Here is a 288,358-nt window from a genome sequence, read left to right as displayed (position 1 = left end):
AAAAAGAGAAGGGGACAGCACAAGATGAGATGGTTAGATGGTGTATTGCCACAGTGAGCATGAGTTTGGACAGACTTGGGGAGACAGTGGAGGACAGGGGGTCCTGCCATACTATAGTCCAGGGGTGTCAAACTCAATTTCATTGAGGGCCGCATCAGCATTGCGGTTGCCCTCAAGGGCCGGGTGGGTGTGGCCTGGGTGGGTGTGGCTAGAGTGCGTATGGCCTACTGGGTGGGCATGGCCAGCTCTAGATCGTTCACATCAAGGGTGCCTATGGGGGCCTGGGCAGGAGTGGGACAGATCTGAGGGTCTCTGGCAGAAGGAGGGTCTCTGGGCCAGGGCCAAGGCAGTGGTGGCTGTTCCCTCACTGTTTCCAGGATGGCTTCGCGGGCCACATGAAACCACTTCGCGGGCCGCATCCGGCCCCCGGGCCTTGTGTTTGACATGTCTGCTATAGTCCATGGGTCGTGAAGAGTCAAACACGACTTAGCAACTGAACATCAACAAATGATTGAGAAGGCTAGGAGACTAGCAGTCTTCCTTTTAGAGTTGGTTGGTTGCTGTGACAACAGGCTGCTGGACTAGATGGGCTAGGGTCTGAACCAGCAGAGTGTTGCTTATGTTCTCATGTTTTTTTAAAATAATCTTTTGATTTTGTAGTCTTTCTTTACAAACCAGTAGTGGTTTCTTACTGTGGCTGATACTTAAGCTGTGTTTTTCTTCTTCACTGTTTGCTTTATAATCTCCTTCTTCCTGTCAACATCACTTCTCAGCTAGAAAGCATTTTTCATGCTCGTGAATTGTCCTGTTTTTTTTTTTTTTTGGTATACAATAAATCTAATTCGGCTTCTGTCCAATCAATTGTATCTTTAGTATATTGAATGAGCCAAGTATTTATGGCTTTAATTATGTTTTATGCATTTAATTTTGTTTTTTAAAAAACAGGTTTGTTTTATATAATTAGAACCAATATTCTTTTTAAGTTGCTCACGTTAAAGAAGCTTTCATTAATTCTATGGACTCCTTCTTCTGGTGCCAATTGCTGTTCATGTGTAATCCATATTCTTCACAATTTTGTCTGCTTTAATCACCAAAGTTGCACATTTGTCTAGAAATAATTACATTCCTATATTCTCACTGAATGTGATCAAGTAGAAGTTCAGGTTCTGCTTTCAGTTTTGTAAGCTATTTTAGATCATCCACAAATAGCAAACTGTTTATGTGAATCTGGTTTATGTCAATGTTTACTTGTAAATGTATAGTAAATATACACATAATTCCTTTTCTAAATGTTTTTCTGGAGAAAAAGCTGTTCCAAGATATAGCTCTGAAGTGACCAAGCTTCTACAAAGATCCATGCACTTTCATATTTAAGACATCACTTTTTTTTTCTAGAACTAATTTCAGCAACAAATTTGTTTTTTTTTATTCCCACAAATTGCTTTGGAAACCAGAATAAGGTAGGAGGGTTGCCTAGACTGCTAGTAGTGGAAAAGTAGATGTTTTGAATATTTCATCCTTTCCCCATATGTTCAGAAAGCAGATGGATGCTGAATTAATTCCTAAGCAATACTTCCCCTAGTGTTCATCGTAAAAAGAATCTAGCAGATTGTTTGTGTTGGAGGTCTTGACAAACGAAAACTTTGCTGGAGATGGAAAAATGAAAGAGTAGTCCAAGTTTCCTCTTCTATGTAGAATGAAAGGTCCATGCTGAAGGAAGCTTATAGCTGATGGTTCTCTTAACTTGTGGAAGAAGCAATCCACAATCTTTGGGTTGCAAAAATATACATTGGTTCTGCATAAGATAATGATAAGATCATTATCCAGAAACTGTTTGGTTTGAAAAACATTTGTTGTTGCTGTCAACCATATGTATTATTTTGACATGATGCAGATACCACTGCTAGGAACCCTTCAGTATCTCATATGAACTTCATAAAGCAAGGGCTATCTTTTTGCCTCACTGAATTGTCAATTATAGACATATTGTATTTCAGTACAAAAATAAAGACCTGTCTTAGGAACAGTTTAATGGCTAGTATGGCATAGAAAGTAACTCTAAATAAAAGGTTAGGGCAAACTCTCACAACAAATTGGACTTTGAATGTGGCTAGCAATGGCTATGTGGCTGATGCAGAGATTTATCAGAACAACCTTACTGACATGCCAAATAGTCTTGGCAAGAAGTTGCAAATGAGGATTTGAGTGACATCCAGGATAAAGATGGATTTTCAAAAATAAAATTGCTTGCATACTTCTTGGTATATTCTAGGAAAAAACATAAACATGTGTAATTAGGTGAAAAGTCCACAAAAATAAATACACATTCATGCAAACATTCTTTTCCAAATTTATAAACAGTGGGACAATAAGGGGCAAAATAATAGAAAAAGAATAAATGTGAGTTTGATTGATAGTCCAAGTAGGAAATATGCAAAATTTATGATTAAATTTTTTCTTCGAAATTTACTGGTATAGTTAGATTCTGCTCTTCAGTCTCTTCTACTTAATGGTTGGTGTACACTGCACACATGACTATACTGATACAAGTCTGCTGAACATAGCTGAAGATTCTTAGGTTTTCTGCAAGCTAAACCCAAATGGAACAATGTAAATCTAGACTAGTGTTTCTCAACCTTAGTGATTTTAAGATGTGTGGACTTCAACTCCCAGAATTCTCCAGCCAGCATGCTGGCTGATGAATTCTGGGAGTTGAAGTTCACACATCTTAAAATCACTAAGGTTGAGAAACATTGAAATGGACTTTCAAACCTAGAAACTATTCATGCCCTTTCCCCTATATTGAAGCCTAGGAATTGAATGATTTGAGTTCTTTTGAAGCATAAAAACTACAACAGAATGAACATCCTGCATTTCAAGTAAATCTCATTCCTGAATTCTCCCAGAAAAGTTGTCCAATTATGGTAGCAGTTTGTTTTATGTAGTTACACTTTCTTTGGAGGAAATTGTTGTTAGATTATTAAATGACAAGAACAAAACATCTTATACTACATTATGAATTAAGCTGGATTTTTGTCCTTTGCACTGTCTATGCCAGACATGTCAAACACAAAGCCCGGGGCCCAGATCCGGCCTGTGAAGTGGTTTCATGTGGCCCACGAAGCCATCCTGGAAACAGTGAGGGAACGGCCCCCACTGCCTTGGCCCTGGCCCAGAGACCTTCCTTCTGCCAGAGACCCTCAGATCTGTCCCACTCCTGCCCAGGCCCCCATAGGCACCCTTGATGTGAACGATGTAGAGCTGGCCACGCCCACCCAGTAGGCCATGCACACTCTAGCCATGCCCACCCAGTAGGCCACGCCCACCCTGGCCATACCCACCTGGCCCCCTGAGGGCAACTGCAATGCTGATGCGGCCCTCAATGAAATTGAGTTTGACACCCCTGGTCTATGCCTAGCTATGCTTAATTTGTTGTTCTTTGTTCAGATCATTGGATCCTGTTAGAAGTCAGTGATCTTCCAAAAATATTGGTTCCAGAGTTTGCATGGAAACAGAATTGACTTTATATTTATATTCTATAGGAGCAGGATAGGGACAGATGTGATTTTTGAATCCATGTATATTCGACAACACCTGGTTAAGGTTCTGTTAATCTTAAAGTTTATTCTTTCTTTTCTTTTTTTTTCTTTTAATCCCATTTATATCCTGCCCTTCTCCGAAGACTCAGGGCGGCTTACAATCTAAGCACAAGTCAATGTGCTTAGCAATAGTCTTCATTCTATGTATATGCCTGCTTATTATTAGGGCTTTCGCCCCCCCCCCAGCGGCATTATTACAAAGTCAGCTTATTGCCCCCAACAATCTGGGTCCTCATTTTACCTACCTCGGAAGGATGGAAGGCTGAGTCAACCTTGAGCCTGGTGGGATGCGAACCTGCACTAATTGCAGGCAGCTGGTGTTACTTAAGGAGGCATTAGCCCACTGCTCTACCAAGGCTCTATTCAAGGTACACATCTCCAAATTATGAAAACATTGATGAATTATTGGTCTAGATCCTTTCTTCCTTCCATTCTTCCCTTCTTCCCTCCCTCCCTCCCTCCCTCCCTCCCTTCTTTCCTTCCTTCTTTCCTTCCTTCCTTCCTTCCTTCCTTCCTTCCTTCCTTCCTTCCTTCCTTCCTTCCTTCCTTCTTCCTTTCCAGCTGATCACAATATGAACTGTCATCATCTATCCTGACTCCTCTGAATCAAAGGCAGAAAGCCCTCATCAGATGTACAGTCAACTTCAGGAATTGCCAGGAATCAGTCAGCTAGAATAGGTCAAGGAGACAATGAGCTGGATCAAGTGAGATTAGACTCAAATAATGAGGTGCCAAATCCTGGCAGGGTGCCTAGTCCTAGAACGTGCCAACAGTTTTGAAGGACAGAGCAAAAACTATCAGCATGAGTTCTTAAGAGGCCAGGGTGACATTGCTCCTAACTGAGCTGTGTTCACAGCTGGGACTACTTAGGAGTAGGTTCCACTATTGGAAGCAGTGGTGGAACACTGGATCTCTATTACTATTTTTCTGACTGTGCTCTTGAACTCACAGCTTGATGATTCAGACTAGCTGTGGAATTTACTGGTATTCTCTTCGCTTACCTGAACCAGTCTTGTTACTACTGCATTGTCTCATTTTCCCCAGAATTACATGCTGTTGATTTCCCACCCTCTAGCTCACTCTTATTATCTATCTTTTATATCCATGGCTCTGTGGACCTCTAGCACTGCTTCAAACTGAATTGGCACTGGCGATGCTGTGCTTAACTACAAAGCTGGATGCCATCTTCCTTGTTTTATTCTTGGAACTTGCATGTGACTGCTTGGATGAACATTCTGCTTTCTTAATTACAACTCCAGTATTAAATCAATTAGAAAGTTGCTACTCTTGATGGCTCAGCCTGGAACAGGATATGAACAGATCTTTGGTATATAAGTCTAAGTGCTGTCTTTTTTCTCTAGCGTTTCCATGATATTGCTGTCGCTGCTTTCTTGTCTCTAATCCATGAGGTGAATAAAGCTTACATAGTCCTTTGTTTTACTGCTGCTATAGTAGAAGACAGCAGCATTTTGTAGGACTATGGGTGCAACAAATATATTTTGTGCTACTTTTAAAAACCAGAGTTAAAATGTATGTATTGTGAGACAACTAGACCAAAGTGATTACAATGTAAACAGCCTGTGGATTTTTGAACCTTTTTAAAATTACTGATAAAAATAAACATGCTAATAAATGCATATAAAACTAATAAGAAATTGTAGTGAGTTATAAACACTATTTAGTGGGTCTGCCATTAATGAATCAAAGGCTATGAAATGAAATGTATAGCATAGCTTCATTAGCGTAGAGTAGCCTTAGAATAATTCTTGGCATTTACTCATGCAGAACGAAGTGTGTCCAGATCTATTCATCTTCTCATAAAGAAGACACTGTAACTCTTAACATGCATCAATATCTCCAAATGGTTCAGTTAGAAACAATTTGTAATCTACGTTTTGAACTGTTCATTAAGAGGAAGGCTTGCTCATGGCCTGCGTTGGATGGTAGGAAAATTTCTTCAATATTCACCAAGTTTACCAGTTCTCAAAACTGTTTGTTCTGATGTGCAAATATCATTATTTGGCTCACTTGAGAGTCATAGGCCTTTTATTTTGCCTTATTGTAGATCATTGTATTGATAGACTTTATGTTTTCAGCAGGAAAATCTTATATTTTGAATAGGAAATTGACTTGCTTAAATCCAAATCTGAAGTCACATTGTGCTATTGTTGTACTGTCAAAAGATGATCACTCCTTGATCCCATTCTTTGCGAAACTCATACACAGGATATTTATGAAAGTAATTATAAATAATCCACTTGAGTATTCTATGGTGAATAATATGTAGAAGAGTTTTAGCTTTATCTCTCCATGAAATGAAATCACCATGGTGTTGTCCTATGATCTTGTTCAGTTCACCTTGTAGAAGACGAAATGCTTCAAGAGGTGTCACACTGTATAGCTGAACAGCATAATTAAACTACCGTTGGCAAAAATCATCAAAACCTGTAATATTATTCAATATTCAAGACTTTTTATCTTTTTGTGACAGTATTTAAAATTTGGTTCATTACCTTTATCTTGCAGAAAATATTTTAAAACAGGATTTTGGTTATAAATCTTGAAATGCAAAATGATTACATAATAACACACTTCACTGAGGTCTGAAAGCATGTGATTCACTTTTAGAAGCATTCATTCACCCCTGAAAATTGTATTTTTGTGGCAGACCACCGAAAAGCCACGTAAAAAGTTTTATTAAAATTTTAGTGTCTCTTATCAGCTTGACTTCTTTCTGTGCTATGGAACCCTTGGTGCTCTCTGAGCTTGATTGTTTGCTTGCAGACATTTCAGCACCCAACTAGGTAACATCAACAGTGTTTTTTCTGTGCTTCAGAAATCTACAAATTTTGAATGAATGAATGAACCTTTATTGTCAAAGTACAACCATGTATACATTGAGATTGACTGAGCCTCCCTTCATGCCCCCACCCCCAACTTACAGTAACACAAACCCTCCATCTTATTATACCATGTGAGCTAATTGCACAATGCACTGGCCTTGCAAGTCAATTATACATAAAGTTTATAAAATTATTTCCCATTCAAAAGCCTAACAGCCCATGGATAAAAGCTGTTCTTCAGCCTGTTGGTATGGCTGGCTATACTTCTATATCTCCTACCCAATGGTAGGAGAGTAAAGAGATATCGTCCAGGGTGTGAGTCATCCCTGAGAATTTTCCTCACTATTCCAAGGCAGCGAGCCCTGGTGATGTCATCCAGTGGTGTCAGGGAACAGCCCACAATGTCTTGTGCTGTGCTCACCACCCTCTGTAATACTTTCCTATCCGTGGCTGTCAGACCAGCATACCAAACCACAATACCATATGAGAGAACGCTCTCTATAGTAGACCGATAAAAGGGGGTCATAAGCCGTTGTTCTACCCTGTTCTTCTGCAAGACCCTGAGAAAGTGAAGTCTCTGTTGGGCCTTTCTGGACACCTGGGTTGTATTAACTTTCCAGGTCAGATCTTCGCAGAGGTAGACTCCCAGAAATTTAAAGGAGGAAACTCTCTCCACACAGTCCTCCTCGATGTAAAGTGGGGCAGGTTCCTCCTTTTTCCTCTGGAAGTCTAGCACCATCTCTTTTGTCTTGCCAATGTTCAGGTGTAAGTTTTTGTTACAACACCATATGGATAGTTTTTGTACCTCCGCCCTGTATACTGTCTCATCCCCACCTGTAATAAGACCCACCATGGTAGTATCATCTGCGAACTTAATTATCGCAGTAGATGGGTCGGATGATACACAGTCATATGTGTACAAAGAGTGGTGTGCATCACAGTGCTGCTGGACTAAATATGAAATTTCAGATTTCAGCTGCATTGCTATACCATGGAGTCTGCCCAACATCATGAATATCCCCATTTTCATTAAGCTAGGCATGCATTTTTAATTATCTCTTTGATTGCAAATTTTGCTGTAACCTCATCAAAGCTTTGCAACTGGAATATTTACCAAATGGAATGTATATTCTGTAGAAGTCATGGTCTAAATTTAAAATAGAATATTAAATAATTATTGATATATCTGTATTTTCATTAACATCTAAAATCTAAAATATTGCCAACACTTTCATCCATGGTATTATTTTGTACAATGCTGCTAATAATTTCAAGAAATTCAGAATTATAATTCTCCAACTGTCTAGTATGTGTAGATACGTTTCCATGTGCTCATTAATAGTCTCAACAGAAAGCATCAATCTATTCATTTTAATTGCCAGGAAGGCATTGTTGATATGAATTTGGATTTCTTCTGCATTTGAATGCTTGTATTTAAGACTATTTTTTTTCTAATTCTCAGTTTGACTATCAAACAGCATGTGAATCTTCCTTGCAAAGGAAGGTTTGTCTCCAAGTTTTAGCACATTGTTCATATGAAACTTCCTTGACATCCTTCTGCATTTTTTGCCAGGGAAAATTATCTAGGATTATTTGGCACCTTGATAACACAAGCACGCAGCTCCATGTTTCCTCACTGTAAATGAACATTTCACAAAGAAAGAGGCACTCTGGGATTTTAGTGTAGATGTTTCTATAACTTCATTTAAACATTTAGATTGAAATGAGGTTGCTGGTCAGGATTTAGATCCATCAAATTTTGAAATGGAGATGGATTTTCAACGTCCTCCTTTAAAATTACTTTTAGTTCTTTTACTGTAGTAAGATGATCAGAATATTGTAGCTTACTTTCAACCAAATACAGTCTTCAGTCTTTCCCCTTTGTGACTAAACCTGCTTTGACTGGAATGGCAGCAGTACAAGCTATCTGATACTAGTTCCATTTCTACTGACCAATCCAATACAGGAAAAGCCTGGTTCATAAATAATAATAATAATAATTATAATTATAATAAAAAATGATGGAGGCGAGAAAGTTTCCATGCTATGTTAATGAGGCTTCTCCAGGTAGAATTTGGTACTTTCTCAGTGGTGTTTTTATCTTTCTTAATGGTTGTTTGAACCAGGATTTAAGTGAAGTTTCTGGACTATTGTTTGTTTATGTTCAGAGCTATATCTTGTTCTGTGAACTGGCATACAACTTATATCTGTGTACCTTAAATCTTATGACACTAGTTACAAGAGGTGAATGTTTTGCTGTTCATTATGTTGAAGGCTTTGTCAACTGAGTGGCTGGGATCAGAGCAGGGCTTTTTGACCATTTCAGGTTGATGCAAGCATGCTCACTCACCTCGACCAGTCCCTGGCCTATCTCTGTTACCTTTCTGCTGCTGTTTCTCTAAAGAATGAGCAATCAGACTTGTGCAATAGTGATAGGTTACTCAGTCAGCAGTACTGCAAATCTTTAATTGTGTGCCCTTTGCTGGTTGAAAGATTGGACAGATGGAACAGACACAGCATGAAGCAATGTCAAGCAGCATTTGTTACTCAAACAAAAAAAAATATAAGGAAAAGAAGGGAGCAAAGTTCTTAGTAAATTACATGTGAGCAAGTAAATTGCAGTTTTGCACATGACTCGGTCCCTTCATAACTCCGTATTTTTTTTAACATAAGGTAGGGAAACCTTATGAAATTCTTTCCAACAGTTTTACCAGCAGGGGCCATAGAAGGGTTACTTTTTTGTCTGGGTAACAAAGTAATGTGTTGTATTTATACACGCTTTGGCTCTCCTCCTCAAGTTGTGTCTGTGTGGATTTGGGAAGCACAAAGCAGATTCCCATATGGTCTGTATTAAGTTATGTGAGGCAGAGAAAGGATGGGCTTAGAACAGTGTAGTCAGTAGCATTCCAAGTCACTGCCCAAAAATTCATCTGGGGCCTCAGTCAAGCTCTGTGCCATTTTCAGACTTGGTTTTTTACTTTATTAGCTCTTTCCCAAGTGATTCCATTCTGTTCAATTTTTGAAGAGTTATCCTGCTGATGGACTGAAAAAGCCTGCTCTCTGTTTTTAATTTCATTCCAAACATCTTTGGTTATGACAAGATAATGGCACAGGCAGGATCGTGACACAGTTATATAGAGATTTATTTGGAATAAATCTTTGTTTTGTACAGCTCAGCAATGGGGTGTACATCATGCTCCTTCCTCTTGTGGTAAGAAATCGGCAAGGTAGGCTAGGCTTGACTGGGCTGAGAGAGAATGACTGTTTTCTGTGCCTAAAGAAGGACATTAGCCACTGCACCAAATCTCAGTTTTCCCTCAGAGGTGATGGACAGAGAGTCTTGCAGCTGCTCCTTTTCTGCTGCATTGCCATGATTGGCAGATTCTTTAGTGATGCACAAAGAAGGAGGAAAACAAAGCTGAGTGATCAATCACTTTGCTTATCACATGCTGCATAAGCAAAATCAGGAGAGCACCATTTGGCTGGGAGTCAGAACAGATGCAATAGAGGCAAGGTAGAGGATCATATCAATAGGAGCAGCAGATTTCATGACAGCATATTTTTCTGCCAGCTCAAGGATGGACGACAAGCACTTTAGTTTAACAGTAGGTTTCTGTATTTTGGGGCATTTTGAAGACAGCCTTTTATATTGATAAACAGTGGAGCAATAAATTGATGTCTTAAATAATCCCCGTGCCTTATTTGTATGCATGGATGAATTCTAGCAACTGTATCGTCCATTGAAGCCAATACACACGTCCTTTATGAATCTTTAAAATAAATGGAACCGTGAGGTTTTTTGTTTTTTTTACTTATCAAGCTTCTACATTTTCAAAATGGCACAGATAACTTTTTGTCTTGAAACCTGTAAATATTTGCTTAAAACTTTGAACGTTTTATGTTCTGCAGCAGGAAATTCCCCATTCATCCACCCCACCCAGTCCCCAAGGCAGAGTTAGCATCTTTTGTGGCAACTTTTAGTTTATGAGCTTGACAGTCTATAAAAGGCAGAATGACTACCAAGGAAATTTTGAGTAGATATTTTATAAATAACTTATTTGTATGATGACTTAGTAAATCTGAAAAGTGGAACTAGGAAAAAGAACACACACCATCAGCACAATAAAAGCGCTATTTTTTTTGACAGCTCCCTCTCAGGCTTTAAAATGCCTGAAAACAAACTGGTGATGTATTTTAGTGTAAACGCTAGACCTATACTTTTACAAGTTTTAATACCTACTGAGTTCTCAAGATCTTATATTCATACAAATACACATGTACATATCAGGATACATACATTCAAATGTACATACATACACACATACAGTACATGAATTTAATCAGATTTTGAGCAGTTTTTTTAAAAAAATTAGGATACGATACGATAATCGTTGTTCCCATACAGAACAACGAAATTGAAAAAATCCACATCAACCCCACAAAACCCAACAAAAACAACAAAAGACATATCAACATACCACCCACCCCACATATACACATTTAACCCCTAGAAACACTCTAACACTCTAAAAACTAAATACAGAAGTTCTCTCAGAAACTGCATTCTGCTGCATTAAAAGCCCAAACCGCTTTTGGATAAAAACTATTTCTAAAGTGGCTGGTCCTGGTCTTTATGACCCTATACCTCCTTCTAGAAGGCAGAAGCTAAAAGAGATCATTTCCGGGGTGCGTGCAATCCTGCACAATCTCCACAGCTTTCTTATAACACCTGGAGGCATAGATTTGATCTAAAGTAGGAAGAGTACACCCAATTATTCTCTCCGCAGTTTACGACCCTGGACAGCATTGTTTTTTCCCCTGGCTGTACAACTCCCAAACCACACACACAGACCATAGGTTAACGCGCTCTCTATGGTACAGTGGTAGAATGCCAACAACAGGTCCTTTGAGAGATTATGCTTCCTGAGAATTCTCAAGAAGTATAACCTCTGCTGTGCTCTCTTCATCACAACTTTGGTGTTTGCTCCCCATGTCAGATCATCTCTTAACTCCATTCCCAGAAATCGAAACACCGAGACCTGTTCCACACAATTCCCTTCAATAATAAGTGGATGAATGTTCGATTTGCATTTCCTAAAGTCCACAATAATCTCTTTTGTTTTTTTTAAAATCGAGGAATAAATTATTTTCCCTACACCACTCCGTCAGCAACTCAACCTCCTTCCTATAAGCTGACTCCCCTTCCCCAGCAGTAATCAGACCAACCACTGTTTTGTCGTCTGCAAACTTAATGATCTTATTGCTGGGGTAATAGGGAACACAGTCATATGTGTAGAGCGTGTACAAAAGCGGGCTCAACACACACCCCTGCGGCGTCCCCATATTTATACTGAGATCCGCAGAGATGTGAGAACCCATCCTGACCCGTTGGGAACGATCTGAACGATCTACAACTTTAAGGTTTTATGATTTTGAATGAAAGTATTATATGATAGGAAGCCTTTTAGAGTTAAAGGGAGATTTTAACTGATCTGATCTAGCTGAACACCTAAATATGCAATACATTTCCATATTCCATGTAAAAGCTAAATAAGAATTTCAGTTTTGAATCTCCAATGGTTCTACACTAAGCCCAATGATGCCAGTTGATGTCTCCTAATGTGGTCATACCAGTATCACTATTATGTACTTGCAACTGGATATGTGACACAAATATGTGAGTCACAGCAATGATGTGAAGACATCATCTCACATATTTTATTTGTCTCTCTTATTCCTCTATGTGGATTTTCTTCTTCTTCTGTTCAATCATGTCCAGTTCCTGGGAACTGCGTGGACAAGTCCCTGCAGTTTTCTTGGCAAGATTTTTCAGAAGAGGTTTGCCATTGCCTCTTTCCTAGGGCTGAGAGAAAGTGACTGACTCAAGGTTAACTAGCTAGCTTTGTGCTCAAAGCAGGGCTAGAACTCAAGGTCTCCTAGTTTCTAGTTTGATGCTTAACCATTACTCAAAACTGGTCTACCTATGTGGATACCCATGTTTTGAATGGTCATATGTTTAACAAATCACCTCCCAACGTTAAGCTATCTTACACATCAATACTGATAGCTAGTGCAGGGCTTTTCAACCAGTGGTATGGGTACCACCTGTGGCACATTGGCACTGGCAGGTGGTACGTGACCATCCCAGAGAAGTGGTAGCCGGGGAGGGGAATGAGCTGAAATGGTGGCAGCACTGCACAAGCCTGAGCGAGAAATGGCTGGAGCTGCAGGGCTGTCAGAGCTCAGCGGAAGCGCCAGGATCAGCACTTCTTTGGGGCTGTCAGGGCTCAGTGGAAGCACCAGGATCAGTGCCAGGCTCCAGCTGGAGCTCAGCGCTGATCCTGGCACTTCTGCTAAGCCCAGAAGAAGTGCCAATCAGCTGGAATGTTGCAGCATCTCCAGGGTCTTGAGATTTACATTTAGATGCTTGGCAACTGATTCATATTTATGACAGTCACATGTCCCAGGGTCATGTGAAGTGACCAAAACCTGCTGCAATCACCCAGCAGATGGGGGGAATAAAACCCAAACACCTCCCCACCCCACACCCACTACCAATCCTCAACAAAAATGCTGACAACAATGAAAACCTCCGACAGGAGGAAGAGTAGGCAGGCAGCTGTCTTGCTCGGCTGTGGCTTGGGGGGCACTTTTTTCAGTGCCATTGTAACTTCGAACAGTCACTAAGCGAACTGTTGTAAGTCGAGGACTACCTGTACTTCATCAATTTTTTCCTTTTTTTTTTTGGTCATCAAGTTTTTGACACCTTGCTAGGCGACTGGTGGTACTTGGATGTTGCCATATCCTAAAAGTGGTACAATGGGTGAAAAGGTTGAAAAGCCCTGAGCTAGTGGATATCAGCTTATGAAAGGTTGTTCTCTGTCTAAAGCTGTTTCCAGTGCAGGTCTAGGTCAGGGGTCTTCAAACTTGGCAAATTTAAGACTTGTGGACTTCAATTCCCAGAATTCCTCAACCAGCCCTGAGGAATTCTGGGAGTTGAAGTCCAAAAGACTTAAAGTTGCCAGGTCTGAAGACCCCTGGTCTAGGTTAATGATAAAGAACCATAGATAGGCGATGCAAGACATTTGAATTGTCCATCGTAGTCAACTTTTAGGCAGGGGACTGAGCAGACCTGTAGTTCATCTGTGGACAGTATTGCTCACAAGAGTAAGATGTACTCTATTTTTATTTAAGGCATTAGTTTTAGATTTACACCTATTCATATCTATCTGTGATTGCCTTTGTCATTTCTACAGTATAACATTCTTTTGTGGGCTGCAGCTCCTTTGAGCAATTGAGATATTTGTCCCTTTTGGAAGAAGCATTCGTACAATAAGTCAGCAAGTGTGTTATGGATGAGAAGGAACTTCAGGGGAAAGGTAATATAATATATTGAAATCTACGAGTAAAATGATTGCAAAAGCAACAAAAAGGCTGGGAAGTACAGAGCCAAGTCCCATCTTCAATGTTAACCAGAACTGCCCTTGACTTTCCAAGAAAAAGTCGGCGATTACAGTAAGTAAGTAAGTAAATTTAAAAGTGTCTCATAAACTGATCATTTGCCAATCTTTTTATCTGTTTGTGAAGCAGGCTTCCTTGCTCTTGCCTCAACACAGAGGTTCTATCACTGTTATTGCCACAGGAATAAAGGAGGATCTCCCAAAGGGTTTGAAGGCCTCTTAGACTTGCTGAAAAGGCAACATTTTGTTTCTTCTGATATTTCTCCAGTTGATCTCCACCTGCATCAAAGACATTTCATTAAAAAGGGTTGCTTGAACCCTTTATTACTCCTAATTTACAGTAATGGTGTTTTTTTATTCCACGTATCTCAATGAGATTTGCAATGTACAACAGCTATTCAATGTTTATCAGAGGACATTACCAAATCAGACCTGACATCTAACTCTTTGATCACTCCCAGGATGTAACATACTGCTCAGCATTCAACAGCAGCCAGCACCAAATGCTCCTGGTCAGGTGGCATAAAGAAATCCTGACTGAACCTACAGCTGTTGTATGTAGGGCATTCGCTTGCTGCTTTAAAACTGATCCTTAAAAAGAGAATGAAAGAAAACAGCTATGCAGTAGTTCACCATTATCAGAAAGCTGTATTGTACAATAATCAGCAATAGTTATTTCTGTCCTGATTGACCAGGGAGATTATTAATAATGTTACATTACACATCCTATTTATGATTTATATTGCCTTTTTCCCCCTTGCAATTTCTCTCCATAGAGGTGAATATATGGGTATGCTGTGCATGCGGCAATTGATCAAAGGCACAAGTTGAATAGATACTGTAGTTTTGTCATGATGAAATGATTAGGATATTTACACTAAACTTGATCTTAGCCAAAAGGCCAAGAAGTGACAGGAAATCTTATTATTCCAAAATTAACAACTTTACATCTCTTCTTCCCTCTAAAGACTTCCAAGGGAGATCCCCGGTTCTTGTTTTTTTCCTTTTTGATTCTTATATGAGCGCTTTTTTCACTGAGCTGCTCAAATCAATCTGCAGCCCTCTTCTGCTCCATCTCCTGCAGTCCCTGCCTTCCCTGACAGTTTGTCTTTTCCTTCTCCCTTCCCCATTTATCCTTAAGAAAGTTTTGTCTTCTTCCCTGCAGTGATGAGGTGTCAACCCTTCAAGGTAGACCAGTCTAGGAAATCAAAATCATGTATACAACTTCTATTGTAAAGTTATAGTGATAGAATCTTGCAAGTGTGCATGTTATTTTCCTCTCTCTCTCTCTCTCTCTCTCTCTCTCTCTCTCTCTCTCTCTCTCTCTCTCTCTCTCTCTCTCTCTGTTTTGTATGAACTGGTGGGGGGGGCTTTTCTGGAAGATTTAGGTATGCTACAGTTCTATCCTGGCTTCAGATTTCTTTTATCTTCCTATTATCCTTCAAGGATATTTCCTCTGCCCTCCATAGATAGCTCTTTGCTGGTCCCTTTTCCAAGACACCTACTGCAAGATCAGTCTCTAGGAGGTGCATCATCTGGAAGAGGGTTGATGAGTCAGAGGACTGCTCAAAGCCATGTACAAGTGTTGATGTGAGAGATGACCAGGTTGAGCCTGAGAGAGAGCTCAAATGCATCATCAGTCATGAGTTCCTTCATGCCTACAGGAGGTCTACCCACCTTGAATTCCATTGTCTCTTATCTACTGCCAATTTGCTTGGACCATTAGTAGTTCAGATTCTTGTAGACAGTGTCAGCTTGCACTAAATCTTAATACCCATTTGAACTGCCTGGATTTTCTGATTTCTCTTGATGGTTGATGTAGGAGATGGGCCCACATGTCATGCCACTAGCTCCGTCTGGAAAGAGCTGCAGAATTTATCATTGTGCTGAGTTGGTAAATAGAGAAGAGAGAGAGAGAGAAGGCGGGAGGGAGGGAGGTTCAGTTCCCATCTTAATATGAATCTTCTCATTTGCATTCCTGCAGCAAATATAGAACCAACAGGCAGTTATCCTTCAGCTTTGCACACCCATGTATTTCTCTGATAAAAAAAATGCACACATAGCACTTTCATGAGTGGAAATAGCTTACAAGAATGTAACAGCCTTGGGAAAAGGGCTTGTAGGGAACAAACACATTAGACACATTATGCAAAATTGCATCCCCAAACACATCTAGTACTAGAAATGTACAGTGAGATCTATGTTCCCTTTTAATGTAGACTGATGTAGAAATGGGACGGAATGAATTTAAGGTTGGAAAATAGAATATTGTGAGAAACCAAAATGGACTGATCTAACAATCCCCAAAGTTAGGCTTTGCAACTCTTATAGGATCTTCAGTATTAGAAGAAAATAAAAGTCTGGGACTCATTGAAGCCCTGCAAAAGGCAAAGCCAACTGCAGAAGACAATATATACTGTACATGGGAGCTATCCATCCATTCCTTCTGAGCTAATGGAAGCCAAGTTTGGAGATCAACCAAACGAACCTTGGTTGTCCTGAAAAAAAAAGCTAAGCATGTATGTGCTGGGTTAATATTTGGATTGGAGACTAAGTTAGTCTGAAGAGTTAAAAAAGAAAAGCCCAGAAGAAGGCACTGCAAACCACTATAGTGTTGGTAGATAACTAACATGGTCATGGGTATTTAATCACCAGAAGCTGAGTTCATCTGAAAATTTCGTGCCCTCAAGCTCAGTGGAAAATGTTATACCACCAGAACTACAATAAAATTCAAGTGTCAATTTTGTTAGCTTCTGTATATGGAATCTTCCCTTTTGCCTAAGGCAAGAAAATGCCTTGGGATGGCAAATCTACAAACATTTGCACTAGTTATTCTGAACAGAGTGGGACTGACTTTGGAGAAGGAAATCTGTTGCCCTTTGCTTCACCCCTAAGGACGGCAAAAATTGAACGATTTGATGGGGAGGTGCCTCTGGCCAAAAGAGATGGTGCTTTTTGTGTTCTGTTGCTGGTATTCTTAAAAAGTTTTGAACTCCGTGGTCAAACAGAGATGACTCATGCTTGCATATAGTTGATGATAATATTTTTACCATAATAGCTGACCACAGTTAGTACAAGCAATCGAGCTGGACATTTCTTCTATATTTGCCCATTGTTGTCCTGAGAGATCACCACACATCTAAAGTAGAAATGTTTTGTATGATTCTGCTCAGTAATAATTTGGCAGCAAAGAGTAACATACATTTTAAGTAAACCTTCACCCAATGTGGATTGGATAAATCCATGGAGGCTTATCAACATTATTAATTCTGAAGACTCAGTGTTACAGAAGAACTGTAGGCCTTAACAATGCCTAAATCAAGTATTTTTTATTTATTTATTTATTTTATTTTAATTCCATTTATATCCCGCCCTTCTCCGAAGACTCAGGGCGGCTTTACAAACTTAGCAGTAGCCTTCATTCTAGTATATGCCTGCTTATTAGGGCTTTCGCCCCCCCCCCAAGCGGCATTATTACAAAGTCAGCTTATTGCCCCCAACAATCTGGGTCCTCATTTTACCTACCTCGGAAGGATGGAAGGCTGAGTCAACCTTGAGCCTGGTGGGACTCGAACCTGCACTAATTGCAGGCAGCTGGTGTTACTTAAGGAGGCATTAGCCCACTGCTCCACCAAGGCTACATAACCCCTTCTGTCTATTGAATAGGCTCACCTACCTAGTTAGGTACTTCACTTATGGCTTTTGCAGTGTCTTTGCTCATGTATGTAAGAAGAAAAAGGAAGTGATGAGGAGACCTCTGGATAGAATGTCTGATTGTGAAGTCTCCTATTATCATTAACTTTGTGGAACTTAGTTCAGCTTCTCTTCTTATCCTCCAAGAAACATCAGGTGAAAATTGAATCCTGATAATTCATCACTGAATTTTTATTAAAGTACTTTAGGGTACAGTGGAAATATAGGAAGAGGAATGCCTATATAACACAGTAGATTTGCACTTGGGAAGGAAAAACCATTACACTGTTCATTTTTGAATTCTAAAATTTTAATTTAGGAAACCTCCTTAAAAAAGAATAAATTAAGAGCAGGATAATTTACCATGTTCTCAACTTCTTATGAGTTTTAACATGGAGGGAGAGGGAGAGAGGGAGGGAGAGAGAGAGAGAGAAAAAAAAGATGGGGGGGGGGAAAGAGATGCAGTACATGTGGCTTCTAGGAGGTGGCTTCTTGCATTCAATCTAAACTAACATCATCCATTATTTCTCAGCCTTTAATATTTAAAGATGCCAACAGAGCCTTAAATAAAATAATTCTGTTGCAGCAAAGCGATTTTTGCAGAGTCAAAGTTCTTCTCCCTCTGAGGCCCTTAGAGTCGACATCATTAAGGAATTGGCAGTGTCAGGAAAAAATGACCGTTCCCTTTGTCAGTTAATTTGTTATCAAACCAGTTAGCCGCAGTATTCCTCCCTGCTTTCTCTTTCGCTCTCTTTTCCTCCCTGCCCATTTGCTGATTCTGCTCCATCTCATGTTCCGGCTGGAAATATCTGATCAAGGTGGCTGGAGAATTCTAGGAGCTGAATTCTTCATATCTTAAAGTTGCCAAGGTTGAGAATAAATTATCACGTAAAGCAAGGAGAAGAAGGAAGCATATATTCTTTACTTCTTTTAAAAATTAAACCCAGCACTTTTCTGGAACCAGAGTTAGATTTCCTAGATCTGCAAAATATTTGGCTTTATGCAAAACAACTAAAAGAGCTGGCTATCCTATAAGTGTCTTCCATGTGGGGGCATGCTTGCCCAATTTGTGTATTTATGATCAGACTGGCATTGCATCACCCATCAATAATAACAATAATAGAGTTGGAAGGGACCTTGGAGGTCTTCTAGTCCAACCCTCTGCTCAGGCAGGAAACTCTAAATGGTTCTCCAGTCTGTTCTTAAAAACTTCCAGTGTTGGAGCATTCACAACTTCTGGAGGTAGGTTGTTCCACTGTCAGGAAATTTCTCCTCAGTTCTAGGTTGCTTCTCTCTTTGATTAGTTTCCATTTGTTGCTTCTTGTCCTGCCAAACTCCTCTTCTTTCTGGCTTGATTTTTAAGTTAGAAGCTGTATGTCCAATATCTTTTATTTTATTATCTGAACTTTACCCCTATGCATCTGTTTTACTATACTGAATTGGAGTGCCTTATATACCACAACCACAACCACTCCTCTCTGATGTCCTCCCATTCTGGTTACTGAGCAGTGATGTTTGCAAAATATACCTATTATGCAAGCAACTTGTAGCATGAAAGGTCTCAGTGTGAGCAGAACATTCTCATAACTGATGTCCCAGACATGCAGAGATCCTGCATGTGAGAATTGACTTATGTGTTGGAATTATTTTGCAGACAACTGTGTTCAGTGCACAGATGGAAGATACCAGTGATATGGCATCAGGGGCAAAATTAAAACTACAACTTGTATCAACACCAGTTCTAAAGGAATGCACTTTGAGAGCGGGCAACTAAATTTCATTTTTGATGTGTGCCATTGTGCCCACAGTAAAAAAATGACAATAAAGATTATCTTATCTTATCTTAAAATATATAAATAGTATTTTTAACTAGGTTAGGTCAAAATATAACCCCCCCAAAAAGCAATTACTTTGATATTAAGATGTGGCAACCTTCCTGTTAGATCCAAGCAGAAGCCTCAATTTTTCCAAATTAACTATATTCATGTGGATTTGCTATTCTTTGCTCCCTCACTCTTTACAGAGAATCCAAACAAGATTATTTCTGGTTTGTTGTATTTCAGGTTTAGCTATATAGTTTCCCTCATATTTTTCAAAGTGATTTATGGCAATCTCTCCCACATTATTCAAAACCTAACAAGGATGACAGATTGGCTAAGACAGCTGTTAGGATGGTCAAAAGAAGAAATGCCTCCCCAAAAAACAGGTTTATTCAATTTGCACCAACTCTCTGTGTTACACATGTGGATTTCCATTTAGATATAATTGGAATAATGTAAAAAAGAAATGGAAATGACCACTGGACTAGAATATTTTAGGGGTCTATTTGTCTCTGTCCCTCTCTCTGCAAATGGCGGAGGATGACTGGGAGCTGCAGCAGAAGGCTGAAAGAGCCACATGGAGCTCCAGAGCTGAGGGTTGCCGACCCACACACTAGGCTAAACTGGCAATGTAGTTTTCCTGAGAAAATGTTTTTGTAATGGAGTAATTATCCAATTTGGGACCATATATAGCTGACCTAGTGCTTTGTTTCCCCTGGGAAGATGGATTTGAGTTAGTGGCCTCTCACAAACCTCTACACCAAGGAAAGAAAAATGTTACCGTGTAGGTGTTTTCCTGCATTATTTGAAACTGACTTTCCTCTTGCTGGTGGGCAACTTCAAGACCTTCAACTTTCAATCAGACACAGATTGGACAGTCTTTTAAATCAGCAGTGTCTTCAGTTAGAGGACTGTTCTCATCCAATCCTCAAATAATAGGCTGCAGTTAAAGAGCTTTTACTTAAATACTTCTTTGTATGGTTTTTTTTTTTGCCTCAAATGGTTTTCTATCAATGTGTTTGGGGCTTTATCAATAGGTCTGCCCAGTTATTAATCAGTTTATACTCCACCTGGGAGGGCTTTAATGACTTTTTCCTCTCACTGTTTTTCTCTTTTCTCATTTCCTTCCAAAATAATTCTATTTGTAAAAAGATGAGGAAAGAAAACTGATGAAAGGAAAGCAATAATTAAAGCTCCCTGCAGAACATGAATCAATCAATGCAGGGACATTTGATCAGTAAAGTCATGGCTGTACTGAGCAAGAAGCAATTAGAAGGAAAGGCCATAACTAGGAAAAAGCAAGGAAGTAGTGAAGCAGAAGCCAGAGGAAGGTTAAGCAAATGGTTTCAGTTCACTACCGTATTTTCCGGCGTATAAGACGACTGGGCGTATAAGACGACCCCCCAACTTTTGAGATGATTTTCAAGACTTTTTGTCTTATATGCCGGAAAATCAGCGCGCCCGGAAAGGCACGCCCTCCCCTCTCATTGTGGAGGAAGCAGGGCAGGCTGGCGTCTGGCGGGAGCCGGCAGGGCAGTCCTGCGCACGCGCACGCTTCCCGGCTGTTAAGGAGCACTCCTTAGCAGCCGGGGAGTGCGCGCATGTGCAGGACTGCCCTGCTGGCTCCCGCCCGACGCTCTTCCCTCTTAAGGCAGCATCGCTCCCCGGCTCCTAAGGAGTCCTCGGGGATGCTGCCTCAAGAGGGAAGAGCATCGGGCGGGAGCTGGCAGGGCAGTCCTGCACACGCACGCACTCCCCGGCTGCACATGCGCAGGACTGCCCTGCCAGCTCCTGCCAGACGCCAGCCTGCCCTGCTTCCTCCACAGTGAGAGGGGAGGGCGTGCCTTCCCAGGCTCGCTGATTTTCTGGCGTATAAGACGACTGGGCATATAAGATGACCCCCCAACTTTTGAGATGATTTTCATGGGTTAAAAAGTCATCTTATACGCCGGAAAATACGGTAGTTCTGGCCAATAAATTTGCGTGTTTCCCCATATGTTGGTTTATTATATTTTGGTTAAGCTCTTCCTCCTAATCCCAGATTTGCAGCCCTAGTTTAATGGATTCTGATGGTGGTACAAAAATGGAGGGGATGTGTGAGTGCTTCAGATGCAATACTGGCAAGGCACATATTGAATGCAGAAAATGCTGGGATACCTATACTGTCTCTCCCTCTTCTCTCTGGACATTTTCTCACGCTACCTGAAATTATTTTTACTAAATGATTCCTACAGTACTCTGCTTCCCCAGTTTAGTACTCAATCCTTCGAGGAACATAGGTGCTCTGATCTCCAGAATGTTTGCACATTAACAGGATGACATATTCATTACTAAGGTGAAAAAAGTTGTTGGGTCCTTGCTTCCTTGTACAACGGCAGCTTTAATTAATTGATTTTATTATCCCTGCCATTAAACAAAAGAGAGGTGGAAAAAAACCTCAATAGGTGCCTTGAAAGATACTGTAGCTGGACTCATTAGTGGTTAATTAACCTTTGAATACATTGTTTGGCAGGCTTTGGCATACCAGTCAGCTCAAGTGGTTCTTAGGTTGGAGGAAGGATTGATGAAGGTACATGGATGCCATCTGTATGGCGTGCATGATGGGAGAGGTATTAAGAAGCTCAGCTCTTCCCAATTAAAACACTCAGGACTTTCCATTAAAAAGGAAATGTATTTGCATAATGGCATATTTCCCTTCCTCTCATTGTTGCGTCCATATTTTCAGAGATGCATAGTATTAAAGGCTCCTGAAAAAACGGAAATATCTTGTCCTACTTTAGTATGTACACTATACTTAAAGCACTTTAAAGAGAACCCCGCTACACCCAACCCCTAACACACAAATGCATGTAATTAGTTCTAAGTAACTGCATTTTAAATAAAAGAGTGATGATAATGGCAGAAAGATATGTTTAACCCTTTCCATTTTAAAAACTTTCCTTTTTTTATTAGAGTTTTACAAAAACAAAATTTTACAATATATCCCCAAATCCCCCCCACCCCAAACCCGCCCACTTCCCCCCCCCCACTTCCCAGAGCTAAATACAGGATTATAGTTACAATAATCATATTCTAAATAAAAATTATGCATAATATACAATTAACCAAATTCATAATGTGCTTTAACTCCCCTTTAACATAACTACAAACAAAGTACCAATAACAATATCCCACTAAAATCTACTCATAAGCTAAATAGAACTTTTTAGTCCCATATTTGTTCTGAATATAATTTATCCATCTCCTCCAAACTGAAATATATCTTTCCTGTGAATGATCTTTCAAATAAGCAGAAATCTTAGACATTTCTGCAAGATTCGAAACTTTAAACACCCATTCTTCTATAGTGGGCAAACTATCCTTCTTCCAATACAGTATTGTCCCACCAGTAACCGTGCTGCTGTTATCATGGTCAACATCAACTTTCCATTCCAATTCCTATCTGGCCTTTTCTTGCTGTAACTTCAGAAATCCATATGTGCAAACATCAGGGAAGGAAAAAGAATAGGAATTAGTGAGAATGGAACAATTCCTTAAAGGCACAGGTGTCAAACCCAATTGTGTCATGTGACGTATCATGACATATTGCAACATTTTTTGCCTTTGCAGAGCTGGGGTGGGCGTAGCTGTGTGTGATGTATCTGGCCCATGGGCCACCCGTTTGACAGCCCTGCCCAAAGGCAAAAGCAGGCACTGAGAGACTCATTTACATGAGGGCCAGCCAGTCAATCATGTCTCTTCCACAGAAAAAGGAGGGACAAGTACCACCACCATCATCTTAGCCATTGTCTATCCACTGCAGGATGACGGCCTCTTTGGGGGCTGCTAGTTCCTGGAGGCTGAGTTGGATGTGAGTTTTTTTTCTTTTCTTTTTAAAGAAAATGTTATTGATTTTCTAGTTTTACATTTAAATATTTGAAAAGCAACATGGCGACTGAGTTACAACAATTCAATTACATACAAATATCATTAGTACAAATCTCAAACTATTGCAGTAAATATTTCCTCTCTTTTCCCCTTAATATGTCCTGTCTCATATTTAAGTTAATATACTTCTTATTCTATCAATCAAATGAAAAATAACTTTCTTACATTTAACAATAATTTTTAGTTTATATATATATCTTAATTGTTTTAACATTCAATCTTTTAGACAATCAATAACCTAGTGAATTTTTCCCAATTTTAATTTTCCATTGATATTTAAATTAACATTTAATATTTATCATTTCCAAGTTTTAAATGACCCCAATTCCCTTTGTCACAATTCCTCACAACATCTGGTGTTCAGGATACACATCTTATCTGTTTAGGTTCTCACCATCTACATCAACAAATTAATAATACAATATAATATTCTTATTTTCTAATAATTTCCAAATATCTTAAATTTAGTAACCAAAATTTCTTTTATTTCAATATTTAGTATTTCCTCTCTATTCCTCTTTGTATCTACTATCTCATATTTAAGCTAATAATTTCCATTCTTACCGCTACATCAAGACATATTTATTACATTCATCAATATGTTTTTAGCTTATATATATATAAATCTTAATCACCTTTACATAGCCTTTATAAACAAATCAATATTCAGATTTAACTGTTAATATTTATACTTCTAAATTTTAAATAACTGAGTTTTTCTTTATCTCCAATTCATAACAATATCTTATATTCAAAGTACACATCTTATCTATTTGAGTATATTCTATTTTAATTCTCATAAGTAGATCTTTTAGTCCATAAACTTTAGGAAATAAAATTCCAATTGGGATCCAGTTATTTTTAAAACGTTTTAAACTCCCCTGGATAATCAGTTGCTGCTGTTTCTAGAGGGAGGGCTAAAATCTCCCTTTCCTATCCACAGGGGGAAAAATGCTTTAGCAGCTCATGCAGGTCAAGAAAAATAGTTAGGATTTAAGAGAGGTAGATCTCACCCAATCTCTTCCATGCTGCTTTAAAGTTGCCTGATGTTAAGTGTGATTTTGGCTGTCTGCAGCCTAGTGACAGGCCATATTTTATGGCTGGTCTTTTGTCTGCTGGTTTGGAGAGTTGCGCCAGCTGCAGGAGGGTCCCTCCTTCTGGTCGCCACTACAAGGTGACTTTTGACCCTTTTCAGGGTCCCCCAGCAATGTGAAACTGGACGAGGAAGACAGATTTTGTCTTCCAACTGTCCATGGCGGCTGTGTCAACAAACCGGAAGTCTAACTGGAAGTCTTTTTTTCTTTTTCTATTTAGTATCTTCTGTTGCAAAACCAGGGAGATGTGACTTTCTTGAGATCCTTACGGGCATTTGGGGTCATAAGATTGGGAGTATGCTTTTGGCACAGTCATAGATATCTTCAGAGCCTTCAGATCCACAACATCAGGCAGTATCAGGATGCAAACTAGTTTGCTAATGCTTTAGGATTCTTTTTTATGTCCCACTTCAACTGGTTTTGACAAGTTCTGCTTTGTTGATGGAACCCTCTCTCATTTTACATGTTGGAGCTTAAACTGTTTAACTGTACAGACCAAGTAATGATTGGAGCCACAATCAGTACCTCATATCAAATATACACGTTTGATGGAATGATCAGGTGGGATTTCAAGAAAATATTATAGACTAACTTTAGCACATTGAAAGGCTAGTATAAGGCTGGCTACCTGAAATAGGTAGCATATACCCCAGTCCCAAGGTAAAATGTGCAATCTTATAGCTGTTAAAATTATTTTGGTACCAAAGAAAGAACATTCCATAACTACTTCTCTCTGAAAATAAAACTGCAACACTAACAGATCATGTAACCAGGGCCTGCATTTTCGTCCCATTTAAAATCAATTGCTTACTGTGGAGTCCTAAAGGTAGGCACAGCTCTTCTGTGTAATCTCTTTTTTGAGATTACTATATGCTTTCAAATTCCATCAACTCCTTTAGACATTATTTCAGATGCATCTAGAAGTACTCATCTCACATTTGGGTCAACTTTATGTTGCTACTGCTAGTAGGTAAGTATAATTGACACAGGATCTTGCATTGTATTGAACGTGTTCATCCCAAATGACTTCTTCTGAATATAGTACACAGCGCTGTAGGTTTTTATCCCCAGAAATCAGTTATTTGAGTAAATAAGCAACTCCTTATTTGAAGAGATTCTGTAAATTAGTAGTACTAAAAGTAAGCAAAGAATGGCAATCTATGGGAAAAGGAATGACGCAGTAGTCTTATATACTTTTATATAGTTTTATATACAATGTTGGGAGGTTGTAGCCCTGAATAAAGGAGAGAAAAATGAAGTTGTAACCATTTCTTCCAATTAGTTATTATTCTGCTCAAATCCATCAGTGTTGTTTTACCTTCTGCAGGGTGCTAACTCGGCATTTACCCTTGTAGATTTGTGTCCTGAATCCTAAAAGGGCAATAGGTAATGTGGGTGGAATTTCTATTGATTCTCCCTCTGGACCTATTGTTTGAATATCATTCAACCTTTCTTCTCCCTCTTTCTTGGCTAAAAAGAAACTTTTAACTTTGTCTACAAAGGAAAAAAAAAGTATTTTCTTCTGGTCTTTGAAGGGAGGGGTAAGTAAAGCAATGGAGATGCTACTAGGCTGTTTTATGCCTTGGGCCTGAAAATGCAGCCTTCAAAGGAGACCTTGTCAGTATTGTTTATCTTGCCCTTTAGACTTCCTGTGACAATAAATAATCTGCATTCAACTTTCCCAACCATCATATTTCTGGGTTGCTGACAGAGAGGATGCTTTCTTTTCAATGTCTTTGTTTAAACCCTGCTGCTGTTGCAGGTGAGAGCTGCTGTTCGGCTTCCTGCTACACAAAATGTGCACAGAAATGATGGCCATTCCCCTTGGGTGGCACATTGTTGCATTGTTCTTCTATAGCTTTGCTAGATCTGAAAATGGGATCCTTTCCCTGAAAAGCAATTGCGAGCCATTCAAACAATCTCTGGCTAAGCCCCTGGGGAACCAAAGAAATAACATCACCTACTTTATCTCACCTATCTGTTACTTGGAGGCCAAAACTTTTTGGTTTAAATGATTAGGATAACACTTGTGGATTGCATTAGACTTCTTCAGAAAGGCTAGCCGTAAAGAAGTACTGGCTTAGGAAGGAAATGTTCTCTTTAGGGAATTTTATTGCACCACATAGATATCTAAAGATTATGGTAATATGCATTCAATCTCAGTAGTTAAATGCAAATACAATAGTCTCTGAAAATGAAAGGTTTATGCTAGGAACTGTCTGTGTTCCCCACTATGCTCTGGAAACTTGTATTGCAAATATCAGGTTTGGGAACAAAATCACAACATAGCATCTATCCTGAACCCTTTAGGGCTTTCTATCTCCTCTCTCAAAATGGTCAGAAAATAGCCAGAAGACTGTCCATTGTTGGATAGAGCTTGTAGTCATCCCCAATTCCCTAATCTTCTGCTTAAATTCCCACTTTTTGCCTTCCTAAGCATTTGTTCTATAGTATGGTCTTGTGCTCAGTAGCTTCCATAACTTGTTCCTCAGATTAAGGCTGGAGCAGGCCTCTTCTGCAGCAAGTTTTCCTTTGTTGCATTCCCTAGGCATTAAACTTCAGCTGCCATTGAACCTTGATGACAAAGCAACAGCACAGGTATACTTTCCTTCCTGCCTTGCATTGCACCTGATTAGCTATTCTGAAGCCATTTTCACAGAGTGCCCTGGGTTCCCAAGTTACATCATCAGCTGCCAGCAAGGTGCACATCAGCATTGCCCCCATTCTTTTGAAATGGACAGCTCCTAGCGTGATTTGCTTCTGTAAGTAGAGCATGGCAGGAGATGCTGTCGAAAAGCAGAGATAGAGCAATTAAGCATTCATTGCCCACTCTGAGGTCACATTTATCCTGTCCATTACCGTCATGATTCTAAATGATTCCGGCTGACTGGGGACAATTCATATTGGGCTGAAGAGACCCACCTTTCAGGGGATTCCCCCAGAGAAGCCATATTCATTCTCTCCGATATGACAGGCCAACTGACATTTTTCCTAACTTCCTCTTCTGTATTCAGTCATGATGAATGGGTCACCAGGGGGCTATATTCATCCCACCAATAACCACTCTGAATAGATATGACTCTGCTGGGAATATTAACATACTGGCCTTCTATTCAAATGCTTTACAGGCATAATTAGATTCAGCTTCAAAAAACTAACCACAAAGATCCTGTGATACTTAAGACTGGACTGTGAATTCTAGATCTGGTGATATGTTCAAGATCCTTTATTTTTGTTGTTGGGATGAGAAGAAGGAATATGGTTTCACAAATGATGCTTGAACCAGCTTTTCATTTCTCTGCAGATAAAGCATTTGGACTAAGATTTGTTTTCAGTGCCATTTTCTCCTTAAGTGCAAGAGAACATTTAATATGATAGTTTTGCTTTGGTTTTTTTTTAAAATATCACTTTGGTGACTTGAACCCATAATTATCCTGAACCCGTCAGTTGGCTCTGTACACCTTATTCATCAAATCTAGGAGCTTTAAAAGATGTTCTTTATTGATCAGATATTTATTTATGTGTGAACAAAGGAAGAAGATGGTTGATCCAGCTATTAAATTTAAGAAACTGACAAAAGCAATCAGAAGATAGATAGTTTAATAGGAGATTAAAAAACTGGTTGCAAGAGTTCAGTAACCTGATCTGTCATCACAAGGGTATGGTCTCTCTCTCTCTGGATAATGTGTGTGCTTACTGAAGGATTTTATCATTAATTGATTTTGTTGTATACTTCCCTTTTTTCCCTATCTCTCAGCACAATTAATCTGGAAACCTTTTAATTTGGCAGGTGACTAAAAGGAGAAAAGCACTACTGCTTTTTCTCTCCAGGCAGCATGACATTTTGTGATTTTAGTGTAGTTGTTTTCATACCAAGTAAAGAAATTTTCTTCCTAGGGAAAAAATGCTGGGAGTCGAAAACGACTTGATGGTATCTGATCGATCAGTCAGAGGCTTCCTTTTCATGCAGGTTATCAAAAGATTGCACTAAAACCCCAGTGATGCCCTCGATGTGATATCCCGTTGCCTGGAGGCAGTTCGGGTCTGGATGGGGAGGAACAGGCTTCGGCTCAACCCCGACAAGACTGAGTGGCTGTGTGTGCCGGCGTCTCGGGAAATTCAGATTATTCCATTGTTAACCATGGGGGGTGAGATATTAGCCCCCGTAGATAGGGCTCGCAACTTGGGTGTCCTCCTAGACTCACAGCTCTCTTTGGAAGATCATATAGGAGCTGTGATTAGGGGGGCCTTCGCCCAGGTTCTCCTGGTGCGCCAGTTGCGGCCCTATCTGGACCGAGATGCCTTGCGCACAGTCACTCATGCGCCCGTGACCTCCCGTTTGGACTACTGCAATGCTCTCTACATGAGGCTGCCTTTGAGGACTACTCGGAGGCTTCAGCTGGTGCAGAATGCAGCCGCGCGAGTGGTGGTGGGGGTTTCCCGATACTCCCATGTAACACCTCTACTCCGCGAGCTGCATTGGCTTCCGGTTGCCCTCCGGGTAAGATTCAAGGTGCTGGTAATGACCTATAAAGCCCTAAATGGCATGGGTCCGGGTTACTTACGGGAGCACCTGCTGCTGGCATCAACTTCCCTTCGTCCAGTGCGCTCCCACAGAGAGGGCCTCCTTAGGGTGCTGTCGGTCAAAGAGTGTCGACTGGCGACCCCCAGGGGGAGGGCATTCTCTGTGGGCGCGCCAGACCTGTGGAACCGTTTACCGGTGGAGCTCCGGATGGCTCCCGACCTTTGCTCCTTCCGACGTGACCTAAAAACATACTTATTTGAACAAGCCGGCCTGGTCTGATGGGTTTGGGGTATTTTAAATATTATTGTATTAATTTATCGAATTGGGCTGCAGTATTTAATTTTTTTTAACTTTTGTATATTGTATTTTTATTGTATTGCCCTGTACACCGCCCTGAGTCCTTCGGGAGAAGGGCGGTATAGAAATTAAATAAAATAAATAAATAAATAAAATAAAATAAAATTAAGGAGAATTGGGTTTTTAAACTAGTTTGTTAGGTAGTAGTTTAAACCAATTCTTGAATTAGACTGTTCCAAATCACAGATGTTTCTCAATATTGCAGTATGCAAACATTGGCTCATTCTTATATTCTGCTATTTTTACATGTTTCCCATATCTTTGAACTCATACACTTGTTTTTTTTTTTAAAAAAAGTCTGGGACCAATTCTTTTCTTGCTTAGTCTCGAAGTAGAAAGTTCCATAACCTACAACTTTCAGCTGAAGTCTTCCTTAAGCTGGTGACTTCAGGTGTCCCTTGTCATTCAGCCAATATTTTGGGACATAGGAACTGAACTGATCTCACTCTCTTTATCTTGGCTTTCATAATATTCCTTCAGTTGTGAAAAGACAGGAGGCAGAATCAGGAAGCATCAGAGGAAGATTTTAGCACCCAAGTGTTCCCACACCTGGCTAGAATAGCTCTTTTCTAAGAAGAGTGCATATTTAGGGGGAAGCACACACATGTCTTTGGTAAATATATATTTTTTCTGCCTGCTATTCTCATCACTTTTTGATGCTTCCTAAAAATAACCCATAGCCGCTTGAGACATTGTTAGAAACTGGAAAACAAACATAATTAGCAATATACCCAAGCATTTGTCCTTAATTGACTTAGCTTATGCACAGGACCATGTTTAATATTAGGTCACCTCAGGTAGTAGGTGGCAGATACTGTATAGGGACAAGGAAAGATGACAAAGAGCACAATTTGCCTTGCATCCACCAAGCTTCTGCCAACTGGTACGAGGCAGCCTGTTAATTGAAGTAGGATTCATTGGTTGGGACAATCCATTTCTATTAACGGAATGGGAGGGGAAGCATATTTTTTTCCTTTGTCCCTAATAGCAAAATATTTGAATGGTCCTGCATGTGTTAACTTGTAACTTAACTCATGTACAACTTATTATATAGACTTCAATCTTAACCAGCTCACAGTGGACTCCGCCTTCCATCCTTCCATGGTCGGTAAAATGAGGAGCCAGGTTCTTGGGAGCAATATGCTGATTCTGTAAACTGCTTAGAGAGGATTGTAAAGCACTGGGAAGCAGTATATAAGTCTAAGTACTATTGCTATATAAACATGTAGAGAAAAGCAAGACAAGAAAGGTGTATTTTTACAAAAGGATTATAAAAGGTTATCTAGAAGATTGGGCTTTTCTGTTTTGTCCCTATCACACAAACAGCTCACTCTTTCATCCCACTAATACACCCCAACTCCTCAGGAGTGCTCAGGGCTGGAGAAGAGCCAGATTTGGCGGCTGGCTGAGCACAATCACAGTGGGTAGGAGAAGGCTGCCAAATCGATTGTTTCAGGCTACTGAAGAGCTTGAAGAGCTTCAGCATCCCAGGGAGAAAGCTAAATAATTATATAAATCAGTGTAGGATTGATGATGGAGTTCAGCTGGTGGCATGGCCAGGAACAATCAGTGACAGTAGTCCCTTGAAAGCTAGCATCACCTGGCAGGTTAATTAGCATTGGAACCTGATGCATTGGCAGCATAAGGATCCAGTGATGAGGCTTGCATTAAGAGGAATTTGGAAGAGGTATTGGTCAGCAGGCTGTCTGGCAGGGGTATCTGGGGACATTGGAGTCTGGTTGGTGGTCCTGGTCAATGTTGGGGTATGGTCTTTGAGTGGCAAACTAGCCAGTGAAGAGGAGTCTGGAATGGCTTCAGCCATTTGGTTGTCTGGTAGCAAACAGCAAAGAAATTTTGAGAATCACTGGAGGAACCAAGGAGTCAGTGGTAAGAAATTCCCCAGTAGGACTGACTGATAGAGTTCAGCAGATTCAGTGAGTGAGTGGAGCTAGTTCAAAGCTCAGCTGGGAGCCCTAAATCATTTTGTTTGGGAGAAGGAAATGCCTCTGCCAGAACACTTAATAATGCCAGTCAGTAGAGGAAAAAGCCAAGTGAATCACTGCAGTCGTTGATTTGTATCAATTAAGGTTGTAAAGTGAATCTGGTTCTCCATTGACTTTGCTTGTCAGAAGGTCACAAAAGGTGATCACATGACCCCAGGACACTGCAACCATTATCAAAATGAGCCAGTGGCTAAGTGTCTGAATCTTGGTCATGTCATGATGGAGAGCTGAACGGTTGTGAGAAAAATGGTCATAAGTCACTTTTTTCAGTACTGTTGTAACTTTGAACGGTCACTAAACAAAAAGGATGTAAGGAGAGGACTACCTGTACTCCTTAGTCACAGCTCCCAACACAATCACACTTATAGAGCTGGGTGTTGAACCGAGGGGAGTGTGCAAGACCTGTGAGTTGTAGAGCAGAAGAGTACACTAGCATTGCACACTTTGTGGAACACTTTCCCATTCTCTGTAATTCCAAGAGGAAAGATGTTCAGTGAGTGACAGTGACAGCTGCTTCATAATAGCAGGATGAATTATTGTTGAACGAGGAGCTAGAGTTTTCTAATTTGCTGCCTATTTATAGTGCAATGTACCCACAATTCAAGTTGTCAGTGTCACAAATCACCAAAGGAGAGTCTGCAGAGCAGTTAATCTACACCATGTCCAGAGTGCTAATCTAGATAAATGCAACCTAAATCAGATTTAGGAGGATCTACACTAATAATGCAAACCAGCTGATTCATACTTCCTACTTTCTGGAATGACCCATCCTGGCCTTTATGCCAGTACAGATTGAATGTGTGTGTGATTAAACAGTTGTTTAAATACACTGACATGCACTGGATTTTTTTGATACCATTGTAAAAAAAGGAAAAATTGTTTGCAGCAGCACGGCAAACAAAGATGTCTCCATTAGAAGGAATATCCAAATACAAAATTATTATTGCAATTTTTTTTGTACCTGTGTTTTCAGTGCATTAAAATATCTCCAAATATATTTATTTAAAGTGTTTCTAAATTCTATGGTGTTACCTCCTAACCTTGTCACATTTTGATGTGTGTCTAGGGAAAGCATACCTTTCTCCTTTGGGAAATAGCTCTCTCTCCCAAATTATAATTAGAATCAAACTCCCCCCCCACCAAAAAGATAAACGTCCCTTTTCAATTATAAGTAGTAGCATGAAAACATTTACTGGTGGAAGAGATAAAAATATAAATCACAGATGGCAATATAAAAAGATTACCCATAGAATAAGATTAAGATAAAATTGTGAGCAGACAGAAGATAACACTGACCTATACCTTATTTAAATAAGGTAATCTCCTGTAAATCTATTTCAAGTTGCATAAAAGGCACACAATTTATTGATCACGTATAGAGGATATCAATGTTAGAGATCATAATCATAGGAGACAATAAAGCAGGAGCATTCTCATGTGGTTGATAATGGCATCACAATGTCAGGCACAACTGGTCAGATGAAATTCTGCCCCTTCTTAACATTGGAAAAAGGGTCAGGGGTTCAGTGGCACTCTCATACCTGCTATTTGAAATTGTTGACCCACCCTGTGGTCACTTCTTCCACTTCTGTACATTTTTACACAAAGATCAAGAGTAATTAAATTTACACAGTTCTTAGATAACTTTCCTGTGCCTTCAGAGGAGTGTTTCTCCACTTTGGCAACTTTAAGATATATGGACTTCATCTCTCATATTTCCCCAGCCAGCATCTTGAAGTTGTCAGGGTTGAGAAACACTACATTAGAGAATTGAAAGAACTTTAGAACAGATGCTACCTCTGTGCAAAATCATTATACTGAAAATCCTACATCCTCCAAATTTCAGCTTGTTCCATGAGCCGGAGTGGAGGTGGTCAATCCCATTGGTTTACAACTTCTGTTTTGATGTTAAAAAGAGAAAATCTTTTCCTAATTAGCAGAAAGAGAGACATTTGGGGAGCTCCTATTTGCCAGTTTAAATTGACAACTGTAGATTTAACCACTCTACAACAGAGGCAAGAGTCTGTGTTGCGCTCTCCAAAGTCCTGAAATTTCCTTAATTTGCGAAGTCCTAGTCTTAACTCCTAAGAGTGTTGTTAGTTGCGAAGTCATGTCCGACCCATCACAACCCCATGAACAGCATTCCTCCAGGCCTTCCTGTCCTCTACCATCTTCTGGAGTCCATTTAGGCTCACATCCACTGCTTCAGGGACTCCATCCAGCCACCTCATTCTCTGTCGTCCCCGTCTTCTCTTGCCCTCAACCTTTCCCAGCATTAGGCTCTTCTCCAGTGAGTCCTTCCTTCTCATTAGGTGGCCAAAGTATTTGAGTTTTAGTTTCAGGATCTGGCCTTCTAAAGAGCAGTCAGGGTTGATCTCTTCTAGGACTGACTGGTTTGATCACCTTGCAGTCCAAGGGACTCACAGCAGTCTTCTCCAGCACCATAGTTCAAAGGCTTCAATTCTTTGGTGCTCAGCCTTTCTTATGGTCCAACTTTCACTGCCATACATTGCAACTGGAAAGACCATAGCCTTGACTATACGCACTTTTGTTGACAGGGTGATGTCTCTGCTTTTTAGTGTGCTGTCTAGATTTGCCATGGCTTTCCTCCCCAGCAGCAAGTGTCTTTTAATTTCATGGCTGCAGTCCCCATCTGTGGTGATCTCGGAGCCCAGAAAAATAAAATCTGTCACTACCTCCATTTTCCCCCCATCTATTTGCCAAGAATTGAAAGGGCCGGATGCCATGATCTTGGTTTTCTTAATGTTTAGTTTCAACCCAACTTTTGCACTCTCCTTCTTCACCCGCAACAAGAGGCTCTTTAGTTCTTCTTCACTTTCTGCCATTAGAGTGGTATCATCTGCATATCTTAGTTTGTTGATATTTCTCCCGGCAATTTTAATTCCAACTTTTGATTCATCTAGCCCTGCCTTTCTCATGATGTGCTCTGCATATAAGTTAAACAGGTATGGTGACAGTATACAGCCTTACCAGACGCCTTTCCCAATTTAGAACCAATCGGTGGTTTCGTGTCCAGTTCTCACTGTTGCTTCCTGAGCCGCATATAGGTTTCTCAAGAGACAAATAAGATGGTCTGGTACTCCCATCTCTTTAAGAACTTGCAACAGTTTGTTCTGATCCACACTATCAAATGCTTTAGCATAGTCAATGAAGCAGAAGTAGATGTTTTTCTGGAACTCCCTAGCTTTCTCCATGATCCAGCGTATGTTGGCAATTTGATCTCTAGTTCCTTTGCCTCTTTGAAATCCTACCTGCACTTCTGGTAACTCTCGATCCACATACTGCTGGAGTCTAGCTTGTAGGATTTTAAGCATAACTTTACTAGCATGTGAAATGAGTGCAATGGTGCGATAGTTTGAACATTCTTTGGCACTGCCTTTCTTTGGAATTGGAATGTAAACTGATCTTTTCCAATCCTGTGGCCACTGTTGAGTTTTCCAAATTTGCTGGCAAATTGAGTGTAGCACTTTTACTGCATCATCTTTTAAGATTTTGAACAGCTCAGCTGGAATACTGTCACCTCCACTAGCTTTGTTGTTGCTTAGCTTTCCTAGGCCCATTTCACTTCACATTCTAGGATGTCTGGCTCGAGGTCAGTGACCACCTCATTGTGGTTATCAGGAACATTAAGCTCATTCTTGTATAGTTCTGTGTAATTTTGCCACCTCTTCTTAATCTCTTCTGCCTCTGTTAGGTCCCTGCGATTTTGGCCCTTTGTCATGCCCATTTTTGCATGAAACATTCCCTTCATCTCTCCAATTTTCTTGAAGAGATCTCTAGTCCTCCCTATTCTATTGTTTTCTTCTATTTCTTTGCACTGTTCATTTAAGAAGGCATTCATCTCTTCTAGCTATTTTTCTCAAATTCTGCATTCAACTTAAGAGTACTTGAATATAAACTTGTACACTGTGAGCAAGCCTACAACCACTTTGGAACAGTGAGAAATTGAACCTGTAACTCTAGGTTGTTAGTTTAGCTGCCATTTGGTACATCCATCAAACATGCCATCATTCTTGGTTGACCTTATTTTATTTATTTATTTATTTATTTTATTGGATTTATATACCGCCCTTTCCTGAAGGACTCAGGGCGGTTTACAGGGTACTTAAAACAGTGATACAAAAATTAAAAACAATTAAAAACAATTAAATTTAATCCCTGAGAATAAAACCCTAATTAAAACTAAAAACTCTCAGCCTGGGCCGGGGAGCTCGAACAGCCAGGTCTTCAGGTCCCGGCGAAATGAACGAAGGTCGGGGACAGTCCTAAGTTCCATGGGCAGCTGGTTCTAGAGGGCAGGTGCACCCAGAGAGAAGGCCCTCCCCCTGGGTGTTACCTGCCGGCAGTCTTTAACCGGTGGCACCCTGAGAAGGCCCTCCCTGTGAGAGCACACTGGACGAAGGGAACTTGATGCCGGTAGCAGGTGTTCCCTCAGATATCCCGGACCCAAGCCATTAAGGGCTTTATAGGTCATCACTTATATGTTGTATCACAATTCAGCTCCTTCAATTTGTTTTGAATCTCAGAAACAGCCGTAAAATACATTTTTTAAATAAATTCTGTCTGTCTGTCTGTCTGCCTGCCTGCCTGCCTGCCTGCCTGCCTGCCTGCCTGCCTGCCTGCCTGCCTGCCTGCCTGTCTGTCTGTCTGTCTGTCTGTCTGTCTATCTATCTATCTATCTATCTATCTATCTATCTATCTATCTATCTATCTATCTATCTATCTATCTATCTATCTATCTATCTATCTATCATCTGGATTTCCTGGAATTGAGAAAGAATTGTTTAAGAATTAGAACTGTTCCAGATTACAATTTCAGAGAATAAATTATTAATGTTTTGATAATTGTTTTGGAGTTGGAGGATAAAGAGATGGAATTTTCAAGATCTATATAAAAATGATAAGATGTATAAAGTAAGGAATGTCCCTAGGGTTATGTTGGTATATTTTGTAAAAAAAGAAGACAAGAAATCAAGTCCTGCAGCAGTATTTTAACACAGGATTGAAAATTGATAATAGAGATATAAATGTTCTAAAAAAGATTATTATTATGTAAGAGAAAAGAATATACCTTCTTGATTGACAAGTTAAAACAGAAAAAGATCTCATTTTGAAGGGATAAATTGGAAGTGTGATTTTTACTTTAACAATAGACATTCTGTTTAGAAGGTGAAGACTTTAAAAAGACAGAGGAGAAATGGAAGAGTTGGAAATGGAACTTACAGCGGGAATAATTTCATCAAATTACAACAGACGCAACAGGAGTTGGAAAAAGATGATACTGAATTAGGCACTGCAGATTGGATCTTGCAGAAATGGATTTGTTTTGTATATTAACTTTCACTTATGCAGTAACTGAAGAACATGGCAGATTTATTAATTTATGGGGTTAAAACCATAGTAAATCTATCCACTATAGAGGAATGGTTGGTGAAGATGATGGAAGATGCAGAGATGACTAAACTGACTTTCTTGATTAGAGAAAAAGACAATATTTACATGGATGGCTGATTGGCAATGCCTTACAGAGTTTTTGCATGAAAAAACTCTGTTATTGTGCCTGCTGTCTGCAATCACATCTCCCCAGAGATTTGAACAGTTCCTACCTTGATGAATGTGGTGGTAAAAGGTGCCCCTCCCCCCACCAATACATGCGAACTGTTTAAAGTCCCCTTGTAATAAAACACCCACTGGAAGCTGAATTGGTACTGAGTGAGGACTGAGGGTACAATCAGACAGGCACCAGTTGCTCAGTAAACTAAATGGTTTATATTCCCTGATCATTTCTCAAAGATAGCATAACTAGCATGCTAATCTGTTGCAAAGGACAAATGATAAGGTCACATGGATGGGTTTATCAACAACATTCCAAGGTCATACTATAATTAACACCATGTCTGCCTTTTTCTTAGCCTTGTCTTTGTAATTTAAGGTGCTGGTACTTACCTTTAAAGCCCTACATGGCCTAGGCCTGGGATATTTGCAGGACCGTCTGCTGCCGGGAACGACTTCCCATCGCCCAGTGTGGTCACACAGGGAGGGCCTCCTCAGGGTGCTGTCGGCCAGACAATGTCGGCTGGTGACCCCCAGGGGGAGGGCCTTCTCTGTGGGAGTGCCAGCCCTGTGGAACCAACTTCCCCTTGAGCTCCGGATGGCCCCGGATCTCCGGTCCTTTCGCCGTGGCCTTAAAACATTCCTTTTCCATCAGGCTGACCTGGACTGACGACAGGGATTTTTAAAATGTTTTTAATTTTATTATTGGGGCTGCTAGTTTAATTCTTTTTAACTTCTGTATTATTGTATTTTTTATTGTTGTTAGCCGCCCTGAGTCCTTCGGGAGATAGGGCGGCATATAAGTCCCAAAAATAAATAAATAAATAAATAAATAAATAAATAAATAAATAAATAAATAAATAAATAAATAAATAATGTAGCAGGCCAAAGGCATATAAGCTGTTCCTCTGCTTTGTTTGGAGCAGCTCAGCAAGTTGCCAATGCTTTCCAGGGAGCACAATGTACACTGTAGTTATTTGTATGCTTAATAAATTTTTGTTGTACCTTCAAAATGATTTGGTTGCTTTATGTTTAGAAAATCATTAAAAATTTGGTTGTTCTCTCAAGCCTTGGGATAAGGTACGTATAGAGTCCCTATATATTTCCTTTTGTATTGCTTTTTTAATTGGTCTTTCAGTTGGCTATGATTTTCTTATATATATTGCTTTCTTCTTTATTTGTAAGCTGCATAGAGACATTAAGTGGGTGGAGGCCTTGAAATGGGCTTAAATAAATACATAGTCCAAAAGACCCTCCCTTCTTATCCTCATGCCACTTTTCATCTAACTGTTAATTTACAACTGTTTGGGGACAGAGGTGCCTATATTTGTGCCAGCAATGTACTGATCCTTCACTGTCCTTGGCCAGATGATGAATATTTCAGGATAGGGATGTTATTTTCTCAAATTGCTCACAAAGCCCCAGTATTTGTCTTCTTTGAAGGCAGGAAAAGGTTCATCTCTATGATGCTGGAAGGTTAGCGATGTGTCTGATACAGTCCTATTTATCATTCTCTGCTTGGTAATTCACCTCTCAGAAGGCCAATCTGGCAGTACCTTCAAGGCAGCATGAAGACAATGATGAAATCCTCCTGGAATGACAGTTTGTATTTCAACAGCTGGTAGCTGCAGTGTCCCCAATGATCCTCAGGCAGCTTCCTGCCTGTCACACAAGAAGATGGGGACAAGTCACTCTGCCTGTTCATTATATAATTTGCTTCATCCCACCTGGAAGTACCTGAGGCCCACCTTAGTTGATGCTCTGGGAAAGGAGTGCACCATTTAGCTTATCCACAAAACTACTTCTTAACAGTAGTGGAAATAGTATACTGTATTGACAGTGATAAAGAGCCTAAATTGATAGTTTCCTTCCAGCATGTTCTCCACTGAATTTGATGGTGCAGTGGTGATAGGAAACGTAAAATAACCAAGTAAGCTGGATGGTCACTACATGGCTTTAATCCAATTTGCCTGGCCTAAATGAAAACCCTGGGAAATTGTGTTTTAAGGGCAGAAATAACTAAGAATAACTTCTTAGTAGCTTATTTTTCAGAAACATAAACAATTTTAAAGCTGATCGAACATTTTGAATGTTTTCAGTGCCCATTTAAACATACTGATGAATGGGAAGTCAATGATGTAAACCTACCCCCCTTCAATAATAAGTCAGGGTTTTTGAAAACTTCTGGATAACATCTCCATATTCATTTTCACAATTAGGAGCTTTTCTTCATGTAAAGATAGTCCTAAAGTCCTAAATTAAGAAAGAAGAATCTTGCTCTTCACATTGACTTCTGTTACTTTTTGGTGTGTGAAGTTTTATGAGAACCCCCAAACCTGAATGGGAAAGGGAGGTGAATCCAATGATGTCTCATAGTCTTGGCTCTTATACAAGACTTTTGACATGCTTCCGATAAAATTCAACGTTGAACTCTTCATATCAGGCTTACAATAGCAAACGAGGCCACAACTTATTGGATTCAGAATATACTATGTCAGACAAGTTTTAAAATGAACAAGGAACTTATGAATAGATCAGATTAACAGTGACAGAATTGGTTACAGATCCATCCACTGCATGGTCTGAATTACTATACAATAATCACAAAACTGCAAACAATAGTTTCCTATGGTGCTTTTGTTGCTACCTATGTGCCATTACTATTTGAGATGGATGAAATAAGGAGCTGTAGTTTTGAGGTACTATGATCAGGTTTGGAGCCAATTTCATGTAGCTTGCAGCTTAACATGCACTTTCCTTATATATACATTATACCAATATGTAAAGCAAAATGCAGATTTTTTTTTAATATTTATGCTTTCTCACATTTTATTATGCAGTTCTGCAATGAAAAAGGTGCATGAATATGGGTATATGAGAGAGACAGTAAGCACAAAGTATAGTACATCTGTATTATATTAGAAAGATTAGCAAATAAAGCTTATCAGAAGAAATGTGTGTGGAGCTTTCTGCAAAATTTCAGGGAAAGATTTTTATGAAAAGAATGTGGAAATAGGACACAACAAAGTTATGATGGGGAAAAAATGAACTGGAGTGAGAATTGGAAATGATGGATTTACCATTTTTAAATCTTTGAGACATGTATTTGGAATATGGTGACTATTTTTATATATTGTTCCAGAAGCGAAAGCTAAATAGAGAATTAGAATAAGTATGAAGAAATCTGGGCTTTCCTTCTTTGCAATTAGCTAATAAAGATTTTGTGCAGTGATGAACTCAAATTCAATCCATGACACCCTCTGTCTCTTATCTGGAAGACCCAAATCTGAGGTGGTTGTGGGTTGCTATTTATTTATTTATTTATTTATTTATTTATTTATTTATTTATTTATTTATTTATTTATTTATTTTATTACATTTATATACCGCCCTTTCCCGAAGGACTCAGGGTGGTTTACAGGGTGATTAAAAACCAAGATACAAAAGTTAAAAACAAATTTAAAAAATTATATTTGTCCCTGCATAAATAAAACCCCAGTTAAAATTAAGAATAATTTAGCTAGATGTGACTTCTAATAACTTTATGGACAAGTCCCTGCAGTTTTCTAGGCAACATTTTTGGAAATGGTTTTCCCTTGTCTTCCTATGTTCAAGACAGAGTGACTGGCCCAAGTTTAAAAGTACTTATCTATTTTCTATCTCTTTTTTTCCTAAGCTGCTTCTTTCCTCTATTATTTGCTTGTTTGCTTGCTGGTACTATTCTCAGCCAAAGAGATGCTGATTTTGACTGGGCTACAGAGAGTTAAAGATTAAACATTCAAGGCTTTTTATGGAAGTAGTTTCTGGATTTCAACCTGTAGCACATTAAAACATCTGAGAAAATGTGCTGCACTAATATTATTTATTTATTGGATTGATAATCTCTATTCCTGCTGTGATAAGCACTCCATATTCCAGCCATCTTTAGATATGTCCGTCTCTGTTCTTTATGTTGCATATATGCCAATATTAAGATTAAAGAAGCAATTTGGCAGTATTAGTTGCTTAACACCCTGAATAGATAATTTACCTAGTAAACATCTCAGTCACACATGTATCAGCAATAAATAAATGAACAAACAAACAAATAAATAAAAGCACTGTCTTTCATCTATTTAAATAAATGCAAATGCAAATGAAAATAACTGATGATTGTTACTCTTGGAAGCAATCTATAAGATGTATTAGAAAGAATTGATAATCTCAACGTTTTGACTTTGAATGGTGGCTTCTTTAGGCATTCAGCCTATTGTTTCTTAACTGGATGAAGAGGAACATTTTCCAAGCTGGTGCCTACACAGATGTGTTCAGGTAACATTTCCCAGAATTCCCATGCTGCTGAATTGTAGTCCCAGGACATTTCAAAAGCTCTACAAACTGTGTTCCATTGACTTAAAATGTGGCTAATGGATGGCCTGAGATCCTACAGCACCCCATTTATTGCTGGCTGGGGAATTCTGGGAGATGAAGTCCATACATCTTAAAACAGTGTTTCTTCATCTTAGCAACTTTAGATACAAAATGCATCTAAAATATTGCAGAGGCTGACCTGTTTCTATAATTATGCCAATTGTTCTCCTAGGGAGTTTAAGAGCAAAATGAGTGACATAAGCCTCTATAGCAGAGGGCTGCACAGCAGTTCAGCTGTATTATATATATGGAAGGAACTGCGTTTGGAAGGTTTTTTAAAAATATTTTTATGAGTACATAGAATTATAAAGTTGGAAGTCATTATAAAGATGTCCAGTCCAACCCCCTGCTTAATGAAGGATCCACTCTGCATCTCTGATAGAGAAAGATCAGACAAGATCAGACATGAGCCTTGGTGGAGCAGTGGGCTAATGCCTCCTTAAGTAACACCAGCTGCCTGCAATTAGTGCAGGTTCGCATCCCACCAGGCTCAAGGTTGACTCAGCCTTCCATCCTTCCGAGGTAGGTAAAATGAGGACCCAGATTGTTGGGGGCAATTAAGCTGACTTTGTAATAATGCCGCCTGGGTGTGTGTGTGAAAGCCCTAATAAGCAGGCATATACATAGAATAGGGACGCGGTGGCTCAGTGGGTTAGGATGCTGAGCTTGTTGATCAGAAGGTCGGCAGTTTGGCGGGTCGAATCCCGAGTGCCGCGTAACAGAGTGAGCGCCTGTTACTCGTCCCAGCTTCTGCCCACCTAGCAGTTCGAAAGCACGTAAAAATGCAAGTAGAAAAATAGGGACCACTACGGTGGGAAGGTAACAGCGTTCCGTGCGCCTTTGGCGTCTAGTCATGCCGGCCACATGACCACGGAGACGTCCTCGGACAAACGCTGGCTCTTCGGCTATGAAACGGAGATGAGCACCGGCCCCTAGAGTCAGAAACGACTAGCACGCATGTGCGGGGGAACCTTTACCTTTACCTTTATACATAGAATGAAGGCTACTGCTAAGCTTGTAAGCTGCCCTGAGTCTTCGGAGAAGGGCGGGATATAAATGGAATTAAAATAAAAAAAATTCTTCCTATGAGAGTTTTTATGCATTGGTTCTGTTTTGCTCCTGGGACAATCAATAATCCATTCTCTTTTTTATGTGACATTCCTTCTGATACTTGGACAGCTATCACATCTTCCTTCAGCCATCTCTTCTATGGACTAAATACACCCATGTCCTTAACCATTCCTCACAGGATTTACTTTCCAGACCTCAAGATCTTTGTAAACACCCTCTGAATTCCTTCCAGATTCTTATTTGAATATTGGTATCTAGTAATAGATATAGTGATGTATAAACAGAGCAGAATTGAATGGAATATTTCCTTTCCACAGGTTGGATTCTATATACCTGTTAATATACTCCAGGAATACATTTGCCTTTTTTGCAACACAATGTTGGTTCATGTCTAATAACCCAGATGATCTTTTTCTTTTCTTTTTTTTTCTCATCTGGATTAGTTATCTTTGCCATCATTGCTCTTTTTTGTTTTACCTTGGTTTTTTTTTACACTTTGTAACCTGATGGGGATCAGGTGGCATATGAATGAAACAAATGCATAAATAAGCATTTATGAGCTTTGTACCTCAAAATGGCTTGAATTTGTGGGCAATTGTAGCCGAAGGATGCTCATATGCAACGTGAGGTGTAAGCCTTAAGGCACTCCATTTAATTTCTCAGAGCCCTTCCCTCCCAGTTCTTTATGCAAAAATCCTCCTGGCCACTCTGGTGGTGCTGCACAGCCCCAGGAATGGAACAGTGACAAGGCCTGGCTGAAACCTGTTGCTCACCACTGGTTTGAACAATATCTTCCTTTTTGGGGAAAGAAGCCACTGCCTTAGCCGTTGTTCTTTTCCCCCTTGTCTTTGGGTTTTCTCACCTTCCTTTTGCTCTTGCTCATTTTTATTCCTTTAATTCCCCATCTTCTTCTTATTGCCAATTCCCTGCTTTATCCATCAGGTTTATTGATTGAGGCATTTGATGTCTTGCTGTTTATGTGTGCTTTTAAAAACAACTAGTTTTGTAATATCCATTACAGCTGAGCAAGCCCTGCAATCCTGTGGCTTCAGAGAGTTCTCCAACAAAATAAACTTCTCCCACCTGCTAGCCCTTGCCACATCACAACTCTGCTTTATTGCCTGAGTTGCCAACTCTCATCACTTTGTCACCCAGGGCCAGCAAGTAATTATTTGATTCTGTTATTCACTCACTGATGAGAGAATGAGTTTTTCTAGCCTTGAAAGGAGAACTGACCAATTGTTTATTCTGGCTTTAAAAAACTGTCCCAAATATTTTGCAATGAATTATTGTCTGTCTGTCTGTCTGTCTGTCTGTCTGTCTGTCTGTCTGTCTGTCTGTCTGTCTATCTATCTATCTATCTATCTATCTATCTATCTATCTATCTATCTATCTATCTATCTATCTATCTATCTATCTATCTATCTATCGTTTGTGGCAACATGGTAACAATGCTGTTCATATCATTATATACCTGTATAAATTTGATCTGATCTTCTTTGGGGAAAATTAATAATGATTCGAACCTTTAAAGAAACTTGGAGCTACATTAGCTCTCCAGTGTAAGAATGAGGTGAATAGCTTTAATTTCTTAAGGTTAGCAATTCCTTTAAATTGGTGTTTGTTATTGCTTCACTAGCCACATCAAGCCTTTGCAGCAGGAGAGGCAGATAGGCAGCAGTAGTAGTAGTAGTAGACATACTTGCCTTTTGCTAAAGAGCCACTGGAGGGCAGCGAAGATTCACCCTCTCCAAGTGAGAAATGGCTCTCATTAGGGAAAAGTTTTGTCCAAAATTCAATACTTCATTGCCACTTCCTGGGATACTTTGTGTTAATCATCAATTGGCCCAAGTTAGTTATTTCCTTTATTTAATATGGATCTCTTTCTCTTTTTTTCTGAAATTATCTATTTATTAAGAAACAATCTGCCCGACAGAGATTCCACTTTTTCCATTCATTTACCCTAGACCACTGTAGTAAATGTGCCATACTTATCAAGAAATGAATGGCTAAATCAGCCTTGAAGGTATGTGTTTATTTATACAGAACCTAGGCAGCTTGGACTTATGTCATTTAAAATCACCCTTGAATGTCATTGCTTTTATTTGAATGATAGTTCCTTTATAGCCTTCAGTCTCCCATCACTGAAAACCTCCATGGATCGGCCATATTGTCACATCATTTACAGGACTTTTTTCTGCCTTGCCTCAATGAAATGGCTTTCACTGTCCAAACACATTTGCATAGGAATATGGATCATATCTATTATCTTGATCCACATGGCCTTTATTGATGGCAGAAGATCAGCTCTAACTCTGAACCATCTGGGAATCAGTTGGCTATCAGAAATGACATGCTGTTATTTGGAAATTCAGGATAGACATAAGGGGAAAAAACAGCATGCTGGACCTCAATACAACTATTTGTAGGCTGGGTGCGTACATTTTAAGCAAAATGTAGTTTGGTTTGGGCCTTAGCATGCTTTATAAATCTAGACACTATTGTTTGTAAATCACAGCTAAGAAGGAAGTCAGCTATTATGGTGCATTCAGCAATCCATAGTTCAAACCAATGATTCATGATGTATGAATTCAACTGATTGTTGCTGGAGCAAAACTTGCATGTCCTTCACACTGTTGTCTGTAATAAATTATCTAAAACCTTTTTTTTAGGACTAATGTGCCTTAGGGGGTTCAACTTTTTTATTTAACTGATATTGCACTCCCTCAGATGCAGGAAACTCAACAGCATGAATTCCCTAATTTTTCTTGCTCTCCCAGATAGTGGAACAAGGAAGAGGGCAAGGAGATAAATGGGAATAATTGGCTCTTGTTGCTTGCTAGTCTGGTTAGATGGCTAGGTAAAAAGTAACCATGCTTCTTGACCTTTTATCATGGGCTGGTATATGGACAGTGGTGAAATAAAGGTTGCCTGTGGTATTGGCACAATGTGGAGAAGGGAGTTTCACCTGTCTTAAAAGCACCAGCCACTTCAGTGCCAGCAGTGGTGAGTTCTGCCTCTTAAAAGGTAAAGGTAAAGGTTCCCCCGCACATGCGTGCTAGTCGTTTCCGACTCTAGGGGCCGGTGCTCATCTCCGTTTCAAAGCCGAAGAGCCAGCGCTTGTCCGAGGATGTCTCCGTGGTCATGTGGCCGGCATGACTAGACGCCAAAGGCGCACGGAACGCTGTTACCTTCCCACCGGAGTGGTCCCTATTTTTCTACTTGCATTTTGACGTGCTTTTGAACTGCTAGGTTGGCAGAAGCTGGGGCAAGTAACAGGCGCTCACTCTGTTAAAAAGGAGTTCAGTTTTGAGGGATATATACTCTCAATAAAGTATACATGATGGAAGTAGAGTGGTTTAATCACAAACACATTTCTCAATAGCTACAGATGTGTTTGGTTAATTGGTGATGACAAATGCCCATGTCAAGCAAAAATAATCCCTAGAATTCAGAGATTGTTATTTTTTTATTTTGTTGTTGTGGTTCAAACCGGGCAAGATCATATCACCGGTTTGCATAGGTGTGAGCTGTTTTGATCACTAAGGCAAATTGAGAGAGATAGAGAAAGGGAGTAGACTTCACATATTATTCTTGGGACAGTTTCTCATCTAAGCTACCGGGCATCTCAAAAATCTTGTACACAAATGATGGGGTTGTAGCCAAACTGGAGATGCTGACAAGATAGTGCTACTTATATTGGTCAATAGTAAGTGGCTAGATTACAGTTAGGTGCCAAAGGCCTCTCAAACCCCTCACCCTGATTTTGGGAGATCATTTGACTGAATTTCTCTTGAGGAGTAGCTTCAACAATATCACAGGATGCATCTTATTATTGGCACTGTTAATAACAAAGGGGTTTCTTATGAGGTTTTCTTTCTTTTTTTTGCCCCATTGCAAAAGCAAACAGCAACTGTATTGATTAATTTCCAAACTGCGTCTGAAATGATATTTGGATCTATTGTTGTTCCAGGATATTTTGGAAAAAAAAGTGGAGCTTTCCACAAATGCTCTTTTTCTAGTAAGCAAAAGAAACATCTCCAACCAGAAATATCAGCTCAGTGACCAGTTAGATTATATTGTCCTATTTTTGCTGACAGCATCAACAGTGTCTTGACTGAGTGGCATGCAGGATGAAAATGGATATTTTATTTGGATTAATTTAATTTAATGAAAGACCAGTATTAGTCCTGGAGATCCTAATCTGATGGCATTGACTCTTCAACATCTACTGACCACATGGGGGCAGTAAGATGTAGATTTAGAGAAGGAATTTAAGAGTTAAGGAATGTTTCCCCTTTTTGCTATGAGATTGCTAATCTGAGGTCACCTCTTTCTGCCTTTCTTCTCCTCTTTAATGTTCTTGTTGGGTAGGAAGCAGCTAGCTAGGTGCCAGACTTTGCCAATCCCTTGAAGATATTACCCGTGAATAAATCTCCACTCTGTCATAGAACATGTAGTGGTCCCTATTTTTCTACTTGCATTTTTTACATGCTTTCGAACTGCTAGGTTGGCAGAAGCTGGGACGAGTAACAGGCACTCACTCTGTTACGCGGCACTTGGGATTCGACCCGCTAAACTGCCGACCATTTGATCGACAAGCTCAGCGTCCTAACCCACTGAGCCACCGCGTCCCTTGCATGTATCCCTATCTGATACTGTACATGCAAGCAAATGTCAATTGATCTGCACCACAGCTCAATATAAACAGGGAAAGATATTTTCTGACACAGATTTTAACAGTATGTGGAGTGAAGAAACCACTTCAGGTAACAGATATCGAAGACAAAGCTGTATTCCAATGAGCAATTTCCGCTAGTCCCGCTGGGCATTATTTTCTGTTGAAAGAGACAATGTACCACACATTCTTTTGTTTCCCTTGATTGCTCTCAAATGCTCACTGCTGCTGCCTGAGTACAATTCAACTAAGAGTCTAGTTAGTTTTTGTACGTGGAATGAAGTGTATTTGTCTGTATGTGTGTGTTCAAGGAGATTCATCTTGTCCTTTCCTTCAGGCAGTAAAATGTCTTAGATCAGCTCTGACTTTTCCATAAATATTCAACAGAATGTTTTGCCTCAATATTACCCTTATGTAATGGGGTTGCAGAGTCTAGGCTATTCTGTCTGCCCTCAAGATCTCTGGCTTCCAGTGAAAGATAACCTCCCATGCTTCAACTGGGCATTACCAATTGCCTTGCAAATGTGCTATTATTTTACTGAAAACTGTCTATGTATCATCAGATTTCACACAAAACAAGGAAGTTCAAGACTGTGGAATAGGCTTTCGGCTTAAATGACAATTCTTGAATTTTTGCCAGAGGAGTGAATTGAACTAGTTGGCATCATAGAGGCACTTGCGTAGCATACAGAGGTCAAAGCATACTCCTAAAGGAATGTGGTGAATTCTTCCCCCTGCTGCACTGTCACTAGTCTTCTTTTTGCAAATAGTACTTATTAGCAATAATGAATTTTGTACTCCTGCTGAAGGGGTTTTCAATTAAAGCTTTCCTCAAGCAGCACAGATCTACAGCAGTCATAAGGAGGCCACCCGTTGAGACAGGGTTACAAACAAGGTGTTAATGTAAAGAAATCCAAGTCCTGTTGGGACTGAATTAAAATCCCATTTTCTTGGGGAAATAATATAGTTAGAAGAGATGCTAATTAACATCCTCCTCCTCTCTGGAGCTTCAGTACGGGTGGTTACTTGTTGGTGGAACTGTTGGAGAGTTGAACTCATCAAGGACCCTTGTTAGAGGATGTGCTTCAGAACATAAGCAGAGTGCTGAAAAACTTCTGAGCAAGTAATCCCATTAAAAGGGGGGGGGGGAGAATAAAATACTCATAATGTAATCTTGCCATGCAGTTATCAGTGGAATGCTAAAAGACATTTACTAAATTTTGAAGCAAAATATGTTAAGAAGTACCAGAGAATAGAAAAGCCTTGTATCTATCTAAACTTCATCTTGAAGAGAGAAAGAGAGGAAGTTCTCTTTTGTCTCTTAAACACAGAGACTCATTTAACTATCCATGGGCCAGTTGAATGAAAGGGACCTACCTCTGTGAAGAGCTTCCCCTTCTCTGTCTCTCACCCTTTGCTCTAGTGCTTACAACTTTTCTCAGTCCAAAGAAGGGGTATAATCTCCAGCAAGAACACTTGCCTTATTTTACGTAGCCTCTTAGCATTTTATTCCCCGCCTCCATCCTTTCCTGAGGGCCATGTTTGTGTAACTGTTTTTGTGTTCTTTAGAAAAGCACCATCATACTGCAAAATGCTTCAGCTTCAAAGAAGAAAGTATGCTTTGGAGCATGCCGGAAGCAAATTTTGCATCTTTGGACAATTAAGGAAGCTGCCTTTTTGCTGGGCTTGAGCAGCTGCTCTCCATAGCTGCTACATAATCTGGGGATGTCAACACTTCGAGGCAATCCAGACAAGAAGCTCACCCAGGAAATACTAGCTCTATCTTTATTGTGAGGTTACATTGTCAGAATCTTGCAAGTCCAAAAGTAGATCTCTCCCCCCTCTCACCTTTATTAGCCTAGGAAATTAGGCAGGGTCCCTTCTGAGACATTTGTCGCATCCCCATTCTTTTTGTGGGCTGAGGTGCTATTATCTGACCATTATTTCTTTTTCCTATTTCCCATGGTCATTCCCACATGCCATTACAGGGGAAAAAGTTGCATGAATTAATGCTGCCAGGTTCTTTTTTTCTCTTCATATTCTAAACTCAGCATATTCTACCTCTGTAATTATTATTTCTCATAAACAAAAGAAAAAAAATGGGTCTCTGTACCTGCATGACTGCCTTTCAGACTATGAGACCTTGTGTGAAGGTGAGTTGCAAGTAGCAAGTACTACCTATGAAAGTCCTTTCCAATGACTATACTTTGGCCGAATCAGACACCTGCCACCCGGAGGCTCCAACTGGTACAGAATGCAGCCGCGAGAGTTGTGTTGGGAGTCTCCCGATACTCCCATGTTACACCTCTGCTCCGTGAGCTGCATTGGTTGCCAGTTGTCTTCTGGGTGAGATTCAAGGTACTAGTAATGGTGTTTAAGGCCCTACATGGCAGGGGTCCGGAGTACCTTAGGGAACACCTGCTGCCGGCATCAACTTCCCTTCACCCTGTGCGTTCCCACAGGGAGGGCCTCCTCAGGGTGCCACCGATCAGAGAATGTCGATTGGTGGCCCCCAGGGGGAGATCCTTCTCTGTGGGCGCCCCGGAGCTATGGAATCAGTTACCGGTTGAGCTCCGGATGGCACCCGATCTTTACTCCTTTCGCCGCGATCTAAAAACATTCTTATTCGAACAAGCCGGCCTGGCCTGATGGGGGATTGGTGGGGTTTTTTATTGTTGTTTTATTGGGGTTTTAATATTGTATTGACTGTTTTTAGTGGGCACATATTTAATCCTTTTTTAATTTTTGTAACCTTGTATTTTTATTCTTGCCCTGTTCACCGCCCTGAGTCCTTCGGGAGAAGGGCGGTATATAAATATTATTAAATAAATAAATAAATAAATCTACTATCTGGCTAATCCAGTGCCAATGATGCTTCTTATTTTCTCAGACTTTCTGCTCCTTTGTCTTCCAGTTTTTGTTCTCTGTCATATTTAGCTTTTTAAATGCATTATTGCTTATTATTATGCATTACATTGCTATTGAATCTTTATTGTTTTTACTTTCCACCATAAATTCCCCTGAGGACTTTGTTATAGGGCAGATTAAAATAAAGGGGGAAAAACATCAATTAAGTTATGCTTTTGGCATGCGTGTCTAATATGTAAAGCAATTTAATCATTCAGAGCAATATTTGCTCTCTTTTGAAGAACCTGAGATCTACAGAAAGTTTTATGGTTGCCTGAGGAATATTCCTATTCATTTGTTTAAAATATTGTTTTCCATCATTTCACTTGTTGAAAAGTAATCACATAGTTTTAAAAGAAAAAGTATTCCTTTAAATGGCTTATAAAAAGCCAGAAAGAAATAAAAATGCAGATTGGTTAAACTGGCCAGGACCATAGTTGTCCACCGAGGATTTGATCAAGGAAGGAATAATATTATTACACAAAAATTGTGGTGTGTATGTTTCCATTTGATGTTGTGGTATAAGTTCATAACTGTGATATTTTAGAGATGATGTCATAATACATACATTATCATTTTAATATTATCATGATTTGTTATGGATAGTACTCACCAGACCAACACAATATTTACTTGGTATCTGAATACCATCAGGGTATAGGCAAGACGGATCTCCCAGCATACAATTTTATATTTCAGAGTAACACAGAAAGTTGTTTCTTATCTACTAATCAGCCACAGCAGTCAGCTACAAAGAATTGACGAGGAGGTAGGGAAGGCCATGTAAATACTCATTTAGGCCTTGCACAGTGCACTCCTATATATATGTATATGTATATATATATGTGAAAGGGACGCGGTGGCTCAGTGGGTTAGGACGCTGAGCTTGTCGATCAGAAGATTGGCAGTTTGGCGGGTCGAATCCCGAGTGCCATGTAACAGAGTGAGCGCCTGTTATTCGTCCCAGCTTCTGCCAACCTAGCAGTTCGAAAGCACGTAAAAATGCAAGTAGAAAAATAGGGACCACTACGGTGGGAAGGTAACAGCGTTCCATGCGCCTTTGGCGTCCAGTCATGCCGGCCACATGACCACGGAGACGTGCTCTGACAAACGCTGGCTCTTCGGCTTTGAAACGGAGATGAGCACCGGCTCCTAGAGTCGGAAATGACTAGCACGCATGTGCGGGGGAACCTTTACCTATATATATATGTATATGTGTAATTTGTCAATGTTATTTTATTTACATGCACATACACACAGTAATTTTAACGAGAAAATTAAAAACCTCACCTAAGTACAAGCAATCATTTAATAATGTACATACCGTGTTTCCTTGAAAGTAAGACCTACCCTGATTGATTTTTGGGGGTGGGGTTAATATAAGCCCTGCCCCAAAATAAGCCCTAGTTTTGGGGTGAGGTGCATGCCTAAAAATCAAGCTAGGGTGAGGGTGTGTGGAGCTGCTCCACAAGCCCGGCACCCACTTACCTTGCAGCCAGGCCTCTCCTCAGCAGCCCACTTCTGCTGCATCCCTGGGCCTGCATTTCACAGTCCAGCCTTTCCAGAAGGCCTCTGCAGCTGAGAACTGAGCTATGGATTCAATCCATAGCTAGGTTCTCGGCTGCAATGGCCTTCCGGAAAGGCCTTGTGACTGTGAACTGCAGGCTGAGCTCCATTCTCAGCTGCAGAATGAAGCTGCTCCTTCAGTTGCAGAAGAAGTGGGCTGGCTGGGTTCAGCTGCCAGTGCTGGAGGTGAGTGGAAAAGACCCCCCCACCCAAAAATAAGACCTGGTGCCTCTTTTGGAGGCAAAAGAAAAAAGATTGGGTCCTATCTTCAGGGAAACACAGTATATAAAATATCAGATAGCAACTAACTTTAAAACTGGTTCAAAAATGATAATGTGCTTTGAAAAATTATTAGTCTCATTTAGAAGAGGGTTAGGTGTTTTTTTTTAAGAATTAGAAATTTTCTTATGTATTGGCTTTAAATTGCTTGGAAACTGTTGAATAATAGTTAACTGCTGTGTCTGTTTAAACTCCAGACTGCTTGTCTCCAGAACTGTTAGCTTGTGTTTTAGGTGGGAAGTACTGCTTTAATTTTATTGGCTGCCACCTAGCAGTGGTCCGTATAAATAGAAGTTAAGCAGCAGTTAGTGCTGCTTCTGTGTTAACTGAATAAACGTGTTGCTGTTTCACCATACTGTCTCATCAATGCTTCACCAATCCCGAAACATAACAGTGGCGACGTAGGTGCGATGTGCTGCTAAGGAGAAGAGAGCCAGAAGTCACTAGGGGTATGGCCAGGCATCAGAGCCTTGGCAGGAACCGTGTTTCCCCCTCTGTCTGCCAGCAAGCTACACTGGAAACAACCATGTCCTAAGGAACCCGTTCCTAGGACCCACACAGTAGCCCTTAGCAGCACAAGGCATTGAGAGGTCGGTGACTACTTACCATGGCCAAGGTCGGCAAACTGGAGGAGTTCGATGTGGCACATCCCGAGAGGTGGAGCTTATACACCTCTCGTGTCAAGAACTACCTGCGAGCTAACCAAGTTAGCGAAGATGGCTTAAAGGCCGCAATGCTCCTGTGAGTGTGTGGCCAGGTGACGTTCGATATAGCCAAAAACCTAATCACTCCAGCTACACTAGAGTCGGTTGCCTACTCCAACCTCAAGAAGAAGCTCAGGGAACGCTTCGGCTCGAAGCTCTCCATCATCTCATGGAGACATGCATTCGAACAAAGGGAGCAGCAACCAGGTGAGTCAGCTGCCAAGTTCATAGCTGCACTACAACAGGCGTCCCAGCTTTGCAACTTCACAGACCTCAAAGAGAGACTGAGAGACCGTTTGGTATGCAGGTTAAGGAACAGGGACCTCCATCAAAAGTTGTTTGCGAAGGAGACCCTCATGTTCCAAGATGCCCTGAAGGGGATAATGGCCGAAGAAGCCACCGGAGGAGCCATCAAAGCCTTATGGCCCACCAAGAACACTCCCAGCCCAGAAACTGTCCACCATGAGGATGCCGAAAGAGCAGAGGATCCCAACATGGACCATGAGATCGATTGGCTGCAGAAGCAACCAGAAAGAAGCCAGCGGCCATTTGACAAGGCAGTTCCCTTCACTCGATGTGCAGGCTGTGGAGGCCAACATAGACGCTCGGAGTGCAGGTTCTGCACAGCAATGTGCCAGGCGTGTGGCAAGGCCACATTACCGCCATCTGTAAAGGTCACCAGAGGGACTTCCCACAAGAAGAATTCCCCAGGAAAGGTGCCGGGGCCCTGGGGTAACACAGAGTTGGCAATTGCTCCAGCAGAAGGAGCGTGTTTAGAACAGGTGCCCATTGCCCCCTTAAAGAAAAGCTTAGACTTAAGGTCAAGCTTCAAGGAGTCCCATGCCACATGGAACTGGACACAGGGTCAGCCCTATGTATAGTTTCCCAAGGAATTTTTAACCACATTTGCAGTTGCAGTGGCAAATGAGTTAAACTCAAGCTGTCTAATCTCTTGCTGATGGATTTCCAAAATTTTCGCGTAGAGATTAAAGGAGAAGCCACACTCAATGTGCAGCTCAAAGTGTTTGAGGGTCCCCTGGACATCATGGTGGTTGAGGACCACCACACAAGCCTCATAGGGCTGGACTGGTTTGATGCCTTGAGCATTCAAGTGACTGGCATTAACAGAATGCAAACAACAGACATGTCGACAGTTTGCCAAGAGTTTGCTGATGTTTTCAGCCCTAGCTTAGGGAAGTACAAGGGACCTCCAATTGCCCTCCACCTTGATCCTACCATAACCCCAATACAGATCAAGCCTTGTAGAGTGCCTTTTGCCCTCAAACCCAAAATTGATGCAGAGCTGGACAAGCTGGTGCAAGAAGGTGTGTTGCAGCCAGTAGATAGCGGGGTGTGGTAAACCCCCATGGTCACGCCACTTAAGGCCAACTGTGAGGTGCGCATATGCATGGATTATAAGTGCACTATTAACAGAGCACTTCAACAACATGCGTATCCGGTGCCTGTAGTCAGCCATATTTTGGCATCAGTACAGGGAGGTTGTGTATTTGCCAAATTAGATTTGGTACAAGCCTATCAGCAACTGCACGTGGATGATGCCACGGCAGAAGCTCAGACCATAGTCACCCACAGGGGGGCTTTCAGGGTTAGGCGTCTTCAGTTCGGGGTCAGTGTAGCCCCAGGGATTTTCCAGGGAGTGATGGAGCTCATGCTCAAAAGCATTCCAGGTGCATGCCCTTATTTTGATGACATCCTCATAGCTGAGGAGTCAGTGGAAATATTGGCAGAATGGCTCAAAGCCGACCTTCAGTGTTTCTGTGAAGCGGGGCTGAAGCTAAAAAGGGAAAAATGTAAAATAGGGATAGATTCTACTGAGTTTCTTGGTTTCCATATAGATGCCGCAGGTTTTCACCTGGCTGAATCCAAGCTCAAAGAAATTCAGCAGGCTCCCAGTCCTAAGTCTAAGGGGGAGCTTAGGCCTTCTTAGGGCTACTAAACTTTTACCATGCCTTCCTCCCACACAAGGCCGCAGTGGCAGAGCCCTTACACAGGCTCTTGGACAAAAAGGCACAGTGGCAGTGAACGAGCGTCCACGAGAGAAGTTTCTCAGCAGTCAACTGACTGCTGTCGTCAAACTCGGTACTGACACACTTTAAAGGAAAGCTGCCTATCAGCATTGCTTGTGATGCCTCCCCATACAGGGTAGGGGTTGTGTTGAGCCATTTAATGGCTGATTGGAGGCAGGCTCCCATCGCTTATTATTCTAGGACTCTGTCTTCAGCAGAATGCAACTGCACACATATAGACAAGGAGGCATTGGCCATAGTGGCCGGTATCAAGAAATTTCATGACTACTTGTATGGCTTCCATTTCATGGTCTTCACAGACCATAAGCCACTTCTGGGGTTGTTCACAATGAACAAATAAACATCTCATATCCTATCTCCACGAATGCTGAGGTGGTATATCTTTTTTTCAGCCTATAATTACAGGCTGATTCACAAACTGGGCAGAGAAATGGGCCATGCAGACGGCCTCAGCAGGCTGTCCCTGCCACACTTAGAGCCAGATCCTGCTCTGGCTGCATGCATCCTGGATATCCAGGATTTGCTGAGTCTCCCCTTCACTCTGGGGTTGTGGCTGCTGAGACAGCCTCTGACAAGACGCTTAGCCGCGTGTTGAATTGGGTATACACAGGATGGCCAGACAGCAGTCTGGAGCCAAATTTCCAGAGTTTCTATATTCTGCATTCTTTGGGGAAGTCAGGTCATAGTCCCGAACTCCTTAAGGCCCAGGGTTTTAGAGTCTTTGCATGAGGGACATCCGAGAATAGTCCGGATGAAGGCACTCATGAGAGGCTATCTGTGGTGGCCTGGGTTGGATAAAGATATTGAGGCCCAAGTACACAGTTGCTACACTTGCCAGCAATCCAGGCTCGAAATGCCTCAAGCCCCAATCCACCAATGGGAAGCCATGCAAGCCCTGTGGTCAAGAATCCACATTGATTTTGCTGGACCATTTCAGGGACTGCTGTTTCTCATTGTGGTGGACAGTCACTCTAATTGGTTAGAGGCCGCACCCATTCCAACTATGACTACTTCCAGGACCATCCAGGAACTGTGCAGGTTCTTTGCCATGCACGAGTTGCCAGTCTCAGACAACGGGGCTCAATTTATCACTGCAGAATTCCAGTCCTTTCTGACAGCTAACTTGATTTGGCATGCCACTTCGCCCCCCTTTCACCTGGCCTCAAATGGCCAAGCAGAACACATGGTCCAGACGACCAAAGAATCCTTAAAGAGGATCATAACCGGCGATTGCCAGCACAGGCTGGCAGATTTTTTTACTCTGCCAATGCATGACTCCCTGCGCTTCCATGGGCAGAAGCCCAGCAGAGCTTAGATGGGGATGGCGCTTAATCACTAAGCTGGATCATCTACATCCAGACCGAGTTGCCTCGGACACAGCACAGCCAAAACCACCGCGAAGTTTGCAAGTTGGTGACCGGGTATGGGCCCGGAATTACAGTCAAGGGGCACTGTAGGTGGTAGCTGCAGTTGGTAAGGTGTCAGGGCCACTCTCTTATGAAGTGGTCCTGGAAGACGGTTGAGTGCTACCGTCTGAAGGCTAGCGAACCAGTTGCTGGCTCAAGACTCTTGTGAAGGCCAAACCCAGGGGTAGTATGACAGTGGCCTGACGGCAGAGTCTCCCTGCACCGACAAGACACCCAGCCAGAGACGGGGGGCTAGCGGCAGAGACTGCACCCACTGAGTGGAACTGGCAAACGGCTCTGATTTCCAGCCCAGCTGAAACTGTTCCACCAATGGACTTTGGCTTGGGTCTACCAGGACAGACCAGTCAAAGGGATTCGGGTTGACTGAGAGCAATCAGGTCTCAAAGTCCTGATCTATCCAGCCTGGCAGGCGAGCTGGTAGATCGGGAACCCCCAGCAGCTCTGAGATGTTCGGAGCAGTTGCAAAGGCCACCAAAGTATTTACAGGACTATGTTCAATACTTGAGATTGTGAACCATCCAGGGGGAAGGGGTGCTATGTATTGGCTTTAAATTGCTTGGAAACTGTTGAATAATAGTTAACTGCTGTGTCTGTTTAAACTCCAGACTGCTTGTCTTCAGAACTGTTAGCTTGTGTTTTAGGCGGGAAGTATTGCTTTAATTTCATTGGCCGCCGCCTAGTGGTGGTCCGTATAAATAGAAGTTTTAATTAATTTAATTTAATAATTTGATTTCTATACCGCCCTTCTCCCGAAGGACTCAGGGCGGTGAACAGGGCAATACACAATAAAAAACCAGATACAAAAATTAAAAAACCATTAAAAACCAATTAAACATCATGCCCATAAAATCAATACATAATTAAGTTAAAAACTAATTTTAAAAACCCAACCCCATCCCGTCAGACCAGGCCAGCTTGTTCGAAAAAGAATGTTTTAAGATCGCGCCGGAAGGAGCGAAGGTCGGGGGCCGTCCAGAGCTCAACCGGTAAGCTGTTCCAGAGGTCTGGCACGCCCACAGAGAACACTCTCCCCCTGGGGGTCACCAATCGGCATTCTTTGATAGGCGGCACCCTGAGGAGGCCCTCTCTGTGGGAGCGCACTGGACAGAGGGACGTTGACGCCGGTCGCAGGTGTTGCCGTAGGTAATCCGGACCCATGCCATGAAGGGCTTTGTACGTCATAACTAACACCTTGAACCTCACCCGGAGAGCAACCGGTAGCCAATGCAGCTCGCGGAGCAGAGGTGTAACATGGGAGTATCGGGAAACTCCCAAGACGACTCGCGCGGCTGCATTCTGCACCAGCTGGAGTCTCCGGGTGGACCTCAAGGGCAGCCCCATGTAGAGAGCATTACAGTAGTCTAGACGAGAGGTCATGAGCGCATGAGTGACTGTGCGCAAGGCATCCCGGTCTAGATAGGGCCGCAACTGGCGCACCAGGCGAACCTGGGCAAAGGCCCCCCTAGTCACAGCTCCAATATGCTCTTCCAAGGAGAGCTGTGAATCTAGAAGGACCCCCAAGTTGCGGGCCCTATCTACGGGGGGTAATAGCTCACCCCCCATGGCCAATGATGGGATAATCGGAATTTCCCGGGATGCCGGCACGAACAGCCACTCAGTCTTGTCAGGGTTGAGTTGAAGCCTGTTCCTCCCCATCCAGACCCGGACCGCCTCCAGGCAACGGGACATCACGTCGAGGGGATCGCTGGGGTGGTTTGGGGTAGAAATAAAAAGTTGGGTATCATCAGCATATTGGTGATACCCAACTCCAAAACCACGAATGATCTCACCCAGCGGCTTCATATAGATGTTAAACAGGAGAGGCGAGAGAACCGATCCCTGAGGAACTCCACAAATGAGACGTCTCAGGGTCGATCTCTGCCCCCCTGCTAACACCGACTGCGAACGTCCCAGGAGGTAAGAGGAGAACCACTGGAGAACCGTGCCTCCCACTCCTAACCCCCTGAGACGTCGCAGCAGGATACCATGGTCGATGGTATCAAAAGCCGCTGAGAGGTCTAAAAGGACTAGGACAGAGGAACAACCCCTGTCCCGAGCCCGCCAGAGATCATTCACCAGCGCGACCAATGCCGTCTCCGTGCTGTACCCGGGCCTGAAACCCGATTGGTACGGGTCTAGGTAGTCAGCTTCCTCCAAGAACAAAGGGAGCTGATGCGCCACCACGCTCTCAACAACCTTCGCCAAAAAGCGAAGGTTGGAGACCGGACGATAGTTGTTTAAAATTGCTGGGTCCAAGGCAGGCTTCTTGAGGAGGGGTCTCACCACCGCCTCCTTCAAGGCGGCGGGAAAACTACCCTGACTCAAAGAAGCAGTAATCACTGCCTGGAGCCAGCCTCGTGTCCCATCCCGGGCTGCATAAGTCAGCCAGGAGGGGCACGGGTCCAACAAACACGTGGTGGAGCTCAGCTTCCCCATGATCTTGTCCACTACTTCAGGGGTCACAGGATCGAACTCTTCCCAGATTAAATCGACAAGACAGCCCGTATCCTCTTCGTCAGACTCTGCCCAGTCGGAGTCCAAACCGGTCCGGATCCGAGCGATTTTGTCCGACAGAAATCGACTAAACTCCTCGGCTCGACCCTGCAAGGGTTCCTCCCTCACCTCCTGATTAAGGAGAGAGCGAGTCACCCTAAACAGGGCGGCCGGGCGATTCTCTGCGGACGCAATGAGGGTGGCAAAGTGGTTAGACCTAGCCACCCTCAATGCTGCTAGATAAGTTCTCGTAAACGACCTTAGTTGTAACCGGTCGGATTCGGATCGGCTGGACCTCCAACAGCTCTCTAGGCCCCGTCTCCGACGCTTCATCTCGCGGAGCTCCATGGAGAACCATGGGGCCCGTTGGGATCTGCGTCGGGTCAAGGGCCGCATGGGTACAACTTGGTCAAGTGCCTCTGTGGCTGCCCTTTCCCAGGCTTCCACCAGGGCATCGACCGAGCTGTGAGCAAAGGAGGCAGGTGGGGGCCCAAGCGCCGTTTGGAACCGCTCAGGGTCCATAAGGCGCCTAGGGCGGAACCATCTTGTTGGCTCAGCAACCCCACGACAGGGAGTGGCAAAACGGAAGACCATCCGCAGGAGATGATGATCGGTCCATGACAGGGGTAAATTAATTGGGGAACCCCCCCAAGATCATCTAACCACCGTCCAGATAGAAAAACCAGATCGAGCGTGTGACCCCCTCCGTGAGTTGGGCCCAGAATAACCTGCTTCAGGTCCATGGCCATCATGGAAGCCATGAACTCCCGAGCTAACTCAGATGATCCCCCCAGGGATGGTAGGTTGAAGTCACCCAAAACTATAAGTTTGGGGAACTCAACCACCAACCCTGAGAGGATATCGAGAAGCTCAGGCAGGGCTGCTGCCACGTGTCTAGGTGAAATATACACCAACAGCAAGCCCAACTGAGCTCTGGGACCACATCTCAGGAGGAGGGACTCACACCCGGCTATCTGGACTATGGTGGCCTCCCGCGGACATAAGGTCTCCCTCACAACAACTGCCACTCCACCGCCCCTACCTTGAGCCCTAGGCTGGTGCAGCACCCGGAAACCTGATGGGCTAAGATCAACCAGGGGGACCCCGCCCTCTGGGCCCAACCAGGTCTCCGTAATGCAAGCCAGGTCCGCATGCTCCTCCTCAATCAGATCGCGAATGAGAGGTGCTTTATTCATTACAGACCTGGCATTGAAATACACGAGCCTGAGCTCAGGTGGCTGCTCATCCTCGCTCCCGGTACCACGTGCTGAAATCAGAGGGTCGGAGCGCATCACCGCTTGAAGACAGCGGGGACGCACCCCCGGGTATTGATGTGGCCCTCTGTTCCTACACCTGCGGCCATTCCCAATCGCCGTGGGAATAGATAATCCCACACCCTGCCCCGGGGCCCCGTAAACCCCCAGCCCGGCCCCTACCACGGCGCGATCAGTCCCTGACCTGGTCTGAGAAACGGTTGGTGGAACCCCCCTAGTTTCCAACCGAGCCGATAAGCCCACCCCCCTCCCTAACCCCTCAAAACATTTAGCTAAAAAACACACCAGGGGCCTCTTATTAAATTTGGAAGCGAGGCTCCTGTCCCTGCCCAGCCATCTCTCGGGGTCCCAATAATTGGGTCTGTCATCAAGAGGCACGATGGAAAAGCAGGCGGGTCGCACCCAGGAGAGGGGGGCACCCTTGAGCGCCAATAAGGCTGTGCTGGAGTAAGATAAAACCATTAGTCCGGGGGAGTCCAGTCAGGCAGTCCATCAGTCAAAAGTTGGAAAGCTGAAAGTCAAAAGTGTCCAATTCACCAGCTCCCTGCCACTGAGCTGGGTACCAGTCAGATGACTCCAGGATAGAACAGGCACCTCCCTCTCACGAAGGGCCCAGATCTACGATGGGATGGACAGTTGCCAACTCAAAAGGGCATACCTCCCTAGATCTCTCACCTCTAGGGAGGCAGCAGATGGTAATTGGTTGGTATCGATGATAACATATACGAGCCGCCCTCTCACAGAGGCTCGTCCAAGACCTTCTTGCTTCAGTGGGGACCATAGAGAGAGAAAAAGAAGAGCAGCAGTTATCAGGATTAACCTGAGGGTAACCATAGTTAAGTTGGAGAGCAGAGTTCATCTCAAGGCGGAAAACGCAAAGCGGGGAGAGCAGGAGATGCAGGATAGCAGATCGATGGACCCCGATGCAGGGGGCTGAAAGCCGGAGGCAAAAAGCCCGTCGCCCAGCCAGCCACACACAGCACCAGAAGTCAGGCAGTCCCACGCCAGCCGCAGGCCTCCCCGGTCGAGAGCAAACAAGAATAACTTCAAACAGACCTCCACAGACCGCGCAGGGGCCACAAGCCAGCAAAACGCTCCCCATTCCGCTCGCAGTCGATCACTCCACCGTTCTATTCTGAGGCCGAGTCAACCTCCATTACTAAGCAAACAGGAAAATCGGAGGCCACTCTAGGCCGTGGCTCTATCGGCCCCGAGGATCCACCATTCGGAGCCCTCCAAGCCGCGGCTCCTCCCAGCTCCACCAGGGCCTCCGAGATGAAGACACCGAAGCTTAGTTGGAAAATGGAGGGCTGCAACTCCAACTGCATGCCGACTCTCCTTCTCTCTCGGTTCAATCAACTCTCCGAGCCACGACAAAGAGGAAAAACATCTCCGCGGGCTCGGAGGAACCCCAAAGGACCGGTAAGGACGCCAAAACTGGAAACGCTCCACGGAGCTCAGCCCAGCACCTCCGCCATCGTGGGCATGCGCAGTAGAAGAAGAAGTTAAGCAGCAGTTAGTGCTGCTTCTGTGTTAACTGAATAAACGTGTTGCTGTTTCACTGTACTGCCTCGTCAATGCCTCACCGATCCTGAAATATAACACTTCTTTTGTTTATGGCTCAGGTCCTTTCCTTTTTATACTGATTCAGGAACCAATATTTCTTCAATATTCTTATGAGTAGGACTCCTAAATCAATCTAGAAAAGAAAATGAACATATGAGATTAAGAGGTGACATTTTTATTTAATCTTTTCTTACTTCTACTTAATTTTAGCTAATAATAAAATGATCATAGAGTCTTTATTACCATTTACAAACCTTTTGTTATTAGTCAGCTGTTACATACTTTCTTTGGAACCAGATGTCTGGTGTAATCATTTTGCCAAAATTGTCTACAAAAATGTTTTAAATATATGTAAGCTCATGTTTTTTGCCTGTTTCTTTTTCAATTGCTTTTGATTTTTTTACATGCATCAGAGCCTTATCCTATGACTCTTGCCTTTCATTATGTGTCCAAAATATTATTAGTGCACCAATTAGTAATCTGGTTTTATTTAATCTAATAGTGCACGATTTGTTTTTATGGAATCCAAGGCACTTAACAATTTTCTCTAGTATCATGATGCAAAGGATCATTTTCCCCCCCCTCTTAATTATATAAGAATACAATTTTCAAAAGAAACACATCTCTGCAGGATTCAATACTGCCTGCCATAGAAAATGGTCCCCGATGAAATTTAAATATTGTGTTGTATTTAATTTAGACAATTCCTGCAATAAACTTCCTTCATCTTTACTGTAGTGAAACCGTCTCAAAAGACATAGTCATTTGTTTCCTCCATCCAAAGCCCTAATACAGAGCTCCTTTCACGATCTTAGGCTTGGTAATTCTGTGACTCAAAGAAAAAAAGTACAAAAAGAAGTATAGTAGGAGAATCTAGAGTCATATCCAGTGGTAGGATTCAGCCAGTTCACACCAGTTTGGCAGAACCAGTAGCTAATTTTTGTTGCCCAGGCCCAGAATGGACTTCTGGAAGCGGCATCCACACAGAGAACCAGTTGTTCATGTATTTGAATCCCACCACTGGCCATATCCATGGAATGCCTGGAAAGAGTGAATCCATAGCTGATACCTTTGATTGAAGGTGGTAGAACAACAAAAATTTATCTACAAATTGTTCAAGTGCTTATGGAAGACATGTCAAACTTGCGACGTCATGTGACAACATGCAACGTATCGGGATGGTTTTGCCATTGCCGGAACTGGGGTGGGTGCGGCTTCCAGATGATGCATCCGGCCTGTGGGCCGGCAGTTTGACACCCCTGGCTTATGGTGACCACCACAAACTGCATTACTTCTGCATTAGCAACATTTTTGCTTATTCTTTTCTCTGTTCATGATACTCAGTAATGTAACTGATTCTTAAGATTGCTGATTCCCATTGACTAAATATCATTTCTAGGTGTGTTCTTCACCTTTTGTTCAACAGCCATACCCCTTCTTGCTGATTGATATGGAGAAAGATGATACCGCAAAGAACAGTTACAGCCATAATACCAGAAATTTTGAAGAATATGGAGGGAAACACAAGACCCAAGGGCCTTGAGTAGTGCTATTACCCACCTTTCCAGGAAGGGGACCAGAAAAGGAAAATCTAATATAAAATATAAAATATAAAATATAAATATAGGTATAAAAACTGATGTGCACATTGGGTCAATGAGATTTGGTTTCAGAACCATTGTATCAGTATCCCAAAAAGAGTGTTAAAATTATGTTTGGCCTGAGCATGGTGATGTTGATCAAAAGGGTTTTAAACTGTAGCCTGGGGTGGGATAGCAACAAAAAATTAAGTACAATGTCTTAATACAATAATGCTTAAGACTGGAAAAGCAAGCAAGAAGAACTTGAGCTCTTAATAAAGAAGAGCAAATATGATTTAATAGCTTTAACTGGGACCTGGTGGGATGATTGACATGACTGCAGTATAGAAATTAAAGAATGCCATTTTTTCAAGGAACTGAAGCAATCAAAAGTGAGGAGGACATGCACTATATATTATGACTATCCATTTCTACTCAGAAATCTGCATGATTGAACTTGGCATTGCCGAAAAATGATTAGAGAAGTAGATAGTAGCAAAACTCTTACTGGAATTTTTTACCACCTTCCCAAACATGAAGAGATTTTATTTTATTTTATTTTATTTTATTATTATTGTTGTTAGTATTGTTATTATTGTTATTTTATTTTATTTATTGAGACACTGCCCAACTCCATCTGAATCTGGGCAGCATACATGGTGTACAAATAAATACTGGATATGGATATGGATATGGATATAGATATGGATGGTGTCTTCCAAAAGCAAACTGCAGATCTTTCAAAAAGACATGATGCTTTAATTACCCTCACATTTATTGGGAAGAAAATTCTGGTCCTGGACAACTTTCTTCTTCACAGGATTAAGGTACGCCAAAAGAAACAGCTATTTTTGATATAATGCTAATTAATAGGGAAACTTTAGCTGATGAAGTGAAAAGAGTAGGAACATTGAGGGAGAGCGACCATGCAATTCTGCAGTTCTTAGGGAACTAATTAGGGAATCTAATACTGAATGGTTAAATATGTGTCTTGTTCTTTAAAAAAAAGCAGATATTAATAAACTGAAAGCAATAATAAATAGAATTCCCACAGTAGGAAAAGCTAATTGGAAAATGAACTTGACATGAGTCAGAGTTCTTGAGAAAAAGAAACTAAAAGTACAAATGCAAACAATTGTAGTGAGGAGAAAAAAATGTAGGATAGCAAGAGAAACCAAGGTGATTATCCAAAATGCACAATTAAGATACAAAAAAAACCCCCACCAAAAACAAAACAACATATAGGCAGGAAATGAAAAAGGCCCCAGTCACAAAATAATACAGACAACTAACCCCAAACTGATGCCAGGATTGTGAAACCTTAGAATGAGCAGAGGTGATCAGAGATGCTAAGAATAATAATTAAAAAAAAATTAGCTCCTTTAAATAGGTTCAAAATGAAAAGAACACATAAATGAATCAGCTGCTCAACTGAGATCTATATGCACCTTGAAAAAAAAATGGCACTTACCAGAAGTCAGCAGATTAGCAGGCTAGTTAAGTGCAGAATGGATGGCATGGCAATTAAATGGAGTTGTGACTGGTCTGAAAATAATATTACAAGAATGCTTACTAGCAGTTCCTTAAGAAATTGGAGAGTGATGTTTAGTGGATACCACAAATTTCAAATTCATTCCTGATCTCTCTCTCTCTCTCTCTCTCTCCCTCCCTCCCTCCCTCCCTCCCTCCCTCCCTCCCCCCCCCCCCTCTCTCTCTCTCTCTCTCTCTCTCTCTCTTTAGCTAAAGCTACACTGGGCAAGACAGACTATTGGTCCATTTTTCTTCATGGGTGGGAGAAAGATGTAGAATTGGAACTTTGATTTTGCTACATTTATGATTTATATCTTACATTCTGAAATTGCTGGATTTCTTCATTAGCAACTTTTCTATTCCCTGCAGTAAAAGTAATGTATCACGAGCTGTGACTTTACGTTACTATCTGCAAGACTTCTAGTTCCAGTGCTGGTCAGGGGAAGCTTGACAGGAATGCTTATCAAATTGGCAGATGATACAAAATTGCTAATTGCAAATACTGTAACAGACAGAAATAAAATGATCTTGAAAGTGTAAAGAAATGATGTAAAAATAAACAAAAGAATGAAATTTAACAAAAAAAGTGCACAGTTCTTCCCTTAGGGAAAAAAAAGATCAAATGAGCATGTATGAGGTGAACAATATCAAATATAGTGATAGTTGTGAAAAATATTGTGGAATAGTAGCGGGTTGCAAACTAAATGTGGGCCAGTGGTGTGAAGTGGCTGCCAAGAAGGAAATGCAGTGTTAGGCTACATCAACATAAGTATAATTTTCAAATTAAGTGAACTGCCTAATGTTAAGACCAGGTCAACAGATACATGAGACACTGCTCTTTATTGGACGTGTTCAAACAGTAGCTAGACAGCCATCTATTTTAATGTTTTAAATTGCATTCCTTCACTGAGCAGGTTAGCCTCCAACCGTATGATTGTATAATACTAAGGCAGCCCCTACCGGCCTGGATATCACATTTTTGGTTAAAGTCTCCCATTCTCTTCTTTTTCTTGCCATTACTATTGTGCAAACAGCATGAGAGACAGATGTTAATGAATTCAAAAGAGCCCTCAAAAACATAGATTTGGCTCCAAGATCCAGAATTTTAACTATGTTCTTGATACGATGAAATGCCATACTCTCAGCTCTTTGGGTCCAGAATCAATAGTAGCTAGCTAGCTATTAATTAATAAAACATGACTAGCTTCCCAAAATAATTGCCTAATAACTGTTGCTCCACCAACATGGTGCTAACTGTAAATCTCAACAATTATGCTGAATTTGTTTGAATTTTGGTAGACCCTTTATAATGGTATAACATTCATGACTATATTTCAGTTCTAACACCTCTGCAGAAGTAACATCAGTCATGTGTTAGGTTTTGAAAGAGGCATTCAAATGGATAGAAAGTCATTTGAACGCCTCTTTCGAAGCCTCACACATAACTGATGATACTTTCATATTTCCAATTTTCCATTTCTATTTATGATTGTCTTTACTGCCATCCATCTTGAATAAGAAAAAAAATGTTATGACAGTTAACTCTTTGGAAGTGAGGAGGGAAAAGAACTAGGATTTTGGAACTGGCGAAGCGAGACTTTCCACTGATCAATCTTTTCAGAACGTTTACAAAGCTGGAGTGTTTCAAGTCAGAAAACCAGTTTTCCCACAGTTTCAGAGACACCAGAACTGAGCCAGCAAGCAACAGACCTAGAGTTGCCGTTGTTTTGATAGCAGGCATATATGAAGTTCAGAACCTACATATGAAATTCTCAGTTTCCCCTGTACCTTGCTTGGCTTTTTGACTGTTAGTAATTTCATACTGCCTAAGTACTTATTTTAGGAGGGACGCGGTGGCTCAGTGGGTTAGGACGCTGAGCTTGTCGATCAGAAGGTCGGCAGTTTGGTGGGTCGAATCCCGAGTGCTGCATAACAGAGTGAGCGCCTGTTACTCGTCCCAGCTTCTGCCAACCTAGCAGTTCGAAAGCATGTAAAAATGCAAGTAGAAAAATAGGGACCACTACGGTGGGAAGATAACAGCGTTCCGTGCGCCTTTGGCGTCCAGTCATGCCGGCCACATGACCACGGAGACGTCCTCGGACAAGCGCTGGCTCTTCGGCTTTGAAACAGAGATGAGCACCGGCCCCTAGAGTCGGAAACGACTAGCACGCATGTGCGGGGGAACCTTTACCTTTACTTTTAAGTACTTATTTTACCATTTTTTTCACACTGTGATAATTTCTTCAAAAAATAATCCTTTGTATGATTGATTTGTTTGAGACTGACAGTGCTGTTTTTTCCATCCACTTTTCTTTGATTTTTCTACAGCAGAGTCAATTCTTTTTGGTCCTGGGCCAGAGTATCTTCGGGGTTTTTAGAGATATAATATTTCTAGCACAGACAACAGTTTGCATCTTATTTTTATTTCCTATCATCAATTTATATCATGCTTACATAGCTTTTCCTAAGTGGGACCTGCTTGGGACAATCCGTTTTCCTTTTTGGTTGCCTGCTGTTTGTTTTGTGCCCTCTCTTTTGATCCTTTCTTTGCTTCTTCCTTCCTTCTCTGGAACTTCCTTTCATTGCTGTTGCGTAACTTTGGTCTTTGCTTGTAGTTTCCTTCAAACACATGAGCTTTGGAGCCAAGGTTGTAGCCTGAAGTACATGATGCAGCAAACCTGTAAAACTGAGCAGATTTGAATTTAGGGCACTGGTTTGGAAGACCTAATACAGATTGTATTTTATCTCACCAGCACAGCACAAGGATATCATGCAGGGAAGTTAGAATACAAATATAATGCAAAAATAAAAGCACTGCAAATCATACCCATCCCATTTCCGTTCCTTCCATTTCAAGTGATAACCTTACCTTGATATTATTCATTTTTTCTGAAAACATCTCTTTTCCATTAAGCTTCTTTCCACTTATGTTCTCCAATATACTTTGGAATAAGGTGAAGAAGCTCAGGCTTTCCCCCCAATGATTTAATCCGTCTACTTCCTAGAACATATAGGTTTTCTTTCTCACTTTGTGTGGTTCTTTAACATTACATCTTATTTTTATTGGGCCATATTTATAGGGGAACAGTCTTTTTATAGCCTTTCTAATCCAGCCATAACCTAATGTGTACACATGGCTATTCTACCCAACTTTAAGTTCAAGTTATCTTGAAAACCAATCCTGCAATTCTGATGCCAACTGGCATCTACAGTGGATGTCACTTCTTGGAATGGCTTCTAACAACATCACTGGGAAGCTGCTCAACATTGGAGACACATCCAGACTTCTTGCAAGTTGTCTGTGATATCTAAAGACATATAATCAGTTTTCAGTTTTGCACATCCCCAAGATCCCAAGTCCTTTCAACTGATTAAATTGATTTCAATCCAATGGATGCAATCTTGAAGATTGTTTTTTATTGCCACTGCATTTCTTTTTTGTTCCATGGCAAGTAATTTGCTTCCTTTTTTATTTTGCATTGCTCTAGGCCAGTGTTTTTTAAACTTGACAACCTTAAGATGTTTGGACTTCAACTCCCAGAATTCCTCAGCCCCCTCCCTCTGGGAGTTGAAGTCCACACTTCATAAAGTTACCAAGTTTGAAAAACACTGCTCTAGGCTGAGCACTATGTTCTGCTTTGCTCTATGCACTTCCTTTTCTATGTCCCTGTGTTATCAACCCCATCACACTTGGCACTGTTTCTGGAAGATGTCTTTAGATCATTATCAATCTTTGTAGCAGAGTGAATTTGGCATTAATGCTTTTTTGCAATGTTGCTGTTCCTATTTTTCTTTGCTTGCTATTTTATGCTGAAGCAGAGTAGTAGGACAAATAACCCCAGCATCATATAGAATCTCATCAAATCAGGTTAGGTGGAAACACTCAAGTATGGTGCAAAATCTGTCACAGAAATAGCATTTGCATTATTTGGCGGCATAAGCAATATCTTGAGGCAGCAAGGAATGAATGCATGATACAGATGATTTTTTTTTATAGAAAACTGCTGATGTCAGGGAAAATAATGATCTATGGGTAAAATGCTAGTTAAAGCAACAAGCAGGGAAAATGGGGATGGCTGAAAATTGGGTATTAAGTTAGGAAAGAGTGCAATTGCGTATAAATGGTATAGGTGATATTGAGCATGCTGAAAAATATTACCTGAATGAGTAGAAGGAAGACAAATGTAGGCTCCAGATTTTGGTCATCCTACAGCTAGCCATTGATTTTGTGGGCTAAGAATGCTAATGGACTGGGTCAGAGAAGAGACATTTTCAGACAAAGAAGATCCACATGATATAAGCCTTTTGTTATTAGGTTGAGAATGTAAGATTTTACTCACTAATGTAAAAACCATTCTATAATGAGAGCAATTACTGTATATGGATGCTTGTTTTATTGTTATTATTGTTAAATCAGTTATTTCTAAAGCAAATATCTTCTTTATCCTTAAATAATATTTATGACTACCTAATGTAAGTCTATCTAAAATTACTTATTATCACCACTGATGTCTAATCTAGAATTTGTCTTCTACAAGTCAACCTGTTACCTTTAGAACAAGTTTGGAAACATATATAAGTCCTAGCCAAGAAGGCCCATTGCTAGGAATTACATTGCTAGCCTTGCATCTTTTGAAGTTCTAGATGGATAGTGCCCATCCTTGTCATTTATTCACAACTCATACACAGGATCTTCCTAGGTATCAAGTATGGGATATCTTTCTTAAGATAAATTATGTGGATAGAACTAATTAAGCAAAGCTATTTTTTGTGCCAGATGCAGAGACATTTCTTGCTTTTCCTGGCCCAGTGGACCATGGTTTATGACAGATTTTTCTTTGGTCTTCCTTCATTAACTGTTTTAAAACTCAGGTACCTCATTCCATACTTTGTGGAATAAAGCAAGTTGGATATTTAGCAATTTAAATTGTTAAAAAAAAGTATACTAAAAATAATCAGTCATGCTAAGGAATCATCTACAGAATATGAGATTTCAAGCAATCAACATGGATTATACCGAGCCAAACGTCTTTGGCTGGAGAAGCCCGGGGGTTCATTTATCATTTAATGCAAAGTGCACACAGTGAATCTTATCTGAAAGCCCTTTCTTAACGAATTGGCTCCCATGTAATTTCCTCTAATTCAGTGGTTTTCGTTCCACTTCATAACATTCTGGATTCATGTTCCCTGGGCAAACGGTGTGTGAGATGAAAGATCAACTGATGCTGTTAATCTTTTCCTTTCCATTTCATAACACCTCCCCCCAACTTTTTTCTGTTCTGTTGCTCCTGAAATATTGTGACAGTATCATCCATTTGTCCCAAACACTCAGCAAGCGACTACTTGCTGAATACTTGTTGAAACCTATTTTTGTTAATTACAGTACCTCATTGCAAGAGTTTTATTTCCGTTTCACAGATGGAGAAATAAGGCAGAAGTAGACAAAAACTATTATACTAATCCCCCGAAATACAAAGATTTGAATCCTTTCTTCAGATACGCTGCTACACTCACCATCTCTCTCATAATTTAAATAGGATTGTCAATGTTGAATAAGTAAAACCCATCTCTGTTTCCAAGAATTCCCAGCTAAGGTAAAAGCCGGGGTGACAGTGCAGATGTTGTTTTGTCTCTCTGCAGTGCTCTGCTTGCAGAAGAGATCAGCCTTAGAGAGTACTAAGTGAAGAAATGTGTGAGTGACACTGCAATTCAATGATATAGTCTGGTGGTGAGGCCCACACTTAGACATCTGAGGTCACAGTAGGGAGGAATCCCACACTCTACACTGCCAAATGCTGAACTTTGAGACCCTTTATGATGTTTTACAAACTAAAATCAAAATATGATTCAAGTCACTATATAGTACTATACCATTTGTAGAAAAGAGGTCACACACTTTGGGGTTTCTAACCAATGTAGGTTGGCTGATTTTTCAGATTAATAGGATGGCTATGTTTGTAGTTGTTAGCTGCGAAGTCATGTCCGACCCATCGCGACCCTATGGACAACGTTCCTCCAGGCCTTCCTGTCCTCTACCATCTTCTGGAGTCCATTTAAGCTCACGCCTACTGCTTCAGTGACTCCATCCAGCCACCTCATTCTCTGTCGTCCCCTTCTTCTATTGCCCTCAATCTTTCCCAGCATTAGGCTCTTCTCCAGTGAGTCCTTCCTTCTCATTAGGTGGCCAAAGTATTTGAGTTTTAGCTTTAGGATCTGGCCTTCTAAAGAGCAGTCAGGGTTGATCTCCTCTAGGACTGACCGGTTTGATCGCCTTGCAATCCAAGGCACTCGCAGGAGTCTTCTCCAGCACCATAGTTCAAAGGCTTCAATTCTTTGGTGCTCAGCCTTTCTTATGGTCCAACTTTCACTGCCATACATTGCAACTGGGAAGACCATAGCCTTGACTATATGCATTTTGTTGACAGGGTGATGTCTCTGCTTTTTAGTGTGTTGTCTAGATTTGCCATGGCTTTCCTTCCCAGGAGCAAGCGTCTTTTAATTTCTTGGCTACAGTCCCCATCTGCAGTGATCTTGGAGCCCAGGAAAATAAAATCTGTCACTACCTCCATTTCTTCCCCATCTATTTGCCAGGAATTGAGAGGGCCAGATGCCATGATCTTGGTTTTTTTAATATTAAGTTTCAACCCAAGTTTTGCACTCTCCTTCTTCACCTGCAACAAGAGGCTCTTTAGTTCCTCTTCACTTTCTGCCATTAGAGTGGTATCATCTGCATATCTTAGGTTGTTGATATTTCTTCTGGCAATCTTAATTCGGATGTTGATAGAGTGATTTAAAAAAAGTTTTGGTTTGGTTTGTACCCAATTGCCCCTACAGTCACAGGGCATGCAAGCAGTGGGGTGGTATTATTGAGTGTATCATATTATTAATTTTTTGTTCGGGAGCTCAAGGAGGCAAGAAATGAATATTTTTAAGGTTTTTTTATTATCTGGATATGAATTTTTGGAAAGTTACTCTTAATTATTTTGTTTCAGTTCTGTGTTATTGAAAATCATGGCTCTGATTAATGAACCATCACCTGCAATAATTACAGCCAGTGTTCTGAATTTACAGAAAATATGCTTAACAAGAGATAATAAACAGAGATGTCTTACCATTGCTCCTTCTGTTATGCAGCCAGTCATGACCATTAAGAAATAACATGAAAATTAAAACAAGAAATTGAGGTGGAGAATATTTATTGAATGTGTTTGCAATGCTTATTAGTCTCATACTATCTAATCCACTTCAAATGTTTTTAGAATTTTTTTTTTAAATAGTTGCATGACTTTGCAGAAGCTTCTGGATTAACATTTTTTTTCTTTTTTTAAAACAACCTTTTGCTTTTTTACATACCTCTTTATAGCCAAATATTCTTTTTTTGTAATCAACAGAAATACTCATTATGCATGATGCAGATGATAAAGAGTAGTAATAAATTTTGCCCAACTAATTATGACTCTGGAAAACAATTATACAGAATATGATTAGATGGCCTAAATCAAATTATTTATTTATTATAAGATCAGAGCTATTAAAATGTCTGCTTTACCAAAATGGCTATTCAATTTCAAATCCTTCCCTTTAATTTGTTTATTAATTAAAAATACTAGCAATACAAAGTTGTCTTGTTTTGGTTTGAAACAACCTCAGATAAAAAGAGGTGTCATATCCCTCCTCTGTTGAGAGAGGGCTGGCTGTTCAGTTTTAATAATGATGGCCTCTTTGACTCTCTTTCAAAACAATGTCTGAATGTGGACTTTGCTGTCTTCAAAAGAGGGATCTTTGTCTTTCAGTTGCAGATGGATTTCTGAATCTTGTCCTAATGTTCAGCCCTTTCTCAACAGAGGAGGAGGGATATGACACCACCTATCCCCTGGTGGCTCAGTGGGTTAGGATGCTGAGCTTGTCGATCAGAAGGTCGGCAGTTTGGCGGATCGAATCCCGAGTGCCGCGTAACAGAGTGAGCTCCTGTTACTCGTCCCAGCTTCTGCCAAACTAGCAGTTCGAAAGCACGTAAAAATGCAAGTAGAAAAATAGGGACCACTACGGTGGGAAGGTAACAGCGTTCCATGCGCCTTTGGCGTCTAGTCATGCCGGCCACATGACCACGGAGACGTCCTCGGACAAGCGCTGGCTCTTCGGCTTTGAAACGGAGATGAGCACCGGCCCCTAGAGTTGGAAACCACTAGCATGCATGTGTGGGGGAACCTTTACCTTTTATCCCCTGTCTACAACACAGTCCTTTCAACAGTCACAAGAAGGTTCCACATCCATTTGCACTCTGATTCAGATAACCCTGAGGGTAGAAATAAACCCCCAAGTGGCCTCAACAGCTCTCAGAGAACTAACAACCAACCTTTAGTGTGCTAATGACGAGATGACTGCTAATGAATATAAATCCTTCTATTCTCTATCATTCAGCCAGAACTTAAGAAGCTTCTTGGATGAGAAGGGAAAAACCAAGCAAGTCCAATTACCTTTTGGAAAAGAGCATCTTTGGGTTTTAAAGATATTACACTGTAACCCCAGTTAAAATTTCATACACAATAAAAACAAATGAAAATGAATGTTGGATTGACTGACAGAACAAGCCAATTTCAAAAAATTGTATTAATTAGAATGACATCATATTTAGGCCTGGTAAGAATGCAGATTTGAAAAAGGACTAATAATATTTTATATTAACACACACTAGATCAATAATATCAAGATACTAGAAACATCTAGAAGGCGTATCTAAGAAAAATGGCAACGATAACATATGATGTATTTCCTTAAAGGAAAAATTAACATACAAATTGAAACCAGTAGAAGAGAAGAAAATAAGGGAAAACAATACTTTTTTTCCCCGTGGCTTATTATAATAAAATAATAATAGAAACAGTAAATTTTAAAAATTAGTAAAATTACTAAATGTTGTAAATTGTATATATAGTACCTAAATATAACATCCTTGCTTGATTTGAATTTGCACAGTGTTATTGTTTTTATAGCTGTTACATAAAATAAAAAGTAAAGCCTACATACATATACATATACATGTACATGTACATGTACATGTACATGTACATATACATACTGTATACATATACATATACATGTACATATACATACTGTATACATATACATATACATGTACATGTACATAAAAGATTCGCCTACTGGATCTTCAAATACTTGGATGCAGGGACTGAGTGGAACTTTCCCCATAGAATCCTCTGAAAAGGCTTTAACTTATGTAACATTTTTTTTTAATCATCAAATGAAGGGATGGCATTTTCCCTGGACTTTTATTTACTGATCAACTTCGAAGGCTATTCTTAAGAAATGCCAGTGACTCATGTTTGCCTTAACAAGTGTGGAAGCCTTTTATTAGTCAGATACTGAATATAGGTCACCTGCTTGGGAAGGACTGAAAAAGAAAGAAAGTCCCATTGGATTTAAGGGTTGCTTTGAATATATGCTGTTTGCTTTGGGATAACTTTAAAGATCAGTTTCTTAAAGATCAGCTAATATATGTTTATTTGTTTTTATTCATGATGATTTGATAAAGGGACAGGTAGAATATATATTGTTTTTGTGAGAAATGGGGAAGGGAGGAATGGGAAAGTGATGGAAGGAAAAGTAGACATAAACATCAAGAGAGAGAAAAGGAAATTCTTGGGACTTTTTTCAGTTTTTTTGTAATGAATTAATTATATAAATTGAATTAGCCCAGGTGACAAGAAACTTGAAAAGAAGCATTTCAACTCATTCACGAGAATGTTACCTTTCTGAACTTGCAAACACATTTCCCACTCTCATTTATTTTACAGTTAGTTTTACAGTTTCCAAGACTGATATCAAGCCCCATGCACTGGGCAAGGTCAAGGAAACAAAAACTACCCAGTTTTCAACTTCACAGTCCCTCTAGGATAAATAGGATATATATGAATTCTTGGAGATCAGCTCCCAATGGACTTGCCTTCTAGCTCTTGATTGGTTATGGATCTATCCTCTCTTTGATTCCACTGCCTAGCCACCTCAGTAACTCCCATGGTCTACTTGCATTAGAAAGATAGGATGGAGGATTTCTCCTTTTGCTGAGGTAGTGCCATCCTTCTCTCCATGAGTTACACAAAAAGTCTATTCTGCTGTCTTGTTCCCATTGCCAGTCGCTATCCTGCCTTTGTTGCCTTTATGTCAAGTCACTGCAGTTCAAAGTAATACAGACTAACAGATAGAATCTTGGATGGTATTGGAATAAAAGGAAAAGTAGGGCCACTTAACAGCCACCTGTACATTCAGATGTTATTTATTTAACCATGAGGAGATATTTGCAATCACTGACTTAGAATAAGACCAAAGGAGATTTTATTGTGAAGTTGTCTGGAAACAAAACTCACAGCCTGGAAAGCAGCATAAGCTCTTGGAAATCATTATTCTTTTGCCTTGTTGCTAAGTTCATGCATGTCACTGCCAGAAAATATGTATAATATTTGAACAGAGCTAAGGGGCTACGCCCAATTTTTCTCCCATCGAAACCTATTACTTTATCCTGGAGAAGAAACTTTCCTGTCCTTCAAGGAGAGTGATACTTCAAGGCATAACCTTTTCTTCTCTTTGGTTTGACCCATCAATTTTTCTGCTCTTTCTTTTTTCTTCTGATGAAACTTTGTCAACCTCATAATCACAAGAGCAATGAGACTGCTGTACTAAAGGAATCATTGCTGAGAAAGCAGGAAAGCAGTTCAGCTTCTGCATAAAAGGTTAAGTCGCATCCTCACAGACCTGCCTCAGGGTTTAGATGGACAGTTGCCAAGGTTCCTTTTGTGTAGACATGTAGTGTTTTTAATACAGGCACCAGGAATCTCACAAGATAATCAGTTTAGGGACAATTTGCACAGGTACAAGCTGTACAAGAAATAAAATAAAATACCTGTCTACCCATCATCATAATTGGCCCTAAGAAACTTTGATTTTTACTTTTCCTTTCATCGATAATAATCCACTTCCTAACATTAAAAAGCTATTGTCAAAGAATTATTCCATGCTGCCATCCTTTCCTAAATCTATTAACTGCAGATAATGCTATCCAAGATTTAGGCATAACCTATAATTCACATGCCCTGTTTTTTGAAGTTAGGTGGGTGATACCAAGAACTAGGCCTTCTAAGTAATGACACCCTTTCTCTTTGCTCTTCATCAGCTCTGTTTGTGGGAAATTTTTTAAGGAGTGGTTGATAAAGCTTTCTTTCTTGCTGCTTTTCCTATGCCTTTATGCTGTCATATTTCCTTTCTGCTGATTCTTGTACTGCTTATTTTTAAGTTTGTGTATGTATAAGTTTCTAAATGTTATATATTAACCACTTTATATATCTCTCTGAGTCAGGGGTCCCCAACTCCTAGTCTATGGACCAGCACCGGACCACAGCATGTCAGAAACTGGCATGCCAGCATGCAAAACCACATCTGCAGAAAAACCTCTCTCTATGGAACAGGTCCCTGGTGGCCAAAAGATTGGGGGCCACTGACCTGGGTTATACAAATGTTTTAGCTAAATAAATGCCTAGAAAGTCTTTCTAGTTCTACAAAGAAAAGGAATTTTACTCTTATCCTATACTGAACACGGAGAGAATACTAAGGTCAGATAGTGGCAGGTTCTTTGCTATTGATAAATGTGCCGTGTTGGTGAGGACCTGTGAAAGTTTGGTGGGCAAAGAAGAAGCGATGAACCCCCAGATTTACTTTCTGGTTTTGAGTCTCAGAATTTTTGGAATGGAGCAAAGGAATGGAGAGTAGACTTGGAGTTGTGCTGGGTAGTGATTTTTGCTGACTAGGCCTCAAGGCCACCGCTGCATGGCTATTGCCAATCAAACTGTTTGGAAGGTGCAAAGCACAGGACCAGAAGAAGCAGCAATAAAAGCAGCAATTGAGGCAGTTGTGATATGGATGCAAGGTTGGGGTCTCTATGCTGGTGAGAATAGCAGGGCAGAGAAATAGTTTAGTTTAGTTTTAGTTTTATTTAATTTATATACCGCCCTTCTCCCTAGGGACTCAGGGCGGTTCACAGGGCATATATAAATTACGATACAAAAGTTAAAATAAGATTAAACCAATGCCCAAATAAAAACAATAATACAATAATAAAAACAACAATTTTAAAAGCCCATATTCCCCCTTCAGGCCAGACCAGCTAATTCGAATAAGTGGGTCTTCAAGCCGCGACGGAAGGTTCGGAGGTCTGATGTCATCCGGAGCTCCACCGGCAGTTGATTCCATAGTGCCGGAGCGCCCACAGAGAAGGCTCTCCCCCTGGGGGCCACCAGTCGGCATTCCCTTACCGGAGGCACCCTGAGGAGGCCCTCTCTGTGGGAACGCACAGGGCGGAGGGGAGTTGACGCCGGCAGCGGAGTCACTAGTATAATAATGGAGTCACTAGTTTTTGCTTTGGAAGGGCATCCTAAGCCAGACAGCATAACGACAATAATCTGGGATTGCTCATCTTAGTTATGACAGAGAGTTTAAATTCCCTTATTGGTTTGTGTTCCACTGGGAACAGGAATAGGATAGTGGTCCTGAAGTTGCCATGTAGTGTAAAATACTACTATGCAGTGACCATATTGGCCCCTGTGTTCATTCAGTTCAGCTGCCACTGTAAGATTCAAGTCTGACAAGTTTATATTGTTGACAGGTCTCTGGACTTTACAACAATATAGAGAGACAGTAAGGAGGATGACATTGGCAGAAATATATGAGGCTGCTGAGGAGTAAAACATGCTTTTAAATCATAATACATAAATAAAATTCAGAAGTGACTCAAACAGATACCCCCCCTAATTCACTGATCTATAAATAAGAGGGGGGGGGGATCCAACATAATCAGATTTAAAAATAATGTTATTATAGCCAATCTCAATTAAAGTAGTTTCAGCCTTCCTGTGGCATTAATTTCTGGGTCTGATTTACCTACTGGGGCTGAGGGTATGGCCGCAAATTGAAGGGTATTTGAGTCAGGCTCTGGATGATCAATTTGGACAGTTGATACGTTAGGTGGACCTAGGCCTGCCTGCTTCTCTTTGGGTGGAAGACAAAGATGGGGAAAATGATCAACAGGTTTTGTGCTCTCCCTAGTGAGGTAGAGTGTGTTTTTCCTCCTGCAATCAACTCAGGTGAAGGGGAAGCAGGATGGTGAAAAAATGGGATTGGTTGATAACCTGGGACCCTCTCCTGGGGAAGGGAGGATATAAGTTTGGGAGATGTGATATGGAATGGGGGATAAGGCAGGGAATAACATCAGGCTAAGAAAAGGCATGGGGAGATATGAGGGGTCAGGAAAGCAATTTCAATATTTGTTGCTGATTCCATGTCCCCAGCCCCAGTGCTCAGTGTTCAGACCATCTACACCCTGATTTCTGGTGGTTGTATTTAATGCAAAGTTGTAATAAAGTCTGCTTTATTACAGACTCTCATCCATGATTGAATATGGATGAGAGAGTTGATCTGGTATGAATTAGAAAAACCTTGCAGGGCATGGAGGGAGTATTCCCCTCTCAGAAATCTGCCCGTGACCCCAGGTCAGGGATAATGGAGTCACTATTATTAACGAGCCTGGTGACATAGTGGTTAGAATGCAGTATTGCAGGCTAACTCTGTCCACAACCTGGAGTTTGATCATGATGGGCTCAAGGTTGACTCAGACTTCCACTCTTCTGAGGTCTGTAAAATGAAGATACAGATTATTGGGGGCTATCTGCTGATATTGTAAATAGCCCAGGAGTGCTGTAAAACACTATGGGGTTATACATATGTCTATATGCTATTGCTGTTATTTATGACACAATAGTGGCTGTCAGGAGCAGATCTTATTTGTGAAGTTGGATTTAAAGGAATCAGATGAGTTTGTTGCTATTGCACCAGCTTCTTTGCCGTATAGCAGCTTTCCTGCCTGACCTTTTTGATGCTGTGGCTATGGGGGAGTTCCACAGACTTACTTAATCATTTTAATTAAACAAACATATATCTGCCAATCTACCAGAAGGAACTCTGAATGGAATCAAAAATGAAAAACACAGTAGCATTAAAAATAAAACAACATTGAGGACCTAATAAAACTTGCTTTTATATATCAATTATGCAATGCCAGCTCCATCAACATCCTATCCCTAGTATAGAAGCCAGGAAGCGGGGTGGGTGGGGTGGGGGAGCCAGAGTTTCACTGCTTTTCCAAGGGCCAATAAGGTCATGCCTATCTTTATCTCTGGGACAGTTTTTTTTCATGAGGCAGATGTCAACTCTGCAATGAACTGGCTGCAGCCATCTTGCTTGTTCTAGGTTGCCACATGAATGGGAAGGGGTGTGTAAGATTTTTGCTAGTCTAAACAACTCTGTGTCCCATGGGAACCATCATTCTATCAGTTATGCTAGGGGGTTGGGCGGTGTATTAGAAAGCCTGCCAAACTATTTAATTGGGGAATGTAACTGAATGCATAGTGTTGGGGCAGGAAGTTTGACTTTGTAATAATGTAACTCTTTGGAGGGAATTTTAGAATTGGTTTCACTTTTGACCATGCCGATATTTTGAATACAATAAATGTGTTCTTTGAGGAAGCCTCGAGCCTTGGAGTTCTGACTTATTTGGCTCTGTCTATTGGAACCATGATAGCAGACACCATCACAAAGAAGGCACACTTATGATGCTCCACCTGTCTATTCTGTTTCAGTGAGGGAACTTAGCATGTGTCTATTCTACCAGATCTAGTGAGATGGGCAGAAATGATCCTGTGGGATAGTTGCTTCTACAAATAACCTGCCCCTATGCTGTATAGGCCTTTAAAAGTGTTAACCACCAACTTGAATTTCACCCAGAAGTGTTATAGTGCTACAGGACTTCAATCTATCTTCTATGACTCTTGATTGAAGATAGCTTCATGGCTATCCTGGCAATTATTAGCCAATCCAAGTTATTAACAGCCTGGTGACAACAAAGGTAACACAGTAGATCTGATTTTGGTCTTGGGGCAGTGGCAACATTATCAGGAGTTGGGTAATGTTATCATCAATCCCTAGTTATGAAATGATCACTCTATATTAGCCTTGGAGTTGTTCATGCCAGATGCTCACTGCAAGGAGGAAGGACCTGTGGGTCAGTCTGTCCAACCCCAAGGCACCTGTAAAGAACCAGGAACATGACTTTGAAACAGATATTCAGAAACCATTATATAAACAGAAAGGACAGAAATGTTCCTTACGTCTGGAAAAGTGAGATAATATTAAGAAAAGACACAGAATGACCCCTCCCTGTCTCACTGGAGTATAAGGAAGGGGAGGAAAAGACAATGATGTGCTCAGGGCTTTTTTTTCTCATAGAACGCTCAGAACGGAGTTCCGGCACCTTTTTTGGATGGAACCTTGTAGGGTAGGCAAGGCGGGTTGTATGAATTCCGGCACCTTTTCCTTTTACAAAAAAAGCACTGGATGTGCTAATATTGATGTCAACTCTGTGAGGTGAACCAAATCAGGAAACTAATTCCACAGAAAGATCAGAACTATACTGATTGAGATAGGCCATAGAAACAACCTTGCAAGTTTGATTAAGCCATAAGATTGAGATGGATGATTATAGAATTTCTATAAATAAATCCTATAAATACATGATGGATAGTCTCTAGTAAGTGAAAACAATTGGCTTAACATCACAGGAGTACCTAATGGTTAGGAATAGAGTTTGTCAGTGGAAACCTGTAGTGTTCCTCTACATCATAATGACTACTTATATCTTGTGTTCATGATCCTACTCCATTTCTCTTTTATATCTTGCATCCAACGTCCTCACCAGGCATAATGCAGTATCAGCCGCAAATCATGATAATGCCAAAATGACTATATGTATATGGTGACATCATCAAGCAAATGCTGCAATTATATATTTACTAGCCAACATCTGATGTAAGTGCATAAGTCATTGGATTTCTGTGATATTATGCAAATTTTGTCCATTGGCCCCGTAGATACCCGTGGTTAGGTATTGATTTTTCTTATAAAACATCCTATTGGAAGTGTGATGTGGATGTTTTTAGATAAGATGGGTGTGTTTGATAATGAAATATTTCATGAGAAATGTTATTTATCTGCTGGTTGGTTAATTATTTGTATACTGCCAGAATGAGAAAACAAGTGCTGGCAGTTTATAAACATTGTAACAAATTAAAAAAAACCACAAATAAAACTTAATGCAATGCAATTTTATATTAGAGGGCTAACCAAAGAATCTAGGCAACTGAAATCATTGTAAACCTATTGTGTAGGTTTACAAGTAGAAAAATTAACAATTAAAATTAAAATGTTTTTTGTACTGGATTGAATATTTATCCAAAATGAAAGGGAAAAAAGGCAAAATGTTCCTTTTGAATTTCTGGGTACATCATTTGTAGAATATTGGAGTAGTGACTTATAGAGGTGATATCTTTTTTAAAAAGTTTTAAGACAGGTCAATCAAAATGATGTCCTTTTTAAATAATTGTGAACTTTTAACTTGTAGAACTTGTAAAACATTGGGGCTCTTCAGTGCTTTGGATTCAGTTCAGAAAACATCCGTAGGAACACAGAAAAACATATCTTTTACTCACTAAAGGATATGATTTTCCTTTTCCTTTTTGTTAGCCCTTTTCTGAAAACACCAGGGCATTTATTTATTAATTAAATGTATACACTGCCAAACCCCTATTTGGGGCAACTCTAGGCAGTTTTCCATCACTGCACACACATACACACATACACACACACACACACACACACAGAGAGAGAGAGAGAGAGAGAGAGAGAGAGAGAGAGAGAGAGAGAGAGAGAGAGAAAGACAGAGACAGAGACAGAGACAGAGACAGAGACAGAGACAGAGACAGACAGAGAGACAGAGATAGAGAGACAAACAGCAAATTAAAGGTGCTGCCATCTTATTCTATATATTTTTGATTCTGGAGAAGACCTTTTTATTTATTAATTGTCCCTCTTCTTGTTCTTCTTTCGCTGCTCATATTTGGCTCTTTCACTTTCCTTCAGGACTGAAGGTGCCTGCTCTGTTGGTCTGAAACCCACATTCCTGGATGCTCCCTAATTCTGACATACACCGACTACACACATTTCACAAGCTCAGCCCCTGCTGCTATGAGCAGCAGGACATTTCTCAAATGTCTCTTTGATTTATTGCTTTAGTTAATTCTCCAGGAGGCCTGCAAGTTGCCCTTAGCACATGGAACCTTAGAGGGATAAATCATTTAACAGGTGGTTAAATATTCTTTAAGGTCTGGAGAACATTAGCAGAAGCAAAATTGGGGAGTGAACATGAAATTGCAAAATGAAGTAGGGAAACCATACAAAGCCTTGTCATCATGTCCCGATTTTCTTGATAGGATGGAAAGGCAATGCTACAGGACCTCTATCTTTTCTCATTAGGAGAAAAGATATCCTTTAGTTTTCTAAATGAGGCAAAATAGGCTATTAAGCCACATAAAGGTGAATCTGTGTCCAGGATTAGCTTTCAGATGTGGGTATAAAGGCGAGTTCATTGGGTGAATGAATAGGTTAATCAGAAATCAGGATTGAAATATGGTGAGGGTGTGTGCATGCATGTACATGTGTATATGCAACATCCTGTGATGGAGAATAAGACAAGGTTAGAACTGAAACAGCAAAAAGGCCAAAAGAATATTCAACAACTCGGCACATAAGCTATTAAATACCCACCATTGAGTGTATCTCAGCTGTAGAATATTCATATAAAAGTAGTAGTTTCTTTAATTCAAATACGGTTTGCAGTTTTACAGGGTTTCAAACTTTACTTTGGAAAAATAAAACCTGACCTTTTGAAGTCGGATTGTTCTCTGTATAATATGGGTTCACTTCAGTCTTACTGAAATCATTGGGTTTAACTTATTTATATCATTCTAGACCAAATCAGCAGCAACTCTTCCACATACTCCCCCCCACATCATAAAGGTATTTGAGACTTATTAAAAAAATTTTTAAAAAAATTCCATAGAGGTAGTTATAGTATATGTTTGCAGGTTAAGATTACAAAAAAAATGTGCCAGAACTCCAATAGAAAGCCCTTTACAGAGCGAGCAGGGGGGGGGGGAAGAAGAAGCCCCTTTAGGGAGTGATTTTGTGGTGCCCTAGCAGCCAGATCTGGGCTCTGGAGGCCTTTTCCAAGCCTCCAGAGCCCGGATCCATGGCTGTGAAGCAATTTTGCAGCCCCCCAGCAGCCCGATCCATGCTCTGGAGGCCTGCAAAAGGCCTCCGGAACCCAGATCTATGGCTGTGGAGCGATTTTGTGGTGCCCCAGCAGCCTGATCCATGCTCTGGAGGCCTGCAAAAGGCCTCCGGAGCCCAGATCGGGCCACTGGGGGGCTGCAAAATCGCTCCGCGGCCATGGATCCGGGCCCTGGAGGCTTGGAAAAGGCCTCCAGAGCATGGATTGGCCATGGGGGGTGGGTGCAAAATTGCTCTGCAGCCATAGATTCAGGTGACAGAGGCCTTTTCCAGGCCTCCAGAGCCCAGATCGGGCTGTTGGGGGTCTGCAAAATTGCTCTTCAGGCATACCTGGACTCACGCTGGCAGCTTAGAAGGAACCGGTTCTTTGGTTCAAAAAAAAGGTGCTGGAACGCCATTCTGTGCATTCTATGACAAAAAAAGCCCTGCTGTAACTGAACTCAGAAGGTCATACTTCAAAATGATATGCAAGGAGACTGCAGCATTTAATTGAAAATCTAGCAAGCTTACTTAATTATTTTACTGAGAAAAGGGGGAAAATAATGAGCTTAATAGAGAGGGGAAGATGATCTGTTTCGTGACGATTATGGTATGGAACTCATTTCAGTTGCCAAGAAATACAGTCCTTCTTATATTTTACTTTAAGTTGAGCACCAGCTCTCTGCTCAGCTAGAAAACTGCGTTCAACAACATTTCATTGTCTGCTGTATTTTGTTTCTCTACTACAAGCTGTAAGTCATATTTGAAGGAGCTGACATTTCCAAGCCTGCCTAGTAGGAAGACAGGAGAATTTTTCTCTAGGTATCCTCTTGACATAAAGCAACTGCAGAGGAATGTGCTCCCTGATCCCAGGAGTGGAATAACCTTTTCAAAAGGAGATGGAACAGCAGAGTGATGCAACTGTGGGTGCTAGGCCTTGCAGGATTTTAATGAAGCTACTGATGAGAGGAGTTGAGCACAGCAATCAGCTGGTTCTAAAGCATAGAGAGATATATGGAAGTGTTTCATGGTCTCCAACAGAAAATTAAAAATGCCTGCCCATTGGGTGAACAGGAAATTGCACATGGTTTGAAGTTTCCTAATTTCTACTTTTGCAATATTTTTTTCTTTTAACCATTGGTTAAATATTATTGGTATCGATAATATTCCATTTCAAAATTTAAGTTAACCCACCCACCTTTTCATTCCAGGGAAGGTTTAATTTGATCTATAACTTAATTGGACATGTCACTGTTTCTTAATATCAACAAATTGCATTATCCTCCACTTGGTGAAATTCCATGCCTGGAAGTTGGGAATTAAGCAGGATAATGTCTCAAAGAGACTATAGTATTCACGGTCAAAGACAAAGAACAAGTTGCAGGGATTTTTGCTTCTCCTGCATAGAATATATAAAAAAGTCTTTTATTTGCCTGTTAACATATTTCTGAATAAATGATTTTGTTTTTATATGAAAGAAGAATGCCATATATTTTTCAGCATGACCAACATTTTTGTCTTGAATCAGAGAATACAATTTTCTCCATTCTGCCCCCAGCAAATATCCTTGTTCTTTCTCTGCTCAGATTTTATGGAATGTCATAACAATTTAACAGAGTGTTAATTTATTTAGGAAACTCTCAGAACAAATAAAATCCATTCCATTATGCAAGGAAATAATAGTAAAATGTTAACTAAGTTTTATTGTTGTTCCAACTTCTAGCCTTAATATAAAACTACCATATTTTTTTAAAAATAGATGTGGATGTGGAAAATTAATTAGCTATGATATCAGTTATGTAAGAGTTGTTAGAAAAGATGATTGGCCACTAGCTTCACTCCCAAATGCTAGAGAACTGCAGGTGTATTTTCTAAGATATCTTCAGATAGAACTGAGAAAATAAACTAAGCTGTATAAATGGTTGTTTGTTTATATTCAGACTAGCTAGTAAGAGTTCTCTTTAAAAAGATTAGTAGTGTTTCTTCTCAGGTAATTTACAATACATTTAAACCATTTACTATGTTTTAAATCCTGCATTTCCTTTATATAATTCAGGGGCATAGACATATTTTTCCCTCTAGTGCATCCACTAAACATATTTTTAGCTGTTAATCCCTGATTGCATGGAATAAACAGTTATATTCCAAACATTTTGGAAACATATAAGCATATTTCAATTATAGCTCTGAGTATCAGATGTGGACAGATTTCATGGTTGAAGGCTATTTTTTGCTTGTTTGCTTGTTGAACTAGAACTGTAAGATCCATCAAACAGAGATTCTAAAATATAGAGTTACAATCAAAGTTATGAATGCAAGAATTGGATAATGGTTGCAGTCCTTGCACACAAAAATGTAATACTGTTTGTTTGTTATTATTAAACAAATCGACACCAGAATTCATTATAATTAATTACAAATCACTCAAAGGTGGTGCAATGGTTAGAATGCAGTACTGCAGGCAAACTCTGCCCACAGCTTGGTGTTTGATCCTGACAGACTCAAGGTTGATTCAGCCTTCCATCTTTCTGAGGTTGGTAAAATGAGGACCCAAATTGTTGGGGGCAATATACCAATACTGTAAACCACTCAGAGAGTGCTATAAAGTGCTACTGCTATTGCTATTGTTAGTAGTTATCAATGGTCTCTTGGTCCCACTTCAAAAGGCTGATTGTTACTTACTGTGCTACAGATGACTTGTTTTTCTAATTAACAATGGAAAGAGAGGCTGCTTAAACAAGCTTTATCTTCCTAAGCTGCTTTTCTCCACAGCACAAACTGCAAACTAACACGTTCCCTGCTCTGACTCTAATAAATTAATTGCTGTGTGCATCCTCTGGCATGTTCATGCCTCGCCATCACTGGTGAACCAGACAAACAGCCTGTGGTATTGTATACCTTTCAATGGGAAACAACAGGGTTGTCACCCATCCAAATCCCTATAGGTTCCAGGCAGTGCAAGAGAGTAGCTACAGCATCACTTGAATCACAAGGATGGAAATGTAAAGCTGAGTATCATCAGCATATTGATGGTACTTTACCCCATGGTGTTGGGTGATCTCACTCAAAATTTTCATGTAGATATTTTTGTTTTTCTTGCTTTGCTTTGTCATTGGGGCTATCTACAAATATTGCATTCCTGGTGGTAATTTAAATGTGCATAAAAAGCAGTTTCTCAAATACAATTGCTTTGGAATTGAAGACAAAGTTGCACGAGAAACATAGATGATGGTATTCAGATTCTGATACTCTAAAGCTTTAGAGTCATAGAAATACCTCAAGATACACAGCATAATGAATCTCTTCTTATGTTCCTCTGCTTAGATGACTTCCTTCTGAAGCATCATGTTCTGTCAGTCAGTGTTTTGTCTCCTTCAACACAACACACTATGTTCTCAGCTGTTAAATTACCTCTATATCAATCATGATCTGGTTCTGTAGATTTAAATCAGATCTGACTAAAAAAGTATGAAAAAGGAAGGCTTTGCTTATGAGAAAATAATTTAACTCTGGAAGAGTTGGTTACAAAGCAAAGAAACAGAGTTATCTAATCAGGTTGCAAACTGACCCATAAAATTATGTTTCTAGAGATTATTAATGCAAACATTCTATATGTAGTGATATTTGCAGTTTTGATGTCTGTAAAGAATACTACTTGTCATCATCAAATCTTTATTATGGTCATAGACCAGCATACAATACTACTTGTGAATTTAGCAACAAATACTAAGAATCCTGAGGTTTTAAAAAAAATATCTACTCTTGAATAATAGATTTTTTAATGAGTAGAGTATTCTCCTGTCCTATGTTCATCTTTATCTTTCTATCTCCAGCTGTCCTTTCCTTAAGGAGAAAAGTTTCATATAAGACTACATATATTTAAGACAGTTGCAAATAAAAGCAACTGAATTTTCAAATATATAAATATAATATTTCTCTGGGTGTTTGCATATATGTTTTATACTATATGTTTTCTCTGGGTCTACACACATATATATAAAACACCAAAATTTGACAGATTAAAATAATATTTTAAAAATTATTACACTGACACAGAATGCATCCCTAGTATATAAAAAATATCACTATAACACTGCCAACGTGGCGCAAAGAACCCACACCATTAATAGTCCCTCGGCTGACATTTTTTTTTATTACTATTGCCCCTGATGAATGAATAATGAATAATTTACTGTTGGATTTTGCATTATGAAGTGTTCTTTGAGTTTAAGTTTCCTGGGGTAATTAACTAGAGCATCAGCTGCCCCTAATCTGACCAAGAGGCAATTCATCTTCAGCACTTCATTAGTAGGGCTCTGTGTCACTTTGATAAATTAATGACAAACACAGGAACAAGCACAACTTACTACCATGATTTCAGCAGCTGAAATCCAAAGGAGATAGCAGAACAATTTAGTAGAGAATATTGTGTACACAAATACTTTCCCTACTCTCTGAGGTGCTTATACACAATACATCTGTAGAAGGATTATTATGGATGAGAGGAGTGATGTTTTGTTTAAGAATTTTGCTTTTCTCAAGCCGTGGTGATTTCCACGCCCTTAATTGGGGTTTTGAAACTATTATTGCTCAGAACAGCCACTGAAAAATGGGTTATGGAGAATATAATAGCAGGACTGAGTTGTTACATGCACACATGTGTATGTGGTTAATGGAATGGACAAGTCTATTACTTTTCCATTCTGCATCATTAGGATTTCCACTTAGAGGTGTTCCCACTGCCTTAAACTAAATTTCAAGAAGAACAAAATTATTGTGTTTTTTTACCCTGATTTTCTTCTCTCTTTTTCTCTTGTTTCTTTTACTGACCAATTGGATTTTTTCAGGATTTCAGCTGCTGGTATCTCTCATGAAGTGAGATTTGGGACTTTTTAATTGATAGAAAACTTTCTTTAAAACTTTTCAGCAATAATATGTAACTTTCATATTCTGAAATCCAGAGAATTCATCCACTGATTTGATAGTTAAGCAATTATTTCATGTTCTGGTGGTACTGTATTTCCTCTGGATTATGACAGTAGTTTCCTGATAAGCTTTCTTGATAGCTCTCTGCCAGATTCACATACAGAATATGGTGGTCTGTATGGTTCTGAACCTTTCCTTGTTCATCTTTTTTTTCTTTTCCTTTTAGGTATTTTATTAATTTTCTAGTTTTACAATCATAAGTACTTAAGAAACAACGTGTTTTCTGGGTCCATTATTTTCTCATAATAAATTATATTTGGATAACCAAAGGCTTCCCTTGTTCCCTCTTAGCATTTTCATATTTCCCTTTTCATACCAAAATATAAAATTCTAGTTATAAATCCTATGTTTCTAGTTCTAATAACACTTCTATTTCTAACAATTATTTAAACAATTCTCTTAGCCATGTTCAAACATCTCTTTAATAGTATAATATCCCATCTAATGGGTCAGGATCTCTATTTTATTCAGACTTACTCTGGCTTTCTTCCTTTGCCAACTAACTTTCCAAGTCAACGCCTTTGAATCATCAAGTAGTTCTTCCTTTATTTTTATGTATTGTTTGGAATAAGAAAGACAATTTGGTTAAGGTATTTTTGGAAGAACGCTCAGCCCATTGATATTCATTAAACAGTCTTTCTCCTCCAATTTCTCACAATCCTCCTAACAGCTTTATCTTCCATTTGATGAGCTCTTCTTCCTTATCCTCAGGAGTGTTCTGAGATTTTGACAGGTAAGATGTCTTTTCTGTTTCCAGTATTATCATTATGTCTTCTAATTCTTCATTTATCTGAATCTGTTTATTAATTCCTTCCTTTAAGTCCTCCATCTTTGGATCTGCTTCCTCTAATTTTCCTTCTATTTTCTGGGTTAAATAGTTCCTTCTTTATAGTCATTTTCTGAATTTGTGGATTTAGATTAGAAAATGGTTCTTTTATCTCCTTTGTGTTATTTGTAGTCTCATCATGAGCTAAGGCAATTGTCTCTTGTATTGATTTTAACATAGAAAGAATTTTTTTCTGAGCTTCGTCAAACATTTTCTTGTTGATATGTCAAGCTAGGGACTTTGGAGATAAGTGTTAGAGATGGTGTTTTACCATTTAAAGCTAATTACGAAACATCCATTTTGTTTTGTATGTGGTCTCTATAGTCCAATCTATTTAGGGATTTAAAAAGTTTCAGTCAATTGTCATTTGAGCTTCAACTTTTTCATCCAGCCTACCAGTCCATCCTTAAGCCTCACCTAAGCAAATATAAGCAAAATTCAAGTTTTTATGTCCAATGAAAAACATGTCCTTTCTGTCCAGAGAGAAAAAGGCAATTAAAAGTTGTTAATCACTCAAAGGTTTATAATCTAAAGTATTCCATCATCTCAGTCCATAATGCATGTTTCTTCTACAGATAAATAGCTCCATGACACAGCTCTAAAAGTCAGTTGGTATTTATATTTATAGTCCAGACAGCCAGTTTCAAAATAGTTTATCATCTCTGCTACATAGATAAGCATCCCAAGAGTTTTTTTTTCCCTTTTCTCAGTTGCAGTCTTGAAAAGTGAAAGTTTCAAGGACAACAAAAGTGTTATTTGAGCCTGGGATTCAAGCCAAGTTTTCTTTAAACACAATAAATTGTAGTGCTGGGATCACCACTAGATGTCATTGATGCTATCTTCCAGCTTTTTAAGTCCAAACTTACATTACATGCCTTTCAAGTCTCTCTAAAAAATAATAATCTTAAAAACACTTTTAGTCCCCAAATTTCAAAGCTATATATATGTATTGATTCCAAATTAATCTTGTAATTTTCTGTTTTCCCCCAAGCAATTAATTTGCTGCTTTTCTTTTCCTGAGGGAATGGGGCAGGAATTCCCCTTCCCTCTTTCCTCAGGAAGGATTCTTTGCTTTGGGCAGTTTTTTCCAGGAAAAAGTCTTAAAGTCATAAAGAGAGGATAGGATCTCACCCAGTTCCATCCTTGTTGCTCAAAAATTGCTTGTTAGTGCTTATTTTCTTTGGTTGTCAGTAGCTTCTGACTGGCCACATGAATGTAGCCTGTCTTTCTCCTGCCAGTTTGGAAGGCTTCCTCAGATCAAACGGAATGGCCACTGCCCTCCCACAGTCAACAAGGGTCCCCTCCTTTGTCACCTCTCTAGGGTAACTTTCGACTCTTTTTGGGGTCCCCAGTGGGGAGAAATCGAACGCGGAAGACAAAGCCATGTCTTCTTATATCCGTTGCACTGCGACGTCAAACCGGAAGTCCTTTCCTTTCCTTTTTCTGTCAATCCTTAAATTGGCTAGGTCTTTGGGAACATAATAATTCAAACTGTCAGTGCTGCTTTCTGGTTAGGAGATGCAACAATTGTTTCATTCCTGTGTTGAGCTTGATCATGCAGTCAGGGTCACCTGGTTTTTTAGCATGTTGGAATGACCATGTCACGTTTCAGAGTTTTCTTTCAACTAATTTCTGTTTTTTGGAATTGACCTCTGTTAAACAACAGTGGGGGTTTAATCTGTTAAGATTTAAAAAGGCCTTTAAAATGCTTCTTTTTCCTAAGCCTTTATGGAGTTGGAAGAATTTTTTTGTTGGCAATACCTGATACCAGTTAACCTATACTGGCTGGGATTATACTTAGATATAAGTACATACCAAATAAAATACTTCTAAATACAAATTTCTTCCCATTTCTTTTTTAAATATCTCCAAATCTCTTATTTATGAAAGATGGAAAAATGGAAAAAAATGGTATGTTCTTATTTTATTCATAAGGGACACGGTGGCTCAGTGGGTTAGGACGCTGAGCTTGTCGATCAGATGGTCGGCAGTTTGGCAGGTCAAATCCCGAGTGCTGCATAACAGAGTGAGTGCCTGTTACTCATCCCAGTTTCTGCCAACCTAGCAGTTCGAAAGCACATAAAAATGCAAGTAGAAAAATAGGGACCACTACGGTGGGAAGGTAACAGCGTTCCATGAGCCTTTGGCATCTAGTCATGCTGGCCACATTACCACGGAGACGTCTTCGGACAAGCGCTGGCTCTTCAGCTTTGAAACGGAGATGAGCACTGGCCCCTAGAGTTGGAAACGACTAGCACGCATGTGTGGGGGAACCTTTACCTATTTTATTCATCTTCACCAATCTATAGGAACAAATCAATGTCTTTGCTCTGATCTTACTCACTTTTGGGTATACAGGTACTGGAAGATCACTCAAAAGCCCACTATGATTTTTAGTCTGAGAAAGTTTAGGTATCCATAATTTAAACTTTAACTATTACATTATCATTAGGGAAGCATCCCTTGTTCAGTTCATGACAGCTGATATTCTTGAGAGTACCATTCCAGTACCCAAGCCTGGATGTGTGAGAACTGTTGTTGTTGTTGTTAGCTGCGAAGTCATGTCCGACTCATCGCGACCCTATGGACAACGTTCCTCCAGGCCTTCCTGTCCTCTACCATCTTCTGGAGTCCATTTAAGCTCACGCCTACTGCTTCAGTGACTCCATCCAGCCACCTCATTCTCTGTCGTCCCCTTCTTCTATTGCCCTCAATCTTTCCCAGCATTAGGCTCTTCTCCAGTGAGTCCTTCCTTCTCATTAGGTGGCCAAAGTATTTGAGTTTTAGCTTCAGGATCTGGCCTTCTAAAGAGCAGTCAGGGTTGATCTCCTCTAGGACTGACCGGTTTGATCGCCTTGCAGTCCAAGGGACTCACAGGAGTCTTCTCCAGCACCAGAGTTCAAAGGCCTCAATTCTTTGGCGCTCAACCTTTCTTATGGTCCAGCTTTCACTGCCATACATTGCAACTGGGAAGACCATAGCCTTGACTATACGCACTTTTGTTGACAGAGTGATGTCTCTGCTTTTTAGTGTGCTGTCTAGATTTGCCATGGCTTTCCTCCCGAGGAGCAAGCATCTTTTAATTTCTTGGCTACAGTCCCCATCTGCAGTGATCTTGGAGCCCAGGAAAATAAAGTCTGTCACTACTTCCATTTCTTCCCCATCTATTTGCCAGGAATTGAGAGGGCCGGATGCCATGATCTTGGTTTTCTTAATGTTAAGTTTCAACCCAAGTTTTGCGCTCTCCTTCTTCACCCGCAACAAGAGGCTCTTTAGTTTTTCTTCACTTTTTGCCATTAGAGTGGTATCATCTGCGTGTGAGAACTAGAATGCCTTTTTTTCCCCATGACTTCAGTGAAACAGGACAAAGACTTGAGAAAGATTTGTTGCAAAACCATAGAAAAGTGTTTTTCCTTGTTAACAATGTTGTCAAGCCTGCATCTATTTCAGGGAAACTTTTCTAGGATTTAATACTATGGATTTTTTTTCTTTTTCTTTTAAATCTTCTGGTTTCCAATCAGATTTCTTACAAAAGCAATAGGTAACTTTTTGTCGTATCATTTCTAAGCTGCTGTTTATCATTTGTAAAGCTTTAATTTGTGCCTTGTTCTATAGCCATTCTTGTACCTGCCCTGATAACAATGGCAAAACCTAGATCACTGTTGTTTCAATTTTAACGGAAGAAAGAAAGAAAGACACACAAAAGAATGGAGAAAGAATAAAAGAGTGCTGCATTTGAGAAGAAGGATATTCTGTACCTACCTGGTGAACGCATCCTGTATATGCCATGAATAATAGTTAGATTTTGCTGAACTTTTTCTTTCTTTTTTAAATTTACATAGAAAGATAAAATATTAATTTCTTGTTTATGTGCCAGTAAAGCTTTTACTTTACTGCCTTTCTTTCTCCTTATAGTAATAGTGGATTATTGGCACACTATATCAAAATGGTTAGGTTGATGAATCTTTTTAAAGAGATATTGGAAGAGAAAACTGGCTGTCATTCCTCTTAAAACATGAATCATACATTCTTCCCAGATTCTGAATACATCTGTAGGATGTGCACTCTACAGGACATGAATCCAACAGTACACACCCAGAGCCTTCCTCATGACAGAAAAATATTAGCTATCATGATCATTTTGATATTTCCAGTATTTGTTCCATAATAACGTGTTCAACCTAGGTTGATATCTAAATGAGCTTCCTTCAAGTTAGAAAGCTTGTGTGGCACAAGAACATATTTCACTGATAATTTGACAGTGGCCAGAAGCAGATATATAGACCAAGGTAGCAAACTTTATCACTATTGGCATGTATGTATTATGTGACTTGACTCGTTTATTTGTTTTTATATTGTATCATATTATATTGTATATTGTACACCAGTGGTTCTCAATCTTTTATTCAGTAAGGACCCCCTTTAAATATCTTTTCTGGCCACAGACCATGACCATGGATCCCCAAGACCTAACTCAAGATTTAAATCATAACATTTCTTCAAGCCTTCGTGGACCCCCTGTGATGACATTGCAACTTCCCAGGGGTCCGCGGACCACAGGTTGAGAACCACTGTTGTACACTGATTATTGGAAATAATCCATTTCCATTTATGCATTTTTATCACATTTTTTTTATGCACCAGTGCCTATTTTTTCATCAGAAGTGGAGCATGAGAATTCTACTTACATAGTGTAGTGAAATTCAGAAAACAATTTAAATGTATATTTGGTTTACATTTTTGTTCAGGAGCTAGATAAGCAAATTTTTGTCCTGCATTTTGATTGCAGAGTACTAGCCCTGGAAAGCATGGCACCACAATTCCCCATTTATTTTAGTTTAGAAAAGATACAGTTTTCCTTTATTTAAAGAAACAGGGATATAAATAGTAATGGTAGGAAAAAGGAAAAGAACTTGGAGCTAGTCCTACTGAAAAGTTCACTATGACATGTGATAAAATTCTGAGGGCAATTCTATCACGTTTTCAGTGTGGCTAGTATAAAGTGAAACAGGACATTCTCATGTACCAAATGAACTTTCTTATTTTATCTTGGGATTTCTACAGTTGTCTCTGGTAGAGCTTGTTTATTAACTGGCTAATAAAATACAGATCAAGAATGAAATCACTGTCTACAAATGCCAAAAAGAGGTGACATAGCAAAACACAAGATAGAAATATTGGAATTCATTGCTTTGATATACATTTTGACTTGTCTTCCATCTGTGGTGTCAGTATCTCTGACATTCATAATTTACTGTAATAAACAATGAGATAACAGCAAGTCACTCAGTGGGATGCAAGGAAAACTTGAATGGGAAATGAATTATATTTTTAGTTGAGATATTGGCTTATTACTGAATAAGAAAATAACTATAGTATAAAATTCAAGCCAAGATGTATTTTCAAGTGAATATTTATTCCTGTCAAATTCCACATAGTAAATACAACTCAGAGGCCAACAGGAAGATGTGTGTTTGGGTTCTGATTCCCTAAGTCAGTATACAATTCATTCAGATATAGAAAAGACTAAATGAAAATACATTTTCCTGTCTAGGAATTAATTGGGTTGTGTTTCCTCCTTTCGTTCTTTCATCCTGAAATCTTTTCAAATCTGAAATATAATTTGAGTAATTTTGAGCTATACATTGGAAGCAAATAATTTAATTACATCCTAATTTTCAATTTTACATTCAATTCCTTTCCTTTTTTTCTGGATCTGTCCTAAGTCACGGCAAGGGATGCGGTGGCTCAGTGGGTTAGGACACTGAGCTTGTCAATCAGAAGATCGGCAGTTTGGCGGGTCGAATCCCGAGTGCCGCGTAACAGAGTGAGTGCCTGTTACTCGTCCCAGCTTCTGCCAACCTAGCAGTTCGAAAGAATGTAAATATGCAAGTAGAAAAATAGGGACCACTACGGTGGGAAGGTAATAGCATTCTGTGCGCTTTTGGCATCTAGTCATGCCGGCCACATGACTACGGAGACATCCTCGGACAAGTGCTGGCTCTTCGGCTTTGAAACGGAGATGAGCACCGGCCCCTAGAGTTGGAAACGACTAGCACGCATGTGCGGGGGAACCTTTACCTTTACCTTAGGTCACGGCAGGAGAGGAAATCATACAAATTCATAGACAGATTTTCAATATAATCTAGACCAGGGCTTTTCAACCTTTTCACAGATTGTACCACTTTTAGGACATGACAATATTCAAGTATCACCAGTGCTTAGCAAGGTGTCAAAAACTTGATGACTGAAAAAAACAGGGGTGGGATTTTGGGCTTTACTGATTAGATTCATTTGCTGTTATAGAAATGGCTAGCTTATACTATTATGGAAAAATAAGAAGTTGAGGTTCGATGTTAAGGCTTCACTCTACTGCAACAGAGGAAGTCGGAAGTCGATGCCTTTTCTTTTCCCTTCTTCCTCCCCATTGTGTCCTACTATTTGTTTTTAATATTTTTGTATTTTATTCCATAACCTAATAAAATGTTACAAACCATAAAAAAAGGAAAAAAGTACTAGTTTTAGTTTCTTCAGTGGCGGTTTCTTTGCTCTCAGGCCACGTGAAGGACCCCTGGTGGTCAGGCTGCCCAGAGCCCTGGGTAGTGGAGGGCAAGTGCCCAGCTCAGCCCAGACTTCCCCAACGGGGTGCCCAGCTGTGCTTACCTTCTCCTCAAGGCTGCTGCTGCTTGGCTCGCTCTCCTTGGCTTGGTTGCTCATGGTGTGTGCGGGAGGGCAAAATGTGTGGGTCAGAGGGAGGCCCACTCCCACTCCATGGGACCAAAGCATCCTCAGCAATAGGATGGGAGGCCACCAGGAGAGTCAGGAGGAGGGGACAAGGAGATAGCAAAAGGGCAGCAGGGCTGGTTGTGGCCAAGTGCTAAGCCAGGACTTCCCTCAGACCCTCCTTCCCTCTCATTATAATCTTCCTAGCAAAGGAAAATATTTTCCTCCACTCTGCTTTGTCCTATTTTCCCCACTGGAAATGGCTGTTAGCAACACACGAGCTCACAATTCAAGAATACCAATGTTAACTTGGATTGCCAACAAAGTACTGTCTGTGACAAAACGGAACCCAAAATGCTTTCTCCTTTGAACTGGGGCATTTCCAACCAAATTCCCTCCCTCCCTCCCTCCCTCCCTCCTTCCTTCCTTCCTTCCTTCCTTCCTTCCTTCCTTCCTTCCTTCCTTCCTTCCTTCCTTCCTTCCTTCCTTCCTTCCTTCCTTCCTTCCCTGCTTTTTTTTTAAACTGCCAGAGGCTCCGGGCAGAGGTGGAAGCAGGCAGGCAGTGGTAGGCAGAGGCTTCACATTTTGATCCCTCCCCCCTGTTGTTTTATCTGTGTGGCTCTCAGTTCACCTCTCCCAGACCTGCGCACGTGTGTGTGTGTGTGTGTGTGTGTGTGTGTGTGTGTGCGTGCATGGGTGGGCGGGCAGATGGGCGGGGGGGTATAACCCCTTGCAGTCCCATGCCTGCAACAGAGACCTTCTGTGATGGCAGGCTGCAAACTAATGTGTTAAATAGCGGGTTCTTTGGCGCAGGAATGAAGACGTGAAGCTGAGTACAAGGTAACTCATAGTTCATTTCGTGCAGAAACTGTACTGGGGAAAAGGCTGCAACTAGCCACAATATATAGTCTAGCCCCTAGGCGGCAGCCAATAGGTTTGAATCAACCATTGTTGCCTGGAGATAGCCAATTGTAGCACAGGAGACTTGTAGTCTGGGTTGCTGGAGAATCGTTAGCTGCTCCAGCAACCTACGTGGTATTCTTTAAGAGCCCAGTACATAACATAATGAAAGCTGGTTTTTTTGAGTACCTGTTTCTTTTTCTCAATGTGCCACCAATCACATCATGCCCTGCCCTCTCAGCTCCTGTCCCCAGCCCCGTGGAAGGCTGCAAGAAGCTCCCATTGCAGCTTCTCTTGTCTCTCCCATTCTTTTCCTCCCCAATGTCATAGTGTGGGCCTGCAAGGAGTGAGAACCCCCCCCATGCACGTGTGTGCGCATACACACACACACACACACACACACACACACACACACACAGAGAGAGAGAAATAGACACAAACACATGTGTAGGTCTGGGAGAGGCAAGCTGAGGGCCATGCAGTGGCCCTTCAGGCACAGAGGCAACAACGGGGAGAGCTCAAATGGGAAACCTTTGCCCAGAACCTTGGGCAGCTTAAAAAAATGAACCTGCGAAGTGCTCAGAAAACAGTCCCTTTCCCAGCTCTTTCCTTCCTTCTTTCCTCCCAAAGGATGATGGGAGGGGGAGAGATTGCCAGCACTGCTGCCAGCTGTCACTCTCCCACGCAGACAGGGGCAGTCCTGGTGAAAGAGAAGCCTTGTGGCTGCAAGGCTAGGTCAGCGAGTAGGTGTGGCGCTGATCTACTGGGGGGGGCATTTAAAAGCTGGAATGTGCTCAGCCTTAGATCCATGGGGCAGCCCTGGAGCCAGCAACCCCCCCATCTCTGTCCTGCCCCCTGGGGGTGTATGGAGAAGGTGGTGAGTGCACAAATGCTGGTGTCCTGGGGGAAAGCGAAGCGCTTCTCTTGCCTTTTTCCCCCTCAGTGGTCAGCAGTGATGGTCAGCATGGATGCCGGGCACTTGCTGCTCCTCTTTGCATGCCCAGGGGACAGAGCAGGGGCAGCCTCTCTCTGGCCCTTTCCCTCCAAAACCTTTTATATTCTCTTTTCTCTCCTGCCTCCTCCTTTTCTCTTCAGGGCACCTCCAGCTTCTGAAAGCGCCAATCATCTGGAACCCGGCGCTGATCCTGGGGCTTCTGCTGAGCCCCGACAGCCCTGCAGCTCCAGCCGTCTCTCTCTCAGGCTTGTGCGGCACTGCCGCCACTTCAGCTCATTCCTCCCCCCCTCCCGCTACCACTTCTCTAGGACGGTCACATACCACTTTCCAGGCGTACCACCAGTTGAAAAGCCCTGATCTAGACTACCTAAATTCATATTTTCATTTACCTTTGAAAGTTAAAAGCTGGACCATCATTCTCAGTTCCACTTTTCATTAGGATCTTTAAGGAAGTTCAGCTTGATTGCATAACAAACTGAAAACTATGCTCCAGACACAGTGCTACATGTTACTTTATATGTGAATGGTGATGTTCATTTATTAGATAGTTAATTCTCTTTATCCCAAACCACCTAGAGCATTTAAGCCAGTTTGAAACCAAATGGTGTTACCAGCTTGGAGTGTCAGCCTCCATCTGTTCAACTTCTGAATGCCTTATAATTCATTGCATTTGTCATCTGTTCAACAATGTTGATGCATGATTATATTCTCTCATATAAGATAATAAATTTTCATATTTATATCTGATCACAATCATATCCACATGCTCCATTTGTTAAATAATCATTACTATTATACATTTTCTTCACATATATTAATAAACAATGAACTTAAGTATCCAGTTTAATTGTTGATACAATGATTGGATTTCTAGTCATAGGTATTTCCTGCACTTGATGTATCTTTTTTTTTATTGAAAAGTTTTACAGTACATTTTGGAATACAAAACCCCTCCCCTCCCCCTCCCCTCTCCCCAAACCTCCCCAACTCTCTCCTCCCCTCCCCTCCCCCCTCCCCGACTTCCCAGAGCTAAATACAGGGTATAAAAATACAAACAAACATAATCTAAAATATGCAAACAACAATAAGATATTAAATTCTATCGCACTTTAACTCTTAATAAAATAACTACAAGCTAATTATACATCATATAAATCCGCTACTTATTCAAATGCTAAATGAAACTTTTTAGTCCCATATTTATTCTGAATATAATCTATCCATCTCTTCCACTCCACAGTATATCTCTGTTGCGATTGATCTTTCAAATACGCTGAAATCTTTGCCATCTCCGCCAAATTAGAAACTTTTAAAGTCCATTCTTCTATAGTCGGCAGTTCTTCCTTCTTCCAATATTGCGCTACTAAAAGTCTCGCTACCGTAATTAAATTCAGCATCAATTTAATATCTACAACAGTGGTATCTGTGATAATACCCAATAAAAACAATTGCGGAGAAAACTTTATCCTTTTCTTGAATATTTTTTGCATATTCCACCAAATTTTAATCCAAAAAGCTTTAACCTTTTTACAAGTCCACCATATAAGAAAATACGTTGCATCCTCACAACCACACCTCCAACATTTGGGCTGACAGTTCGGATACATACTTGCTAATTTTTTAGGATCTAAATGCCACCTATAAAACATTTTATAAAAGTTCTCTCTTAAATTTTGGGCCTGTGTAAATTTTACATTTCTCACCCAAATCTTTTCCCAAGTATCCATTGTAATAACTTCTTGAAAATTCTGAGCCCACTTTATCATACAATCTTTAACAAGTTCCATCTCTGAATCAATTTCTATCAATGCAAGATATATCCGTTTTATATGTGCTTGACCTTGATCTCTGATTTGCTTTACCAAGTTTTCATCAGTCATCAAAAAAACAGTTTTCTGGTCCTCTTTCCACCTAGCCTGTAATTTCCCATACTGAAACCAAGTTTGTACTATCTTTTCTTCTTTTAAAATATTATATGACTTTAATTGCCATACATTCCTTTCCAAACTTAAAATTTCCTTATATGTAGTCACATCATGTTTAAATCCCACATTTATATTTTCTATTGCGTGTTTAGGTATTGCCCAAATAGGTATTGCACTTGATGTATCTTAAGTCTGGTTCTCCACACAATTACCTAGCCCTCTATCCCCAAATCCAAGTTAGACACTTAGAGTACATTGTTGTCATCTTCATCCTTTTATTCTCTTTAGCGCTGGCTGACTGCAGGACAAACAATGTGGAAAAGCACCTGATTTTGAAAGTATTTGTCTTCTTTGAATGAATGAATTCCTAGGTAATTTAAAAACAGATAAAGAAAATTAACATAATGGAAATAAACTGATCTCCCTGACAAAACTTCTATGTAAGTACATAATCTGCACTATAAAAACTGCATTTTATAATTACATGTGAACATATATGACTGAGATGTCATAATACATGAATGAAGCTCAGTACACCAAGGTTTGTTAATGCAACCCACATGGTAATTTATTTTCATCTTGCTCATACCCAGATGCAACCTTTAGCAAAGAGGAACAAAGAATTTTCCTACAGTATAATTCCCACTAGGAAACGCAACATAAAAGAACAGAATTGAATTAAGCTTATGGTTACTGGAAACCAGGATAATAAGCAACACATTAATAGTGTTGAGATGACAATCTTCTTATGTATTCAAAATAAAAGGCTTGAGCTTTGCTCCTTAATATCCACCATATTATGTAAAAGTATTGTATGGTTGTATTCTATAAATCTACATAAGATTAATGCTCTCAGGAGAGATAGAATATGTTATAGTAAAGCAGGGGTGTCAAACTCAATTTCATTGAGGGCCGCATCAGCATTGCGGTTGCCCTCAGGGGGCCGGGTGGGTATGGCCAGGGTGGGCGTGGCCTACTGGGTGGGCGTGGCTAGAGTGTGTATGGCCTACTGGGTGGGTGTGGCCAGCTCTACATCGTTCACATCAAGGGTGCCTATGGGGACCTGGGCAGGAGTGGGACAGATCTGAGGTTCTTTGGTGGAAGGAGGGTCTCTGGGCCAGGGCCAAGGCAGTGGGGGCCGTTCCCTCACTGTTTCCAGGATGGCTTCGTGGGCCACATGAAACCACTTCGTGGGCCGGATCCAGCCTCTGGGCCTTGTGTTTGACATGTCTGTAGTAAAGAATATAGGGGAAGGAGATGTTGGAAACCAAAATAATTTGAATGTGTCATCTTTAAATTGGAATAAGAATTGATAGTTCAAATATTATGATAGCAGAGGAGCAGGAATAAACTGCAAAAACATAAAACTGCAAAATAAGCAAGAGAACTTTACCCTTAATAATAAAGAGTACAGTAGGCCTTGTCTCCTAAGTCCTACTGAAAAGCAGGGAAATTGTTTCAGTTTCATTGCCACTGCTTGATCTAGGGCAGATTCCTTGAAATCCTGGAGTTCCATGAGAACTTAAGAAATGAAGGGGGAAAAAGAGGTCCCTTGAATACAGCCATTTTTTTTAATTATTAAAGCTTTGCCTCTTGATTAGGGGTTGAGGGATTTTTTTTTTAACTAACAATTTCTCTGGCCTGAAAAAGATTGAAAATCCTTGAATACTCGAATACTAACATATTTATTTTTATGGGACCTGAAGCTCAGTTGTTGGGAGAAAATTAAGCAAAAATCCCCTTCAGTCTGGAAATGAAGATACACATCTAAAAAAAGAATAAAGTTTTATAAAAGTTTCATGCCAGTTTTGACTACATCATTTCTACACATCTTCTTCAATACTCTGGTGACATGGGAACACAGAAATCTGGAGATGTTTTCAAATTGTCTCAGGAGCCATGTGTAGAAGTGTAGTATGAGAAAATTAACTCCTGGGGAAAAATAAAATAAATAAAATAAAATGATTGTCTTAGATACAACTAGTTAGGTAAAAGTAGGTGTCCCAAGAGATAGGAAGGTTGGGAGAGACATTATTCTTAAGAATTGAGAAGAACATCCCCTTTAATCATGAGTCAACATTGAAAGAAGAATTAAAGAGTATAAGGTTCATAAATGGAAAGTAGAAAAATTACAGAAAAAATGTGCCAACAGGAGTTTGCCTCTGAAATTCAACAGGAGGAAGAGATAATGAAACTACATTTCCAGTGAGTTTTCTGCTCCTTTCTGATCGGTGAAAATACCATCTCCTCAATAGCTTCCAATTGCAAGGATTACAGTACAGTATATGTTCTGAGAAATAATAATAATAATAATAATAATAATAATAATAATAATAATAATAATAATAATAATAATAATAATAATAATAATAATAATAATAATAATAATAATAATAATAATAATAAGTTGGAAGGGACCTTGGAGGTCATCTAGTCCAATCCCCTGCTCAGGGAGGAAACCCTATACCATTTCAGACAAATGGCTGGCCAGTCTCTTCTTAAAAACTTCCAGTGTTGGAGCATTCACCACCTCTGGAGGCAGGTTGTTCCACTGGTTAGTTGTTCTAACTGTCAGGAAGTTTCTCCTTAGTTCTAGGTTGCTTCTCTCCTTGATTATGTTGATAATATATTATAAGTGATGTAGTAGCTGCTTCCTACTGAGGAAACAGATATTACAGAGGAAACATAAGGTAGCCTGGTACCAATATAGGTTATTAAGAGAATGAACAGCGAGAGGAAACATGCATGAGAGGAATTTAATGAAGGAGTTTAGGGAAGTGTCCATAATGATCCCCTCCCGCCCACCCAAACTAGCAATGTATGCTTGGCTAATCTAATCCAAAAAGAGAACAAAAAGAAATAAAAATCTTCTGTTAATGTTTCCTTAAAGGAAAACAAAAACAAAAACAAAGAATGGATAGCACTCTATCCACCATGATGATTTTGTTGTGGCAATAAGTATCTCATGATGATGCCAAATAATGACATGTTAAGCTCTATCTTTTAGTACCTGCATTGTGACATCACATGCAAATATATAAGGGGAGAAAGCAGAATTTTTCTCTGATTTCTGTCCATTAATTAGAAAAAAATCATGGAGAAACAGACCCTGGAAGAAACTGATTATCTAGACTCCTTCCAGCTAAGGTTTCAGACTAGAGCAGTGATGGCGAACCTTTCAGAGACTGAGTACCCAAACTGCAACCCAAAACCCACTTATGTATCGACGGGTGTCAGGTAGACATGGCCCAATGGGTGGGTGTGCCCCATTGTGTGGGCATGGCCCATTGTGTGGGTATGGCCAATTGTGTGGGCGTGAATGCAGTGGTAATGGCAGACTGGGTGGGACTAAAAAGTTCAATCTATCAATTCCAACTTTGCGAGATCATTTTTTTCCGTAAGAAGTTCTGTGAAATTGATTGATTGATTGAACTTATTTTTTTTGGCACACGGTGGCAGAGGCCTAAAGCAAAAAGGTTTTATAAAACCCAGCTGAAGGCCTAGGACTGGGGAGATGGCATGCATGCCCACCGAGAGGGCTCTGCGTGCCACCTCTGGCATGAGTGTCATAGGTTTGCCACCAGGGGACTAGAGCATTGTATTGAGAGAGTGTTGGTGTGCTTGTGATGGAGTAGTGCAACTGACCTAGTTCTCCTTAATATTTTGGTGGCTCTCAGTATTGTCAGTCATGCTATCTTACTGAACTGCCTATGGGAGTAGGAATAAGTGGCATGGTGTTGTGATGGTACATCTAAACACTTGGCTGGCAATCTTTCAGGCTGGCAACATGTCTTCCTTGTTCTTCCTGTGGAACATGATCCCACAATGTGGTGATTTTTTCAAGCTGGATAGAAACCCAGTCACAATGCAATTTCATTCTCTTCATAGATTTCATCTTGTATATCCTGCAATCTTCTCCCTGACTGCTCTGAATATTCAGCAGACTTATCTCTAGCCATACAAGACTTTAGAAACCAAAGTTGTCTAATCCATCTTGCCTCTCCTCCAATGCTCTCAACCTCTCAACAGCTTTCTTCTTCCTGCCAGCATATCAGACCCTTTGCACTTACTTTCTATCCCTGAAAAAGTTTTTGTGTAAATAGAATTTAGTATTTAAAGCCAGATACAGGTAGTCCTTGATATATGATTGCAAAAGAAACTGCCCATTACAGTCATCTGTCATAACGCTCATAAAATAGATCAGTCATATGTGGGTCAGTAAAGAGAGGATGAAGGGACAGGATTGAAATTTGAGACTGATAGAGTCTCACAGTATAGAAATAATTATCTATTTATACACTATACATTGGGAGCTTCTACACCAGAGACAAATTCTTTGTGCGTTTAACCATACTTGGTCAAATAAAATATTCTCTTCTATTTAGTTTGCATCACTAAAATCAGATAAATTGCACCATAGGAAACTGAAAAGATCTGATAAAGTGGCAGACACACTACAGGAGGGCAAATGTTATTTCTATCTTAGCAATAGAGAAATGGAAGATCCTGGACAGATCAGTCATACTGTTACCAATTCCTGGGAAGATTCTAGAAAAGATTGTAGGCTGGTTTGCAAGCATGCTGAACCCAGAGAGATAATTACCAAACAGCTAATACCCTTGGGATTTGTTATGAAAAAGTTTTCCTAAACTAACACTTCACTATTTTCATAGCTTGTTTAGGTAACTTCCTCATTAGTTTGTGGGAATGCAATATATGGAAACATAACAGCATGTGAGAATATACTGTATTTTCAGTTCAGCAAAGCATTTGACAAAGCATCCCATGTTATTCTGATTAGCATCCTGGTTAAGTGGGAGCAGAATGGCATGGCAATTAAATGAATATGAGAGTGCCACACGTTTCAGTCTTGGCTATTTATTCTTCAGTATTTTCATTAATGAGTTGAATGAATGGGCAAATACTCATCAGATTTGGTTAGGACTATTATTACTAGAGAATACAGAAATAAAGTTCAAACAATCTTGACAGAGAAAAGAGCTGAAAATTATAAAATGGATATAACAGAAAATACAAAGTTCTTAGCTATAGGATGGGGAAAGCCTGATTTGGCAACCATCTTTGTGAAAAAGATCATAAAATTATTTATAAATTGAGTCTTTGGAGAAGACCCTGACAATAGAAAAAGAGACACCCAAAAAACAAGATCCCTAGATATAACCTAATGTGTCTTCAGGAAAAGTTTAAAAAAATAAAATGATGACCACACAAATTTGCCATTTTTTTAAACCATCCTCCCATGGATACCTCTGCCGCTATCATTGACATTACAAGAATTCCCAAACATGGCTACTGAAGTCTTTTAGAGTGACTTGCTGATTATCAGGTCATGGAAAGTTAGAAGCAACTGAATATAAATTGAGTATGAGACAGTAGAATGATGTGGTCAGGAAAATGTAAGTTTAGTTTAGCATAGTATAGTTTCCAAGTCAGGGAAAATATTAATACTATAGTAAGAGGAGAAATGATAGTGCTGTGCAACTATCTAAGCCAGGGCTTTTCAACCTTTTCACCCATTGTACCACTTTTAGGATATGGCAACATCCGAGTACCACCAGTCGCCTAGCTCCAGCCATCTCTTGCTTAGGCTTGTGTGGTGCTGCCACCGGTTCAGCTCATTCCCCTCCCCTGCTACTACTTTTCTAGGATGGTCGCATACAACCTGCCGAGTTAGAACTTCCTGACAGTTAGAACAACTAACAGTGGAACAACCTGCCTCCAGAAGTGGTGAATGCTCCAACACTGGAAGTTTTTAAGAAGAGACTGGACAGCCATTTGTCTGAAATGGTATAGGGTTTCCTGCCTTAGCAAGGGGTTGGACTAGATGACCTCCAAGGTCCCTTCCAACTTCTTCTTCTTCTTCTTCTTCTTCTTCTTCTTCTTCTTCTTCTTCTTCTTCTTCTTCTTCTTCTTCTTCTTCTTCTTCTTCTTCTTCTTCTTATTATTATTATTATTATTATTATTATTATTATTATTATTACTATTATTATTATTACTATTATTATTATTATTATTATTATTATTATTATTATTATTATTATTATTATTATTATTATTATTATGTGCCAATGTACCACAGGTGGTACGCGTAACACTGGTTGAAAAGCCCTGATCTAAGCAAATGAACAGTGAATCAAAGTATTCAGAGAAACTGTGGGTTCCTCTTCACTGCATGTGCTCAAGCAAAGTCTAGTAGGCATAAGGCAGAGCTTTTCTTGAATTCCTGCTCTTCAAGGACAGGGGGCAAGACTTGATGGCCTACAACAGGGGTCTGCAACCTTGACAACTTTAAGACTTGTGGACTTCAGTTCCCAGAATTCCTTAGCCAGCTATGCTATAAGTGTGTTTGTGTAGGGCCAGAATAGTGTAAGAGAATCTGTCAGTCAGGTACATGAATAGAAGAAAATTTGCTTCTTACTGTTTTTGGTCACAGATATGAGCTAGTGAAAACCTTTTATATTTGTTAGTCTAGGGCAGGGGTGTCAAACTGCCGGCCCATGGGCCGGATGCATCATGCTGAAACCGCGGCCACCCCATTGCCAGCAATGGAGAAAAAGTCATGATACATCGTGACACATCACGTGATGTTGCAAGTTTGACACCCCTGGTCTAGGGTATGGCTTCAGATGTCTCTACCAGACTTTTTTTTAAAGTGATTTTATCCCACCTTTATTATGTTTATAAATTGCTTAAGGTGGCCAAAATACTTAATACTGCTTCCTTCTCTGATTTTCCCTATAACAGCAATCCTGTGAGGTGAGTGAGAGCTCTCAGTCTCCTGCTTTCTAGCCTGTGCCTTTGTCACTAGGCCCAAACCAACCACTACACCAGGGGGTGTCAAACTGCCGGCCCGTGGGCCGGATGCATCATGGCGAAACCATACCCATCCCATTGCCGGCAGTGGGAAAAAAGTCACAATACATTGTGACATGTCATGTGATGTTGCGAGTTTAACATTCCTGCACTACACCAAGCCAGTCATCAATTCTTATCAGAGAAAAAATGTTTACATGAACTGAATAATTGGTTCTATTCAAATCAAAGGAGATTCGTCCCCACTCCTTATTAAGTCCTTGTGTATTTACTAAGGTATTTTGCCACCTGTTTTATAAGACACTGTAGTTCCAGTTTCTCTCCAGTCATTGTTTTCTTCACATATCACGCATGTTCTTCTCTACTCTGTTGTAAATGGCTTGATTGGTTGTAATAGCTAATTAATAGACAACACATGAAACAATATGCAGATGTTGGTATTTGTTTTAGTGCCTTGCTACAGCACAGAAAACCCAAAGCATGTAATTTTCATTTAATTCTAGTGCTAGATGTGTCAATCCAAATTATTGCCAGATGTCTTGACAGTTTTAGGATAAATCATAAATAATCAGTTCATAAGCCCATTTTATGGTGTTATACCTATAATTTTACTGGAAAAACCAGAGTTTTGCACTGTTTTCAGTTATTGTTATATATTCCTGGTGCATTTAAATGATTTCTAGCTTAAATACAGGAGATCTACCAAGTACTGAGGTGAATAAAATGATGAGAAAAATGAACTGCAATTATAAACTAAGTGTGGCTTTTAATCAATTCCTTTCAAAACCATTCATAAAAATTAATCAAGTTGCATAATGCTACGCAATAGCAAACAAGGGAAAGACTGAAAAAATGAAAGATGAGATGAAGGAGGTGGGGAGTACAGTATACTGGAGAAATATGGAGGAAAAGAAAAGGGAAGGGAGTAATTAATAGTGTTAATTACTGCTAATACTTCAAACAGCTTATTCTGATTTAATTTGCACATTTGTGAAGATCTGGGGGACTGGTGAATCCAAGAAGTGATATTTGTGGTGTAAATCCCTTTTGGAATTTGATGAAGAGAAGGGGAATTTACTACTTCCATGCCTTACTACTGATTTCCTTTCCTTTCTTTAGTCCTTTAAATAGGGCTGCTCTCCTTACAATAGAATGTCTTTCTCTCATTTTTCCAGAAAGAAATATCCCTTGATCATGGCATGTAGTTTTACTCTCTCCATAATTGACAGGAAAAAGCATGTGCATCAGTGACCAGAATAATGAATTTAACAGAGGTAAGGAGCATCATTCAGCCCAGCTTAAGAGAAGAATCAATTGATTGGAGAGATAGATAACAAACTTTGGGGCACCAAGAGCCAAACTGAGAAGTGAAGATGAGATAATGAAAGCAAACAGGGAGGTTAAAAAAAGATATTGTAGATGTATCTCCTTATTCAATTTCACAAGATAAACCTTAGAAATGAGAAAATAGAGTAATAATTGGTAAAATGATTTCTGGGTAACAGTAGGTGAATCAGTGAGTATAGAAAAAGCTCTCACTTATATAGCAGTTAGTGATTGGTGGCAAGCATACTGCTCCATTGTATCCTGCTAATAATCAGAATTTAACATCTGTTGCTAAGTTCAGTTTCAGATCCACTGTGAAGAAGTCAACAACAGAGTGTACCAGATATTCATTGCCTCATCCAGCATTACCCAGAAGTCATTTCAACCATAAATAGAGTCTAGCTGTGAAAGCCTATACTCTATAAAGTTAATTATTATTATTAATTTACAGGCGGGTGCTACGAATGTTAGCCCCAGGAGGACTGGAAGAACTGAGTCAGCTGTCAAATAACACTAAGAAAAACCAAAGAAATAATGTATGGGCTGATGTATTGCATGATCTACACATTCTAACATAAGGACTAAATTGGGAAAGGACTGTAATGTTGTTTTTAAAGTGCCTGCAGGGTCACAGCCTGGATAATGCTTGTATCGTTAAGAATAACAAAGATGCTCAATTATCAGTCCTGTTACCAAGCTAGCAATTGCAGTATTTCGTGAATGATTATTAAAGTACTATCCTGCAAATATGCCTCTTCAGACAAGACAAGTTCGAGATATAATAGGTTGGGAATTATAGTTTAACATATCCTGCTCCTAGGTGTCAGTTTGTGGAAAAAATGAGTAACTAGAGTTCCACGATTTTTAGATTAAAAAAAGGCCCTTAACAAAAGGGTATAAAACAGAAGCTTCTATGTTTTTCAGCTACAAAAATCTAATCAGAGTATCCAAATTAAGAAATGTTAGTCTCCTTGCATACATTAAAATATTAAAGAAACATCAAAGAAAAATACTTTAGCTTACTGATAATGGTGCATATATTAGGCCACAGTGAAGAAAAATATATGACTGGTGTATATGTGTTTTATATATACATATACATATGTCTCTAATAATTTTAAAAACTTGAATCCCAGTGTCAGAATCCATTTATATCATATTCATAAATGTATGTTTAAAACATTATTCCATGGATCCTGCCATCTCCTGAGGAGGAGGGAACAGATGTGTATTGAGACGGTATTAGGCATTTCAAAGGAAAAGAGAAGCCTTTTGAACTGGGGAAAAAAAGGGGGGGTTAGGGTAGGAGCATCTGGCTTGTGTCACGGAAGAGAGCAATAAACATAAAAGGTCCTAAGTTCCTTTTTCCCACGAGAGGGATGATAGGAGGTAAATGATGGGGGACTGACCAAATGGGGTTAAGGGGGGGTTAAACCGGGAACTCTTTATAAGGGTTTAGTTTGTGGAACAATATTAAGTCCTGTCTTGTATTCCTACAACCAAGCATGTTATAGTAAAGATTCTTTTTGGACTAGATTTGGCTCCAAGAGTTTTGTCTTCCTAAGACGTGGTTTGGGGTGGGTCCTGACACCCAGGTATATTCATATCAAAAGTGCGACAAAGTCTCTGAGCTCCAGGATAAATATAAAAACTGTTTAATACTAAGCTTTCATCGGTCCTCTGCTGATGTCATCAGAGTGAAAGCCAGTGGCTGGAAGATTTGCTTATGTAGCTAGCTGTTTCAATGCTCTGCTCATCAAGCGCATAACTGGTCTACCTGCCCCTCCCTCAGCCGGTCATATTGTTCCTAATCGTATTGCATCTACTTGTGTTTGTTTGAATCTTGGCACTTTCGACCGTTCATCGAAAAATGACACATACAGATAGGATGCTACACTATGATAGCAACCATCTGGTGTCACATAAGTTCAGCTGCATCCGAATGCTGTTTAGGAGATTGGACACCCACTGTAGCATGATGAAAGCAAAAATCAAAGAACAAACCTATCTCTACCGCACGTGCAGGCGCAATGGCTATCCAATGGACTTTATCCGACAATGCAGCAGGCACCAGAGGCCCTGTAGAACACAAAATAGACTAACAACTACAGTTTGGACAACGCTCCCGTACATCAATGGTGTATCAGAGGCAACAGCACAGATACTGGCATCTGACAACGGCAATGTGGCACACAAGCCGAATCAGATGTTGCATGCCAAAATAATGCACCCTAAGGAAACGTTACCCAAAGATGAAAGATCATCGGTGGTCTACAGGGTCAGATGCAATAACTGCCACTGCAATTACACCGGAGAAACTGCAAAGCGGCTTAAGACCAGGATCCATGAGCACAAGTTGGCTGTCAGACGGTGCGAACATCACTCACAGGTATGGACACATATAGCTGATAGCAATTACTCATACGACTTTGCAGGAGCAGAGGCCATTGCCCAGGACCCTTCAAAGGGCATTTGGTTCTTCAAAGAGACCTGGCTATCAAACGAATATTCGATCAACCGACATATAGATCTATTGTGTTTGTGTGTGTTTCAGTCAAAACATGTTTTAATTATTGAAACGGGAAAGAGAAAATAAATTTGAGTGTGGAAGACATTAATATTGCATGGAACTGAAATGGAGAGATTTATCTATCCCTATGACCTATAAAGCCCTACATGGCATGGGTCCGGATTACCTACGGCAGCACCTGCTGCCGGCGTCAACCTCCCTCCGTCCAGTGCGCTCCCACAAAGAGGGCCTCCTCAGGGTGCCACCGGTCAGAGAATGTCGACTGGTGGCCCCCAGGGGGAAGGCATTCTCTGTGGGTGTGCCAGACCTGTGGAACCGCTTACCGGTTGAGCTCCGGATGGCCCCCGAACTTCGCTCGTTCCGACGTGATCTAAAAACTTATTTATTTGAACAAGCCGGCCTGGTCTGATGGGTTTGGGGTTTGGGGTTTTAACATGGATTTTAACTAATGTATTATATCGGGCATAATTATTTAATGTTTTTTAACTTTTGTATTTCGTATTTTGATATTTATTGCCCTGTACACCGCCCTGAGTCCTTCGGGAGAAGGGCGGTATAAAAATTTAATAAATAATATAAATATAAATGGCAATCACAAAGCACAGGGACCAGGTTTTTACTACAGACAGAAGATAGGTGTGGATAGTTATTCTGTCAGTACCATCTAGATGCCCTGCTATCAGCTAGTCAACTGCAGCATACAGGCACAGGATAATAATGTTCCCAAGCCACAGTAGGCAAGTATAAATTTAATAACAAGACCTGGATTTGAATTTCTCATCCCAAAACATTCTCTCTATATGAATCAGCTGAGTCTTTTTGTCACCCATTGTCTCCTTTCTGTTTATAATGTAATATTAATAATCATAGTTACTGCTATGAGGATAAATTTAATCATTACTATTAAGCATCTGGCAAAATTTAAGACTGCTAGAATAACATTTCATAATAAAAACATCTGTCTGAGTACAACATTAAATATGTCTCTGTGAATTTCTTCAACAGATCTCCCCTTTTATGTATTTTATGATTAGGGAACTCTAATCTCCTTCCCTATCCCCCCCACCCCAAAGGCAGTAAATTCTTTTGAAACTCTCAGGCTGACTGCTACCCAATGAATACAAATTGCCCACTCCTACTGTAAACTTGCCCACCAGTTTTATTTTAATTGGTTCACCTTCTGGTGGCATCAGAACATGCAAGAATAAAATAAATTCATTCAGTAAAATCAGTGTTGTATAATATATACTTTAATCAAAGAGAAAAATGTTCTGTATAAAATCTGTAATCAGCCTGACTTAAACAAATTAAGCAGACATACATTTGTTCATTTTGCATAATTTATTTTGCTTCTGCAAAATATGGGGAGTGAATAAAAGCAATAATCTGGAGAGCCCCACTTCATACTATGCATGTTTTGTGAAAGTTTATGCAATATGTAATTTGCCACCATGAAGGGACACTGTAGATCTCTTTGTCACTGTTCATCCCTCAGAGAGCCAGCAGTTGGTTACCCCTCCTCTGAAATCTGAGCAATGCAATGAAACCTTGCATGAAGGAGAAACTGCCAGCATAACACCAGATTTTGTACTCAATTATAATCTGACACAGATTTTCCTAGAGTCCAGAATTGATATTTGGATATCCCTAGCTCATAAAACTCCCATATGGGTCTGAAATCTAGCAAACCTAGCACATCCATTTGTGTATACAATATATTTAGAAAGCATCAAGTAAGTACTGTATGTATTTTGGTGCAAGTTTGGAGGGTGAAACGTTAACCAAGAAGGCATTGATATGCCCTTTTCTTTAAAGGTTTTTGCAAGACATACAACTTTTAAGAAACAGAAAAATAAGAAGAAAGCTTGCATGCTTAAGACTACATCTAGATGTTTACATAGGAGTCAGATGCCTGACCTGCTTTGCATTCATCAGTTTGCAGCTAGGCTGGAAAACAAGATGTATTTATTTACGGTATGGTTGGAAAACAAGAAAAAGGGATAGATGAAGTAGAAAAAATAAGATCTGGATATCCAGTTGAGAAGACTCAGCATGTGCCAAGAAATTTCCTTTTGTTAGATGGGGAGGAGTGGGCAGTGGGGAAAGAACATTTAAATCCCAAAATCTTCATAATCTTCAAAGCCTTTGATTTTGATTAGCTCCAGTCCATCCTCATCTTTTTCATTCAGGTCCTTTGGATTGGCACCCTATTGCTTAGCTCAGTTTGGGAAAGTCTTCTATCCAGCTTCAGGAATTCATGGCGGACAGAGAAGATGTTGCATTTCTCAATACCTGGTGGAGACCCCTGCTGAAGCTAGCTAGGTCTTCTCATTTCCTATCTTTTTCTATGTCATATGATATAACATTTGCAACATATTGACGTACAGATAAGAAGAGAATACCTGGGGTTGGAACATAAACAGGTTATATTGTCTTTTAATATACATTGTTTTCAAACACAGCAGCAGCATAATTCTAAAATGAGGTTACGCATGATCTGTTTTGCCATCGCTATTGATCAGTATTCAATTTTCAGCAGGGATAATGCAAAGCTAATCAATCTAGATCAGAGTTAAATACCAACTAGAGACAGGATGAGAGAAAGAAATACACATCAAGTATAATAGAGGTACAAGCAACATTATAGATTCAAAACCCTGTTAAAGTACAATTGGACCTAACATAGCTTCAAGAAAATTTCCTAATCTGGATTTATCAGATCAGTTTGTTTCTACTGAGAGCCATGAAATTTATTTTAATTCCTATTTTTTTTATAAAAAGCAGAATTCAAGTATTATTTACAGGCTGAAATCCATACATTAAATTTAATACATACATACTGTCAACTAGAATAAAATTCTTTCTTAAAAACCATGCTCATTCTTCAATGGACTTAGAAACAATACATTAATTTCTAAATATGAGGAGAAAGGGAAAAATAACTGATAAGGTAGCTTAGGGATACATGAGAGATGTCTTTTTCTTTTACAGTACAATCTTGTACATCTCCTTTGATTTCCCACATTTCAATTAAATCCTGAGAAAGTCATTATATGGGCACTGCTCCCATGGAGTTTTTGCAGATCAGGAAATGTGGCCAGCAGGAAGGCTACAGAAGGCTACAGATATGGATGCAATCCCCAATCCCCCCAAAAAACCACTGGCCTCCATCTTGCAAAAATGTCAGAAACCAACCAAAATAAATTATTTAAACATTCTAAAGCACTGAAGAATGAGCAATAAAAAACCACAGTAAACCCTGATTAAACAGCATTGCAAGTACCCCATCTGGAAGTCAATAACGTATGTAGGTATTACATACATTTGTGTTTTCTAAACTAAAAACTCCAAAAGGCGTATGAATGGAACCTAGCGTAAGGCACTTCTCGCCACTAATACCACTACAGTAGCTAATGACAAAATCCTTAGATTGCCAAAAGGTATATACTTTGATTTTTAGAAGGTCATGCTTCCAACTAAAACAGGATACATGAAATTTTATCTACCATAGATTATAGTTTGTTTTTCCCCCTTTACTAAAGAACTGAAGCCAGATACCAGTTTGTGCCCAATTGTCTTAACTGATTAGGAACAAAAAACACGCTTTAAAAATAGTGACAAGCAACTGAGTATTCTCTGCCATATTCTCCAATTTGGTAGTTTCCAAATGTATCTGGATTGCAGTTCCCAGAGGAATCAGCCTCCATGACCATGTAAAGTCTTTCAAACACATTTGGAGGACTTAATACTGTGGAAATTTATATAATAGGAAGTGATTAAAACAAAAACCCAAATTCTAGCACAACTACCTTCACTAAATGAAGTAACTTAGTGAATTTCTTTTTATATTAGCCCCTGGAGCCATTAAAAGCACTGTGCACCAGGCAAGATGATGCGTCTTAGAGATTAAAATTGAGTTGTTATTTAGAATCCTAAAAAAGAAAGAGAAGCATCTGATTGAGTCAATAAGCATAAAGCGAATAAGCCTACAACAACAGCACAAAACTGTCAGCAACAAAGAACAAACAATTATACTACATTTTTATAAACTGTGGTACCATGACAGCAAAGCATTGACTGTGTGATAGGAATGGCTACAAATTGAACATCTACATATAAAAAGAGGGGATTGTCAATGCTTGTGATGTAGGGTAGATCCAGTAGGGATGAAAATAGACAAGGATGTGTGTGGAAACAGAGCAGGTCACCTTCTTCTATCCATTAGTTTAGCTATACAAAGTCAAGGATACATGGATGGAAATTATCTCACTTTATATTCACAGAAGTCCTTTGAAAGAGCATGAGAAAATGTGAAAGGTCAGCATAAGGGCTAAATAAGTCTCCCTGTCACTCATATTGTCCAATCATCTTTTGTTCTATCCACAGTGAATAAGTTTTTTCTCTTCAGGAAAATCAGTCTGAAGTAAGCTGGGATTGGGGGTGTACAATGTGCTAGATTCCAACTTTGGATGATTCTAATACTAGCCTGGGGTCAGGAGCAGAACTTTGTTTATTGCATTATTTATTTACCTTGAAACTAGGCCTTTCTTTACACTTTCCAAGATAATCACTATTATTTTCATGAAACTTTCAATTGTGTATCTTTTTAAGGTGTTTTCATGGCAGATATCTGATCAGAGAAGCCCCAAACCAGTGGGGCTCAGTGGGACTGGAATATACCTGAATATATTTTCAGTTAAATTTACAGTGGATTTTTTAAAAAATATTCCTAATCATCAAATACAGGTATTTATTTCACTGTCAGATCACTATTATTTTCTAGCTTAGTGACTTCTGTATTTTCTGTTTATCAGCTCCCATGTTCCCACTCATCATGGCTGAAGTCAAAGTGAGCTGAGGAATTCTGAAACTTGAGGTCAAATACATGATACAGTCAGACTTGCTTTGCCTTTTTTTCTTTCTTTCTTCATTCCTGAGTTGAGGCAGGGCCAGCGTTAGCTTTCCCAAACTCAGGCTCCCATTTGTCTCTGCCAGTCTTCCCCTGTCAACATTACAAGTACCCCAGTTTCAAATTTTCAAGGTGTCTTTCCTCATAAGATTATTGTGTATATGTGTGTGTGTGTTGCTAGAAATCAGGCTAAATGATACATAAATTGAAACAAACTACTTTCTTAAACACATGAAGAAATTATTTGTTTCATTTAAACAAAATACTTCATGTGTGTGTTTTTTTTTACAATTGCTGACTGAATAGAACAAGCAGGGTGATTCTGTTTGCTTTGGAGATCAGTTTTAGGAGATATTAGCTAAAGTTGCTTCTCTCTACCTTAAGAACTAAAATGTAACCCAGTCCAGTAATTGTACCTTCCGTTAATAGGAATAATTAGCTATTTACTTATGTGTGGCTTGCCACTGAAATGGATGTTCACAAATTCTGATGCCTGGTTAATGTGTTCACAGAATATACTACATCATGTTCATAGAATATACTACTTTTTATACTGGTCAAAAGAGATCACTAATCATCTGCAACATACCTGAGAAAGTTTTCTGTTATTTGTTGTGAAAACACTCTTGAGCTATCAGAAAATTCATTGCTAGAATTACTTGAACGTTGCATGTTTTGTGAAATCCTTAATGATTCCTTGTTTGGTAAGTTTGCCTCCAGAAGTTTGCAGTATTTGGATCCAAAGTAGGCAAATGGCCTTCAGATCAGGCCTGGGCATCTTCTCTGTAAAGTAATGGTCAAAGTGGTAGTGGGAGCATTTTGAGCTGTGAACCCTAGGTTGGGTGAGTGGTTCCAATAATCCTAGGACCAACATCAGAGCTCTCTGTCCAGAAAAGTGAAGTGCTGAGAATAGCTAAGAGACCGCACTGAAACCTCAACCTCCCAGCCTCTGGTGGAGGACCCAAGATTGAGGAAGATACGTACCACCCATATGAATGAAAAGGGGAATTTTAACACAAACACACAGACAGTGCAAGGGAGCATGCAGTCATTATTTAATATGTTACATTTTTATAGCTATGTTTTACAAAGAATAAACGTAGTTAAAAATTATCTATTTATTTATGTCCCATATTCCAAAGGTTTTCAAAAGTTTGTTTTATTCTGGAAGTTTCTTTCCTATGAGGGAAATGTTATTTTTCCTTGTCCTGCATCTTTGTTTTATTTAGTTTTTGAGTTTTGATCATCTTGAACTGAAGCATTTTGTACATATAAAAAAGGTCAAATTCTTTAGCTAAAAATAGGGTTTCTATAACTCTTGAAAGCATTTCTGGGTCATAATAGCAATGCTATATTACCTTCTCAGTCACATTCAAGGCATCATCTTATTACTGAAGCACTATTTGTCTTGGAAAAATCTTCAGTCTCTGGGGATCTGAATTGTGACAGCAGTACTGAAGTAGATGAAATAAAAAAGACATAATTCTATAGATACAAAGAGTGTCCTAAATAAGAAAGTACATAGATTATTGTTGAATCTTTGTGATAACAATGCAATTCATCTGCTGAATTGTTCTACCCATCCTATAAATCTGATGTCCTTGAGTTTAATTTCTTCCCACGATAATTAGTTTATTTACAAAGAAACAACAGCATGGAATAATGGTAGAAAGCATATGTCGAGTTATCTTCATTGATATTTAGCTGAGCTGCATGCTAAAAAGAGATCTGAATAATTTTCTAGGCTAATTCTTAACTCTCTAAATTGGAAACTTTTATCTGAGAAGAAATACTTGAAAACTAACCATGCTTTCCCTAAATGAGGGAGAAGTGATATATCCATGCAACTTTGAATACATTACTCCATCTATCACAACTTGTTTTTTCTTTTCTTCCTCTATTTGGTCTAGTGGTTAAAGCACCAGGCTACAAAACCAAGACACTGTGAATCCTAGTCCAATCATAGAAAACTGGCTGGATGATTTTAGGTTAGTTATTCCCTCTCACCCCAACGCAGCTGTCAGAGTTGTCGTTGCAGAGACAATAGATACAATGTTTGCTGCTTTGAGTTACTTACAGAGTAATAAAGGTGGGATTAAAAAAATGTGTCAGTTATTGACTGCATCTGTTTTGTCCAGTAATGACTTCTACAGCCTAATAACAAACTCTCACAAGGAAGCCAATTGCTTCTAGTCAGTTTTAAAATTACCACCTCCTTTTGCTATTGAAAAAAGATGTTGAGAGAGATGGAACTAGACTTCGTATTTAAAGAATGTCTTTGATGAGACAGAAACATTTAAACTGAAATGGGTGCATTGATTACCATATCTCTTCTATCTCTTTGCTCTTTTTGAAACACTTTTATCTGATTAATTAGTTAATTAATAACATCATTTCTTTTCAGGGACTTAAGAGAACTCTACTATAATATTTAAGCAATGTGGGTTTTTGGGAGAGAAGTTGTACCTATGTGCATGGAAGTATGCTTCTCCCCTTATTTCCCTACATGTCACATTCGTTCTGCAGATGGCTTGCCATATGCCAAACTCCCCCCTTGCTATCACCTTGTAAGCAGATTGTCAGGTTTAAAGTGGAAAAGCTTAATTAACAGGTTGTATGTTTACAATTATGTACTTAAATATCCTTGCTTTTATTGTCTTTGTTGTTTCTTCTTTCTTAAAGTTCCATACCAATTAGAGGCAACTATTCCCTCAAGCAGTATCTTCAGATTTTTTAGTTGTGAATTGCATGGGTTAAAATAGCAGTCCTGGAAACACTCAGACAGTTTTTCAGAAATAATCTAGTGTTGACTTTTGAAATGTTAAGCATTTCTTTGCAGGCAGGAAATTTAAAATAGTAAAGGTGGCAAGTCTTTTCTGAAAAAGTAAAATAAGTCCTATAAAAAAATAAAATAAAGATTTGGGATCTTTTTGCCGTCTTCAAGAGCAGAAAACAAACCATGTTCAGGATTTTTTTTAGAAAAACAAGATTAATTGTTAAAAATCTCATTTGGGAAGCTTTGCAGTCAGGACTTTCTACACAAAGAATAGGGTTTAAGAAATATTTTTTATTTTAAAATTCTAAAGACAGTCAACAGATTGACAAAGCTTGGCTTGGACAGAAATTTTGGACTTGCACTGATGATGTTAACCTAGTTTGGGTAATGAAACATCTGCAAGAAAATAATCAAGCTCAGAAAGCACCAAGGACCCCTTGTTTCAATATTGAGCTACAAACATTCTCCTTTATTGGGAAGTATTCTTGTTCACCTCTAACAAGCAGTATGTTTGCATAGCAATACATTCCAGCATGCAACTGGGGTCTCCAGAGTTGGTTTGGCTAAAGGGATAAATTGCAGAATTGATAAGCAGACTATGCAATAATAATAATAATAATAATAATAATAATAATAATAATAATAATAATAATAAGTTGGAAGGGACCTTGGAGGTCATCTAGTCCAACCCCCTTCTAAGGCAAGAAACCCTATGCCATTTCAGACAAATGGCTGTCCAGTCTCTTCTTAAAAACTTCCAGTGTTGGAGCATTCACCGCTTCTGGAGGCAGGTTGTTCCACTGATTAATTGTTCTAATTGTGTTGGTCTAGACAAGCAAACAATTTTAGCTCTTGAGGGAAAAGAATTCAGAAAAAAGTGAGCAGGACAGTTCCAGTTCAGGCTCATGTGCCAAATATTATTCAAAAAGAAGGAAGGGAGGAAGGAAACATTGAAGGAAGGTAGGAAGGAAGGACTTCCTTAAGTAATGAATAACATTCAGTGCCTTTTTCAGTATAAGATTCCTTCCAAGTTCTTTATTTCACTAGTTTTTCCCTCATAACTTATTTTATGGCAAAATTAAAACACTATATCACAGCACCCCAACTAAAAATCACTGGGGTTTCATTAAGTTTCACACAGGGGGTTTAGGGATTCTCAACAAACTTTAAAAAAATAAAATAAAACAAATGGAATCAAGAACTATAAGCTGTTCTCCCCAATAGTGGCTCATTTGCATTATTATATGAACTGTAAAAATGGAATTCAACAGAACTGATATTTTTGTTGCTGCTTTCACCGTGAAGGTCACATCAAGCAAATCCAAAAGAAACAAAGCAGACATCAAAACATCAATCTTTGATTGGGTTACTCTTCCAGGCAATCGGGATCATTGTTATCAATCCTTTATGGCAGGGGTGTCAAATTCACCACGTCACGTTGCTGGAGCTAGAGTGGGCGTGGCTTCAGCATGACACATCCGGCCCACGGGCTGGCAGTTTGAAACCCCTGCTTTATGGTATAGAACAGGGGTAGGCAACCTCGGCTCTTTTATGACTCATGGACTTCAACTCCCAGAATTCCTGAGTCAGCTATGCTGACTCAGGTATTCTGGGAGTTGAAGTCCATGAGTCATAAAAGAGCCGAGGTTGCCTACCCCTGGTATAGAATAACAGGGTAACCAAGACAGGTGTCAACCCTCCATCCCTTTCACCCCATCCTGTTTTGTCTTATGCCAGGGAGGTTTTGTTTTTCAGATGCCAGTATTATTTAGTTAACTCAGTTAGGAAAAAAATATACTTTTAATGGTTTCTTCCCTTTATAGTAAAATAAGGACAACAGTAATGTCACCTTTCAATCCTTTCAACCTGGAAGCGCTCAGTGCTCCTGACACAACTGTAGTAGTAGTGGGAATATTAAACTGAGAAGTGCCCAAATGGTGACCATGTAATGCTGGGATCCTGTAATGATCATAAATGCAAGAACCAATCATAAAGTTACTTTTTCAAGGCTGTCATAACTTTGAATGGTTGCTAAATGAGGGGGGTGGTAAGCAAAATCTACCTGCATAATCCTTTCGCATTCTGTGAATTAGATTGTAATCTTAGAGATGGGGCAGCAATATTTACATGTAGCATTTTGACACTTTATAAGATTATCATCATTAATTGCAACGTTAATGACAGGCATATTACAAACATCTATCCTAACTTCATATCTGGCTGGAAGGCAGTAAAGATAGAACAATAGAGGCTATAAGGTGATAATGAATCTGATCAAACTGTAAAGAATACTAGTTAAAGCAAAAACCAAACCAAATTTGATGAGCAAAATTTTACAGCAACAATCCATGTTTTATTTCTTATTAAGTCTTTTCATGAAAAAGATAAGTGAGTAGTCTACCTTTCTATTATCTGAGTTATATCTATCTATCTTAGTTTACAACAGAAAGGAATGGATGGAAAGTTCATCCTTCACGCCTCTTACTTCTCCATGTCCAAAGTAATTCCAAAAATATTTTCCCTCAGCTAGAGTAAAAATTCCCTCTCCCCCCACAAAATATCTTTGTGAAATAATTCTGGATCTTTAAATTTCATTAGGTGCTTGAAAGTTATTTCTGATACTAGAAGTGGACATCAAGAATTATGAAACTGTCAGTTGATAAACATGATGCAGATGGCTGAGATTTACAAAGACAAATGGGCTCTAGTAACTCCTTAATAACATTTATGTAAATGCAAGTTCATCTCTATTAAATCACCCTGCCAGAGGCCACAATTTGTTGTCAGTAGGACATACTAATAAATGTGAGGCAGAGACGAGGAAAACAGCTTTAGAAAGCCATGTGCCAAACTAAATTTTGAAACAGCACTGAATACCACTCAAAGTCTCTAGGAGTCAGGCACCATATAAATTTAATAAATTATGATCATCCAGTCAGCCAGATCTTTAGACTGGATTTGGCAATTTTCTCTACCTATCAAGTCCTTCGCAATGACTTGGGATAGTCATACGTTATTTAATAATATTAAAAATATCATTGTAGGCTGTAAGCTTTTCCAGGTAAATAGATGGTTTTTTGGCAATTGTTGATGGTGTTCAAGTGGTGCTCCAGATGTTTTGGGATTGTACAAGATGCTAACTATTACTGTGGTACTAGTTTTGCTTTCTTTTGCCACAGTTGTTCCACTTCTTTTTGTTGTTCCACTTCTTTTTGTTGTTCCACTTCTTTATATTTTGGTGGGTCAAATCCCAAGTGCCGCGTAACAGAGTGAGTGCCTGTTACTTGTCCCAGCTTCTGCCAACCTAGCAGTTCGAAAGCACGTAAAAATGCAAGTAGAAAAATAGGGACCACTACGGTGGGAAGGTAACAGTGTTCCGTGCGCCTTTGGCATCCAGTCATGCCAGCCACATGACCACGGAGACATCCTTGGACAAGCGCTGGCTCTTCACCTTTGAAACGGAGATGAGCACTGGCCCCTAGAGTTGGAAACGACTAGCATGCATGTGCGGGGGAAACTTTACCTTACCTTTACCTATATTTTGTCATTTTGTCCAGTTCTTTCTCTTTTTTTCTACTGTCTCCAGGTATTGTAATGTCCACTATCCAGACTTTTTTGTCATTTTAACAACAGGTCTGGGGTGTTATGTGGCAGGTACTTATCTATTTGAATTCTAAAATCCTAGTGCAGTTTAGATTCTTCAGTTTTATGTAAAGGAGGAGGGATAATCTGGCTGATATATTTTATGTTTGATAGCCATGTTCTGACTTGTTTAGTATTGTTGACAGAGGAATCAGTGTAATAATAAACTATTTTGTTGGTCATCATCCTTCATAGGATTCTTCATGGTACCTCAGGTGTCTGACCTGAAAGACAAAGTATTATATGTACCGGTATGTCATTCCTTTGAATAGTAGAATAGAATAATAACTTTATTGTACACTAATGTACACTAATCGGCACACATTAAAATGAAATTTCATTGCATACATCTCTCAATATACACTACATAATTATGACAAAAATAAATAAATATATGACACAGAGAAACAACACAGTCTAGTTTGGATTATGGTTTGCATGCTTCACTAAGGATGAGGTGTGAAGAGACCAATTCAGATTGTTAGTTATCTGCACGCTCAGATACTTTAGTACTGTTGACCATCTCTACAGCTACACCCTTGATACTGAGTGGAGTATGACTATGCCACGCTGCTCCTTTCCAGCCAAAATGTTGAAAAGCCCAGCATACTCATAGCATTGTCTGGAATAGATGACTTTAACCATATCTCTGTCAGGATTATATCACAGCAGGCTCTCACCTCCTTGTTCGTGGCCAGCTCAAGTTTCAGACCATCCATTTTAGTCTCTAGGGAATGAACGTTGGCAAACAGGACAGATGGAAATGGTGCTCCATGTGGATTAGCCCTCAATTTAGCTTGTATTCTTGCATGACAACTTCATCTCCTTTTCTTTTCCTGATCCTTTTCTTTCCTTTTCCTTAAAGGGGCCTTGCTCCCTTTTGCCCCGGAGCATGCTGCTGCCACCTCCAACTCCTTCAAAAGCTTCTTTACCTTCCTCTGGGCCTGCTAACAGCCTCATCCAGTTCCTTTGCTCCATAAGCCCCAGGACCTCTCCTCCTCTGTCTCCTTTGGAAACAGCCCTGATTTGCAATAGAATCCATTGCTGGGTTAGAAATCAGATCTTGCTGCTGGCAGAATAATTTCAAACAGCGCAAACAACTTTTAACGGTTTCACCAACAGTTCTGAAACAGCTAAAAACAGCTTTGCGATGCCAGCAAAGATCGTCGTTTGTATGTTAGCTTAGTCCCACTACCTTGCTCAAACACATTAAAACCTTTCCGACTATGAGCCCTATATTCCTTATATCCCTCCAAAAACTTTTCACCTTCGAGAAGTAATGTAGCTGCAGCTGATCCAGGTGCCGCCATCTTGTTGTTTGGACTCTCCTGTCCTTTGCACAGACTCCAGTAAGGAAAAATGGATGTTTTTCATACCTGTATCTTTTTCTGTGTTGCTGAAAATGAGGAGCCAGACTTTTAAGAAAGAGCTCAGCTCTTCAACAGGAGGTTATTATTGCTAGAGGCTCAGCTTCAGGAGAGTTGTTGGAATATTGGAGAGAAGAATGCTGGAAGAAGGAGAAAGGAAAAACAGGGAATATAGATTATGACTCTGAAACATAAACATGAAGTCTTGGCAAATTTTGATAGAAGAATCTCATTGGTGGGAGCAGGCAGCATTGGAGGACAGAGAAGCATGGTAGCAGTATAGAGTGGCATCAGAATTGGGGCAAAGTGATGGCGTAATGGCATAGATGCAAAAGGGCTGTGGTATGACCCACTCCACAAGGAGTGAGGTTGCTTTGGCAGTCTTGAATATTAATGTTCTATTTACTGATATCTACAGTATAGGGCTATTCAGCATCACCTATTCTCAAAGAGTACATGTCAAACGCTTTTGCTAAAGGACATTTTTGGGAGGTGGAACTCTTCTACTGTGTCTCAAAGTAGGATATTTCTTTCCCCTATGGAAAAGTGGAACACTGGGTTTATCACAAAAATGTCTTTTCTACAGAAAGAAGCAAATAAAATCAGTAGTAAGAGAACAATTTCTCTAGAAAGAGAGATACCAGTGATTAGGACTTTTTACGTTAGACTAAAATTGGGTAAGGAAATATATAAGAGTGGGGAGATATAATAAAATAATGCATGGCATGAAATGTGGATGGAAAAAGTATTTCTATCTCATGCAGTGTTAGAACTCAGGACTATCCATTTTAATGAAGTGGAACGGGATCCAAGACTGATAAAAGGAATGACTGAAAGCAATACTGAACAGATGTGATGGCTACCAGTCTAAATAATTTTTAACGGAAAGGATTTTAATTAACGGCACTTGGGTATGTCAATGGTCACTAAACTTTATTCCTATTAGCTCCCTAAATCACAGATTACATACCTAAAACACCAACTGCTAAGTAGTTTCTGAATCTGTCTTCATTATTGGTAAGGTTCCCCCCCCCCAGTTCTCTTTATATTTTCTTTCTTGACATTTTTAGAATCATATTGATTTCAATACAGGGAGGAGGAATTCTTATAGGAAAATGACTACTAAAAAGTTTTGGTCTTTTTTGCATGAAATTGAAGTATCTGCTGTACAGAAAGGCTCTTTTTGTTAAGTCCAATATTTTGTGGTCTCGTAGAGCTCCTGTGTTTAAGAGCAACACAACAAAAAGGAATCCATCAAGTGAGCGCAAAGACAATGACATAGAAATTCATTTTGTCAGTACTTGCAATATTTGGTAAAATAAACTATAGCATCTGTCTCTACAAATTAATTTCTAACATTCTTCTCTTAAGACTCTCTTGCTATCTCTAGGATCCAGGCATGCATAGCTCTCCCTGATAGCTCTTTTCTTGCACATAAAATATGTAAGCCATTTCTGGGAAGGATCAGTTTGACGAGTCTGGCATTCCAAACAGTCTTCTCTGCGCATTGTGCCAAATCAGCCTGAGTTTCCACCCCTCTGCAGTGCTTCAATGAAGGGCTGCAGAAGAGTAGGTAGTATGGAACAAGTCTCTTTAGACACCAAGGAAGGTTCTGGCTGTTGAATCTGCTATGCTCTTTGCCATCAAAATCAAACAAAATGAGCTGAAGCAGGTATGAAGCTCAGCTGGCAGCAATCAATAAATCAATAGATACATCAACACACATATAAACAAAAGCTTGTAGAAGAGAGTGAGTGAGAGAAGAGGGGAGAAAATTTTGGAGGCATGGAATACGTTTAAGCAGTTTGATTGGCTAATGTCCATTGGGATCTTGGACAATAGAGATTAGAGAAGACTTCCCTTTGGGGAAAATCTGGACTATGTTTGATTACCTGACACACATGCTAAGTATCTGTTTAGCTGGACTAGCAAGGAAGTGTGTGACTGAAAAACTTTGTATGGGCTAGTTTGTATTGTTTAGTAACTTTAGGATGTGTAGCTGGATGAGGAATCCTGGGAGTTGAAAGCCACACTTTTTAAAGTTGCTGAGGTTGAGCAACAGAGTTTAGATAACTCTAGACAGAAGTTGTATATAAATTTTTTTTCTTAGTGCTGAGCATCTGGCCATTTGTTTATAGTGTATGAAAGTGTTTTTCTCAGGCATTTTGGTTATGCTTAATTTTCAAAGAAGTGGTTATAGTTTAGGTATGAGTAAATGTGTTTATAAGTGTATGTGTGTATGTATGTATATGTGTGTATAAGTGTATATATGTATGTATAAAAGTGATATACACGTGTGTGTGTGTGTGTGTGTGTGTGTGTGTGTGTGAAAAAGAAAGAAAAAAGAGCATTATCTAACTCCTTAAAGGTTTTAGAAGTAGCTGTAGCTCGACTTTCTGCATAGCAAGTGTCTCTTTGATCACTAAATCACAAACTTTCCTCATAGGATTTGTTGTGTTGTGGGTTCTGAAGAGCAGGAAAGATGCCAGGCAGATGAGTACAGAAGAATCATAGCTTTATTGTAACTGAGACTGAACTGTACTGGGGCTTTGGGGTAACGTTGCACAATATATATAGTCCACATGCTCTGAATAACCAATCAGATTGAACCCATTATTCCCGCCAAGTTAACTGCTGCCAGGACTGGAGACGTCCTGTCTGGGTTGCTGGAGAACTGTTAGTTCTCCAGCAGCACATGTGATTAAACCTCCAAAAGCTCAGTACACAACACCCCTTCCCCTTTTAAGAACAAATAATATAACCCTTAACAATTTTAAAGAATTCAATTCACTCCCAACTTCCAATATATACAGTAAGTGAATGTTTAACCCCATTCAAGGTAGTAGATTCATAACGTGACCTTCTCGGACGTGTTATGCACAACTGCATGCAATGAGACTAATGACAGTTTTGCTGTTCTGCCAGTAGTGTTACAGTACCTAACAGTACATTATGATAGCTACAAAGAAATTAAAGAATTGTCCTTTATTTAACAACATAGTCTTTAAGGTATGCAGGAGGCTTGTGTGGTCGTGAGGAACATCTTGGGTTTCCAACCACTTTGTGGTCTACCAACTTATCTGGTGTGCCATGTGAATTCATGTGCTCCTGTGCTGTAGAATCTGAGGACGGAGAACTGCTCTGGCTGGCCTCTCCAGGTTGGCCCACCCCAGAATCAAGACTTGGAGCAGAGTGAGCACAGTGGTCGCTGATGCTTGGCTGATCCGACTGATCAGGGGTCCCATGTTGCACCTCAGAGTTGTCTTGGTCCTCCTCAGACCCGAATTCCGCTGTGTGCTGAAAATGCTGGTGGTACGGATGAGAGCTAGCTTGTGTGCCAGCTGGAGAACTACGGGAGGGACTTGTGCCAAAGTTCTCACTTAGTGACTGTTCTGGAAATCTCTTCCTTAACTGGTCAACATGTCATCTGACCAGTCACCCTCCCTCCACCCCTACTGTGTAAGATAGGGGTCCAGTTTTGTCAACCACCTGTCCCGGGACCCACAAGTGTCCAGGCCCATAATTTCTGGCCCAGACCAAATCACCAGTCTGTAGCCCCCTCGGGGGTTTGGGTTTATTTTTTTATTTTTTTATTTTTTTATTTTATTTGATTTCTATACCGCCCTTCTCCCAAGGGACTCAGGGCGGTTCACAGGGCATATATAAATAGCAGTACAAAAATTAAAAGGAAATTAAACCAATGCCCAATTAAAATACAACAATAATAGAATAATAACCAATTAAAAAACCCATATTCCCCCATCAGGCCAGACCAGCTAATTCAAATAAGTGGGTCTTCAGCCCACGGCGGAAGGATCGAAAGTCCGATGCCATCCGGAGCTCAACCGGCAGTTGGTTCCATAATGCCGGAGCACCCACAGAGAAGGCCCTCCCCCTGGGTTGAGGAGCATCTGATGCCACCCTGTCTGGATGAAGTCTGTCCAGTTTAGTGATGAGACATCTACCCCAACGAAGCTCCGGACTTTTACCTGTGGCTGTGCAGGGTGTAGAGTGTTGGCAGAATAAAAAGTCTGCCAGTCTATGATGCCAGTCACCTTTGATGATGTGCTTGAGGGCGTCCTTGCTTGTCCTCACCATTTGTTCAGCTTGCCCGTTCGACGATGGGTGGAAGGGAGCAGATGTGGCATGTCTGATTAGATTCACTCTGAGGAAAGCCTGAAACTCAGCAGCAGTAAATTGAGCCCCATTATCTGAAACCATGACATCAGGTAGCCCATGTGTAGCAAAGAGTTTCCTCAGCACCTGGATGGTCCTAGCAGTAGTCATATTGGGAACCAGAATTACTTCCAGCCATTTTGAGTGGCTATCCACTACTACCAAGAAGAGCTGTCCTTGAAAAGGCCCAGCATAGTCAATATGAATCCTGGACCAGGGAGTATGAGTCTCCTCCCATCTAAGGACAGGTGCTTGGGGCATTTCAGGCCTTGACCTTTGGCAGATATAGCACCCGTGTACTTGCTCCTCAACAGCCTTATCTAAACCTGGCCACCAAAGGTAGCTTCTAGCTAATGCTTTCACGCGCACTATGCCTGGGTGTCCTTCATGCAACAACTGTAATACTCTATCTCTTAATACTGAGGGAATAGTGACTCTGTTTCCCCAAAGCAAACAGACTTCATATGCAGACAATTCATGCCTTCTAACAAAGTAACTTTTGAATTCAGGGCCTGGACTTTTCGCTAACCATCCCATGAATACCCATGACAATACTCTACTTAGAATTCTATCTGTGGCCGTTCCAGCAGCAATGTCCCCAGCATGGAGGGGGAATTCAGGCAAATCTTATATGGCTAATATCCTTGCAGCAGGAGCTGGGTCAGGATCTATAAGTGGCAGTGGTAGTCTACTGAGGCCATCTGCATGGCCCATTTCCTTTCCAGGTTTGTGAATTAATTTTAATTTATAAGCAGACAGAAATATAGACCACCTGAGCGTCCTTGGGGATAATATGTGGGGGGTTTGTTTATCTGTTGTAAATAATCCCAAAAGGGGTTTGTGATCAGTGTACACAGTAAAATTTCTTCCATATAAATAATCATGAAATTTTTTGACCCCAGCCACTATGGCTAAGGATTCTTTATCAATTTGTGCATAATTGCATTCAGCAGCAGATAAAGTTCTGGAATAGAATGCTATGGGAACTTGTTCCCCATTCTTTTCTATGTGGCTTAAAACTGCCCCCACCCCATAAGGAGATGCATCACATGCAAGACATACAGGTTTAGACTCTATGTAATGAGTGACTGTGGATTTTTCTGATAAGAGGGCCTTAAGGTCCTGAAAACTCTTTTCATGTACACTAGTCTATTGCCATACAGCTTTCTGCCATACAGGAGGGGGCCTGCTATAGCTGCCTTATGAGGTAGAAATGTGTGATAAAAATTCAGTAACCCCAAAAATGCTTGTAATTCTGCTTTGCTTTTGGGACTAGGAGCCATTTTGATGGCCTTTACCTTTGATTCTGCGGGGTGGATTCCACTGGCATCGATACGGAACCCCAAAAATTCCATTGATGAGACCCCAATACTACATTTATTCTTTTTCAGTTTAAGGCCCGCATCGCAAAGTCTTTGTAAGACAGCCCTGAGCCTATTTGCTAATACTTCTGCGGATTCTCCAGCAATGAGAACATCATCAAAATATGGGCAAACACCTTGAGTGCCCTTGAGGGTGCGTTCCATGATCCCTTGGAATATCCCTGGTGCTACGCTTACGCCAAACTGCAACCGTTTGACTTTGAAAGCTCCTCTATGTATCACTATTGTTTGGGCCGCTGCTGTGGCCTCATCTACTGGCAGTTGTTGATATGCCTGCGCTAAATCGAGCTTAGTGAAAATGGCACCCCCTTGCAAAGAGGCTAGAATATGGCTGACTATCGGAACCGGGTAGGCATGCTGGTTTAAAGCTTTGTTTAGGGTACATTTGTAGTCCGCACAAATGCAAACCTCTCCGTTTGGTTTAAGTGGGGTGACAATAAGGGTCTCCCACTCTCCCCCTTCAACAGGCTTTAATAGCCCTTGTTCTACTAATTTATCAATTTCCGAATTGATTTTATGCTTTAATGCAAAAGGAACTCTGCACGGATATACTCTGATTGGTATTACATTGGGATCTAATTTAAACGAAATAGGTGGGCCGGTATATGTTCCTAATTTAGAATCGAACACATCTGCGTATTCTTCACAGACAGGTCTGAGGTCAGTACTCTGCGTTCGGTTGATGCCTGTTATCTGAATTCCTAAAGCCTCGAACCAATCAAGTCCTATAAGACTTGTTATTTGACCCTCTACTACTACGACATTCAGGTGTCCCTCAAACCCTTTAAATTTTACTGATAGGGTGGCCTCCCGCTTAATTTTAACTTGGGCATTCTGAAAGTTGGTTAAGATAATGCTCAAGGGCTTCAATTTAACCCAGTGATTGCTGCGTTTGCAGACATATTTGAATGTCTCATGCAAAATGATTGAGACTGCTGAACCAGAGTCCAATTCCATTTTGCATGGAATGCCTTGCAGTTCAATTGAGAGCTTAAGTATAGATTTAAGGGGAAGACAAGCCCCTGTGCGGCAAATATTTCTCCGGCTTTTGGAAAAATCCACACTATTTGGATCCTGGGCCCCGGTACATCGCCTTGTCGGTTCCCCCGACTGATGCTTGGGTTGTCCATCTCTCATACGACCACGATGTGTCCGGTGCTACCACAGGCCCTGCACGTGCCCATACGGAATCAGCAGTTTGCGGGGGAATGGTTGCCTCCACACCCCATACATCTAGGGAAGAGAAATGCCTTGTAAGTGTTTTCTTTTTGTTGATTTCCACATTCTTGTGCACCCAGATGTTTCTGTAGCTTGTCTATTTCCGTCTCTTCTTCCACTGCTTGTTCGCTGCCAAATTTAGTGACCTTGTGGTGAACGGTTTCCTTGACCTTGAGAGGTTTGGTGGTTTGCACTACTTGCACAGCTCCTCCAACTGCTTCGTTGGCCATTATTTCGTCTTGTGACACTGAGAATGTTAAATTGGTTCTGGTGAATAGTCTCTGTTGGAGGGCTTTGTCTTTGAGGTCGCAAATGAGCCGATCTCTTAGGCGTTCTTCAAGGTTTGAGAATTTGCAAAGATGCGCAGCCTGGCACAGGCCTGCAATGTATTCTGATGCCGATTCTCCTGGACGTTGCACCCTCTGGTCAAACTTGAATCTCCATGCCATTTCTGACATTTTTGGCTTAAAATGTCCGTTAAGTTTTTGTTTGAGGTCGGCAAATGATACTGCTTCTATTGGCATGGGGGCAAACAGATTTTCTGTGAGGTCGAACGTTGCTGGCCCACAGACGCATAGCAGCGTTGCAGCTTTGAGCTCATCTTCAGCGATCTGATTTGCCCTTAAGTAATTCTTGATGTGAGAGAGATACGAAGGCCATTCTTCTGGGTGGCGAATGTCGAACTCCCTTAATTTTCCGACCTTTGGCATCTTGACTAATTTCCTGCATTTCTGATCCTGCTTCTTGAGCTCAGATGGGTAATTCTGAGTAGATGGCCACTAGCGTAGTTTTGTTAGCCAGCCGAGGGAGGGGAGGATAAAGATGCCTCTTTCCACAAGCACGTAAGCCGACCCCTCATGAGTTCAGCTCTTTAAGGTGAAGCAGGATCCCACCTTCATTGCCACTGTTGTGTTGTGGGTTCTGAAGAGCAGGAAAGATGCCAGGCAGATGAGTACAGAAGAATCATAGCTTTATTGTAACTGAGACTGTACTGTACTGGGGCTTTGGGGTAACGTTGCACAATATATATAGTCCACATGCTCTGAACAACCAATCAGATTGAACCCATTATTCCCGCCAAGTTAACTGCTGCCAGGACTGGAGATGTCCTGTCTGGGTTGCTGGAGAACCGTTAGTTCTCCAGCAGCACATGTGATTAAACCCCCAAAAGCTCAGTACATAACAGGATTAATTGATTTTCAGGAAGAAAATACTTCGATCTTTAGCTAATTTTGATGTTTTGAAATATCCAACATTTAAGTCTTCCTGGTAGCCTATAATACACGATAACCTAAAATAATTTGCAATGGCACTTACCAGGTACAGTATGTGTTGTGAAGAATATTTTTTAAAAAAAATATGTGTTGAGTTTGTAATGTGGAATATACTGTAGTTCTGAAGCTCCTAATATTAGATTGTAGGTTACTCCTGACTTTCCTTACAAGTTTTATGGCATGAGTATTCTTGGGTGCAAAGAAAATTTGAAATACATGCTGCAAATGTTGATACACAATACAAAAGTTGAGCTAGTAGGTTTGACAGATTGCACTTGTTTCCAACGCAATAATAATAGCATTCCCAAACCTCAAATTTAGAAGTTAGTTAATTTTTTAAAATAGCTTTTTCATTGGTTAAATTAAAATGCAAATGCTAGTATGGGTCTCTAAATCAACAGTCTATCAGCCTATTGTCAAAACCATTGCACAGCCTCTCCTGTCCGGAAAATGAATGCAAGCTAATCAACCAAATAGTTGAAGTGATCTGCTTTGATTGCTCATTAATTTACATTCTTTATTATGAGCCAAATCACAGGAAGCTTTAGATAACAAGATAGAATAGCCCCTAGCAACATTTTGCTAAATCAGAATCAATCTTGAAGTTCTCACAGCTGGCATGACTCAAAGATAGATCTGATATATTAAGAAGACACAACTTTCATGGGTTATTTCTACCAGCCCTTCATCATTTTAAGATTGGTCAAATCCTTAGAAAAATGTAAATTTATTTCAAGCAGGTTAAACATTTGTTAGGACACATTGTCACAGAAGGTGACAGAACCTAGTCAACCTTGCCTGATTTCAAAAAGTTAAGCATGATTCTGTTTAATTAGCTTTTGGATAGGAGAGCGTTAGAAAATGTCAAGATTGTAAGCCAGTTGAGAAAATTGAGTCCCAGTGCCTCATTAATGAGTGTGGTGAACCTCCCAGTCTCTCCTTGCTTTTGATGGAGTCTTTTTTGTTGATCTAAACTAAGATATAAAACCTGGTAAATATACTTTTGTGTAATCAATTTTCAGCCATGTTGCATGGAATGATATATTATAAAACCTGGATACAAAATCCACCAAGACTCTGTTACGAATTTTAACTTGTGGTTTGCTGCTGTGGCCACTGGAAGGTGAGCTCTGTCTTCCACATTTGGTTTCGCTCTGCTGGGGACCCTGGAAAGGGTTGAGAGTCACCCTGTAGGGGCAACAAGCAAGGAGGGGACCCCTGCTTGATCTCAAGAGAGCGGTAGCCTTTCCACTCAATCTGGGGCAGACCTCCAAACCGGTGGATGAAAGAGTGGCCATAGAAATATGGCTTGTCACTAGGCTGCAGACAGCCGAAGTCAAACTTAGCACCAGGCACTTCTAAAGCAGCATGGATGAGACTGGGTGAGATCTGAACCTCTCTTCAATCCTAAGTATTTTCTTCTCCTGTGAAAGCTACCCAAAGTATCTTCCCTCCTGTGAGGAGAGAGGGAAGGGAACTTCTATCCCACCCTCTAAGAATAGCGGCGACTGACTATACAGAGGAATTAAAACACTGAAAAAATAACCTTAATCTAACTGGATTTATATGCTTCTAAAATTTGGGGACCAAAATATTTCTTATCTTTACTGAAGACTTTGGTTTTTATTTACAAAAAAGAAATAAAAATGGAAAAAGGATTATAAAAATTTTGGACTTGAAAAACCTTAAACGGCATCGGTGACATCTTGTGGCCAAGTATGATATTAAAACTTGTTATTGTCTAAAGGAGACTTGGCTTGAAGCCCAGACTACAGATAAGACTTTTTCAACCTTGACAAATATCATCTGTGAGAAGCTCAGCTGTGTTCTATACTCAGTTATAAAATTATTTTATTCTCTGACTTTAAAGCTCTCAATTTAACACACCATTAAGAGAATATGGATGAAGACCAGGAGCAGATTCTTTTTATGTTGAAAGCAATACATGAAACCATTCTTTCAGCTTGTGATGAAATAAGATGCTACAGAAAAGAACAAGATGTCAGCCTATATATACAAACCCAAATTTTGAGTACAATTAAAGAATCAACTACACAGAACATAACAGAAGAAGTGGAACAATTAAATACTATGATAGAGGATTCAACTGACCAACAAATACAGTCAATGGAAAATCCAGAAAAGGGACTGACAACAATGAAAATGGAAAAGACTTTCTATATAAACCAGAAGAAACTTGAGGAGTAAGAAGAACAGACCAAAGGGTAGACAAACATATCAGGACAGCTATGGGGATCTGGAATAATAGAGAGATGATTCACTAGACCTTCCAAAAAAAATGGTGACTGGATGGTCTCTTTTATTTCAAATAATATATATAACAACAGAGGGAGATCTATTTGATGACTTAAAGCATTGATATGGAAGGCAAGCTGGCAAAGGGAGAAAGCCAGAATAAGGCTGAAGAAAATTGGGGTATTGATTTATTAGAAAGGATTTTATATTACTAATTAAAAGAGAATATACTCAAATAGACAAGATGTGTATTTTGAATACTAGATTTTGTTATGAATTGAGATAAATAAAACTTTGGTCATTTAAAACTTGGAAGTATAAATATTAAAAGTTAAATTTGAATATTGATGGGAAATTAAAAATTGGGGAAAACAAATAAATAGGATATTTATTGTCTATAAAGATTGAATGTAAAAGTAATTAAGATATGTATAAGCTAAAAAATTACTGATAAATGTAATAAACATGTTTTTACTCAGTTGATATAGTAAGAACTGTATTAGCTTAAATATGAGACAGTAGATATTAAAGGAAAAAGAGAAGAAATATTAGATGTTGAAATAGGGGAAATTTTGGTCATTAAATTTAAGACATTTGGAAATTAGTTGAAAATAAGGTTGTTATACTATATTGTTAAGTAGATAATGTAAGATGGTGGGAAATAGAATATACTCAAATAGATAAGATGTGTATTTTGAATATTAGACTTTGTTATGAATTGTAATAAAGGAAACTTTGGTTACCTAAAACTTGGGAATTATAAATATCGAATGTTAAATTTAAATATTGATGGGAAACTAAAAATTTGGAAAAACTAATTACAGGACATTGATTGTCTGTAAAGATTGAATGTTAATGTGACTAGGATATGTATAAGCTAAAAATTTATTGATAAATGTAACAACAATATTTTTACTTAATTGATATAATAAGAGCTATATTAGTTCAAATATGAGACAGTAGATATTAAGGGAAAATGAGAGGAAATATTTGATGTGGTAGCTTGAGATTTGTACTAAAGATTTTTGTATGTTATTGAATTATTGATTAACCCAGCCACCACATTGCTTTTTAAATGTAAAATTAGAAAATTAATAAAATATTACAAAAAAAAGAGAGACTCTGTTACAAATTTTGTTCATTCATCCAGCTATGTTCTACACCAACACCTTGCTGGATATGGTACCCTTATTTTTATTATGGGTGAATATCAGAAAGGTACTAGAATCTTGCAATGAAGAATATGGCTCACTCAGCCTATTAGTGAGCATTAGAAGCTACCAGCATTTAAATAAAATAGTTGTAATTTGTTCTAATTTTTGCCACTCCCTTGCTGTGATCTAAAGATTTTTTTTCTCATCTATCAGCTCAAGTTGTGGATCCCCTGGTTTGGGACTAAGAGAAACTTCCTTCTGTAAGAGAACAATGAGAATTATTTCAGACTCACAGATACTAAAAGACCTATTCATGAACATCACACAGTCTTTTTTAAAAAAATCCTCATGTACTTTCAAAGCTACAGAACTGGGATTTGATTTTTGATTGCTTGATTCTGTATCTTTCCTGATTCACATCTGATCAGATATTTGTCAGGACATCAATCCATTACTGATAAGATATATTGATGTACAAGATGTATTGATCAGCTTTTAATATGCTGGCTTAATTTTGTCATGGGGACACATGGAATTGTAAATGCTTAACTGATGAATCTTTGATAACAACAAAATCTTGTTTATCAGCTTCAATTTCATTAATTGAAGTGGATGGTTATTATCAGGAGTTCTGTAGCCCCACAGTAAAAACACACACTGCAAAATAATACTTTTTGTACAGCAGTAGAGTCATTCTGCTACTGTCCTCATTGTGACAATGATAAAAAAAAACCTGGAAGAGATTTGCAAATTCCATATTAGTCAGTTGATTAAGTATTAGCATTCTTTGCTATAAGATCTCCATTTCAGTGCTCTAGCTTGGCAAAAGGACAAGATATATTATAAACATAATATTTTTAAATAGTTTTATTACATTTTTATTACATTTTTAAAACAAGCAAGAACTAAGACTGGAACAAGTCCAAGAACAAAAGAACACACACACACACACACACACACACACACACACACACACACACACACACACACACACTATATATATATATATATATATATATATATATATATACAGAGAGAGAGAGAGAGAGAGAGAGAGAGAGATAAAAGGGACGTGGTGGCTCAGTGGGTTAGGACACTGAGCTTGTCAATCAGAAGGTAAGCAGTTTGGCGGGTCGAATCCCAAGTGCCATGTAACAGAGTGAGTGTCTGTTACTCGTCCCAGCTTCTGCCAACCTAGCAGTTCAAAAGCATGTAAAAATGCAAGTAGAAAAATAGGGACCACTACGGTGGGAAGGTAACAGCGTTCCATGTGCCTTTGGCATCTAGTCATGCCGGCCACATGACCACAGAGACGTCCTCGGACAAGCGCTGGCTCTTCGGCTTTGAAACGGAGATGAGCACTGGCCCCTAGAGTCAGAAACGACTAGCACGCATGTGTGGGGGAACCTTTACCTTTATATATAGATATAGATAAATGATATAGATATATAGATATAGATATATATGTAGCTTTTAATTTTGTTTTAAAGAAGCTTTAACTATAGATATAAATTAACCTCATTGTTACTGCATAACATTTTTCTACAGACTATTTTTTCTAATTGTCAAACCATATATGATAGGTTCATTTTTTCCTGTTTCATGCAAAACATCTCTAAGAGGTTTCTAGTCAATAATAAACTTAGTCAATAACTTTTCTCTGATTAAATGCAGGTAGTCTTCAACTTATGACCATTCACCCACCCCCTCCCAAAAAGACTTATGATTCAATCCTGAAGTTGCAACAGCTCTTCCCCACGCCACCATTGGTTATATGACTGCATTTCAGGTACCTGGTACCAGCTTGCATTTATGACCATTTATGTGACATATTTGCAGAAAATTTGCTTCTGGATTTGGGGAAAAATGACCTATACTTAACAATTGGTTCATTTGACAACTACAGATTCATTTAATGACCATGCTGATTCACGTAACAACCACATAAAAAATGTAAAATTGGTCACATGATGACCCACTTCACAACCATCACAACTTACGACAGTGTATATATGCAGGCTCCATTATGGTGGTAGGTCAAGGGTTACCTGTATGCCAATTTGGCATTTTTGCAAATTCCATAATCTTCACTATTCATTCCTCCATCATGAGTAATGTTGGGGATGCTCCCAGAGGAAAGAAGTTGGGGATAAAAGAAAGGTAAGGTAAGGTCTCACCCAATTCCTCCATGTTGCTTTCATTGTGCTTGGTGGTGATTTTGGCTTTTGGCTGGTGACGGCTTAGTGATCGGCTATGTTGATGGCCGATCTTTTCTTTGTTTGTCCAAAGGAGCTGCTCTGGATCAAACAGAGGGGTTGCCACCCCTCCACGATCAATTGGTGGTCCTCCTCATAGTCGTCGCCCCTCCAGGGTGACTTTTGACCCTTTTCCGGGTTTCTCAACAGAGGAAAACGGTGTGGTGGAAACAATGCTCTCCCCGAATGTCCGCTAGCGCCGTGATCGCAAACCGGAAGCCTCCATCCATTGCTTCTAGTCCTGCCTTCAGACGCTTTGGAGAATAGCTTGACTCCCTCTTCTTTATGGCAGCCCCTGAGATATTGGAACACTGCTATCATGTCACCCCTCACCATTTCCTTCATTAAACTAAAGGTAAAGGTTCCCCCGCACATGCATGCTAGTCGTTTCCGACTCTAGGGGCCGGTGCTCATCTCCGTTTCAAAGCCGAAGAGCCAGCGCTTGTCTGAGGACGACTCCGTGGTCATGTGGCCGGCATGACTAGACGCCAAAGGCGCACGGAACGCTGTTACCTTCCCACCGTAGTGGTCCCTATTTTTCTACTTGCATTTTTACGTGCTTTCGAACTGCTAGGTTGGCAGAAGCTGGGACGAGTAACAGGCGCTCACTCTGTTACGCGGCACTGGGGATTCGACCTGCCAAACTGCCAACCTTCTGATCGACAAGCTCAGCATCCTAACCCACTGAGCCACCGTGTCCCTGTTCATTAAACTAGACATACCCAATTCCAGCAACCTTTCCTTATATGTTTTAGTCTCCAGTCCCCTAATCATCTTTGTTGCTCTTCTCTGTACTCTTTCTAGAGTCTCAACATCTTTTTTGCATCGTGGTGACCAAAACTAGATGCAGTATTCTGAGTGTGGCCTTACCAAGGCATTGTAAAGTGGTATTAATACTTCACGTGATCTTGATTCTATACCTCTGTTAATATAGCCTAGCACTGTGTTGGCTTTTTTGGCAGTTGCAGCACACTGCTGGTTCGTATTTAAGTGATTGACCACTAGGACTCCGAGATCCCTCTCACAGTTACTACTATTGAGCAAGTTACCCCCTATACTATAACTGTACATTTGGTTTTTCTTGCCTAAATGTAGATCCTTACTTTTTTCACCATTGAATTTCATTCATTTCCTCTTCTGTTTCAACTTTCAGTTAGTGTTTATGCATTTTAGCGATAACATGTTCACCATTTGTACACAATTCTGTTTCAAGCTCAATTTTACAGTGCTGTACACCAGGGATCTCCAAACTTGGCAGATTTACAGACTTCATCTCCCAGAATTCTCCAGCCAGCATGTTGGCAGTTGAAGCTGGCAAGTCTTAAAGTTGGAGATCCCTGTTCTTAAAGTTAAAAACAAAGTAAAAGTTAAAAACAAAGAAAGGCAAAATAGGAAACATATAGCACAAAGTAGATCAATGGATTTTGAAAGCCATCTGAACCTTCTGGTGGGTAGGATGGTGGGTGGTGGGGAGATCATTCCAAAGGGCAGATAATGCCAGAGATAGGATCTGCTTCCTATCTTCCATTTGATGACATTACCCCAGGAAGAAGACTTGGAGCACGCCCATTTAGTGAAAATGAATGGAATGGGAAGAAATGATTCGAAACCAGTGGTCATGTCAGTGCAAAAACATGTCACTGTTTGCAGCATTGACTGGTCCTTCAAATAAGCAGAAAGAGAAGATTTGTAATTTACAGAATAATCTGTTGTTTTTAAATTACCATTCCTTGCAAGGAAGCGTCTGTGCCAGTATTCTGGCCTGGCAACATCTCACTCGATCCTGAATTTACCCACTGTAACTACCACAGGGACAAGAACATAGTGCATGGTTGATGAAACAATGGATTTTGGTGCAGAATTTAATTGGCGAGCAGGAGAAATGAAAAGAGTGAAGCAAATGAAAGTGGGCAACGTAATCCAAACTAGATAAAGAAATTAAAAGCAAGGGAAAAGGATGAATTTTGTTTTTAACCGAGCTCTGATGAAACTGTGACTATAAAAGCACATGGATCCCCAGTAGCATTTTGGACTCGGCAGCTCGCCATCCTGCTGTGAAAATGAATAAGCTTTCGGCATGTGATTAAAGTAAATCACTCCCACTTCCCTTGTTTATGAAAGCTTAGGAGGCCTTTCAAAAAGAACACCTGTTAATAGGATCTGTTTAAAGACCCAGTTTGGAATACATAGATACTCTGTGTTCAACTGATTTCCTGGCAAACAAAGGGGAGTGTTTTTCATGTAAAATAGATTTTGTTGCTGGAAGGATGAAAAAGTTCATGGGATGGTAGACTTCTAAATGATTATATTTTTAAAAATGAAAATGAGATTTGTGAAAAATTAGGATGGTCAGATGCTTCAGTCTCTCCAGCCTGCTCTCGATGGCAGGACTGAGACCAACCCAGAGAAACCTAAATAATAAACTTTTGTATTATTAGTTCGCCAACTACGGCCTTATCTGGACCTGGATTCCTTACGTACAGTCACCCATGCCCTTGTGACCTCTCGCCTAGACTATTGTAACGCTCTCTACAAGGGGCTGCCCTTGAGATCCACTCGGAAGCTTCAACTGGTGCAAAGTGCAGCGGCACGGACACTCTTGGGAGCCTCCCGATACTCCCATATCACACCTCTCCTCCGTGCGCTGCACTGGCTTCCAGTTGCCTTCCGTGTGAAGTTCAAGGTGCTAACAATGACATACAAAGCCCTACATGGCATGGGTCCGGACTACCTACGGGAGCACCTTCTGCCAATGTCAGCACCCCACCGTCCTGTGCGCTCCCACAGAGAGGGCCTCCTCAGGGTGCCACCGCTCAAGGAATGTCGGCTGGTGGCCCCCAGGGGGAGGGCATTCTCAGTGGGTGCGCCAGCCCTCTGGAACAGCTTACCAACCGAAATCCGGATGGCCCCCGACCTCCGTACCTTCCGACGCGACTTAAAAACTTTCCTGTTCCAGCAGTCCGGCCTGGCATGATAGCGTTAATTGGGGTCCCAGTTTGTTTTCACTATTGTTTTTATTATTTTTATTGTTCATCTGTATACCTTCCTTCCTCTGTACACCGCCCCGAGTCCCTCGGGAGAAGGGCGGTTTATAAAAACTAATAAATAAATAAATAAATAAATAAATTATTTCTTATTTTAAGCTTTTATTACAGAAAGAAAAGACAGATGTCCTTCAGTTATGTCCCACAGAGACGATCTTTTTAAGTTTTAAGGAAGCCTTAAATAGTTTGCAATAAAGTGAAAATAATAATGCTTGAACTAGTTTTTCATGATGGAAAGTTATATAAATGGTGTGCAGTTTGAAACTGATTTTTTTTAAAGTAAGAATATAACTAGTTAGATAGCTTGAAAAATTAAATCTGTCTGTTTGCTTCCAAAGCCTCTTGTATCAGTTTGGAAAGAGTCCATTTGAAGGCATGTAAACTCTTCAATATCTTACCTGATGCTTGTATTTTGAGATGGTTCTTCTATATACTTGAGCACCAAAAGCACCCAGGGATGAGGCTGCTTCCAGACAGAAAATTCCCCTCCCCACTTCCCAAAGCCAAGCTCAGTTTATCTTCCCATGAGAATTACATGTGACATGAGAATTCAGTTCTTCCAACTGAAGAGAGACTGATGGACTTGCACTGACCTATCTTAACTACATCCATGCCAGTATTCCAGTAGACCACATCAACTCCTCTATGGACATAAGAACATTCAGAACTGTGCTGGTTTAGCCACACTTTGACCTTTTCAAAGATGTGCCAATATCCATAGCCAGCTAGGTAAGTGAACTTCATCCCATTCATGCCACCAATATAAAAAAGAGAAAGCTAACCCAGATGGTATATAGATAATCACATGGATGAGAGAAGAAGAAAAGACCACCTAGAAGAAGGGTCTTCAAACTTGGCCCTTTTATGACTTGTGGACTTCAGCTCCCAGAAAAGGGCCAAGTTTGAAGACCCCTGACCTAGAATGAGAAAGTATGGAGAAATGTCTAGAAATTTCTAGGAGTGATAGGCAACAAATAGAGCTCTGATATCTAGCTGTCAGGGCCACAAATCATAATAAGCAGCTGTGACTCTGCTTGATTTCTTCCTGGAACTTGGCTTCAGGTTTATAGCAATTCTGCTTGGTGCTTGTCAGCTGGTCTGCTCTGCAGCTTGATAGAAATAATGGACAACCAATCTTAGGCTATATAAAATTCCTTGTGCGGGCAGGAAATTTAGGGAAAGAGGCAAGGATTGTGTGTCATTTTAATAGGAAGAGGAAGTATTAGATATGTTTGATGTCTTGTTTATAAAAATAATAAAAGTGGGATATAAATAACATAAATAAATGAATAACCTGTAGGAAGAGGTTAAAAGAAATGGAAGAGGACTAAATTAGCCACATATCTAGTCACAGTCAAAAGAACCCTCACAATTATACTATACTATATATTGTTTGCATTTTTAAAAAAAATTCCATTTATATTCCGCCCTTCTCCGAAGACTCAGGGCGGCTTACAAGCTTAGCAGTAGCCTTCATTCTATGTATATGCCTGCTTATTAGAGGCTTTCACACACACCCCCCAGCGGCATTATTACAAAGTCAGCTTATTGCCCCCAACAATCTGGGTCCTCATTTTACCTACCTCGGAAGGATGGAAGGCTGAGTCAACCTTGAGCCTGGTGGGATGCGAACCTGCACTAATTGCAGGCAGCTGGTGTTACTTAAGGAGGCATTAGCCCACTGCTCCACCAAGGCTCTTTTATAATTAAAAGAAAGAATATGATGGACTGTGAAATGAGAACTAGAAATGAAGATGGATAAATGAAGGAGTTAAAAGTGTAAGTTGGTGGAGGTGGAATAAAGTTAGGCTGAAAAGGTCAGAGGCATCTTTTCTCTCACACTGAATGTAGAGAGAGTTTGCTATGCCAGTTTCAGGAGGATGTAGTTTAGGAACCTGATTTAGAGAGAGATTATAAGAGCATAGAAGGCTTTAACTTCACATAGCTAGGGCCAGATCTCAATTTCCCCCAAATGGTCCTGCTTCTATCACAAATGAGAAGTTCTGCCCATCCTAATCTCACCAGTGAACTTCCAGTAAAAAATAAGATGGCTTTGATCAACTCAATAATTTGGGAGCTGCAAACCAAATCAATTCAAGTGTTTCTTCAAGTATTGTTAGCCAAACAAAGTGTCAGAATAAATATTGCATTCAAAAGCAGAGCACTAGCTTTTTCTTCAAGACTAGAAATAAAAATGTAATAGTTAGAAAGTTCACAGCTGTCCTCATAAGTCCACTGTTCCTAGTTTTATGACTCAGTCATCTAAAGAAAAAGAGGCAGAAAACTCAAGCAACATTTTCCCTCTCCTTTCTTATCTAAATTTTCAATTTTATTTCAAAGTAGAATTTTATAAGGCAAAAAATAGAAGATGTGATTCTTTGAAAAGAAATAGAGTGAAAATCATTAGCTTTAGGCTAGATTAGCTATATATTTTGATAATTTTGTAAACACAAAATTATCAAAAGATATCAGCCAAAGAAACTAGATGCTTTAAATTATAATGCCAGTCAAGGAAGGGATAGCATCAAGATCAGCACTGAGGATTTTTATATAGTTTTCTTTAAATTTCATAAAGACTCCGATGTTATAACTTTTGTTCATTCATTGGCATAAACATGATTATGCCATTAGCTGAAAAAATGAAGAATTATTTCTGAATTATAGATAGCTGGGAAAAACCTGATATGACATTATTTAATATATCCAGTATTAATTAAATCTTGAATTAGTAATAGAATAGCTAATGAAAGATGAATTCTTTGGTACATGAAAAATAGAATGCCTGCTCTTTATATTTACAACTAAGCTTCTCATTATCTATTCTGAAGAAGGAATAAATTAAGAAAAAAACATCCAACGCATGAAATTAACCCAGAAAGCATGAATTTTGTTGCTGTAAATATCAACTGCCATAATCCAGAATAATGAAAAATTAAACCATTTTCCAATTGCCTAATCTTTCATAACACAGAATTCATATTTACTTGTACAAATTCATTACAAATCTGATTTGGAAACATGCAAGGAAAAATTGAATTTAACGCAAATGAAAGGAAGCCATTCCAGCCAGTTATGAAAAGCCTTGTTTACCTAGATGCCGGGACTGCCATTGAGCTGAGCATGTGCATTTGTATTGTTGTCCTTTCTGTCCAATTCTTTATTAGAAACATAAATCATATATCCTACCACCTGCCATATTTAAAGAATATGTACACTCAATACAATTTAAACAGGATGGTGAAAATGTAAAGGGACTTCATATTCTCTCTCTTGCTCCTTTAAATGGAATAGGTTTGTCAGGAGCTTGTACATTTCCAGTATCTACTTTGTCCACACAAATTTTATTTAGGCAACATAAGCACAATTTTGCTGAAATTTAGGGAAGTTTTCAAGGAGGACCAAGCTCAAAGTGGACAGCCAGACAGACAAACTAATTTGTTATTTTAGCAAATGCAGCTCTCAGCCAACCACTAGTACCTAAAACAATACAGAACTTCAATAATACCATGATTGCTATGCTGTAATTCAAAATATAAAATCTTATGATAAACTGCAAATTGCAATTTGAAAACAACAAAACACAAAAGATAAAATAACTCACCACATGCCTAATCATTACTCTATTTCATTTCAGGATAAACAGTGTCATGCCAAATACAGAACTGGAGTATGAAATAATAAACAAAGAAAAAAGACATGAGGTAAGGAGGAGGGGGACAAAATCTAGTTCACATTAACACCATTCTCTATACTTCTCCATACCTTTCCATTTTTGCAAATGTCCTTGTTCCATTATGTACATCCACAGTTTCATAATTCCATTTCATTCTTTAAATTTCTCATCTCTTTTTTGGGGAGAATTTCCTCAATTCCATCCAGCCTAATCTTGCTTGTTTTTCCCTTCTTCTCAATCCATTCAATCTTCCTTCCTATATTTCCTTCATTTTCTGATTTAATTCTCATTTATTCTCTCTGCCAGATGAAACCAGCTCAACGTACTTTTTTTTGTATTTGTTCACTTCTGCATTTGGCCCACATTCATTCAGTGCCCATACTTTCTTGAACCCATCTTCTTTTGTTTTACTATCTACATGCCTTAGGTGCCTCATTCCCTCTGCATTTAGCTTATCCTCCTCCTGATAAATCCAACTTCCACCTACATAACAAAGGTGAGCAGAAGCATGTTCTTATACAGTACAAGCCATTATTGTAACCTTTCTCATACAGTACATTTATTCTTTGCAATAGGCCACATAAAAAGCTTTCCATTTCCATCAGCATTAGCACATCTTAAAGGTTCTCCATCCATTTCCCCATCTTTAATAAATATTCTACCAAAGTGTATAAAGTTATCTATTTGTTCTAGTTCCCTCCCCCCAGTTAGTATATCTTGCAATCATTCAATCCACTTTCCTTCTGAAACACAATTTTTGTGTTCTTGGGTACATTCATTTTCAGAGTCTTCTTACATCATGCAATCTATCTAATATTCTTTGCAAATCATTCAGTTTCTCTGACAACAACTTGATATCACCCACTTACAAAAGAGGAAGTGAACAACTTTACATATTCTCAGTTAGCTTGAAACACTTTCCTGAAAAAAATATGATCAAACATTTTTCTGTGGACACAGAAAGCAGCTGTGGAGTTAACAAAGCATATGTAACATAAATGCAATTCTGTTTACATCTCAAGGGAGTTTTTTCCCCTAATACAGATCTAAGTGTGCAGTAAACTAATATAGAAAAAGGAAGGGCCTCCTTAAGATGTTTTACTGGCCTAATCAAAAGGAAAGTGCTATCTTGTTTTATTCTACACCTTCAGAAACTTAATGGGAATGAGATGGGAATGAGAAGAAGGGGAGGAAGGAAGGAAACAAGGAAGGAGATGGAAATAAGAAGGAGGGACACAGTGAATGAATGAACCTTTATTATCAAAGTACAGCATGTATACAATGAAACTGGCTGAGAGAGAAAGAGGAAGGAAGGAAGGAGAGACAACTTGGTTGTAGATCAGTGGTGGGATTCATCTGGTTTGCACCACTTTGACAGAACCGGTAGCTAATTTTTTGTTGCCCAGACCCACAATGGACTTCCAGAAGCAGCATCCACACAGAAAACTGATTGTTCACATATTTGAATCCCACCACTGTTGTAGATGCCTCAGTTCACACAGTTCTGCTTCAATCCTGGATCCATTGAGACTTGGGCTCAAAGGAAAAAAAACAATTTTGTGTTCTGTTTTGTCACAGACAGGACTTTGTTGGCAATCCAAGTTAACATTGGTATTCTTGAATTGTGAACTCTTAGGAAAGTATCCTCTCCTTGTGTGTTGCAAACAGCCATTTCCAGTAGGGAAAACAGGACAAAGCAGAGTGGGGAAAAATATTTTCCTTTGCTATATTTCCAGCCTGAATTAGACCATGGTAGGGTCCCTACAGGAGAGCCCTTTCAAGGATTGTATACTAATAGAAAAACAAATAACTTGCCTCTGTTCCTAAATGCTAAAGCTGCTGCACATAAAAAACAGAGGAGTTCTGTTCAACTATCACAGCCACCATTTTGACAGTTTTGCTGTACTGTTGTCTGTGGAAGACCCCACAGGATAAACTGAGCCTGGTTTTTTCTCAGTCTTTTAAGTGGCCACAGACCACTAGCAAAAGTGGCATTTGATCACAAGGCAACGAGACATCGAGAATGTTTCCATTTTTGCATTTGAGCATTGAACATGGGACAGAAAAGGAGAAAGAGAAAGAGGAAAGACAAACAAAAAGAAGGGAAGAAGGGAAGGAAGAAGAAGGTAAGGAGAATGAAGAGGGAAGGAAAAAGAAGAAAAAGGGGAAAGGAAGGAGAGAATATTATAATGAGAGGGAGGAAGGTCTGAGGGAAGTCCTGCCTTAGCATTTGGCCATGAGCAGCCCTGCTGCCCTTTCACCATCACCTTGTCCCCTTCTCCTGACCTCTCCTGGTGGTGTCCCATCCTATTGCTGAGGATGCTTTGGTTACAAAGCTGGGTCTACTTGTGGGGAGAGGGAGTGAGCCTCCTTCTGACCCACACATTTTGCCCTCCCGCACACACCATGAGCAACTTGGCCAAGGAGAGCGAACCAATCAGCAGCAGCCTTGTGGAGGAAGTAAGCACAGCAAGGCACCCCCTTGGGAAAGGTTGGACTGGGCACTTGCCTTCCACTGCCCAGGGTTCCAGGCAGCCTCCATCATTGGGGGGGGGGGTCCTCTGCATTGCCTGAAAGGGACAGCAAGGGTCCTCTGGTGACAAGGGTATGGTGCTCACCGTGGTCTCGGCTGGAAACAATGGATCCCCCCAGCCCCTCCCCAGCCACCACAGGCACCCCCTGACATGAGCAGTTGATCTGACCATGCCAACCCCAGTCATTCCCACCTATTCTATGCCCACCCCAGACATGCCCACCCTGGCCCCCTAAGGTCAACCACAACCCTGATGCGGTCATTGAGTTTGACACTCCTGGTTTAGATGATAGTAGGGTCTAGGATTACCTTTCAGCAGAGTCAACTAGCAAATTGGAATTCCATTTGAAATCCTGATGTATCAATTTTCTCCATAGACAAATATGTGGAAAAACTGTAGCTTAAACTACATTCGGCAGGAAAGCCGAATTTAAAGGTATTGGCCACCTGGCCGGCGGGAAACCAAGGTTCAAACCTATTGGTCAGGCATTCACCTGGGCAGGTATAAAGCATGCCCAGGTAACCGTTGTCCCCAAGTTCAGATCACGCTGCCATCCAATAAAGATTATGCACACCTACGCCTGCGTCTCATCGATCTGTGAACCTGACTCAACACATCCTTCAGGTCAGCCAAATGCAGAACATGTGGCAAGACGGGACACATCGCATCCGTCTGCTGGAGCTGGAACCGCGACAATCTGCACGAGGTGGATGCTGAAATTCACCTGCCGACAGGTACTGGGGCTCAGAATCATATCGCGCCCATCAGCTACACCGAGAGCAAATGGGTGGTTTGTAACATGGGGGCTCGCCAATTCCTCACCCCCAAAATCAAGCTAGATGTGCATCTTCAAGGGGTTCCCTGTAAAATGGAGCTGGACTCCGGCTCATCAGTCTCTGTCATTTCTTTCGAGACTTATAAGTTAATTTGCAGCCGGAGCGGCCAGCGGGTTCCCTTGAGTTCATCTAGCATCACCCTAACCGATTTTCAGAACACCCCAATACAAGTCCGGGGGGAGGCTACATTTTCTGTGCAGTATAGGGAGTTCCAGGGGCCCTTGGACATCCTAGTGGTCAAGGGACAAAGGACCAGCCTGTTAGGGTTAAACTGGTTTCAAGCACTGGGAATTCGCATTATCGGAATCCACCAGACCCAGGTTCTCAGCATCGAGTCCGTGTGCAAGGCATTTGCAGACATGTTCGATGAAATGCTGGGAAAATACACGGGACCACAAATCGCGTTCATATTAAACCCCAACATTCAGCCCATCCGAATCAAACCCCGGAGAGTACCGTTCACATTAAAACACAAAACTGAGTGGGAACTCGACAAGCTAGTCGCGCAGGGAGTTTTGCAGCCTGTCGAGGGAGCTGAGTGGGAAACCCCCATTGTGACCCCACTCAAAGCAAATGGCGAGGTGAGGATCTGCGCTGATTATAAATGCACAATCAATAAGGCGTTAAACCCACATGCATACCCAGTTCCCATGGTCAGCAGCATCCTCGCATCGCTCCAGGGCGGCGCTATCTTCGCCAAACTGGACCTTGCTCAGCCTTATCTGCAACTCCTGGTCAACCCAGAGACCGCCGATGCACAGACTATAGTAACCCACAAAGGGGCGTTCTGGGTAGACCGGTTGCAGTTCGGAGTTAGCGTAGCTCCAGGCATTTTTCAGGAGGTGATGGAGCGAACGCTTAAGGGTATACTGGGGGTATGCCCATACTTCGATGAAGTTCTCATTGCAGGGGACTCTGAGGAGATTCTGGCAGAATGGCTGCAGGCTGTTTTAGGGAGATTTCGTGCTGCTGGCCTCAAGCTCAAAAGGGAAAAGTGCAGCATTGGGGTGCCAGAAATGGAATTTTTGGGGTTTAGAATTGATGCTCAGGGGGTTCACCCCGCAGCATCTAAGGTGCAAGCAATCAAGGAGGCTCCCACGCCTAAAAATAAGGCGGAGCTGCAAGCTTTCCTGGGGCTACTCAATTTTTATCATGCCTTTTTACCCCACAAAGCATCCATTGCTGAACCTTTGCACAGACTACTGGACAAGCACACCACATGGAACTGGACCAAGGTACATGACACCAGTTTCCAGTCCCTAAAAGATCTTGTAACAAGTAATGACACAATCACTCATTTTATGAAAAACAAACCAATTTGCATTGCATGTGATGCATCCCCTTATGGGGTGGGGGCTGTGTTAAGCCACTTAGAGGGGGATGGCAAACAAGTCCCTATTGCATATTACTCCAGGACATTGTCAGGGGCCGAGCGGAACTATGCCCAAATAGACAAGGAAGCCCTGGCAATAGTTGCTGGAGTAAAGAAATTCCATGATTGTTTGTATGGTAGGAATTTCACCATTTTCACAGACCATAAACCATTACTAGGCCTGTTTACAACAGACAAACAGACCCCGCAAATTCTGTCACCCAGAGTGCTCCGATGGTCCATTTTTCTATCAGCTTACTCGTGTAAATTAGTGCACAAGCCGGGCAAGGAAATGGGCCATGCTGATGGTCTAAGCAGACTTCCCTTAAACCACATGGAACCAGATCCCGCACCCGCAGCCCAAATATTAGCCATCCAAGATCTGCCAGAATGTCCCCTCAGTGCCAGGGACATTGCAGCCAAAACACCAACAGACAAGATCTTGAGTAGGGTCCAGACGTGGGTAAACATGGGGTGGTAAGACAAATCCCCAGGGCCGGAATTCATGGCATTCTTCACCAGGAGGCACGGGTTGTCCACACACAAGGGTTGCCTGTTATGGGGATGCCGGGTTATCATACCAGAAGAACTGAGAGACAGAGTCACTACACAAGGGTCACCCAGGGATGGTACGAATGAAGGCGTTGGCAAGGAGTTACCTGTGGTGGCCGGGCCTTGACAAGGACATTGAGGGACAGGTAGCTGGTTGCTACACCTGCCAAAGATCTTGGCCAGAACAGCCTCATGCCCCAGTCCACAAGTGGGAGGAAACACACACACCCTGGTCCCGAGTCCACATTGACTATGCAGGTCCTGTTAATGGCCAATCATTCTTGGTAGTGGTGGACAGCCACTCCAAATGGTTGGAGGTGGTACCTGTGAGTAGCATGACCACAACAGGGACTGTCCAAGTGCTCAGGGGACTCTTTGCCACACATGGCCTTCCCGATGTATTGGTCTCTGATAACGGTTCACAATTTACTTCCTCGGAATTCCAGGCATTTCTGAAGACCAATGGAATTAGACACGTCACCTCCGCTCCCTTCCACCCTTCGACCAATGGCTTGGCTGAATGCATGGTGTGCACCACAAAGGACGCACTGAAGTGCATCATCCAAGGGGACTGGAAACAACAGTTGGCCAAGTTCTTACTACACCAACACACCACACCCTGCACCTCTACTGGAAAAAGCCCAGCGGAACTTTGGTGGGGCAGGTGTCTTATAACCACTCTTGACAGATTACACCCAGACAGAGTGGCAGCGGATGCTGAATACCCAAAGACCCCCAGAGAATTCTCTAAGGGGGACTCCATATGGGACTATGGCTCTGGTCATGTATGGGTGCATGGGGAAGTCTTTGAGAGAACAGGCCCATTGTCATACATTGTAAGGGTGGAGGGGGGCCTCCAAAGGAGGAGACATGTTGACCAGCTCAGGCGATGGGCCCCTGAAAAAGTTCCAGCCAGTAACAACCAGGAGGAGCTTCCTGGGCCTGAACTCACTCAAAATGACAAAGGGAACACTGAGGAAAGGGGAGTGGTTGCCAAATATTGGTCGTGGGGTCAATTCCTACCCCATCAACATTGGGACAATCATAACGAGGCTATGACATCTTCCACAGTACCTGGGAGCCCTCATAACTCCAGGTCCAAGGAGGGCAGTCACAACGCCACACCTGAAACATCATCACCAGTACCTGGGGCTCACCACAACCTCAGGCCTAACAACACAAGTTGCAACACCTTACCGGAAGGGGGGGAACCCCTGAGGTGATCTGGCCAGTCCCATAGGCCTCCTGCTTACCTCTCAGACTATGTGCGGACTTGAGGGGGGGCACAGGGGTTTTGGGGGGCCAATTGTACATAGTTATGTTGGGGGGAGAATTTGGGAATTGTGAACTCATGGAGCGTTGTCTATTCTTATGGGGGAAGGGGTGTAGTGTATGCTGGGCTGGCATACACGTGTAGCAGCAGCATCAGGAGGCGCGGAGCCGGACAGCTCTGTGCAGGAACTACGTTCGGTGGGAAAGCCAGATTTAAAGGTATTGGCCGCCTGGCTGGCGGGAAACCAGGATTCAAACCTATTGGTCAGGCATTCACCTGGGCAGGTATAAAGCATGCCCAGGTAACCGTTGTCCCCCAGTTCAGATCACACTGCCATCCAATAAAGATTATGCACATACCTACGCCTGCGTCTCATCAATTCATGAACCTGACTCAACACATCCTTAGATCTTTTAATCTTCATTAGAGGTTACAAAGATACAATCAGAAATATCCACTGGACAAATGAAATCTAACTTTTATAGCCCATTCAACCAATGTTGTATTGTCCTGATTTTCATCTTGTTACCATTAACAATTTAAAATATAAGCTGATCAAAATTCAGAATTAAAGCTCATTATTTCTTTGTTGCTTAAACATTGTCATAATAAGGTCCATTGTTTGTGGACTGTGAGATTTACCTATTGTGTAATACTAGCATTATGCAGTACAATAACATTGACAAGCCTATATTTTACTAACACTTTCCTTTTTCTCTCATCCTGCCTAATCAGAATGAAGTCCATTATTCATTTGGAACAATTACAAGCTTTACATCATTTACACAAAATCATGCCCTTGTAGTTTGTGCTAGTTGGGAATAATTACAGCTGTCTGTACAAAATCACTAAAGCGAAAGGAAACTACATTTCACTCACAAGTAATGACTGAAACAGTAAGAAAACCTCTTTTCCAAATGAGAGCAGCTCAAAAGGTTAAGTGACCTTCTGAATATTCCTTGCTTCCTACCCATCACTATTAAGCATTTGTTTCATTGGACATCTCTTTATATTCAGATGGTTACCCTTTAATAATCTTTTAATTGTAATGATACATACAAAAAATAGTCAAATATGTTAAGGAATAATTCAGTACAGCCAAATATATTTGCTATCATAGTTAAAGAGAAAGGAGATTCATTTGACTTTTCTTGAATAAAGGCCATCTCTTGATCCAGAGAGGACATCTACTGAATCTCCAACCTTCCTTTTTTGAGGAAAGTTTTTTTTTGAAAAGCTATTGGATTCAGTTCAATTTATTTTAGATTGTAAAATAACAATGTTTTGGTTCCCTTCCAGCCTCCCTTCCATCATACTGGAAATGGTATTGGCTGCTGTGGGGATGAATAATAGAATAACAGTGTTGGAAGGGAGCTTGGAGGTCTTCTAGTCCAACCCTCTGCACAAGCAGGAGACCCTATATCATACTGGGCAAATGGTTGTCAATCTCTTCTTAAAAACCTCCAGTTATGGAACACCCACAACTTCTGAAGGCAACCAGTTCCACTGATTGTTTCTCACTGTCAAGAAATTTCTTCTTAGTTATAGGTTGGTTCTCTCCTTGATTAGTTTTCATCCATTGCTTCTTGACCTGTCTTCTGGTGCTTTGGAAAATAGATTGACCTCTCTCTTCTTTGTGTGGCAACCCTCAAATATTGGAACATTGCTACCAAGGCACCCCTAGTCCTTCTTTTCACTAGACCTACCCAATCCCTGCAACAGTTCTTCATATGTTTTATCCTCCAATCCTGTAATAATCTTTGTTGCTCTTCTCTGTACTGTTTCCATAGTTTCAACCATTTTTATATTGTGGTGACCAAAACTGGATGCAATATTCCAAGTATGGTCTTACCAAGGCCTTATAAATGGTACTAACACTTCATGTGATCTCGATTCTATCCCTCTGTTAATGCAGCCTAGGATTGCATTGGCTTTTTTGGCAGCTGCAGCACAATGCTGACTAAGTGTTTGTTCACTAGGACTCTAAGATCCCTCTTCCAATTACTGCTATTGATCTAGGTGCCACCTACTCTATACTTGTACATTTGGTCTTTCTTGCCTAAGTGTAAAACCTTACTTTATCTTCATCAGAAGCTAGATAAGAGGAATATATCTCTTTTGGATCGATTAGACTGCATAGTGGCATTCTATACAGTCAATTTTGGTATCTTTCTGGACAGCTTGCAAGAGGTGGATTGGAAGCATCAGTCTTTGGTGGTTCTGATCTTACTTGAGTGGGACACTCCATTTGATAGAGGAATGAGGAAGAGTGATTCAGCTCATGCCAACACATAACTAGGTCCTCTCTCCAATGTTCTTCAACATCTATATGAAACTGCTAAGGGTTTCATTAGTTTGAAATGAGAAATCATCAGATTATGTGTTGCCACCCTGGGCTGAGCAAGAGAAAGAGATAGTGTGGAAATCTCCCTGTAAAAAAGCTTGATGTGGAAGAATAAGCTCAAATTAATTCCTAACAAGGTTAGTACTTTCTCTTGCTTCTTCAGAAAATGCTGGTTGGTGATCAGGGCTTCACTTGGCTCAGAGCTCTTGTTGGGACAGCAGATGGAGGCTGTGGCCATGAGGCCTTTGTCCAGCTTTGAATAGTGTACCCATTACACCTAGACTTAGTCCAGGAGACTTTGTAATGATAACTCATGCCTTTATTGCCATGTAGCCAAAATACTTCATCATATTCTACAAGGGTTTAACTTTGTAGATGATTTGAAAACTACAAGTGGTACAAAATGCAATGGTGAGACTCCTTTTGGTGTGGTGTGTGTGGGAACACTCTATTTTAGGGTAATACCTACACTATTAAATATTTGAATCTTGGCCCAAATTTATAGTGCTGGTTATCACCTAGTATAAAGTCCTACATGGAGCAGCACTAAATCTGCCTACTCTGTGGGCTTATGCAGAGTGGGTTTGGGAAGAGTTGACAAGAATGTGAAGGAAGGAAACATCTCTCACTAATTTCCCCACATTATGGAATATGTTGCCCTCAGAATTGTCCCTCTCAATTCTAGCATTCAAAATTTGTTTATAACAAAATCTCTGCACCGATCTTGTTCCTTACGCAGGACAGTAAAATATTAAAAGTTTTCTTTTTTAAGCAGACGTTTGATACCTAGATATGTTGCAATTATTTTATTGTAAGATTTATCTGAGTTTTAATTGAGGCAATTGTTCAATGTCTTTTTTATATTGTTTGAACACTGCCTAAAATTTTGGATTGGGCAGTATAATTAATACTATTACACAACATTTTATTAAAGTTTATTCAATAAAATAAGCAAAAGCTTCTGGACCACTCCTGTTTATCTGATTAATGAGGAGATATATTTCATATCCTAAACTTCTCATGGGTTTGATTTCTCATAGCAGATTACAGGATCAGTGTTGCACCTATTTCCACTGTAATTGAATCCATCTACCTTGCCACAGATTTTTTTTCCTCTTTGCTTTTCAGTATTGTGGATTTTCAATAATGTATCCAAAATGGGATAATTGAGCCTGGTCATTTGTACCTCAAGGGAGAACAATGGATTGATTTGATCTGTGATCTATTTTTTTTTAGTTTTTCTCTATCCATGATATTCCCAAGGGTCTTCTCCAATATCAAAGTTCAAAAGCATAAATACATTTTCTATCCTGTTTCTTCAAAGTCAACTTTCACTTCCATTGGGTGTCACAGGGAAAACTTTTTCTGTGCAGTTCTGATATGTGAATGTATAGACATATCATGGCATCTGAATTTCTTTTGCAAGGCCTTTATGCTAGACTGTGGCATATTTCTTGCTTGTTGGTTCTTTTGTTGCTGATAAACTATAAAATATAGTTTTATATTTCATATTTGGTATTTCACCAGTGTCTTCTACCTCACTCAAAGATTAAAATGCTGAATTATTCATAAACATTGTTGTACATCAGATCAGACCATTTGCTCATCAGACCCAATCAATGCTGTTTATACAGACTAGCTACTTTCTCTCCAAGATTTCAAGCTAAATTTTATTTCTAGCATTTGATTCTTTTAAATTGAAGATACAAGAGTTCAGTTTGTAAGATAATTTCCATTCTGTAAGTCCAATAATTCTAAGTATTCAATGTTTAACAGTATGTTTGGAAGTTCAATTTCCTACTGAAAAAGAACACAAATTATATATTCTTTAGGACAGTCAGGTCTGTAGTATCAGGAAATTGGACATTATTAAAAAGATATTGTTTAAAATACTTCTAGACTACTCTTCTTGGCCTTTCAATTCCAGATATATTGTTGACACACTGGCATTTTTACCATCTTGGAGCTCTTTGTAATGTTTGATAAAATCTGAAGCACAGAGAGCAGCAGGCTTGCCAGAACAAGATCTCACATTACCCCCATGAACCATGCAGCTGTGATACTACAATGTTGCTTGAATTGCAGGTTTGATCCTTGTGCTTTCAGCTACTGTCAAGAGATGTGATCAGGAACTTTGAAAACTTGACATGTCTCATATTGCTGAGATACATTTGGCAGGTGCTACCTACCAACGTGGTGCTGGGTTTGACAGATAATTAAGGGCATGTTAGCAGAAAGTCTGAGATAACATTTGAGGCAGTTGCATCTGAAATGTGTCAGTAACACTGTGTTCCATCTGTGTGCTTTGCTGTGGAAAAAGCATAAATAATTAGTGCTGCACAAAACTTAGGATGTATTTGGGTAGCTTCTAGTATCAAAAAGACTTAATAGTGTACCCACTAAAGCAGCTTTCCTTGACCTAGTCCTTTTTGGATATGGGCTTGCAACTCCTGGAATTTGCAAGCAGCTTAGCCATAATTTGCTAAGCCTTCCTAAGGTATCTTGATATCAGCTAGAGGAAATTCATCTCTGACTTAGCTCAGGGGTCCCCACTGTCTTAAGTTCATTGCTCTCCAAATGTATATCAAATGAAAAAAATTTTTGCACTGAAACCATTTTTCTTTCCTCTTTTCATGAATGATTTATATGCTCACCTCCCCCATAACTTTTTTTAACAATCAAGCCAAGCTTTTTTTTGTGCATCATAAATATACAATAGGACATCTGTCTAAGTCCACTTTGTAGGCAGAATGGAATAACTTGTTGCTGATGGAGAGCTTATTGTCAGCTGAGGTTTTGTGATACTCCTGCACCAGGCCCATATTATCAATCTTATTCATTTTTGGTGGGTTAGATCTTTCAGCAGTAAAATATACTGCTGAATAAAATACTTTATTGCAGCTTTCTTCCAAATAACTGAAGAGTCGTAGCAGTGAATAGATGTATGACTATATGAAAATTCCATTCACAAATCTGTATCAAAATGTATTGTGTTTAGTCAGAAATTCATGAAAGATCTAATCAGAACAAAATAGCATAACTCAAAGAACAAAGTGTACTTCACAATTTAAATTAAGGAAGTGAAACACTGAATTTGCTTCTTACCAGTTTTTCGGGATTTGTTATGATGTGAGCTTTTATCCAGGCATGTCACAAAATACTTGCCAGGTATTGATAGGCAGTATATACCGAGCAACTTACTAAAAAAGATTGTCAGGGATTGTCTTTGGAAAAAGCTTATCATGTTTCAAGCCAACAAGGGTCTGATGCTAGGCAAGGAAATGTGCTTAATAGGGCTATAAAGCTTTTGATCTAATCCCAAAAAGATGCTTCAAAATGTGCAGCAATGCAAACATACTACCTGTATGAAATGGCTATGTTTATTTCTAGGATTGTCTGACTGCTTTGAAGTGTTGAAGATATTTCAATCTCCCATCCACTCTCAGGTACATGAATGTGCAACTGAATATACAACTCTGCACAGCTGTAATCCTTTGTAACAGTATAATCTAATACATGCTTCCTTTGATGAATTGAGATTAATAGGCATTATATATATTTTTTGAAGTATACAGGGTATCAAATATATACATTTGTTCAGAAATTTTGTATTACTCAAGTAACACTCTTACATTTCAGTGTGAATCAGTATCAGCCATAATTTTTTCAAGATAACACTTCATAATGGTATTGTTTAAAATCTCAGTGAAATTAATTATCTCTCCCCCTCCCCACAATTTTAAACATCATAACATGACTGGCATTGATAAATGTTCTAAAGTGTCACACTAAACAAATCAACCAACTATTGATCTGCTGTCAATGTCAAGTTTGCAATTGTTTTGATATTTCATACTGCCCTTCATCAATAGATGCTGAGGTTTCAATATTTATATTAAAATAACTTTCCAACAGACTTGTTATTTTGCTTGAGTGTGGCAGCATTTCACTTTATATCTGTGGAGTTTTGTTTACATACAAACCTCTCCTTGAGATTTTCATGCCAGCTTTATGACGAACCTGATTCAAAGTTGAGAAACACTGTAAGATTCTAGAAGATGAAATCTGTAAGAGTTTGCCAAATTGAGTTCCTTAATAATAAACAACCAAACACACAAACACATAATAGTCTCCTGGTGACTTCATGGACATGTCCACCTTTTCCCCCTTGATAACAGGGTGGAAGTAGTTTGCCAGTGCTTCTTTGAAGAGACTTCTCACTTTCCAATCTAGCCTTTAGGTCTCATATCCCTTGAAACTGCTGCATCCACAAATTCCATAGGCTAAGCCTTGCTTAGGTTCTGAATCCCAACAAGGTCAACCAGAAGTCTTCTGAGGCTTCTTAGTATTCAAAAACCTTGGCAAATACTGGTAAATTTGGAGGTAACTTGACATGCAAGATATGAGGGATGGTCAATAAGGGAGCATTCTAGAGGCACACATATATATTCGAGGCAGCTCATCATCCTTACAGTGCTTTGTTGTGAACAATAAACTCTCATTGATCTCATTGTTTTCTCTCTAACATGAATTTTGGTGAAAGATTAAACTTCACAAGGCATCTAGCTTGTAATGAGCAAAGGACAAAGAATGAGGTATTATGAAGCCACTGCTTCCATTCCTGCCCAAAATACTATTTTTTAAAGTTAATTTTATTATTATTTTATGTGTTACCTACCAATGACAGAGGATTAAAAGGAAAACAATAGCCAAACATCTGTCTATCCTATCAAATTTACTATATTAGGATGAAAACTATTCAGCCCAATAGGAAAAAAGAGACAGATTATAAACAGTGATATGAAAGGCCTGAGAAAAGCACAGATTGGATGTCATGTATGATGAGGGTGAAATTTGGAAACAATATAATCCTGCATTTTTAACGTGATGCCTGTTTTATCATAGGTCACTTAAAACTCTATACAAATGTTCAGTTTGCAGAAATGAAAACTTACATCTGTATAATGGAAATATGGACTTGCCTGAATGATTCTCACATGTTTACTGTGATAATAACTAATATCACAAACTCAATAGATGGAAACTTTCCCATTATAAGGACAGAACTTTCTACATATATGTTCTATGAAAGCATGTGTGGGAAAAGAAAAAAGGTGGGGGATATTTTCCTGTACTTAATTCGTCTCATATAATCAGGTTATTTCTTGCCAAGCATCTTTATTTCATTTATTAAAATGGTCTTTCAAATCAGATGGTTGTTTCCTCTATTATAATCTACTGAAAAAGAACCATGCAATCACCACTGTTGTTGAACTAACTGCTTTAAAGCCATTATCTTTGTGCCAGATACAATCGTAATTTTCATTTCTATATCCAAAAGTCCACATGCTCAAATCAAAGTGTCTTCTGAATTCTTCCAGCAGTAATATTGGGGAAAAACATTTTTATCAGTACAAAAAAATGTTAAGAAAGCTTCCTCTCAGATTATTTTTTTCCACCTCTGGGAACTAAAATAATGCCAACTGAGAAACCAAAGTCAATAGGTGACACTGTATTTATGTAGTTATTTTAGGAAAAAAATATCTATGTGGCATTTTGCTTTCCCTAAAAGGCTCCCAAGCCAGTTTATACATCAAATAAAAATGAATACAAATACATCAATCAAATGATCAGAGCAGCAGCATAACAAAGTAAAAAAACAAATGGGTCAGCTTAAAAATACATCACCACAGTAGGAAATTAAAAGTGATAAAAACACAGCCACCATTAAAAAACTCAAGATAGAAGAAGTCAAACCTGTTTTAATTGCCTGATTTTATGCAACCTCTCAAGAGAACCCCTGAACCTATATTGCCTGCAAAGCCCAAGCTAACTATTTCAGAAAAAAAGCTTTCCTTCAGAAAAAATGACCCTCCAAATCATTTGTGGTTTGTTATGAAATACAATGGAGTGTTTTGAAAGCAGCCATAAAATACAATTTTATACATATCTACTCAGGTTCAAGTATGTACCGTGAAGATTTCTGATAATTGGATATAAATGAATCAAATGCAAAACACATACACTGTAAATGGTGTGTTCACAGTATAATCACGAATTCCAGTATTTATTGCAGGAAAGTTTGGCTATAAATTTTTGTTTAAATAGCATAATAAATTTTGTTTGCTGTTCAAAATGATTGGCAAACTGTGTTTCTCATGTAGGATCAAGTATAGCTTTGTTCAGGCACAAGGAAAAGTGGGACAATGCCACATCCAGTCCTGATGTTGCATGTATGTCATAATCTTCTCCCAAGTATCTGACTACAAATGGAAATCTTTACAGCAGAGTTGTATGTGCTACCTGCTGCAGTTGAGTTATGATTACATGATTATAGGTATTTTTTTTTCAAAAACTTGGATAAAGCTTCCTTTTTCATTAGTTGAAACTAGTGCCTTGAAGGACTTGGAAATGGAATCCATGGTACTCTCTGACCTTGGTTGTTTGCTGATGATGTTACTTAATTAGGTAATGAAACAGCTGCAAGTAAACAACCAAGCTCAAAGAACACCAAGGACTCCGCAGTTCAAACCTGAGCTGCAGAAATTCTCTTTTATTGGATTGAAAATTTGAAACATGCCCATAGATATAATTAACATAATTATTCTAATAAGAATTTCTGTGACAAAACATTTTGAAAACCTTTTCATAATTTATATTTTCGCTATGAATGACCTTTACACATAATTCAGAGTTTCTATCTAGGATCAATCAAATAATCAGAGTCAGAAGACACCATCTAGACTGTCAAATTCAACCTCCTACTCCTTTAATCAGGAATCCAAATTAAAGAATTCCAAAAGGATGCCTATCTAGCCTGCAGGAACACATCCATTATAACTGGTTCCACTTCTAAAATTAGGCAAAGTATGGCAGTTGATTAAACAGAGGTTGCTGAAAGGAAATGGCACAGAGTGGAGTACAGAGCTCTCTCTCTCTCTCTCTCTGTATGTGTCTGTGTCTGTGTCTGTGTGTCTGTGTGTGCCATTTTGTCAAATAAAGAACAAAAAGGTTTTTTATTTTGGAGATAAGGGGGAGGGTATTCCATAGGGCAGGGGCTGCAACAGAAGAGGTACATTTCAGAGGACCTTCAAGGTGGCAATTATTTAAGGGAAAGGCCCTGGAGCATTTGTACCTTATCCAATATGGTGAAATAGGCAGATACTCTGGTCTTCGTAGGCAATAGATGAGTATTGATCAGCTATTTATGTTCAATGCTATAGAACTGAAAAACCAATGGGACTGATGATGGCGGCGGCAGCGTGGGCGTCGGCCTTGGCGCGGGTAGCAGCCTGCACGACGATTTTTTGGGCCGCGCTCGGCGGTGATGGCGATGGTGGCGGCGTCCCGGGTTTGGTGGCGACGGTGACGACGATATGCTCCGGACGCTCGGGAATTTACCAGCTGGCTTTAGGGCCATTTTTGTCTGTACCGGCGTTCCTGAGACTGTTGCCCCGTCTGCGGGGGCCGGCTGCTGACTCTGGTGCCTTTGGGCTTTTGATCTTTTCGCCGGCGGCGGGACTTCCATGTGGCCCCAAGCCGCCTTGGCCCGCTTTGGTGGTGGTGTCGCCCTCGGGCCGTTTTGGCGGTGGAGAGGGCGACTATTATTATTCACCTTGGTGACGATGGTTGACCTATACCCTTGCTTCAGGCCGCCTCTTATGGCGACGGCGTCTTCGGACCGCTTGGGTGGCGAAGAGGACGACCGGGAGTTATCTTACCGGAGCAAGGACGACATGGGGCTCTTGCATCGTGTATCATCCTCGGACTGCTCTTGCAGTGACGCCGGTGATTCAGACTATTTCTATTCTGGCCTGCCTACCCTCCTTGCCTTGGACACACTTTCTTACCATCTGCCTGCCTACCCTCCCCCCTCTCCCTTTGGACTTTCGACATACCTGGGTATCGGCCACGGTGGGAGAGTGGCTGGACTTCTCCATTTGCAACCTCATAGAGGTGGGAGCTCTATGGGGTTTGCCTACCCAGAGGATACCTGGTCCACCCCCAGGAACGGAGTCTCAACCCGTTGTGAGAGAACGGGTTGCGGCCTGTCTTGGGGGCCACCCAACCGAGTGGCAGTGAAGTTGGGTGGGGATCCAGACATCTGTCATGTTCAATCCTCCCATGGACAACTAAGGGATGCCTATCCTGGACTGTTTGGACTTTTTTATACTTATGCGGCAATATACGAGCACACGTTTGTATGCCCTCAGGGGTGCCCCCCTCTCCTGGGTGCGACCCGCCTCCTTAAATGTTTTTAACCTTGATGATGGGCCCGAGTTTTGGGTCTCTGAGAGATGGCTGGGCAGGGGCAGGGGCTGTCAATGTAAATCTAGAAAGCCTCTGATTATTTTTTTATCTAATTTTTTTATAGGGCTAGGGAGTGGGGTGGGAGATAGCGGTTGTTCGGCTATGGGGGGTGGCCGATCTACCATGGTTCAGACCAGACTTGGGTCTGATCGCACGGGGGGAGAACGGGGTGGCGTTGTCGCCGGGGCTCATGAGCGGGTCGTGGGATTATCAATTCCCACGACGGGGAATGGCAGCAGGCGGATAGACAGGGGGCCGTATCGCTACCGGGAGGGCCGTCCCCGCTACTTGCAAGCGGTGAGGCGCTCCGACCCTCTGCTTCTTCCCCGAGATCCCGGGAGCGAGGATGTGCAGCCTCCTGAGCTCCGGCTGGTGTACCTGAATGCCAGGTCCGTGGTTAACAAAGCTCCCCTTGTTAGGGATTTAGTTGAGGGTGAGCATGCGGACCTGGCTTGCATCACGGAGACTTGGTTGGGCCCAGAGGGTGGGGTCCCTTTGGTTGACCTCTGCCCACCAGGCTTCCGGGTGCTACACCGGCCACGAGCTCATGGTAGGGGCGGGGGAGTGGCGGTTACTATTAGGGAGACCTTATGCCCGCGGGAGACCACCGTTTTTCAGATAGTCGGGTGTGAGTCTCTCTTTATGAGATTTGGTCCTGGGGCGCAGTTGGGCTTGCTGCTGGTGTATATTTCGCCTAGTCACGCAGCGGCAGCCCTGCCCGAGCTGCTCGATATCCTCTCCGGTTTGGTGGTTGAGTTTCCCAAACTTATAGTTTTGGGAGACTTCAATCTACCATCCCTGGGAGGTTCATCTGAGCTAGCTCGGGAGTTCATGGCTTCCATGGCGGCCATGGACCTGACGCAAGTAATCTCAGAACCAACTCATGAGGGAGGCCACACTCTTGACCTGATTTTTTTATCTAGACGGTGGTTGGATGATCTAGGTGGGGGCTCTCCATTTATTATGCCCCTGTCATGGACCGATCATCATCTCCTGCGGCTGGTCTTCCGTTTTGCCACCCCCCGCCGTGGGGGTACGGAGCCAATTAGATGGTACCGCCCCAGACGCTTAATGGATCCTGATAGATTCCAAGCGGCGCTGGGGTCCCCACCTGCCTCCACTGCTCACAGCTCGGCGGATGCCTTAGTGGAAGCTTGGGAAAGGGCAGCCACTGAGGCACTTGACCGGGTTGTACCCTTGCGGCCCCTGACCCGGCGCAGATCCCAGCGAGCTCCATGGTTTTCCGCGGAGCTCCGGGAGATGAAGCGTCGGAAACGGGGCCTAGAGAGCCGCTGGAGGTCTGGCCGATCCAAAACCGACCGGTTGCGGTTAAGAACCTATATTAGGTCTTATCTCGCAGCGATGAGGGTGGCGAGGTGTAATTACTTCTCCACCCTCATCGCGTCCGCAGATAATCGCCCGGCCGCCTTGTTTAGGGTGACTCACTCACTTCTTAATCAGGAGGTGAGGGAGGATCCCTTGCAGGGTCGTGCCGAGGAATTTAGTCAACATCTGTCGGATAAAATCGCTCGGATTCGGACCGGTTTGGACTCCAGCTGGGCAGAGTCAGGCGGTCAGGACACGGGCGGTCTTGTCAATGTTACCTGGGAAGAGTTTGATTCTGTGACCCCTGATGAAGTGGACAGGATTATGGGGAGGCTGAGCTCCTCCACATGTTTGTTGGACCCGTGCCCTTCCTGGCTGGTTTATGCAGCTAGGGAGAGGACACGAGGCTGGCTCCAGGCGGTTATATCTGCTTCTCTGAGTGAGGGTTATTTCCCCACCGTCTTGAAGGAGGCGGTGGTGAGACCTCTCCTCAAGAAGCCTGCCTTGGACCCAGCTGTATTGAACAACTTTCGTCCAGTCTCCAACCTTCGCTTTCTTGCGAAGGTTGTCGAGAGTGTGGTGGCGCATCAGCTCCCTCTGGTCCTGGATGAAGCGGATTATCTGGACCCCTACCAATCGGGTTTCAGGCCTGGGTACAGCACAGAGACGGCATTGGTCGCTCTGGTGAATGATCTCTGGAGGGCTCGGGATAGGGGATATTCCTCTGTCCTAGTCCTATTAGACCTCTCGGCGGCTTTCAATACCATCGACCATGGTATCTTGCTGTGGCGTCTCAGGGGATTGGGAGTGGGAGGCACAGTTCTTCAGTGGTTCTCCTCCTATCTCCTGGGACGCTCGCAGTCGGTGTTGGCAGGGGGGCAGAGATCGGCCCCTAGGTCTCTCGTTTGTGGAGTTCCTCAGGGGTCGGTTCTCTCGCCTCTCCTGTTCAACATCTACATGAAACCGCTGGGTGAGATCATTCGTGGTTTTGGAGTTGGGTATCATCAATATGCCGATGATACCCAACTTTTCTTTTCGACCCCAAACCACCCCAGTGATGCCCTCGCTGTGATGTCCCGTTGCCTGGAGGCGGTTCGGGTCTGGATGGGGAGGAACAGACTTCAACTCAACCCTGACAAGACTGAGTGGCTGTACATTCCGGCATCCCGGGACATTCAAAATGTTCCATCTCTTTCTATGGGGGGTGAGCTTTTACCCCCCGTGGATAGGGCTCGCAACTTGGGAGTCCTCCTAGATTCACGGCTTTCCCTGGAAGATCATATAGTGGCCGTGACTAGGGGGGGCTTTCGCCCAGGTCCGCCTGGTGCGCCAGTTGCGGCCCTATCTGGACCGGGATGCCCTGTGTACGGTCACTCATGCGCTCGTGACCTCTCGCCTTGACTACTGTAATGCTCTCTACATGGGGCTTCCCTTGAAGACCACTCGGAGGCTCCAACTGGTACAGAATGCGGCCGCGAGAGTTGTCTTGGGAGTTTCCCGGTACTCCCATGTTACACCTTTGCTCCGCGAGCTGCATTGGTTACCAGTTGTCTTCTGGGTGAGGTTCAAGGTTTTGGTTATGATCTTTAAGTCCTTACATGGCATGGGTCCGGGTTACCTCGGGGACCACCTGCTGCCGGCATCAACTCCCCTCCGCCCTGTGCGTTCCCACAGAGAGGGCCTCCTCAGGGTGCCGCCAGTCAGGGAATGCCGACTGGTGGCCCCCAGGGGGAGAGCCTTCTCTGTGGGCGCTCCGGCATTATGGAACCAACTGCCGGTGGAGCTCCGGACGGCATCAGATCTCCGAACTTTCCGTCGTGGCCTGAAGACCCACCTATTTGAATTAGCTGGTCTGGCCTGACGGGGGATTATGGGTTTTAAATTGTGTTTTAGAATTGTATTACTGTTTTTAACCGGGCATTGGTTTAATCTTTTTTAATTTTTGTATTGTCTTTTTTATACATGCCCTGTGAACCGCCCTGAGTCCCTACCAAGGAGAAGGGCGGTATATAAATTAAATAAAACTAAACTAAACTAAACTAAACTATAGTCCTATACATAAGCATTCTCAATTTAAAGCCTTTCACATGTATTGGAGTGCAACTAGAACCATATAAAACTTTGGAAGATTAAGGGGCAGATGGTTCATTTAAGGCCATCTTCTATTTTCTTCTGACTGTATTCTATGTCAAGCCTCTGTTTCCCATTTCTGGTCCAGTGAAAACAAAAGCTGGTGAACAACAATTTATGGGGAAAGCAAAAATGCCGTACACTAAAATAACTCTGTATTATATTAATTTACTGATTAATTTTGTTATTTTGGATGATGATGATGATGATATCAATTCAGTCAAATCTGATCCTTGGAGATTCTATGAGCCAAGTTTTTCTACATCTTGCACTATTTCTTTGAGTTTTTCTATGGTCTGGCTGTTGTCAGCTTTGATAGTGTCCAGTCATTGTGTTCTTTGATGGCCTGGTTTCCTTCATTGCTAACTCTTCCACACATAATCGCTTTCTCCAGTGAATTCCCCTGCATGACATGGCCAAAGTAAATGAGATGCAGTTCCATGATTTTTGCCTTTTAGTGACATGCTTGGTGTTAGGTGCTCCGGTACTGGCTTGTTAGTCACCTTTGCTGTTCAAGGAATATGCAGGACTTCTCCAGCAACACAGCTGAAACAAGCTAATTTTCTTTCTTTTTTGTTTTTTTAAGATCCAGCTTTCACAACCATAGGAAGCTCAGTAGAGTGAACTAATCTACGTTTGGTTGTCAGGCTGATCTCCTTGTTTTTCCATATTTGGCTGGTGTTCATCATTGCTGTGTGATCCAGTGCAATCTGATGTTTTATTTCTGTGCTTGCTACTTTGAATACGTTGCCTGGTGTTGCAAACCTCCATGATTGAAATCAGTGGAGCTTACTCGTAGTTGGGCATTTGCAGGACTACACTATAGCAGAAAGAATTCTATTGAGAGGTGCTCATCGAGAAATGTAATCACTCCCCTATTTGCAGCTTTATAAGACCTGCAAGTTGTCCAGGATTTATTATTTGATGGTTATTTTGATGCTTCAAGACACAGAATAAATCCTTTGTAAGAAAAAAAAACTTCCTACACAGGAGCAAATCCCGTGAGGAGGTGTCTGTTTTTATATAAATGACAGATGGTGTAATAATGCCAAGGTGGTTTCAAGTCTGTGCTCCCCGGATGTGGAGCTTCTGACCATCAAATGCAGACCCTTCTATCTGCCTAGAGAATTTTCTGTTACCATTATCACAGCTGTGTATATCCCCCCTGATGCAAACAAAGAAGAGGCCCTGAAGGCTCTCTGTCATACCATCAGTGACTTACAAACTACTCACCCAGAGGGTGGATTTATTGCAGTGGGAGACTTTAACCAAGTGGATTTGAAAGCTACCCTGCCACATTTCCATCAATATGTGGACTTTGCAACCAGAGGGGACAGTTCAGTGGATCTTGCTTATTCCAACATCAAGAATGCTTTCAAAGCTATCCCTAGCCCTCACCTGGGCTCCTCTGACCATCTCTCAGTGCTGCTTATTCCAGCATATAAACCTTTGTTAGTCAGAGTGAAACCTATAGTAAAGCAGGTGAGCGTTTGGACAGAGGGAGCTATAGAAGCATTACAAGACTGCTTTGAGTGCATAGATTGGGGAATGTTTAAGGAAGCAGCTACTGATAACCAACATACAAATGTTGAGGAGTATACCACCATGGTGTCTGCATATATCCAAAAGTGCATCGATGATGTCTGTATCCTAAAAAGCATTGTTGTGAGGGCGAATGATAAACCGTGGATGACTTATGAGGTCCACAAGATGCTGAAAGCACGGAATGTGACTTTTAAATCTCGTGACATGCTGGCACTTAGAACAGCCAGAGCAAATCTGAAAATGCCATAAAAGGTGCAAAGCCAAATTGCTCTAGGGAGGATGCTATCTCTTCTGTTCTCCATCTGAGCTTAAAGCACTTAGAGGAAAGAAATACTTATGTGCGTTTGTTGTTTGTTGATTTCAGTTTGGCGTTTAACACAATCATTCCCCAGCATCTAGTAGACAAACTGGGCTTTTTAGGCTTAAACACCCCTTTGTGCAACTGGATTTTCTTACCAACAGGCCCCAATATGTGTGAGCTGGAACAAATACCTTTAATACCATTTTCTTGAGCACAGGTTCTCCTCAGGGCATCCTAAGTCTGCTGCTGTTCACCCTGTTGACTCATGACTGTTGTGCTAGATTTGCCACCAACCATATTGTGAAGTTTGCAGATGATACAACAGTAGTGGGCCTTATTCATGATGAAAATGTGGAAGTTTACCGCAAGGAGATTGAGGGGTTGGTGAACTGGTGTAAGGAAAACAGCCTAGTTTTAAATGCCAGAAAAACCAAAGAGATCATTGTCGATTTCAGAAAAGCAGGCACAGCCACACTTCTCTGTGCATTAATGATTCACCTGTGGAGATGGTTGCCAGCATCAAATTCCTGGGTGTGCAGCTAACAAACAGGCTGGCTTGGTCACTCAACAGTGAGAAACTGGTGAAGCGGGCACAGCAGCGCCTGCACTTTCTGCCTCACATGAGAAAAGCTCATCTTCCTTCCCCTGTTCTCACCACTTTCTACAGGGGGACGATTGAGAGCATCCTGTCATACAGCATCACAGTCTGGTTTGGAAGCATCACTGTTTCAGACAAGAAGGCAGTGCAGAGAGTGGTGAGGATGGCCAAAAAGATTATTGGCAGTTCCCTCCCTCCCATCCAGGACATAGCACAGAAGTATTGTTTGAACAGGGCCCGTAAGATTATCTGGGACACTACTCATCCTCTTCACAAACTGTTTTCCTTGTTACCTTCTGGGAGGAGGCTTCGTGGTATCGATAGCAGAACATCCAGATTCAACCATAGTTTCATTCCATACAGCATTAACTTTGTGAACTCTCAGGTTTCCTCCTTCCATTATATATACAAGATGGACAGTATTTAATATTGTATTGTTATAGATATGTAGGGGTGTGGGTCTATACATATGCTGTATGTAGTATGTTTTAGGTTTGTTTCATGTATGTGTTTCACTTTGAGAGCGGGCAGCTAAATTTCATTTTTGATGTGTGTTGTTGTGCCCACAGTAAAAAAATGACAATAAAGATTATCTTATCTTATTTGAACTGCTTTCAAACAGACATGGAGAACCTCAATATTCCAGTCCACTTCACTCAAGGTATTTATATTACTATTTATTCTCCCTTGGCTGATAGACTTTTTTCATTTTCTACACACATCTAAGCATGATTCCTTCGTCCCAATCTTATATCCTTGAATACTGAGGAGGTTGATGCATTAAAATGAATCATCATATAGAACACACAGAGAGATACACACACATACTGTTTTTACAGATATTTAAAAATTGTACCCTGCCAACAAAAGTGCATATAGTCAAGGCCATGGTTTTCCCATTTGCAATGTATGGCTGTGAAAGTTGGACCATAAGAAAGGCTGAGCGCCAAAGAATTAAGGCCTTTGAACTATTGTGCTGGAGAAGACTCCTGCGAGTCCCTTGGACTGCAAGGCGATCAAACCGGTCAGTCCTAGAGGAGATCAACCCTGACTGCTCTTTAGAAGGTCAGATCCTAAAGTTGAAACTCAAATACTTTGGCCACCTAATGAGAAGGAAGGACTCACTGGAGAAGAGCCTAATGCTGGGAAAGATTGAGGGCAATAGAAGAAAGGGACAACAGAGAATGAGGTGGCTGGATGGAGTCACTGAAGCAGTAGGCATGAGCTTAAATGGACTCCAGAAGATGGTAGAGGACAGAAAGGCCTGGAGGAACGTTGTCCATGGGGTCACAATGGATCAGACATGACTTCACAACTAACAACAGCAACAACAAAAATTGTATCATAATGACTGTAACCATTTTGAAATATATAAATATACAGGTTTGCATTCCAGCACACAAAATGCCTTCTTCTGATTTATATCCACTGAATTTCACAAAGTAGCATTCAGGTAAAAATCTTTTAAAAAGATTTAAAAAGTATTAAAGGCTCAAAAAAAATCAGGGTCATCCTTCAGACATTCCTTGAACATCTACTGTTCAAAGGGCAATCAAAACTGCTTCACCGTTGAAGTCAATTGCCTAATGCACATCTGAAATGTATCCAGATAATCACCTTTATTTATTCAAGAGTACTTGAGACCTGATACTTAAGCATCAAGAAGATAATATTTGTGTTTTGCAAAAACAATTGAAGGTCCCTTTCTTCAGGCAGCACAATTTGGCAAATGACATCAATACAGCAAATGAAGACAGTACCACATCTTGGTCTTTGTCTAAGAAAAGGTTATATGCAATTTATGGGATGCAGGTTAACTATCCATGTTGGGGAAAAGTTAGTTATGAACTCTTTATGGGGATGAGTAAAATAACAAATTTCTCATTGGAATGAGGATGGGGATTCCTCCATTGTATTGTGATTGGAGGGACAATGTGTTATTGTGAGATTGGCTTTTGTCAGGTTATGACTGAAACAATCTCATGACAATTCTATGAATTTTGATGTAAGCTTCCTTATGGTATGAACATTTTCTGAAGTATACACACACACACACACACACACACACACACACACACACTAATTCCCATTTCAGCAACAATCCACCTGCTGAGAATCCATCAGATCAGACTAATTTAACAATAGAAGTTTCTTGGCAGAGATCAAGTGAAAGCATGTAAATGCGGTGGTACACTGAAGTAACTGCTTTCCTGTTTCCAGCCTGGAAACACTAGTGAAAGTTGAATTTGTGGGGTTGGAAATGTCAATCTTCCTGACTTATTCAAGACAGTGGGTTTTTAGCTCACAGATGAACTAATTAATAGCTTCAGACTTTGGCTAACTATTAGCAGCAGTAATTAATATTTGCACTTCATTAGCACCTTTCATCGAAAAATCTCAAATGCCTTAAAGGCATTAATTAATGAAGCCGCTTACCTATCAAATGAACCAGGCAGAAGAAAAATAGGGAACCCATTTTCTTTGTCTTTGGAAACAAAAGTACACTAACCTGGTTCCTCAAGAAATGTTTGAAATATACTGTATATATGCTAGAGTACAGTTTGAGGTGTAACTGATTTTTTTTGAAGGAATTTGTTTAGTGTAACAGGATGTACATTTTCCTTAAAATATTTTAAATGCTTGATGTAAATCTTCAGCAGTCAACTAAAAAAAAATCTGTGAATCAAATACTGAAAAAACAGATCACATCATTTATTTATTCTAACAATAACAAGTTATGGTAATTTTTGGTTGCTTGGTTTGCATTTTTCAAATCAGAGTATGCATTTTCTCTAGAATTGTAGCATCACTCTGCACACCGTTACACAGTTAAGTAATCACCATAAATTCTTTCCTACTGAGTCATATTTACATTTTTCCCTGTTAGGGCCAAATTGGATATCATTGGGATTGAAATGTGTATTTCAATAATATATCCCTCTATTACAGGTAGAGTTTCTATTTTTAACTATTACAACTATTTTACAGCTATATTTGTGAAATGATAGGTGCTAAAATAAATGTTATTGCTTGGGGCAAAGGGACTTTCAAATGAAGAAACAATTGAATTGTCCTATTCTCCCAAACTAGCATCCACTAGACCAGGGGTGTCAAACTGCCAGCCCGTGGGCCAGATGCATCATAGTGAAACAGCGCTCACCCCGTTGCCAGCAATGGCAAAAAAAGTCGCGATATGTCACGACATGTCACATGATGTTGCAAGTTTGACACCCCTGCACTAGATATTTTAAGATTGTAAATCACAGGAGCCTCAATCATCATAGCCCTTTGATAGGTATAGCATCAACACACTTGGAGAAATTGGGGAAGGTTAGAAAAGGCCATGTCAAAGATATTCAGAAGCCTAAACCTGTCTGCCAAGTCTAGGTTTTCCAGGAGCCCTTCTGTACTTCTAAAAGTTTTATAGAAGAATGGACTTTAAAAGTTTCTAACTTGGCAGAAATGGCAAAGATCTCAGCGTATTTGAAAGACCAATCGCAACAGAGATACATTGTGGAGTGGAGAAGATGGATTGATTACATCCAGAATAAATATGGGACTAAAAAGTTTCACTTAGCATTCGAATAAGTAGCGGATATATATGATGTATAACTAGCTTGTAGTTATTTTACCAAGAGTTAAAGTGCGATAGAATTTAATATTTTATTGTTGTTTGCATATTTTAGATTATGTTTGTTTGTATTTTTATACCCTGTATTTTGCTCTGGGAAGTCGGGGAGGGGGGAGGGGAGGGGAGGGTTGGGGGGGGGTTGGAGAGAGGGGAGGGGGAGGGGGGGTTGTATTCAAAAATGTATTGTAAAACTTTTCAATAAAAAAAAAGTTTTATAATGAAGGGACATTTGTTCCAATTATTCACAAATAGTGGAAGCTCAAACAAAAACAGCAGAGAACAATAACAAAAAAGGCCTGGACCATTTTTTTGAATACTTGTTTGTTTGGGATTATTGTTTGCCTGGGTAAAAGAGCCTCTTTCCAAAACATTCTTAAAAGCATCATGACATCTTTTTTTTTACATGATAGTGTTACAGTTACATTATTTGTCCTGGTGATTCCCACCAGGCTTTGGGGAGAACGAAGTACCGAAGCCCAGCTGTACCATTTTATCTGTGTCATTTTTCTGGAGAAGGATCTGGGAATCAGGAGGGGGAGCTTGGCACAATAATGATGTTGTTTAGAGCCCTGTTGAGAACAGCTCTTTATTCTTGGACCCCAAAACCCGATGCATGCTGCAAGGAACAATAGGGAAATGCAGCTATTACCAAGCAATCAGCAAAATTCATGATGACCCACCAAGGACACACTGAGAAGAATACGGGAGAAATTAATGGCCCCCAAACCAATGAAGTGACACTGACAAACAGTATGAAACTAGGTGAAGCAATACTATGTTTGTTGCTGTGCTTTCAAGCTAAATCCACCCCGTTAGTTTAATTTGGAAGGGAGGTAAAAATGGCAGCATTATAGAAATCAGCCCATACTTCTTGATATCTATGAAAGTAACAATCACATTACCATTTTCAGCAGCACTGGAAAAGAGATCTTTCTTGAATCTGACTCTGAGGCTGAATAATATAGTCACCCATTTGTACTGTTGCACATGCCAGCAGTCTCTTATGAAGATGAGTTTAAACAAAAAAGGATTTATCTCACTCTTAGGTCCTCCATACTGTTATAACCTGAAATCTCATATAGTGTTTGACTTCTTGTGCAGTTGTGTTTTGAAGAGATTCTTTGCTGAGGACCTGCTCAGTGTTCCCCTGGGTTTGTGGGAAAAAAACAACAGAGAATAACATTGTGGGAGTTTTAAAAAGGTTCAGCATCACAAGGCCCATCACAAGACTCTCACTGATGACTCACACCCGACCCATCGCAAGACCCATCACAAGATCCTCACTCGACACACCCACACCTGAAGTCCTTATAAACAGAAGAACACTGACGCTGATATCCCCTAAACTCTGTTGCCTAGCCTGGTAACAAAACATTCAGAAACCAACCCACAAGTTCGGAGAACAAACCTTCACTGTCATTTAATTCCCTTTTTGCAGAAGGGGATTGATACCTATATAATGACACATCTATCCGTCAGAATTCTCCAAATCATTCAAGAAGTCCCTCTGGACCCATTGCTTTGAGTATTGAAGCAGAAGCAACCCCTGACAGCTCAGCGTTATTTATTTCAGGACCTTTCCCAATCTTCTAAGCATGCACAGAGGACTCTTCTGTCCGAATTGGTCCTGATTTGGAGAAAAGCTTCACTGGTTTGATGGGGATCAGGTCTAATATACCATATATAAGCAATTTGGTTACATGCCAATAGAAAACATAACAGAACTTAATGAGCCTGAGGTTGCATTATGTTTTCTCTCATTTCCAGTCATGTGACTCTATTTGCTTGACACTCTATTGTATTACTGCAAAAGAGATATCTGTATTTAAGTATTCTTCAAAAGAATTTTTGTATTCAACAACTACAACATTCTGGTGGGAGTACTAGTGAATCAGCTTAATTGTTTGGACTACTGCAAAAGATACAAAGTATTAGCTCAGGGATGGTTTGTGAAATTATAGCAATACACACAGCAATCTCAATTCTTAACAATACTATTGTTTTTATGTGTTTATGTCACCTGTATTCCATCTTACTGTACAATTAGCAGGCTTCTCATGGGTTACAAAACCTTATAAGTGGGTGTATGTAACAACATGTCATGGAGACTTTGGGTAGAGAGTATACTTATTCTTAATTCCTGAAGCAGGAGAGTTTATGCATTTTTGGAACCAATGTCTAAATGTATGAATGATGGATGAAGATAGATGCCTCAAAATTTAGACTGAATCCACAAAAGGTGGTGATATTTTGTGCTTGATCATTCTGAGGTTCCAGAAACTGATTGTCTGCTTTAAATGGAGTTCCATGTTCTTCCAGGCTGCCACATTAACTTAGCTTCAAGGTTTTGCTTCATTTCTATAAGGATGATTGGTGTGCAGCTACTTGCTTCACATTGGAATTATAGATTCAAAAACATCTCAATTTGATTTGATTTGAATTTGTACTTCAAGAAATGAAGATAAACTGTTTCAATCTGAGCTCCTTTGAAATACATTGTTTTAAAAACACACATCTATGGGTCTTAATTGGAAAGCAACAAAATGCTCACAGTTTACCTCTCTCCTCTCCCCCATCCCATCCCATCCCATCCAACCCCACCCCACCCCATCCCTTCCCATCCTGCACATCAGGAGTGTCAAACTGCCGGCCCACGGACCGGACACGTCACAAGGAAACCACGGCCACCCCATTGCCGGCATTGGGGGAAAAGTTCCGATACGTCACGTGACATCATGAGTTTGACATGTCTGCTTTACATTTCACCTCACCTTATCACACCTTACCTTACTGTATCTTGCTTTGCCTATCTTATCTTGTCATCTTGTTGGACTTTATCTTATCTTATCTTGATTTTGTTTTATTTTGACAGAATAGAGTTTAAATAGCAGGGATAACAGAAAAAAATTCAGACAATTTTAACTCTGCCAACTTTCAGCAGGAGATCTTCAAAGTTTCCATCCCAATGCTTCTTAAAAATATTCTTTTTCATCTCTCTTAAAGCAGAGATAGGGATAAGGAAAGACAACACCCCAGCTTCTGGATACTCCAGCAAAGAGCCTAAGTTGTGATGAACCAATGCAGACATCATGGTCAATTTCTACTGGAAACTCTTGAACTCCAACTGCAACCTGAGGGACTTAAAGAGAAAAACAAAAACTTTGATGCTCCAGGACGACTGGTAAATACCTAGTGAGGCACTACATTTGTTTATATTGATTTTTATTCTGCACAAAAAAAATAAATACTGGTTACTTGACATGATTCAAGGCAGTTGATGAACTTTCAGAAAATGAAAGATAAATATCTATAAAATAAAGTAACATACTAAGTTACGAATCTGTCTAAAGCTAACCTTGTCACCATTAGTATCTGTCCAGCCTATAGAATTAAATGGTCCGGTGTCTTTTTTAAGGCTGGAGGTTTAGGGGAACCATCTAACTCAGGAAGAAAGGAGTTGCAAAGCCTTGCCTGTCAGAGGAAAGGAATATCATCAGGCCTCAGTTTTGGAGAACCCAGCAGTAAAACTGTTGTCTTCTTTGCTTTGATCTCTAGTATTGTTCAGATATTTGACAGCAAAAGTACATTTGTCTAATATTTTTTACTGAGAGGCAGGACAAATCTCAGCAACTCAAATATTTGCACGAATATTAAGGGCGTTTCTTGAAAGACTGTGAAACAATGAGAATATAAATGGGGCTGAGACTGTATTGAAGGTGAAATGAAGAAATGAAAGCCGTACAATTTAAGCCTTTTTTGTGAAAAAAATTGCTTCATATTAATATGATTCAAGTAAATTCTATTTAAAGAGATTCCTGTGCCACTATGCAATTATCTATTCCTTTTCACACATTTCAAATGTTGCTACATGATTCTTCTTTTGTAAAAAATGCATATATAAATGTGTATTTTAAAGGAAGTTGTTTGCAAATGTGCATATAATTAGGTAAGACCTAAAATCAGCCAAGGTGACATTGAAGATGGCACTTTCTTTTTATTATTTTTGCTTATGGATAGTCATTGGAATAGGTAGTCTTTTGAATAGAGGTCATCTTTAAAGCAGGGCAAAATAGGTAACCCATTGCTCTCTCATATTCTTTTCCATTTTATAAGCAAAGCATTATTGAAGGGAGCTAGAAAGTCACATTTCAGACTGAATGTAGATCAGCCCAAATTGATCATTCCCCGCAGTGATGATTGACATTGGTCTTTGAGTAAATTATACCCTTGTATTTCACTTGTACTTTAGTTGGCCTAGTAAGTGGTTAGTGAAACAAAAGGCAGAGATTTTCTTAGAAAGAAACATTTAAAATGACTGTTACAACCAAATCATTGTTAACCTAAGCCTCATCAGCTGATACTTTCAGGATTCAATCATTTAATGCCATTTAGCAGCTGACAATGAACTATATTCTCATGTGAAACATTTAAAACTTAACATTTTAGAAACATCTTTTTAAAGAAGAATGTTTTAGTTTTAATTTTATACACTAATAGAAAATATTGGAATGACTGTTTCAAAATGAGATTAAATATCTGTGATTTGGTATAGTATCAGAATGTTTTTTCCCCTCTTAGAAACCAATTATTTCACTTCTAGTGGCTTTCTATTTACTATCTAGATTTGCTATCTAAATACCTAAATACCGTTGTCTTATTGCTCCAAAGTGGTTTTATTATCAAGCTATTTTACTGTAAGTATTCTTTAGAGGTATTAAAACTTTAGCAAAACATCTAGCAGAGGACCTTCTCTCATTTTCTCATTTTAATTCTAGTCATTTTGCAGTATAGGTCGTATCATCAGACATACTAAGGATTTAGAAATAGGATACTAAGGGGTAGTGGCAAGGATTGGTCAGAAATATATATGCCATATGGCCAAATCTGTACATGCTGTGCAAGTTTATTGTACATTAGTCTGGCTGAAGGTGTTTTGTCAGTTCTGATGTTTGACTCAACTACTTTTCTGGTGACCTACAGTACCTTAAATGTGTGCTTTGGAAGCCCATGATTGATTGGACTAATTAGGAAGAATTAGAAACTGTTAGACCTTTCCAGGTCTCAGAATTCCCTCAAACACAGCCACTGTTTTGGGAACTGTAATCCCAATACATCAGGATGGTATCAGGTTGGGAAACAGTAGTCTTCTTAGACATTTTTCTTGTTCAGCAGTTACAACTCTAAAAATGACTGCTACCTCCCCTTTTTATCACTTATTTGTATTTATTTCTTGCAATTAGATGGAAAATGTCAGCACTGTGAACCAGTCTTCTTGAACATTCTTAATTGCATATATGTTTACATATCATTTCAAGTCAGAATAAGATAAATAGGTATACAAATATGCTTATATAGAAATCAGCAGTTATGGAAAAATGTATGCGGCATCATATATATTTGCTACATGATCTCTGAGTGATTATGAGGCAACCTGAAACTGAAAAAGTGAATATTAGTCACGAGTAGCAAGAAATAAGAAGTCACAATCCTCATCATGAATGGATACATGGTAGAGAGAAGTTCAAAAGGCTTTTTAAATGCTTTCAAAACCTACTTTTTGTCTTTGAAAATCATTTCTCATGAAAATTCATCTGAGTACTAGTCTATAATTAGTTGTCCTTTTTAGTCACTTTAAGAAATGCAAGTCTCTAAGATCCAATATAAGATAAAATTAAAATAATTAAAATGCAACAATTAACAAGGTAGCTCTGTTCCAAACTGCAATGCCTTGAAACTGTTTCTCTGGGGAAAAAAATGCTTCATTACACATATTTCATGTGGAATACATTGTATTCATGTGTATATTGCATAATTTGTTTCTTTGGCTTATGAAACTCTACAGAATAAAAGGCAGTTTTTATTTTTTAAAATATTCAGAACTGTCTACTGTGACACTAATGCACTATAACATAGTACAGAGATTTCAAAACTGACCTGCCTTGGACTTTGTGTCCACCCTCTAGCCTATAACTCCCATGATTCTGTGCTGTTCCAATACGAGCAAATAACCAACAAGCCAAATAAAAGGAATCGTAGACTTTCAAGATCAAAGCAGAAGGTCATTTCTTTGACATTCAAACAGCCATTTCCCAGTGTGATGAATTTGCCTGCAGATGTCAAGGGCACCTACTGGCTGGACCATGGTGCATGTCTGAAGTTTTTTTTTTAATATTAAAACATGGACACCATGGAGGAAAAAGAAAAGATGTCTGTATATTTGGTGGAAAAGTGGCATTTGCTGAGGTACAAAATAAAATCATAGTGGGTGGGGTTTTGTTTGCGTAGGCATCCTTCCCCCCCACATAACAACTACAGGTTGTGGTGTGTCAATCTGAAATGAGGAACAAAAAGCCAAGCCTAGAGGGGAATAAGGAGTGGTTTGCTTTGCTTGAACAGAGTGGATCCTGTACAATGAAACTTTCTATTGCAGAGTTCCCCAACTTTTCTGGCTTGGTGGTCTGGAATGAAAGGGAGAAGCAGGGAAATGTGTTTGTGCGCAGCTCCATGCAAACGGGTGTGTGCACAATGGCGGTGCTAGCGTGCACGTGCATATGCAAGTGGGCCACTGGCATCGGCGTGATGATGGCAGTGCTAGTGTCCCCGCGCATGTGTAAATGGGGCCACTAGTGCCTGCGTGGTGGTGCTACCGCAAGTGAGGCGGGGCTCGCCAGCTATTCCCGGGGCCCAATGGCCAACAGGCGGTGCTCCAGTACCTGCGGACCATAGGTTGGGGATCCCTGTTCTATTGGATAGGAACATATACACACAACCCTTTCTTTGAGGTTCCACTTGGGAGAGATAATCTTATGATGTCTCCTGCAAACACCAGGGCTGCTAATAAACCAAAAACAAAAAAAACCCATGTTGGAGCAAGTTAATAGCCAAGCAAATTATTCCTTATGTTGCACCAAGAGGCCTGTTCTTTTTCTGTCCCCTCTTGCTTTTGCTCTCTCCATCTTTCCTGCTTTTATTAGTGACCCATTGACTCCGTGCAGGTTGGTAGTTAGGATGTTGGCACTGTATGCTATTGGAACACCTGGAGAAGAGCTTTTTGGCAAAAAAAGAGAGAAAGACCTAATTAATAAGCCATTCTTGTTCTCTGTTCAAGAACATTCTTCTGGGATATGCTGCAAAAGGCCAAGATCAGCTACATCAAACTGAATGGTACTTAATTTGCCAAGGTATCAGAATGTTGCAGAAGAAAGGCGCTACTGTTGAATGCCACTTGCTACTCAGACTTAGGCTTTTCATGCTGCAGAGCAAGCCATTATTAACTGGCAATTTCAGATATAATTTTGCATACAGAATTTGTACCAAAAGGGCATAACCTGTGATTAACATCAAGGCAAAGCCCTAGGGATGAAGAAGAAATCATGAAGATCATCAGCACTGAGTATGCTTTACCTCTATAACAAAATGCCAGCAGTTTCTAATTCTTTATTTCAAGTTTTAAATTAAAAAAAAAATCCAGTCTAATTAGTCTTACAAAGAGCTTTCTGTGTACATTTCCACCAACTAGAAAGGAGCTCTAGCTGAATAAGAAAGGATGAGAGAATGATTTCAATAGTTAGATTTCAGTAGTTAAAATTTATTTATTTATTTGTTTGTTTGTTTACTGTGTTTCCTCAAAAATAAGACCCACCCACAAAATAAGCAATCACATGATTTTTTTAGCATGCACCTAATATAAGCCCTACCACAAAATAAGGCCTATTTAAGAGCCTGTTCACTCCACCCCACTGTCTGGTTGCTCACTGCTGCAACTGGGCAGGAGGCTGCACAGTGCACCGGTGCCGCCACCACGAGTTGAGGTGAGGCAGGTGGTGGGGTGGAGCTGCCCCATGTGCTCTGCACCCAATTACCTCTGGGCCCCTGCAGCCAGACCACCACACCGTCCCTGGGCTGAAGGTTCCGGCCACATTTGCAGCTCTGCCATTACAGCCACAGGAGAGTTGGCAGCTGGAGTCATGGCAGCGTGGTCTTTGGAGTGCCCCTGCCATCAGCTCTGGTACAACTCTCCTGCGGCTGTGTGGGCAGAGCCGTGAAGGTGGCTGGTGGCCAGTGGCCGAAACCACAACCCCAGGGACAATGTAGAGAGCCTACTACCAGCCTCCAGAGCTACCACCTTTGAAACTATAAAATACAGGCAGCAAACAGGTAGCAGGCAGCGTGATGCAGCACTACAGGATCCAAGCAGCAGACAGAGGAGGAGGCAGCGGCGACCGCCAGACAGGTGACCTGTTGGGTGGGGCAGGGCTGGTGGGGACTGAAGAAAGCCCTTCCAGCGGCAGCATGGATGATGTGCAGCAGCGGCAGAGGCCTGGCTCTGAAATGACAGAGGGGGACTGGATAAGGTGACCGAGCCTCCCCCATCCATCCTCTGTAGGATGGCAATCTGACTCAGTAGGGGAGTGAAAGGGAAGAGGCAGGCGGGAAGCTGGGTCATTGAAAGGGGGGGGTTGAGGTCATGAAACGGGGAATGGCCTGACTGCAGGGACTCTGAGGTAAGTGGGTGCAAGGCTCAACTCGTGGTGATGGCACTGGCACACCATGCACTCTATATTCTGGTCTTATTTTTGGGGAAAACAGTAGTTAGTTGGTTAGTTAGTTATTTAATTAGTTATTTTAGATGCTGTCCATTTCACTCTAAGGGTTACCCTGGATATTATACAGTTAAAAGTATAAAACATAAAAACCATATAAAGATAAAATAACTCTTGTCTTTATCTTGCATTGTTGAGCCTAAAGTCTCATTTTAGTTCTTCTCTCTGGAATGGAGTCAATACTGATCTTAAGAACACTATCCCCATGGCAATTTGCTGGTCTGTCACTGTAATAAAGATTAATAGATGATTATCCCCATGGCAATAATAATTAAAATATATCATCGGGAAAAAAGGGGCACAATCATGGATCTTATTCTTGGGAATGGAATTATTTCAGTGTAGCATCTTGAATTATACCTGGAACATACCGGCAATTAATGCAATTTACAAATTGAAGCTCCTGAGTGGTCTTCAAGGGCAGCCCCATGGAAATACATTGCAGTAGTCAAGATGTAAATAGATTAGGAGGTGAATGATTGTCTGAAGGGCTTCTTGATTTGGGAAAGGGACAACTGTCACACCAGAATAAGTTGTACAAATGCCTTCCTGCCATAGTTGTTACCTGCTCATTGAGCAGGAGATATCAGTCCTCTACCCCAGACTGTACATCATTATTGAATGGGGAAGTGCAATGATATCCAAGACTACAGCTGGACTATCCTTAATCTAGTTGGCTCTAACTTCCATAACCACTTAGCCTTATAAAAATTGAGCCAGATCCAGACCCATACAGCCATCAAGCAAAGGGACAGAGATTCCACAGCCTTCGCTTGGCCAGCCTGGATTAAATGGATCTCAGATGACCTCACCCAGTGTTTTCATGTAGACATTGAGCATTGAGCTCTGTGGCATCTTTCAAAGCAGAAAATAGAACAAAAGCCATTCTTTTTTGCGCTTTCCCTGCAGCTTAGTTTTCAAAAAGTTGATTTCCTCCCCCCCTGTTTACAATCAAGTTGAAGAAACTTACAGCAATCATGCTCAGCCATACAAATGCTGTGTCTAGACTACAAAATATTTAACAGAAGAATCTGAAGCCTTCATTCAGCTTCAAACTGATGAGCTTTCACTATCCCATTTGCTCACAGACATACTACTACTTCCCTTTCCCAGTTTCAACTCAGTGTTTCTTTCTAGATAAAATTCCAGCTAAATTATTTTTGTTTTACTGTATGTCATGTGAGAGTATAAACAGTCACAATCAGTGAGTGGTTAAACACTGAGACCCAGTGAGACTATGGAAGTTGTATTTCAAGTAATGTAAATTTTGCTTTCTTTCACTGCAAACCCAAGCATGTGTGCATGCAGTATAAATGTATGAAAATCCTCTGAGTTTGGAAATAAGAAGAGCCATCTGCAGAAGAATGCAGAAAAAGAACAGATGGACATTCTGTTTTTATCTCATAAATAATTAACCTGTCTGTAAATCAAGAGAGAGTGAGAAAGAAGATCATGCATCAAGGAAGAACCACCTTAATATTCTCACCAATAAAAGTAGGGCCAAAGTACAGAGACATGTAGTTTCCAGGATTTTGTAACCTAGTCAAAATTTATAATAAATAGTATGGTTTAATTGCATGGAAGTGGTTGGTACTAATTTGTAGTGCTAGCTGGTAAAACAATGGAATATACTGTGATCTGAGTGAAGGTCTATCAAATCTTTTGTGGCCAAGTATAATTTCTATGCATCATGAATTAAATAAGTAAGTAAGTGAGGGAAGGAGGGAGGAAGGAAGGAAGAAAGAAAGAGAAAAGAAAGAAGAAAGAAAGAAAGAAAGAAAGAAAGAAAGAAAGAAAGAAAGAAAGAAAGAAAGAAAAAGAAAGAAAGAAAGAAAGAAAGAGAAAGAGCTCTTTGGCCATTATATTAATATTTGCCAAGTCAATAGATAGATAGTAAAAATGTTTGTGTTCTATCTGTGGTCAATAAAGAGTTATATGATTTCCAGAACAAGAAGTTTTTATTCTCTGCCTTGCTTTGGACATAAGTTTTGAACTCATTATTGATAAATTCATGACAAAAATTCTCTGGCCTTGTCTTTAGACAGTGGGAAAGGACCATCTCTGTAATGAAATTAGAACTATCAAATTCAAATCTATGATGAGACCAGATTTGGAGTATTGTATACCATTTGGGGTCACTGCAAAATGATTAGGAGCCAAGACCAATTCCCCTAAAAATTGGAGCAACAACTATTTATCCTGAAGCAAAGATGAGAGACATAATAATGTATATAAAATCATGAACAGCATAGATAAAGTTGAGAGATATATTTTTTCTGCCTTTTTCACAATCCCCCAGTGAAATTAAATGCAAGATATCGAATTGCAATTAAATGCAATTCCAAATATGTTGAGGACAGTCCATGATTTATGTGTTTGTTTATTCATTTAATCATTTTATAGAGCTGCCCTACCCAGAATATGATACATGACAGTGTACATCACCAATAAAAAGTAATAAAGCAACAAGAACCACATAATAAAATGAATTAGAAAAAACCTAGTCCAAAACAACAACATATAAATATGTAAGTACTGGGGAAAAGGGTCACCCAATGAGTCATATCTCCCCCAGACCCAATCCCCCAGGTGCAATGCCAGAACCAGGTCATTAATGCATTTAAACAACAGGAAAGATCAGTGTCAGTCTCATGGGGAATGTTATTGCAAAGGGTGGGAACCAAAGCAGAGACAGACGGCATACTTCTTGAGTTCCTTCATATGGCATTGCCTAGGCAGTGGGATCCAATGCCTATCTTATCAACTGTTTACTTGAACAGACAGATGCAGAGATAGACAGTCCTGCAAATAATCTGGTCCTGAAGGAAAAACAACACTGGTAACTGCTGTAGCTGGAACATGCTGGTAACTCTTATAGCTTGAAGAGTAGGATTGCTACATGGATATATCATGCATGCCCATAACTACCCACATGCTGCATTCTGGACCAACAGAAGTTTCAGAGTGGTCATCAAGGACAGGCCCAGGTACACTACACTGAAGTAATCCAATTGTGAGCTGATTGAGGTGTGAGTGACCTAGCATAGGGCCTCCCAATCCAGGAGCACAGGATAGAGTTGTCCAAAGGGTGTCTGAGCCACAGTTGTCACCCACTGTGTATTAAAAAGTACTAGACTGTGAGTCTAGTACTCTTAAATTGCACATTGGGCCTGTTTGGAGCAGTGCAACCCCATCTAAAATCAGTGATGGAAAGTCCGCAGACTTGGAAGTCCCACAGGCCTTTACAGATTTTAACACCTTGCTCTACACTATTAGAAAATGTCCAACTGTATTGTACATTCAGTTGTTAACTTTGATTAAATCAATTGGATTGTTCAATAAGTTCATTTAATTTTGGGAACTTGTATTTTTTTCAATACTTTTTTAAAAAATCCTAGACTATTGACAGTCCAGTCTGCAACTCCAATAGCTGTGTCTGCTTTCTAGTTTATGACACTATAATTGATGAGTTTTCTTGACAGCTTTACATTACTTGCAGGAGGCAAGTCTATCCCAAGCTGTGAAATGGCTTGCATGTTTACTATTAAAGGTAGAAGAAATCATAGTCCAATCATTTTGACAGGTTTTTTTTCTACAACAGAGATGAAGATATGCACCTCACTGAGGTGAAATGATGCAGTTTCCCTCTTTGAGACATTTTTCCTTCCCACAATGGCTTCTCCATCCCATGGAAGAGCTAGAGGAGGTCAGCAGCTCACACTGAGGCAAAGTCAGATCAAATGGGTCAGTCTGATGAGAACAGTGCCATGCCATTGTGATGCAGGTGCCTCTTTTATACGTGGGTCATGATATCATATCTCAAAGACATAAGTAGATCTTATGCCTTTCATCATTTGATGTAAACAGCAGGAGGCTGTGGAGGCCCATGATACATATCAGTCCTTTGCTAATGTATTTAAACCTTACATAATCCAAACAGAAATGTTTGGACATGGATCATAGATCTACAGCCTAGGGCTGCCATTGTACAATTTTCTCTTTTTCTATTCCTGATGCTTTTGATGACCCTAATATAGAGAATTCACCTTGAACACAAGAAAGACACTCCTCTGATCCCAGTTTAATTCACCTGTCAGCTCTCTGAGCAATGCCTATGACATTTCTATGTTTAACTGAGTACCAGGGCCTCCACTAACCTTTCACAGTAGCCATTTCAGAAAATGCAACTTTTTGCCTATTTCATTGCATTTACTATATTAAAGGCTGATTGGTCTCAAGCTACTATGTGCTCTCCCAAGAGACTGTATATATATTTGGGAGGGAAGCAACAGTGTTTTAGTACTAAAATCTGCTTGTTCATCTATAGAATTAGATTTGAGAGGAACTGACATTTCAGTGTCTGAAACGGTACATCTGGGAGTTCTGATAATTACCCACAGCAGTTGCCATGGCTGAACTGGTAATGTTCCAATAGTACAACATCATGTTTGCAGATTATTCTTGCAGGTTAGAAAAGCAGTTGCAACTGATGAACAATGATACTGTATTTCAGATAACTCTCTTGCTTCAACCTTTGAAGACACCTTATGATGTTTGACTAAAGTTCTGAATCTGAGAGCTAGGATGATTCTAGGCAATGTGGCCATTGGAGTGGCATTTGTTTTTCTAGAAATATCCATGAGTAATTCATGAGCAATTTAGTATCATGATTTCTAGGCTCATTCTGGCTCTGGTCAGTTTGTTAGATCACCATATGTTCCTTGAAGCAAGGGCTTAGAGTATGTTTACAATTCAAAAAAGAAGGAAACATTCTTCTGATGACCAGAAAATCAACAAAAAAGCACAACTTCCAAATGGAATATTCGGACTCTGAACTGTGGTGCAGAGCTACCCCCCTTCACATTTTCGTCATATGATGAAAAAAGCTAACTATACCATGTTTTCCCGAAACTAAGACCTAACCAGAAAATAAGCCCTAGCATGATTTTTTAGGATGCTCATAATATAAGCCCCAACCCAAAATAAGCCCCCGTTGAAATTGTCAGCCAGATGGACACATTTAGTACCACATTTCTCCAAATATAAGCCCTAACCAGATAATAAACCCTAATGTGCCTTTGGAGCAAAAATTAATATAAGATCTGGTCTTATTTTCAGGGAAACATGGTATTTATCTGTGCCACATGCAATAAAAGAGTATTTTTTAATTTTCCCTGCAACCGAGATACACCCTACCTAGGTGTACCTATCATCTGTTCATAAAACAGATGATAAAGGAAAACAAAACTGAAGGCAATTTTTTCTTTTATGAAACACAGTTATGAATGAATGCAGTTATATAAAGAAGCAAAATAATGGGCAGGAACACTTTCTGATTCATCTGACACAAATGGACGAGGGGTCAACCTATTCTTCAAAGCACCTGAAGGCAGGACAAGAAGCAATGGATGGAAAGTAATCGAAGAGAGAAGCAACCTTGAACTAAGGAGAAATTTCTTGGTAGTTAGAAGAGTTAATCAGTGGAACAACTTGCTTTCAGAAGTTATGGGTGCTCCAATACTGGAAGTTTTAAAGAAGAGATTGGACAACCATTTGCCTGGAATGGTATAGGGCTTCCTGCCTGAGCAGGGGGTTGGTTTAGAAGAACTCAAAGATCCCTTCCAACTCTGTTGTTATTATTAAATGAAACAATAAATTGTTATTGTTAAATGAAGAACTGAGCCATCACTAGTTAGTGCGTCTGTTTATGGCACAGGTCTGCAACCCGCGGCTCCGGAGCCGCATGCGGCTCTTTCAGCCGTCTCCTGCGGCTCCCAGTCTTCTGCTATGTGCAGTCCAAAAAAAAATGGGACTAAAAAAGTTCAACCAATCAATTAAAATATGCAGGGTAGGTGCATATCTCGCCTTGGCTCCACTCTTCAAACCCTGTTCTGCACATGTGCGCATGTACGTGCATGCGCACACATTTTTTGCGGCTCCCAGTTTATCCTTTTGTGAGGGAACCGGTTCCGAGTGGCTCTTTCACTGTTTCAGGTTGCTGACCCCTGGTTTATGGGAAAGCCTGTTTTGAGAAGGCAGCTGGCAATAAGCAAACGTATGAGGACAATTTTTGCCTGACTTGGACTCGTTCCTTTCGGCGCATGTACATACAGAGCAAGTGAGAGAGCATATGTTCATTCCGTCATCTGTACTTGATCCTCCAGAATTGATTTCTTGGCAGAGAGAAGCCCTCGGTGGAATTTCTGAGCCACCTTCCCTCCCACAGATCTCTAAGCATCCTAATTAATATCTGCTGCATGCATTATTTATTGAGAACAGATGTTCACGTTTAAAGAGTGTTAAGAGGATATCCTTTGCTAATCAATTTATTTTAACTGGTTTATGTATTTACTGCAAACAGAATTTGGACTTTAGCTGCCATTTTTAATTACCTTCTACTCATTTCAGTGATGTGTTAATTAGAGAAGCTGTCCAACCACATTTGGTGCCACATGGGAGCAATTTCTGGTAGTTCAAGAAACTTTCTGATCCTAAAAAATTGCTCCCACTGTATTATTGGTTGCCAATTTTGCAAAAATAGGGGTTGCAGAAATTGTGTAAATGGGGAGAAGGGCTGACCGTAAACTCCACAAAGCCACAACATTTTTTTTTCAAAAAATATGGAACGCTTCATGAATTTGCGTGTCATCCTTGCGCAGGGGCCATGCTAATCTTCTCTGTATCGTTCCAATTTTAGTATATGTGCTGCCGAAGCGAGCACGTCACAACATTTTTTTTAAAGACTGTTTTTACTCAGGTTTCAAATAAACCATAGCTGAGACAGAAATAAATTGCCTCTGTTTTGAATACAGTCAACATGGGATCATAGATGGCTGGAACTGCTTTAAACTGGCACAAAGTTGTCTGAAACAGCCATAGGTTAGTCCACAGGTTTTGTAATTTAAATTAAGGCTTTCTAAAATTCTAATAGTTATACCATGAAATGTAATAATGCAGGGGAGGAGAGATCTAGACAAACAGAACCGTATTAACCACTTGGAATAATTTATTTGTAGAACAGACCTAGAAAATACAACATACATTGCTAGCAACAGTTTCCATCTATAAACATTCAGATGGAAGCTACCGTACATATCATTCTGGACAATGACAATTCTTTCTTACATGCTTTCAGAATAAACTTCAGTTTGTTTGCTAGATAGCTGATAGTTCTTCATAATTTTGGCTAAACTCTAAAGAAGTTATACAGGTAGTCCTCGACTTACAACAGTTCATTTAGTGACCATTTAAAGTTACAACACCTTGGAAAAAAGTGACTTATGACCATTTTCCATTGGACTTCTGACCATTGCAGCATCCCCATGGTCATGTGATCAAAATTTGGATGCTTGGCAACATAGTTATGATGGTTACAGCGTCCAGGATCATGTGATCACCTTTTGCAACCTTCTGACAAGCAAAGTCAAATTCATTTAGCAACCCTGTTACTAGCAACTGCAGTGATTAACTTAACAACTGTGGCAAGAAAGGTCATAAAATGGGGAAAAATTAACTTAACTGTCTCACTTAGCAACAAAAATGTTGGGCTCAATTGTGGTCATAAGTCAAAGTCTACCTGTATTGTGTTCATATAATCATACACTGCTGAAGTAGTTCTGCCAACACTATTGCAGTATTCTGAATTTGGGCTCAAAGCAATATCTGCATTTGGATCAAACCTTATGTCCCAGCTCTGATGACTGGGGCAGGCTTAAGCCTCTAAACAGTAAGTGAACATGCACCAGATTTACAATAAATAAATGCATGTCTGAACACTTACTTTTTTTGAGAATTAGGTATGACAGCCACTTTCTCTGTGCCCTGCCTATCTCTGATGATTATGTGCTACCATAGCAGCTTTCTGCTGGTACTTTTGCCCTTTTTTTCCCCAGCAAGCCATAAACCAGATAGAATTGAATAGTTACACTGATGATGGGTCCTTCCCAAGAGGTGGGAACCAACCAGTATGCCAACACTCCTGTCACCCCAGGAAATCCAATGATCAAAGGCAGCAAAGCAAAGAAAAGCTTAACCTTCCAATAAGGACAGGTCCATGGGTTTTCTTTCAAGTCCTGCTCTGAAGAGGTCAAATTCTTCCAGCATGGGATGCCACAAGGCTCAACTCTCTCTCCCATCTTATTAAACATCTATTTAAAGCCATGAGGATAAGTCATTTAAAATTTGAGGCATGGTATCACATATGAAATCCATTTATAATATTTACCTGAGACATATCAGGAGGTATGGTAGAAGTTTTGACCCAGTTTCTACAACCAGTAAAATTCTTAATGAGGAGGAACAGGTTGAAGCTGATGTCACTAATCTCTTTTTGTTAGAGCAAATTAAATTCCCCACAATTTGAATAAGTAATAATATGCCTTATTTATAAGATATTTATAACATACTTCCTGCTCTTATACATACCAAATAAAAAAATGAGTTCCTAAAACCAATAGAATACTGATATGGCAACTAATGTTCTATCTATTTTGCCAGTATTACAAATACAAGGGAAATGAACCACTTTCAAAACTCATCATTGTTGAGACATTCTAAAATGTATCACCTGAAAAATCTGTCTAGGAACCTGAGGATCAATCAGGTTTATGTTTTGCCATTATTTTTAAGATCTGTTTGGAAAACATTCAAAGAGCAGGAGAAAAGGGATGGAGAAGGCAAATAGATGACAGCATACGGTAAGTATTGAAAAACAATAAACAAAAGGGGGTGATTTCGGCCCACTATCTAGTTAAGTTGAAATGCTTAAAATGTAAGTTATTTGATAATAAGTTAAAATAGGATTTAATTAAATTACTTCAATTTAACTGGCTTGGGATCAATGTACCGTAAGAGTGAAAAGAATAAAGTTGAATATGAAAGTTTTTCTTAAAAAAACCACATTTTTTTTACTTCTTCTATAAAATGGAGCAAGGAGAGATTTAGTCTCTGATACTAATTTCCAGAAGAACTGCTACTTCATCTTCTTCATTGTCTGGAAGTTTACAGAGTGTTAGGGACAAGCAAGGCATGAATCTGAGTCCAAAGAAAGAGAGAGGGCTGTATTCTGCTAAGGAAAGAGAAATGTCTCAATAGCAGGCCATAAATCTCTCCTTAAGTATAGCTGGAGAGCAGTCCTAGACTACTAAGAGAGTGGAAAAAATGAAGCAGTAGAAAGGAGACAGAAAGGAGACAAATGCACTTTCAGGCTTCACTAATAGATTATGTGTAAGAAGAGGAAAGAATCCTTTTTCTCTCTTTTGCATTGATAAGACCCCATCCTGAATTCTCTTTCCAACCCAAATCTGGGTACAGAATTAAAACAAATTCAGCAAAATGCAACAAAGATAAACAGGAGGTAAGAAACTAAATCTTTTGAAGAGAGATTAAAGAACAGGCTAGGTTTAGCCTTGAGAAAAGATGCTTGGAGTTATGAGATGCGATAGCATTCTTCATATATTAATTGGATATTTGGATTTGGATATTCTTCATAGAGGGGTGTCATACAATGGACAAGTCCTGTATTGTCTCAGAGTGCAAGACATAATTAGCAAGCTAGAGAAAGATTCCAGGTGAACAGTGAAACAAAAGACTTAGTCCTCTTTCTGAATGTTTTGAAGCAGAGATTGATAGCCTTTGCAATAGTGGCAAATATCTGTAGTTCGGGTGTAGGATGAGGGTTAAGGTTCATTCTCTGAGCTTGTGGGTTGGTTTATGAAAGTTTTGTTATCAGACTAGATAGCATCTTTAGTGGAGTTTAGGGCTGTTAGTGTTCTGTTTATAAGGGCTTTGTGTGGCCAGTAGATCTTGTGATGGTGAGGTCACGTCACATGAGAGTCCCATCAGCTCAGGGTCTTGTGAAGGGTCTTGTGATGGGTCAGGTATGACTCACCAGTGGTGATCAGTGGTGACTCTCACTGGTGACTCACATCTCTGACCCGTCACAAGACCCATCACAAGGCCCTGACCTGATGGGACCTTCACCTGATGTGACCTCACCATCACAAGACCTACTGACCACACAAAGCCCTTATAAACAAGAACACTGACACTGTCAGTCCCTAAACTCTGCTGAAGATGTTACCTAGCCTGGTAATTAAATGTTCAGAAACCAACCAACAAGCTTGGAGAATGAACCTTCACCCTCATGGCTAGCCTTGTCTAGGATGCTGTTCAATTCCTGCTCTGAGAAGGGATCCAAATAACCGTTTTCTATGTCCGCTAGATTCAGTGAGAGAAGGGGAAGGAAGGTGGGCTTCTCCAGAATTCTTCTGCACTGAGGAGAAAATGTTTGAAGGGATTTATTCAAGTTTATCTCAAAGTGATGCTAACTGAAGCCTCTGTATGGATGAGAATGCAAACAGGACTAGGACCAAGGATTCCACAATGAATGCAATTTTACCTTCCCCCATGCAACTCCCACTCTATTTCACATTTTTAAAATAAGTGGATATCTTAACATGAAATATTAGCCCTCTCTAAGACTCCTCAGAAGAGTCAATTCTGGGGAGTATAATTTTCATTTAATTCTGCCAAGCCACACAGAAATTATTGGCAATTTCCTTCTTTTTTAAAAAGAAAATTTAAAGGTTAGGGCTCTTACTGTGTAAATACTCAGCTGGAATTTAATTGGCTTTTCTGAAAGACTACAGAAGCCCCAGAATGTTGTGAGAACACAGAATCATTGTGCCAATCCTAGACCGGGACAAACATCATGTGCAGATGGGGTCTTTAGGCATTTATTTGGGAAAAATGTATTGGACTCTTACTTCCCATTTGGATCTGACAAACATCAGATTGTTCCATAAATACATGTTTAACAGACAAAAAAAACAACTATCCAGAGCTTTGCCATTTTCAATCTTCTCAGTAGGACTGCTGCACATTGCAGTTGCTCAAGGAAAATGGAATTATTCTTTTATAAAGCCAGACTGAAGGGATAAACAAGATACGTATTATTCTAGGGTTGGGTTTTTTTTTAGTACTGTGCAAAGATAACTTTTCCAGTTTGGGCTGCTTAAATCAAAGCATAAGTAGTGGCTTGATTTTCAGTTCAAGACTCCTACTGCTTTTACTAAGCACTAGGAAGAATACTCTATGAAAACTTGGCCAATTGTCTGTGGCTGTACTTGACCCACAAAGCTTGCATTTTGCCATTTTCATCAGAAAGCTATTTTCTATTATTTAAAGTCTAATCCAGATGAAATAACATGGGTGGATATACTGTAAATGTCTTACATGAAATGATACCATATGAAACTAAGGGAAAGCTGTAGCTAGAGTCATAGCCTTTAGCTATGGTTAGTTATCTTTGTTCATCATTCTCATATCCTTCCTTAGAACACCCCAGGCAATTCACCAGTACTCTGGCTGAGCCATCCACAAAGAAAATGCAGAAGGAGGGAGAACATCAAGAACCAATTGGAACCAACCCTACACATTTCAAAATATAAAGGACATATGTAGTAAGTGGAAAGACAGACTGGTCCCCAAAGAGGAATATAGAAGGCTATCACATAACTGTAAAGAAGACATTAGGAAAGTTGAACTTGTGTGTGCACGAGCATATGAACATGAATGTGCACGTGTCTGCACTTCTTGCCTGAGACTAATCAGGATATGCTTGTGAGAGTCTGAGCAGGCATAGTGCACATATGTTGCTTCTCTCTGTGTGTATGTTTATATGTGTACACTGGAAAGCATAAGGTGGCTACATGGATTTGTCAAGAACAAGCGTTGCCAGTCTAACATTCTCTCTTTTTTTAATTGGAGAGCTTCCTCGGTAAAATGTGGAATGTGATAGATGTAGTATTTCTTGATTTTGAAGAAGTTCCCTGTGATATTCCAATTAGCAGTCGAATCAAGTATGGACTAGATGGCATAAGAATCAAAAGGATACATAGCTGATTTGAAATTCATACTCAGAACGTTCATCCTTATCTAACTGAAACGAGGTATTGAATAGGATACAATCCTGAGCTCTGCATGTGTCAAAATACATTAATGAAAATAATAGAATGAAATTTAACAAAAGGAAATGTAATGTTCTTCCTGTAGGAGACAGACATCAAAGGAGATGGAGGGGGCTATCTGGCTTGTGAAAAATTTTTTGGAACTGCATTCAATTACAACACAAATTTAAGTCAACAATGTGATGAGGTTGCAAAAAATGGCAAATAGCATTTTAAGCTGCAGCAATAGAGGTATAGTTGTCAAACCATGTAAACCATGAAAAATTGTGATTCTGTTCTGGGCACCTTAAAAAGGGCTTAAGCTAACTGTAACGCATTCATAGAATGAAGAAATTAAATACTATGAAAAGTGAGTGGAAGAACTGGGGAAACCTAGCTTTAAAATGAGAAGATTAAGATAGGACCTGAAAGGATGTTATGCAGAATACAGAACACAAACTAAGGATTCAAGCAATATGAAGGGAAATTGTGGCAGAATTATTAGTAAAAAACTTCATAGCAATAAGAACAATTGGACAGTGAAACTAATTAGTCAGAAAAGTCATGCACTATTCTTTGACAGATGCAGACAGCCATCTATTAGGGATAACTCCTCCAGTGAGCAGGTGGTTGGGCTCAATGGCCTAAAGATCTTGTCATATGATTCAATGACTCTTCAGTTCTAAGTATGGGAGATAAGTATGCAAAAGCCCTAACAGATCTGCTTTTCACCTTAGCATGTGACCCTTTGGGATCCATATCTCATCATCTATATCTAAATGGCCAAGAATTACTGCACCACTGATAATCCATAGGATTTTGCCCACCAGTGCTGGGCAAAAAATGCTCCCACTCTCAGAGTACAGTCTAAAGCCATGAAGACAGGGCATTTAGAAACTGGAAGGTAGAAAGACTGAGAACTTATAAGGAGGAGGAGGAGCATATTAAAATGAATGTGTAAACTATAGCATTATTAATTACTTCACTTGGACAGCAGTGGGAAAAATAAGTTATAATATTTTGTGAATTAAGAATAATTCATATATATCTGCCTTATGTGAACATTTTTAGCATATTCTCCTAATATCAATGCTTTTCAAACCATTTTCCCTTAATATATTGGTGTATATATTTTTTGAAATAGATGACTAAGTCGAAGTGCTTGTATATATACCGTGTCCAATTCTAGGGGATGTAACTCATCTCTGTTTCCTAGGTGAGGGAGCCACCATTGTCTGTAGACACTGTAGGTCATGTGGTCAGCATGACTATATGGGCAAAGGTGCACAGAATGCTGTTATGTTCCCACCACAGTGGTACCTATTAAGCTACTTGCATTTGCATGATTTCAAACTGTTAGGTGGGCAGGACCTGGGGCAAGGACAGGAGTTCACCTGGCTGTGTGGTACTTGGGTATCAAACTGACAACCTTCTGGTCAACAAGCCCAGTGTCTTACCTGAAATATTTTAAATAGTTCTTCTTACTGCATCACAAAACTGGTAAGTGTGAATTCTAGCAGTCTAGTCCTCTTCTGGTGAATGTAAAGACAATTAAGTCATACAAAGATTTGGTGTTGAACAAAATATTCATTCATTGCCACATGAAACACCAGTAGTTCCCTCTTCTGAATACCTGCCCTAAAAGTAAACTCTTACTTATATTGCCCAAAAAATTGGCAAAGAGTAAGAGAGGAAAGGAAAAGACCTGTCAATCTTCTGTGAATATGTCCATTAAAAAACAATGTCCCCTTAATAAAAGAATTGTATCTACTTAACTGTTTGGTATTCCAGTTAAGCTTTTCTGTTAGGATGTTTCATACAATATAATACACTATTTAAAAGGAAGAGTCAAGAGAAAACACAGACTATTTTGGGTGAGATAAAAAAGAAAAGAAGAATTAAAAAAAATCTCCTGGGAACATACAGTAAATATTTCTAACCAAATTAAACATTTACAGCAACAACTATTAATATTAACGGCAAAAGAAATGGAAATAAAAATGAACTATGCAAAGCAAAATGATTTTGAATTTGCAAATGAACCGGAGAAATGCCTGGCTTATAAATTAAGAAAAAAAAAGAAGACAGTATTGGAGCTTCAAGAAGGAGATACTGTATTAATGGACAATGTGGCAATGCAAAAAGCCCTTCATTGGTATTATTCCAATTTGTATCAGGGACGTGATATTCCTGTTGAGAAAATAGGTGAATATTTTTAAAAATTTACCACAGATTGCTTTTTCTACAATGAAAGAATATGCAGTTGAAATTTACATTGTGTTATAGCCTGAAGAGAATTTTTATAAAATGATGTAGCTTTGTAGATGTCACCAGAAAAATTCTCTAAAATGTACAAATTTATGCTGGAAATGTAAACTCAGAAAGGGACATTGTATCATGCTTGGTAGATGTATAAAAAAGTCAGAAAATGTTTGATTTAATTACATATAATTACATATAATATAGAAGAACATCTCTACAGAAATAGAATACAACAATGATGAAAACTGTCTTGAATGCATTTGGGTCAATATAAAAGGGATGGAAAATGACATTGTCATAGGTGTATACTGTAGGCCACTCAATCAAACAGGAAATAGATGAACCTTTTGCTAGTCAGCTAACTAAGGTATGTAGGAAGCACATCACAATAGTAATGGGGGACTTTAATTACCCTGACATCAACTGGGAGATAAACTCTGCACCAAGTGGAAGATCAAACAGATTCCTGACAAACCTAGCAGACAACTTTGTCTCCCAAAAAATAGAGAAGGGAACTAGGGGATTAGCCATATTTGATCTAATCCTCACTAACAGAGATGAAATGATAGAAGGCATTGAAGCCACAGGAACCTTGGGGGGAAGTGATCATGCAATATTGGAATTCAACATTATGGAAGCACAAGCAATAGAACACAGTCAAACTAGAGTCTTGGATTTTAAGAGAGCTAATTTCAATAAACTTAGAGAGAGCTTGGGAAGGATTCCATGGATGAGAAGGGGAAAGCAACTCAAGAAGCTTGGGAAATTTTGAAAAGTGAGATAATAAAAGCCTAGTCTACCACAATACCAACAAAGAAGAAAAATAACAGCTCTTAAAAGAAACCAGCATGGCTGCATAAAGAACTCTCTCATAAATTGAAAGATAAAAAGGACAAGTATAAAAAGTGGAAAGAGGGGCACATAACTAAAGCAAATATCAGCAAATAGTTCGAGCCTGCAAAGATGAAGTGAGGAAAGTTAAGGCTCAAAATGAGCTAAGGCTTGTGACCAAATTCAAAAATAACAACAACAAAAAAGCTTCTTTCAACATGTAAAAAACAAGAAAAAGTTAAGGAAATGATTGGTCCATTAGTTCGGGAAAGTGGCAAGAAGGTGACAAGCAACAGGGAGAAAGCAGAACTATTTAACTCATTTTTTGCATCTGTCTTTACACAAAGGGGAAAAAACAGTCCAACCTATCAAAAACAGTACCATAAAATATAGATTAGAAACACAAGTTAAGATAGACAAGAAAATGGTGAGCACCTATCCAGCCTAGACGAGTTCAAATCACCACGAGCAGATGGATTACTCCCAATGTTTGCAAGGAACTGGCAGATGTGATCTCAGAACCACAGAACTATATTTTTGAAAGATCCTGGAGCACTGGGGAGCTACCAGAGGACTGGAAAATTGCTGATGTAGTTTCCATCTTCAAAAAGGGGAAAAAAATAGATCCAGGAAACTACAGACCTATCAGCCTGACCTCAATACCTGGGAAGATTCTGGAAAAGATAATCAAACAACGAATCAGCGAACACCTACAGGCAAACAAAGTCATTTCTAAAAGCCAACATGGGTTTGTCAAAAACAGACAGACAAATCTTATTGCATTCTTTGATCAAGTGACAAAATTAGTGGACTAGAGGAATGCTGTGGATATAATTTACTTGGACTTCAGCAAGGCATTTGATAAAGTAGATCACAACCTACTACTTGATAAGACAGAAAAATGTGGGTTAGACAGCATCACTACCAGATGGATTTGTAGCTGGCTGACCAGCCGTACTCAGCGTGTGGTCCTCAATGGAACTCCATCTACATGGAGGGAAGTGTGTAGTGGAGTGTCCCAGGGCTCTGTTCAAGGCCCATTGCTCTTCAACATCTTCATCAATGATTTGGACAAGGGGATAGATGGGGAACTCATCAAATTTGCAGATGACACCAAGCTAGCAGAAATAGCGAACACTCCAGAATATAGGCTTAAGATACAGGAGGATCTGAACAAACTGGAACACTGGGCACTATCTAACAAAATGAAATTCAATGGTGAAACAAGTTCTACATTTAGGCAAGAAAAACCAAATGTACAGGTATAGTATAGGTGGCACCTTGCTCAATAGTAGCAACTGTGAGAGGGATCTCGGAGTCCTAGTGGACAATCACTTAAATATGAGCCAGCAGTGTGCTGCAGCTGCCAAAACAGCCAACACAGTGCTAGGCTGCATTAACAGAGGGATAGAATCAAGATCACATGAAGTATTAATACCACTTTACAATGCCTCGGTAAGGCCACACCTGGAATACTGCATCCAGTTTTGGTCAGCACGATGTAAAAAAGATGTTGAGACTCTAGAAAGAGTATAGAGAAGAGCTACAAAGATGATTAGAGGTCTGGAGGTTAAAACATATAAGGAACAGTTGCTGGAATTGGGTATGTCTAGTTTAATGAAGAGAAGGACGAAGGGCAGGGGGACATGATAGCCGTGTTCCAATATCTCAGGGGCTGCCACAAAGAGGAGGGAGTCAAGCTATTCTCCAAAGCACCCGAAGGCAGGACAAGAAGCAATGGATGGAAACTAATCAAGGAGAGAAGCAACCTAGAACTAAGGAGAAACTTCCTGACAGTTAGAACAATTAACCAGTGGAACAACCTGCCTCCAGAAGTGGTGAATGCTCCAACACTGGACGTTTTTAAGAAGAGACTGGACAGCCATTTGTCTGAAATGGTATAGGGTTTCTTGCCTGAGCAGGGAGTTGGACTAGATGACCTCCAAGATCCCTTCCAACTTTATTGTTATTATTATTAAATGTTGATAAAAGCAGTGACAGAAAAATGGAACCTTGTTTTCATATATAAACAAAAACCAGAACAAGAGTATTAATGCACAAAGGTGGAAAGATTTGTATTTGCTCACAACAGAGGAATATGGATGGAGATCATGACAGAACTTGTTGGGATGGCTAAATTGACGGCTTTACTCAGAGTTAGGACGATGATTAAATTTAACACTGATTGGAAACTCCATATTGACCCTTTGAGAGAAACAGAAAAAAAAGAATTATTATATAGGGTTTGATGATTAAAAAAAATAGATTATAGAAAAAATGTAAACAATGTGATCATAGAATAAGAGGTCAATTTAGATTTCTACTTATAAATGGCTGTAAAAGGAAATCAGAAGTCAGTTCTTTGTATTTTTTTCTACTCTTTGATTTCTGCACTTTTTTCTTTGTTCTTTTCTTATTTCTTTCCCTTTTTTGATTCTAAATATTACACACATGCATGAACACACACACACACTTACACACACACACATGAGAGAGAGACAGAGAGTCAGAGAGAGAGAGAGACAGAGACAGAGACAGAGACAGAGTTGAATTCTATCTACTTGTTGCTAGGCCACTTGATATTTATTGGAATGTATTGCTTAGAAACAACTATCCAAATGCAATTTTCAGGATCTTTAAATACCACATAAAATAGCTTTTTGGAAGGGATGCAGTGGCTCAGTGGGTTAGGACGCTGAGCTTGTCGATCAGAAGGTTGGCAGTTTGGTGGGTTGAATCCCGAGTGCCGCGTAACAGAGTAAGCGCCTGTTACTCGTCCCAGCTTCTGCCAACCTAGCAGTTTGAAAGCACGTAAAAATGCAAGTAGAAAAATAGGGACCACTCCGGTGGGAAGGTAACAGCGTTCCGTGCGCCTTTGGCGTCTAGTCATGCCGGCCACGTGACCACGGAGATGTCCTCGAACAAGCGCTGGCTCTTCGGCTTTGAAACGGAGATGAGCACCGGCCCCTAGAGTTGAAAACGACTAGCACGCATGTGCAGGGGAACCTTTACCTTTACTTAAGATAGATTTTAACTAATTATCAAAATCTAAGTATAGCTGTATTCCTTTACTTTATTCCTTTTTGCTTCTATGCAATAGTATTGCTTTGAATTCAATGCAAAGTTACTTCCATATATACTCTATTGCTTTTAATAGGAACAAGTCTTCTCAAAGATCCAGAGAAGAGCAGGCTAGTTCCAGTTTTTGAGGCCTGCAGCTGCTGCCATCATGATCATGATCATCATCCTCATCATCCATAAAAATATATTAAGCACCTTCTCTACATATTTCAAAATATTTTTAAAAAATTAAAACTAGAAAGGCTGGGCTCGTACCCAACCATATCTTAATGTTGAAAGTCATGCAAATCCTGCCCATGTAATTAGTTTATCATATAAACTCAGAAGATGAAGTAAACAGTGATTAAATTAGCCATTGGCTAATGAGTGGCAGAGCCCAGTGGTCTACATTGGAGACCTCTCTGAGATAATTTCATCCTTGCAAGATTGTTTAGAAAAGAAGCATGCCAAAACTACTAGCATTACTTTACTGTAAGCTTACATTAACAGAATCTTGTAAATCTGAAAGTATGTTTCTTCCCCATCACCTTTACAGCCTAAGAAATTAGGGAGGGTCTCTTCTGAGACATTTGCTATTCCCACATTCCTTCTGTGGGCTACGTTGCCACTTATCTGGCTGTTGCCCTGGCTGCTCCTCTTTCTGCTCTCTTCCAAGGTCTTTTTCTCTAACCAGGTCAAGATCAGCCCTCTTATTTCTCAACAAACCCCCTCAACTAATCCTGTAAAGGTAAAGGCAAAGGTTCCCCCGCAGATGCGTGCTAGTCATTTCCAACTCTAGGGGCCAGTGCTCATCTCCGTTTCAAAGCCGAAGAGCCAGCGCTTGTCCGAGGACGTCTCTGTGGTCATGTGGCCGGCATGACTAGATGCCAAAGGCACACGGAACGCTGTTACCTTCCCACCGTAGTGGTCCCTATTTTTCTACTTGCATTTTTACATGTTTTCGAACTGCTAGGTTGGCAGAAGCTGGGATGAGTAACAGGTGCTCACTCTGCTACACGGCACTCAGGATTCAACCCGCTGACCTTCTGATAGACAAGCTCAGCATCCTAACCCACTGACCCACCACGTCCCTTATTTCTCAACAAACCCCCTCAGCTAATCCTGACATCCAGTTAAATTATTGTTAACTTTTTGTGATTATAGTGGATATAAATGCAACTAAAAGTCTGCCTCCCCCTACTTTATTATTATTATTTAATTAGGTAAAGGTAAAGGTTCCCCCGCACACGCGTGCTAGTCGTTTCCGACTCTAGGGGCCGGTGCTCATCTCCGTTTCAAAGCCGAAGAGCCAGCGCTTGTCCGAGGACGTCTCCGTGGTCATGTGGCCGGCATGACTGGACACCAAAGGCGCACGGAACGCTGTTACCTTCCCACTGTAGTGGTTCCTATTTTTCTACTTGCGTTTTTACGTGCTTTCGAACTGCTAGGTTGGCAGAAGCTGGGACGAGTAACAGGCGCTCACTCTGCTACGTGGCACCCGGGATTCGACCCGCCAAACTGCCGACCTTCCGATCGACAAGCTCAGCGTCCTAACCCACTGAGCCACCGCGTCCCTATTAATTAATTATTATTTAATTATTATTTAAAAAATTACATAGAACACTACTTTTTGTGAGACCATTTCAATTTCTAAGAAAAGTTTTTTCTTACTTTTGGAGAAACATAAAAACCGCTCAATCTCATTTGCAACAAAACATGAATGAAGAGACTTCTTTTACCAACATCTTCAATTTTCAGCAGTCTTAATGCCTAGAAATGTTTTAAAACAGCGAAACCTGTCCGCAATATTTCAGTTTTGTCCAATTTAAGATCCTCCAAATCCTGCAACTTTCATTTTACCCAGCCAGAAATGTAAAGTTAACTGCATTTAGAGGGTGCCAGACATGAGAAAGGCTATAGTATCTGCTGAGTAACCAGCTGATTTCTTTTCCAGTACCTCCCAACAGAAATATTCCAACTGGATCAGGGTAGAAAAGATGCAGCTGTCTGTGGTTAGTGGAAAACAAGATGGAATACATCTCTTAGAAATCAGAAACACTGCTGGAATGTTTATTTGGCTTTTGACCTTTCCCAATCAATTTAGTAGGACTCTAGTTATATTTTTCAAATTGGATGTTACAGGTTACTGCTTGCTTATTTCCAATCCTGACCTGGCCTCCATTGGAAGTAGCAAAAGAAACTATTTGCTTTCCATTCAGCTTCCTGTCTTAATGAGAAGCTGGATTTCCTTAATAAAGATGCCGTGTTAGCTCAGTCTGCACAGAAATGCCTGCTTTCGTCAGTCATTGTGTGGGTATCTATGGACATACAATAAAAAGAGCATGATGGGGAAAAGATTGAAGCAGTAAAAAGGCAAAGGTTGAACTAGAAGACCTACAAGGTCCTTTCCAACCCTCTTATTTTATGTTCTATAATCTATTTTCTGTGTTCTAAGTTAAATGAATCTTCCAAGGCATGAATCATGTCAATCCTCCATAGCTCATTTGACTCATATTCATTGTGATCCTTGACAAATCATATGCAGATCTCTAAATAATACCTAAGAAGAAGGAACAGGCTTTTCTGTTTTCCATAGGTTCCAATTCATGCTCACCAGTATTCAAAATGGAAACTGGTATGTGGATGAAAAGGGCATAAGGAAAGCTTTTGAAGCAGGGGCTCTGTTAACACCTTCATAAATTTTAAGCACTATGATGTTGGAGTTGTGAAAGAAACTATTAGCAAAAATGTCCCTCTTTTCTCTGAGATTAAGGATGCTGAGACTGCAAAGAAGACACCTCCTATTGAATTCCGAAGGGATCGTGGCACCAGCGACTATATTGTAAATCTACTCTGGATCATGGAAATATCAATGTCAACCTATTTTCCAAAGCACCTGAAGGCAAGACAAGGAACAAAGGATGGAAACTGATCAAGGAAAAATTCAGCCTAGAAATAAGGAGAAATTTTCTGACAATGAAAACAATTAATCAATGGAACAGCTCACTTTCAGAAATTGTGGGTCTTCATCACTGGAGACTTTCAAGAAGAGACTGGACAGCCACTTGTCAGAAATGGTATGGGGGTCTCCTACTTGAGCAGGGTGTTGGACTAGATGACCTATAAGGTCCCTTCCAACTCTGTTATTTTGTTATTCTGATGCTAGAGCTGGCTACTGTGTATTTCTTCAACAGCAAAGGTGACCAGTAGGCAAGTACTGGAGCACATAACAAGTCACTGAAAAAAAATCACAAAACTGCATCTCAATTATTTTGGCCATATCATGTGGGAGAATTCACTGGAGAAAGAAATTATGGGAAGCATTAGTGGTAAAAGGAAATCAAGCTGCCAAAGAACACAATAGCTGGACACCATCAAAGCTGTCACCAGCCACAGCACATGAAAATTCAAAGAAGCTGTGCAAGATTAGAAAATGTGGAGAGACCTGGCCCATACAATCACCAAGAATTGGATATGACTTAATGGATAATGTTGTGTACTGGGTTCTTTGCAGCAAGCAGGATATGAGGCGAGAGAGTTCAGGCAGGAACATGCTTTATTGAATGCAGGAACTGAACTAATAACCAAGGCTTCTATGCAGCTATTTATACTGCTGGCCACTAGGTGGTGGCCCATAGGTTTGAAGGAGCCTATTGCCACCCTAGAGACAACCAATGGTGGTCCTGGAGATTGCTTGTCTGAGGAGCCAGCGACCGTTACCCAACTCCCTGATTAAGCAATCTCAAACAGCACTGGTACAGTTTAAGTAAAACAGACCCAATACATTAGAGATAACATCATCATCACCACCACCATCATCATCATCCATGAGTTTATGGGGTTTTACAACACTGCTTTTTCATTTAAGTACCAGACCATTCTACAAAAATACAGAGCTGTTACAAGGGTGAGTATCTGATTGGTGCTCTCTAGAAAAGGAGGGCCAAGGCTGCTCTTAGCATTATTTGAGAAAGCAAGGGTAACAGGAAGTGAGGCACTTATATAGTGTGAGTAGGACATGGCACATACCTAGGTGTGGCTGGGATTATGATTTTTTCTCTCCCTCTGACTTTGAAGGATTTGTTTCTAAAAGTACTGAAATGTAGCATCTTAAGTATATTTTGGCATGTAGTCTGCGTTAGACAGCCTAACTTGCATAAAATACAGGTGGTCTTTGTTTAGCAACCACAATTGGGACTGGCAACTCAGTCATTAAGTGAAGTGGTCACTAAGTAAAACCATAACTGTGCTTATGATTTTCCTTTGCTTTACAGGCCTCCAAAGATTGTGAATGTGGGGATTGGTTTTAAAGTTACTTTATCATTAGTGTTGTAGCTGGGAATGGCTGCTAAATGAAGCAGTCACTAAGCAAGGGCTACGCATAATAGGAACGTGCTTGGGGTAAAACTGGGATTTGCTTAGCTCTTATATTGGCTAAAATGTGCCCAACGTGACAATCATTGTTCTCATTGTTACAGGGAATGCTTTAAGAGCACAACTAGTTATGACTAAGATGTGTAGTTTGTTCTTTCTTTTTCTTACTAAAATGTATTATTCTAAAGCCTTAATTGATTAAAGCCAGGACAAGTGACACAGGCCATTATCACTGGGCTTTTTGGGAATCATCATGGGATATGAAAAATTGCCATTTCAAGAGTAAGAGGAATAAATGATAAAAGCTATAAATTAACTACAAAAGAGAAAAAATATGGTGTATGTTTTTGAAACTAAGAGAGAGGTGAAGGATGTAATAGATCTGAATGAAAGTGATCTGATCTTGTGGATATGATGAATATATGTATGGAGGTGAAGATGAAAGTTTAATTATGAATGAAAGGGCTAAAATGTATGTCAGAAAGCATGAATTGGTGCCATCTAGAGTGTTGTGAATGTGTATTAAAATAGAAAATCATAGGTTAGTTGCATATTATATCCAGTGAATAATGATAATGAAAGAACTGGAGAAGTGTCAGGAGAGAAATCATGCATTTCTCTGAATAAATTTGCTCCAACAAAAATAAGAATCTGCTTGGTGACAGGAGTGGAAAGATACGATAAAGAAGAGAGGGTACAAAAAAAGTGATTGGCCCATCTGGAGATCCAAGCATGAATGAGAATTGCGACCACAAATTATTGTGGTCCTGGGTACAAAACCAGATGAGAGCAAGGTTCTCATCAACCAAGTTCCAACTGTTTCTTACATCCAAAATACTCAACATGTACAGAGTTTTGTTTTGATGGAATGCATAACACTCAAGCTGTTTCCCCAGACTCAACAGGGTCTGATGGAATATTCCAGGTGGTGTGCTTTATTCTCAGCTGGAAACAAAATGCATTTCCCATCCTGTGCATATTTCTAAAACAAACCAATTTGTACAGCACTAGAATGAAGCAATAACAGGACAGATAGTCTTGCTTAAAAATCCTCACCTTTCAAGCTTTGCCACTGTCTATAAAGGACAGTGAATGAAGTTATAATTAGGAGAATACTTGATTGTGCAGAAGCAGACACATTGACCAAGAAGTTGAAGGGTAAAGAAGAGACACCAGCATTTCTATCATGGAATAAATGGTATATTTGGATGGATAAAAGATTAAAGAAATGAGGCTGGCTTGGAGGTTGGTCAAAAATGAAGTGATATAGTCATTGTTAATGAATAAGCTTTGGAGTTGGATGGTTATAAGAGACTTAATGAGTGGAATATAATTGTTAGTTTAGAAGTAGATATAATGTGAAATTTTTGAAATGGTTTTCAATTTTTTGATTTCTTCGTTTTTTGTATATTGTAAATGTTTTTTTTTTGTCTTTGTTGGTGTATGGTGTGTTTTTAACACGAAATGTAAATAAAGATTTATATATTTTTTTTAAAAAAGGACCATCTCTTTTTATAAATCATGTAGGTTTCTTTGGGACTGTGAAAGTTGAAGAACACGTTAGCATCAGAACCAACAGATTTTATTCCTTTTTTTAAAACATATAAAAATGAACCTGAAAGTAAAACAGTGGAACATCAGAAAAATTTACATTTCAAAGAATGAAATTAGGGTAATTTGCTTTTTTTTTTTTTTAAAAAAAAAGGTTCTTAGGCAATTTACGTTAATAGCTTATAAATTAGGGGAAGAAGCGTGCAAAAACTATGCTAGGAGATGCTGTGAACATAAATGGTTATGATTTTTAATAGATTCTTTTAATGAAAATCAATTTAAAAACCTTGCTGTAGCGCAATACTATCCTATTAACACAGACAGTAAAATGAACAGATTTGTATTGACCTTCATGTCCTTACTCTGGGCTACTATAATAAACTCAGGCCATTTGAGAATAACTGCTTTCAGAATTATGAAACTATAATTAATTAAGTCTTTTTGGAATATGAATTTAAAACAGTCTTAGAATGTACCTGGATGTCTTTTAGATAGCTTTTTTGCCAGGTGGATAACCCTGGTTTTGGTGCCAAGATGGCAAATGGGCAAAGAAACCACTCCTGGACATATGCACTTTCTTTCCCTTTGCTACAAATTAGCTTTATAAATAGATTACCTAAATAAGTGGCATTAGGGGATGAATTACTATGTTAGAGGATGTGACATGCATGAAGATTGAATCCAGGAATCTCTCACTTTGCTAATTAATGAGATGTCTCTTCCTCTTTGGAAAAACAAAAGTATGCAAATTGAATTGACCAAAAAAAATCACATAATATATTCAGAACATTAACATTTCTTAAATTTAAAATATAGCAATGCTGTTGTCCAAAAAGACAGGCAATATTTTGTAGGCTGAAGAAAATATTGCCAAGATAGGGATCTTTTACCTTCCACTATGGAATGGAATTCAGTTTTTAGCTTTAATAGCTCCAGCTTATTGGCTTTGCTTTTTGGAAGCTTGTTGGAAGCTGTCGGAAGTGGCAATTATCTGACCCAATTATTGTAATACTGGTTACCAAGTGCCCAGATAGTGACCTGTGACCATGGGGATGTTGCAATGGTCATAAGTGTGAGGACCAGTTGTAAGTCACTTTTTGCAGTGTCGCCATAATGAAACAATAGCCATAAGTTGAGGACTACCTGTACTTGCAGGCTTAATTTTTAAACATGTGTTAACATGTTTAGATTAAGTTATTCTGCTTTTGATGGCTAATATCTCTTAACCAATTCCTTTAGTATCTCCTCTTTTTTCTACCTATCAGGATTTGTCCTACCAGGAAATTCTACTTGCCTTGTTTATATGTTTATTAAAATTTACTTTTTGAAAGACAACAGTATACATTCATCTGCACTCAGTTTTAGTTTTCCTCATTCTTTATTATCAAGCATTAAAGGTAAAGGTAAAGGTTCCCCCGCACATGCGTGCTAGTCGTTTCCGACTCTAGGGGCCGGTGCTCATTTCCGTTTCAAAGCCGAAGAGCCAGCGCTTGTCCGAGGACGTCCCCGTGGTCATGTGGCCGACATGACTAGACGCCAGAGGCACACGGAACGCTGTTACCTTCCCACCGTAGTGGTCCCTATTTTTCTACTTGCATTTTTTACGTGCTTTCGAACTGCTAGGTTAGCAGAAGCTGGGACGAGTAACAGGCGCTCACTCTGTTACGCGGCACTCGGGATTCGACCCGCCAAACTGCCGACCTTCTGATCGCTACATTTTTCTCCAGTATTCCTTTTACTATCATTGACAAAGTCTTCCCTATTAATTAGGGTAACTGAAAATAAGATAAATGATCCTCTAACCTGTGAACGACAATCATCTATCCTGTCTCCATCCTGCAAAGAAAAACACTGTCTGCAATATGAGCCAGGAATTTTCCTTAATGATCATGCTTAGTCTCATTTGTGTCTCAACAGATACGAGAAAATTAAAATTACCTGTTGCCACTACATGTCTCTGAAAGATTTGCAGTCTGCTTCTGGAAAGGATCAACTACATTTTCTGCTTGGTTGGATCAGAAATGATAGACATCAATAACAGTGTTGTATCTATTCATTATTCTACTTATTATACCCAGATGTACTATTCAGAATGACCAAGGCCATGCAACTGAATTTCTGAATAAGAGCAGATACTTAAACATCTACTACAACTCTTCCTGATTCTGCCTTGCTTCTGTTTTTTTTGTACTTTGGTTGCTGTATTTCAATCATAGAATTTCCCTATTAAATTATATATGCCCCTTAGGTTAAGAGTTTCAGCTCAATTTATTTATTTCCTGTACCCTGAATATTAGGGTGTACACAACAAAGCCTATGAACCTTTTCAGCCAATGTTCTTTCTGATTTTTCAGTGAGTGGTTTAATAGGCTATATCAACACTCCTACTTCTTGTATAATGTCTACATCTTTATCTGAAGTACCTACATTATCATTTTAATCTCCAAATGCCAATGAGTTCAATTTAAACCCCCTCCTAATGAAGTTTGGCATGTTTTAGTGAAATAAATTCTTACCAGTCCTTGTGAAATATAACTTGTCACATAGTAGGAGTTCAAATAATCCAAACAGTGTTACCAGATACCAAATCCTTCCATCAGCCTAATTTCTGAAGTCAGTTATTTAAGTATTCTCTAGTCCTATGCTACTGGTATGAGTTGCAAGAATGCATAAAAAATATCCAAGCTCCCTGGTTCTTAAGCTTCCTTGCTGGATCTTCAGGATCCACAAAAATTCAGTTTTATTTCTGTCCTCCAACCAAAAGGATCAGAAAGAAGAAATAATTGTTAGGGAACTTCTAAAACTTGGAAGTGCCTAATTGTCCTTGCAGACAATTCATTTTGTAATCCATTGGATTTGATTGGCGTACATTAATTTTTGTCATCAATTCTTGTGACTCTTTTCTTTTTTCTTTTTTTCTTTTTCTTGTTGCATTCCTTCTGCACTTTCTCCTGACTTCTGTTCCCCCCCCCCCGGCCCCTGTTTTTTGAAGAACCGGTTTCTTCAAAAATGTCCTCAAAGATGCTTATGAATTCCAGGAGTACAGGACATCTACATTTCTTCACGGTAGCATTGTCACCCATTGGTCTTGCACCTGTACTTCTTTCCTTATACAGAGTTGCTTCATCTGTTGACTCTTGTTGCAGTAAGTTAACCTACTTTGTTTAATCTCTCTTACCACTTGAAGGGTGGCCATTCATTGCTCCAGCTCACTTTTTCTTTACTAAATGCTACAAGTTTGGACTTGTTGGAAAGATATGTCAGGTTGTTTTTCACCAAGAATATAAACATGCCCAAATGAGTGCAGGCCATAACTCCCAAGTCATATCTCTTCATCCTCAATTTTATTTCTTAAAGCATTGCCACTATTTATTTTCACCTTCAGCTTTGAGGGAAAATATGGTAGGGACCATCCCACTTGAACTCCCTTGTTGGAACTCTGCTGCCAAATTCCTGATAGTTCTTCCTTTTTGCTCACTGTCCTGGGAAAAAGCAACCTTATAGTCCTCCTGTAGTTTGTAGCAGCCTCTCCTTGATCAGCAAGAAAAAAGTCATTTCATCATTTTGTATGTATGTATGTGTGTGCCTTTAAGACACTCTTGTCTCTGCATGGCTGCCTCTACTAGTCCCTGCAATTTTCTTTGCAAAGATTTTTCAAAGTAGTTTGTCACTGCCTTCTTCCTAGGGCTGAAAGAAAATGACCGGTCCAAGTCACCCAAATGACTTCATGCCTAAGGTGGAACTAAAGTTCTTGGTATCCTGGTTTCTAGCCTAGTATCTTAATTACTGCACCAAACTGGTTCTCTCATTTGATCATACACAGTAGACAATCAGCCACTCTCAGAGCACGTTCCTTATAATCAGGAAATCATTTTCATCATTCTATATAAGTAAGCACATAGACCGTCAAAACACCCCCAAATCAATGATTACCCTCTTCTTACGAGAATCCCTCTACCTAAGTCAATTTAAGTTTCCTGTTTTCTTTCTCAGACAATTTCTTCCTAGAAACTATCTTCCTGGAGCCTGTGCAACTGTCTTTGTTCATCAAAGGGAAAACACTTGCTCAGTCACCATTAATGGATAATCAACAACTATCTGAATGATTTTTTCAGCCTCCAGAACTAATCACGTAGACTTCCAGAACACCTAGATGTATACTCCCTTTCCTCTCTTTCTTGCCTTTTCCGCCTGATGGACTTTGTTGCCAAATGGTACGTTTTTCCTATTTACTTGCTCAGTCCACAACTGCTTTTGACAATATTCAGTTTAGTGTTTTTTTTTGTATCATTTTCCTTCTGTTTAAAGAAGTACAGGAATTACTGGCCAGTTAAAATAATTGAAAAGTTAATGGCAAGTGACGCCACTTAATAGGAAGTGGTGGAAAAGCTAACAGGTAATTAAAATGAAATAAAGATGTGAAAGGAAAATACAACAATATCATTTATCACATCACTGCATAGGAAGAGTTAGGACCATAGGAAGTGGCACAATAGTCCAGACATAGCAAGAAATGACTGTTTGTGTAGTCTCTTGCATAGTGTTGGAAAGAAAACCCCATGGATGTGTAAATTGTTGAACTTTTGCACAATTTCTCCTCTGTTTTTTTTAAATATAGGAATTGTCAGTTTCCTGTTGCTGAAAGAAAACTTGCTTAATAAATTAAAGAATCCAAAAACGTCATTTACGTTTTCACGGGTGAAGTTCTTGCACTTATTTATTTATGAAATGGCCAAGCTTTGTGTGAGAAAGTCCTGTTTTTGTGCAATCATCTCTTCAGCAGAGTGTGCAGCCTCACTGATTTTCCATGCATACTGTCAACTCTGCAATGAGCGTGGCTGCAGCCATTTTTTCTTCTCATTCTAAGTTGCCACCTAGAATGGAGGTAGAGGGGTTGCCCAAGTGCTTTGTTAGTCAAAATAATATTTCATCCTGTGCTGATATTTTGTAACTAATAAACACGTTCCTTGAGGAATTTTCAAGCCTTGAAGTTCTGCTTTATTTGTCTCTGTAGGTCAGAACCACGACACATACATTAGATGTTGGAAGAAGATCTCTCAGAAGACCTTCTCCCATTGGATTTGTGCACTAGTACTGTTATTGTCCCCATTTCAGGACGACTCCTACCTGTGGGGGAAAAATAGATACTATAATTTCTCCTTTTTGCTAAATACATTCTGTAATGTATTGGCCTTATCTGCTTAAATCACTTGCTTTATGTCTAACTGCTTGCTTAATGGCTGACCTACTTTAGTATTTTATGTAACGGTTGCTGGCTGAGCTAGAGTTGCTCTCTCCAGTCTGTTAAGAAGGTTTTGGGCAGGAAACTGCTACTTTAAATCTATTGGTCGCTGCCTAGAGGCCAACCATATAAATAGCTGCACAGCAGCTATTAGCTTGCTTCTGTTCTGTTCTGACTTAGAATAAACTTGTTGCTGTTTGAACACGTGTTGCTTAATGCCTTCAAGAACTGAATACTTAACACATTCAGATAACTTGTTTTCTCCCAAATTTACTGCCAAAGAATGAGAAAGCAGTTTGTTCTTTCAAATATCATTATCTTCTTTAGTTTGGGTCACTCCATAGTCCAAACATGTCTTCTGTTTCCCACCCGTGTCCTAATTAAATTTCAGGTCTGACCATCAAAGATCTTTTGTTGTTGTTAGCTGCGAAGTCGTGTCCGACCCATCGCGACCCTATGGACAACATTCCTCCAGGCCTTCCTGTCTTCTACCATCTTCTGGAGTCCATTTAAGCTCACACCTACTGCTTCAGTGACTCCATCCAGCCACCTCATTCTCTGTCGTCCCCTTCTTCTATTGCCCTCGATCTTTCCCAGCATTAGGCTCTTCTCCAGTGAGTCCTTCCTTCTCATTAGGTGGCCAAAGTATTTGAGTTTTAGCTTCAGGATCTGGCCTTCTAAAGAGCAGTCAGGGTTGATCTCCTCTAGGACTGACCGGTTTGATCTCCTTGCAGTCCAAGGGACTCGCAGGAGTCTTCTCCAGCACCATAGTTCAAAGGCCTCAATTCTTTGGCGCTCAGCCTTTCTTATGGTCCAACTTTCACTGCCATACATTGCAACTGGGAAGACCATAGCCTTGACTATACGCACTTTTGTTGACAGGGTGATGTCTCTGCTTTTTAGTGTGCTGTCTAGATTTGCCATGGCTTTCCTCCCCAGGAGCAAGCGTCTTTTAATTTCTTGGCTACAGTCCCCATCTGCAGTGATCTTGGAGCCCAGGAAAACAAAATCTGTCACTACCTCCATTTCTTCCCCATCTATTTGCCAAGAATTGAGAGGGCCAGATGCCATGATCTTGGTTTTCTTAATGTTAAGTTTCAACCCAAGTTTTGCACTCTCCTTCTTCACCCGCAACAAGAGGCTCTTTAGTTCTTCTTCACTTTCTGCCATTAGAGTGGTATCATCTGCGTATCTTAGGTTGTTGATATTTCTTCCGGCAATCTTAATTCCAACTTTTGATTCATCTAGCCCTGCCTTTCTCATGATGTGCTCTGCATATAAGTTAAATAGGCAGGGCGACAGTATACAGCCTTGCCGGACTCCTTTCCCAATTTTGAACCAATCAGTGGTTCCGTGTCCAGTTCTCACTGTTGCTTCTTGACCCGCATATAGGTTTCTCAAGAGACAAATAAGATGGTCTGGTACACCCATCTCTTTAAGAACTTGCCACAGTTTGTTATGATCCACACAATCAAAGGCTTTAGCATAGTCAATGAAGCAGAAGTAGATGTTTTTCTGGAACTCCCTAGCTTTCTCCATGATCCAGCGTATGTTGGCAATTTGATCTCTAGTTCCTCTGCCTCTTCGAAATCCTGCCTGTACTTCTGGTAGTTCTCGATCCACATACTGCTGAAGTCTAGCTTGTAGGATTTTAAGCATGACTTTACTAGCATGAGAAATGAGTGCAATGGTGCGATAGTTTGAACATTCTTTGGCACTGCCTTTCTTTGGAATTGGAATGTAAACTGATCTTTTCCAATCCTGTGGCCACTGTTGAGTTTTCCAAATTTGCTGGCAAATTGAGTGTAGCACTTTTACTGCACTGTCTTTTAAGATTTTGAATAGCTCAGCTGGAATACTGTCACCTCCACTAGCTTTGTTGTTGCTCAGCTTTTCTAAGGCCCACTTCACCTCACATTCTAGGATGTCTGGCTCGAGGTCAGTGACCACCTCATTGTGATTATCTGGGACGTTAAGCTCATTCTTGTATAGTTCTTCTGTGTAATTTTGCCACCTCTTCTTAATCTCTTCTGCCTCTGTTAGGTCCCTGCCATTTTGGTCCTTTATCATGCCCATTTTTGCATTAAACGTTCCCTTCATCTCTCCAATTTTCTTGAAAAGATCTCTGGTCCTCCCTATTCTATTGTTTTCTTCTATTTCTTTGCACTGTTCATTTAAGAAGGCATTCTTATCTCTTCTAGCTATTCTCTGGAATTCTGCATTCAATTGGGCATATCTATGTTTTTCTCCCTTGCCTTTCGCTTCCCTCCTTTCCTCAGCTATTTGCAAGGCTTCCTCAGACAGCCATTTTGCTTTCTTGCATTTCTTTTTCTTTGGGATGGTTTTGGTTGCTACCTGTTGTACAATGTCGCGAACCTCTGTCCATAGTTCTTCAGGCACTCTGTCTATCTGATCTAATTCCTTAAATCTATTTGTCACCTCTACTGTATATTCAACAGGGATATGATTTAATTCATACCTGAGTGGCCTAGTGCTTTTCCCTACTTTCTTCAGTTTAAGCCTAAACTTTGCGAGGAGAAGCTCATGGTCTGAGCCACAGTCAGCTCCTGGTCTTGTTTTTACCGACTGTATAGAGCTTCTCCATCTTTGGCTGCAGAGCATATAGTCAATCTGATTTCTGTGTTGACCGTCTGGTGATGTCCATGTGTAGAGCCGTCTCTTGGGTTGTTGGAAAAGAGTGTTTGCTATGACCATTGTATTCTCTTGACAAAATTCTATCAGCCTGTGCCCTGCTTCATTTTGTACTCCAAGGCCAAACTTGCCTGTTATTCCAGTTATCTTTTGGCTTCCTACTTTAGCATTCCAATCCCCCATGATGATAAGGACATCATTTTTTGGTGTTACTTCTATAAGGTGCTGTAGGGCTTCATAGAACCGGTCAATTTCATCCTCTTCAGCACTGGTGGTTGGGGCATAGACTTGGACTACTGTGATATTGAATGGTTTGCCTTGGATTCGAACTGAGATCATTCTGTCATTTTGAGGATTGTATCCCAGTATTGATTTCCCTACTCTTTTATTGACTATGAAGGCTACTCCATTTCTTCTGAGGGATTCTTGCCCGCAGTAGTATACCTGATGGTCATCTGAATTAAATTCACCCATTCCTGTCCATTTTAGTTCGCTGATACCTAAGATGTCGATGTTCAGTCTTGTCATCTCTTGTTTGACCACGTCCAGCTTTCCTTGATTCATGGATCTTACATTCCAGGTTCCTATGGAGAAAAAATCTTTACAGCATCGGACTTTCCTTTCACCACCAGACATATCCACAGCTGAGCGTCCTTTCGGCTTTGGCCCAGTCGCTTCATTCTTTCTGGCGCTACTAGTACTAGCCCTCTGCTCTTCCCCAGTAGCATATTGGACGCCTTCCAACCTGAGGGGCTCATCTTCCAGCGTCATATCGTTTTGCCTTTTGGTACTGTCCATAGGGTTTTCATGGCAAAGATACTGGAGTGGGTTGCCATTTCCTTCTCCAGTGGATCACGTTTTGTCAGAACTCTCAGCTATGACCTGTCCGTCTTGGGTGGCCCTGCACGGCATAGCTCACAGCTTCATTGAATTACGCAAGCCCCTTCGCCACGACAAGGCAGTAATCCATGAAGGGGTCAAAGATCTTATTTCTTTTTTAATCTTTCCTTATTCAATACCTTGATAAGTAACATTAGCAAACATGAGAAAAATTATTTTATTTTATAGTGGGAAAAGGCTAGAAAAATCAGCGCATAGTCACATATAATATTTTTAAGCTTTTCTCCTCTGGATATGATATTTAACAGAGGCTTGTGGTGTAAGAATTTTCTATTGGTTTAAATGATACTCAACTCTCAGCTAGAAGGCAGAATGCTGATCTGGGCTTGAGAATTGACCATGGCGAGTCCCAGATTCCTAATACCACCCCACCTGCTAAATCTATGAGAGTCAAAGTGTCAATTGGAACATGTTAAAGACTCATGTCTGTGTCCATTATAGTCACAGCACTACACCTTGTCACCACTTGTGCTGTAATGTTGTGATATTTCACACACCATTTCACTAGCAGCAGCTCAAGGCAATTTAGATTCATTGCTTTTCAGCTATTCAAATCTTAGGGAGAGGTTATTTTTTTGGGGGGGGGGGAAAGCGTGGTGAGGTTACTTTTACAAGCATCTTTTCTTTGAGTTTCTCTTCCTTGGGGGAAGTCTTGCTGTTCCTGCCTAAACTATTTCCTTGCATCTGGATACTTCTTTTTCTGGAAACTATCAGCTGATAATGCACAATAATAGGAAATACACATAGTAAGAACCAGATGGCAGTTGCACATGCAACATCCATATCCATAATCCTGTGAGTTTAGGCATCTGGGAAACTAAATTCTTCAACTATAAATTGAAAGTATGAAAGGTAATTTTCATTCTGCATGGTGACTTTTGATCTCCATTTTAAAGTGGCCTATTGTATTTTGGTACCTGTATGAAAGAGAGAAATACTCACCTTTAATATTACCCACCTCTCTTCAAAAATCCTGAAATTAAATTCTAGGCCTGCATTTTGAAGTACAAGTAGTTAGTCCTTGATTTACAACAGTTGTTTAGTGACTATTCAAAGTTATAACAGCAGTGAAAAAGGTGACTTATGACCATTTTTCACAATTACAGCCGTTGTAACATCCCCGTGGTCACATGATCAAAATTCAAACACTTGGCAACTGACTCATATTTAGGACATTTCCACTGTCCAGATCCCCTTTTGCAACCTTCTGACAAGCACAGTCAATGGGGAAAGTAAGCGTGGGTGGGGGAGGGGCCCCCAGTCTTGGCGCGCCGTTCCCCGCTGAATGTCGGGCCTGCGGGGCTCGACACCAGATTTACTTAACAAGTGAGTTACTAACTGAACAACTGCAGTGGATCACTTAAGAACTTAGACAAGAAAGGTTGCAAAATGGGGCAAAACTCCCTTAACAAATGTCTCACTTAGCAACAGAAATGTTGGGCTCAATTCTGGTTGTAAACCAAGGATTAACTGTAGTATTACATCTGGGAACATGGATCTCAAACTATCACACAAAAATGACATTTGAAAGAAAGACTGTTAATCGGCTAGGGAAGAGTACAACTCAAGTACAGATTAGTCATGTTTGGCATACAAAAGGCCCCAAATTCAATCCTGAATATCTCTACATCAAAGTAATAAAATTCCTTGCCAGAATTCAGGGATTATTGTAATAAGTGTAGACAATATTATGTTCAAAGTGCCAGTTATCTGATTCAGTGCATTGCTTATAATTGGCAGTGAGTTACACTTAGCCAACTGTCCTTCATTTGAAACTTCTGCAGTCCTATGGGTTTACATTCACAGCTTGCTACCTTGAAATAGCCACCTCAAACAGCAGATTATCATCATTGTTTTACAGCCAGGTAGAGACATGTTGGCACTTCTCTGTCTTGGGTGCCAGAATAACTTGGGTGGATGTTGGCATGATGCATCCTAGCTTGGATACGTGATAGTGGGATAGTGCCTGTTGTTCTACCTCGGGAGACAAAATACTTTCAGCCAGACCTATTTATAGTACTATAGAGAAAAGCAGCTGGGAGAAAGCTGTGGCTGGGTGAAAATGACATGGAGGGGAGGAATAAAGCATTAGTGTTCTGTCTCTGCCTCCCACATTCTATGTCAGCAGCTTTATTAACAATTCAGTGGCTGCATGCTATGTGCCTCACAATAGCTCACCAGGTAGCATTTCAAGGGTGCAGGAAAAAAGTAACGACCTTACTTCTTTGGTTTATGCATAGTTCTACTTGGGGAGGGGGAATATAATGTTCTGCTTTAGTGATAGTCCTGGCTCAGCTCCCCACCCAATCATTGCAAGCACTGTCATGGTGAGTTGCCTTGCCCCTAAATCCCCCTACTATATTTGGGGGAAACTTGGTATTGCAGCAGATTAATGACCTTAGCAAAATGTAATTACACAACAGAGTTCTACTCTTAATAACCACGTATTTTACTTGTCAATGTGCCTTAATTGAAAATGAGTAGGCGATACAAGTTGCAGTGGAGTTGGCTGGCAAGCCTTTAACGCTATATTAATTGTAGTAATTAGCAGTCACTTTATGTTGGAGTCATCTATAAATAGGGGGTCCATTAGTTTAGCAGAAGAGTGTGATTTAAAATGCAAATAAAAAACCAATTAGACATATAAATCACTCGCCCTCCCAAAAGGACAGTATGTGTATGTGTGTGCATGTGCGCACACATGTGCGGGTGTCCCCCCCTCTCTCTCTCACACACACAAACACACACACAATGTTTTATGCAGGTCAAATTGTTTGAGACACCAAAGCCAAACTTTTTTAAAATGTCATTTGGAAATTCTAGAAGATGAGAAAAACAGAAAGATTCTGAGGAAATTAGTCCCCATATAGCGATTCTGATCTATCTAACCCCATAGGCGTTGCAGATAGTGATAGAATGTCAGCTGCCTACAGTTATAAATGAAGCTTTTGAGATATTCAGGATGGTTTCCTTTGTGAAATTATCTGTAGCTTTGAAGTGATGCTGCTCTAAGAGTGGCTTTCCCACGTCAAAAGTACAGCTTAATTTTCCGGATCCAAAAGGAAACCTGAAGCCAAGGTGAAAATCTGTGCTAAAGGCTTACCCTTTGGCCTGAGTCATCAAAACAGATAAGGTCCTGCACTCATAAGATTTTCAACAGAAGACATCATGTACGATAAAATTCAGCATGGCTTTAAAGACTGGAAGAATTCTAAATGTAGTAACATCACGTTGGTTGTTTCTAGACCAAAGACAGGGAGAGAGAAAAGGGAACCGCTTTTACCCACCCACTGGCTTTTATTTATTTTCCCAGATGGCTTGGTACAGCTCAGAGTGTGGAATTACACTGCCATGCTTTTTCAAAGGCTTATGAATTGGACATAAGGTGACATCCGTGCACCTCCAAGACCCAGGGGAGAGCATGTTTCTGATTGTGCAGAATGACTAATGCAATGATGTTCTTATCTCTCGGAAGTACACATTTATCTATCTCTTTCCACTAAATACCTAAATGATTTCATTGTAAAGCATCTTCTCAATGAATGAAGATAAATAGCTTTATTTCTTCATTCATTCTTTTCTGATGAGCCTGGCTCTTAAACCAACTTGCAATCTAATAAATATCTTCCATGGAAAAAATAAAACAGCAAAAGCTTCCTCCTTTTAATATCATACAAGAGCTGTTGCAGAGCTCAGTTACTATCTTTGAACAAAGGAATTACAAAAACAGATTGCATTGTAAAATAGCTAAACTTGACTTCATTAGAAGATTTAACAGTATTTCTCAGTGATTCTTGTCCATACTACATATGATAAGCAGCTTTTGAATGCAAGAATGTTTGTGCCACATTCAACAAGTCTTTTATGAATGACCAGCAACTAGCGATCTGATTTCCTATATTTCAGTTCCCTTTGATTTATCCTTTCAATATTCCTCTCTTAGTTATGAATGTAATCATACTCTTTTTGCTGAAGAATGCATCTCATCAAATGGACTATAGCTATAAAAATTTAAGTTACAATACATTTATTAACCATAAAGGTGTCTCAAGACTCTTCATTCCCTGTATATTTTTCTTTGTATTTCTTATTTCGTCTTTTGTCGCATCATTCATGCTTTTTGTGATGTTTTAGCTCCCATTTTTTCTGCTAAAAGATTTTATTTATGGACGAGTCTACTCACAAAGTGTATGTAATCAAAGGACTGAAGCAGAATGGATCAGATTGGCTGAAGCAAAAGTAGATGCAGTGCAGATTTGACTGCAATGACACAAGACTTATTTCCATCCATTGTGGCATTTAAGCTAAACACATTGTCATAGCAAATTCCTCCTTTCTCCTCCATTCTTTTATCTCATCTTATAAATCAGAAGGTTGAGAATAGAGACTGTCAACTTAATTTTTTTAATCAGTTGCATTAGAATCCTACTTAAGTTGACATACAATGTAAAAACACTTTCAACAAATAAATTCGCAAATGCCAAATGCCATTACAGTTGTTTCAAAATGTGAAAATGAAAATAACATTGCTTAAAGGACCAAATAAATATTGAGATGTGCTGAATTTCATAAATATAAGTGAAATTAATAATTTTACACTGGTCATCTTTAGGCTCTTTCAGACTGAGATGCAGGTCAAATAAGGGAACATATGATGCAGTGACTGGATGCTCACAATTATGATTATTTCCCAGTGTTTCCTGTAATGATCAAGATCTATTATTTCATGTTGAAATTCCATTTTGATGCAGATCTGATAGCATTGATTCCAATGGATATACTATCGGTACTTCCCAACATCCAGATGTTTGGATGCTGAGGTGGCTGAAACATACATGCTAGCAATCAACTCTGTTTTGTTTTATTTTGTTCGTGGGAATTGTTGGGCATAAAGCTGTTTAGACATTAAATTGAAAGAGGACAAAGAGGCATCAATTACTGGCCAGGAAGACTGAATGGCTGTGGTTCTCTATCAACAGACAGCAACTGGTGAAAAAGTCTCCTACAAATCTGGCTGTACTTTCAAGTTAAAAGACAGAAAGGAAAATGTCATTTGAGAATTATAGAAAGAAAGAGAGGGTAAAAGATAATGGACTTATAAGCACTGATGTATTGATATAGGAACTTTGATTAGAAGTATGCCTTGTTCATGAATAAGATAATTGTCCTTATTATAATAAAGTCATTTTATCCAAATGGGCATCATTTTTTGCTGTATTTGCATAGTGTGTATTGAAAACACTTTGTATATGCAGCTGCTGAGTTGAATGAATCTGAAGTTGCCTACCAGAAAACAGGCAGTGCTGTCACTGGTACCAAAGCAGACCATCTAAATCTTGATATCTGAAACTGGCTTCTCCATAATACGCAGGGATTTTTACTAACAGGCCTTTAATAACATACTGTGCCCACTTGATTAAAAAATGTACATTACGTTATTAGCACAGAATCACATTAAAGTACAAATTGTACTACCAGAGGCAAGAAACCTCGACTGCTATAGACCATTGGTTTAACAATATACAAATTTTCCCCAGCTTGACAGTTCCTGATATGATGAAGACAATTATTTAAAAAACCCTCAGCATTGACCAGTTCTCAGTTTAAAATAGGAGTGTTCATCTCAGTCACTTCTGAGCTTATTGATGCAGATTGCAAAGGATTTGGTCTGCGCTGCTTTATCCCAAGGAAGAACTGGCAGAAGACAAAGAATTATCATTAGTTGAGGAAAAATTTCACACTTTCAGATCCATTTTTATGAATGTTTCTTCCCCTTTCTCTTTCCATTTTAATTAAAACTGCTTTTCTTATGATGAGCTACAGGGATGTGGAATATTCCATCCATTCAATATTTTAACTTTAAGGTAATTATACGATAGAGATGAGGAAGAAGATGGTGAATGTACACAGCTATGTATCTGCTATTGGCCAATTAAGCTTCAACCTGGCAGATAAATTTTCTGTAGAAAAGAACCTTAACATAGATTTAACATTTTCTATGAAATGTGTCCGACCACATCATACAGCTGTAGTTACCTAGCTGCTGCACACTTTTCACTGAATACAGACTTCTTTCAAGGTATAGACATTTAGTGGATAAACAAAATGGTTGTTTGAACCAGTCCACATGGTCTGTATGCCTAAAGCACAATTTACCAGCAAGCATCCATACTAAGGATGGAAGCGTTTCCTACTGCCCAGCTTATCACAGACATATCTGGGATTGTTCTTTGAGCAGCTGATTCACCCACTTGCTTTATTACAGATATGATTGATCCACATTAAGAAAAACATAACCTACTCAGATTGAAATAAATTTGACCCTCCTGTAAATTGGTATTTCTAATCAATTAACTTTTAGGAGTTGAATAGGTGCTTCAGCAACAAGAGTCTTTAAATACATGGTATTGTGGTTGAGTATTTGCTCTAGAGTTATTGTTCTGGAACAAAAGCATGGAACATATCAGTAATTAGTTGTGAAGCTCTGAGCCCCATTTAAGTTGCTCTCCCTCTGAACTTCTTTATAGGGGGCGAGGACTGACTTTCGGCAAGCTAAGCTCTGCTTGCCTATCTTTTATTACAAGCATGGTGCTTAGCTGCTCCTAGTTCTCATACTTACAATACTGTCTGTTTGTTCGCTTGTCCCTTAGTTTGGCCTCCTCAATCCCTTCCTCTAAAGAGTTGCCTGTATTACATTTGGGCAATAATGTGTATAGTCATTATTCTTGTAATCATAAGTACCCAATCCGCAATATATCCCCTATTCTTCTTTTCAAATCTGTTTGAAATCTATCGCATATTCTTTTTTTTTCTCAAATCTGGTTCTCAACCTGTGGTCTGTGAACCCCTGGAGGGGGGCATGATATCATCTCAATAAGGCTTGAAGAAATGTTATGATTTAAATCTTGAGTTAAATCTTGGGTTCCATGGACATGGTCCATGGCCACAAAAGGTATTTAAAGGGAGTCCGTGGTGAAGAAAAGATTGAGAACCACTGTTCTAACAGTCAAGAAGTGACAAGGAAAGGAAAGGAAGCTAATAGTTTTAGTCACAGATTCATTTCCTTGAGAAGAAACTTGAATTCAATTTTAGGGGCACTGATGTATGTAGATGGGAAGCATACTGCATCTGTATATGGTGGGTAATCTATGGCTGGTTCATCCCACATTACATCAGGATAAAATGGTTGCTTATTTGTAGCTCAGCTTCTGGGAATATGGTCATTGCCCCTTAAACTGAGCCATAATGTGTTTTATTTATTTATTTATGCAGCATGAACCCCGCTTACATATGTGCCATCATGAAGGGCAGATCTACCCTTACTACACCTACTTTATAAATTTTCATTCAAAACAAGGAGAATCCTTTTCCAAGGAGAACATGTGATGTTCCTCTATTCTTTCCCAATAGAAGTACAAACTCTTTTTCGGGGCAAAACAAGCTGTTTTGTAAGAGTTAAATTCCATTTCAAATCTGCTCTGAATCCCTTAATTATGAACCGCTCCAGTAGATATAAATTTCCTATTTAGGAGACCTCTGTATTAAATGGGTAGATGCATATAAGTATCATGTCTTGTTTACCTAGGTAGTTACTAAATCACAAACCCCCTCTGTGCTCTTTAGCTTTCCTGTCTGCATTTTCTCAGAAGACTGGCTTTTGCCGAAAAAGAAATCTCAATCCCGCAATGTGCTTCAAGTAAGAGAACAGGGATTAACTGGTTTAAAACATGTATAATGAGAGCATTTGGAAACATAATACAAGGGGAAAAACCTCTCGGTTGCCCTGTTTTCAATGATCCAGCACTAATTACAGCTTCATCTTTTAAAACATGCCTCCACCCACATTTGGCTCAGAGAGGCCTTTGTGGTAGGAACACAAACACCAGGGCAGTAAAGAACTAAAAGATCCATCTGCTGCCCTGATTCAGCTGTGGCATTGGTTTGATTTCCTTGTTTTCCATGATTCCCAGCAGAAGTCTCTGTTTAAAGCTAATCTTCCTCACACCAAGGATGACTTTACCAAAACTACATGGGTCAACTGTATAAGGTAATACTGCAAATTCCAGGAAAGAAAAATCAGGGGAAAAGACAGACAGATAGAAAGACTGATTCAGAGACAAAATGGAAAAAAAAACACCCTCTGAGTTTGGTATCTAAAACTACTATAATAAAGAGGGGAAATGGTGTGTGTGTGTGGAGGGGAGAAACAACAACAACAAAAAGCCAAAACAGTATATTCCATGATTTACATCCTATAGCTTTTAAACTATGTTATGCATGTGACAAGGATAGCAAAAGGCTGAGGCAGTGGCGTAGCGTGGGTTGTCAGCACCCGGGGCAAGTAATTTGCGCCCCCTAACTGCACCGCACGCCTGGCACCCCCCCCTCCACAGTGGGCGGCGACCCGGCGGCTCGGATCGGATTCGCACAGCCAGCACTGCAGTGAGAGAGAGTGAGTGAGCCAGGCAGGGGCAGAGAGCTGTGAGTGCGAGCGCGCCCCCCAGATGTTGCACCCGGTGCGGCCGGCCCCCCCTGCACCCCCCACGCTACGCCACTGGGCTGAGGCTTCAATTATACAAAGGGCTGTGATCTTGGTTTTTTTTAAACACACACACACACACACACACAAACCCCTCCCCCCATCCTGTAGCTTGTGTTAATGAAATTCCTACAAACCTTTGGTTGGCTGTTATGGAAAATGACATTTATATATTATATACGATCCATGTAGTAAACAACATACAGAAGTTGATGCAATACATTTTAACAGCATATAGAAGCTGACACACTAGAAAACAGTCTTGTCCCATTCCAGTGTCTTCCTGAACTGCCAATAGATCCAGTGCAATATCACGATTACAGTCCAGGCTTTTCCCCCCAGAAATTTGGGGAAAATCACTGTGACACCCAACAGAGATTATATGAAACTATTTGTAGTAGTCCCTTATGGTGTCTCCTTAAAGACAAAACAAAGTGATATTGTGGGCAATCTTAAACACTATCCTATCATTCAGGGGTGGGAAATTCCCAAAATGAGCTCATTTCATGTGATTGCTGGCTTAATTTCAAAACTCTCATACAAGAAATCAGTGCTCAGAGTTATCTCTCCCTTGCTGCCTGCTGCAATTGTGAGAAGTTGGAAGAAAGTGCCAGAGAACAAAGTAGCATTTGAGTAGAACAGAGATCTGTGTTCCACACTTATTTTTAATGAATCTAACAACCACTTGTTTTACAGACCGGTATGCAGCCTCTAATAGATTATCTTTGATTTCCCAGCAAGTAATTATACTCTATACAGAGCACTAGATGCCCTTCTAAATATTTACATCTCTTGTTCAATATTCCACAATATATCTTGTAGATTACTACAGGGAGTTCATTCCATCAACTTTAATTAAAAGATATATGATGAAACTACACACATATATACTATAAATGCACTGGTTAAGAAGTTGGATTAGGACCAGCAAGACTGAGATGCCAAGTGTACTACCAGCCAGGCTGAGTTTGGGCCAGCCCTAGTCTTGCAGCCAAAATTATACCACAGATTTGTTATGAGTAGAAATTGGAGGACAGAATATTTACACCATCTTTTGCTCTTGCCCCAAAGGTGGGATATAAATCTAGGTAAAAATTAGGATATACCGTACACCAAACCAGGCAGGTGGAAAAGAAAGAAATAAGAATGTAAACTGATTTTGTTCCAAAAACTATGTTGCAACACATTTGGAGGGACACTCTTTTCTTTAGGGACTGTAAATGATGTAATAACATCTTTACAGTATATCCATCTGTAATGTATTGGGCCTAGTTTTACTTGAACTGTACCACGTGGGTTTTGAACGCTGTGAGATTGCTTAAGCAGGGAGTTGGGTAACAGTCGCTGGCTCCCAGACAGGCCAACTCCAGGACCACCATTGGTGGTTGGCTCTAGGGCGGCAATAGGTTCCTTCAAACCTATGGGCCACCACCTAGTGGCCAGCAGTATAAATAGCTGCATAGAAGCCTTGGTTATTAGTTCAGTTCCTGCATTCAATAAAGCATGTTCCTGCTTGAACTCTCTCGCCTCGTCTCCTGCTTGCTGCAAAGAACCCAGTACACAACAACATCAAAATTATGACTATGTATAAAAGATACACAAACAATGCAATATAAAACATGAAAAAATAAGGGCTATATATGAATTAACTGAATACCCAAGGACTAGAGTAGCGGAATAAATGGTGAAATTTTGGAAACAGATGGAAAATTTAGGTAGAGGGGAAAAAAAGAAAATGTAACAGGTTGAAAAAAAAGTAAGATTGTAAAAAAATATATATCAGTAAGCAAAGTCCAAGTAAATTAGTTTAACAAAATAAAAAGTGATAATGCATGATATTGTAAAAATGCTTGAAATTACTTAAACACAGCATGTTATTTCTAACTTTAATAGTTTCTTGAAAAAAGATGTTTTCTTGAAATACATTGCAATCAGTGGTGGGATTCAAATACTTGAACAACTGGTTCTCTTATTGGATGCAGGCCTGGGCCTCCGAGGCCTAGAACGGAATTCTGGAAGTGGCATCCATGCACTTCCAGTGGGCTGTTCTAGGCCTGGGAGGTCTCCTCCAGGCCTCCCTGGCCTAGAATGGATTTCCAGAAGCAGTGTTCATTCAGCCCGTTCTCCAATCTCAGCAAAATTTAGCTACTGGTTCTACTGAACCAGTGCAAACCGGCTGAATCCCCACCACTGATTGGGATATACATCTAACAGATAAATTACTCCCGTGAATTCCCCAAACTAAATATGCCATGTCTGGGCTGCAAAAATTCAGGTTCCCATTAGATGGCAGCAACCACAACCCCTTCCCTGCTCAGATACGGAATACTTTCCAAAACCACAATTAATGATTTATATTTGGACTTATAGTTCAAAGTGATAATGCTCACCGATCAATGCAATCTTTAGTCATTGGTTTGAATCACAGTGTGGAACTAGGAGAAATTAATTAATGTTTATAGAACATTTCAACCAAGCTGCTGGTTGAATTCATGAGTTATATTGCTTTTTTTAATAAATATATTTTGATAAGAAGTGCAACAAACTACAGCAATACTACAAAGATCAAAATTTGTGGTAGTTAATGCAGGGTCAGAGCCACCATGTTTACCAACCCCCACCTCTTTTTGCTCTTCTATCATCTTTCCTTCCCAAGCAGCTTCAGGAGGGCAAAAATAAATGGAATTCCTAGAACAAGCCCTGTTTTTAAGGAGGCATTTTTCTAGAGAAGAGGAGTGTTAAATCTGGGATCAAATATCACAGTTGTCTGAAGGTCAAGTTAGACCTGAACAACTCTTTTGGATTAAATCCAGTTCCAGTCCTGACACAGACTGTGTTATGATATTCACACACTTTAATCCCCCTCATATTGAAACTAAGCATACTGTGCAAAACACATCTCTTGAACTGACATAACATAGAATAAGGTAGAATCTCCACCAATACCAATTCTGAAATTCAGAAAACTCTGCCTGTTTAGCCAAACCTCTATGCACTGCTTGAGTTCAATGTAAATCAACAATAATCTTATTTAAACTTCTACAGCTATACTGAGCTTCGTACCAAGATAAATGAAATCATAAAGCAATAGTCTGAGTCTGCAGAATTAAGTGGAAAGCCTTACGAAAATATTCTGAGACAACATCTTTTGTAAGTTCTTCAATGAATTCTGACTTTTTTATACCTTTTCTTAAAGGCTAGAGATGGTATTAAACACAATTTTTCATACCGTGACACTGGAATTTGGAAATATTACTCGTGAGTGCTATATATGTGATCTGGATTTCTATTCTGATTTCACACTGGGAATGAGAGTAACTAGATGGTCAACCATGAAATAAGCAATGTCTAAAAACGTCTGGTACTAACTTCAATAAGAATTACAACCCAAGATAAACAGAAGTGTGATATCAAATTCTACTAAAAAAATGTCCTTCGCTGCTAGACAAGGGCTTTCTGTCCAGCCTCATTTCCATTCCCTAGTCCATCACAAAGCACTTTGCAATCGTTCTGATTTCTATCAGCCTGGAAATATAGAGAGCAGGTGGGCCAAACAATGAACCAATCTGTGCCCCTTTCAGCTAACCTGTGGAAGAGTGGAAAAAAAATGTAATTTGTTCAGTGACCACCTTGAGCTGTTACAATTCCTGGAACAACAAAAAAGTCTCTCTCTCCCACTCTATGCAGAAAAAATAAATTGCAAGATTCTTCACCACAGGAATATTTCTAGAATATTTTGTATGTATTTTTTGTTTTCAGTAAAACCTAATCATTTGCTATAAAAGAAAGCTGCGAACATATCAAACCACTCATATGTTGCTGCACTGGAAAGCCCTTTGTTACACATGGATAACATGGTAGCCAGTTTAAAATGAGACATGTGGATGCTGTTGTGTAGTGAGTTCTTTGCTGGCAATAAGCAAGACGAGAAGTTGCAAACAGGAACATTGCTTTATTGAGGCAAACAGGAACAGAACTGAAACAGAGGCTACTGCACAGCTACTTACATGGTTGCCCACTAGGCGGCGGCCAATAGGTTTAAAGGAACCCATTCCCGCCCCAAATCATCCAATGATCTTCTTGGAGACAGCAAGTCTGGCTAGTCAGTGACCATTACACAGACACACCAATTAAGCAACCTTAAGCAGCATTCAAACAGACACGTGAAACAGTTCAAGTAAAATTCCAATACATTACAGATGCCATCAAAGTTGACACCAGCCAGAACATAGAACAATTCAACTCAAAGAAGTAGTGCAGGATTGAAAGATGTGGAGAGACCTATGGAATCGCCAAGAGTCAGACAAGACTGAATGGATAACATCATCATCATGTGGAAATACCATGTTTCCCTGAAAATATGGTGAGCATGCCCAAGATGGCGGACGTGCTCGGCTGAGCTCCGTGCGGAGCTCCGGCAATGTGGCGACCTTTGGGAGCCTCACAGGATTTTCCCCTGTGATGGACATGGGATGGGGGACGAGGTGAGCTTCTGGATTATCATCTTTTGGCCCCGTGAACGCCCCGCGAGCCCCGGAACACCCCGCGAGCCCCGCGAGCCCCGGACTCTCCGAGGTTTTCCATCTGAGCCCGGAAGAGTTGCTGGAGGCCCTAGAGGACGCGGAGGAGCTGAGTAGTTCCCCGTGTGCACGACCAGCTGTTTGTCGGACCGCGGGGGATCGACGGATTCGGCAAATCTTAGCGGAGGAGGCGGCTGGAGTGCCGGGAAGATCTAGATATTTTTCGGAGCTCTGCTCTACGCGGCGCCGACCAGTGAATGTTGATGCCGGGGGAGTTTGAGAATTTTAAGAACTTGACTAAGAACTCGTTGGAGCCGGGCGGAGGATTTTGGAGGCCTACGCTCCGCCGACCAGCTGATTGCCGGCCCCTGATGGACCAGCTGATTGTCGGCCAGCTGATTGTCGGCCCCAGCTGGAGTCTGCGGATCCTGGTGGTGTTCTGAAGCCTGCGGAACCCGGGACAACTTTCTAGAGCTTGGTGGTGTTCCGGAGCGCCTTTCAGCTGCTTGGGAGAGCCGCGTGTTGACTGACTAACTATGAATCGCGGCTTGGAGCAGCGTTGGCGTAGAAGTGTTCAAGTGGTGGAGATATTGCCTGGCTGGTGTCTGAGATGGCTGGCGGCGAGGAGAGTGGAGTACCGCGGCCTCTCTGGTATGGTGACCTGGCCTGGTGGGGGAATGCGGACGCTGATGCCTCGGACGTTAATGAGACATAATTTTAACCTCTGCGCCGCCAGAAACTGACTAGACCATGTTTTGTGGTTCGGTTGAACTACCATGGTCTTGGTTTCCCTTCCTGGCCGACTATTATCTGGTCCTCTTACAACATGACTTTGAACTGTAACCGGAGTTCTCCTACCATTCTGTATCTCTACAGGCTTATCAGCCCTGATGTATTCCGCTGACTCCCTCGCTCTAATTCCCTCTTCTCTCCTCCCCCCCCCTATAATTTTGGAAGGCCCGGGGTACAACCACTGTGGGAGAGTGGTTAAGTTTTTACATCTGCTGCCTCCCAGAGGTGAGAGCTCTGGGGGGTATTGCTCCCCCGGTTTGTATGTACCAGGTTGCCCCCCCCGGCTTTGACCGCCGTGAGAGGGCGGGATTCGATTCGATCTGTTCCGGGATTTCCCAGCTCTAGTGGCAGTGGAGCTGGGCTGGCTCTCTGGTCATTTGCCTTCGATTTATTTATTTTGAGATCCTCCCATGTTGAGTTGATCTGGTCTGCCTTGCTGTTTTTTTGTTTGTCGGACTTGTTAAGATCATGCGTCTGACTTATTCGAGCACGACCTTATACGCTCTCAGGGGGGCCCCCCCATCCTGGGAGCTACCCGCCTTACTTTTTACACCTCCTCTTGATGAAGGGCCCGAGTGTTGGGACCCTGAGAGATGGCTGGGCATGGGTAGGGGCCTCCGATATAAGCCAAATAGGAGGCCCCTGGTTAGTTTTTTGGTTAAATTTTTTAGGAGGTTAGGGAGGGGGGTGGGAACTTCTTTTGGTTGTTCGGATATGGGGGGCAGTCCAGCAACCACTGTTCAGGCCAGGGCCGGGATTGATCGCGGAGGGGAGGAGCGGGGGTCGGTCGCCCCTGGGGCTCCAGGGCAAGTCGTGGGAATGCCTATTCCCACGACGTTAGGGAATGGCAGCAGGTGCAGGAACAGAGGGCCGTATCGATCTCAGGGAAGGCCTCTCCGCTACTTGCAAGTGGTGAGGCGTTCCGACCCTCTTGTTCTACCCCGAGGTCCCGGGAGTGAGGATGTGCAGCCGCCTGAGCTCCGGCTGGTGTACTTGAATGCCAGGTCTGTCGTTAATAAAGCTCCTCTCGTCCGTGACTTGGTTGAGGGTGAGCAGGCGGACCTGGCTTGCATCACGGAGACTTGGTTGGGCCCAGAGGGCGGTATTCCTCTGGCTGATCTTTGCCCACCAGGTTTCCGGGTGCTACACCGGCCTCGGGCTCAGGGTAGGGGTGGGGGAGTGGCTGTTGTTATGAGGGAGACCTTAGCTCCGCGGGAGGCCACCGTTCCGCAGATAGTCGGGTGTGAGTCTCTCTTCTTGAGATGCGGCCCTGGTGCGCAGTTGGGCTTGCTGCTGGTGTACCTTTCGCCTAGTCACGCAGCAGCAGCCCTGCCTGAGCTTCTCGATGTCCTCTCTGGGTTGGTGGTTGAGTTCCCGAAACTTATAGTTTTGGGGGACTTCAATCTACCATCTCTGGGAGGATCATCTGAGTTGGCTCGGGAGTTCATGGCTTCCATGACGGCCATGGACCTGACGCAAGTAATTTCAGGACCGACTCATGAGGGAGGCCACACCCTTGACCTAGTTTTCTTATCTGGTCGGTGGTTAGATGACCTTGGTGGGGGCTCTCCAATTATTATGCCCCTGTCATGGACCGATCATCATCTCCTGCGGCTGGTCTTCCGTTTTGCCACCCCCCGCCGTGGGTGTGTGGAACCAGTTAGATGGTACCGCCCCAGACGCTTAATGGATTCCGCGAGATTCCAGGCAGCGCTGGGGTCCCCACCTGCCTCCCCCACTCACAGCTCGGCAGATGCCTTAGTGGAAGCTTGGGAAAGGGCAGCCACTGAGGCTCTTGACCGAGTTGTACCCTTGCGGCCCCTGACCCGATGCAGATCCCGTCGAGCTCCATGGTTTTCCGCGGAGCTCCGGGAGATGAAGCGCCGGAGACGGGGCCTAGAGAGCGGTTGGAGGTCCAGCCGATCCGAATCCGACCGATTGCGACTAAGAACCCATATTAGGTCTTATCTCGCTGCGATGAGGGTGGCGAGGTCTAATCACTTCGCTACCCTTATCGCGTCCGCAGATAATCGCCCGGCCGCTCTGTTTAGGGTGACTCGCTCCCTCCTTAATCAGGAGGTGAGGGAGGAACCCTTGCAGGGTCGTGCCGAGGAGTTTAACAATTATCTGTCGGACAAAATCACTCGGATTCGGACTGGTCTGGACTCTGACTGGGCAGAGTCTGGCGATCAGGACGCGGGTGGTCTTGTCGATATCACTTGGGAGGAGTTTGATTCTGTAACTCCGGAGGAAGTGGACAGGATTATGGGGAGACTGAGCTCCACCACATGTTTATTGGACCCGTGCCCTTCCTGGCTGGTTTATGCAGCCCGGGAGAGGACACGCAGCTGGTTCCAGGCAGTTATATCAGCTTCTTTGAGTGAGGGCAGCTTCCCTGCCGTCTTGAAAGAGGCGGTGGTGAGGCCCCTCCTCAAGAAGCCTGCCTTGGACCCAGCTGTATTGAACAACTTTCGTCCGGTCTCCAACCTTCGCTTTCTTGCGAAGGTTGTTGAGAGTGTGGTGGCGCATCAGCTCCCTTTGGTCCTGGATGAAGCGGATTATCTAGACCCGTACCAGTCGGGTTTCAGGCCCGGGCACAGCACGGAGACGGCATTGGTCGCGCTGGTGAATGATCTCTGGAGGGCTCGGGACAGGGGTCATTCCTCTGTTCTAGTCCTATTAGACCTCTCAGCGGCTTTCGATACCATCGACCATGGTATCCTGCTGCGGCGTCTCAGGGGATTGGGAGTGGGAGGCACGGTTTTACAGTGGTTCTCCTCCTATCTCCAGGGACGCTCGCAGTCGGTGTTGACAGGAGGGCAGAGGTCGACCGCGAGGTCTCTCGTTTGTGGAGTTCCTCAGGGGTCGGTCCTCTCGCCTCTCCTGTTCAACATCTATATGAAACCGCTGGGTGAGATCATTCGTGGCTTTGGAGTTGGGTATCATCAGTACGCTGATGATACCCAGCTTTTTCTTTCTACCCCAAACCACCCCAGTGATGCCCTCAACGTGATGTCCCGTTGCCTGGAGGCGGTTCGGGTCTGGATGGGGAGGAACAGACTTCAACTCAACCCCGACAAGACCGAGTGGCTTTGCATACCTTCATCCCGGGTCTATTCGGATATTCCATCTCTTTCTATGGGGGGTGAATTATTACCCCCCGTAGATAGGGCTCGCAACTTGGGAGTCCTCCTAGATTCGCGGCTTACCTTGGAAGATCACATGGTGGCTGTGACTAGGGGGGCTTTCGCCCAGGTTCGCCTGGTGCGCCAGTTGCGGCCCTATCTAAGCCGGGATGATTTATGCACGGTCACTCACGCGCTCGTGACCTCTCGTCTAGACTACTGCAACGCTCTCTACATGGGGCTTCCCTTGAGGACCACCCGGAGGCTCCAACTGGTACAGAATGCAGCCGCGAGGGTTGTGTTGGGAGTCTCCCGATACTCCCATGTGACACCTCTGCTCCGTGAGCTGCATTGGTTGCCAGTTGTCTTCCGGGTGAGATTCAAGGTGCTAGTAATGGTGTTCAAAGCCCTCCATGGCATGGGGCCGGAGTACCTCAGGGAACATCTGCTGCCGGCATCAAGCTCCCTGCGCCCTGTGCGTTCCCACAGAGAGGGCCTCCTCAGGGTGCCACCGGTCAGAGAATGCCGACTGGTGGCCCCCAGGGGGAGATCCTTCTCTGTGGGCGCCCCGGAGCTATGGAACCAGTTACCGGTTGAGCTCCGGACGGCGCCCGATCTGCGCTCCTTTCGCCGCGATCTGAAAACATACTTGTTCGAGCAAGCCGGCCTGGCCTGAGGGGGGATTGGTGGGGTTTTTATCATTTTTATTGGGGTTTTTACTATGTATCAATTGTATTTTAATCGGGCATGCATTTAATTATCTTTTAGTTTTTGTAAATTTCGGTGTTTTATTCTTGCCCTGTACACCGCCCTGAGTCCTCCGGGAGAAGGGCGGTATAGAAATATTAATAAATTAAATTAAATTAAATTAAATTAAAATAAGACTGGGTTTTATAATATTTTTTTCTCCAAAAGACACATTAGGGCTTATTTTCCAGTTAGGTATTATTTTTGAGGAAATAGTGTACTAAATGCAGCCATCTGGCTGATGATCTTAACTGGGGTTTATTTTTGGGGTGGGACTTATATTATGAGCATCCTAAACAATCATGCTAGGGCTTTTTTTCTGGTTGGGTCTTATTTTCGGGGAAACACAGTAGTGGCTAGAGGGGAAGAGAAAAAGAAAAATATTCTAAACAGTGCCTGAAGATAAGTATCAGGTATAAGGTACAGTGGCTTGACTGGAACAAGAGAATAGATGGTGCTACAGCAATAAAAACAAAACCCCTTATCTATTGCTGCTCCATACCAATGTAAATTCTTCATCCTCACCCCACATTCACAAGGTAATTGCTGAAAAGAGTCCAAGTAGCTCAGTGCAATTGTAAGTGGTCCAGCCCTGAATAGAGAAACAAAATTCTTCTCAATGTCATACCTGTTTCCTGTGGCTGCAGTTTGGGTTATTATGCACATTGAAACACTTGAAAGAATCTGCAAAGAGTCCAAACAAACTGGATCAATTCTGGTTGCATCTTGAAATGGATTCTTCTAGTGGGCATTTGTCCAGCTGTGAAATTGCAGTTACAGTTGATAGTGAAGAATCTTTTGTAAACTAAAGGATAGATAAAGATGGACAATATGCTGGAGAAACAAAGAGGAGATTAATGAGTGATGCATGCTAAAAACAAAATTAAAAAAACTCTCCGGTTCTACTGATATAAAGCAGTGTGCCTTGAAGGAATTTACCAAAATGTTGACATAGTGACATGCGATGTTTATCATAATTACAGGAAGCATTTTGTGATAGTTATTGCAAATGAATGTGGTGCACCTAGTTATTGAAACTAAGCAAATGATTACACCTTGTATTTGGGATAACTTGGTTTATTAATTAAATTAAACATGTAGCTCAATTTGGTGTTATTTGTTTTCTTTATTCATAACTATGACCTACAGGGAACTCTGACAACTGGCAAAGATATGCAAAAATTCAGAAAATCTAAAATGGCAATAGGTTTTCTCATAATCATGCTTTTAAATTATGAATTTTGAAATAGCTGTTAAAAGGAACATAGAATACAAGAGTGCAAGAACAATCAGCCAGTCAGGACTAAATAAAAACAAGCTGTTGCCTTGAAATGTTTAGTAAATAAAACCATAAATATTTAGCATGTGATGCAGATAGATGATGGAATTAGAGAATATGATTATATTTCACAAGATTGAAAAGATGTCAGATATGTTGGATGCCAATACATACATGAAATAATGTACCCAAGACTAACAATTTTAACAATAACTACCTCCAATACAAACTAAAACAGAACAAAGAAGAATGAGAAAAGAAGAAAAGGAAATAAAAGAAAGAACTTAAAAGTGCAAAAAGCAAATGGGAAAAAAGTGGAAAAATAAGAGATAGAAATAGAAAAAAGATAGAGAAACAGCTTCTGAACTTCTTTACAGCAGTTATAAATACAGTTGTAGTTTAACCTGTCTCCCTAAAGTTATATCATAACTTTCTTCTTTCTAAAATCCATTCTGTTTAATCATCAAAATCATAAACCATAAATTCATTTTTTTTTCTTTTTTGGGCTAAAACCTAGTTAAGTCTTTTGCTAGCAATTTAAAATCATTAAAAATATTTTTTCCACTTTCTTTGATCTAGAAAGATCTTTCTAGATCTTTTTTTTTTTTAATTTTTCTTCAGCATAAAGGAACTATAGCCCAGCCTACTAAAGAATTACCACAAAAGACAGACTAGAAATAAAAAATTAAATTATAACTAGAAGTCAGCATGGGTTTATTAAAAACAGATCTTGAAAAAACATTCTTTGACAAAGTGACTAAAATAGTAGACCAGCGAAATGCTGTGGTCATAGTATACTTAGATTTCAGTAAGGCATTCAACAAAGATTTCAGTAAGGCATTCAACAGGCTACTGCTAAGCTTGTAAGCCGCCCTGAGTCTTCGGAGAAGGGCGGGATATAAATGGAATTAAAATAAATAAATAAATAAAATAAAGTAGACCACAACCTACTTCTTTGTAAGATACAAAAATGTGGCTAAGACAGCATCACCACCAGATGGATTTGTAATTGGCCAACAAAGCATACTTAATGAGTAGTTCTTAATAGTAGTACATCTATATTACATGGAGGGAAGTAAGCAGTTGGGTACCACAAGGTTCCATCTTAGGCCCAGTACTCTTCAATATCTTCATAAATGGCAGATGAGGGAATAGAAGGGGAACTGATCCAATTTCCAGATGACACTAAATTGGCAGGAATAGCCAACACCCCAGAAGACAAGCTCAGGATCCCAAAGGATCTTGACATTCTTGAACAATGGGCCCTATGTAACAAAATGGAACAATCTACAGAAAAGCAAGGTTTTACTCTAGACAGGAAAAACCAAATGCACAAGTACAGATTAGGTGAAATCTGACTCAAAAACAGTAACTGTAAAAGGGACCTTGGAGTCCTAGTGGACGATGACTTAAACATGATCCAGCAATGTATGGCAGCCAAAATAGCTATTACAGTCCCTGGTTGTATAAACAGAGGTATAGAATCAAAACCATGTGAAGTATTAGTAACACTTTATAAAATCTTAGTAAGACCACACACTGGAGAAGAGCCTAATGCTGGGAAAGATTGAGGGCAAGAGAAGAAGGGGACAACAGAGAATGAGGTGACTGGATGGAGTCACTGAAGCAGTAGGCGTGAGCTTAAATGGACTCCAGCAGATGGTAGAGGACAGGAAGGCCTGGAGGAACGTTGTCCATGGGTTCGCGATGGGTTGGACATGACTTTGCAACTAACAGCAACAACAAAGACCACACATGGAATATTACATCTGGTTTTGGTTACCATGTTACAAAAAATGTTGAGATTTTGGAAAAAGTGCAGAAAGAACGACTAAGATGATTAAAAGTCTGGAGACTAAAACCTGAAGAATGATTGCAGAATTTGGGTTTGGCTAGTCTAGAGAAAAGAAGGAGTAGGGGATGACATGATAGCAGTATTCCAGTATTTGAGGTCTGCTATAAAGAAGAGGGGGTCAACTTATTTTCTAAAGCACCAGAGAGCAGGGCAAGAAACAATGGATGGAAACTGATCAAGGAAAGATGCAATCTGGAATTAAGGAGAAACTTCCTAACAGTGAGAAAAATTAACCAGTGGAATAGCTTGCCTTCAGAAATTGTGGGTGCTTCATCACTGGAGGTTTTTTTTAAAAAGACTGGACAGCCACTTGTTTGAAATGTTGTAGGTTCTCCTGCTTGAGCAGGGGGCTGGACTAGAAGATCTCCAAGGTCCTTCCAGCTTTATTCTATTCTAGAAAGATGGTTGATTCACCAAGTGGTTTGTCCTTATCCTGCCAATCTCTTTTTAACATCTATGGAGATTCTAAATCATTGGGTCATAGTTGTCTAAAGGTGCTTTTTCCAAAAGGCAACTGGACTTTCTTGGTTTTTTCTTTGAAAACATTTGCTTCCCATCCAATAAGCTTTTTCAGTTCTAAGTTATAACTGAAGAAGCTTCTTGGATGAGAAGCAAAATGCCTTCAAAGAAAAAAACAACAAGAAAGTCCAATTGTCTTTTGGAAAAAGCACCTGTGGTACATCTTTCTTTAACTTTAAATTGATTGTATCTGACAGTGGTTAAGAAAGTGAGGTTTTTGTGATGTTCAGTTGTCTAAACTGCACATGGCAATTACATGGTGTCTCCTTGATTGGTGAGATGCTGCCAACCAAAATTCTATGCCTGAGCAGCAATCCCCACCACAATTCGGTCCCCACTCATTCAGGAACATGTAGTTCACAATTGACCATCACCTGGACACTATGCCTTTCAACATGAAAATTTTCATAAAAAGTGAGATTGTAGAGCTGAACAGTGAATTGTTTTTGAAGGAAAAGGATTTTATATATATTCAGAAACACTGGGAATGGTTTTATTTTAGGTCAGTCCTCTGGTTCATTTACTTCCTATCTCTAGTTTAAGGCTTTCCAGGTACTTTCTGGAGATGTTATAAATTGAAACTAGGTCTTTGCATGCAAAGAATGTCCTGGAGGAGCAAGTGGCACAAACCTGGCATGGAAAAGATGTTCTATGCTGTGTGGAGCAAAGTCCTGAGGCTGGATGTTTCTAAAATGTTCATTGCTTACTACTTTTGAATAATGTTCCTTCAAAGATGGGGGGGGAGCAATAAACCCTTTCCCAAGAATTTTGTTGTGTGCAAAATGGAATTGATCTTGTGCTTGACTTGCTCTGAAAATTGCATTTCTGCTGTCCATTTATGTGTATTAATTGAACATCCTAGCCCAAGCAAAGATCTGTTTAAATTCTTGATCAATCCACCTTCAGAAGGCTGCCAAATCAATAGAATTCTAATTGAATAAGAGATATTTAGGGGAGAGAATTCTTTCTTATCAAAAAAGTTATCTGCTGACTAAGATTATCTCTTTTGGTAGATAGAGGAACAGTGTCAAAATGGCAAAACACTTTGCATACTTATTTTCCATCATTTTTGGATTTTCTAGTCATACAATCTTGTCTTCCACTTCCCAGCAAAGCAAGGATTGGACACCAGCAGGCTCCATCTGCTTCATATGTAATATAGCTATAAAATTGCTCTGACTGAGATCTATATAATGCTTTGAAAAAAAGCATCCTAAAGGGAGTACCATTAAACATTATGAGAAATGGACCACAAAGTTTAATATCTATCACATATGAAAAGGGAAAATTTCATTTATTTTATATGGCATGTGCCCAAGACTCCAATTCCTGAACAGGAGAAGTAACACAACCAAAAACACCAATTGGATATACAAGGGTGTCTGCAGTATCTTGCTGCTTTATTAACATGACAAAAACATATTTGCAGCATTGTGCCTCAAAATCCATCTTCCCCAACAAAGGGATTTGTAGAAGTCTCTTGGGACTAAAATTCTCCAAGGCTATCTTTACCTGCCTTTGATTCCACATTCTTTGGTGGCAAGGAACTCTTTTAAACCTCCTTACCATCCTTATACATTTAGGGACCAATTTAATGTTAAATGCATCATGTTAAGGCAGATTTAATTAACTTATTCCATGGCACACCATATTGACCAACTAATTTTCAGTAATAATTAACTATGGCACAGGAAAGTCCTCCTCCCACTCTTAGGGGACCAAGATCTACATCAGGAGACTGCAGCATTTGTCACTCTCAATATTTAATATCACCCCTCCCCATAAGATACTGTTCAATTCACGCTGGCCTCTTCTGTACCACCAGTTTTTCCATTTTCCCTCAGACCAGCACTCACCTTATAAGCATTATTCCATAATGGATTTAATAAGATCTATATTAGTGTTTGTGATATAATGCCTCTACTTCAGCTATACTTACATTTTGGCCTCTGCTAGTTTTTTAAATAGATGTTCTATCTCTACATGACTAATCTTCGGGTTTTGTCACTTACTGGTTTCCCACTTCAATACTGTGGTTGTGAGTTTTATTTCCAGCATTGAGATTTACTACTGTACTCTCATTAAATCTCATTAACTTTCTACCCACAAATTCCTCCAATATAGGCTTATAAAACTCATTCTATGCTCTAATGGCCCATTGGGCCATCCTCACTCATGATGACAAAATCTTGCTTTTGGCCAAATTATCATAACTCTTATTTAGCCATGTGTGAAATTCATTTTGGAGAAACATTGGATTCACTGAAGAATAGAAAAGTGCATAAAAAACTGGAGTTGGATCACAGCAACGAGGATTCATTAAGGACATCTATGATGTCAGCTCATTGGGTTTGATTCAGATTTAGATCTAGTTAGAGTAGAAGCTTTAATTTTACTGGATCTCCCCCAGGTATGACTAAGATTAGGTTAACTCACTTGGCCTTGGGCCAATGTCTGTATTTTCTCAATCCCAATTTTCCAGTAATGATAACAATGTAATATACTACTATATAAATGATAAGAAATACCTGCATATATAATTTTTAAAAGGAGGAGGAAAGATATGGGGAAAGCTGTAGGAAAGACATAAATAATGTTTTAACCAGTAACATGGAAAAAAGCTGATCTATATGTTTTATTCTATTACAAACTTCTTTTGAACATAATATAAATCCCATGTTATTATTATCTAAGATAAATAAAAATGTGTTATAAAAATATCGAAAACAAATGTGCAGAACAAAACAAACACACCAACAAAATGGTCCTGGGAGAATGAGAATCTTCATCAAAATATTGCAATGCATTTTGGGGAGGAAACCTATGAGGTTGGTGAGGCAAGAGTTGGTACATTCCAATGACTCTGACTGATGAAGTTGCTTAAATGAACAGTGAAATGTCTCAGGCTAGCAAATAATTTGCCAGTTGCCATGATTCAACCTTTGCCTGGATGATTGAGAGTTTTCATCAACACAGAACAAAAATAATAATTAGGAAAAGTAGGCTGCTGCTGAGAGGAAGAAAAAACAGTAAATGCTTAACCCAAAGATGCTTTTTCACAAGGCAACTGGACTTTTTTGTTTTTCTTTGAAGATGTTTCACTCCTCATCCAAGAAGCTTCTTTATCTCTGATTGGATGGTGGGAAATGGAAGGATTTATACTCTTTGTAGCCAGCTGTTTATTTGTATTCTTTTAGCAAGTTGTTGAAGCCCCTGGAGGCTTATCTGTGTTCTGTACCAGCCTGCTACCGGCCCTGCAGAAAAGGCAGGGACAACCCCTTTTACAAGAAGGCAAGAGGCTGGAATTATGCCTGCCAAATTTATTACCACAAAAACAAATGGAACAAGACAAACCAAGAAACAGGAGCTTTAAGAAACATGAACTATCCAAGCGGTTGCCTTCAGCAAACCAGCCCTCCCACACATTCCCCTTATATAGAGTTCAGGGCGTGGCTTCTCTGTGCCTCCTTCTGAGGAGCCCCATTGCCTTCCTCTGTTTACTCCTAATTGACTGCCTCCTGCGTCGGCCGTCCTTGAACAGGGCCAGCTGTGGGTCATCTTCATCCACACGGTCAGGCTCACACAGCTGGGTCTCCATGGTGACCAAGTGGGAGGGGCCTGGCTGAGGGCTCTCATCAGCAAGATCTTCAACCTCCTCAGCAAGGTCTTCAACACCCCCCTCCTCCTCTGAGTCATCCGACCCAACTGCCGAACCCACAGGCTGACCCTGAATCACAACAATCTGTGTCTCAGGGTCACCTGAGAATGCAAATGGGTGTGGAACTTTCTTGGAACTGTTGAAAGGACTGTGTTGTAGACCGGAGATAGAGGATGTCGTATCCCTCCTCCTCTGTTGAGAGAGCGCTGTTCAGTTTTGACATAGATGGTTTCTTTGACCCCTCTTTCAAACCAAAGAGTGCAAGGAGTATAAATCCTGCCATTCCCTACCATCCAGTCAGAGCTGAAGAAGCTTCTTGGATGAGAAGCAAAATGTCTTCAAAGAAAAACAAGAAAGTTCACTTGCCTCATGAAAAAGCATCTTTGGGATAACTGTGACCTGGATGATTGAGAATCTCCATAGACAGTAAATGCTTAACAGAAGAGGAAGAACAGAGGAGGGAAAGGTCACATATCCTTACTGATAGCTGTTGCTAGAAGGCAGAAAAGATATCCTCATGATAACCTACATCCTCATGGCACATTCTGGTGAGAGAGAAGTTTAATTTTAATTTAATTTAATTTATTAATATTTGTATACCGCCCTTCTCCCGAAGGACTCAGGGCGGTGTACAGGGCAAGAATAAAACACAAAGCTACAAAAATTAAAAAGTAATTAAATACATGCCCAACAATAAATACATTAATAAAACCCCAATAAAGTGATAGTAAAAACCCCACCAATCCCCCCTCAGGCCAGGCCGGCTTGTTCGAATAGGTATGTTTTCAGATCGCGGCGAAAGGAGCGAAGATCGGGCGCCTCCGGAGCTCAACCGGTAACTGGTTCCATAGCTCCGGGGCGCCCACAGAGAAAGACCTCCCCCTGGGGGCCACCAATCTACATTCTCTGACCGGTGGCACCCTGAGGAGGCCCTCTCTGTGGGAACGCACAGGGCGGAGGGACGTTGACGCCGGCAGCAGGTGTTCCCTGAGGTACTCCGGACCCCTGCCATGTAGGGCTTTAAACACCATGACTAGTACCTTGAATCTCACCCGGAAGACAACTGGCAACCAATGCAGCTCACGGAGCAGAGGTGTAACATGGGAGTATCGGGAAACTCCCAACACAACTCTCGCGGCTGCATTCTGTGCCAGTTGGAGCTTCCGGGTGGTCCTCAAGGGCAGCCCCATGTAGAGAGCGTTGCAGTAGTCTAGTCGAGAGGTCACGAGCGCGTGAGTGACTGTGCATAGATCATCCCGGCTTAGATAGGGCCGCAACTGGCGCACCAGGCGAACCTGGGCGAAAGCCCCCCTAGTCACAGCTCCTATGTGGTCTTCCAGAGTGAGCCGTGAATCCAGGAGGACTCCCAAGTTGCGAGCCCTATCTACGGGGGGTAATAATTCGCCCCCCATAGAAAGAGATGGAATATCCGAATAAACCCGGGATGAAGGTATGCAAAGCCACTCGGTCTTGTCGGGGTTGAGTTGAAGTCTGTTCCTCCCCATCCAGACCCGAACCGCCTCCAGGCAACGGGACATCACGGTGAGGGCATCACTGGGGTGGTTTGGGGTCGAAAAGAAAAGCTGGGTATCATCAGCATACTGATGATACCCAACTCCAAAACCACGAATGATCTCACCCAGCGGTTTCATATAGATGTTGAACAGGAGAGGCGAGAGGACCGACCCCTGAGGAACTCCACAAATGAGAGACCTCGCGGTCGACCTCTGCCCTCCTGCCAACACCGACTGCGAGCGTCCCTGGAGATAGGAGGAGAACCACTGTAAAACCGTGCCTCCCACTCCCAATCCCCTAAGACGCCGCAGCAAGATACCATGGTCGATGGTATCGAAAGCCGCTGAGAGGTCTAATAGGACCAGAACAGAGGAATGCCCCCTGTCCCGGGCCCTCCAGAGATCATTCACCAGCGCGACCAATGCCGTCTCCGTGCTGTACCCGGGCCTGAAACCCGATTGGTACGGGTCTAAATAATCCGCTTCATCCAGGACCAGAGGCCACCACACTCTCAACAACCTTCGCAAGAAAGCGAAGGTTGGAGACAGGACGAAAGTTGTTCAATACAGCTGGGTCCAAGGCAAACTCCTCGGCACGACCCTGCAAGGGATCCTCCCTCACCTCCTGATTCAGGAGGGAGCGAGTCACCCTAAACAGGGCGGCCGGGCGATTATCTGCGGACGCGATAAGGGTGGCGAAGTGGTTAGACCTCGCCTCCCTTATCGCAGCGAGATAAGACCTAGTGTAGGTTCTTAGTCGCAATCGATCGGATTCGGATCGGCTGGATCTCCAACCGCTCTCTAGGCCCCGTCTCCGACGCTTCATCTCCCGGAGCTCCACGGAGAACCATGGGGCTCGACGGGATCTGCACTGGGTCAGGGGCCGCAGGGGTACAACTCGGTCAAGAGCCTCAGTGGCCGCCCTTTCCCAGGCTTCCACTAAGGCGTCTGCCGAGCTGTGAGCAAGGGAGGCAGGTGGGGACCCCAGCGCCGCCTGGAACCTCTGGGGATCCATTAAGCGTCTGGGGTGGTACCATTTGATAGGTTCCACACACCCACGGCGGGGGGTGGCAAAACGGAAGACCAGCCGCAGGAGATGATGATCGGTCCATGACAGGGGCATAACAATTGGGGAGCCCCCACCAAGATCATCTAACCACCGTCCAGATAAGAAAACTAGGTCAAGGGTGTGGCCTCCCTCATGAGTCGGTCCCGAAATTACTTGCGTCAGGTCCATGGCCGTCATGGAAGCCATGAACTCCCGAGCCAACTCAGATGATCCTCCCAGAGATGGTAGATTGAAGTCCCCCAAAACTATAAGTTTCGGGAACTCAATCACCAACCCAGAGAGGACATCGAGAAGCTCAGGCAGGGCTGCTGCTGCGTGACTAGGCGAAAGGTACACCAGCAGCAAGCCCAACTGCGCACCAGGGCCGCATCTCAAGAAGAGAGACTCACACCCGACTATCTGGGGAACGGTGGCCTCCCGTGGACACAAGGTCTCCCTCATAACAACAGCCACTCCCCCACCCCTACCCTGAGCCCGAGGCCGGTGTAGCACCCGGAAACCTGGTGGGCAAAGATCAACCAGAGGAATACCGCCCTCTGGGCCCAACCAAGTTTCCGTGATGCAAGCCAGGTCCGCCTGCTCACCCTCGACCAAGTCACGGACGAGTTCCCTGAAGATGGGGTCCAACACTAGTCTAAAAGCTCAGAAGACTAAACTTCTGGTCCCGGGGACCGACCTAGACTGGATCCCACAGAAAAGATAAAATAAGTCTTGGCAGGAGGGAGAAACTCTGTAGATAAGCTTAGGCCACTCATTTCAAGGTTTTACTAAATTAAGCTCCTCAGTTATTACAATTAGTATTCTCACCTCCCTACTTTTACTGCTTTTCTAGGAATAAGATATAGACATACAATAAATAAAACAGAGTTCTCTTGTTTCTGGTCGCCAATATCTTTGCTCACAGTTCACTTGATATAATTGTAGACTGACTCACTGGGAGAGCGTCATGTTTGAAAAGGCTGCTATATGCCCTAATTAATACATCGGTCTTAAAAAGTAATACTGTATCTTTTGCTTCTTGTTTCCTCCACCAGAAATAGTCTCAATATGTTGGCATTTTTGCAAGAAGTCTTCTTCAATGGCTCATTGTTCCCATTTCTTCTTTCTCTTTTCTTTTTATTTTTAATTCCTTGCATGGCCAGTTTCACTGTAGGGGGTGGGGGGAGATAGATTCAAAAACAACAATTTAAAATAAACACCAAATGCTTAATTCATTGTTACAACCACCAGAGCATATGAGAATAGAGACATTTACTCATCTTCTGCCAGATACATTTTTTTTGCCAGAATGTTTGAATACAATGGCTGGATCATAAGAATTTGGCAAACTTTATTTGATTTAGAAGTAAAATATGGTAAATAGATGCAAACCAATTTAATGGTTTTTAAAGGGAGTCTGTAGAAATCCAGAAGAACTGGCAATCAAGACACATTTCATTTAGAAGAAAAGCCATACCAAGACTATATTTAGAATCCTAGATCCTAAAACACAACATCTTGGTATTATCTTTATATGTGTAAGAAGTTCAGCAGAAAGTTCATTAGCTCCAACCTGTTGCATATGATGTGTATACAGATCAGATAACTACATCTGGTAATCACTCCTGTGGATGTACATTTTAAGACATTAAAGAGAGAACATTGTTTCACTTTTTTTAGACGTATGCCTTTGTTTGATTGTTATTGAATGAATGGATTCCATATAAATTCTCAATCATATAAGCAATGGCCTGAGGAAAAACAGCCAATAGACAAGGCAGCATACAAAAGCAACAATCGAAAGGAAGCAGCTTTCAAATAAGTGATCCAGTCTGAAATTAGAACAAACTGGATTATGACCACTGTGAAAAGTCCACGTCATAGAGTAAAACCACCCTAGTCCAGCAATGAACACACACATGAAAAAGAAAGTAAAAACATGGCTCTAAAAGGAGAATCAGATACTGTAGGGACTTTTCAGGGGAGACGTCCTGCTGTGGCCATCTGGATTACAATATGCCTTCTTCATTTCCCTCAGGTTTCTTGATCAGTTACTCTGGTGTAGTCTAGTGAGTATGAGAGAATGATAGGTTCCATATATGTGTATGGTGTGGAAATGAAGGTAAAGGAAAGTCTTGCTATATTGCAATCAATACAATTAGGAGCTTAACAAATAATTCTTTGCAGGATCCAGTCTGAGTCAGTCATTGGGACCAGAGGTTTATTCTTCCAAGCTTTTGGACTCATGTTAGAGCCAGAGCCATGCTGGTAAGACATAAGTTTCCTGAGGATGGGTTCCAGCATGAGTCCAAAAGCTTGGAAGAATAAACCACTGGTCCCGGTGATCGACTCAGATTGATCCTGCAACATAATCCTGGGACATGCCTATATGCCTTCATTTGCAAAATAATTCTTTGTGCATTATGTTTTATTTAGTATGCATTAGATATAGCCTTGGTCCCCAACCCCTAGTCCATGGATCAGAATGGGGCTGCGGCATGCCAGCAACCAGCCCCATCCATGGGATACAGGCAGCACACAAAACTACGGCCCCTCCAGGCCGTGGAAAAACCTTTCTCCACGGAACCAGTCCCTCGTGCCAAAAGGTTGGGGACCTCTGACATATAGTATCCCATAAACATTGATTACTCACTGGGAGAAGTGTGAGTGCATTCCCCACATAAATTCCCAACCATTGATCTGGGCCACATCTCCAGAAATCTCAAGATGTCCATTCCAGCTATTCCTGAGCCATGAAGCTTTGCAAGAGGGGAAAACTGGTGATGTCTGCCATAATGAGTATCTCAAGGAATAACGTGTAATATAAGACTTAAGGGTGGAGAATTTGGCAGGCACTGGTCACATTATTGGCAATTGCAGTAATTTATTTTTAATCTGGGGGTGGCCTATGACAAATGGAGACATTCACAAGCCAAAAGAGAAGGACAAGGACAAGCCACCCAGTCTCGTTGTGTCAGCATAGAAATTTAATTAATTAATAAAATAAAGAAGACACAATACTCGGACATGTTCTTTGATCCTTTTGATCTACTTGCAACATCCATCTTAGGTGCCAATGCTGACCTTGATGGCAGAATTTGTGGATGTACCTGGACATTATTGGCACTCTGCATTTTTATTTGCAAATGGATGAAGGAAATAGAAACTCCTCCATAGAAAATATTGCTGAGTATTAAAAAAGAACTGAGTATTAAATTAGAATTGAGAAGGGGCCAATATTGTTTGTTATATGTGTAGCTGCTAAACAACTAGAAAATGCCTGTGAGAAAATTGATGCTTTATTAATTGAGAAGAAGCTTCTTCAACAACAATTGTCAGAACAAATCCAAACTTTGTCAGCCTCTTGAAATACCTTGATATGCATGGAACAAGAATTAGAATTACAAGATGAGTTGAGAAACACTGTACAAAATTTAATAACACAAATTAATCTTCTAAAAGTCACCTTAAGAGACATTGTAAAAGACAGTTCAGCAATAATGTGTATAAAATGGGGAAAAAAAAACCTTACTTCAAAAAGAAATGCAGATTGCATTTCTAGCCAGAAGGCTAAATGGTGAACCATGTGTGGGTTTGGATACATTTTGTTGTGAGAATGAATGTTGGGATGATAATTGTTGCAACTCTATTAGGTCAGCAGCCACTAGTAAATCTTTACTGTTAAAACATGTTCCACTCAATATAATGTCTGAGAGAAGGATTGAGAAGTGATTACAGTATAATATGTATTGCAGTGTCCATTACTGGAGCTGAATTGCACCAATTAATTAGAGACTGTTATCACTGAAGAAAAATCTTTTAGAGTGGGCCTGGGGTTTTTTAAAGGTTGCCATACAGTATTATTTGTACTATAAATAAGCTGAGGGTGATTTCAGTAAACCCCCAAATCAGGGACTTTTTAAATATTATGAAATGGACAGGATCTATCCTGGGAGGATTATAGAAATCAAAAAGTCCCAATAGTTATCAACTAAGGTTTGGGATAAGAGCAAAAACTTGTTTTGTTAATAGATGTTTGTAACAAGACTTTAATTAGTTCCCATACCAGATGGGAATTTCAAGCCATCTTTATTTAAAGATTCAATAGAAATAGATTGGAAAACCACAAGAAAAGAATGTTTGACTCATAAATGGACTGAATTCCCCAATTAAAAGAAATAAGATTTTTAGGAAATTACGGAAATTGAATGTGGATATAATCTGTCTGCAAGAAATGCATATAAAAGAACAACATCATAAATTATTGGAATATCCAAAAATTGGGAAACTTTATTATGCATCAGCGCAACAGGAAAAAAAAGGAGTTGCTATATACATTAAAGAGACAATAGATTCTAAAATGGTATATTCAGATAAAGAAGGAAAAAAATAATGGTAGAAATTTATCTGCATCAAAAGCAAATATTATTAATGGCAATTTATGCACCGAATAACAATCAAGAAAAAAATTACAAAAACCTACATAGAAAAATAATAGAGATGGAGCATCAAAATATTTGCCTACTAGGAGATTTCAATGCAATAATAGATGGAAAAATTGACTATAAAAGTAACAAAACAGGGAAAAGTAGAAGAGGAAGATTACCTAAAACATTTTTTGATATGGCGGAGGAAATTGGAATTCAAGATGTTTGGAGGGAAGTTAATCCACAAAAATTGCAATATACTTTTTATTCAAATAGCCAAAAATCCTGGTCAAGGATTGATATGATTTGGATGACTGCTGACGTGAGAATGAATGTTCAGGACATTGAAATAGAAACAGGCATATGGGCAGATCATAATCCTTTGAAAATGACCTGGAAAAGAATACAAAAAGGGCCAAGATGGACTTTAAACTGTTCCATATTAAAAGAAAAAGAATTTATAGAGTTAACAAAAAAATGGAATTCTTCTTCAAAGAAAATAAAAAAGAAGATTCAACAGCACAAAATGTATGGGATACAGCTAAAGCGTACTTTAGAGGTATAGCTATAACATATATGGCAAGGAAAAATAAACAGAGAAAAGAGCAATATGTATTATTAAAAGAAGAATTTGGAAAGTTAGAATTAGAAGTGTAAAGAAATCCACAAAAAAGACTTTAAAAAGAGAAATGGACATAATAAAACATAAATTAAATCTGTTAGACTCAGAAAAAGTGGCAGAACAGATAAAAAGAGCGAAACAATTTTTTTTTTAAAATGCCAACAAGCCGGGAAGATGGTTAGCTTATAAACTTAAAAAACAGAAAGAAAAAAAATGATACATAATTTATTCAATGGGAAAGGTTACTTACAATATAAAAATGAAGAAATAAAAAAGATAGTTAAAGAATTCTATAAGGAACTGTATGATAAGGAGGAGACTTCAAGAGAGACAACTGTAAAATATCTGGAAGAAAGTAATCTTCCAAAGATTTCAGAGACATTTAAAAATATGCTAGATGAAGGGGTTACAATGATGGAAATAACAGAGGCCATAAAGAGACAAAAAAAATGGAAAAATACCAGGTCCAGATGGGCTTCCGGCGGAGTTATATAAGAACTTACAAGAGATATTAAGCGAACTGTTGAAAGACATTTGTAATGGACTTTTATTAGAAGCTAAAATGCCAATGATGTGGATTGAAGCAAATATTACTTTAATACCAAAAGAAGATTTGGATTTGACCCAGATTAAGAACTATAGACCGATCTCATTGCTCAATGTGGATTATAAAATTTTTACTTCAATAATGGCGGAGAGATTGAAAAAATATTTAGCTGAATTTATATACCCAGATCAAAATGGCTTTTTACCAAAGAGACAAATTAAAAATAACTTAAAAGTGATAATAGATGTATTAGAATACTATGAGCTACATCCAGGGAAACAAATGGCATTAATATTCTTAGATGCTCAAAAGGCATTTGATAATCTTTCATGGCAATTTATGATTCATCAATTACAAATAATGGACTTTGGACAGAATTTTATAAATATGGTAAAAACAATATATAACAAACAAACAGCCAAAGTGATTGTGAATGGAGATTGTACTGAGAGCTTTGAAATAAGGAAAGGCACAAGGCAAGGATGCTCTTTATCCCCTCTGTTATTCATTTTCACTTTGGAAGTTTTAAATTGAAATATAAGACAAGATACAGAAATTAGAGGGTTGGGGATAAAGGGTGAAACATATAAGTTACAAGCATTTGCTGATGATTTAGTATTTATTTTAGAAGAACCCTTGGAGATGATCCCAAAATTATGGGGGAAGATAGAACAATATGAAGAAATAGTGGGACTAAAAATAAATAAAGAAAAAACTAAGATAATAGTTAAGAATCTTACGGATAAGCAAAAAAGCCGATTGTCAGAAGCAACAGAGGTACAGATAGTGAAAAAGGTTAAATATTTGGGTATATATTTATCAGCCAAATGCTCAACAATAAAAGAAGACAATTATACAAGGCTATTGAAACAAATAAAGCTAGACTTGGAAAAGTGGAAAAATTTACAATTGTCATTACTAGGAAGAATTGCTACAGTTAAAATGAATATATTGCCTAAGATTTTATTTTTATTTCAAACAATTCCGATAAAACTTGGAAAAAAATTCTTCCAAGAGTTGAATTCATTAATTTTGAAGTTTGTATGGCAAGGAAAGAAAGCTAGAATAAAGATGAAAACATTGCAAGATGCTAAGGAAAATGGAGGCTTGGTCTACCCGAGTGGGCTTTGTATTGTCAAGCATCTGTATTAACATGGGTAAAAGAATGGATAATGCTTAGGAATAAAAGGTTGTTATATTTGGAGGGACATGACTTACAATTGGGGTGGCACACTTTTTTGTGGTAGGGGAAAAACAAAATTCATAAGTATTTTCAAAATCACTGTATTAGACATGCTTTGATAACAGTATGGGAAAAAATTAAAACTAAAATATATGTAAAAATCCCAGGGTGGTTATCAATGACGGAAGCTTTCTCACACCCAAATTTGTTAGATTTTGAAAAAACTTGGGCATATAGAGATATTTTGAATACTGGTGGGACATTAAAATCGAAACAAGAGCTGGAAAATCAGGGCATCAACATGTCATGGTGGGCATTATTACAAATACAAAATAGATATGAAAAGATGTGAAACTGTACAGATTTTATAAAGAACAAAGTGTCTAAGGGAACACCTGCTGCCGGCATCAACTTCCCATCGTCCCGTGCGCTCCCACAGGGAGGGCCTTCTTAGGGTACCGCCGGTCAAGGAATGCCGGCGGGTTATCCCCAGGGGAAGGGCATTCTCTGTGGGCGCGCCGGCCCTTTGGAACCATCTTCCCACGGAGCTTAGGACTGCCCCCGACCTTCGCTCATTTCGCAGGGATTTGAAAACTTGGCTTTTTGAGCTGTCTGGCCCAGACTGAGGGGTTTTAATTATTTATTAATGGGGTTTTAGTTTAAATTCAGGGACTTAATTTAATTTTAGTTTTAATCGATTTTAACTTTGTATGTATGTATTTTTAATTTTTCCCTGTAAACTGCCCTGAGTCCTACGGGAATAGAGCGGTATACAAGTTTAAATAATAAATAAAAAATAAATAAATATTTGATAAGATATTGTTAACTTCTGATGAGAAATTAATTAAGAAAATGTATAATTTTTTGTTAATTTTAGAAAGTGAACAAACTAAAGAGACAATGACAAGGTGGGCAAAAAACTTTGGTTATAATATAGAATTAGAAAAGTGGCAAAAATTATGGGAGAGAAATTATAAATTGACAATGTCAACTGTGTATAAAGAAAATTTGTATAAAGTGTTTTATAGATGGCACTTGCCTCCAGCAAGATTAGCAAAAATGTTTAAAAATGTGTCAGATAAATGTTGGAAATGTAAACATAATTCAGGTACGTACTATCATATCTGGTAGACATGTGATAAAGTAAAGGCCTATTGGGAAAAAATACATGCTTGGTTAGAAAAAAAATATTAGGAGAACATGTAGTATTTAATCCTGAATTTTTTTATTAGGTATAATACCAGAAAAGATTAATAAGCAAAATTTATATTTGGTTCTACATATTACAACGGCAGCAAGAATAATCTACGCGCAATGTTGGAAGAATGAACGAATACCATCAGAGGAAGAAGTAATTAAAAAAAATACTGGAATGCGCTGAGATGGACAGACTATGAGGCTGCAAGACAAAGAAGAAACAGAATATTACCAAAACTGGAATTTATTCTACAAATGGTTAGAGGAGACAACCAAAGAGTAGGACTTGATTATGTATTAGCATTTTATGAACCCAGATCACACGCTGATTGAAAAATTAACATATTTATGTAGAGAAAAAATAATAATAAAAAGCTTACTATAATAATAATAAAAAGAATGTTTCACTATGAAACTACTCCATCCTATTTTTCTTTCCATCTCAATGCCTAATCTGAAAGTATTCAAGAAATTTAGTTGGATTTAGCTGAGGAAAGAGTTTTTAAAAAGCAATTAGGAAATTTAGGAACATAAAAGCTTTGGGGCAACCAAAGACACAATTGCAGTAGTCTAATGGTGGAAAGAGGTTAGGGTAGAAGTGACAAAAATAAGTTGGGGATTCTATTGCAAAAAGAGGAAGCTGTGATGGATTTTCAGGAAAGCAAGAGGAGGTATAACAAAATGAGATGGAAAATGATTATGAGAATTGAGAAAAGAATTGAGGAAAGCTAAATACAAAAAAGAGTGAGTACAATGATGGACAAGACATTAAGATCAGAACTGAAACAAATTACTAACCCTTTAGAGCAGAGTTCCCCAAACTTTCCAGCTTTGCAGACTGGTGGGGGGAAATGGGGATGGTTCCGCGTGAGCTCAATTTGTGTAAGCGTAGACAGGTGCACAGGTGGGCCATAGCCTAGCGGTTGGGGACCCCTGCTTTAGATGATGCAGATCTTACTTCCTCTTGATTCTCTGGAATCCTTATCTGGCAAGTTCCCAAGAGAAGGCAGTCAGTCTAATGAGTTTCTTGTAAATAAGGTAAAGGTAAAGGTTCCCACACACATGTGTGCTAGTTGTTTCCAACTCTAGGGACCGGTGCTCATCTCCATTTCAAAGCCAAAGAGCCAGCGCTTGTCCAAGGACGTCTCCGTGGTCATGTGGCTGGCAGGACTAGATGCCAAGGGTGCACGGAACGCTGTTATCTTCCCACTGTAGTGGTCCCGATTTTTCTACTTGCATTTTTTATGTGTTTTCGAACTGCTAGGTTGGCAGAAGCTGGGACGAGTAACAGGCGCTCACTCTGCTACGCGGCACTCAGGATTCAACCCGCCAAACTGCCAACCTTCTGATTGACAAGCTCAGCATCCTAACCCACTGAGCCACCGCGTCCCTTTTTTCTTATAAATAGCATGCAGCAATAAAGAAGTAACTGTGATCAGCTCACAGTGTCACTCTGGTTCCTTTGCCTGATACCCCTGTATTATTTGGCAAATAAGAAATATATTTATTCATTTAGCAAATTTATATAGTCACCTATCTCACAAAACATGACTGGGTACCATACAATATACAAAAACAATAAAATCTATAAAACAGAAAAACACAAAAAACCCAATAAAACATAAAACATAAACTTGTTTGTATTTCTCACTTGTTGAGATGGGCAGCTATAGAAATCAAATAAATAAAAATTAATAAATAAAACATAAAAGCCCAACATAGTAAGAGAAACTACCACTTGGCATTACACAACTACTTTGCTGGCTCCTCATGGGCCCACAGGGTTGACTGAAAAAAAACTTTCCAGAAGGCAAGCAGAGATGGGGCCAATCTCACCTCAGGGGGATTGATGTTTCAGAGGGTGGGGACCACAGCAGAAAAGGCACACTGCCTGGATCTTGCCAGATGGAACTCCTTAGTAGATGCACCAACAACATGCCCCTCCTGCTTAATCTGATGGGATGGGTAGATGTAGAAGTTATCCATCAGATAACCTAATTCCATGTCATGTAGGACTTTAAAGGTCAAAATCAGCACCTAGAAGCAAACTGGCCATCAGTACAGCTTATGGAACAGAGTTATAATGTGCACCATTCTAAAAGCATACATATTTGTCCACACAGCTACATTCTGCACCAATTGAAGCTGATGAAATGGAGTCATAATGATCCAATGAAATTATGGTAGGATGTTTTAACATAAATTTTAGATTATTATTATTTCTTTTTCCCTTTTATTTCTAAGGGGTTTTGCTGACATGTTTTTGTTCATTTATTGTAAAGCACTGTTGATTTATAATACATTATTTTCTAACATGAATTAATTGAAATAGTTATGGGAGGTTGGAAAAAAACATTTAGATAAAAATTCTTAATTTGATAGCTTGGGTAGGAAAATTATATGATGGATGGATGGGTCACCAAATGTCTGCATAATTGGGACACAAAAGTATCCTTCTGGTCCCACACCATTTAGTTTCTGGATGATTGTCAATGACATGATTGTTTTATAGATTAATGAAAACGCACAACAGGAACCACTCTCAACTGACATACTTTTGTATGTCAGATAGGTTATTCAGCTTTGTGTGTGCACCAAAATCAAATTATTCATAAGAAGAGTAGAATCACTTTGTGATACACAATGGGTAATCAGACAGCTTGTTTGACCATATTAGAACATGGGATGGAATATTAACAGAAGGTGGAACCATTACAAAGCTGTGGTAGCTGGGGAATTCTGGGAGTTAAAGTCCATGCATCTTAAAATTGCCAAGGTTGAGAAACACTGACTTAACAAGTTATTAGACTTAATTCTGGGAATGCTGGAAATGTGGGGGAAAGAAGAAACCTCAAAGATCCTCTGGCTTGATTGGGTTGGGTATAAAGTGCAGGAGAGATGGCTTTATTAGATTTTTACAATTCTGTTACATTACCATAACCATATTAAAATACTTTCCAAGAGTACCTGTTATTAATGTCTTTACCTGGACCTGTTGACATTCCTTGGTCTTCTTTATGTTTAATCTTGGTTCCTTTTTTAAAAATTGTTCTTCTGAATGTTCTACAGCTGGCAGACCCCTTGCATTTTCAGTTATTACAATAGTATAATCAGTATGGTGAATGTTACTGATATTTCTTCCTCCAGTTTTAAAACCACAGCAATCTTCTTTCAGTCCATTTAATATATCCAGCATATAGACTGAGGTTGAATAAATAAGGAGAAAATACACAGTCTTATCTTATTCTTTTGCCAACCTGTAGCCAGTATGTTTTGCCATATTTTATTTATTTAAAAGATAACACGGCCACTCATTTTAGAGCACAATGTGGGTGGCTTATTACAACAATAAAAATACAAACATAATAAAACCCATGTTCTGCCCTGACTGTGGCAGACCTTTTATAGGATTCACATGAGAACAATGGGATGTTCTGAGATTTCTGTTTTATTAAGCACATTTCCAGCTTGCTTTGACTAATACAATAAAAGGCTTTCTATAATCAGTGAAGCACATGTTGACTTCTGTTTGGTATTCTTGGGATTTCTCAATTATTCAGTGAATATCGGTAATAATTTATCATGTTTCTGTCAGGCTCAAAACCCAAGAAAGCCACGCAGAGTTATTCCTAAGGAGTTTCCTTTATTGTTCCTCACCTACAGACAGAAATCTTGCCAAACTAATGCAACTTCTTGCATCATTAAAGATATCCTCTGATAACTTCTAGGAAGGAGCTATATTGACCCCTCTTTCTCCCAACAAACTATTTAAACTTCATTATTTCTTGATCCTCTGGAATGCAGACCTTCCCTCCTGGGAATCCAGACTCCATTCCACCCAGCTGCTCAGCCTTTTTGGAAGTCAGCTTGAACATCTGGCATCTCCTTTTCCAGTTTAGGGCTCTTATCTGTGTTTGTTGTTCCTAAGCATTATTTTGCTAGCATGTGAAATCAAGATTTTTGAATAATTTTTCTTTACATGTTGGTGTTACATAGTTTGGCCTCTTTTAATTGGTTAGCCATTGTATCATTCTTTGGATTTTGTTGGAGTACTTTGGTTTGAACCTTTACAAATTCTTCTTACATCAATTGCTATAGCCTTTAGATAATGATCAGAATGCTGATCAAACTTCATCTTCTAATATTAGAGATTTTGGCAAATTGGAAGAAGCCATTATAACAGAATTTCAGTATATGCCTTCCACCTTCATTTATTCTTCTTGGAATCACTTACTACATTTCTGTTGGCATCCTTTAACTTTCCAATCTGAGGTCAGAAATTCCCTTTTCTGCATTCAGAGATCTAGATTTTCTTTGTGTTTCATGTCTTTTTTCATCTTTGTTATCTTTATAGATGTTGTAATACTTTTTCTTGTCCTTTTAACAGCTTTCTGAACTTCTTTGTTAAATGGTTTCCTGAGATTTCTGTCTTTTGGGGCCTTAGTTTCTCTTCTTAGTTTCCACCATTTGTTCTGATATTCAGTTTGCTTTCTTCTGTTTCTTGAACTTTGGCAGACTTTTCACATTCATCCTTAACAATTTTAATTTCTTTCCATAGTTTTTTTTTGTTCTCTATCAATGAGGTTCAGTTATATAAGTGATCCCTAAGATTATTTTTGAAAAATGCTGGATATATACTGTGGAAACTGGTTGGCTTTCTTTTTCTGATTAACTACAGACTAGTTTTGATATTGCTTATTAATGTTCTAATTGTCTCACACATTGGCTTATTGCTATCTATAGGATAGGAGCTGAACAGGCTATATATGGTGAAAGGGGATTCCCAGAGCCATTGTTTAACTGGATGTATCATGCAAATATTCCACAGGATGACCAGACTTTAATAGAGGCACCAGTTATATTAGCTGGAATACCTGCTATATTCTTTGGAATACATTAGCTTCCAAGATGGATCATCTTAATAGGTCCATAGCCTTACAGAGAGGAATTATTAATAGGAAGAGATTTGACCAAGATAAGAATATAGAGGTAAAATCTCTTAGAAAAGCCTTTCTTTGCCAAGTATAAGATCCAAGGTACGTCTTATATGTATGCTGAGCTAGTAACAGGTTTATTACGGCCATCATAAAATTATAAGCAGCTCCACCTGTCATAGTCCTAGCACATATATTGAAATTTTCCAAAATTATAATATAATTTATACTTTATTGAAATTTCCCATTATCTTGATACCCACAGCATTAAGTCCAAAGAGACCAGCTCAGATACAAAAACTATTGGGCAGTGGTATGGTTAATCCCTCAGTCTGTGCTACATCAAAAATGAATATTTTTAGAAGTTCTAAAATGGACAGGAAACCTGGAAAGAGAGATACAATCCCTAAAGTTACCCTCTACCCTACTCTCTCATATATTCTGATGCTGTGCTAGGTAACTGGGGAGTGATGGGTGGGAGGGATATCTGGATGAGACTAACAGTTCTTCAACCTAAATTTTGATTATATAGAGCAGTTATACCTTCTCATGCACAATCAAACCATAGATGAGGGAGAACTTACTATTTACCATTTTAAAAGAGCATGTCTAAACAATCCCTAAACCAATTTCTATGAATTAAGTTTTCAAAAGATTCTGGTAATAAAAAATTACAGAAATAAAATTCTGTTTTCCCATATGAGTCTATAAAAAAAAGACTTCTTCTCTGAACTTAATTCTACCTCAGATATTAAGTTAAATTTTAGTGAGCTGGACCACAGATTTCTTAATTGCCGTCATCTATAGATTACTTCTATATTGTCCCCAAAGTAGGGTGTCTGCACACCCTATATAGTTGCTTGCAAATGCTTTTTTTCTAAAAAAAAAGGTGCCGGAACTCAGAGGTACTGTCACTGGGAGTGATGCTGGTGTCTTGCTATGGCGTTGCCGCCTATCCTTTGCACCCTGTCCCTGTGGCTCAGAGCCACAGGCCATGGGGATTCCCCTCACCACAGCTGCCATGGAGATTCCCCTCCCTGCAGTTGCCACGCCACGGCCCGTGCTGAGCCCCCACCCAGAGCTGCTCTGAGCCCCGACCCAGAGCTGTGTTCCTTGTGGCAGTGGTCTCTGGCACCAAACAGCTGATGGCCTTTGGCACCAGCACTCATTCACTTACTGCCCCGTCGCTTCCAAATGCAGTAAGTGAGCAAGCGAGCAAGTGGCGTTTGGAAGCGTTTGGAAGCGATGGGGCAGTAAGTGAGTGTGTGAATGAGCAAATGGCATTTGGAAGTGACGGGGCAGTAAGTGACCGAGTGAGCAACAGGCCTTTGAAAGAAATGGAAGAGTGAGTGAGAGTGACTGGAGGCTTTTGTGAGCAAAGTGTGAGTGAGTGGGGGGGCTTTTGAGAGCAAAGGGTGAGAGAAAAAGGGAAAAGTGAGGGGGAGAAGGGAAAAAGAAAAGGCACTGACTTCTGACTTCCTCTGTTGCAAGAGTAGAAGGAAGCATTAACATTCAACTTCAACTTTTTGCTTTTCTATAATATTATAAACTAGCCATTTCTATAACAATAAATGAATCTAACCAATGAAACCCAAAATACCCCCCCTATTTTTAGTTAAGTTTTTGACACCTTGTTAAGTACTGGTGGTACTTGAATATTGTCATGTCCTAAAAGTGGTACAATCTGTGAAAAGGTTGAAAAGCCCTGATGTAAATGTAGCCTAAATTGTTTATTGCTATCCTATTTGCAAATAATATCTTACTTACCTAGTTGAGATGGTGTAGTTGGGCAGCAGGGAGGGGTGCAAAGTTCCTGCCTCCGCTGCAGACAACTTGCCTGTGCAACGTTTGCCGGCCGGGTTTTTTGGTGCTCTCAGCAGCCAATAGGCCCAGAGTAAGCAACCTTGGCTCTTTTATGACTCGTGGACTTCAACTCCCAGAAGATGTTACATAACATAACATCAACTGGAAGATGTTAAACTGTCCTTCTGTTTCTTTCCTTCCCAAAAATTGTGTTAATGAGTCCTCTCTAAACTCTGCTGATCAGCTTGTCCTGGGTTGTTTTGCCACAAAACAGAACGGTTTGCAAGTTGCAGTTGAGACAGACCATCTCATTTTAGATATATCACATATAATTGAAGATTGCAATTAGTTGAATGTGCACATTCAGCAAGTGTGATGTATTTGTGCTGGCATTTCTAGGCCTCTTTCCAACCACATCCAGAAACGTTTGTAACAAACATTGGAATTCTCAAGGCCATGTTTGGTATTTCCCAGCAATCTGTTACTGGAAGGAAAAAGCAATCCCTGCTGCGTTACCGATCCCAGAGAAGCATTTGCATGTATGCAGGTATCCTTAGGGTGCCATAGTTATGGATGAGAAATATTGGTTGCAAAGTTGGCATTTCTGGATGCAATACAGATATTTTGGACTTATTTTTGTTTCTTTGCATGTTTGATATTTTTAAAAAGGCATATGCTACTGACTACGCTTATGCACATATGTAACATCTTTTGCTAGGTTACATGACCACTGCTTTTCCAGAACATGAAAAGTGAAAGATTGTGAATAAACAAAATTTTAATGTACAGATAATACCACCAGAAATTATTTTAGCCTTTTTAATAAATGTTGTTATTGATGTTAAGCTCACCATGAAAAACATTGTATATTGTTATGTATATACTAGGTTAATTATCTAAAGACTGAAGTGCAACAATAACTAGATTCTAAATAATCTATTTTTCAAAACACACAACAGTCCAAACAGTAAAAGTAAAGACCAAATTAAGAATATTTCATTCTTAAGAATTGTTTGATTTAAAGTGGTATAGTTGTAATAGATGGTCATAGATTCAAAACAGTTTTCAAGAGTATGTACAAAAGATACTATTTTTTTCTAGCATCATCTAAATTAGACATATTACATTGAGAAAAATGTTTCTCATTTCTTTCCTTTTACCTTTATTGATTTCATTGCAGAGATGTTAACATAGGAAATAGATTATTTTGTTATCTAATTTTACCTTCCAAAAGACAGAAGCAGATGAAAAATGTGAGGTTCTTTCCTGTTGGCTTTTTTGAATTAGCTCTTTTAGATTCTAAAAGTTTAGTTCCTAAAGAAGTAACCTTGTAAATAATTTTAATGTCCTCCTCTAGTGCAGGGGTAAGCAATCTTGGCTCTTTTATGACTCAAGGACTTCAACTCCCAGAATTCTTGAGCCAGCATGGCTCAGCTTGGAAACCTCTCTCTTTCCTCTCAGCGTGGCTGGCTCAGGATTTCTGACAGTTGAAGTCCACGAGTCATAAAAGAGCCAAGATTGCCTACCCCTGTAATAGGCTTTGGAAAGCCAATAGAGGGAGCTTTATTTTTTTGCAAAAAAAAAAAAGATGCCGGAACACCGTTCTGAGCGTTCTATGAGGAAAAAAAAAGCCCTGGTTACTTGGTATATTTGCTTGCATCGTATGATAACATATCTTATGCCATACCCACTTTGTAAAGCTGAAATGGATTTAACATCCAAGAAAATCCATGAAATTCTCAAGCACTGGATTTTGAACTGATACTGAATACTGGGTTAGTGTTTGCTGTGAACAGTGTCCCATTGGTTATTGTTTTTAATCACAGTTTGATTATGTATTATTATTTCTTGTTTGCCTTTGGATCATTTATTTTAAATGGTAGCACTCACGAACACTCACTCAGAAATGTCGTTTTCTGCATTCTCATGTTATCTGGCTCATCTTATTTTTGTGTGACACCTCATTTTTGTCTTCCCATTTCCGTTTCTTAGACTTCACTCATTGATTATATCTGATAGGAGTCTACCCTGTTTTTGCAACATTAACTACAACTGAGTGCTAATGTAACAGCTCTATGCATCATTCTAAGTTAGATGCAGCATTTATGATATGAAGCTTTTCCTCAAATTAATTGAGGGCAGACATCTTCTCTACATAAAGAATATAAGAAGCTGCTGAAAACAAAGAAATGTAGAAATGACTGCAGATACCCCACTGAAGAGACAGATGCTGCTTAAACTTAATCTGAATTGTTTGTGGACTGTTGATTTTTTGCCTATTGGTAACAAGCACCTAAATTGGACATGTTTCTTATATATATTCTCTTCTGACCTATGTAATTTAGATGGAAAAAGAGTTCAGAAAAAAATTAAAATCTTCTGCACACAAAAATGTTCTTGCTTCCAAGCCACACATGCTACATATTGCCTGATATCAGCAACTGCCTGGAGACCAATGCTTCATAGCTCTTCTGAGACATGCAATGGCAGCTGACCAAAGTCCATGACCCTTCTCGCCGCACAAGCCAGACACCAGAGCAGATCAGCCACTCGCTCTTTAGCATAGCTTTTCCTTCAGAGGCTATTATACAGTTCTTCTCTTATGATTCTTTTCCCATTTTGTAAAATCTCATTGATCTCCCAAGAAATAATGAAGTCACCAAATATTATTAACCTGTGAAGAAGGCAGCTTGCTTCCCATTTTCAGTCTGGTAATTAGATGACACATCCCAGGGGCAAAGGACCCTGTTGTACACTGGAAATGCTACGAGTGTCAACTCTTAGATCACTTCATTATAGCTGAGCTCTATGGTGCACAAAAAGGTTTCATATTGGAAATAGTTATTTGGGAATCCATAAATGGCATAGCCAGAGGGAAATGGCCTTCTTGCCCTTCACCTCTGTTTTACTCCACACAAATGTTAGCAGCAATCGTGAAACCTCTCCTACAGATTCCAAATAAAGTGGATAATTCATCTTTGAGACTTTGAATTACTATTTTGTCTTTATTAATAAAAACAAGTAGGCAACTAGAAGCTCATCCACTTGGCTTACTCATGCCTCTTCGAAGGGATTTTTAAGCTCATGTTACAAAGACACCAGGGTTGTATTGGTATAGATAGTGTTTGGTTAATGACTGGTCAGTGATCATTCAAACTTATGACAACACTGAATGAGTGGTACTTATGACTAGTCTTTATGGTCATTGCTGACAGTGTCTCTGTGGTCACATGATTGCAATCTAGGTATTTGATACTAGCCTTGCAATTATGATGTTGCAGCATCCCACAGTCATATGATTGCCATTTGTGACCTTTGTTGCCAGCTTCCTACAAGCAAAGTCAATGGGAAGCCAGCAGCAAATGGTAACCATGTAATATCCTTGCTTAACCACAGAGTAGGTTCACTTAATGACAGTAACCAGAAGTGCCAGAATTTTCATCACAAAGTGGTGTGGTCATGTGACATTAGACTTTATGAGAGGGATGGGTGATCATCACAATGAATGACTGCCAAATGTCTCACCAGTTGCTCTATAGTATACTGCAGTGGTTCTCAACCTTTTCTTCACCATGGAACCTCTTTAAATACCTTTTGTGGCCACAGATCATGGCCACGGACCACCAAGATTTAATTCAAGTTTTATTTTGTAACATTTCTTCAAGCCTTCATGGACCCCCCTGTGATGATATCATGACCCCCTAGGGGTCCACAGGCCACAGGTTGAGAACCACTGGTATACTGGAACGTGGAAAGAGACCTTGAGGATGACCACACAAATGTGACAAAGATACTGTGAAAGAAACCCTATGCCACTGTGACATCCAGCAAAGGGAACTAGAAATTGTAGCTGCTGACTGAACCTGCTGGAGAGCCCTGCACTATGAAGTCTTCACCAGCTTTGAAGACAGGCACCACCCAAAACTGAACAGTGTGATAACATAACATCCAGTTATTACAACAATGTCTAGCACAGTGTCCTTATTGTGCCCCCATTATGCTCAATTCTATGCTTCTAGATGGGGACTGCAAACCCACCTCCAGGCACACAGAAGAATAGCACAACAGCATATCTTCTTTGAATCCAAAGGACTACCATGTATGAATGTACAAAAATACCTTGAATATTTCATACCTCACCGGATTCCCTGCCCTGAACAATGTTTTGACTGGGTTTTATTAATTTATTATAAACACTTATTTTTAAGGTGTGATGCAGTGTGTATGATGAACAGTTGCAATTGAATAGGAATATGTGGGTTGAGTTTGAAATTTCTCAAATAATTTGATTTTTGCTATATTTTAATATGAGCCACAGGCTGGGAGTAGCGTGGGTTATGTTTCCACTCTGTGAAGGCTTCCTTGTTATTCTTTGATGCTGCATTCATGCTACTTTGGGGCATTGTAAGCAGATGTATTGTGGTCTCTCTAGCTACCATTCATTTATAGTTGCAGTTCTCTCATGCAGGAATAGATCAGACACCTTTGAAAGAGGATTAGGAAAAGATTTAAATTAATAGTCTATGTGCAAACTCTGTTAGTTGCAGACTATTGCTGGTGTAATTTCAGTGCTTTTCAATGAAAAGGGATATGTTTTCTGCTTACAAATGTGATATTTTTCAGACCTTTTCTGTTCATGAATGTGGGGGCTATAGATAGGAGAAGTAATTATTTTCAAATAGGAACTCCAGTTTTTTAGAACAAGGATGAGCAACTTTTGCTGAGTGTCAATTCCCAGAGCCCTCTTTTTCAGCCCCTCTTTAACTGAGGATAAAAATACATGAAACCTATAGTCTAGCCTAAAATGAGTTTAATTCAGGGTTTGGGTTGTTGTTTTTTTTTTTTTTTACATTGATCTGTTAGAAAATCCTGAATTTACTCACCTGAATTATACATCTTTTTGCATTATATGCCATCATTGCAACCCTAACTCCAGGGGGGAAAAGGAATTATGTTTGAATACAATAGAATAGAGGTGGAAGTGACCTTGGAGGTCTTCTAATCCAGGGCTTTTCAACCTTTACACCCATTGTGCCACTTTTAGGATTTGGCAACATCCGAGTACCACCAGTCACCTAGCAAGGTGTCAAAAACTTGACCAAAAACAAAAAAAGGAAAAAAAGTGATGAAGTACAGGTAGTCCTCGACTTACAACAGTTTGCTTGCTGACTGTTCGAAGTTACAATGGCACTGAAAAAAGTGCCCCCCAAGCCACAGTCGAGCAAGACACCTGCCTGCCTACCCGGCGGTGCTCTTCCTCCTGTCCGAGGTATTCATTGTTGTGAGCATTTCTGTTGAGGATTGGCAGCGGGGGTGGGGGATGTTTGGTTTTTATTCCCCCCTGTCTGCTGGGTGGTTGCAGCAGGTTTTGGTCACTTTACATGACCCTGGGACACTGTGACCGTCATAAATATGAATCAGTTGCCAAGCATCTGAATGTAAATCACAAGGCCCTGGAGATGCTGCAACATTCCAGCTGATCGGTGCTTCTTCTGGGCTCAGAAGCGCCAGGATCAGCGCCGAGCTCCAGCTGGAGCCTGGCGCTAATCCTGGCACTTCCATTGAGCCCTGACAGCCCCAAAGAAGCACTGATCCTGGTGCTTTCACTGAGCCCTGACAGCCTTGCAGCTTCAGCCATCTCTTGCTCAGGCTTGTGCGGTGCTGCCACTGGTTTAGCTCATTCCCCTTCCCTGCTACCACTTTTCTAGGATGGTTGCATACCACCTGCCAGGTGCCAATGTACCACAGGTGGTACCTGTACCACTGGTTGAAAAGCCCTATTCTAGTCCAGCCCCCTGCTCAAGCAGGAGAACCTATACCATTTCAGACAAGTGACTGTCTAGTGTCTCCAGTGATGGAGCACCCACGATTTCTGAAGGCAAGCTGTTCTACTGGTTAATTGTCCTCACTGTTAGGAACTTTCTCCTTAATTCCTGGTTGCTTCTCTCTTTGTTTAGTTTCTAACTAACATTTCTTGTCCTGCCCCCTAGTGCTTTGGAGAATAGTTTGATGCCCTCTTCTTTGTGGCAGCCCCTCAAATACTGGAATACTGCTAAACTTGGCCAAACCCAAGTCCTGCAGCTGTTCTTGGCTGGTGGCCACCAAAAAGTTTCCTACTTCTGCTTTATCATATGAATTTTGCATTTTTTCTAGTAATAACATTAAAAGAAAGAGCATCCATCAGCAATTATCAATATTTAGCCAGGTAGCCATGAAAATGCAGCAAATGTAAGGTCTTTACAAGTTTTATCCCACATTCATAGTTAATCTATTGGTTCTCAGAAGAATATCAGTTCTCATGTCTGTCTTTGTATTTGAAAATTTCCCCTTTGTTGCAAAGTACAAAAGCAGTTCTCTTATAGAAAACCCTTTTTTTAAATGAAAAAAAAATGCCATTCCAAGTTGAAATTCTGAATGCTGCAGCATAGCCTGGAGCAATATGTTCTGGCTGAATTAGGTGTTTCTTAAACTTAAACCAATACCTGTTGGTATTAATTTCCACTCTAGTAATGTCTTTGAACTAATTATTCCTTTTAAATTCAGAAACAGAATTCTTTTTCTTTTCTGCCAGTGCTTCTAGTGTTTCATGTGCTATCCATTCTGCATTAAAATACTTATATTAATTATCACGGTCCCTGGCTGAGTATTTGCATATACAAGTGGAGTTTACCTAATTTAAGACTCTTGCACATTTGCCCAACCATTGCATATTGTTAATTACAGGTTTTATTTCACTTTTAATATCTACAGCATTAATTTCTACTGTTCTTCTATTTTGGGAATTTTCATTTCTTTGAGCTAGATTCTTAAAGCCTCCATTGTCAACAGCAGATCTGTCTTAATAGATAAACACTTATGGAGTGAAGGAACTGGATGAGGCTGTCGGCAGGCCCAGAGGAAGGGAGTGGGGCTTTTGGAGGAGTTGGTGGCAGCAGCAGCGTGCTCCAGGGGCGAAAAGAAGCAAGGCCTTTTTAAGGAAAAGGTGGAAGAGTCAGGATCAGAAAAAGGAAAGAAGGCGAGGTTGTCAGAATACAAGCGAATTTGAGGGCTAATCCACATGGAGCCCCATTTCCATCTGTCCTGTGTGCCATCGTTCACTCCCTAGAGACTAAAATGGACAATGTGAAATTTGAGCGGGCCCCGAACAAGAAGTATATATCGGAGGTGGTGACCCTTTGAGAGCTGTATGCAACGAAATTTCATTTTGATGTATGCCGATTGGTGTACATTCAAAGTGACAATAAAGTTATCATTATCATTATATAGTTGCAAAATTAATATGAGTACCTTTCAGAATTCTTATTGTTGATCACATGCTATTAATATTTGCCAGACCAATTTGACTGGATCAAAGTAACCACGTTCACTAGCTAGGAAACTCTATTAAAGGATCATGACACATATCTTCTGGCCTAATTTCCATTCTCCCTGGATCATTTCTCATGGACACTATTGGGGATTCAGAAAGTACACACACTTGGAGGCTAACAGGTTGAGTAGGCTGCTTTAAGCCTTTAGGGACCTGTTTGCAGTTTCAATTATCTTTTGTAGATAATTAATCCCTACTAAGCACATAAAGACTGTATAAATTTAGTCAAAGGTCTATTTAATTCAGTATTTTGTTTCAGTGCCATCCACCCAAACTACTTATGGAAAATTCACAAGGAGAATACAAATGGAAAAGCACCCACATTGATCAAAAGGGTTATTACTTTTGATACCAAAGATTTGGAAAGTAATATTGACTAGTAGGCATTGACAGTAAACAAAAGGTAATTTATCAAACTTCATCCAGGCACAGTAATAAATTCCTATCTCCACTCTTGACCCCAAGTTCAGTAATAGCAGAAGCTTTACGAATCAGTTATGACTTGAAAAGCTGCTTTACTGCAGAGAAGAAGTCATACAGTATATTAAAGACAATTTGTGCAGGAATTGAGCTGTAGAAATTTAGCTGTTCTGTTTCTGGCCTTGAGAGTGTAGAAACACCTGCTCAATGTTTATCTAACAGTTCTGTCTGGTCTGAATCTCACTAATTCCCATTTCACCATCTACAGTCTTTAAGGTAAAGGTAAAGGTTCCCCCGCACATGTGTGCTAGTCGTTTCCGACTCTAGGGGCCGGTGCTCATCTCCGTTTCAAAGCCGAAGAGCCAGCGTTTGTCCGAGGACGTCTCCGTGGTCATGTGGCCGGCATGACTAGACGCCAAAGGCGCACGGAATGCTGTTACCTTCCCACCGTAGTGGTCCCTATTTTTCAACTTGCATTTTTACGTGCTTTCGAACTGCTAGGTTGGCAGAAGCTGGGACAAGTAACAGGTGCTCACTCTGTTACGCGGCACTCGGAATTCGACCCGCCAAACTGCCGACCTTCTGATCGACAAGCTCAGCATCCTAACCCACTGAGCCACCGCGTCCCTTCTACAGTCTTTACATATCCTTAAACTGTGAAATAGATAAGTTTTCAGATTGAGGGGTGGCAGTAAAGATGTGCAGCATGAATATCCATTAAAACTCCAAAAACATCTTTTTTATTTTAGACTAAAAGCCAAAGAGGAGCAATGATAAATTTCTTAAATTACTTAAGTTTAGCGGCCTCTTTGTAGATGCTTCTTGACAGAATGAGACCAAGATGAATACTGAGTACTTGAGGCTCAGGTTTTGGAATGTTTATCTTTCTTTCTTTCTTTCTTTCTTTCTTTCTTTCTTTCTTTCTTTCTTTCTTTCTTTCTTTCTTTCTCTTTCTTTCTTTCTTTCTTTATCTATCTATCTATTTATCTATCTATCTATCATAACCTATGATGCCTACAATAAAACTCATTATAAAATTAAAGAATTTGAAATAATAACACATAACCAGCAACCCAATAAAACATTATCAGAAAATCCAACCAGAGAGTAAATTCCTCCACCTCTATACATGATCATATGGCAGGTATTGCCAGCTTTCTCTTTTGTCTGTTTTGAGTTTATCATCACAAAGGTACTCCTATTTGCAAGTAGCAAGTATTGGTATTGAAGTTGTTGGTGGCACAGCCATAGTAAATTGCCTGGTTAGGGTTAAGGTTAGGGCAGCGGTGGGATTCAAATATGTGAACAACCAGTTCTCTGTGTGGATGCTGCTTCTGGAAGTCCATTCTGGGCCTGAGCAACAAAAAATTAGCTACCAGTTCTGCTGAAGCGGTGCGAACTGGCTGAATTTCACTACTGGGTTAGGGTTAGGGTTAGGGTTAGGGTTAGGGTTAGGGTTAGGGTTAGAAATGGCAAGTTATTATTAGCTGTTTTTTCCCCAAGGGTGGGTAAACAAACAAACCGTTCCCTATAATGCCTTCTGCTAGTTACACAAAAGTGCCCTTGGCATCTCCTTCTGGATTGATTGTATAGATCTGACTTCAAAAATCTCCATTGTTTACTTAAGTCTGTCCAATTGCATCTCTTGAAATGTTAGTCACTTTTACTTTATTAGGTAACCCTTCAAAAAAGCAAAAAAAAAGTTATCAACTCTCTGACATGAACATATTTCCACAGAAACAGATGTTTTTCAAACGCTTCTAAAATTAATTACAGGGAGCAGAATTATAAAAAATGTTAAAAAGAATTTGAAGTTTCCTTGAAATAGAGGAAGGAAGGAAGGAAGGAAGGAAGGAAGGAAGGAAGGAAGGAAGGAAGGAAGGAAGGAAGGAAGGAAGGAAGGAAGGAAAACTGTTTTGGATATTGTTCTGAAATCATACACAAATCAGTGTAATATTTCATGTTTTTTTTCTTCACACCACTAATCAGGTCCTCAGCTGGCATAATTCAACATTTCATTCAACTAACGCTAAAGCCAATGGTCCTATAAAGCAGTACAGCTACCATCTGCTCTCTCTTTTTTACTTTCAAATCCCCTTGAGAAACAATTCATTTGATTCCATTTGAAAGAAACCCTCATCTACTACTCACTCTATGATTTAGTTAAGTTTCTGGAATGAAGACCAACACTGATTTTTATTGTGGTTGAAAAGGCTTAGCCTTCTCTTTTCTGAAATAAATTGAATGTCCTATGATGTGAGAGGAGTTTGGGCCCAGCTACACTTGAATTCAGCCCTAGTGATTTACAGTATTATTATTTTTTTCATCTATTACTTAGCTCCTTGTTCTGAGATAAACCCACAATGCCCCCTCAGAAGCTATTTTAAAAATAAAATCTCTCTCCCAAAGAGAAAGAGGAAGAAAGGAAAAGAAAGAGTAACAATATATAATTGAATTATATAATATGACATGAAAGTTGTAGACATAGACATAATTATAAATATAACCAAATACATGACCAGTATATACATTTGAAAAGCCAGTGAGCTTTAACTATCTCTGACTTGCTTCCTATTCATTTGGATTGTGGATTATGATGATGATTTGGGTAATATAAATTGCAGACATGAAGCCTCAATCTCATATATATGTGTGTTGGGGAGGGAAAAAGTTCCTGCTGATCTGCCAATAAATTTGAAAATATTTCTGCATTCAACTACAGAATATCATAAATAAGTCAATGTAGTTTGGCCTTTGTTTATAATCCATTCTTAGAATATTATGTCTTCATCCTCAGGTTGTGATTTTGGGCATTATGAAGGAAAAAAATCTATTGATTTTCTAAGAAGTATTACTTAATTATTCTATATCCTTTACTTCCCCTCTCTCATTTCTCTATCACTCTATGACTTTTATGCATTCTAAAATTGAATCAATTCATTGAAACATTTACCAAATTGGCATGTTCTGATCTGCACACAGTGACAAAGAAAAATGGGTTGTTATGTTCTCTGGTGTTTCCTTGCTCATTAGGAAAGATAATGTTTTGGTAGCAAGGGAAACATTTGCAGCACGCCTGAGTGGCAAAAACATATTATATAAAAGACTCATATCTTTAGAAGATAACTATTTCTTAATATAATAAATATCAGTTAAAAAAAACCCTAGGTGTAAGATTCCCCACAGATACTACAGGGAAAATTTGCAGCCCAAAACTCTGAACATGGCATGATTATATAAGAATAAGACATCATGGATTTTTGACTCTCTGTATTGTTTATTTATTAATTTATTTATTAGATATTTATTACTTTATAAGTAACTGAAGCTGCCGAATGCACATAATACTCCTTCCTTCTCCTACAAGAACAACTCTGTGAGGTAGGTTGGACTGAGGGAGGGTGACTGGCCCAATACCGCCCAACTAATCTTACATCTTGCATAAGATTTTCCAGCCTTAGGCCCTTCTTGTATGTTGGGTTACACTGTTCATAACTCCAGCTATCAAAAGCATAGGAATTGAAGTCCATTCAGTAAGGCATTATGTTGGAGAAATATATGGTACATATTTACCACTAGGAATGAATGTAATTCTACAGGAGTAAGAATGAGAAATAGAGAGGATGATTATATATGCTAATTTGTTTTGCTTGGTCAAAGATGCTTCCTTGAAATTTCTCATTTCACACTAAGAATAATTTCACCATTCATTCTAGAATGTAGATTTTAGATGAGATACAAAATATTGTGCCAAGGTTTTCTTCATCACCTGGTATGAGATTAATAGGTACAGATTTATATTAATTGTGTAGTAAAATCTTTTTTATCATTTAGCAGTATGGGCACATACAAATAACCCGCTCACCCTGAAATAAAGTGGCTGTTATTAAAGCTAAAGTATAGTTTGAACTAAATGTAATTTGGCTTAATTTTAAGATGCTACACAAACTTGTAGTCCAAGTGTGAAAAGACAAGGGTCAGAGAGATAAGTGGCTACCATTGGGTATCATCATGAGATAAGGTTCAATGAGATAGACAAATGTTTAATAAGAATCAGAAAGAATGTTGTTGTCAAGCTATGAAACCTACTGTCTTTAGGACCACTGTGTTCTGTACCAGCCTGCTACCGGCCCTGCAGAAAAGGCAGGGACAACCCCTTTACAAACGGCAAGAGGCTGGAATTAAGCCTGCCAAATTTATTAACATAAAACAGCAAAACAAGACACCAACCATGAAACAGGAGCTATGAAACAGGAACTAATCAAGTGGTTGCCTTCAGCAAACCAGCCCTCCCACGCATTCCCCTTTTATACAGTTCAGGGCGTGGCTTCTCTCTGCCTCCTTCCGAGGTGCCCCATTGCCTTCCTCTGTTTACTCCTGATTGACTGCCTCCTGCGTCGGGCGTCCTTGAACAGGGCCAGCTGTGGGTCATCTTTATCCATGCTGTCAGGCTCACACAGCTGGGTCTCCGTCATGACCAGGTCGGAGGGGCCTGGCTGAGGGCTCTCATCAGCAAGATCTTCAACCCCCTCAGCAAGCTCTTCAACACCCCCCTCCTCCTCTGAGTCATCCGACCCAACTGCCGAACCCACAGGCTGACCCTGAATCACAACACACTGCTTCTAGCTTGCCAATTTGACAGTTGTATTCCAAGGCTACAAGGAAAAGGTGGATGGTTCTGGACCATCTGTGTGGCTCATGATCCAGGAAGCAGCCATGAGGGGTAGCAGCAAAGCAAACAGAACCCTCACATTGAAAATGTACTGCTAGCACCTTAGGTAGTCCTTACTTACTAACCATAATTGGGACCAGCAACTTTGTCACTAACCAATGTGGTCTTTAATTGAAACATTATGTGACTCTGATGACTCATGACATCAATTCCAGCTGTAGTTGTTAAGTAAATCACAATGGGGCATTAAGTGCAACATCATGTGACTGTGATTTGAGACTTCCTGCTGGTTTCCCCACTGACTTTGGATATGTTTATGTTTGTAATAGGAATGAAGATACTCACATAAGCTTTGCCTCCATGGTCGGAACCATGACAGCTATAGGAAAGAATATAAACGTGTTTGAGTAAGTTAGCTTTATCAGATTTGGGAAGGTGGAACAGTGGAAAGCTGTGGTCTTAGTAGCTAAAATAAGATAATACAGATGGTGAATCAACTAGGAAAGATGGATCATCTGATGAATTCAGATAGTGCCAGCCCCAATAGGTAGACCAGACTAGAAAATCAACTCCACAGGATGGCCAAAACTGCTTTTACTGAGATTGGCTATAATAACAGAATCTTGCAAGTCTGATTGTGCTGTATCTCCTTTTTCTTCTTATATTTCAATTAATTAGGGAGGCATCTCCCTGAGTCCCTTTGGAATATTATCTCATAGTTCTGGATTTAATATATGCTTCAGTCCCTTTTTTCTAGGCAATAATTCCTGCATACCTTTATCAAGATCATCTTCTTTACTCTCTGCCAATAGTCAGCTTGCACACAAATCATGTCTACAGATTGCAGTTCATATTACCTGCATATATGCCCCCATAAGGGACATAACATTAAATAAACATTATTATAACTAGCTACTTTGTAAAACCTGCTTTCTACTAAGAAAGAAAGAAATGATTGTTCTCTCTGAACCTTCCCTTCAATCAAACTCCTCTGAGCAGTGCTGGTTATAGAAATGTACTAAATAAATAAATGTACTAATAAATAATTTTTAAATTTATTTTTTATTTATTTATGAAATTTATATGGCTACGGACCTCACAAGTGGAACCATGGGCAGTAATGTAAGATAAAAGTATATGCCTTAATCCAGATCAATAGAAAAAAACAACAAGTGAAGGCTTCTATAAAAAATATATCACACTAACATGTCACAACCACAAATGCCAGGGCTCCATTAATTTCCTGGCCCCAGTACCTAGGGAAAAAGCCAGGTCTTCACAGTATGCTAGAAGGCCAAATAGCGGGGGGGGGGGGGAATCTAAGAAGCATTGGAGCCATCATTCATAGGTGAAGTGAGGTGGGACTGCAGAAATAGAAATGTCAGACCCTAGCTATGGCAGTTTTTAATCTCCCATGTTTGACAGGGCTGTCACCTGCCATGCTTGTCTTAGCTGTGCTGTGGAAGTGTCTTCTTTTTAAACAGACATCTGTCTTCATTAACACTATCAGAGCAATTAGACATTCAGGTACCAAACCTTTGGATGCACATTGTCATCCTTAAAGAAAGGCAAAACGGAATGACTGTCTACAAGGCTCACATTTCACAGTTTAGATTTATACCTCCAGTTGTTTTAATCATTCAACTGAGAATCATTGTAACTGGGTTTAAAACGGCATCTGACATTAATCGAATGTGGTGTCCCTCCCTCCATATAAATCTTAGCTGAAAGCTAGGCTTCTGACTTCTGGGAACTGGAAGAAAGAGGAGGCTTAGGTCAGCCTTAATATTAAGACTGTGAAAGGAACAACTGAGCCCCTTTGTGGCCCTAATGTCTGAGCATCATTCAGAAAATGGGAAACTTCTTATGGTTTAGTATTTTTTTTTTAAAAAAAGTCAGACTGGGAAGTTGGAACATTGTAAACAAAAGATTCATGACAAAATTCACTGACATCAACATAGAAACTTTTGAGCCGCATGCCTATACAATTTATTTCTATTAAAAAAGAGTTTGTAACTGTTTTGCTTTTCAATGAAGAGAAACAAATTTATATGTGTTAGATGGTTATTAAGGGATGAGTCATATTGAATACAATAGGCATCAATTCAGAGGTTTTCAAATAGTGTTTTTTTTAAAATTCAGATTTTATTAAAAATGCCCATAACTTTTATTAAAAACACCTGACATTTTAATGCAATGTGCAGCAAAAATCATACATTAAGAAGTATCTGCAGCAATTGTTTTAATTTGTAAATCTCCTAGAATTACACAAGTGAGATGGGTGGTATGGAAATTCTATTGAAATAAAATAATAAAACAAGGAGTCACTTGGGGGGGTTGTCCAAGAGGAACATAATTCATTGAAAATAATGGTATTTTTTGATGAGTGGACTGGACCTTCTGTTAAATACAAGAAGGAGAAAAAAAACAGTCTTAAGTGCAGGTTCGCATCCCACCAGGCTCAAGGTTGACTCAGCCTTCCATCCTTCCGAGGTAGGTAAAATGAGGACCCAGATTGTTGGGGGCAATAAGCTGACTTTGTAATAATGCCGCTTGGGGGGGGGTGTATGAAAGCCCTAATAAGCAGGCATATACATAGAATGAAGGCTACTGCTAAGCTTGTAAGCCGCCCTGAGTCTTCGGAGAAGGGCGGGATATAAATGGAATTAAAATAAATAAAAAATAATAATAGGCTATGGCACTAGTGTCCAACCTTGGCAACTTTAAGACATGTGGACTTCAACTCCCAGAATTCCCCAGCCAGCTACACAGGAATTCTGGGAGCTGAAAACCACAAATCTTAAAGTAGCCAAGGTTGGACAACCTTGGCTGTGGAAAACAGCAAGGTGAGCAAATGGTTCAACTAGGAATTCTTTCTCAGTCTGTCCACATCCTACCATGCAATGATGGCAGTAACTCTCTTATTTGAGGACAGTCACTGAGTCCAGGATTTTCCTCTTTCTTTTGGACAACAATACAGTATGGAATCAGTTTACTACTGCCTTTACTGATCTAGAATTTTTTTCTTTAAACTTTGCTGTCTATGGGGATTTCTCTCATCTCTCAAGTCCTAAAGTAGTACAGTTATGCCTGAGAATGATGATGAAAAAATGCTTTAGACCTTGTGTAAAACAGCACTTCTTTGCCATTCATTAAAGTGGCCTGACCTTTTTCAGACTGTCACGAAAGCCTAAGAAAAACAGGTGATGCTGCTTTAAGAGCTATATTAAATTTAAGTAACTGGATGATGTAAAGCCATGGCCCCTTTTCCCAGCCTCTCACAGAAATTTTAAAGAAGCCAGATTGCTTTTATGAATAGCAGAGGTAGGTACCTGCCCAAAGGTCAAAGCATTTCTTCCAAATTACTTTCAAAGTTTACATAGCTCCACTAATCAGTTCTGACCCTGCTTAGGGTTTTTTTCAGGATTAGAGGAGTTTCTCCCAGTTGCTGGAAAACTGCACAGTCCTTGACTTATGACCATTAACTAAACAATAGTTCAAAGTTATGACAGCCATGCAAAAAAGTGACATACAACTTGTACTCACACTTTTGACTGTCGCACCAGCCCTGTGGTCACCTAATCACAATATGGGTGCTTGGTAACTGGCTTGCATTTATGACGGCTGCAGTGTCTTGCAGTCATGGGATTGTGATTTGCAAACTTCCCAGCAGGTTTCTGACAAGCAAAATCAACTGGAGAAACTGGAGTTGCTCAATAATCACATGACAGTACGCTCCCACAGAGAGGGGTGCCACCGGTCAAAGAATGCCGACTGGTGGCCCCCAGGGGGAGGGCGTTCTCTGTGGGCGTGCCGGATTTATGGAACCATCTTCCGGTCGAGCTCCGGATGGCGCCTGATCTCCGCTCCTTCCGGCGCGATCTTAAAACCTACCTCTTTGAACAAGCTGGCCTGGCCTGATGGGATGGGGTCGGGTTTTATAAATTGATCTTAACCTTTTAATCTGTATTAATTTATTACGGGCATTGCTGTTTAATTACTTTTTAATTTTTGTACCTTGTTTTTTATTATGTATCGCCCTGTTCACCGCCCTGAGTCCTTTGGGAGAAGGGCAGTATACAAATTAAATTAATAAATAAATAAAATAAATTAGCAAAATCACATTGTGAGTTGCTTAATGACTGCTTCAAAAATTGTCCTAAAATCAGGTCGACTTGACTTATAACCACAATGACTTAGAATGGTTGCAAGTTGAGGATTACCTATACACCTGGCTATTGTAACCATTTTTTTGCTACCTGACCTAAAAAACTGACCTAAAAAAAAGCAAATGTGTGTGCGGATAGCAGAAATATTGTGAAAACCAAGGTGGGAAAGATAATACAATGCTTCCCAATTTTTAACAAATATAAAAAGATTTAAGACTGAGAAAATCTCAGCATGGGCAGCCTTTTTTCAGTTCCTGCTTCACTATAGCTATTAAAGATGCTTTTGATAAACCCTATGCTTTTTAATGGATATGTAGATATTTATTGCTAGGAATATGCAATAGACTTTCCAGAAAAAAGAATATCAGGCAAAAATTACCCTGTTCAGATAATGTCCTCTAGAAATTAAATGGTCTCTGATGAAAATCTTATATTTCTTATGAGATCTGGCCCCAAATGAAATCTTTCTTGGGTTCTCATGATGCCAAGCATGTCTATACACCATTATGATAGAGGAGAAATTGCTTGCTGCTTCACTAGCAACTTCTGCCAAATCCTACTCACTTGGCTATCATGCCAGCTCCCGATGCTGAAGATGATGGTTTCCTCAATGAGAATTTGTTATATAAATGTTGCAATACATTTTAATCAGGGTCATAAGTCCAATTCATGTTTTTTATAATCTTATGATCTTGAGATATAACAGAAATTAATTTTTTTCATCTTAATCTAACCTCTATTCAGTGAGATTATTCTGCTGCTTGTTGTTAACTTTAGAGGCCAAAGGTATTTGTAAGACAAATGTCTTCGTTAGTTGATGTCATGCACCCTTTGACATTGGAGCATCTAATAGAGACAAGTGAGCTTAATAAAAATACAATGATTTAGAGACAACATCAGAAACAAGATATCCAATCTCACACATCATCCTCCCTTGAGCTTATCTATGAGGAAGAATTTGGGGAGTTGTCCAAGAAAAACATCACAAAAATGAACATTTAGTAAAAACAAAAGAAATGTATGTTTGTATTGAACTCCAGCTCTTATCTTAAATATTTTGATGGGCAGGGTGCTGGTGTACTGTATTCTACTGGTAAACCAAGGACAGTGATAGTATCTGAATCAATGGGGGAGGGGGTTAACCTATGGAAAGAAAAATAAGTACAGGAGATCAAGTGCAGGTGATTGAAATATTAGGAGAAATAGGAAACAGAATCATAGTTTCACTAAAAAAATGAGTATTTCGTGCTAGCAATAGTTCATCTAATAGTAAAAAAATAATAAATCTAGGGTCTCTTAACTGCACATTGTGAATTGGATCCATCTATGTTCAATGTATCTATTTTTGCAATTATATTGGAATCAACAGGTAATTACTCACTAGTAGCTTTAAATTCATTGATCTCAATAGATCTACTCTGAGACTAAGGTTGGATCCAATTTTACACATGCATGAAATTTACAAGAAGAATATATATTTTTATTAAACATTAAGGTAAAACAGAGAGAAGCAAATGGAATGAGAACTGCTATTTTTTCTTAGGATGACTTGAAGTTTGCCTTCTGTTTTTAACCTTGGTATTTTGCCACTCCATTCTGTTGCTTGGTTTTACTGTAAATACCAAGTTTTATTTGTCTTGGTAATACCATTTCTATCTAGCCCTTCTCAAAATACTGATCGTGATAAAGCCACCCCTTCTGTTCTGTGTGTAAGCTAACCAACTGGATTAGCTTAAAGTGCTGATCACATGCTTTGTGCTTTGAAGTAGAACAGTGATCAGTTTTAGAAAATCTAATCAGAAGATCTTTCTAAGCCTCGCAACAGATTTCACTGATTTTGGTAAATCTGGAGGTTTAACAAGATGAGAAATGAATTATATCACTATTTTTAGAGCCATCCTTAAAAGTGCATGTGAGTGATATCAAACAGAGCGTGCCGAAAATCGGCGGGGGGGGGGGATTCAAGAAACAGAGTGGAGAACATATGCTTCTTGTCCCACTGTATTTAGTAGAATTCTTTAGTAGAATAGTAGAATTCTTTATTGGCCAAGTGTGATTGGACATACAAGTAATTTGTCTCCAGTGCAAAAGTTCTCAGTGTACATGTTGTTGTTAGCTGCGAAGTCGTGTCCGACCCATCGCGACCCTATGGACAACGTTCCTCCAGGCCTTCCTGTCCTCTATCATCTTCTGGAGTCCATCTAGGCTCACGCCTACTGCTTCAGTGACTCCATCCAGCCATCTTATTCTCTGTCGTCCCATTCTTCTCTTGCCCTCAACCTTTCCCAGCATTAGGCTCTTCTCCAGTGAGTCCTTCCTTCTCATTAGATGGCCAAAGTATTTGAGTTTTAGCTTCAGGATCTGGCCTTCTAAAGAGCAGTCAGGGTTGATCTCCTCTAGGACTGACCGGTTTGATTGCCTTGCAGTCCAAGGGACTCGCAGGAGTCTTCTCCAGCACCATAGTTCAAAGGCCTCAATTCTTTGGCGCTCAAAGGTTATGGTCCAACTTTCACTGCCATACATTGCAACTGGGAAGACCATAGCCTTGACTATACGCACTTTTGTTGACAAGGTGATGTCTCTGCTTTTTAGTGTGCTGTCCAGATTTGCCATGGCTTTCCTCCTGTGGAGCAAGCGTCTTTTAATTTCATGGCTACAGTCCCCATCTGCAGTGATCTTGGAGCCCAGGAAAATAAAACCTGTCACTACCTCCATTTCTTCCCCATCTATTTGCCAGGAATTGAGAGGGCTGTATGCCATGATCTTGGTTTTCTTAATGTTAAGTTTCAACCCAAGTTTTGCACTCTCCTTCTTCACCCGCAACAAAAGGCTCTTTAGTTCTTCTTCACTTTCTGCCATTAGTGTGGTATCATCTGCATATTTCATTTCATTTCATTTATTGGATTTCTATACCGCCCTTCTCCCTAGGGACTCAGGGCGGTTCACAGGGCATATATAAATAGGTATACAAAAATTAAAAGAGAATTAAACCATGCCCAATTAAAATACAGCAATAGTAAAATAATAAAACCAATTAGAAAACCCATATTCCCCTTCAGGCCAGACCAGCTAACTCGAACAAGTGGGTCTTCAACCCGCGACGGAAGGATCGGAGGTCCGATGCCATCCGGAGCTCAACCGGCAGTTGGTTCCATAGTGCCGGGGCACCCACAGAGAAGGCCCTCCCCCTGGGGGCCACCAGTCGACATTCCCTGACTGGAGGCACCCTGAGGAGGCCCTCTCTGTGGGCACGCACAGGGCAGAGGGGAGTTGACGCCAGCAGCAGGTGGTCCTCGAGGTATCTCGGACCCATGCCATGTAAGGACTTAAAGATCATAACCAAGACCTTGAACCTCACCCGGAAGACAACTGGCAACCAATGCAGCTCACGGAGCAAAGGTGTAACATGGGAGTACCGGGAAACTCCCAAGACAACTCTCGCGGCCGCATTCTGTACCAGTTGGAGCCTCCGAGTGGTCTTCAAGGGAAGCCCCATGTAGAGAGCATTACAGTAGTCTAGGCGAGAGGTCACGAGTGCATGAGTGACCGTACACAGGGCATCCTGTCTTATATCTTAGGTTGTTGATATTTCTCCCGGCAATTTTAATTCCAACTTCTGATTCATCTAGCCCTGTCTTTCTCATGATGTGCTCTGCATGTAAGTTAAATAGGCAGGGCGACAGTATACAGCCTTGCCAGACTCCTTTCCCAATTTGTTGCTTCTTGACCCGCATATAGGTTTCTCAAGAGACAAATAAGATGGTCTGGTACTCCCATCTCTTTAAGAACTTGCCACAGTTTGTTGTGATCCACACAATCAAAGGCTTTAGCATAGTCAATGAAGCAGAAATAGATGTTTTTCTTCAGTGTACATACAAACAACATTAACCATAAGATGCAAACAACAAGTGATAAATCATGAGATATCAATAGGAGGAGGAGATAGTAGGAAAGAGATAAGAAGATGAGAAGGATGATAGCAATACATCCTACTACATGGGTAAATATCTTTTGGCCTAAGACAGTGCTCTGGGAATTAGGTGTTCAGCAGAGTGATGGCACGGAGGGAGAAAAACTGTATTTGTGTCTAGTTATTTTGGCATGCAATGTCCTATAGCAGCATCCTGAGGGGAGAAATTGAAACATTTTATGTCCAGGTTGTGAGGGCTCTGTAGATATTTTCTCAGCCCTCTTTCTGGTTCGCGCAATATACAGATCCTCAATGGAAGGCAGGCTGGTTGCAATTGTTTTTAATTTGTTCTCTTCCCTTTTGCAGCAATGTCCAGCTCCTTGATGATTAATCATTCTCAAACTGTGTTGAACTGTGTTTGAGTTCCCCCTTCTTTGGATTTGTTTTTTCCTGCTGACTTTTTATAGATATAGTTTGATACCTCCTTGGTGTTGCTTTTGGCTACTGAAACAGTAGCGTTCACAATGGATAACCGGAAATAAAGTAAATGAAGAATGTTCATTTATATTTGAAGTTTGCTAATACAATAAATTCCACTATATAATTTTCAAAAAGGAATACAGTAGATGCTGGCTTGGAGTTATGGGAGCTGAAATCCCAATATATTGGGCTGGGAATATTGGGCTGGAAAAAGCTGAGCTGAAATCAGGTAGCTTGGAGTTGATTCTACTGTGATATTGAGTGGCTTGAACTGTTTAGTGTCTGTATTTAAGATCTTTGTTTTGAACAGTTTACAATGACTCCAGTTAAAAGATAGGAGTACTATTACAGAACAGTGTTTTCAATTAACATTTCATTGATTGATTGATATTGATATACAGTCTGTACACGTTCTAATACTGGTTATTCTTAATTGCTATTATGGTCATTGATAAATAGTGGGTTTCTTTTCTGGCTGTTTAAAACTAATAAATGAATTCTGCAAAAAATATCCAGATGTTATCTAGTTTTTAGTATCCCTTTAATTAGATGGTACTGAAGATTATTTTTTATTTAGAATTCCTTCCTTCCTTCCTTCCTTCCTTCCTTCCTTCCTTCCTTCCTTCCTTCCTTCCTTCCTTCCTTCCTTCCTTCCTTCCTTCCTTCCTTCCTTCCTTCCTTCCTTCATTCTCTTTCCAATTCAGCTTCTTTCAGGATTCTTTGTTTCTTCTATAGATTTGCAGTAGAACTGTGTATGCAAAAGCCTATAACAACATTTGAGCATACATTAAAAAAAATAAAAGTTGAGACAGTCGCTGCTCAGAGTTGGTTATGATTCTAATGGGATTCTAATGGAATATAAGCCCTGTCAAATACATGCACACAAACACACATAAATATATACACACATACAGGTATATACATATTTTTCCAAATGAATTCTCTATACAATCTTTTCTAATTTATACATTATATATTTTGTTAATGTGAGTATCACTAATGTACATGTTTTTGTACATAGCTTCCTAAAATATATTTTTTGTAAATAATTCCCCATTTTTTTTAATGCTGCTTTCCCAAAGACTGTTGTTATTCTTATTGTTGTTGTTTGAAACTTCATACACACACACACACACATACACACACACACTCACACCAAGAAACACACTCTGAGGGTTATATGCTTATGCTTATTCATGATGCAATAGATTTCAGCTCAGATAGTTTATTCATCTGGAACATTACAGGACCTTCATTTACATATTCAGGAACCATCTAGTAAATATTATTTATTCATTAAAAATATTTTAAGCCCACTAACTATCCAGAAGATCTCAGAATAGGTGACAGTCCATTAAAATTAAAGCAAACAAAACCCAAGTAAAATGAATTAAACATTGAGACCACACAATAATAATCATAGTGATGTTGGCAGGTAGGCAGTGATGCAGCAAAAGCAGTCAACGCTAAATTCAGATGCCTGAAAATCTTTCCTGCCATAAGCTATGACTCTAGTGGGTGCAGCAGGTTTTACCCAAACCTCATCCTTTTTTAAATCCGATAATTTTGTGTGACAAATCTTGGGAATCCCCCATTGCCAAAGAGATATCCAAATATCAAGCTGCCCTATTTTCATCCATCTGCATTTTTTTCCAGCAGTTCTCTATCTTTATGATTGAAATTTTTTTCAAAGAATTTAGTGGAGTCTACTAAATAATTGTCAAATTCTTTTTTCAACAAATTGGGCAAAACTTCTGAGAAGTGGATGGCTATGACAAAAATAAAAGATGAGAACCACTAAATTGCCAGCTTAAGCTCTGTTTCCAGCAAGTATTAAGATATAATTGTAAACCTACACCAAGTAGAGCCTGTTTGAGTCTGATTTTGGCAGTGACATTTTCAGTAACCATTTGCAATTTAGCTAAAATAAATAGCACCTAGGAGTAAAAGGCCACAAACCTTAAAATTCCTCCTTTCCAAGCATGGCTATTACAGTTAAAAATCTCAGTGTTTTCATCCACCCTCTTGGCAGAGAGCTGTGCTATTCTAGGTGCATGGGTATCTTCTAGTTTTGTCACTATAGATTGTCATTTATATGCTTTAGGTGCTGCTGAACATAAATGTTATAATTGTTCCAAATGTTCCCTTAAAGGTTATTTCAACATTTGTACTTCCTGCAATATTTTTTTTAAAAAAAGATGTCTGTGATGTCTGTGGCGAGATGGGTGGCATATAACTTTAATAATTAAATTAAAATGCATAGTGTATATTGTTAATCATTCAAGCAAGTGCATTAAAATATATTCATCAGTATATATGTGCGTAAACATGGCACTTCTAGGAACGTTTTTGTTTTGCTATATTACTTAATTAATGGCAAATGTTCTGAGGAATCTAGCAAGTGCTCTGGTTATGTCTATTTTTAAGGCCATGTGAAAGCATAGACCTTTCAGATTACTTTATGGATCAGATTCATAAAGCATGGTATGATTTGTATATAAATGGAGCATTTGGGATAATAATTTCTGCATAACTTGCTTAATTGTGAATCCTTGTTAGTATGCTGATTTTTTAAATTGGTACAAGAATGTATCAGTTCCATTGATAAAGTGCCTACAATCAGGGCTTTTTTTCCTCATAGAACACTCAGAATGGTGTTCCGGCACCTTTTTTTTTTTTTGCTCCCTGTATTGGCTTTCAAAAGCCTATTGCAGGGATAGGCAATCTTGGCTCTTTTTTATGACTCGTGGACTTCAACTCCCATAAATCCTGAGCTAGCCACACTGAGGGGAAAGAGAGAGGTTTTCAAGCTGAGCCATGCTGGCTCAGGAATTCTGGGAGTGGAAGTCCTTGAATCATAAAAGAGCCAAGGTTGCCTACCCTGCACTAGAGGAGGACATTAAAATTATTTACAAGGTTACTTCTTTAGGAACTAAACTTTTAGAATCTAAAACAGCTAATTCAAAAAAGCCAACAGGAAAGAACCTCACATTTTTCATTTGCTTCTGTCTTTTGGAAGGTAAAATTAGATAACAAAATAATCTATTTCCTATGTTAACATCTCTGCAATGAAATCAATAAAGGTAACAGGAAAGAAATGAGAAACATTTTTCTCAATGTAATATGTCTAATTTAGCTGATGCTCTAAACAAATGGTATCTTTTGTACATACTCTTGAAAACTATTTTGAATCTATGACCATCTATTACAACTAAACCACTTTAAATCAAACAATTCTTAAGAATGAAATATTCTTAATTTGGACTTTACTTTTACTGTTTGGACTGTTGTGTGTTTTGAAAAATAGATTATTTAGAATCTAGTTATGTTGCACTTCAGTCTTTAAATAATTAACCTAGTCCTCCTTGACTGGCAGCTCTCCCTGGAAGATCACATAGGAGCTGTGACCAAGGGGGCCTTCTCCCGGGTTCGACTAGTTCGCCAATTACGGCCTTATCTGGACCTGGATGCCTTACGTACAGTCACCCATGCTCTTGTGACCTCTCGCCTAGACTATTGTAATGCTCTCTACATGGGGCTGCCCTTGAGATCCACTCGGAAGCTTCAACTGGTGCAAAGTGCAGCGGCACGGACACTCTTGGGAGCCTCCCGATACTCCCATATCACACCTCTCCTCCGTGCGCTGCACTGGCTTCCAGTTGCCTTCCGTGTGAAGTTCAAGGTGCTAACAATGACATACAAAGCCCTACATGGCATGGGTCCGGACTACCTACGGGAGCACCTTCTGCCAATGTCAGCACCCCACCGTCCTGTGCGCTCCCACAGAGAGGGCCTCCTCAGGGTGCCACCGCTCAAGGAATGTCGGCTGGTGGCCCCCAGGGGGAGGGCATTCTCAGTGGGTGCGCCAGCCCTCTGGAACAGCTTACCAACCGAAATCCGGATGGCCCCCGACCTCCGCACCTTCCGACGCGAATTAAAAACTTACCTGTTCCAGCAGTCCGGCCTGGCCTGATAGCTCTAATTGGGGTCCCAGTTTGTATTTTACTATTGTTTTTTTCACTATTGTTCATTCTGTATGCCTACCTTATTCTGTACACCGCCCCGAGTCCCTCGGGAGAAGGGCGGTTTATAAAAACAAATAAATAAATAAATAAATAAATAAATAAATAAATAAATAAATAAATAAATATACATAACAATATACAATGTTTTTCATGGTGAGCTTAACATCAATAACAACATTTATTAAAAAGGTTAAAATAATTTCTGGTGGTATTATCTGTACATTAAAATTGTGTTTAGTCACAATCTTTCACTTTTCACATTCTGGACAAACAGTGGTCATGTATCCTAGCAAAAGATGTTACATATGTTCATAAGCGTAGTCAGTAGCATATGCCTTTTTAAAAATATCAAACATGCAAAGAAACAAAAATAAGTCCAAAATATCTGTATTACATCCAGAAATGCCAACTTTGCAACCAATATTTCTCATCCATAACTATGGCACCCTAAGGATACCTGCATACTGTATATGCAAATGTTTCTCTGGGATCAGTAACACTGAGTCAAAGACATAAAAAACAAAATGATAAAATGAATAGTATTTATTTAATGGAGAATAGAAGTCTAGACATATGTTACATGAAAGAATTTGGAAAATTATTTTACACTGAATTAGTCCAGCTAGCTCTGTAATGTCTACATTGAACATAATGTTTTCAGCACAAGTTCTATATCCTATTCAGACATTGCATCTGGGTACACCACCAATGAATGAATTTTTTAAATACATATGCACTCCTTGAACACCATTGGCATTGAAAAAAATCACCAACAGTTAACTGCAAAATGCAGCTTTACTTAAAAAAGGCTACATCCTGCTACGATATCTTGAACACATCAACCAATATCTTCATATCCCAGGTCTTTGGGAAGGACTTGATAGGTGGACATATCTAGTCTAGACATATCTAGTGCCACATCTAGTCTAAAACTCTGGCTGACTGGGCAACCAACCATAATAAATTAAATTTATATGCACCTGACTTTAATAAATTAAATTTATATGCACCTGACTTACAGTGGAGTCTGGGTGGCATACTGGTGTGTATCTGTTGGGTACATCTAAGCAAAATACATCTTTTCCCAAGACCACTCATCATTAAATGCTATTGGCAGCCCTCAAAATTAAGGAAAAGGCATCACTGTTCTAAATTGTTCTCCAAAGATATTATGTACACGCTCAGAAGCAGCCTAAAACAGGCTTTGCTCTTTGTATCTAAATAGCCATACTGCAATTAAGGAAATTATTGTTTTACTGTTTAATTTTTTTATTGTTTTAATTATAATATATTTTTTGAATTGTAAGCCACTCAGAGTCATTGATTGAGGTGGGCAGCTATAGAAATGGAATAAATAAATAAATGGAAGCTTTGATTGTTCATTTGGATCTGTGCTTTGAACAAGCAACATCATTCTGCATTAAAAGAAAAAAAATGTGGACTTCAAATGCAAAAGAGTGTAAGAGACAATAGAAAATTTGGCTGGTTGCAGAGGAGGAATAATGGGGCTATTAAATGAATATATTTGCTGTGCAGCCAGCCAAAACATTTCATTAGAACAGTTGCACTCCACCCTATCTAATAATAATTTCAGTAGAAAAGACAGATTGAATGAGAGGTTTTATTTATTGTGCAGTAGCCAGAGGTGTGCCAGCTAAGGGCCCTGAACATCCCAGTGCCAAAGCACGTTTCATCTGCAAAGAGTGTGATGTAATTTGTAAAATGTACTCAAACATAGATGAATACTTTCAGTTCAGACTGGGATATCAGTAGCTCACATAATCAGCAGATGATGTTTAAAAGTTGAGGCTGTTCTTATCACTGATTATTGCTTAGATTACTAAAACCATGAACCCAGTACTTCCTGCCTCTCAAATCTTTGGTTTTTCTACTTATTTCAAATTACTAAGATCTGTGGAAGTATAAGGTTTAAATGTTGAGTAGTTCCTATTATGTTATGATAGTTTGTTTAAATGGAATTCAGCTTTCAGCCAATGAATTGTGATTATTTATCTGCGAAAGATGTGTTATTGATTATAATGTATATTGGCACTTTTTCCCCATTTTTCCCCAACTGTCAATTTTTAATGATAATTGGAAATTCAATTTTAGGTTAGAGAGAAGAAGAGAAATTACTACAAATAAAAGAAACATTTTTAGAAATGTTCCCTATAGGAAATATATCACCAGTTAAATAACAATGTTGTGTGCATTTAGAAGACATGTCACCAAGATCTAGAATTTTTAGAAAGAGATGGGAATAAAAAATGTTGATATACTATTTTGATGTCCAGTGGTTACTTTTTTGGGCTAGGGCTGGGGAGACCATTTGACTTAGCCATGAAGGCCATAGAATGATGTGTATAAGTCAATAATTATCTCAGTTCTATGTGCTTCTTTAGTTTGTTGGGGGAAGAATGGGAAATATTCACTACTATTCTTATTCATCTTGTCAATCCATCCTGGGTTATTTTTATAAACAGAGTGGGACAGTCTGATTAACAATAACTGGTCGCTCTTATTCTTGGAGGGGGAAAAAAAGAACAAGCTGCTGAATGTTGGCCATTTTGCCCCAGACAGTTGTGTGGATTTTATTTTAGCACGATTTTGCGGAGGGGAGGGATTACACAGGGGTTGCAGGCAGTGTGCAAATAATAGATTATCCCTCCCCGATCTAGTTTCTATATTACTATGAGCACCAGTTATTTATCTGATCACTTTGTAAAAAATCCATGGATTAAAACAGTGACTTTCTATATCCAACAGTCTATGGGAAGAAACCAGAGAAAGAAATATTTTGGGAAATATTAAAAAGGCAGAATATATTTCCCCAAAGGATCTTAAAGACAGAAATCAGCCTCCCCCACCTCCAAGTCTCTTTGCCCCAAACAGAAACCAGGTCTGCAGAAATGCAGATGTCATAATCTTGTCGGAAAGATTGGAGCCAGGAAGCTTGGCTTAGAAAGACAAAGATCTCTAGAATCAACAATCCCTCACACCAAAAATCCAACAGTCATCAGCCACAGCCCCATGGAAGCAGGGTATGATCCTTGGGACATAATAGGATTAATCCACCACCATCAGAATACCAGAAAGGCACACTCAGACTCAGGTTAAAGTTCATGCCACAGGAACAATTCCAAACAAAAGCTCAAGAAAGTATAAAAACCCACCACTCCCTACTACAAGTAGTCAGTTTTTCCAGAGCCATCTTTCTGTCTGGCTCTCCTCTCCAATAAATTGCAACCTTCTTTCTAAAGCAGTCTCCATTTTGTTTATTCCTGGCTTGGACTGGACCCTGATGAAGATTTTCCCTCAACAGATCTTTCCCCCTTTGTTTTGTTGTATCACCTATATGTATCTTGAACTTTGTTCTTTAACCTGCTTAAGGCTTTAAGAATATTTGCAAAAGCTCAGGGCTACAGAGACAACAGAGAATGAGGTGGCTGGATGGAGTCACTGAAGCAGTAGGTGTGAGCTTAAATGGACTCCAGAAGATGGTAGAGGACAGGAAGGCCTGGAGAAACATTGTCCATAGGGTCGCAATGGGTCAGACACGACTTTGCAACTAACAACAAGAAATGAAACACATTTAATATGAATGATAAAAGTGCAACTCCCCTTCTCAAAAAAACCCTTATTAATTACTGCATTACTCAAGTTTGCTGATATCTGTTCAATTAGGTCTCTCTGAAAGCTTGCAATAAACGAGAAAATCATTATCAGATATCAGTACAGAAAGTTGACCAGTCATTGGAATGCAAAAAGAGAAGAGCATGTGGTTGAATCCTGAACCCTTGATAAAGAAACCAAAGAATAAATAAAACGGAGCTTAATTTCATAACATTTGGAGATCCAATGTCAGAGAGCTACTATTTGAAATGAATAATTTATTGTTTTCATCTCCAGAGTTTAATTTCATAAGATTTGGAGATCCAATTCACAAGGGTACTTTTTTAAAAAAATGAATAATTCATTGCTTTCTTATTTCACAAGGTTTCTTTCTATTACAGATGGAAACTAATAATCAGAACAGATGTTTTGCCAAAGATGGAAACTAAGGACCAGAACAGATGTTGTGCACAATGACATACACACAATGACATGATCGTTCTTATGCTGCAGTTATATACAGTATCTGCGTCAGGACTTTTATTGCAAGTTTTGCAAGTTGAGCAATTCATGTGATAATCTCATCATGTACATGCCAGCAATTGCTCCTTCCCCCAGTTACAGTTGCCCATAACTAAGGATTAGATATAGGGTTGTAGCACATATTTTAGTGATGAAATGGCTTAGGATATGTGGAAATAGTCACTCTTTCATTGTGTCATCAACTCATCATCATTTACCTACTCTTCAATTATTTTCTAAGGAAAATCATCATCACGATTGTTCTCCTTTCATGGGCATTTTCAGATGGAAAGAGTGAGTAAGACCTATAAAAGGGAAGGATGGTAATTATTACATCCACTGCCATCATGCAAAAATGAAACAAACAGAAAAGCACTATACAAAGAAATTGTCAAAAGAAATTAAAGTATCATGAGAATAAGACAGATGCCTCCTGCACAGGGGAAGGAAATTTCAAGAAATTGAAAGATAGTTTTGGTGCGATAGGATTTTATATGTAATGGTAATTTAATTTACCATTTAATTGACCTCCTTGATCCAAGGAAAGACATTATCTGTGTTTACTACTGATTGGAAACTACTTATGGACTTTTTGCATGAAGCAGAAGAAATAGTTTATGGTTTTGAGTATTAGACAGGCTAGATTATAAAAAGAAGAGAGTTATGTTGTAACTATAAAGTAAAAGGTAAGTTTCTAATTGTACTTATAACTGCTGTAAAAAAGTCAAAATCCATTTCTTTGTATTTTGATTGATTGATGGATTCATTCATTCATTCATTCATTCATTCAATTTCTATGGCCACCCATCTTAGTCAGTCACTCTGGATGGCTTAAAAATACACAGAAATATATTACAATTAAAATTTAAAAAACAGTTTAACACAATAAAAAGTAAAATCAGTAAAAAACAATTAAAACCTGTAAAAAACATTAAAAACATTTTCTATTTTTCTTGTACTTTTTCCTTTCCTTTTTTGCACATTTAGCTTTTTCTTTTCTTTTCTTTTTCTCACTTTATATTCATTTGTATTATCTGTTATCTTAGTTTTTATATAAAAAAACCCTTTAATAAACAAATATTAAAAAAGGAGGAAAGACTCAAGAAGTCATACTCTGTAGGCTTTCCTTATCTTTTTTCCCCCTCTTTCTAGCATCCTCTACTTTGTCTCCTAAGCTGCAGGCAAAAGAGAAGAACAGAAAGCTCTTATCAGAGGCCTAGTGATCTCTTATTGAAAAGTTTTGAAATTAGCTGAAAGCTCATGCCAAGTAGCTTGAAGGCTGCATGCTGCCTCCTCTGTACTAACAGGAAGCTGAAGCTCAGCAGTAAAGTCCATGTTTTTCCTGCACAAGTTTCCAAAGTCTGAAAGACCTTAAAGCAGTGCAAATCAGTGTAGCCAACAGTAAACTAAGTCATTGCCAGTTTGCATAGATTGTAGACAGGTAATATTGTGCCCTTTAAGTATTTTGGATTATAGTTTCCAAAATACTGATAAAGGAGAATGTTTGTAGTTCAGGATTGAAATGAGGGGACATTGGTGCTCTCTCAGCTTGGTGATCAGAACGCACCAAGGACCCCTCAGCTTCCAAAGTCTTAACTATGTATTTTGCTTAGGATATTATATATCTTAGCTGGAATTCTCCAGGAGTATGTTGCCCAAAAAGTCTGGGGAATAACTACATTTCTTGTTATGTAAATTCCTATGTTTCTTTGGATGCAGAAAGGAGAAGCAGTTATTCTTTCTTGCAGGAGAGAACTGCATTTATCACTGTTTGGATAGCTATTCCTTTCTTCAAAGGAAAAGAAACATTTTCCAAGTTCTTCACACAAGTACATGAGAAGATTTCAAGTTGTGCTTGTTCTTGCTAACCTAATATCTTCCATCCCCTGATTAATTTTGCATGTCTTGCATTATAAGATGCGGGCAATATGACTCTTACCTGCCAGGAACCAGATGTTCATATCCCTGTAGTAGCAGCTGCCATGGCAAATCAAGATGCTTGGTTATGCATACAAATGAACCTACATTGGTGGGCTTTAATAGAATTATTTCACAATTCCTTGTTAGGATGTTTCCAATTAAATGTATTTCCAGTTAAAGTTAACATTTTTTTTAATCATGTATGTGTTCAGAATACTAGACCAGGGGTCCCCAACCCCTGGGCTGCAGCCCACTAGTGGCCCATGAGCTGTTTGCAACCAGGCTACAGAAATGGTGGGTAAGTGCGTGTGCATGCACGTGTATCCCCACATGTGTGAGTAGCGGGTAAGCTCCATTTGTGTGTGCTCATGCTTGCCGGCTGCTTACGCAAAGCCATCTTCCTTCCCCCCCCCCTCGCTAGTCCGCAAAGCCGGAAATGTTGGGGAACTCTGCACTAGACTTTATGGAAAATCCTTTTGATCCTAATAGCTGCATTGATTGCTAGCTGGTGTGTGTGTGTGTGTGTGTGTGTGTGTGTGTGTGTGTGTGAGAGAGAGAGAGAGAGAGAGAGAGAGAGAGTGAGGGGTAGGCAACCTCAGCTCTTTTATGACTTATGGACTTCAACTCCCAGAATTCCTGAGTCAGCTATGGGAGTTGAAGTCCATCAGTCATAAAAGAGCCGAGGTTGCCTACCCCTGGTGTATGTAGATAGGTAGAGACATACACATATTGTACACATATACATTTACATACAGATGGCATCATTAGAATTGAACCTTGACATATAGATCTTTGGTCCTGAGGAACGTCCAAATAATTCTCAAGTCAGCAATGATAGTAGCAGATCAATAGATGTGTCATAAAAAGAAACTGTGAAAGTTGGCCAGGTAAACAATAGGGTAGGTCTTCAAAAAGTGTAGAATATCTTTGTTGGCTGTGAATTCATAAAGGTTCATCTCCTTGCTAAACTGAGGAAATAACCTATGCTATAATAGTGTGCCACAGTACCACCACAATGTTGATAGACAATTTTGATAATACTTTCATTTATATGATTGCTGGAGTCTTGAGTCTGGGGTAGTTGTAGGAAGAGTTGATGAATCTGAAAGGTGAATGGGTGAGACAATGAGTATTCATAAAACCACTTCTGTGGATCCTTTGAGCTACCACAAAAATGTGGAAAAAGATAAACAAGTATGTTGATGATATAGTTCAAGAGAGTTCAAGAAGGAAGGTAGTCTAAGCTTTAGTTTTAAATTTCGGGGACTTTATTTAATTAATTGTTTTAATCTGATTTTAATTTTTGTATGTTTGTTTTAATCTTCCCTGTACACCGCCCTGAGTTTTCCGGGAATAGGGCGGTATATAAATTTAATAAAATAAATAAATAAATAAGCTAACTCAAAGTGTATAGAGGTGGGCTGTTTTTTCTGTTTACAGATATATTATATAAAGTATTTTGTACTCTGGTGACTAATAGCATCTTCCAACTATCATCCAACCATCCTTGTGTTAAAATAACATAATCTCTAAAATAAGAGATGAATTAGAGAAAGGCTTTTCAACTCTTCAGTGACAGTTGGATGAGGCAATGCTAATACTATACTGTAAATCCCTGGATGAGAAATAGCTTCTATACTGGGCAAGGAATGAAGGACAAGGCCAATTCCTGTATAGGATAAACTGTTGCTTTTATAATTCAAACAAATGTGAATTGGACTTAAAATGTACAAATTCAACTTTGATTCCCTTTTTTAGGGAAGTGCAGAGAGATTAGCAGAATTAAGACTGTCTTTATGAGAGGGTCTTTTACCTAATTTGAACAAATCCTCCTGGAGCAAAATCCTTTCTTGACATATTGAAACACATGTCTGACTTGCTTTTTCAAAACTCTTAGTGAAAGTACACTATTCCACCTGTGGTCATATATTTTTAAATCATGGGATGAAAATATATGGATTTTGTCAAATTACATTAAATTTTGGAAGTCACCAGATTAACATTTAGGTATTTTTATTTTCACTGAAGTGGAAAAATTAAAGCAAATTTTTTAGGTCCTAAAATTATGGGCACATTGATAAGCTATTTTAAGAACGAAGCTATTTAGGAAGGAAAAAAAGTGGGAGGAGGAGAGAAGACAGTGCAACACGAATTGTAACAAGGAAAATAGTGGCAAGTCTCAAACTGCTACTGCTAAAATGCATGGGGCTTTAATTAAATAGTAAAATGCATGATTGTTTTGTAAGACCTTCCTCAAAGGTATAAGAAAAATTCTTCCTTAAAGTATTCAGGATACAAAGGATTGGCACTACATAGTTGAACCGAAAAACTAAATTCCCTTCTCCAGATACAAAGTAATAAAGTACAATTCCCACCCCCAATTAACTGTCATAAATCAATTCTCCAATTAGCTTAAAGCACGGCTTTCTCCTCAGCTCCACAGCCCGCCAAAATGTTATCAACTTGTCCTTGGATTCCCACAGCAGCATTATTATTATGGCTAGCTGAGCTTACATTCCAACCGCCCCCCCACCCTGCTGCACCTAATTTCTAAAGTAAGAAAAAGCTTGTTTAAGTAATAGAGAAAATGGCTGCATTTTCATCAGTTGTCAGAATGGGAACATCCAATGTTAGCAGAGTTGACACTCTTCCTAAAAGGCATCTTCCTATATGGCTCCTGTGACATTTGCTTAGGAGGGTATCAAAAACTTTTAGGTGATAAATGACTATGTAATTGAAGCCCTTCTTTTATCATAAAGTTACAGCAGCTATCTTGACTTTTCTAACATTCTATCCTCTGATGGATGATCCTAAAATTTCTGTATGTGCCTATAATCCAGCTGATTTTGTCTGTGCAATCCAGCAATAACTAAGCAGGTACTTCAGATAAAGTAACTCGGGCTTTAACAACCTTTTATTTAATTTCCACTCTTTTATTAGTTGCCCTCCATAGCCAAAATTTTTGGGATCACTTTGTTTTTCAGCTTGTACCCCACTATCTGGAGAAGCTAAGAGTAGCTAACACAAGCTACTTGTGTTATAGAGTTTTAACATGCCTTATTTCTACAGCTGAACATGAACTCATGTTCATGACAAATTTTAAAAGCACTATCTCTAGATATTCCAGGGATTGTAAAGTGGGAACTGAGAGCTCCACAGTGAATGAGACTTTGAGAGCCAGCTTGGTGTAATGCTTAAATCATGATCTGGCTAGAAACCAGGAGACTGAGTTTTAGTCCCTCTTGGGCATAAAACCAGATGAGTGACCTTGGGCTAGTCATTTCTCTCATCCCTAGGAAAGATGCAGTGGCAAACCATTTCTGAAAAACCTTGCCAAAAACCTGTGGGGACTTGTTCAGGATCAAACATGACTGAACAGAAGACAAAAAAATAAATAAATCTAGAGCCGAAAATCAACTTATTCCCTGCCAAATTTTAGCAACACCATCTCTACTATGCTCTAGGGTTTGCAAAATGGGCACTGAGAGCTCCAAAATGAGTAATTTAAAAATAATGTTTAAAACTCATACTTCAGTGCAGGCTTTGGGCAACAGGACTGCTGAGGTCCGTTAACCATTTTGCACAGATTTGCTTTATATTATATTATAATATTATAGAATAAAATATTCTACAAAGAGAAACTTCTGAGAGAGAGAAGTTTACTGAGATTGTATTCCAGGCGAATATAATTATAATTCTTGATGATTTCACTAGGTACATTCAGGTCACCTAAACCTCTGTTCTTACGCTGAAGCACATAACACAGTCAAGTATTGCTTTCTTTTAAAGATTGGATAGTTTGATTGATCTGCAAATAGCCCTTGACATACTGCCTTTGTTTCTTGTGCTGGGTCATTACATTTTTCTCTTTGTCCCTGTTTATAAGTATGGCATCAACATTATCTTCTTCCCAGTCAAAGCTTAGAAAATGTTCCTACACTGTACATGATGTTAATAGGTTCCAAATGGATTGATCAAATAAGACAAAATG

The sequence above is a fragment of the Vipera berus genome (genome assembly GCF_964194415.1).
Source record: "Vipera berus genome assembly, chromosome: 3".
Lineage (NCBI taxonomy): Eukaryota > Metazoa > Chordata > Lepidosauria > Squamata > Viperidae > Vipera > Vipera berus.
The sequence above is the reverse complement of the archived record's forward strand: the minus strand, read 5'-3'. Positions refer to the sequence as shown.